Source organism: Eubalaena glacialis, chromosome 11 (assembly GCF_028564815.1).
Source record: "Eubalaena glacialis isolate mEubGla1 chromosome 11, mEubGla1.1.hap2.+ XY, whole genome shotgun sequence".
NCBI lineage: Eukaryota > Metazoa > Chordata > Mammalia > Artiodactyla > Balaenidae > Eubalaena > Eubalaena glacialis.
The window spans coordinates 91,913,106-92,201,463 of NC_083726.1; the positions used below are offsets into that span (position 1 = coordinate 91,913,106).

General features: G+C 37.6%; 2 protein-coding genes and 2 pseudogenes across 5 annotated transcripts; 1 reads left to right on the forward strand and 3 right to left on the reverse strand.

The window, feature by feature from the left end:
• The first annotated feature begins 935 nt into the window (after nt 1-935).
• ERGIC2 (ERGIC and golgi 2) lies at nt 936-36,344 on the forward strand. 3 transcript variants are annotated; one of them, XM_061204656.1, is made up of 15 exons: nt 958-1,018; nt 8,348-8,412; nt 9,952-10,094; nt 11,615-11,723; nt 13,641-13,687; nt 14,460-14,530; nt 19,430-19,470; nt 23,722-23,823; nt 24,817-24,912; nt 26,935-26,990; nt 27,885-27,983; nt 31,647-31,744; nt 34,337-34,499; nt 35,575-35,657; nt 35,848-36,344. In XM_061204656.1, exons 3-15 carry the CDS (start codon nt 9,989-9,991, stop codon nt 35,908-35,910), a joined length of 1,134 nt encoding a protein of 377 aa, XP_061060639.1. In that variant the 5' UTR covers nt 958-1,018; nt 8,348-8,412; nt 9,952-9,988; the 3' UTR covers nt 35,911-36,344. The 3 variants fall into 3 exon arrangements, with proteins under 3 accessions (XP_061060640.1, XP_061060639.1, XP_061060641.1); XM_061204658.1 differs by having other exon boundaries at nt 11,669-11,723; XM_061204657.1 differs by lacking the exon at nt 8,348-8,412 and having other exon boundaries at nt 936-1,018.
• Nucleotides 36,345-42,972: 6,628 nt separating this feature from the next.
• FAR2 (fatty acyl-CoA reductase 2) lies at nt 42,973-214,159 on the reverse strand. Of its 2 annotated transcripts, none has more exons than XM_061204722.1 (12): nt 214,093-214,159; nt 91,788-92,016; nt 69,761-69,936; nt 65,963-66,142; nt 59,043-59,220; nt 57,644-57,688; nt 55,546-55,664; nt 54,215-54,282; nt 51,574-51,745; nt 46,939-47,068; nt 44,135-44,262; nt 42,973-43,237 (listed from the first exon to the last, which is right to left on the reverse strand). In XM_061204722.1, the coding sequence occupies exons 2-12, from the start codon at nt 91,974-91,976 to the stop codon at nt 43,075-43,077; spliced, it is 1,548 nt and encodes a 515-aa protein (XP_061060705.1). In that variant the 5' UTR covers nt 91,977-92,016; nt 214,093-214,159; the 3' UTR covers nt 42,973-43,074. The 2 variants fall into 2 exon arrangements, with proteins under 2 accessions (XP_061060705.1, XP_061060706.1); XM_061204723.1 differs by lacking the exon at nt 214,093-214,159 and adding an exon at nt 213,467-213,704.
• Nucleotides 97,848-110,637, reverse strand: LOC133101726 (uncharacterized; annotated as a pseudogene).
• A 33,685-nt stretch (nt 214,160-247,844) lies between the features above and the next one.
• Nucleotides 247,845-257,247, reverse strand: LOC133101532 (tigger transposable element-derived protein 1-like; annotated as a pseudogene).
• Nucleotides 257,248-288,358: the final 31,111 nt, after the last annotated feature.

A 288,358-nucleotide genomic window follows, 5' to 3' on the forward strand; every position in this document is an offset into this window, starting at 1 on the left:
GTGGTCAAGATTTCTCTGCCTCTCCCAGCTATCTGACTTTGGGTAAATCACTTAACTGCCACTTGACTCAATTTCCTTATCTATTAAATGGGTAAATAATGTTATTATTGTACACAGTTGTAAAAGATTAAACGAGATGAGCAAAGTAAAGCATATAAATATTGCTTACTGGGGAAAAAAAAGCAGTGCTTACCCTTTAAGAATTAGTCATTATTACGCTTCCCTTAGAATTTTTGGTCAATAAATCATAAAATTAAAAATCTCAATGTTTGGAAAATCTGGTAACACATGGGCTTGCTCTTGAGCCCTTTTTTTCCCAAAGTCCCCTCTGTTACCTCTTATAATATGAAGTGTTAGGGAAAAAAGGTGAATGAAGTATTAATTTTCTTTCTCAACAAATATTCGAGTGCATAGAAAAGTATTGGTGGTATAAGAATGAGGAAGACAGATGTGATTTCTTACGGAGCTTACCATCTAGAAGACAAGAAAAACATTTAACAAATAATTAAAAGCGTTACCTGTGCCTGGAAAGGAAAGTTTAAACGTTCTTGACAGAAGAAAATAAAGGGGCACAAAACGTGGTGCAGAGTTTGGAAGAGTAATACGGATAGGGCTCCAAATGTTAATTCCTGCGCCCAAGTATCTCATTCCTAACGAAGTACTATTAGAGGAGTTGAGATTCTTTCTGTGGTCTCTAAGTATCCGTTGGTAGGTAACAAATCTCTCCTTGGAGAAGTTAATTCCTTGCTAGCCACATGATCACAACTGAAATAAGTTTAAACCTCGATTCTGCTTAGCCACGCCCCTTTAACTTGGCTCACACCTCTTGATTCACAAAGCACTTCGTCAGCGAAAGGAATATCGCGAGAACTCTACACCGTTTCCCCCCACCCCCCAACCCCGCTGACGTTTTTAACGGTGGTAGTTGCTTTCGTTCTCGCGATATTTCCGGGTAAACGGGAGCCCGGGCGACCGGGCTTCTGTGAAACATGGCGGTCGGCTGGGACCGTAGCACAAGGTAAAATACTGAAACCTCGCTGGGTGCTGTTTTCTCGTTTGTTCCAGGGCTGTTCAGGGCATGAATGTGGTTAAAGGGGTGAGAGCCCGTCATAGCGTTGGCTCCCTGTCTTAATTCCTCTCTTCCGGAGAGCGGGCCGGACCGGGGAGCCGGTCTACCTCCCTTCCCCGTGGTCGTTACTGGCAGGACCCTGGGCAGCGCTGCGCCTGGAAGCTCCCCTTTTCCTGGTCCAGTGTCTCTCCGCTGTCTTCCAACTTGAAGGAGTTTAGCTGCGTCCCCATAGCTGCTGACCCTGGCCCATTGCTTCTCACAGTGCCCCGTGCCCCGGTGGCTCCTCCCGTCCGCAGGGGCGGAGGGTCCCGCGTTGTGAAGACCAGCCTGATCGTGTCCCGATCCTCCCGGGTGTCTGGCTCCCATCCCCATTCAGATACCAAATTCTTCGCAGCAAGTTGCGCTCTCTAAGAAAGACCGAGATCTTGGCCTCGCCTCGGGAGGGTCGCACGCCGCTTAGGAAATTGAGAAAGGGGCAGGGCAGGGTGAGATGCTGTAGGAGAGACAGGTCCGAGTGTCACTACTTTTCTGAAATCCTCAAAGAGTTAAGAAGCCCTTGTTAGATAACATGTCAGCTCGTGGTAGAGAATAGCCTTGGGTATTGGTAGTATATAGAATTAATAGGTCATTGTTTGAGAAAACACGTTCCAGTAACTTTTGTATTTAGGATTTAGTGCCCTCGAGACAACGCAAAATTACAAAATATCGGTTAAAATAATGCAAGACTGGCTTTCAGAATCAGTTAGAGATGAAGATACAGAAGCAGATAAAGATACAGTTAAAAACGGGATTTATTTATTTGTTTGCAGTTGTACTTAGGTATTTCATTGAACTCTGGTGTACAGCCATTATAAAGAAATGAATTAGGCTTATTCACTGAAGAATTCAGGACTTATGTTTGTTTACTTAATTTGTTTATTGATATCTCCAAATTGATGCAATTATTCCAGTTCTCTTAGAGGAAAAACATGAAAAAAAGAAATTTCATGGTTTTCTTCGGGGGGAGAACGTGGGGCGGAATTTCTTTCTTTTTGATGATGAACTTCAGTCACAACTGACTGCTGTAATTGTTTGAGGGTACAAATCATAAACATATATCAAGCTTGAAAGTCTCAGAGGAAATCAGTACTAGTTTGGAACAACAGCAACAAAAAAGAATTAGAAAAAATGATAAATTTCTTTGAGGATTAGTCATTTAATTGGAAGAAATAGTGAAACATTTTTAATAGAAGTTACTTTTTAGGCAGTCTGTGCGTGCTCCAAATCCTATTCAACAGTTTTTCTATATTTATTCTGATTCTGCCTCTTAATGTCATGATGGGTAAATTAACCTCTTTCTGTCTTAGTTTCCTTATCTGCAAAATGGGAATAATAATAATACCTAACTCAGAAAGTGAGTGGTGATGATCAAGTGAGCTAAAACATACAAAGCACCTAGAACAATGCCTGACATACAGTTAACTTTCATTAAATGTTAGCTCTTGTTATTTTTAAATTTTTGTTTTCTAACTTCTATACCTACTCACAAAATGTTGCCTTTGTTCTTAGTCAAAATATAGACTGAAGAAGACGCTTTTATAAGTAATTTCTTTGATTCCAAAATTGATTAAACTCTTCAGTCTATATGGTTAAAATGTCCTTAAACTCCATCTTCCAATTGCTTGCTTTCTTAAGCCGTTATCCTCTCTTAATTACTAAGGTACACATTCCTCCTTCTACTACTCCATGCAGTCTTACTTCAGTCTAGGTCAGTTCTAGGTCATTTCTGCCCTAGGTGCCTTGTTAACCCATTCTCCTTGCTTTTGGGGACCTTCGTTCTGTTGTCAATATATTTCATGTGTCTCTGACCTTTTCCTCACACTTTCCTTACTTGTTTAATTCAATTAATTTAATTCAGTTTTGTATGCTTTTATTGAGTAGTTACTGTAGTCAAACCATTCTTTGAGGAGGATGATGTTTGTCTTTGCTTCATCTCGCTACTAGGTACTTCCAAATTGTTGTGTTGCCATCACTCTATAGTCTCTTCTTTTAACTTTCATTCTATCAATTTATATAATCCTCAGTCTATTCATGTTATTATCACCTAACTTCAGATACTTTCCCACCTTCCTAAAGACTTTAACATAAACCTCAAATATCCTACAAGTCTTTGCATTTCTTTTGAGAATTAGAAACAGATATTTATCAAATGACTCATTTTTATCTTGATTAAAAACTGTGAGGTAACCATTATGTCTACGTCCCTCCTTTTAAAACAAAAGTATAAAAGAGAATTCTGAGAAGTTGAGGATCTTTTCAAATTTGTCACATAGCTGGTAAGTGCCTAGAAGTACCCCTAGTGTTTTTGATCACAGAAAACTCACATTTATACCATCTTACCTGGCTTCCAAGTAAACCTTTTTTTTTTAATCACTTGGAAGTTTATTAGATTTGTTTGAATTATGTTAGTGTAAATAATTTTAAAAACAAAATTTAACTCTGTTGTAAAAAGTTTTAAAGTAAAAAGAGTGAGTACTTTTTTGATATCTAGTGTTTGTAAAGTGAAACTAAGTTATCTTTCATAAAATTTATTGTATTCTAATGCAATATTGTCAAGTAGTTTAAAATTACATATAAGTTCTGGTTTTGCTTTTCGTTTCTGAAGTTCAGTGATAGCCTGGATAATATTTGTTCCATCTCCTTTCTCATTGTTATTAATGGCTTGTGTTAGTTTCATAGGACTGCCATAACAAATTACCAACTGGATGGCTTTAAAAAATAGAAATTTGTTCTCTTACAGTTCGGGAGCCTACAAGACTGAAATCAAGGTGTCAGCAGGGCCATACTCCCTCTGACAGCTCTAGGAAAGAAACCTTCCTTGTCTCTTCTAGCATCTGGGCAATCCTTGGCTCCTTGGCTTGTAGATACATCACTCTAATCTCTGCCTGTCTTCACATGGCATTCTCCCCTGTGTGTCTGTGTATCCTCACGTGGCCTTGTTATAAGGGCACCAATCATTGGATTTTGGGCCACCTTAATGCAGTATGGTCTCTTAACTAATTACATCTTTAAAAACCCAAATATTTCCAAATAAGACCCATTCACAGATACCAGGGGTTAGGACTTAAATGTATCCTTTTGGGAGACATAGTTCAACTCACAACAATGGCCATGTGTATTAACCAATTAAATATTTCTCATATTGTTAAATATCATTAAAAATAGAAGTTAGCTCATAAAGTGTGAGTAGCAGAAGATAAATTGTGTCTCCATTTTTGTTTGAAGAAGTAATTAAACTTAATTGAGCAGACCATAAAAGTGTCATGAATTCTATATTTTAATCTTGGCAAAGCATCTGATAGTTTCATTATATTCACGTGGACACAGATGATGAAATACTAGCTGTATGACATTACTTAGATTGAGTGTTGATAATGTGTCTCTGTGTTCCAGCATGAAAGGTGGTTTCTTATTTCTTATGCAGTTTTTCAAAGCATTGTCTTAGTTTTTATCAGTGACTTCCTGGAATTTGCTTGTTTTATTTTTTAGTATACACAACAGTTCAGGAGAGAAATTGAAGCTATGGTACTGGACTGGAGATTGTCAAAGTATGAAGAGCAACACCAACCAATGGGCAAAGGAATCTAGCATAATGGCTCCCAAATTTTGTTAACCAGTACAAAAAAATGTATAGAAAAAATCAGGGAAAGGGGCTGGACTTAAGGACTGATACAGAATTGCAGTTTTTAATTTTATTAAAGGAGGATATCCAAAAACAAAACAAACAAAAAGCTTTCTATCTACTTTTATCACTTCATAAAAGAAAGGACATTTGACACATTAAAAAAAAGGAAGGAAATAGTCTCAGAATAAAAGACAGATTTTTAAACTGAATAAATTTAACTTAAAAAAAAAATCCTATTTTGTCCTTGTTTTTTTCATTTAGGTACAGACTAGAAACTTTTGTAACAGAATGGCAGTTCTGTGGTTCTGGAAACCACTGATCTAGGGTCTTTCTAAATGCATTTTTGAAAATGTCTGACCGAGCTGGATGGAGAGGCAAATAGAGTGGGAATGGGAGCAGTGGAACTGGATGACTGGGAGGAATCCAAGGGATTGAGAACACAGGGAAAATGAAGAGTACATTCTTCCCTAGTGAGGAAATTAAAGAGCTGGAAGGATAATTGTTTCTGCTCAGAGAGGAAAATTGGTGATTTGGATATTAGAGGTGGAACAGTTTTAAAAGTTAAAAGAGGAGCCAAAGCATGGCCTTGTTCATGTGTGGCTTTGTATAGAATTAAGATGGAAGTCACTGGAGAATATCTGTTAGGCTTACATGGTAAAAGGATTATCATTTTGAATGAGTGCCCAAGAATGAGCGTCATAGTGTGGTGATGGAATGGGGAAGAAGAGAAGTACAGTGAATGATCCAGGTGCTGAAGTCATTAAGGAAATTCTAAATATATCCAGGTGTTAATGGAAGATGAATCAAGTGCTGAAGTGAGTTAGTGTACACACTGTGGGTTGGAGCATGGACTCTGGAACCAAGCTGCTTGGCAGTGAATCCAGTTTCTACCACCTGCTGTGTGGCCCTTGAAAATACTTGACTGGGGACTTCCCTGGTGGCGCAGTGGATAAGACTCCGCACTCCCAATGCAGGGGGCCCGGGTTCAATCCCTGGTCAGGGAACTAGATCCCACATGCATGCAGTAACTAAGAGTTCGCATGCCAAGGAGCCTGTGTGCTGCAACTAAGGAGTACAGGAGCCACAACTAAGGAGCTGGCGAGCCGCAACTAAGGAGCCCGCCTGCCACAACTAAGACCCGGTGCAACCAAATAAATAAATAAATATTTTTTAAAAAAAGAAAATACTTAACTGTTCTGTGCCTCAGTTTCCTTATCTATAAGTGAGAATAAAAATAGTATTTACTTTGTAGAGTCCTTTAGAGGATTAAATGAATTTAATATGTAAAGTGCTTCAAATAATACCTAGCACATAATATGAAAGCTATAATTCTATGTAGTATGTGTGTTTATTATTATTATTAGAAGATAGACTTGAAAAGGGAAGAGATGGTTGAGATATCGTGTTAAAACATGCTACTTCTTTACCTGTGAGTCTCAGAAATGAAGTATGATTCAAAGAGAATTACCACCAGGAGAATGTCATGTTTCATAAAGAGCAGGTAGAAGGATTGCTTTTAGAAAAACTGGAAGTTATTGGATGACTTGTTCATGTCAGAACAGTGGCTCTATAGAGTAGATTGGCAAGTTTTCGAGGTGGAACGAATTTCTTGGATGTAGGTTAATGCTGAGCTAACAGGAATGGGACCGGAGCAGCAGCAGAGTGGCAAGGTGCTCCACTGTAGAGTAGAGCTGTCTTAGCAGAAAGTGAGACACAGCCTGCTGTTGTCCAGCTTTCTATCCCGGGACGGGGGAGAGGCAATGAGAGTGCCCTATGCATGCCCTCGGGGTCAGGCCGTGGAATCGTGAAAACTAGGAATGGAAGAAGCCAGAAGCTGGGAAATAGCCAAGTGAGTGCACTGGTTAGATGATTAAGGGAGGAGTGCTGGATAGGTGAAGTGCTATATGAAGTGTTAGAGGGTTGGTAAAACTAGCTGCTTGCCATATCTTTATACTTACATATAATTTACAAGAAAGCATTTATAGAGCTCATTACAATATAGAAAGTTTAGGAAGTAAAATTCACAGTTTAATTCATTTGCTCAACAATGCTATACCTACTATGTGCCAACCACTGTTGTAGGTGCTAGGGATATACTGTAGTGAGCAAAACAAAAATTCTTCTTGTAGATCTTATATTTTTACATATTTACTTATCTAAGTATGAATGTTTTGATTGGAAAGCTGTGCTACCATGAGTTTTTCTGGGGAAATTTCCCACCTTCCTTCTTTCCTTCCCTCCATAAATAATTATCAGGTAACCTGCTGTGCATTGGAGATACAAAGATTAAGTTAGACATAGTTCCTGCCCTAAAATTACAATGGAGAAAGCAAAATTAAACAAGCAAGTATAAATAGTGTGATAAAGACACAATGTTCTAGGAGCCCATGCTATAACTCATATGTTTGAGGTCATAGAAGTTTGTTTTTTTTCCCCTGAGAGAGCTATTTAGACTGAGACTTGAAGAGTAAATAGGAGTTAGCCACATGTGGAGGTGGGGGATGGGGGGAAGGATATTTATAGTAGAGAGAATAGCATGTTTAAGGAATAGAAAGTGATTTAGTGTGGTTGGAACTAAGACTTTGAGGGATTGGGTTTTGAAGAGAGATAAGCAGGGCCTGTGTTTTGAGTGCTTTGTAAACCATGTTAGGATAGGGTCCAAACTCTTTAAATGTAATGGGAACCTATAAAAATATTTTAAAATAAAATTTATATGATCAGTTTTATGTATTAAAAATATTATTGATTGTAGTGTGGCGAGTGAATTGAAAGATTGAAGATTGAAGCAATGCAGAGATAGATTATGGCAGCTGAGACTAGGCTCCTACTAAGGAACTTCTCAATGGGCCTGGAAAAGAAATGACAGATTTGAGAGACATTTAGGAAGAGTTTAAGTCTAAGGATGCAACTTATGTTTCTAGCTTGTGCATTTGAGTGCATGTGTCATCATTAACGAATATAGGGACACAGGAGGAGAAACAGGTTTGGTAGGGTGAAGTATTTATTTTTAGACTTGTTTAGTCTGAATTGTCTCTGGAATGCCCTAATGAAAATGTAATAGAAGGCAAAAAGATATACATGTCTGCAGAAAGATTTGGACTGGGAACAAAGATTTGAGAGGAATCAACGTGTAGATAGAAATGGAAGGGATGGGAGATCACTTGGGGAAAGTGTGGAGGTTGGGAGGAGGGCCTAGTGCCCTCTGAGAGGAAGAAGAATCTGCAAAATAAGCCAAAGAAGGTCTTAGAGATAAAACAAAAAAATCAGGAGTATAGTATTACCTAAGCCAAGGTAAGAGACTGTTTCAAGAAGAAAAAGAAGTGATGAATAAGTGAGAAAATATATTTTCTCAGAAGCAAAATTGATTAAGGGCTAAAAAGTGTCCATTGGATTTGGTACTAAGCAAGTTGTTAATGACCTTGCTGAGAGCAAATTTAGTTGAGAGGCGAGGAAGTAGTCTCAGTATATGAATATGGACAACTCATACCTTTAAGTTTTGCTGTAGGTATGCAGCTGGAGATCTATGCAGTAGTTGGGGTTGGACTTGAGCTTAAGTGGAGAGTTTTGTCTTAAAGATAAGTGGCTTGAACATATTTATTATTTAACTCCTGTAGGAAAGAATGAGTATAAATTGAAAGATGGAAGAAGGATCAGTCTTGGTGCTGTTACTGCTAAGCAGGTACAGAAAATAAATTTGATTATTGAGTTGAACAAACTTGAGGAGCATGGCTTATGCTTAGTAAACACTCAGAAGCTTAATTTACAGATGAGAAGAGCAGTTTTATAACTGTCATGGGGATCAAACACTGTCATCTCTTGTCTACATGTTCTTTTTTTCCTTAGGAAAACCATATACATGAAAAGCAAAATTATATTCTGAAGGCCACTTTTGAGCATGGAATCAGCAAGGGGAGTTAGTTGGGTGTTTATAATGGCAAATGAAATCAATCCATTAATGCATTTAGCTTCATTTTAGGGCAATGGCTCCTTCATGGACTGATGAGTAGTGCCCCTGGTTAGGGCCTGCTCTCTTTTGGACAGTGTTCATGATTACTGCCAGTTTTTACTTCCCTGAGTCTCCTTTTTCTCCATGAATGCTCTTTCTGTGGTCTGTTCTTTCTGTATTAATCCTACTTAGATTTCAGACAAGTCTTTCTGCCTTCTTCTAGAGACATTCTTTTTCTTTTAGTGACTTTTGCAACCATTTAACTTATTATGTTATGTGTTGATTTTATCAATACAACTTTGATTTCTGGTAATGCTTGTAGTATCACCTATAATATTATTTATATAAATCAGTCATATAAAATTATATAAATATTTGAGATTTCAGTTATTTTTATGACTAGCATATTTTAGATGTAGTTGGCATATTGATCAAAAAGAGAATAGCAAGCAATTTTTAAATAATATTTTTATTATAAAAACAGATAATTTGGAAAGTCCATAATTTTGTAAAGAAGACAAAATCTTCCCATGGTCTACTTATAACATTTTGTGTATAGGCTTTCTGTTTGTTTCCCATATATCTTTTTCCCTGTCTCCCATAAAACTGGAATATGGCCTTCTGGTCTTTGCTTAATGTATTATGAGTATTTTCTTACATCATTAAATGTTTTCTTTTATAAGATTTTCAGTGTTTACATAGATTTAGAACTTTTAATTCACTGTAATTTGTATATTGGATATGAGGAGTTCGTTTCTATCTTCATTATTTAAAAATAGCCATACAAGAAATATCCTCATCAAATTTTTGTGCACAACACAGATATTTTCCTTCGGATACATTCCTAAAAAAGAAATTTACGTAGTCAGAAGAAGAGTGGTGAATATTTATATTCTTGTTAGCAGTGTATGAGCATGTCTGTTTTACTTCATTGTCATCCATTAATGGGAATGTATTATTTTTATATGTTTTGTTAATTTCATAGGAGAAAAACTTTCTTATTTTAATTTGTATATTCAAATATTACAAATGTGATTGAATTGCTTTTCACTTTTTTTGGCTATTTAATGTGTGTGTGTGTGTAAATTGCCTTTCATTAGTACTTTTTGTCAGGGTGGAAGTGGAGAAAAAAGAGATGTGGATAAGTGTTAAGCTTTTTTTTTTTCTCAAGGAGGAATGAGAATGTTACGTTGTTCCAAGGACATTTGTCAGTTATCTAAAAATAAAAGAAACCTTTTTGGAGGATTCATTTATTCATTTTTTATTCCTTAGCATGACTATATGAAAGAAGAAGAAGGTTTTCCTGAAGATGAGGCGACTGAATCGGAAGAAGACCTTAAGTTTGGTGAAAGAGTTGGATGCCTTTCCGAAAGTTCCTGACAGCTATGTAGAGACTTCAGCCAGTGGTGGTACAGGTGAGTATCAGTTCAAATTAAAACTCCTTCAGGAAATGCAACTTCTAAGTTATCAATCAAGAACATACAGAAATGTAGCCATGAGGAAGAACTCATCAGTGAACTGTGCAGTAACTTTATAGTTGGACTGTCCTCATGTCACACTATTTGCCTTAATTTTATTCTTATATATATTCTTTTTGGCATCCAACCCAGTGCAGTCTGTGCATTTAGCAGTGTTTATTAAAACATTACTGAACAAATTAATCCAGTTTTACTGCTTTGGTGCTCTTGAGTTATGTATACGTATATTAACGAGATTCTTATATGTAAATAGAATTGAAGTTATTTAATGAGGTTGAAACTGCCTCAGTCTGTTTTGGTTAAGAATAACTCAATTTAGACATTATAGACATTCACATTACTGAAGAGAGGCAGCATAGGGTAATAGTTAAGAGCTTAGACTTTGGAATCAGACTGTCTGGATTTAAATTCCACCTCTGCCCCTTCCTAACTACTTGATCTTGAGGAAGTTAATCTGTCTACGCTTTAGTTTCTTCTTCTATGAAATGGGGATGATATCAGTATTTACCAGGTAGAGTTGCAGTAGCAATTAAATAAATTAATATTTATAAAATGCTCAGAGCAGTGCCTGGTACAGATAGTAGTATTTGTTAAATAAATAAATAATGAAATATATCAGAAAAATATGCAACTGTAACAGTATTTACTATTATTTCTTTCCCCATGAAGAGCTGATAAGACAATATACTTCCCATAAGATTGACATTTCATTTTGTAAAATGTGTAATAAATTGCTTGCTATTTCTAATCTCTTGTGATTAACTTTTGTTAATGAAAATAATACAAGTTCTTGATGCACAATCCATTTTAAGTGTAGTTTGTCATAGTATATGATAGTGCTTTTTCTTTTTGTTAGATCTTTTACTTTTATAAATGAAGTGAAATACTTAGGAGCTTTCAAAGTAGAAAGAGTTTTATTAGAGATTTGGAGATGTTATTTGAGTTTCCGACACAGATTGTTGTGGCTTCTCAGGATCTAAGAAATTAAGCTAGTTTTTTTTGTTTTGTTTTGTTTTGTTTTTAATTGGACTATAGGCATGGATACATTTTTAATTATGAGGGGACTACTTTCAAATTTGTGTTGTAAAACTTATGCTTACTTTCATCATTTATCTTATCTGTGACACTGCTATATATAACAAGGTAAAAGTTTTATGTATTGTAGAATTTTGACAAATCTATTTAGTGAGAAATGTCCTTCATATTGAAGAAATAAAATGCTTTCTCACTAGTGCAAATGTTTGTGTTCATGTTTGTGTTCATTAAATCTTCATTTTTGAGCTGTTTTAGAAAAAAATTTATAATGACTATTTTAAGAAAAACCTTTTATTATATTCGTTCACATGGCAATCATATTAGGGTATTCTTTGCTAATTTTAATCTTACTTAAAATAGTTTTCTGCTGTTTACCTTTTAAAAATTGTTTTAATTCTTTCTTTTTTTTGTTGGTTTCTCAGTTTCTCTAATAGCATTTACCACTATGGCTTTATTAACTATAATGGAATTTTCAGTATATCAAGATACATGGATGAAGTATGAATATGAAGTAGACAAGGATTTTTCTAGGTAACTTTATTTTGAAATACCTTTAGATTTAAATTGCTCTGAAGGTAACATATTTAAAAAAAAAGTCTAACCTTTTATACTTGGTGTATTTTAATTCTGAAGAAATAGTACTGAAAAATCCTCATTAATTGTATGCATCAGGTAAAACATTTTAGAATAATTTGAATACTGGTTAAATTCTAAGAGAAACGTTCTCTGATTGAATGTGCATTTATTTAAAAAGGTTAGGAGAATATGTTCTTCCTTAGATGTTGAAATGACGGAAATTTTTGATGTTTTGAAATTGTTTACTCTTTAGATTTTGAAATATCTTACTCATCTGTGTGAGCTGGAAAATAAATTGTCTAAGGTTACATTGTTTATGCTTATAGCTTGATTGTTGTAAATTGTGTATAAACTATATTTTAAGGTAAACAACATCACTTTTAAACCTTTAAAATATTAGTACCTTAATTAGGAGACAAAATATACTTTATTTTAATTTTTTTGTATTATTTGGATTTTTTAATTGATTGAAGATAACAGGTTTATCATACTTAGATTGCACTAGATAGCAGGAAACATTTACTTCTCAATTTCAATCCCAGCTCTGCCATTTAGGGAACTTACTAAATCTATTTCTGCATGTGCTTCAGTTTCCTTTTCTGTAAAATGGGAATAATAATTATAGTACTTTCCTCTTCAGGTCAGTGAGAATTCAGTCAGTCAACATTTGTAATAGTTGCTGTGTAACCTTGGGCAAGTCATATAACCGACTTCTTTTGGGCCTCAGTTTCTTGATCTATAACATCAGTGTTATTCTTAATGCCATTAGCTTTTAAGGAATTTGTTGTTTTTCTTGTTTTGGTTTTAGCACCAATGAAATAATTTTGATTCTTTCCAAATGAAGTCATGTAGTTCACCACATAAGTGTAGTGGGGATGCCCAGAAGCCTGTCTACTTGGCCTCATCCTCTTCCTATAAAATCTCCTGAGCCTAAACCCCAGGGTTATTTGGAACACAGTTTGAACTCCAGACTACTTTAAGACTCTGTGAAGTTCTAAGAATCTGTACTCCCTATTGAAACCAGATGAAAATTATTAGAGTGAAAAAAAGTTTTGATAGGAAGCACAGGACAGGACTGATCCTGATTGTACTCATTCTGTTATTCATGGCGCTGATTCTGATATTTGAAAATTAATTTGATTTGAACTAAGCATTTGAAAATAAGGCATTGGTTGAGCCTTTTTAAAAGGCCATGCAAAGCTTTAAGAATCAGGTTTTTTTTTTTCTTCTGGTAATTTGGCTACATTTATCTTGAGTCACACACACCTAGTTTCCAATATGCCACTTCAGTGGTTATGTGGTCTTAAGCCAGGCATTTATTTAAACTGCCGTAAACACCATTGGCTTATTTGTAGAACTGAAGCTATCTACATGGTCCATGGTAAAGAATAGGTCCATGGTAAAGAATAAAGGTCCATGGTAAAGAATAAAGAGGATAGTATTTGTAGGACATCAGGTACAATGCCTGATATATGGTATTTATTTGGTAAATAAGGAGAGAAAGGCTTTCAATTCCTAACTTTTGATTTTGAAAGTTTTGTATTGTTTAATGGCATAGTCTATGTAAGGTTTATGTAAACAGAGGTTAATACTTTTCTCTGAGTTGCTTGGACTTACTAATTGTAGAATTGCCATTAAAATGAAGGATACTGTGTTAAAAACTTGTGAAATCAGAAAGGCTTTTGGAATAATTACAAAATAGAATTTTTACTTTTAAAGTGCCTTTGTTTTGCCCATATGAATGCTATCCAAGTTCTAATTGACATATTTTATTCTGTATGAAGTCCAAGTTTTTCATAGATCAGTTGATTTATATTGCTCATGTTTTGTTGATCAATTGGTAGGTTCTAATGTTTCCTTTTTGTCTTTTAGCAAATTGAGAATCAATATAGATATTACTGTTGCCATGAAGTGTCAGTGTAAGTACATGTTTAACCTGATGATTGCATATATAGATTATGGTTTAAACAGTTGCTAGTAAAAAGTAAAAGCCACTGGTTGTTTTAACTTTATTTTTCCTTTATGATATCTTAATTTAAGAATACAAATTGTTTTTCTCCCCAGCTTGTATTCTTTAAATTTCTTCTCCATAAAGAGATTTAACTTTCACATTAGTATAATTAAAATGAAAGAAAATTGGAGGAAATTTTTATAAATCGAAGTTCTAGTTTAGGGATATCCTGTATTTCTTTCTTGTTTGGCGTACCGGTTTTTACACCCACATTCCAGAAACATATCCTTTTCACAGTTTCAATTTACTACCCTTTACTTTTACTTTTGCATATTAAAATACAGATCCAAATCTTTTAAGTTAATGGTGATGTTACCCTTTTCTGTTTTCTTCGCTGGCTTCACTTAATTATACTGGTAGAAGTGGAAAAATGTTAATATGCTAGATAGATAATGTTTGAGTCAGTATAGTTCTCAAAAATGAAGATGCTTTTTCATCTTAAATTGTGTCTTAAATTACTGCTGGAAAAATAGAGACCAAGAATTCAGTAGTTCAGACAAAATTTTTTAAAGTGTGAAATCATTTTATCCAATTAAGGAAATTAATTTCTAAAAGATTTCATCTAAGAACAACCTTAAATCTCTTTTCCTTTTCCATTTATTTTTTCTTATGTTAGTGGTTAGTGGATATAGTTTGACTCTCAGCATAAAATATAAAACTTCTAATTCTTTTTTATGCAGATATTGGAGCAGATGTATTGGATTTAGCAGAAACAATGGTTGCATCTGCAGATGGTCTAGTTTATGAACCAGTAAGTTTGATTTACATGTTCTTTTAAATAGTATGCTTTGAGGAATTGTTCCCTTGAAGACAGTTTTGATATTTGCTTTTAATTTTGTCTGAGCTAGTTTTTAAAAAATATATTTTCTTAATTCAAAAGTAGTATACAACATTGTAAATCAGCTATACTTCAATAAAAAATAAATGAAACAAAAACAAAACAAATAAACAGAAGTACTCCATATTCTTTGTAAACATTTATGGGGAAGAAAAAATTATATCTAATTACCAAATTATATCTAATACCAAAGCCTTGTTAGCATTCTGGATAAGCCTCTATAATCTTATACTTATTTTATATTTTTTGTTAATGCTTCCTAACAGTTCCCTTTTCTCTTTTATACAGTTGCTATAGTGATGAAATTTTCTTCTTTTCTTCTAATGATTTGGAAATTCTGTGTCTTATTTGCATTCTTCTTTTACCCAATTTAAGTTCTTAAAAACATTTGAGCTATATTTCTCTTGTAATCAAGAATGAAGCATTATCTAAGAGGAGAAATTTCATATGCATTTACTTCTTCCTCTCTCCTTCACACCTCCATTTCCCAGACCTAGTGAAATACTGACATTCTCTTATTGTTTTCATAGCACAAGTTGTGTGTAATAAAATTAATTTGTCAGAAAACACCATCACATTACAGGGGCAGGTATCACATTACAGGGGTAGGTGATAACAGGTCATGATCAGAACTAGCCCTAAAGAAGCTTTAGAGAACAAAGCATGGAACTCCCAGCTTCTCTGCCTTGCTGACTGCTCTGTTGGCATTGTGGTACTTATGTTTACCCATGCATTCTTGAGTTGTTTTGTTTACCATTGACAGTTGTGAACCCTCTTTAAACAAAATTGCAAAGTGAAGACTAAAGGTGATGGAGGAGGATTAGAAGTAACTGAATGTGTGGAGGAGAAAAAAAGGAAGCTCTTAGGTCAGTTTTGATTACCAAATTATTTTTAGTTTACATGAACAAAATATATTTATGCCTTTTGATACACACTTTTTAAATAAAATTTTCTAAAGAAAAAGTAACTTGTTACTGCCACTCTGAACCACCCTACTTCCTAACTCCTGTATTGCCACTCAAAAAATTGATATCAGTAATTTTTAATGAGGTTAGGAACCTTACAAATTCAGGTACCATGTTATTGCATGTTAAACTATTATCTGGAAATTTAGATCTAGATGGTTATTATCAGACACTAACATTTGCATTCTATTTCATACTATTTTAGGAATAATGATTCAACTTTATGTTTTATTGCTTTTATTTTCTACCCTTCTTAGTTTCTTTATTTTTGTTTATCGTTTTGTGAGGGACTTTTTGTGACTTCCTTATCAAGCAAGAATATGTGGGTTATGTTTTATGACAGACTGCCTATGTCATTCTGTTCTTAATACATGTAAGGTTGGCTGAGGATAGAATTCTTGCTTTATGGTGTTTTACACTCAAAACTTTATAGACATTCCTTTATTGCCTTCTGACATAATTTTTTTTTTCTTTGCAGGTAACATATTTATCTACTTATATGCTTTTTTCTTTTACTTTTGAAATTCAAATATTTATCCTATATATCCAAGTGTGGATCCCCTTTAGTTATTTTTGGCTTTTGATGGTATTAATGATCTGAAGTTTTAAGTGTTTTTTGCTTGTTTGTTTGCTTTAATGATGTTCAGAGTAATGGTTTTACCTCTTTTTTAAAATTCTTATCAAGTGATGTTGAATTTCATGGAGTGGTTCTCAATATTTTTATCAATTCTTGCATAAGATGCATATTTTGAACTTTGCCTGTGAGTTCTGGGAGATGACCTTGATCCAGCAGGATCAATCTTTTTTTTTCAATGCCTTCATTATGTTTTAAAATTCAGTGATTATATTTTCCACCTCTGATATATTGCAGATCACTCCATTTTTTTCTGTCTTCATGATGTTAAATCTCATTGAGAAATAATTAGAAAAACTTCACTTTTCTTCTTCTTTTTAGAAATGGTATCACAGAGGAAAATTAGCCCTCGGACCTCAGATTTACCACTTCTTTCAAATTAATGAATCTTTTTGTCTATCTAGCTATCTATTTTCTTGTTCATCTTTAGGATGGGAAAATAAATGGCCAGTTAACTGACTGAGAGTTGAGATAGACTGTTGAGTTATGTCGGTTCCCTTTCCCTCCCTGCCCCCACTTTTTTTTTTTCCAGACCTAAATGAAAGGAGAAGGATATATAGTTTAGATATACTGTGTTTCTTCTAAGCAAAATTAGAGCTTCAGATGCTTTTGAAAAGAAAGCAGGAAGTCACATTGGGTTCAGGATGGCAGAGTGGTTCACCACGGCACCCCAAATTTCCTTTTCTGTATTTGTTTTGACAGGTTAAATTTAGCTAGGGTAATTCCTTTTTTCTTTAACTGGTGTGACTGTCCTCATTAGCAGCCAGCTGTAGCAGTATTTTTGCTTAATTTAGAATACAGTCCAGGTCACGTGTAATCTGGGAATAATAATGCTGTGGAATGCCCTTTGTGATGTGGTCTCTGGCACTCGATTGAACTGCTAGAAGTCTTCTTAGGATGGTGACTGTCTCTTCCTCAAGTGTCTTGTTATCTTTTATCACCTGTTTTCCTCTGTTACTCTGAACTGGGGATTTACTGCTTTCATGGATTTTCCTGTCCCATGAAATAAATTATGTGTTGGGCTCTTTTCTCAATTTAGTCTCCCTTGTATGCTGTTTTGCATAAGTTTTTGATAATTTCCAGCATATGGATGCTAATTTAAAATGATTTAAAATAATGATACAGTTTGTATCCTCATTTTTCTGTTTCTTTGGACATTGTGAGAATTTGAGGAGATAATCATCTTGAACTTATCCTCTAAAATTTATTTATGCTGTTTTTCTAGTATTCTCTCCATACTGAGTGTCTGTCACTCCCACTCTCTTCACGTTTAAGTCTCTGATTTTTTTAATAAATATTTTTTCTGGACAACTTGTCTCTTCAGCTAGATTCTAAGCTCCTGAAAAGCAATTACTTTATTTTTTCTTCTTTATAGCTCACAAAATGTAAAGCATAATGAATTGCAGGTATTAGGCACTGATGAATATGTCAGAATTATGTAATTGTGGCAAGATCTTTGATTATTCCATTGTAACAGTTTCTGCCATTTCTTTCAATCATTTGTGGAATAGGAAAGTTTTATTTTAATTTAACTGTCATGAACTAAAAGTCATGTCTTAGCCAGAAAGTTAGAAACTTAAAAATATGTAATTGTATATTTTTATCAGTAATTTTTAAAACGTTTAACAGTGTTTCGTAAGTATTCCTTCCCTTGTCCTAATTTATATTAAAATATTTAAGAATTATTATTAATGTAAAATTATTTGAGATAATTTTTACTTGTTTTTAAATTTTCACTCATTCTTTTCATATGCAGTCTGAATATTAAAAACTTAATTCTAATAATTTTACTGGTTTCTAAACCATGATCACACAATATGCTATGATAGCTACTATTTATTTAAAGAAAATAACTACTTTTAGGGATGTGAGAAAGTGAGGAATCTGACATAGTTGGGTTTATATACTGACCTTCATTATCTGTGATTTTTGAAAAAATTTTTTAATCTTTTGAGTTCTTTTTTATATATAAAAAGGAGAGAATAATAACAAACTCACAAGGTTGTTACGAAGGTTAAGTGAGATAATGATTTAAGTAGCATAGTGCCGAGCACAAAGTAGGCCACTCAGTAGTTCTTTACCCGCCGTGTTAAGCGCTATACCGAGCAGTTTGGGGAAGTCAAAGGGAGAATCACATAGTCCCTGCTGTCAGTAGTTTTATTCACAAGGTAACTGGGGAGCAGTTGCATGTAGCCTCATCTGTTTGCCATGGTGTGTTTTATAGCATTTTCTTTGTGTGCTGTGGTGTGAAAAAGGTTGGGAAGCAAGGTATAGACAAGTTCAGCAGGAGGAGTAATCAAAGTAATTTCATTGTAATCATTAACCTAGAGCAAATGGTGTATAGAATTTAGACTGACATTAGGGTCACAATTACAGGAGAGGAAGGTTCCAGGTTGATATAATTAAATAACCAAAGGCACAGAGGTAGAACTGTCTGATGCAATGAGGGGTTAAAGAGAGGATTTATAGTGAGAGAGTAGTAGGTTAGGGCATGATTGTGGAGGGATCATTAATAATATTGATAAGTTAGAAAGTAGAATTAATATGCCTTGTTATAAATTGCCTTTATAAAAAGCAAAAGTGGACTTTTTGTTGGAAAATTAAATTGTGGATATTGCCACAAACTGTGAGAAGCTTGCCTTTTTTCCTCTGATTCTACAAAGTCGCTAAGTTTGTCTTTGAATTGGTGAACATAGTGCCTAGATAAAATTTCTTGAATTATTCTTTCTTGATTAATACATTTGGGAATTATAGTGACATTGTTAGGTCATTTCAAAACTTTTTGATTTTATCATGGTATTTTCCTGGCAAGAATATGGGCTTTGGATGCTTGAAATATTATACTTAAGCTGTATGTCTTTTTCATTTCTTCTTCTCTTTTAAATACTTAAGTTTCATGCTGGCATCATTTAAATGATTTTAAGTCTTAAAATATCATTTTGTACATGTGATAGATTGCATTGTATCCATTCCTATAAATGTAGATAACTGTAATAGAAAAATATTCGCAATTAGTGAAACTTCTTTATACTACTTTTGAGTAAAATTTTAAATTTTTCAGTTTGACTTATGGAAGATTAAATGTAAATAATGAATACTTGTTTTTAATGTTATTATAAATTTGTTCCTTGGTCAAAGAAAATTTTTAAAAATTATGATATAAGAGCCAAGAGAAATTGACAGTGCTAGTGATTATGTTTTCCTTTATTTCAGGCAATATTTGATCTTTCACCACAGCAAAAAGAGTGGCAGAGGTAATAAGTAAACAAAGTATTGTGGTCCATGGAAATTAGATCATGCTTTGTCTCTTTTGTCTACTGCAAATTATTCATAGATTAATATATTTCTCTAGGCATTTCTTTGGATGAAATATTAGCAGAATATAGTATATAATATAATCTTTACACTTTCAAAGATTTTATCAGATCTTAGGAAAGTCATATAATCTTTAATGCACTTTGAATCATAAATACATTTTAGTTTTCATTTAAAATTGTATTAACTATTTAAAAAATTTTAAAAGCAATATATGATCATATTTGAATATAAAGGATATAAAGTGAAAGTAAAAGCCTCCTCATCATTCTCTAAACCTAGTGCCACTGACTGGTGGTAATAACCAGAGTTAAATTTCTTGTGTAGCCTGCTAGAAATATTCTGTTTGTGTGTAATTTTCTACATGTTTCCATATTTGCTTATGTTATTTTTTTCCTAATACAAATGGGGTCATTCTATACATTTGTTTTATAACTTTCTTTTTCCAACCTAACCTCATATTTTGGACATCTTCCCACTTAAGTACATATAGTGGTACCTTTTATGGATAAGCTATAATTTATTTAATCAGATACTTATCGATGGGCATTTAGATTGCTTGCAGGATTCTAATATCAATGCTCAGTGAAAATTCTTGAATCTAATTCCTTGTGTGAATGTGTATATATATATATATATATATATATATATATATATATATATATCCCTTATGTACTTGAGTGAATATATGTATATGTATATAAAGTTTCTAGAAATGAAATTTATCTTTTAGAGTATATTTAATGTTTTGCTAAGTTCTCATCACAAGGAAAAAAATTTGTAATGGTGAGGTGGTGGTTGTTAACTAAACTTATGATGGTAATCATTTCACATATATACATCTGTCAAATCATATATTTATACCTTAATCTTATACAATGTTATATATTAGTAAAACTGGAAAAAAATTTTGATAGATAATACCAAACATCTTCCCTAAATAGTTTCATTTATATTCCAAAGCTATCAGTATGTGAGAGTACTTGTTTCTATACAACCTCACCAACAGTGGGTATAACCAGACTTTTTTTATTTTTGCCAATTTGATTGGTGAAAACTGGTATTGCACTTGTTTTAGTTAACATTTCTTTGTAAACCAATTGAATATCTGTGGATTTTTTTTTCCCGTTTGTATTTTTGTGTGTGTGAAACTGCTTGCTCATGCCGTATGCCCATTTTGCTTGGTTGTTGGTTTTTTTCTTAATAACTTTAAATAATTTTTTGGTTGTTTTGTTTTGTTTTGTTTGTTTTTTGGCTGCATTGGGTCTTTGTTGCTATGCGAGGGCTTTCTCTAGTTGTGGCGAGCGGGGGTGGGGGGGCTGCTCTTCATTGCGGTGCCGGGCTTCTCATTGCAGTGGCTTCTCTTGTTGCGGAGCACGGGCTCTAGGCACACGGGCTTCAGTAGCTGTGGCTTATGGGCTCTAGAGTGGAGCGCAGGCTCAGTAGTTGTGGCACACGGGCTTAGTTGCTCCGTGGCATGTGACATCTTCCTGGACCAGGGCTCGAACCTGTGTCCCCTGCATTGGCAGGTGGATTCTTAACCACTGCGCCACCAGGGAAGCCCGATTTTTTGTATATTAAAGAAATTAGTTCTTTGTTATAAATGGTTACCCCATCCCCATTCTTTTCTTTCTTTTTGTTTTCTAGACTATGTCTTATGCTTAAAAAGGCATTACCTAATTTAAGATTATTACAAAAAAATTTTTTTAACCATTTTTTTTTTTTTTTCTTTCTAGTCCCTAAATACATTTCAAAGGCCTTTCTCTTTTAATTTCCACTTTCACCATTTGGAGAGCTTTTAAAATTAAAGTTGAAACGAATGTGTCGAACAAAATAACTGAATATTAGGTGTCTCTGGGCTTCTAGCGCTTTTAGTAGAGAGCCATCCAGAGATGAAATACATTACTTTATTCCAGAAATGTTAAAGTGAGAAGTCTCCTTTCATCTAGAATTTTATTTAGTGTTCAAGACCAGTAGTAAGTGAGAGAAGAGATTGTGTTTTTACTGTTAAAATGATAGACATTTTCCATTGTAGTAGAATTTTCTACATCCTTTTATATATGGAATATAAGCTCGGGTATTTATTGGTATATTTGAGGCAGAAGTTATACACGTACACACACACACACACACACACACACACACACACACACACAGAGTTTGGTGTCATCAACCTCTTTTCCCACTGCCCAGCGCTAAAACTTGAACTCTGGAAACAGAAGACACACAGTTTGGTGTCATCAACCTCTTTTCCCACTGACCAAGCAATAAAAGTTGAACTCTGGAAATACAAGACATGCAGAAATATGAAGCTTTCAATTTCTGTTAGCATTAGATCTAAAGATTTTAAGTCTTTGTACATGTAAATCTGAAGATGGGATCTGGCTTCTTGAAGCTTCCTAGATTATCATGTTCTGCTTCTAAACAAATATTCTTGAATGGACTAGAGATGCCTAAGGCCTAACAACCTGAATAATGTGCATACCAAAACGTTCTTTACCTATAGAATTTGCCAAAAGATATTTAAGTTTTCTTTCAATTGTTCTGCTTTCTTAAAATATTTAGGATCCCAATTAATCTCTTTCCTTTATTAAAAGGAAATCTCAAACCCTGGACATAGCCTTCCTGATTACTGTTTTTTATTTCTACTAAATTTACAGTATAAAAATGACTTTTTATTTTAAATAGGGCTGTTACCAGTGTTCTTAGTGGGTGATGCATACGTATTTTATCTTTATCTCTCACTTGCACTTCTAAAAAATGTTTACTATATCATTATGATGGGATGTGAAATATATTCTGATTTACATTTGCTTCTTCTTTAAGTTCCTATGTTTGTTAATAATTTTTCCAAGTTATTTATGTGTATGTATGTGTATATAAATATATAAAGACTTTTTAAGAGTAGTTTTAGGTTTACAGCAAAACTGAGTGAGAAGTACAGAGTACCCAAATACCCCCTGCCCCCACCCGTGTACAGCCTCCATTGTTATCAATACCCCACACCAGAGTGGTACATTTCTTACAATCTATGCACCTACATGAACACATCATTATTGCCCAGAGTCCATAGTTTACGTTAAAGTTCACTCTTGGAGATGTACACTCTGTGAGTTTTAACAAATACATAATGACATGTACTCACCATTACAGTACCTGTAGTTTTACTGGCCTGAAAATTCCCAGTTTTGTCTATTCATCCCTCCTTTCCCTCTGGGTGTAAATTTTGTACTTGCTGAGTTTGAACTCTGATACAGGTGACTTTGGATGTTAGTTATATAAAGATATAGATTAAAGGATATAAAATAGGATTATATCTAAAGATACAAAGTTATTGCTGAAAATGTTAGAAATATTAGAGAGAAGAAATACTTTTATTCTTGGTTTTGTTCTTCAGAATAAGTAATTTCATGAGTTATTGTAAATGTAACAATTTTGTAAAAAAAAAATCTTCAAGCAACTAATGTGTTTTTAGTGGCTAAGTATATTTAAAAAGAAAATCTAAGCGTGAGTTCTCAAATGTATACTTTGTTCTCTATAATCCTATACCTTATATGCTGATATTCTTTTTAAAAATTATAGGTAGAATATAATATTTCGTTTAGAATGGTCTTGTCAAAGTTCAGGTTTCTTTGGAAAAGGCAGACACTAGGTGATATTAAATGTCACTGTGGCCTGGTTTGTAATGAGAATTGGATGCTCCTGTGTGGATTTAACCCCCAGTAATCTGCCCCTTTAAATCCATCAGATCTATTATGTGGCCTCTTATTTGTCTCATTCTTTGTATCTATAACACTTTATTCAATGCCCAACAAAAACTAAGAATTTTGTTATTGCTGCATGCATGCATGAAAGATGAATTTAGATATTCAGGTTAACAGAAGTTCTTTCTTGGTGACCCTGATTCCACCAATAATGGACATGTAATTAGGGTCCACACGTTCATTACTGATGGAATTAGACAGACATAAGGAGCCCAGCTGTTAGACCTCTAGCCATACTCCCTCACTTTTCCTGCTTTCAAGAAAATGACCAAAGAATACTTAGGACTTTATTTTAGAATAAAGTTATGTAATAATAAATGTATGGCTTAGCTAAGTCAACTACCTGTGTTATTTTTAAAATAGTGTTGGCTTTCTCTGTGTGTCTTACTGTATTTTTTAACTATTGCTTGTTTGTTTTGTATTTAGGATGCTACAGCTGATTCAGAGTAGACTGCAAGAAGAACATTCACTTCAAGATGTGATATTTAAAAGTGCTTTTAAAAGTACATCAACAGCACTTCCACCAAGGTGGGAGATTTTGTGAGACTATTTATTAAGAATTTACTGTGACATAATTTTAGTATTGGTTTATTCTTCTGAATCTTATATTTCTTAGAGAAAATGTAATCATTCTGTATGATGAGATGTCTTTTTTTTTTTTTTTTTGGCCGCACCGTGCGGCATATGGGATCTTAGTTCCCCAACCAGGGATTGAACCCGCGCCCCCTGCAGTGGAAGCGCGGAGTCTTAACCACTGGACCACCAGGGAAGTCTCAAGATGTCTTTTTTACTCTTAAATTTATGGCCTGTGATATTGATCAGGATTATCCCAAATATTATTTTCATTTAATTTTTCTCTTTTATGTGTGTATGGTGTACCTTCATATAAAATTGTACTAGGTTTTAAGAACAAATTAATTTCATTTACCATTATGAGGATGTATAAACTTTGGTTAGGACTTTCATGTTTTTATTTCACTTTTGTCTCTTTTATAGATTAGAAGAGCTGATATTTGGAAATGCTATAATCATGAAAATGATCATTTAAATTTAAAACTAAACAGAGGTTTTACATTTGCTTAGGAAGAAAATGTTAATGTCTATTTGAAGTTAAGTGGCCTGCCCTTCCCTTACTCATTCTTTTTCCCAACCCTTCCTGTCCCCTAAAGTACCAGAAACATGATAAAAGCATGTCTTTGTTGGACTAGTAATTCTTTACTTTAATTTTTCTTCTTTCATTAGACTTAGTCCTCTGGTTAAATTTGAATAATCTTGAAATTTTATATTTGTGTAAATAAAATATATATATATAATAATTATGTAAGTTTTTTCATTTTGTAGATGTTTTTTAATAAATGTGTAGACTTCAAAAAACTGCTATTCTACTTTTGACATTTAGAACATTACCTAAAAATTGATCTTTAGGGATTTTTTTTCCCCCTCTATAAAATTTTCTCACCAGAAATATGGTGACTTTATTGAATATGCTGTAAGTAATTCTAATATATCTTGTTGTAACAGGGAAGATGATTCATCACAGCCTCCAGATGCTTGCAGAATTCGTGGTCATCTATATGTCAATAAAGTAGCAGGGAATTTTCACATAACTGTGGGCAAGTATGTTCTTTTCACTTACTGCAAATACTTTAAACAAGTTGGCAGTTTGGTTAAAAGTAAATTCTTTGTTAATCAAATAATATATAACTAACCACTAGAGAACTCTTAAAATGTATATTTTTGATGTCTTCAGCCTTCAACCTCAGGATAGAGAAGACTACTAACTTTAAAAACTACTGCTTCAAAACAAAAGAAGAACAGTCATGTCATATTTCATATATTAAAGTATATAAGCTGTAGGTAGATATGAATTAAAACCTTCAGCTTGCCAAGTTTTAGTAGCCAGAAAGCTCTTACCTAGACATTTCATTAATTTGTTCATTTTGTTGGATATTAGGTTTTTGTTTTGTTTTTCCTTTTGGTGATCCTCATCAAAATATAATCCCTGACCAGTACGAGACAAGTATTTTGATGTAGTTAGAAATGTGTCTGGGATAAAGTTAAATTAGGTAAATGTTAAGGAAAAATATCAGACCACCTGCCTTCATGAGCAGAACCCAGCACAGAAACTGTCATATAATAAACACTTGGTAAATTCCTGAATGAATAAATAGATTCTCTAATTATCTCCTCTCTCTTTCTCTGCTTTTTCCCTCCCTTCCTTCCTTCTACCTGGACTTGCAAAGCTGAACAATTCTTCATTGCAAAAGACATTTTTTCAGTACTTGCTATTTGCAAAGTACCATGCTAGATACTAAAGATGAAACAGCGAAAAACAGAGAAAGCGTTTTTGCCCTTATCATGCTGACATTCTATGAGAGAATCTGAATTTTAAACAGTGAATTACACTAATAATTATTTAATTATAGTGGTATTGAAGTTATAAAGGAAAACTATGTATGGCTGATAAGAAACTATATAACAAGGTACCTGACCTACTCTGCAAGTCAGTGGAGGTTTTATTGAGGAAAACCTTGGAACACTAATGGATGATTAGGAATTTTATATATAAAAGGAGAGAATGGCATCTAGACTGAGGGAAAGGCCATAAAACAGGACAGAGCATGGCTGGAGATTTTTTAAATATATAGAGACAGTGTTAGACTTCTATGCAAAATTATTTCAGTGTTTACAGTGATCAGATCAAATCAAGCATTTGCTTTGTCTTTGCTTTTGTTTTGTTCTTTTGGCCGTGCCACATGGGTTGTAAGATCTTACTTCCTCAACCAGGGGTTAAACCCGGGCCCTCGGCAGTGAAAGTGCTGAGTCCTAACCACTGGGCTGCCAGGGAATTCCCTGCTTTGTCTTTGTTATCCCACTCTTCTTAACTTTCATGTTTTGTTGTTTTGTTGCTGTTGCCAGGACCTATTCTCTCCATCCCCAACCTGTAGATGGGAACCTTAGAATTTCTTGGTATCATATAGTCAACAAATAATAGTTGGCTCAAAGAAATTTAGAAGGTTTTATTGCACTTCTGGATACAAACAATATCCTACTCCAAAACTAACTGAAAGAGGGAAACGTTGACAGATATTGTAAGAACTTCTATATTTTGGCCTTTGTTCTCAATTTCACTTACCTCTCCATGTGATAACTCATATTATCAATAAGAGAGGCCAAATGGAAAAGCATTTGGTTTGTATCCTATCCTTATCCTATCTGGGATTTTGAAAATAGAGAATGTCAACTCTAAACCCCAGTAAAGCAAAATGTTATCTCCCAGCAAAAATACCTGGATTCCAAAAAAGTACTCAATTACTACTATTATAATTTGAATTTCATTAACAAGTTTGTGAAAATTTGTTTTCTCTCTTGTTATGTAACTACATAATATCTTCAGTTTTGCATCTTGGCCCACAAAACCTGAAATATTTACTGTCTGACTCTTTACAGAAAACGTTTGCCAACCCCCAGTTTATTGCATTACTGAGATGAGATTTACCTACTTAAATCATGGGCCAAGTATGTTGTTATATTATTTTATACTAAGAAAATTATATAACTTAGGAAAGATCCCCTTTATGATTTTAATTAGTTATGTATTTAAATGTTATTACTTTAATCTTTTTTTCCTCCTTTCAGGGCAATTCCACATCCCCGAGGTCATGCACACTTGGCAGCACTTGTCAGCCACGACTGTAAGCAGTTTCTGAAATTTCTTTCTGTGAAGATGTCCTTGCAAAAAAAGTGTGTTTTTTAATTTTTAGTGCAGGTGCAAGGTAGGGCTTTGGAAGTGGGGTATGCCGAAAGAAGATATCTAAAGGAGAAAATAAATGATCTAACTTATTGACTAATCCATTTTCTCTTGTCTTTAAGCTACCTATATTTCTTTTTAGTCATAGCTCAGAAGTTGCTGAGGTAGGGAAAAACAGCCTTGGTGTGCTTTATATCACTTAGTACACATTTCTGCTATTTTTTTTTCTGCTAGTTTTTACAGATAGTGAAGAGAATATATTTGAAGCTTGTTTCAATATGTAAATTTAAATATGGACATTTACACACATATATAAAGTATTCAAGTTAGTTTTGTGTAATGATTATCATAAAACTTAGTTTTTAAAGTCTCCTTTAGAAAACAAAAACAAATAATAAATTCCATAATAAACAAGTTTAGTTACAGAAATGTGCTAAAGCAATAGTGTGTATTAAAAATATATCTGATCAGTTTCATGGACATCATCTCAGTTCTTCTAACAACACAATCCTGTTTCTATATGATGATTTGGACTAGAAAAGACTTATTTTTTTGTTTATCAGAATTAGATGTCATATTATTTCTTCGATATTACTTCGTATATAATTATGAAATTTGCGATATAGCATTTTATCAGAATGTGTTTACCTCTATACATATAATTCCCACATATTTGCATGCATTTTTCTCAAAATAATATGGTTTTAAATACTATATTATTATACCAGCAGATTTTAGATATTTTCATTTGAGAATAGGTAAGAATGTGAACTAATCTGTAACATGTAGTTTTGAATAATTTAATTTCTCTACTTAATTGGTTTTTTTTGCCTCTTAGCTTACAATTTTTCTCACAGAATAGATCATTTGTCTTTTGGAGAGCTTGTTCCAGGAATTATTAATCCTTTAGATGGAACTGAAAAAATTGCATTAGATCGTAAGTATTTAATAATTACTGTTGGAATTTGCATGTAGGCAAATTGTTCTTATAACTTTGATATTAATACATTTTAAATAATCCTCTTCCTAACCCCCTTGTAACAGATAAACAGATAAATCTTGAAGTGGTTTAAATGGCTGATCATCTTCAAGTGGAGATGTGTGTAAGAGAATTTGTTCTAGTAGTGGACGAATTTTAAATGGTAAAAAATGAGCCATGGAACAGAATAAGAAATTAGTCAGAAGTAATCAGGAGAAGGAGTAGAATTTAAAAGCTCTAAATATATGAAAGGTTAATGTGTTAAGAGGGCATAACTGCTTTTCCATATTCAACAAAGAAAGAATAAGAACAAAAGAAAGTTTGAACATTATAAGAAGAATTTTCTTCTTTGTGTAAGTTCAAAGTTCTAAAATCTATACTGTATTTACCATATCAGAAACCTCTCTAGAGAATTTTACAAACATCAGAAACCTAGAGTTTTTCTAGAATGGTTTGGTATTAACACAGTCAGAAGTAGTACAGATACCTTTTATTACTGTTTGTTTCAACCATCTATTCCATTTAAAATGTCAGTTTATGCAAATATGGATGGATTATTTCCTTAATTTTGTAGTAAGTTATCTGTTCTCATGTTTTTTGAAGATTTTTGGTTGCCTTTCTTCTTAAATAGTCATATGATATGCCTTAAGGACGTCTAAAGCTTCCTGTGCCACTAGGAATTCTAGCCTTTGCAAAACAGTAATTAAGGATTTCATTTTTTATTAATTCAAATAGATTTATTAATGTTCTTTTCAGTAGTTTACTCTTTTAGCATAGTGTTGTAATCAGATACATTAAAGATGTTTTATTTAGAATTCATGAGTATTTTATGTTTGTGTGGGAATGTTTCACTCAAGGAAGCTTGAGTGTACTAAATTTGGAAATGTGTGAGTAGAAACATTCTGAGAATTATAAGCTTTGTTCTGTGTAATCTCATCTTTATGTGTTCATTCTACACCAAAATACATTAAATATTACAAGAGATGCTCAGTTGAAAACATGTTGGTTAATACTTTGTTTCAAGATGCTAAAATGAACTATACATTTTTGTAAAGAAGCAGATCTAAATATGAACAGATTAATTTTCAAAAGACTTTAAATTTACATGTTCAGGTAGACTAAGAGGTGTTTAGAGTTATTTTATAAAATGGCATGAGATGAATGTCAGTAGGTTATTCAAAGCTTTAAAGCAGGTATACTCTTCTCCTTCCTAATATATGTTCTATTGGGCCTCTTTTTCGAAAAAGAAAAAATTCAGCATTACAGATCTGTTGGATTCAGGTAACTACCCCCTCCTTCATGTAGGAATTTTGAGGGGATTACTTAGCAGTGACATCTTTAATGCTGTGCAGATTTGGACAGACCTATAACCTTTGGAACAATTTGTGGCTTGCAGCAAAATCTAATGCAACAGCATTTTCCCCCTGCCTGGCCATTAAGTTATCTAACAGACTTATATATTAGACAAATAGGTCTTCAGCAGTTCTCTCTCCATAGCTTAAAAGGTTTCCAATTTTCCCTGTCATGTTTCTTTGACCCGCATTGGCTACTATTCATTGCATTGGACTTCATTCCTCACGTGGTGAGATTTCCTTTGTCTCTCATTTTTTCCCTCAAGTCTAATTATCCCACCCATGTGTACAGCATTGGTTATAACCTCACCACTCTCAATTTCATCTTTTTTTTCATAAATACTTCATACTTGAACACCTTCTTCTCCGATCACGTTCAGCTTGTTATTTTTGTTTATGACGTAATAGAGATATTTGTAAAACACCTTAAAAATAAGCACAGATTGAGCAGTTCAGTTTACATCAGAGAACAACTCAAAGGATGAAAGATCGTCCACGATTGATAAGCCACTTATTAGTGGTGGACAAAGTTGACACACTTTTGCTCTAATATTATCTGTGGTAACATTTAGATTTAAGTTGAAATTAATAATAGAACTGGCCAAAAACTGTTTTATGTTTTTGAAAGTTATAGTGGTACAAGTGGTAGTTATAGTGGTAGGTGAAATAAGAAATGGTGAAGTTGAAACAGGCTTTGCTTTATTTTGTTAGAAACTTGTTTAATGTTAGTGTTGAAGAGACCATTACTCTTACCTCTCCCTTCTATCTACAATTTTACCTTTCCCTCTACTATTCTGAATTACACTGAGATAAGAGACAGAGAAATTGAACTGATGGAAATAAAAATAAAAATTAATTCATGCTAGACACATGAAAATACATACTGTATACCTCCATTTATATGCAATTCTAGAATAGGCAAAACTAGTCTGTAACGATAGAAGGTAGATTAGTGGTTGGCCTAGGACCAGAGGTAGAAGGGATTGACTGAAAAGGGGTTCAAAGGAACTTTTTGGGGTGATTAAAATGTTTTATATTTTGATGGTGGTGGTGATCGTATGGATAAAAACGTTTGTCAAAATTTATCAAACCATACATTTAAAACTGATATATTTTATTCATGTACTCAGTTATCATAGACAATTATCACCATGTGACGTGAAGTACATCGCAAATGTAATGAGGCCCTATTCACTTACCTAGCTGAAACTATAGATAGATATATCTAGTTCTAAATTTTCTAGAATGTAGACCTAGAGAATTAACATGTTTTGTATTATGTGAACTGTTAATTGTTTAAAATTAATTAATAATTAGTAACATACTGGTGTTTATGACTTGTATTAAACCTAGAAATGCCTAATGACTATATAAATATGATCATTTTGATTACATAGTAACCCCAGGCCATCATTGAGTAGTTTCTTTGCTTATTTTCCTACTGTGGTATTGATTCTTCATATTTATCCAAAGGCTACATCTTGGTTTATATATCCAATAGCTAATTCAGTTTTGGTTTATTTATTTCTCTTCAGATATTAGTAGAAACTGAAAATGTGTCTTGTGGTGGTTATGCTATTATAACTTTATTTTTATTAGTTTCTGTACTCTAAAGAAATGCTTTTATTTTCCATATTTTATAAAAAGATGATAATGATTATAAAGGATATCTAACTAGATCACTAGCTCATCTTTTTTGACATCTTCTAATAGATGTGTGTGTGTGTCTGTGTGACTATTCTTTTTTTTTTTTAAACTTTTTTTTTTTTTAAGTGTTTTTATTTATTTATTTATGGCTGTGTTGGGTCTTCTTTTCTGTGCGAGGGCTTTCTCTAGTTGTGGCAAGCGGGGGCCACTCTTCATCGCGGTGCACGGGCCTCTCACTATCGCAGCCTCTTTTGTTGCAGAGCACAAGCTCCAGACGCACAGGCTCAGTAATTGTGGCTCACGGGCCCAGCTGCTCCGCGGCATGTGGGATCTTCCCAGACCAGGGCTCGAACCCGTGTCCCCTGCATTGGCAGGCAGATTCTCAACCACTGCGCCACCAGGAAAGCCCTGTGTGACTATTTTATGCTTACTGAGAACTTGTTTTACCAAGTGTGAATATATTGCTTTCATTGATTCTTTTATAATATTTTTTTGTTAGACATTAAGTTATAAGTAGCATTAAATTTCAGATTAGATGTATTTAATGGAAGGCTGATGTATTTGGCGGTAGTTTCATTGCTACTGGATTGATGAAAAAAACTACATTTTGTTTTTATTCTAGACAACCAGATGTTCCAATATTTTATTACAATCGTGCCAACAAAACTACATACGTATAAAATTTCAGCAGACACCCATCAGTTTTCTGTGACAGAAAGGGTAAGTTGAATCCAACTGGTAAAATTATTTATTTAAAGCATTTTATAGTCTCTCTACAAAATTAGTTTGGAGTTTCAGGTAATGCCCTCCTCCATTTAAAATTTGAAATGCATTGACATTTTATTTTAAGTCAATAAAATATCAGAAATGGGTATTAAGTATGTTTTAGAGTAAGAAAAGAAGTAGATTTTAAAAATCTGGAATGTTTTCAATTAGTAAAAAATTATTAAACTATGATATTAATTATTTTACTCTTAATATCTTAATATTTAATGTTTTCCCGTGTATTGGTATAAGCAGTTTTTTTAATCTGCCAGCAGATTTTCTGATTTCTCTGTTATTTATTTTTTAATTAATGTATCTACCCTGGGACACGCATGGTTATTGTGACTCAGATAGCAGATTTAGAGGGTTTGCCTTCCTAAGTTAGGGCTTCATATTCATCTAACTGAGAGGACAAACCTTCTGTAACCTTAGGGTGGAGTGGCCTTATAAGTAAATATTGACAGTGAGAAGCAGAATTTTGGAATTGGGCAGTTTAACAGATTTCTCACCTACTGTGGGGCCATGTTTTCTTTCTTTCTTTCATTCTTTTTGTTGTTAATTTTTTATTTTTATAAGCTATGTTTTCTTATTGTGTTCAAGAATGGTGAATATTCAAATACTAGTATCCAGAAGAATTCCAAAATTTAAGTGCTTTTAAAAATTTGCTTTCCTCCATATGAAATTTTCCTTTGATAGTCTTATAACTTATGTTGACTATGTCCTCTGTAATTGTAGAGTTTTCCTTATTCTTGGAAAACTAAATACTAAAGTTTTTAGGAGTGAAGTGTCACGTGTTTATAACTTCTCAAATGGTTCAGGAGGAAAAATCAAGTACGTGTAACTCCGTGTGTGTGTGTGTGCACGCGCACGCTCACATACAGAAAGAGAAACTAGGTAAAGTGTCTACAAGTATATATTGTGCTTTTTAACATTTCTTTATGGGTGGGGAGATACCATTTCTCACTAAGGTTGGCAACACCTGAAGGTCAGGCAGTCTACACAGCAGCACGGCTTTGGGGAAAACAGGCATGCATACATTGCTAAGGAAGTGCAAAATGGCATAGTCTCTTGGAAGGGAGTTTGGCGATATCTGCAAAATGACATATGCATTTACCTTTTGACCCAGCAATCCCACTTCTAGAAATTGAATCCAAAGATACGGTGGAAAAAAAGTGATGTTGTGTATGAGACTATTCGTTTCGTTACTTGTATTGGCAGAAGACTGGAAACAACCCAAGTGATACATCGACACAATGGAGGAACATGCAACTTTAAAAAAGAGAGAGAGAAAGATATCTATATACTGATATGAAATTATCTCCAGGATGTATTTTAAATAACAAAAGTAAATCAACAAGAAAAATAAATAGAATCCCAGAGCATTTGACCTTTGTGGGGTGTGTTAGTACTGACAGGACAACTACAGTAGTTGTATTTCACTTTAAAAAAAAAAAAAGGAATAACTGGAGTTGGTAGAGTGGAGGATGAGAAGGACAGGGCTGACCTTCATTGTTCCTAGACCAAAAGTGAATCATTATGAGTCTTTCGTTATGTAGACACCATGATCCCTAAAACAATATCCACTCACGTAGGTGGTGACAATATATTTATAATTTCGGCAAAATATTGAACTTATCAGAACTTTAAGATGAAGTCACTTTATATTGGAAACTTGATCAATGGCTTATAAGGCTCTGTTGTGCTAATAAGCAAAGAGGTTTTGTAATGCCCACATGAAATTGTTTTAATTTCCCGTGTTACTTGTCTTCCTAAAGCTTGCAGTTTAGTTACAGCTTAGTAAAAACAGGTAGGGCCTGACACAAAAATCATGACAAAGCACTGTGGTAGCATAGTTGTTTCATGCTGTAATAGAAATTTATTAGAAATTTGCAAACTTGAGTTTTGAAGTGTAAACAGGATGGAATGAAACAATATATTCTCACTCAGTGTGCACACTGTGGTAGGTTTATAATTTTAGTTACACTCCTTTCAAGAAAAAAATTCCTTTAAAAACTGAACCAGTAGCTCAGATATTGATATCTTTCAAATTAATGTATTATGTTTTCTTCCTGTACTCTATCTCATATAGTTTAAAAAGAACAACAAATTGAAATTGGTTTTAAATCTTATCGTTCAAATGACAGGAAGTAGATAGAATTATTTTGTAAATTCTTAGCAAAGGAATAATACAAAAAGTATGTCAAAATAGGAATGTAGTTTTCATTGATTTGGTCAATGAAGAATGTGCCATATAAACTCTTGAGTTTAGTAGAAACCTTGTAGTATGTAAAGTGACCTTTTTGAGAAAATAGTAAAAAATGATTCTGTTCTTTTGATTGCTTCAAAAGCTAACCATACAAAGAATACAGAATAATTTGCTATTTCTGGAGAGCTTGGTCTAGTAGGACAATTCGTAAAGAGATTTGGTTGTCCCTCTTGTTCAGGAGGGCTGGAGGGCTTCATATTGACTGTATACAAGTAACCTAATGATGTGAATCCTGTTTGTCTCTTCCTCCTATCTCTCCCCTTCCTTTTGCCTTCCTTTAGGAACGTGTCATTAACCATGCTGCAGGCAGCCATGGAGTCTCTGGGATTTTTATGAAATATGATCTCAGCTCTCTTATGGTGACAGTTACTGAGGAGCATATGCCATTCTGGCAGTTTTTTGTAAGGCTTTGCGGTATAGTTGGAGGAATCTTTTCAACAACAGGTTAAGATTCATTCCTTTTTTTGTCTAATTTCTAAAAGTTCTGCTAACAGTAAAAATCAAGATGCTTTTACTTAAAAGGGGAAAGAAATATACACATTCTCATGTTTTGATACTTAAAGAACTTTTTCTTTAAGATTTAATTTCAAACCTCAAAAATTGTATTGATTAAGCGTTGCACATAACTCAGTTCACTGCATTCAGTGATTTACGGGAGATTACTTAGTGTGCTAGAGAGAGCCTAGAATTGGACCCAAGTTCTGTCATTTACATGGTGATAGCCTTGTGTAGGTCACCTAAATTTTCTGAAATTGTTTTCTCTATATAAAAATGAGAATAATAATACCTAACTTGCAAGTGTGTTGTAGGATTAGATGAGAAAATGCCTAGAAATAGTAGATACTTTGAATGTAAATTTTCTTTTTCAGTTAAGGTATTTTTAACTGTACACAATGTAAAATTGTATCTTATGGTATGTTGAACTATGAAATATGTGAAAACAAATTTTTTAGTCAGTAATGTTTTTATGACTTTTGGTCTTTTGGCCCTAAGATTATGGGATTCTCTCAAAGATAACTTGCAGAATTGTAATTATGAAAATTTGAGAGTTAAGTATAATAGATAAAGAAAGGAAACAGTTCCTTTTTTATCCTAACCTCTATTTAATATTACATGGAGTTTATATAGTTTGAATTATATTTTTAAAATGGATGAATAGATTTTCTTATGAAAGTTTTTGTTACTGCTTTATTTAGATTCATTTAAATTTGTGGTGCTAGTAGTATTTATTTTTCAAAATTGTGTGGGTGTGAGACATATTAAGCACCTTTGAAAAGATTGCTTTGTCAAGGTCATGAATTATGTGGCTTTGTGATTTTGAAAAGAAATTCATTTATTTTAAAATTCAATTGTCTTGATATTTTTGACTGTGGAAGTGAATAAAGCAAACTGTTTCCTTATCTATTCCTTTATAATAGTTTTTTATTCTTACTTACAAAATTAGGAAATGAATAACTTAGGAAGAAATTTCATTAAAAGCATAATTTAATTAAAAACATAAACTTATTTTTTATTACAGGCATGTTACATGGAATTGGAAAATTTATAGTCGAAATAATTTACTGTCGTTTCAGACTTGGAGCCTACAAACCCGTCAGTTCTGTAAGTGGTGTAGTATAAATGGTGCTGATCTCTAAGTCATAGTATCATTGATACTATGATAGTATAGTATCATATATCTAAATAGTAGCTCTTGGCGCCTAGAAAGAAATTGCCCAAAATAAAGTGTTGTGTTTAGAGGAAATAGTGTAAGGAATAAAACTAATGCTTTGGTCTTTTTGTTCCTCCCTAGGTTCCCTTTGAAGATGGCCACACAGACAACCACTTACCTCTTTTAGAAAATAATACACATTAGCACCTCCCAAGTAAAGGAGAAAAACTTTTTGCCTGAGACGTAAAACCTTTTTTAATAATAAAATATTGTGCAATATATTCAAAGAAAATATGAATGAGAAGCAGGAATCACCCTAGGGGGAAAAAAAAAAAGAAAAAAACCCAAACTGAAATCCTATATGTGTTGTGTCTCTTACAAATGTCCTAGAAGAAATTATGCAGCTAATCTAATCAGTGAATAAGCCCACTGGAATATTGCGTTGAAGATGACCCCTTCTGATATTTTCATAGCAAACGGCAGTATCGAAATCAAACCTTGCTTCTTGATGACAAAGAGCCTGAAGGAAGAAGTCAAACCACATCTAAAGAAAATGGCATTGATAAGTGCAAATGTTTGCATCTGTTTGTTTTTAAAAGATATGATGTCAGAATAAAATATGTAAAACATGTGGAAAACTAGTCTAGACTTTAAAAAGTGTGGTCAGGTCCCATTGTTAATAAAGGAAGAGAGGGAGGGGTCCCTGTGTTATAGCCATATGACTGTTAAGCCATGACGACAAGACCATTTATCCAACAATTCAGTATTAGGACGGTTACTGCTTTTCTTTAAACTCTGGCGATTGACTTTTCTGATCAGGGCAGGGTCATGAAAGACTAAGGTGAATTCTTACAGGGGCAGGTACATAGATGCTATAATATGTAACAGAGGTATCATTCACAAATTATATAGTGGGCACTTATACAGGGAGAAGAAAGCACATGTTTAAAAAAGATGCTAAGTTTCCTAATCTGATCCTTATTATTGGTATACTTTGGGAGCAGGGGGTGAGTAATAAAAAGATCCACTACTAATGATGAAAATTACCAGTCTGTAAAAGATTAAGAGGATAAGTAGCATATTTTATATGTGTTATGGTGAGTTGGCAACAGGGTAACTTTAAATAAAATAGAAGTATGAGGCAAATATTTAAGTAAGACAAGATAATGTCAGATCTGAGAGATTATAATATTAAACAATGTCCGTTAAACTGTAAAACTGTATTATGAAAGAACTGTCTGCATTCAGAATGTCCTGAATGTGATTGATTTTGTATTAGATTGTGTTGGTCTAGCTTTCTTACTATTTAAGGATTGATTTTAAATTTATAGACTATAAAAGATTGAAAATAATGAAAGGGGTATATCACTCAGGTGCTGTTAAAAACTAAATTTGGCATATGTGTGCCAATATCATTTTTCCTTTTGTAATACGTAATGATAGTAGAAGAATCATCAACCAGTCCTCATGGTTTAAGTCATTTAGGGAAATGGGGAGACAAAATTCCAGGTAAGTAACAAGGCCAAGATTAAAAGACAAGATTTAAAATGGTGGTTTTTTGAGAACAGGGCATCACAAGTTAGAGTTTTTCAAATTGCATTCTTTTAAAAGGTAAAAGAAAAGTCAAACAGTTGGGGCAGATAATGTAATGGAGAGAAGGAGAAATACTGATAAAACTACTTTTCATTCAAGCTTATGTGGAATGGTATTTTGCAGATAATAACAAGTATCATTGTTTAAGATATACAGTTTATCATTGAGCCATTAAATTAACTGATTAGTATAGGTAACAAACATGCTTTGAAAGGTTTTGAATTCAGAAAATTCCAAATAATGAATGGCTGTCTCCGTATTTCTGATTTCTTTTCTTCAGATATTATTTCCAATGAAGGTAGACTAGGAAAAGGAATTTTAATAAGAGAGAATTAAAATTTTAGCTGTTTTAGACTGAATGTCGGTTCTGTGAATCTGCTTGTCAGAAAGTTCAATTAGGTTTCAGGGGTTTTTTTAAAATAGGAGGAAGAATATTGATTTAGAATTATTTTCTTTCAGTTAGGATTGTAACAGTTAAGTATCTTTAAGAAGGATTTTAAAAATTATTCTGGTACTTATATATGATTTTTAATTGTTTCCGTGTTTTCCAAATACCATATTAAAATTTTAATGGAATTAATCCGTCCCATTAAAACTGACTATAAAAGGAATTTCTTTGAAGCACAATCCTACTTTGCCATTGATTTCCATTTTAAAAGTTAAAAAAGGTTTCCACCTGAAACTCCTCAAATAGGGTCAGATTTTGGGCAATCAAAGTATTAAGATTCTGACCAGCCCTTTGTATGATGAATGATGAAGTATACTTGCATGTTAGGATTTATTAGGAGTTTTTGACCTCACCAAGTGTTTCTTTTCTGTTGCAGAGAACAGTGTACTGGCCTATTAGGTAGCCTTGGTGTGTGCCTGGGGTGCCTCCAGTAGGATACCCAACTTTATTACTCAATCCTCTTTATTTTATTAGGGCATTCATAATATATATGTATACATATTCCATCCTAAATATTTTTAAGAGTTGAGATCTCAAATTATGTGAAATGTGTTTTTTTTTAAACTGTGTTTGCATATATTGGCCTATAAAAGGAGATGAAACGTTTAGGTGAATAATTCTCTGCTACAGTATTTGTACACCTCAGACTACCTCTTGGTAAAAGCTTAACTCAATATGAGAAATAAAAATTATTTCTAATTCTCAACTTAGGTGATTAATAACTACATTTTTCTCATATACATTTTATGATATAAAGCACTGAATTTTTATAATAAATAATTTACTAATGCAGACAAAGTTTACAATCTTTAATACTAACTTAACTTTGGAATTCATAAAGGAATGACTAAGATCTCCTAATTTTTTAATGGTATAAGTAGACATATGTTATGCATTGTCTTTTTATGTCTTAGGTTAGTAATTCAAGTAACAAAAAGTAAATTTATATGCAGCCCCCTTGCTTCAAAATTTAAAATTTTGAATCTTAAACTTCAGTTCGAGATGCATATTTTTGAATGTTCAAAAATTACTTAAACATGAGCCTTAGGATCTTTAAAATCTCATCATGCCCTTTAACCTAGTACTTAAGTTCCTCCCTTTCTGTTTGGAGCTGTAGCAAACCTTCAAAGTGAGTCACCTTTTGTCAGCACTGTCCAAATAGATCACTATTTGTTCACTGCCTTATGGTATGATGCCTGGAGTAATATCCAAGTTACTTCTTTATTGTAGTTCCCCCCACCCCTTTTGAAATATTTTAGTGACAATATCACTTAGCATTATATTAAGAGTAGGAAACAAACTGCCTTGGATTTTTTGGTTTTCTTGTAGTTTTTTTATTGTGTTGTTTTAAGAGAAGAAAACCACAAAACACTCTTTAGTGTCTCAATCCTGAACATTTGGACTCTAAATAAAATAAATTGTACAACAACTTCTTTGTCCCTTTACGATCATGTACCCCCAAATAAGCCTCAGTTCCTCATATTTCAGTTTCTTTTTCCTTCTAGGAAAACTACAGCAATCTTTATCACTCAGTTACATTTCCTTTGCTTCAGATGGAGCTAAATTGCTGTATGAGATTGGATTTATTCTAGATTTTTCATGTTATGAATGGACGAGTGATGAAAATTGAGCAGTTGACTCAAGTTTATAAACCTGTAAGATTATAATCAGCAAAACATTTAATAGTTTTGTTTCAGCAACTCCCAAGTTGTGCTGGATATTTATCAAAAGAAATTAGACGAATAATTCTTCCAAAAATCGTAACTCATTTATGCTATTTGTGTAATAACGTTAAGGTAAAACTCAGAATGAGAAGGTGTTGGGGGAAAGTGTACATTGGTGAAAGCTACATACTAAAGCAGACCTTCAGCAACACGGCATATAATTATGTAATGAATATTTTGTAAATTGTTTCCAAGCAACTATGCAAGTCAATTTGGTGATTTCTTGTATTATACTTACCTTTAATTTCTTTAAGATATTTTTCTAGGATTCATGAAAGTTCCCCAACCCCACATCTCCCCAGCCGATTCACAGTTCCAGCTTGGAACTGCTATTTCAAATAAAGTAGGGACACACCTAAAATGTTTACCTGTGTGTTAAGAGAGCTGTTTCTAGCTATTAAAACTCAATTTCAGTTAAGTATCCTTTGTCATAATTGTATCTACACCTCACAGGGCATTCCTGTCTTTCAAGCCAGTTACATCCTAAACAGCAATTTCTAATTTTATTTTGTAATTAAAAAAAAAAATTATTTAAATTTATTTATTTATTTTTGGCTGCCTTGGGTCTTTGTTGCTGCACTCGGGCTTTCTCTAGTTGCGGTGAGCGGGGGCTACTCTTTGTTGCAGTGCGAGGGCGTCTCATTGCGGTGGCTTCTCGTTGCAGAACACGGGCTCTAGGCACACGGGCTTCAGTAGTTGTGGCTCACGGGCTCTGGAGCGCAGGCTCAGTAGTTGTGGTGCACGGGCTTAGTTGCTCCGCGGCATGTGGGATCTTCCCGGACCAGGGCTCGAACCCATGTCCCCTGCATTGGCAGGCGGATTCTTAACCACTGCGCCACCAGGGAAGCCCAATTTTGTAATTTTTAAAAATATTTTTTAAAAGTAATCTAGGCAGTGAGCATTTTTCCATATCTCTGTGTGGGCACATGGGACAGTCATTACTTTTTACTCTAGGCAGTTGCTTATCTTCCCAGAATATAATTATTAGATTTGCAGTTACAGAGAAAAATAGCTGTGTGGAAATTTGCATGTGATTCACATGAACTTTAAAAATTATTGATGTTTTTGGAAGCTTTAGGCTGACGTACTTTAATTGTTATGTTCACTGTGAGATAACACACTATTTGGGTATTAGGCCCTTCTCAGATCAGTGTTTACCTTGAGATTCTAAATCAGTTTATTAAAGTGAGCTGTTAACTGCAGATGATGTTAGGTTAGTATAAAATTGTGAGAAATGTTTTTCTGATTTGTGTGCTCATCTGCCTCAACTTTTTCTAGTATTAATTGCCTCAGGTGGTGACTGTCTTCAACTCTGTTATGTTTGTTACTGTATCATATATCTTATGGGTGCAGAATATAGGGGTTACCAAAACTTCTTTTTAAACATAACCTTTTCTTTGTCCTCACTGTCCCCTTCCCAAAAGTAGAAGTTTCTTTCTCATTGGAGTGTATATATTAGGCACTCAAATTATTGTCACTTGGTCTTGATGTAAAATAACTAGGGATTTTCTTTCATGCAGATACCTACTTTTACTGCTTAATCATCACAAGCTGCTTAATCATCACAAGAGAACTTTATTCATGTCTTTAATGTCACGGGTAGAACATGCTTCAACATGTAAGTGTAACCCTATTAATGGTGTCTGAAAAAAATGAAGTGTTATGGGTGTGTGTTAATTTATATTCAACTGGTAGTTTCTTTAGATTATATCATTTTTCTAGGGAGGAGGCGGGAGATCAACTGCAGTAGTCAGCAGTTAAACACTAGAAACCATTTTTTAATTCAAATTTTCATTTAATCAAGTCAAAATGTAAATACTTGATCAGTGGAATTTATTGAATTGGTGAAACATAAAATAATCAAAAGATAGTAAATTCTTAGAACTATTAATGTTTTGTCCAATTTCGTTGAATTGTATCTTGATTTCATTTTTATCATTATCTACAGTTTGTATCATAATCAGTGTAACTCAAACATGTCATACAGACATCTCAAACAGAAGATAACCAGGTACTTTGTTTCAGAACTGGGTTGTCTGCCCTGGGAAGTAGTTCCCAGAACTTAGATAAGATTGGGAAAGACACTGCCCAGAAGAGTTCCGCCCCAAATGCCCTTTATGGGGATCAGAAAAATCTCAAGTAATATTGGGCTAGAAGTCATCCTCACGGCCCTGGTATACTTCGGCCACCTCGTGTGCCTTTCTGAGTATTAACCAGTTATCTCAGTGAGCATAAATACAACTGTCGTTAACATTTTGTGCTCATGTAGTTTCTGAGTAGCTGTGATGATTTTTAGTTGCTTAGGCCCCGGGTACTCTATGTGAGTCACAGTCCATGTTCTTAACATGAAATGCTGCAGTCCGACGCGCACTCGTCTCGCAAATATGAGGAAGGTTGGGATAACAGTTATTAATATAGGATTTTGAGATTAGTTTTTTACTCACTCATTTGCATTATACATAAAATATTTTTAAACAAACAAAACAACACCTGTTCTCTAAACTTAGAGTCACTTAGTGAAGTCTGTCCTCTTCTGCTGCACATTCTACAGGTAACACTCTGCAACTGGAGTGATCCAGATACTAGCAAATCCTGGTGAAAGAGTAAACTTCCCCACTTATAGAAAAAGCTAAAACTAGCATTTAAAATTTTATTTGAAATTTTGCTTTCCTCAATGGCAAAGATCAGGGAAATGGGTTTTTACATGATTCTAGCCTAGGACCTTCCTCTAACATTAGTCACTCTAATCTCTAATCAAGGCCTGAGCAATATAAGCTTAAATATGAAGGATTTAGAGACTTTCATGAAGAAGAGGGAAACCCTTAGGAGGTTATCAGGAAAACTGGTGATTCAAAAGATTTAGAAATAATCGATGTCAAATTCAAATTACGGGAACTAATTTTTACTTAAAAGCGTAATAAAGAGTCCCAATGAAAATACACTTGAGCCTTCACTTTATACATAATTATTTACACCTCTTGGTTTTTTTAGGTTTCAGAAGTGGGTATAGTTAAGGAAAATGTTAAATGTGAACCCACTTTTCTAATTCCCCCAGCCCTCAACCAAGACTCCATGGTATAACACAAAAAGAAAGCAGAAACCTTGGTGGAGAATTATTTCTCTAACAGCATTTGTGAAGATGTTGAGACCTTCCTTCCTCTACTTACCTTGATTTTAAATCTTTATACTAAGTACACTAGAATGGTTCCAATGTTAGAACTGCCTTTCTTTAGCATATCTCAGCTTCTACCATGTGTTCTTCCATGTTTATTGAGTTGAAATTAGTCCTCTCAAGGAGGAAAAAGCTAAATATAGGAAGATGGGTGTACTTTGGTGTTTTATATTCAAGAGCATAGAATAGAGTGTTAGGAAACAATCAGGAAACAATTTTTTCCTAACATATGTATGATTATAGGCTAGGATATGACTTTCCTTCTCTCACTGAAATAAAAATGTATAGTTAAGAAATAAGGATGAATACATGACAGCACATGTGACAGGTAATGACTTGGACATATTTGTTACTACCTAATCTTGAGAACCACAGTTGCTGTTTTAGAGGTATCTGAGAGGTTCCAAACAAAAGGAGATCGCCAAATGTTCTCAGACCTTGAGTGTGCTGGACGCCCTAAAGTAGGAGAGGAATTTGTAACAAAAGCTCACGATGAAGAACCACACATTCCGAGCCACCTGAGATCTTGCAATAAGAAGGCGCCAGGCGATGAGGAAGAGGGCAGTATTAAAGAGGTAGTGAATATTTCGGAGCCTGGAAACAGACATATATAACCAAAGTCAAAACACTACCAAATACCCAACCATGTTATTTGAAGCATAAATGTATCTTTTCCTGGCTATGACCAGCAAATAACTAAGTGCTTAGGTATGTGGCACTACCTGATGGCCTTTTGATTTTGATATCTTTCATTTCCACCACATGCCTTCTGAGTAATCATTTCTATAGTATTCCCCTGACTAGTTTTCCTTTCTCAGACCTGCTTTAACCTGTCTTACAAACATGGCTAACACAATCTTTCTTAAATATACTTTGACCATATTACTATATATCACAAATCTTCCCTGGTTCTTGTTCACTAGAGGGTAAGTTCTAAAGTTCTTGCTATGCAACGTTCCTCTCAGTTTGCAATTACTTTCCCCATCCTTATCATCTCTGCATTAAAAACCCTTCGCTTCCACCAGAATTATGTCAGATTACTATAATTCTTTGTCCCTTAGGGATTAATTATTGAGAGAAATTTCAGGCAGTCAGAGGTCTTAAAGAGTGGTTAACTGATTTGCCCATGTTAAATCTCACAATCAGGTTTCCTGCCTGTTGGGTATTCTTTCTCTATACCACATTATGGCAGGATGTGGTAGAAGAAACAAACTTGGGTTCATATTTGGCTCCTGCACTTACCATGTGCGACTTGCCCACTTACCTTCTTTGAACTTAAATAGCTCTTGGATAAAAATGGGATAACAGAAATAATACCTGCCTCACAGGGATGTGGTAAAGTCTAAATGAAACAGTATATTACAGGGTATATAGTATAAAGGCTCAAAAAATATTAATTTCTCTCCTCCCCCGCTCATATTTCATGTCTGGTATAAAATCAGATACACATGGTAAGTGCTCAGTAAATATTAACTGACTGATTATATTTACCTTTTTAAGTGTTGCTTTGCTTCTGGGATCCCAGCCATATCCTCTTTCAATAAGTACTTCTTAACTCCTAAAACATAATTTTCAATGTATTCCAACCAATTCAACTGGCGCACATCAAAGTTGAATACCTGAAAGGCAAGAAGAGATTATGGATTGTCAGAATTGCACTGCTAGACGATCACTTTGTTCATCTGATGAAGTTTCTTTTACCTAAATGAGTGACATTCAGTTTGGAAGATTTAGGTTGTACCCCTCCAAACGAGATGATTTGAGCTGTTATTTTAAAGGCAGTAACAATATGGATTACCATTTATATATGAATATTTAAACATGGATCAAGCACAAATATTTGACCTTTAGGAAGTCTTGGAAATTTAAAGGAACTGGTATTAGTCTGGTGAAGGCTAATTTCATTTCAAGTAAATAAGGATTAATTTTTTTTTAAAGAGAATAAATATGTTAGGGACCAAAACAAATTATATATGTCTTTTTCTTTTCATTATTCTTAAATTTTGGTGTTCTCCCCTTGCCCTAGCACCCTTTCCTGAAATATCACTACTTCATTATGCTGATTAAGGTAAACTTTGGACTTAAGTTTAAACCAAAGGCTTAAATCAAAGCTTTAAGGACTAACTTAGCAGAATTTATATTCTATCTTTGCTTTCGAGATGTTATCCATTATGTTTCTTGGTGTGCCACAAAACGAAGCCCTTCAGAAACATTCAGAGTGGTGAGAAAAGCTTTGCTTCTCTTAGAACACTAGTGTATTTTCTTTTCTTAGACAAAGAATGCCATGAAACTATATTTTCTTTTCACTTTGCCACCAGAAATCTTAAGAACAAATTCCCTGCTTAAATGCAGTGACTTAGGATCTTGTAGACTGCATATGAACATTCTGTTTTTCCATTCTTACTCTTGATTTCATATTTTAGTACATGTTTTTCCTGGTTTGATGTTTTACTTCTGTTTTGTTCTTTTATTACATGTATTTATTGCAAGTTATCCCAAATCTTTGTGAAATAAATTGGAGTATTAACAAAGAAGTCAGATGAGATTAACGAGTTCCAGAGAGTTTCACAGACTTGTCCAAAAGCTGAATTGCTTTCCAAAAGTAATTCTGTATCACTTTATTTGGATTTGTTTATTTTCCACAGTATCACTAAATGGTACTTATTCATCTATATAAACAGAGGCTTTTATTTTTATGCTATTTCATATTTCTAAGTTAGATTTCAATGAAACCCTAGTTTGGAATCCTCATTCCATATGGCAAATGAAACTGAATTCTGAGCCACACCAGAGTTTGGCAATTATATCCAAGTATTCAGGACTATTACCTTTGCTAAGATATTTGGAAAGCATATGTTAAATCCACTGCAGTTTTGATTTTTTTTCCACAAAATTTTTAGTTATTTTAGGTAAAAATATTTGTAAAATGTCAAAAATGAAACTCTAAGTTTATTACCTTTTGAATTATTTAGATGGGTAAATTCCATGGAGAAAATGCAATAAAGATAAGCCTATATAACATTTGATGCTAATTTTAAAAATAATTTCTAATAGCCTGAGGGGTTTTAAAAAATAAGCCGGTTTGATCCATGCATTTTAAACACAGGTGCTTAGAAAAATTTTGTCTATACAAGGCATGTAAACATTTCTGAAAAAAAAATCTCTTTCACGTCCATTTTAGAGGTACACAGCAATGATTTCAGTTAAAATATCCATCTAAATCTCAACTGGTATATTTAACATCGTGTCTGACTGCAAGTAACCCTTAGGTTCCATGGTGGGAAGTAATTTTAGGACTTGGATTTGAATCATGCTCTATGAGGCTGGTATGTACGAGCTAGCAGGTGAGGCTAGCTAGCCATCTAACATTTACTTCTCAGCATGACTTGGTTTCTTCTACATGCATGACTTGGTTTCTTCTATATGCTGGCAAGCACAAGATAAATCAAGAAATTTATCTTTTCTTTCTTTTAAAAAATTTTTAGCGGAAAATGTCAAGAGAGTGAAATCTTTAAAGCTTAATTAAAAACTAAGGATATGCTCAAGAAATAAATGACTGAGAAAGTGAAGCTAGGGACATGTACAAAGTACAGAAGATTTCTGTATTTGTGAATTTCAGGACGTTTGTGACTGCTAAGAAGCTAATATATAGAAATAAATGGCACTGATCCTGAGCAATTAAAGTGAAGGCCTATCTGGAGAAATAAACGTCTGAATTGTCAAAGAGAAATCATTATAGGGAGGAAGACTGACAATGCTAGAGAGAGGGCAATGCTGATGGCGGAAGGTCTTAGCTGGGCTAGAATGCAGAGGTGGAGGGGTTAGCTTATCTAAAAAGATAAGAAGGAAGGAACTGTAGCTTTGGAGATGCAGAACGATTTTGATTTGACAAGAACAGTGGATGAGAGAGTTCCTGGTCAGTAAAATTATTATTTTTCATTGAAGTCATATGTTTTGGAGGTTAGGGAGGAAAGATAGAGGTACTGAGGATTTGTTGAAAAGTTAACAGCTATGGAAGTTGAACAAAGGATTGAAACAAAGTATATGAGACCTGACTGCAGAACAGCAGTGAGAAGCTCGCCAAAGGCTAAGAACCTAGATCTCTTACCTACATTAAACTTGCTTCCTGCAATTGAGTTGATAGCATTCACTGATTTTCTTAGCCAAAAAAGAAAAAAGAAAAACAATTCTGTGTATATAACAAAAACATCCTTTATTCATCAGCTCTCCAGGTCAAATAATTCTAAATTCTGAATGGGTAAGGTTTTCCTGTTGGTTGTAAGTGCTGTACTCACTCTTTGGTCTTCAGGACTCAGCTTGGACATCAGCATTTCTGTATTGTATGTGCTCCATTCCCAACTCCGGTTGATGAAATACTCCAGCATGGAAAGGGTTCTTAAAAGCCGATTCATGAGTTTTGTCATCCTGAGGTAAAGATCACATAGGAGCGAATATCAGTGCACCACAGATGGCTGCTTCCCTGCTACTCTATAGGGATATATGACAAATTATGTTTGAAAAAATATAAAAATTATTTCTTCCCACTTTTTCAATTCCACATTAAAACTTATTTTTTCCCCCTTCCATGTTAACACTCTGTTGAATGAAGGGAAGGGGATGAATCTAAAGGCGCTTGTTCTATCAGGCATTTTAATACCACTAAACTTCCTCTTTTCTACCATCTCTTTCTCAAGAGTTGCAAATATTTTAAAAGCCTAGCCAGGTATCCACCCCTGATGACATACTGTTCATTCTTTGAATTCTGATGTAGACAATAAGAAAACTTATTTCTCTTTTTTATTGTATGTTCTTGGATTTTTTTTAAAAAACTAATTGATTCGAGGTCTTATGATATAACTTCTAGGCAGAAGTGGTGACTGTATTAGCGTCCGATGAACCAAAAACAGTTATTAACTGTAATGGAGATTTAAGGGGAAAATAGTTTATTTGTTAATAATTTACTCAGTTAGGCATAGTGCTGATACTTTTAAAAAATATTATCTCCACTAATTCCCATAACATCCCTGTTAGGTAGGTATTTCTCTGCATTTTTATGTAAAGTAAACTTAAGAAAGATTAAGTGGCTGTGATAATATAATGTGTCAAAGCCAAAATTCCAACTCAGTTTTGACAAACTTCAAAAAGCCTCTGTAAACTCACCCCCTGTATCCCATTGCTTAAGATGGATCACATCTTCTGACCCCATGGTCAGGACCTGCTGTTTGAACTTCCCAACTTTATAACAATTTGTAAAAAAACTTTTGTATGCTTTCTTATTTGATCCTCACAGTATGGTTCTGTGAGTTAGTTAGGGTCTATACTGTTTATCTTCATTTTACAGATGGATTAATAGGTTAAAGGTCACATGACTAATGCTCAAGTCTAGATTTTCTGGTTACAAATCACCTTTGGCCTATAGAACATTCGATTTTTATCTTAGTTAGGCTAATATTGGTAATAGTTATTACTATAGTTGACTCCATAAAGACTTATGATGCTATTTGGGGAATTTGGTCTTATTTCTGGTCAAATCCTACTGCCCATATCCCTGATGACTCATGAGGTACTTCTCTCATGGTATCATGGGAAATTCTTAGGCAAGGAGGTAGAATCAATATAAGCATCATAATAGGGTTTCATTTACTATTGTTATCTGACATCTTGGCTGTAGACTGATTTATATTTATATTTATATCCTCCCACAGTTCATCTGTTGAAACCTATTCCTCCTAATAGTGATAGTATTTGGAGAAGGAGTCTTTGGCAGATGGTAATGCCCTTATAAAAGGGACCCCAGAAAGCTCCCTTGGCCCTGCCAGCATGTGAGGACACAGAGAACATGGCTGTCTAGGAACCAGGAAGTGGGCCCTCAGCAGATGCCGGATCTACCAGCACCTTGATTTTAGACTTCTTAGTCTCCAGTACTGTGAGGAAATAAAGTTCTCTTTTTTGCAGGATCTCAGTTCACTGACCAGGGATTGAACCCGGGCCATTGCAATGAAAGCCTGGAATCCTAGCTACTAGGCCAACAGGGAACTCCCAAATTTCTGTTGTTTATAAGCCACCTAGTCTATGATATTCTGTTATAGCAGCCCAAACAGACTAAGGCAATCTTTATCCATTCTACAACCCTGACATAATTGATATGATTTCAGTAGATTTAATTTTTAAAAATAATCATTGCACAATGATTATATAGTATATATAATACATATACATTGTATATATAATATTGTATATTATATATACAATGGTGTAACATTGTATGTACAGAACTATATCAGCATAATAGGATTTTTTTAGAAAGAAAGAATACATTTATTACTCTCAGGTAGTAAAGATCTTCTTAATGTGTACAATGCAAAAGCTATAAAGGGAAAGTGATTCATTTTATCACATAATATGTTTAAACTTCTTTGGTAGTAATAGTGATTACTATATTCTATGCACTCTTATGTAAAACCCTATAAAATAGGTATGATTACAATCCCCTCTTGACAAGTTAGGAGTTAGAGAGGTTAAGTAATTTAGGGCTCATATGGATAAATTGGTGAAGCCAGGATTTAAATATGTAAGTCTGACTCCAAACTCCATGCTCTTAAGACCTGCATTATATATAGCTTCCCTTGTATTAAAAAAGCTTCATAATTAGAACTGCAATATAAGAAACTGACTTCAAGAAAATACATGAAATATATATTTACACACACACAGAGCTTCCATAAATTAATAAGTACAAGCCAATAGAAAAATAGGAGTATTACTCAGCCATAAAAAGGAATGAAATAATGCCATTTGTAGCAACATGGATGGACCTAGAGATTATCATATTAACTGAAGTCAGACAAAGACAAATGTCATATAACTCATATGTGGAATCTAAAGAAAAATGATACAAATGAACTTATACAGAACAGAAATAAACTCACAGACATAAAAAACAAACTTATGGTTACCAAAGGGGAACAACGGGGAGGAATAAATTTAAAATTTGGGATTAACAGATACACACTACTATATATAAAATAGATAAACAACAAGGACCTGAAAAAGAATATATATATGTACCTGTGTATATACGCATATATGTATATCTGAATCACTTTGCTGTATACCTGAAACACTGTAAATCAACTATACTTCAATAAAAAAAGAAAAATTAAAAAAATAGGTGAGAAATAGAAGCAAGCAACTCATACCAGAGAAAACACAAAAGTCCAATACACAAATGAAAGCCCAGCCCCTCCAGCAATCAAGGAAAATGCAAATCAAAGTGACAAAGAGATGCTATTCCTTGTCATTAGTCTGACAATTCAAAATATTGAGTTTTGCAAAGTATTAATGAGAGTGAGAAAGAACAGACTCATACTCTCACTTGCTGCTGTGGAGGTGTAAATTGACAGAGCCTTCCTTTAAGGCAACCTGGTGGTAGTCATAAAATCCTTATACTCTCCAATCTAGCAATCCCACCCCTCAGCATCCTCCCCAGATCTAGAGGCACATTCTAGAAAAAAGCATGTTTGTTGCCCCATTGTTTGTAATAGTAGGGGGAAAAGACAGCACTAGCAGAATGACTTAGATTTTCATGGAACGTAAGTGAAAAAGTTAAAAGTATGTAGGATTGATTTATACATACACAGAGATTTATACATACACTTACCTCAAAGCAAAACTGTATATATGTCCATATATGGTTGTAAATACATAGACGATTACACACAAACACACATGGGGAAGGAAAGGGTCCAGAAGGATTCTTGCATTCTCTGCCATAAAGATTATTCTTAAGATTCCTATCACATAACAAACCTAACCATTTCCCATGAATATTACAATTTAATTTCTTACAAACAAAATACATAAAGATTTTTATTGGGCTCCTTCCTCCTGTGTTTTCCTTTTGTACTTACAGAACTTTGCTCTTCAACCAGGTCTTCTTCTAACTCTGATATGTTTGAAAGGCTTTAGCGTTTCTGCCAGGAATGTTTGGTTTTCCTTCTTTTCCCATCTTTATTTAATAAACGCCTCATACTTTCCCAGAGACACAGTATCTCCTTTTTCACCTTGCTCAAGAAGAAACTGACAATTGAGTTATGAACGCTAAGTAAGGTCTCTGAAAATTTGGATAAACTCTACATTGCCTAAGTTTCAGTCATTTGCTCTGCTAATAAGGATGGAAAGAAAACACGCTGAGAGAGACTTCTTCCTTTAAAAGGAGCTAACATCATGCTCTGAGGCTTGATGGCAGGGATTGCCTTTGGTAGTTATGATAATGATGACACATATAGTATTATTCAAGTGAGACGGGTACGAAGGGACATGTCCTAGGTCACACAGCTGGAAGGTGACAGAGCTGCCTCAGCATCAGCATACTTTCATTCGACCTTGTTCCCTCTACTCTCTTCACTCATCTCCAGGTGGCAGTAAATCCAATTCTGATTTCTCCAGAGCTTTTCTCTGTCACTTCCTTTGAGACTACTTAAAATTCTTCCTTTAGCTTCCATTTCCTCATTTGTAAAATTGGGATGATGAGAATATTCTCCTTGGGATGTTGTGAGAATGAAAATGAGATCATCATGCGCCATCCCTTGTGTGTATGTGAGGCTGTTACCATTGTACATTTTAAGATCATCTAACAATTTAGAAACTCCCAGACACAGAATCTCAGTTGCTTTTCTTTGTAGGTGAATGATTACCTGCTGAATTCATCAAGCAAGTTCCTTAACATATAACTTCCTTTATTATGACAAAGGATCTCTAAGGTAGGCTTTTCACTACTACTGCTTTGGTTGTTCCCTTATATATACAAAATCATAAATATATATGATTCAGTTGTCACCTTTCATCCCCAGGTGACGGGAGGGCTAAGGACTTGGGGCCCTAAACTTCCACGCAGAGACACTCCTAAAGCTATTGTCTCAGCTTCTCACCTAGGCTTCCTTCCCGTGAGCCGCAGATAGAAGTCATAGATAATGGCAGGGGCCCGGTGGCTGACTGCATTCCAGTACTGGGTTGTGACGTTGTTGGTTGTGAACTCAGCCTTTGGCCTCCTGAAAGCTCTCTCAAGTGGGATTTTTTCAAAGGTTGCCAAGACTTGGATCCCTGGGGGGGAAAAAAAAAAACAGAATAAGTAAGTGCTGAGTCTAGGAGCATATAAACCCACTGTGGTGGATGGCATTTGCAATGGGTCAAAACAATAAATAATAAGGATTTGTCGTGTAGAGTCACGTATCAATTTCTGAGAATAATATTAAGATTTTTATGCCGGGCAAGTGGTCACCTGCAAAATCAAACAATTTGAATACGTTAAGAATTGGGTCCTTCTCTTGAAATCTTCACTCTAAAACAACTTCTTGGGAAAGTAGTTTTAGTCAATACAGTGAAGTATTGTTCAGAAAAACTTAAATCCATCATTCAATTTCAAGGTTATCTAATCTATTCTAAAGCCCAAGACAGAGCCTAGGGGTGTTATTTCCTTGGTTGGATCATCTACTTGCAGGAAAATCAGGAAAGTTTCTTGACATTTTACTTAAACTTTTATAAAGATTTAAGTAAAAGAGAGAATATAAAAGCAGGACTCCTTCGTGTTGGTTCACTTTAAATACCAGTCTTTTACTTCTTTGGTATTCCTACTGTTCTGGAATACATCAGACTCAATTGTTTTACTCTTGTCTCCAGAGTTTTTTAAAATAATAATCTTTTAAAAAATATTATTACTTATATAAAACCTAGTTTAAAGCTTTTAGTGTACATTTGTAAATCCAATATGTCTTTTCAAAAGGTATTCATTCATTTGAATTCAATTTTGATTTTATTTATGTAGAATTTTCAAAGAATATGCCTAAGTTCATTACTCAGTTATGTTGAAGCTATCAGTTATTATGGTAATATGATTACTGTCCTCCATAAAAGATACTACCTAGAAATCTGTATGAAAAATATATACCCTATACAGAAAATATTATCAAGAAACATCTGATTCCTGGGTCTTTTCCTCCCAGAGGGATTCATATTAACTTTTAGGAATCCCTAGTGGGTGGTCATTACACATTCAGGAGACCTGTCTTCTATCAATACTTCTACATCAGGCTCCAGCTCCCCATATGAACTGAATAAATCATTAACTCTCTGGGCCTTGTGTGTCAAATAAAGTGAGCACACTAGATTATTTTTAAGATCGCTTTCAAATATTATTATTCCGCAAAATAGATAGTAAACATTTTCAGTACTGAAGAAGACTATTTTGAATCTCAGGAATGGATTTTACATGTAACATCTTTTTATTTAAGAGTTTAAGTATCTTGGGGACTTCCCTGGTGGCGCAGTGGCTAAGAATCCACCTGCCAATGCAGGGGACATGAGTTCGAGCCCTGGTCCAGGACGGTCCCACATGCCGTGGAGCACCTAAGCCCATGCGCCACAACTGCTGAGCCTGCGTGCCACAACTACTGAAGCCTGCGTGCCTAGAGCCCGTGCTCTGCAACAAGAGAAGCCACCCAATGAGAAGCCCGCGCACCTCAACGAAGAATAGCCCCTGCTCGCTGCAACTAGAGAAAGCCTGCGCACAGCAACAAAGACCCAACGCAGCCAAAATAAATAAATTAAAAAAAAAAAAAGATCTGTTTTTTAAAAAAAAAAAGTTTAAGTATCTTGGTTGCTTCTATTAATGCCTCTTTTTATAGTGATATCTTAATTCTGTTACTGAGGTAGAGGAGATTTATTTTTATTTCCAAATATTGTCAGAATTATTTAGCTATATGATCTAAATAACTGGATATATTAACTAAAGAACTTTGATGGTAGTAGATAATTTCATTTTACTTTTACTGAAGTAATAACTTTGCAAATAGAATAGCAGAGCAGAGTGCTCTGAATTGGAAATCAGATTCTAACAAATTAAGCACATTTGATTTTTTTTCAACATCTAGTAGCTAAACAATTAAATGATCTAAAAGTTTCAAATATTTGCAAGAAAATGAACTTTGAAATTGACAAAGGAGAGTACAAGATTTGTTAGCTAATTTTCTATTATATGCAGGATTAATTCAATTCAACAGGATACATTCAAGGTTACACTATGGCTGACAGCATAAATTAATAAAGAGTATCACTGACTCAATAACACGAGTTAACATTATTGGACTTTTCTGAATCTACTTGGCCATTGATTATGTCACATTCTCAGTGATGTGGCCAGGGTATGAGGGCTGTGTTCATGAGAGCAGTGGCTCAGCAGGTGGAGTATTTTATCATTGACATTGCTTATAATTGCTGACTTTTACTTGGCTTTATTTATTTTTTAAATGTCCATAGCCAATGGACCCCTTATTGCTTACAATCATGCAGCTATCCCACTGGCCCCTTTCTTTGGTATACCACAGTACATCATAATTAACTCTTACACATTTACAATTTGCAATTATTTTTATCTCTCTACCTATGTTTTGTCTTTTCCCCCATTAGACTCTAAGCTCCATGACACACTTTGTCTATCTTTTTCCCTGTGGCAGACCCTAATCATGAGTGAGCAGACTCTCATAGTTATATAGGTACATTGTTATAGGCACTTACCCATTTTGCCCCAATTACAGGGATTGAGGTTGCCAGACGTACAGTGGTAGATCAATGTTGACTTAGGTCTGGAAAACAAGTTAGATAAATACAACAAAATGGAGAACTAACGAAAGAAAGATAAGGGAAAATAACATTTAAACAAGGTTTTTTCAATAATTCCCATGACTAAGGCACCCTACGCAACACTTCCATCTTTTGTTCCTTTTTTGGGTTAATAAGCAAAATAGAAGAAGACTAGGAAAAGTGCAAGTGTGTGTGTGTGTGTGTACATGTGTACGAGGAAAAAATCCCAATAGGTTAACATATTTATGGAGCAAATGGAGGTAGCATGACGATGAGAAAGCAGATCATGTTTCTAACTTCTTGATATCTTTATTGGGCAAAAATATGGGCCATGTTTTTTCCTAAATCCAGTGAAGCTCTGTTGGATTGGAAAACATCTAAATGTCTAACTTCCAATAATTAATAAAAATTAACTTTGTTTACTTTTACTAACAAAGCTAAATATACAAACAACCTATTATTTTTTCCTTGTACTAGAAAATCCCGCCCACACCCCCACCCCTCCCCCGCTACACACACGGTGATCTGAACTTTTGACATTTATTAGGAACTGAGGAGTTTAAAAAAATATGCTCTCATTTCATCCACTTTTATCTCCTCTCCTTTGCCTTAAAAAAGGAAGCTGTATTTTAGATTACTGAATAGAAAGAAAAGCTTTTCGGTTATCAAGAATTAGATGGTTAAATGATTTGAAGAATTTATTACTTTATGATCAACCAAGTACTAACCAGTATTTATAAAACAACTTAATGCATATATGATGGCATAATTGGAACTCTGTGAAATATTGAAATGGACACCCTCTCACATTTGGGGTCTTCCACAATAAAATGCATATGTGTATATATATATATTTAAATAAATTTATTTATTTATTTATTGGCTGCGTTGGGTCTTCGTTGCTGCGCGCGGGCTTTCTCTAGTTGCAGCGAGCGGGGGCTACTCTTCATTGCAGTGCGCGGGCTTCTCATTGCGGTGGCTTCTCTTGTTGCGGAGCACGGGCTCTAGGCGCGCGGGCTTCAGTAGTTGTGGCTCGCGGGCTCTAGAGCGCAGGCTCAGTAGTTGTGGCACACGGGCTTCATTGCTCCATGGCATGTGGAATCCTCCCGGACCAGGGCTCGAACCTGTGTCCCCTGCATTGGCAGGTGGTTTCTTAACCACTGTGCCACCAGGGAAGTCCCAAAATGCATGTATTTTGAAAAGGTGCCTAACACAGTCTCCCTCCTTCTCATCAATTCTTTGAAAGCCAGCTTATGCATCCACACCTGTGAACTGCCGTGTACCATCCTACAGCCAAGGTGAGATTGACGACTATATCTGCTGGAATTAAATCTGCCACAGCCATCGGAGTAGCTCTTATGGACCGAAGAAACCCCTTCCCAGCCTGCACAGGAAAAAGGACATAAAATATATTTTTTTAATTTATTTATTTGGCTGCGTCAGGTCTTAGTTGCGGCACGCGGGCTTTAGAGCGCGGGCTTAGTTGCCCCACAGCATGTGGGACCTTAGTTTCCCGACTAGGGCTCGAACCTTCATCCCCTGCATTGGAAGGTGGATTCTTAAACCACTGGACCACCGGGGAAGTCCCAAGGACATAAAATATTGAACCAGGTCTTAAGTAATAGCCGGGATTAAAGTATACATCAGACAGGTAATACGAATGCTGTTAGTGATAACGGCCAGCACTGATCACTGCTTACTAGGTTCCTGCGCCAAGGCTGACTGCTCTCAGCCCATCCAACCTCCCAGCCGAGTTCATCTTAAGTGCCACCATTGCCAAGAACCGCTAGGGGTCCTCAGGTTCCTTTCAGAGTGAAATTCCTCAAACTTGTGAGAGGTTTAATGTATTTGGTTAATTAATAAACAATAAGAATTAGGGTTCCCAAATTCCCCATTAATTTAGTTTACCATTTCTTAAATGATGTTGTTTTCTCCTAGTGCCTACTAATTTACAAGCAATAATAGACACTAAAAGTTTAAGAAACATTTTTTAAAACTTAATAAAATTCTACTACTTGACAAAACTTTTTTTATTACTTGGGGAAAAACCCACCATTATTTACTTTTTGTTCAGTATCTTTGTTTACCTCACAGATCACTGATGTTATACAGATGTAAGAATTGGGAATTATTCATGTTAATACATGTTGTGTCAGTAAATAAAGAAGTCAGTTAATAAATTAAAAGTCACGTTTAGTGACTTTATAAAGTAATTGATTATTTACACCCTGTATGTTTCCAACATCAATTTGCAGTGGTTAGCACTTTCTTGTGTTCCTAATTTCTGTTTTCTTGTAACTGATTTCCCTTCCTTTGGACATAGGAAATCAGTCTGGAAAATTTTAGAAAATTTGAATTAATGTGCAGCTTTGTAAACAATGTAATAAAACGCACTCTTGGATCATGTTAAAATAGTTATGTTCTAAGTTACCAAATGCTCACTCCAACTAAGCCTCAAGAGTTGAAGGCAGGTAGGGAGGGAACAGAAAAAGAAAGAAATCAGAAAGGAGTTCATTGTCATTGTGTTTGACAAGTAGTTATAATTCACTGTCTTATATTTGTATTGTAGTTCATGTTGGATCTAGTTCTGAGAATAACAAAGGCATAGTCTGAAACGTGAGATCCCTAGTAAGATTTAAACTCATTTAAAGAGTGGAAGTCCTGTTCATTGTCCTAAAGAGTAGAGTTGTGGTTCTGGCCCTAAGATGCTTCAGGGTGAACTGGGAAGCACCGCAGCTCACTGGATCAGTCTCCACTGCAGGGAGACACACACAAAGTGCTGCTGACCCAGAGGAATGATCGATGTTTCTCCTGGTCTGTGAGAGCATTATTGTTGAAAAGTGTTTCCTATAGTCATCAGTTTTTATATTTGAAAAATTTGCTCCAATTGGTAGTTTTCTTTCTTGTATCTATTAAGAAATTGATGTTGATATATTTTATGAATTTATATAATTTCTATCCACACGCACATAAATTTAAAAATCTTTGGGGGTATGAGTTTTAGTGCGTCCCTAATTCAAGCTACGGTTAAAGAGCAAAAAGGGGGAAACACCCCCATCTTGTGTTAACTAAGGGGAAATACGGGCATGGTACTAGATGTTCAAAAGAGTTTCCAAAAATAAAACTCCTAAGTAGTAATTGATGATATCACAGTCTTTCTGTTTTCCTGATAATGATATCCACAGATAATTAATTTCATTCTGCCTCTATTTTCCAATCGGCAAAATTGAAATAAGTTGCATCAATTGCGGTTAGTAAAGTAATGCTTATGGTTTTGCGTCAGTGAAGCTAAGCCAACACTAGCATTTTGTTACTATCCCTCCACTACTTTTCAAGTAATTATTTCCACACTGCTATACATACCGCAACAATGAGCCCAGTAGGTCCATTTATGTTATCAACCCAACCCTAAAAACAAAAGAAAAAAAAAGATCTCTAATTGGTTCCACATGTCAGAAAATCCTAATATCTTTGGAACATCTGCAGTCTAATCTTAATAAACTTCAAACAAGAGCACTGAGACCCCAGCCGATAGAACTGTCTAATCCAGTATTTCTAAGATTTCAAACAGAGACCAATGAGAAAGCACTGGATATTTTCTGGACTTGGTTTGTGCAAGAATTAAAATTCTGCCAGCATTTATTTCATAGCAGGAATCATGGATGGTTGCAAGTTGTTTATGACATCTTATGAACTAAACTGGATCACATCTTAAATATCATAATCTGCTAACCAATTCATTTTCCCCACCTGGGCCTGATTTTAACTCCTCAGGGGAACATTTCAAACACAGTTTGTAGGAAATGTCCATTTCTTGACAATTGTAAGAGTCATAGCATCTTTCGTTCTATCTATGTATGTATGTATCTATCTGTCTATCCAGCTATGTATCTATCTATCTATCTATCTATCTGTATTAGCTTGCCTACAGATGTTAGAGGAAAGATTATATTTAGGAGCAGTTAGAGACAAATGTCTCTTTGAGTTTGTCTCCTAAGCCCTAAGCAAGTCAGTTGACCTCATTATGTCTGTTTCTTTATCTGTGAAAGTCAAAAATGTGTGTGTAAAGTGGGAGAGAAGAGAGGAGAAGTTGAAGGGATTAATATTAGTTGAGCCTTTTACTAGGGACCAGGAATTGCACTAAGCACACCTCATACATCGACTCATTTGATCAACCCTCCACAGTGGGTGGGATTAGCCCAGTTTTACAGATGAGACAGCTCAAAAGCCTGCATGTCAGTAAGTAATGGAGCTTGGATTTGTCTGGTGCAAAAGCTTTACAGAATTGCTTCAAAAAAGATGGTATAATTCAAAGTACTTTCTAAAAGATATAGCCGTATACAGAGATAAAAATTATTATTCCTAAACTGAGGACTTTTCTCTGAGCTTCCTGATTCCTATTTACCCTGGCAATTGTAATACTACCAATTTGGCCATCAAGAACATTCTGCTATATTTAAACTATAGTGGGGAAGCCAAGAAATAAAACTATTTCCCATGGCAATTTTGAGACGAGAGTTAATGAGAAGCTAATTTAAGACTCCACCCAACTCTAGGACAGTCAGTGTCACACTCAGAGGAGCCCCATGCTGAATAAATCCTGAACCGAATGTGGACTTCTGTCCTAATATAATGGGTTCACATTTGATTTGCTGTACTTAGCTATACATACTAAAAAGAAAAAAAAAGACATCAGAGAGTAATTGGGCTGGAAGGATACTGGTTTGGAAGCAAAGTGTGGAATCCAGGCGAGTGGGCTTACTGGGAAAGGCTCCTGCCAGGTTGCTCCCACGATGGAGGGCCGTATGATGGCAATATTGAGCTTGCCGCTCTCCTGCTGCACCACCATCTCTCCCAAGGCCTTGGTGTAGGTGTACGTATTGGGCCGATCCCCGATCAGCTTGGGTGTGATCTCATCAATAATAGCATCGTCTAACCACCTGAAGGTAGTCAGAGTAAAAAAGAATTCTAGCAACATGTGTTAGACAATAGACCAAAAAAGAAACTGTGAGACATCGACAATCAAACAAAACGTCCCCCTTCTAGCTGGAGTTCTGGAATTAGGAACTGTCAGAGGACACCAAGTCTTGAGTGTATACCTGTCCAAATGATGCATGACGGATGAGTTCTTTGCTCTCCACTGCTTAGCCCAATATTACTAGTCGAATCCTACGGCCTCCTGCCTCGATAGATTTTTCCAATAGCTATGCAGTCTGCTACTTGATTATATAGACTCAATCTCTATCTTCAATTATTTTCTCTCAGCAGGAATGTACTTATGAAGGTACATTCAATGAACGCATTGCGAGGGCCAGTCAGGCACCTGGCAGCGGGCTGGCTGCCCTGGTCATGGACTTGAGAGTCTGTCCTCCGAGGCTCATCAGTGGCAGCCCCACTCATTCACTGTTGTCCAGTTAGAACCTATGGCACCAATCTTGAAACCTTCAGCTTTGATTTTTTAAAAATTCTACTCAATGCCTCAAAAAAGAAAAGCAACTACACTTAGCAGACTTACAACATTTTAGCAAATCTATGCACTGTATTTTGAAGGTCTGTTTAGAGTCTATGCTAATAACTTGGTAATCATTTCCAGAGATTTCCAATGAGTTCTGAAGTGCTCTTATAACTGTTAATAGTCTGTCAAGTGGAGTGAGAATAGCACTGTGAAGCAGCTTTAATAGTGATTATTGAATACCTTCACTTACACGAAGACCTGCATCACGAATAACTGTTACCATGGCATTAGCCTAATATTTTTTTAAAAGACGTTAGAACCATTTTGATAATCCCAAAGTCTATCTGATCTTCTCTAAGAAAGCAATCAAATTATTGTCGATTAAATATTGAATGTTTCTCTTAGTTGGTAGATCTATTTGGTTAAACTTTTGATATAATATAGTTTTTAAAAATTAGGCTATATGTCAGTGTGATTTTTATAATCCATGTGTTTGGTACATTCATTCTTATTTTATCGGACCCAGCACAATCATACTATTTTGATTGCAGAAAAATCTTATTAGAGGTTATCGTCTTCCTCCCATGACAAATTGTTGAGTATTTAAGATGTGCTTAATGCCAAGACTTATTCAGAAACACAAGTCTCAATTTCAGTAACTCTCCGATATTGGAGAGGAACATGAGCACTGCCTGTGATGGTTTGGTTTTCCTTGCTTTGCGGCTGCTAGTGCTGAGTATTTTCTAGCCTAGTACCAAATGCCTTCTAGTATCAAATGCCTTCTGTTTTACACTGAAAACGGAAAGGTTGAGAAGTTCCTAAAATTAAAAACAACTCCAAATACTTAGAAAAACAGAAGATATTTCAATTATATAGTCACTCGAGTGTTGGGAGAGAGTGAGGGATAATGCAGGCACTTCTCTATCTTTCTAATAATGTTATCTTTACCTCATCTTATTTGTGGGTCAGCAGTGGATTAACTGACCTAAGACCATTTTTTTTTTTCATCTGCAAAAACATACAGGTTACAAAAACTGAGTCAGAAGAAATACAGCCTAACTTTATTAAGGCTGTAAAAAAAAACAATTTTAAGAAAACATCAGAAGCCAGCAATGCTAGTTGTATGTCACATGGCTGGTACCATGTGCTGTTATTGCTGTTGGTGTGTATGGAAAGGGTAACACCTGGAGGCTTCCCCAAGTTTGGCGAGTTAGCTGATCTTAGAAAATATTGGTTTCGTAGGTTTCTAAGAACACAAAGCAAAAGAAGTTGTAGTGTTCTGTAGATGGTCTGCCTCTACTATTTGTAGCTCCCCCATATTCTACTGTATCACCTTCTCGTTTCCTCCACTTTCACTTATGAAAAAATGGCAATAATTATGTCTGTTCTAAATTTTCAGGTTATATGAGGACAAACAGGAATATTTACAACTACACTTACAGCTATTTGATAAAACAAAATGAGCCCACAAATCTAAGACATTCTTATTTTTAGTAAAACAACCAAGAAGGAAATATCTACAAAGGTAACAGTTGGTTTTACAATATCTTTTCTAATACAGCCAAACAGACCATATCTCATCCAGCCATTTCCCAAGTTTGAAGAGGAGATTAATGTAACAAATATGCACAGCCATTGGTTAAGTGATGTCCTTTTCAGGACCTAAAATCAGTTCATGCTCTTCTTTACCAAAGTTTGAGTTGCTGCTGCTGTTGTTTGTTCTTGATCAGTTTTTAAAATAGCGAATAAATTAGCATGGAAAAAAGACAGCATATAATCCAAAGAACATTTCTGAAATTAAAGCCAATGCCCTTCAGTGTACTCAAGATGTCTGAACCCATGGGTTCCAAATACTAAACTTGTACTTAAATAGCTTCAAAAGAAGCAAAAAGTTATTGAAGACTTCAGAAGGCTGTGTGTGTCACACACACACACATACACGCACACACAATTTCCTCTAAATATTACTTTTTTGGTTTGAAACTTATTTATTCAACCTCCTAATATCATTAATTTCATAATTTACATATTTACTGAATGAAATAGCAAGAGTAATATGTATTTTTCCTCCTAATTTTCTTATGCAGTGAGCAGGGCAAACTAGATATACCTAGAGGTATATCGGAAAAGGTGTCTGGGAGTAAATACTGGACACACTGCTTCATGGTAGCCTTTGCTCTCTTTTCTCTCATCTGGATTATGTTCTTCCCTTGATTATCATGCCGTATGTTCTCACCCATGTATGTGTCTGTTTCCTCACTTTACAATGAGTCCAGGAGGGATTATGTTTTTTATGTTTTTTATCTCTGTGTCCAATCACCTTTCTGCCCCCAGGAACGAGCTACCTTATTCAGTAAATGTGTGTCCTCCCACAAGACAGTCTTGATTGGCCAATTTATGTGCTGGCAAAGGTTTGGGAAGCTGAGATGGATAATGATAGGACAGAATGGGCGAACTCAGAAGGAGGTGGGGTTGTAGGGAGACTGTGGGCAAGTAAGAGAGGGGATGTCTTTGCAGAGAATGAAGAAAAATTGGAAGTTAATGTCCGGCGGCAGTGGTGAAAAGTGCTGGGAAGCTGAAAGGTTAAAGGTTGACCAACTTCAATTTGGCAGAGTTGGCTTCAGAATAAATTTAACAGGCTTCAAAGTAAATTTGAACCTTTTATTGGGGAGAAGGGTATATCTGAGCCTAATGCTTGTGGTGACTTGGCCTCTGTATTACCCTATAGACTTTAACTGAGCACCTATTCTGGCTCCAATGACCTGACAACATGAACATTATTCAGTTTGTTTAAGAAACAATTTAACCCTGCTCTGATTCGCATTAAAGCCTGGTACACAGAAATGACAGTTTTTTTGTCAGCTGCTTAGATGCCATCTTAACGCTGTACAATCCTGACAGTAAAAGCACAAATGTTAAACCAGCTTCTTCCTTTCCCCTGGAATAGATAAGCATTCTTAGTGTTAACAATGTGCTCTTCAGCACGAAGGCAAAACTACTTTCCAACATTTGACCTCTTTTTGTATTTCCCAAAGGGCCATTACCGAGGCTGCTGTGACCTCAATTCCCCTGCTTCTCACACACTCTACCTGCAGCACATCTGCCATGGCTGACTGCAATTAGTGTTTGATCAAGAAACAACTTTTATGTTTCACCTGGCAGATCAGCTGTGTCTTCTGGTGGCCAAGTAGCTTAAAGTATGATTTTTAATAGGTACAAATCTATCAGGAACTTTGACTGGATTAAAGCATCTAGGAATTGAAAGACAACAGAAAGTGAGGGCAGTGGGAAATTGATCATTTTCTTGTTGTCTAACTCCTGGTTCCTTTAAAAAAATGAGGACCACTGCAGTACTAAGAACAATGACAGAACCCCATGGGGTTACTGTTAATAAAAATTTCCAAGGGAAATAGAAACCTAAAATTCTTGGAAACTAATTTTATTTTAACTACAGTTACTACAATTACAAAATAGAGATGAAATCAGAGAAAAATATTTTCTTAAAACACAGCAACCAAACCTGGATTTAGGTGCACTAATGTTTATTAGGAATAACTTTAATGCTATTTGTCATTCTAAAATTTAATGCTATTTGTTATTCAGAAAATTCCATCTGATATAGGAATTGTTGAAACAGTCGTGAACAATGGTCTAGTTGGTGATGGGCTGCTGGGATTTATTCAAAGCATTATTCCAAACTTAACACACAGGTTTTATTCAAAGTTTAAGAAGAAAAAAAGTGCAATCCGAAACAGGGCTAAGATGTGGGCATATAGGTATTTTATACACAAGACTTCACATCCCCAAATATCAGCTTGCTATGGAATTCTGTCATCTATTCTTGCTTTGCCTAAACAAACAAAGAAACAAGAACAAAAAATACCAGCTGGAGTGGTATGAACAACAATCATCCAGTTCCATCAAAAAGTGTTCATTCATTCAGCAAATATTTGAGATCCTACTATGTGCTGGCCCTGGAGAGCAAGAAGGAGCAAGAGATACTCTCCTCCTTTGAGAAGTTCATTGTCCACGAATACAGACGAATAACCAGACATTTAGAATGACCTGTGCTAAGCACACTGAAGAAGATGAGCACTCTGGGGGCACCAGGAACGGCCACCTGAGCCAGTGGGCTCCGAGGGGAGAGCTTTGATGTCTGGATAGGAACTCACCAGGGGAAGCAGAGGTGGAAGTAGTCTCTAGAAACAGAACCACCTAAGCAAAGGCAGAGAGGTAAGAGAGAGAGGGGTGAGTACTTCCGTGTGACTGCAGCACAAATGTAAGGGGAGGGCGGAGAGGGATGGGCTGGACAGATGGTCCTTAGTATAAAATTCTGAACAAATAAATTGTAGTAATGATGTTCTCCCTGGTTAAAAAAAAACACCTTTATTTCCTTAATTGCATTCAAAATGAATTCTGTTGAGATAAAATATAATTTTATTCCTAGTTCTATTTGGCTATATATATATATGTTTAAAAATAATTGTTCTCCTCTGAGAGCAGTACAAGACAGACAGACATAAATTTTGTACCCATGTCAATTACAGTTTGATCATCAATCATGTAGTCATTACCTGCCGTTACCAGTTGACATATAGTGGGGAGTATGGGAAGTGCCAAATGCCTGACTATAAATCAACTCCTCCTCTGGGAGGTGAGCTTATTCTTTGAAATCTGGGGTTTTTGAGCATCTGGACACAGTTTGGGAGGGAGGAAGTGGTATGGAATCTCTGGGTGGACTGAATCTCCATTTCCTAGCTCTTTTCTCTGGTGACCTCTCAGAGATCCCTCCTCAAATCGTGCTAAGGTCTGTCAGGGGTTAGGGGGTTAACAGTGGAGTGAGCCTCTGGAATCTCAGTGGCAGGGTCGGGAATTGAAGGGGATCGTGCTCCTTTCCTTGGCTTATTACATCCATAAACACCACATTTACCCAGAGACAATGCTGTAAGGGGGTGGGTAAATGACAAACAAATCAGTTCCATCCTGAAAACATGCCAAGGCTTTAGACATCGACTTTCCTGCACTGACTTTGGCATCAGTGTCTTTTCTCCAACTATCCTGACAAACTTTGGACTCTGAAAAGTTCCTCTGCACCAATTAAGCAAATCATCATTTATTAGCAACTTAAGCAACCTCCGGCTGCTTTAGATGACTTTCATTTTTCTTTGTCCTGGATATTTTTAAATGACAGGTAAAAATATATATTATCAGAGCTGTATGAGATAAAAATGTTTGCCCTGAAGGGAATAAACTCTTGATTTAGCTAAAGCTTCATTTTAAAGAGTATATCTTAAATAGAAGATACAGTATTATAAGAAATTAAAATATGACAAATTCACCAGGAAACGGTCTATTTTTCTCTGTTATAATACTTTTTATGCAGAGTCTTTTTAAAAAACAAACAAAAAACGTAAACTTGGTAAATGGAACAGAAGAATGAAGAGGCAGAATGAAAAGCATACTTATTCTGAGACAAGGGCCATGTCCTAAGAAGAAAGTGGTTCCTGTTAGTTGGCAAAAAGAGGAAAAAGCTAGACCTCTGTCTCTCATGCATAACAGTACAGTAAGAAAAGTGCCTCTCAGCTGAATAGAGCAAGAGACCAACACTTTCTGCCAGATTTGGAAGAAATTTCTCTTCTCGATTAGTTCTTCTTTATTAACCTTTTGATTAACTGCTATTAAACACTCCCTAGCACTGCAATAATTGCTTTATATAACTCACTTTATCATCACAACTGTAAAGACAGGGAATATTATTAGCCCCATTTTACAAATGAAGGAACTAAGGCTCAGAGAGGCCAAAGAACTTGCTCAAGGTCACACAGCTAGTAAGTTGCAGTACCTTTGCCAGTCTGATGCCAAAACCTTTCTTCTGAACGTTTATACTATGTATGATACTTCCCTTATCTAGTAACAATGCTGAGTTCACTGAGAATTGAGAAACCACTTCCATGAAAAGTACTCTCAAGTACTTCATGCAATCCTAAACTACTCAATACAACTTTTCTGTAGGACTTTTCTACCCCTATCCCCATTCCATCACCAAGCACTATATTCTCCACCGGGGATGGAGGGAATAGCAAGGACAGGGAGTTAAAGCTGGCACCTTTTCGAAGCATTTTGCTCCAAGAGTGTCTCACTTTGTTACCTTATAAATGAACGACTACAAAGAGCCAAAGAGAACAACAGTCTGCCCACCCTTCACCCCCTCATTTAACCCAACTTACTCCATGGAGTCGATGATTTTTTTTGGCTCCACAGGGCATGGATAGATGACTTCATCAATGTGCTTCAGGTTACAATTTGAAAAGGCAGTAGAGATGTGTATGAAGGCTTCCAAGTTTGGCATCTGACTGGCCATGAGCAAGAGCTGCTGGGTGGCAGTGACGTTAAGCTGCACGGCATGTCTGGAGAAGATTAGACAGAAGGAAATGCAGTGAGGCAATTCACATCCCGTTTTGCTGGAACTGCACCCACTCCAATAACTGGCATATCCATCTGATTTTTGTGGCTGCATCAAAGGACCAGGAAGAAAAGTACAGGTCATGGCCACAAAGTTATGTGATACTTGGAATGTGTAATATGTTGATGATGTTTTCTGTGCACATAAATCCCATGGTGCATGTTGCATTTAGAGGTCACGTGGTTCTAAATCAACCAGAAGGAAAAAAATGGCAATCCTCTGGATTTATAAAGGGGCTTCTTAAGCAGTCATTAAAAGAATAAAAAACATAAATTAGGCATCTAACTTAAATTAGAAAATTCAAATAAATTGGAGGAGAGCAACAGTGACTATGGAGTGAGAAATATGTTTCTATTGCAAAGGTACAGGTCAGACATAAATAATGATGTCAATAGAGAACAGATGTGGTTGCCAAGGGGGAGGGGGGTGGGGGAGGGACAGATTGGGAGTCTGCGATTAGCAGATGCAAACTATTATATACAGGATGGATAAACAACAAGGTCCTACTGTAGAGCACAGGGAACTATATTCAATATCTTGTGATAAACCATAATGGAAAAGAATATAAAAAAGAACGTATATATATGTATAACTGAATCACTTTGCTGTACAGCAAAAATTAGCACAACATTGTAAATCAACTTTACTTCAATAAAAAAAATTGATGTCAAAATCCTAAATTTTACCTAATAGAATACAAAGCTATATAAACATGTGATGACAATGAAATAGTTCTTTCTAGAAATACATGTTTCATACAAAATCAGGAAACCTATTAATCTAACTCAAAAAGAGAAAAAAATAAATGATCATGTGTATATATATATATATATTTTTTGAAAAGTTTAAAAATGACATTCAATATCCATTTCCAATTCAATTTTTATAAATTCACTAAAAGAGGAAGAAAATGATTTAAAAATGTATATTTTAATTTGCTAGCCTGTGTCATGCTTAATGGTGAAAAGTAAGGAGCACTGATTTTAAAGTTGGGCCAAGAATGCCAACAATCAGTACTGCTTAACACTGCTCTGAAGCTCTGGCCTTATAATTAGAGAGGAAAATAAAATTAATTAATAAGTACAAACACTGCAAAGGCAATCCAGAAATGACTATCAGATTATATAATTGTATATCTGGAAAACAAACAAGCAGCTGAAAAAACTGGAATGAACAATAACATAATTCAGTAAGGTGTCCACTTATAAAAGTTATATAAAAAAATCACTAGTTTTCCTATATAGAAACAAAAATTAGAGACTATAATGGAAGAACGGCACATATTCAAAAATGAACATTTAAAACATATATCAAATTAATAATAAATGAATAGGCTCTATATGAAGAAAATGATAAAACTTCATTAAGGGTCATAACAGAAAAACTGAATAAACGGAGACATATATTGTTCTTGGATAGGAAGAGTCAATGTTTTAAATATGTTGTTTTTCTAAAACAATCTGCATATTCAAGGTAATCTCAATCAAACTCCCAGCCCTTGAAAAAACTTGGCAAATTTATTCTAAGTTTAATCAAGAGGTGAGAATAGTCAGGAAAATTCTATAAAAAGAGAAAAATGTGTGTATAGTTGCTTAATAAAATAAGAATCATAGTCATTAAAATACTGTGGTACTGGAAGAGAAAGCCTAATTAATGGAATAAGAGTTCAGAAATAGGAATTTAATATACTATGAGAGTTTCCTTTCAAACAAAAAGTGAAAAGAAATCATTTAATAAATGTTTTAAAAAAACCCATCTTTTGGTAATAAAAAAATATTGTACATTCACACCTACATCACTCTTCTTTTTATGGAATTTTCCTGACTATTATTCTTTATAACTAAATAAATTTTAAATAGGTCAAAGATTTAAGTGTAAAAATAAAACAATAAAAATACTGGAAGAAATTATGAAAAACTGTGTAAATAATAAAATAGAGCTGAGGACAAATGATAAACTGTTAAAATATTTTGAGCCTTATAAAAGACAAAGAGTTAACATGCTAAATCTTCCAAGAAGTCCTAAAACTGACAAGAAAAAAATGTTTCAAGAGAAAAATAGGTGAAGAACATAAACAGGCATTTCACAAAAGAATAAAATGCCAATCCGCATGTAAACATCTTCAACCTTTCTGATTATCAAAGAAACAGAAATCAAAATATGCAATGCTATTTGCATTATAATATTGACAATGATAAAAAGAATTAAAGAATTATAATATGGTACTGTTGTGGGTGTTAGAAATGAGCATTCATATGCACAAGAACAGCGTAAATTAATACCACCTTTTTGGAAAGCAACTTAGCATTATATGTCAAAATATAAACTGTTCATAACCTGGACACATCTACTATGTGTCTAACAATTCTACTTCTGGGAATTTACCCAAAGGTTAAAAAATGTATTCGACACAGATGTTCACTGCAGAGCTGTTTGTAATAGTGAAAAGCTAGAACACTCTAAAAAACATCCACCAATACAGAACTGGTTGAGTATATTATATACATGTACAATGGAATGTCATGTAGTCGTTACAAGTTATAATAGAATATCAATTGACAATGAAAGATATCTAAAAATAAAATTGAACAGGTTGCAAAAAACATTATTCTCAATGTGATGCCATTTTTTTGGTGAAATTGAACATAAATCTATTCTATTATGGATGCATAAAGAAAAGCTGAGGGACTTCCCTGGTGGTGCAGTGGTTAAGAATCTGCCTGCCATGCAGGGGACAAGGGTTTGATCCCTGGTCCAGAAAGATCCCACATGCCACGGAGCAACTAAGCCCGTGAGCCACAACTACTGAGCCTGCGCTCTAAAGCCTGCAAGCCACAACTCCTGAAGCCCGCGCACCTAGAGCCCATGCTCCGCAACGAGAGAAGCCACCACAATGAGAAGCCCGCTCGTCGCAACAAAGAGTAGCCCCTGCTTGCCGCAACTAGAGAAAGCCTGTGCGCAGCAACAAAGACCCAACACAGCCAAAAATAAATAAATAAATATATTAAAAAAAAAAAAGATGCTGAAATGGATGGTCTTCACAATATTAAATGGTTAACTCTGGATGGTAAGATTTTGGAGAAGTTTTACTCCTTTGTATTTTTTTTTTTATTGAGAATATCTCTTTTTTTAAAAAAAAAGAAATCATAGGAACTTCCCTGGTGGTCCAGTGGTAAAGAATCTGCCTTCCAATTCAGGGGACATGGGTTCTATCCCTAGTCTGGGAACTAAGATCCCACCTTTTGCTGGGCAACTAAGCCCGTGTGCCACAGCTTCTGAGCCCATGCACTCTGGAGCCCGCGTGCCACGACTAGAGAGAAAACCCGCATGCCACAACTAGAGAAGAGAAATCCCATATACCACAACTAGAGAGAAGCCCTCGCACCGTAACAAAGAGCCCGTGAGCTGCAACTAAGACCCGACACAGCCAAGAATAAAATAAATAAAATAAATAAATAAGTATTAAAAAAATAAAATAAAATGGAAATCATAGTGAAACTTACACACACACGCGTGCACACACATGTATAATACAAGTCATGAGAGGGGAATGGGGATGTACCTCAGGTGGTCATCAAAGCGCACAGTAGCCGCACAGTGGAAGATGATGTTTGTGTAGGAAAGAAGCTCCTGCATGTCCTCCTTGCTGATGGCAAAGTCATTCTGATTGAGATCTGCAGAAATAGCTCGGATCTTCTCATGCACATTTGGACAAACTTCTTTGACTTTTTCAAACAGCTAAAACATAAATATAAATCATCAAAGATCATCATCACCATCATACTGTTCTTGTTTTCACTGACTTGTTTCATTATAATTCTCAAAAACTGGTTTTAGTTGTAATAATATGACTCAAGCATTTGCTGTATTGCATGCAGTTCAAGGTCAGTTTAGTATAATTCCTGCTCCTCTTAATTTGATAAAATTAGAAAAAGTCAGTTCCAATAACCAGTAAGGAGTGTATTTTGAACTTTTCCTGCAGAGTGAAGGAGGGGTAGTAAGTCATCCATATCCTGTGCCATCCTCTCTTCCCTTCCAGGGCAGCTTCAGGTTTATACATGATGATTGTTTCCATTTCTGCCTGGGAAATATTGTTTTCAGTGCAAAATTACCAGCCTTTACACAGCCTTGACAAATTACGAGCAAAATCACCAGCCTTTAAAGTCTCATGAGCACAGGTTCAAAAAAACTTGGTTAATTGTACCAGATTAACAAGATGTCTTAGAAGCACAAAGATAATTAGAAAAAAAACAAATTAAGAAAACTTGTAATGGGTAAAACAAAAATTTTATATAATCTCATTCTAATATAAATGGCAGTTATTGTCTAGTAAGAGGATTACATGAGCTCATGTACTTTTTATAAGATTTTAATTGATTTTTTAATGTTCTAATTTATTTATACAGGGAAAAGGAAAGAGCACTGGCAGTTTTAGCTTTTATTACAATTATTCAGATGAAACAGAGTCTCTACTTTCCCCTCCACACAGAAGTTCTCAGATTAAATTTGTATTTTCCATTTTCTCAGAAAATAACAATTTTAATGAAATGATCTTGGCTCCAACCTACTTTGATAAAATAAAATTTTATTGTAGTATTGGTATGGTATGTTAACAGTGAGGATGAGAAAAGTAAGGTTAAATGTTTAGAAAGGTTAAGAGCAGAGAAAATTAGTCTACGTTTTTAATAGTAATATAGTAGTGGAGACGAACAATTCTTTTCTCCCTTTTAACCCCCAAAGAATGTTTTCATCTGTTGCTTGATCCTTAGCAGAAGGCTTCTCCTCCCCATGAGACAGCTACCCAAGGCTTTTCTGTTGGGTAATAAGAAGTTGATCTCAGGTATTCAGAGAAATCATGTCTCATTTGTATCAGGCAAGACCATGTTCAGAGGAACATGGAAATTTAATGAAGCCAACTAGAGAAGGGAATAAAATCCATGTACTGACCTGGCAAGATAATATACTTCTGTCTTGCAGCTATGATTTTCCTGCACTATAAGGTCGGCCTTTTTAGTAAGTGTTACTATAATTCTGAAAATAATTCAGAAGTTAGGTCAATCCTCAATGCTTTTTTGACATCTGGGATTGAAAAGTATCTGAGGGACATTCTCAAAAAAGGTTATTCTGGTTCTTTCAGAAAGACATTTAATAGCTTTCCAGGCATAATGGATCATAAGCATGCTAGTATTTGCTTTCCCCAGTCAAATGTTTTCCTTTGTAGTTTGTGTTAATTGTACAACAAACACAGGTAGGATATTTTTGGATAAATTTATGTAACATTTGTACAATTACCCCCCTTTTTAATAACTGCATTTGTAGAAGACTCTTTTTTGAGTCATGATAGATTTTATTCACAAGAACTCTAAGGTTCTGTGGAGTCTGACTTTGGCCTGTGATGACTTCTGGCTGCTTGAGAGCAAGATGTGGAAAATGACGTGTGTCCACCCTCCTGGCAATGGGGCTGCTCACAGATGATGTAAGCTGCCATACATAGATTTTCTGTTGCCTTTGGTTTTTATGACTTTAAAAGGCAGAGGATATTGTTATACTGTATTGTACTTTCAGACCACCTGTGCAATGTTGAACAGCACCAAGATACATTTACAGCATTACTATTTTAGGAGATAATTACTATTTTGGGAAATAATGTCCCAATCTACATCCTATTTATGGATTTATATTTTCAAATGAGAGGGGATATCTGAGTGAACACAGTGTAATTTAAAAAGAAGTTTAAGTTTTCTGATCTAGTTGGTATTGATTACAATCAGCTGAAATAAATCAATGAATTGGCTGCATCAACTCAAACCACAGTGCTAAATTAGGGTCCCATTTTACTATATTAGCCAGGCCTAGTAATATGACTTGCTTTGTCTGGAATCTCAGCATACAGCTGTAGCTTCTAACAAAATAATACTCCTTAAATGTTGGTACATCCTAAATAGAGTGCTAGAGATTACAGAAAACTGCTATGTAACAGGTCAGTGCCTTTCAAAGTGTTATCCCCCAAGTGAACTGCATTGAAATCACTAGTATGCAAGAAGACCCAACTCAGCCATAAATAAATAAATAAATAAATAAATAAATAAATAAATAAAAGAGAAATCACTAGTATGCATCTTAAATATGTATATTCCTGGACCCCATTCCATAATCACCAAGTAAGAAATCACTGGGGCATGCCCAGGAGTTTGCATTTCACATCGTTTCATAGTTGATTTTAACTGAACCCAAGATGAGAACTTCTCTAGTTGGATTGTTAAATAACTGATGAACAATTGTGTATGACTCATTTCCCTTTTTAACTGCCCAGGGCAGTTACAAGACATCAGTGGTTTTCAAACTGTGTTGGTATAAGAAAAATCTAGGGACCAATTAAAAATGATGTCCTTACTCCACCCTCAGAGATCTTGACTCAGATCTAGGGACCAATTAAAAAGATGTCCTTACTCCACCCTCAGAGATCTTGACTCAGTAGTTTTGATATGTAACCCAAGAGTTGTATTTCTTAACCATCTCCACAGATAGGTCTGATGGTCCAGGTCCATACTTAGAGAAACAGTGACTCCAAAAATTCATGTCCATTTTAAAATTCTGGGCTTAAATTTCACCCTCTGGCTTGTAAACTCCTTGATTCTCTTATATCTCTTTATGCTTGACAGCACCCAGTTCATTGAAATGACTCAAATTTTGCTTGTTAAATTGAAATTAATTACTGTAAGAATAGTAATAGAACCATAAATGGGAGCTTGATTCCTGAAATTGGTTACCAGCTCTTTTGTATTGGTGGGATAAAAGACAGCAAGTAACTACTGCTAAAAGAAGACACAAAGTGTTCCCTTGGGTCCTCTGTATTAACTGCCAAGGTGTGGGGGGACATGGAAAGGCTCAGAGCAGACCCTTTTCTTTTGTAATAATGACAAGACTAAATGACAGATGAAATGATGCAAATGGATCCTCAATAGATACCAGCCCTTCTGAAAGTTTTTTTTTTTTTTTGGATAAGACATTTATTAAAGGCAAGAAAAAATACGTGGAATAAAAATGAGTTAAGAAAAAATAAAATTTCAAAAATTTCAGTGCAGGCCCACCAATAAAGAACTTAATATAATTATTTTAGATTCTAAGAGTTTATCATCTTCCTTCTCATATATTATTTAATGGCATAGGACTGAGATGGTAAAGCGTTGAATAACTACTTGTTAATTTTGAACACTCAAGACTGCTGCTTCTCCATTTTAGGAAACCATGTTCTTGACAGGAGGAAGACACATTTCTGTGGTCACTGAAAGATAACAGCTGTGAGGTGATCTAAGCATTTCAAACTGATAACAAAGCAATACATTTTTCTTGGAAAGTTTAGGAGTGTTCCATTAATTTGACATTATACAGGCAAGTATTTCTCTCTCTTTCAATTTATTTTTTAAACATGAGAGACTATTATGGCAATAGTTACTTATAGCTCAGAGGCAAGAGAGAAACTTTGAAAATCCTAAGTAAGAATATTGACAGAAAGAGAACTTTTTGGATTCAATAAACTCCTTAGGTATGACTTCTGTGGCCAGAGACTAAGACTGCATTTTTATTAGAAGCAGGAATTGGGCAAGGAGTGGAGGGCATGACATTTATATAGTGCTTTTGAAACAATGTACAGGCCCTGCACTTGGACTTCTACAGTCAATTTGTTATCCACATGACCTAACTTGGGAGGCATCTAGGAGTCACTACCTCCTGAAGACTATTAAATGTAATCATTCCTTTCTAATCATGAGAGTCTTTGATCTTTATTCAGTTTACTGATTCCCTCTCTTCAAATATAATTATATTATTTAGTCACAATAACCCACCAAAATTTGCTTAGTATTTTTATTTTGTGAAAAAAAAAGTTAGGTTCCTTAAACTAAAGTGCAATCTCTATGGAATATTTGGCATCCCAATGAAAAAGAGAGCCTGTAACATTTATCATAGAAATTTTAGAGTGCTGAGTAAAAGCAAATCAACGAATTTTGCAAGTTAGCTCTTGAACAAGAAAGACATTAAGAAAGGCTATATATAATCTAAGTTGAGAACAATTAAATACAAGTAAGTGCATGTAAATTAAGGCAAAAAACCATCATACCTACTGTAAAGATTCACAAAATTCACAAAACGTTAGGATTTTGCTAGTTCACTACTAACGTCCGTAAGATATGAAGGATTAACCTAAGAAGTTCTTACTTCTTTAGTGAGGACCACTCTATAGGACCATAAGGCAGTCTGGTGTAGTACTAGGTTGTCAAATTTTTGCATACAGTAGGGTTGCTTGAGAAGTTGTTTAAAAAGACAAAAAACCCAAAAAACCCAGATGTACTGACCCTAGAGATTCTGACTGAATTCTGAGTTGAAGCTTGGGTGCCTGGAGTTTGTACAAGCTCTATAATGAGTCTGATACACACTGAAGGTGTGAACCATTAGTGTATTAGAAAGATCCCAGGCTCTTTGGAGTCAGGAAGGCCAGGGTTTGAAGCCTAGTTCTGCCATTTATTAACTGCGTGACTGGGGTAAGTTGCTCACCTCATGGGGCCTCCGTGTCTTCATCTGCATATTTATCTAAAATGTCAAAGGACTGTCTCATTCTGTGATCTCAGAGAACTAATAATTCAGCATATATTCTGCTATTCTTTTTTTTTTCTACTTTTTTTCCCCCCAGTTTTATTGAGAAATAATTGGAATACATGATTGTATAAGCTTAAGAGGTACAGCATGATGGTTTGATTTACATATATTGTGAAATGATTACCACAATAGGTTCAGCTAACATCCATCTTCTCATATAGATACAATAAAAAGAAAAGAATGCAAAAAAGGAAAAAATGTTCTCCTTGTGATGAGAACCCTTAGGAATTACTCTATTAACAACTTTCCTGTATATTATACATATTCTGCTATTCTTGAAAACAATTTTGCATTTAACAAAATTATAGTTCACTTTACATAAGAATCTATAATAAATGCTAGAGGTGACACAGTTCATCATCTTGTTAATGCTCTGTTTCCATGCCAAAGGCCTGTTTCACAGAGTTCTTTGAGAATAAGTACCTGGTTAGAGGAAGCAATTTCCTAGGGGTAGCAATGCAATTCAGTGGGGAAAACATGGGCTTTGGAGATAAGAGAACTGCATTTACAGTCTGCTTTTTCACTACCTTGGTACTTCCTTTGATAGGTGACAACTTTCTTGGAGTAATTTCTCATCTGTGAGGTAGCAATAAGGCATACCACAGAGTGTTGTGAGGATTAAATAGGGTAATAAAAGTCAGATGCCTAGCATGGTGGCTCCCACTTAGTATGTTTCTAATAATCGGAAAACTTCCTTTCTGCTTCCACAGAAATACTCCACTTTCAAAAGCTGCTAATCAGACAGCTATGTGTGTATCTGTGTGTATTTGCGCGTCATCCCAAGGTTTCTGATTATACCACGTGATCCTGATACCTCTGAAAACCGAATATATTCCAGAGTGTCGACTTAAAAAAAAATACACAAAGTGAGAGCTGAGAGTTAAGTTTTATTTGGGGCAAAATGAGGACCGCAGCCCAGTAGACAGCACCTCAGATAGTTCTGAGAAACTGCTCCAAAGAGGTAGGGGGAAAGGTCAGTATATATGTGATTTTGGTGAAGGGGGAGTACATGCAATCAAGCACACACACACACACAGACACACATACACACATATATATATATATATATTTATATATATATTTAACATCTTTATTGGAGTATAATTGCTTTACAATGATGTGTTAGTTTCTGCTTTATAACAAAGTGAATCAGTTATACATATACATATATCCCCATATCTCTTCCCTCTTGCGTCTCCCTCCCTCCCACCCTCCATATCCCACCCCTCTAGGTGGTCACAAAGCACTGAGCTGATCTCCTTGTGCTATGCGACTGCTTCCCACTAGCTATCTATTTTACATTTGGTAGTGTATATATGTCCATGCCACTCTCTCACTCTGTCCCAGCTTACCCTTCCCCCTCCCTGTATCCTCAAGTCCACCTCTAGTAGGTCTGAGTCTTTATTCCTGTCTTGCCCCTAGGTTCCCCATGACCATTTTGGTTTTTTTGTTTTTTACATTCCATATATATGTGTCAGCATATGGTATTTGTCTTTCTCTCTCTGACTTACTTCACTCTGTATGACAGACTCCAGGTCCATCCACCTCACCACAAAAAACTCAATTTCGTTTCTTTTTATGGCTGAGTAATATTCCATTGTATATATGTGCCACATCTTCTTTATCCATTCATCTGTCGATGGACACTTAGGTTGTTTCAATGTCCTGGCTATTGTAAATAGAGCTGCAATGAACATTGTGGTACATGACTCTTTCCGAATTATGGTTTTGTCAGGGTATATGCCCAGCAGTGGGATTGCTGGGTTGCATGGTAGTTCCATTTCTACATTTTCAAGGAACCTCCATACGGTTTTCCACAGTGGCTGCATCAATTTACATTCCCACCAACAGTGCAAGAGGGATCCCCTTTCTCCACACCCTCTTCAGCATTTATTGTTTGTAGATTTTTTGATGATGGCCATTCTGACCAGTGTGAGATGATATCTCATTGTAGTTTTGATTTGCACTTCTCTAATGATCAATGATGTTGAGCATTCTTTCATGTGTTTGTTGGCAATCTGTATATCTTCTTTGGAGAAATGTCCACCCAGGTCTTCTGCTCATTTTTGGATTGGGCCGTTTGTTCTCCTGATATTGAGCTGCATGAGCTGCTTGTAAATTTTGCAGATTAATCCCTTGTCAGTTGCTTCATTTGCAAATATTTTCTCCCATTCTGAGGGCTATCTTTTTGTCTTGTTTATGGTTTACTTTGCTGTGCAAAAGCTTTTAAGTTTCATTAGGTCCCATTTGTTTATTTTTGTTTTTATTTCCATTTCTCTAGGAGGTGAGTCAAAAAGGATCTTGCTGTGATTTATGTCATGGAGTGTTCTGTGTTTTCCTCTAAGAGTTTAATAGTGTCTGGCCTTACATTTAGGTCTTTAATCCATTTTGAGTTTATTTTTGTGTATGGTGTTAAGGAGTGTTCTAATTTCATTCTTCTACATGTAGCTGTCCAGTTTTCCCAGCACCACTTATTGAAGAGGCTGTCTTTTCTCCACTGTATATTCTTGCTTCCTTTATCAAAGATAACGTGACCATATGTGCATGGGTTTATCTCTAGGCTTTCTATCCTGTTCTATTGATCTATATTTCTGTTTTTGTGCCAGTACCATACTGTCTTGATTATTGTAGCTTTGTAGTATAGTCTGAAGTCAGGCAGCCTGATTCCTCCAGCTCTGTTTTTCTTTCTCAAGATTCCTTTGGCTATTCGGGGTCTTCTGTGTTTCCATACAAATTGTGAAATTTTTTGTTTTAGTTCTGTGAAAAACGCCATTGGTAGTTTGATAGCGATTGCATTGAATCTGTAGATTGCTTTGGGTAGTATAGACATTTTCACAATGTTGAGTCTTCCAATCCAAGAACATGGTATATCTCTCCATCTATTTGTATCATCTTTAATTTCTTTCATCAATGTCTTATAATTTTCTGCATACAGGTCTTTTGTCTCCTTAGGTAGGTTTATTCCTAGATATTTTATTCTTTTTGTTGCAATGGTAAATGGGAGTGTTTTCTTAATTTCACTTTCAGATTTTTCATCATTAGTTTATAGGAATGCAAGAGATTTCTGTGCATTAATTTTCTACCCTGCTACTTTACCAAATTCATTGATTAGCTCTAGTAGTTTTCTGGTAGCATCTTTAGGATTCTCTATGTATAGTATCATGTCATCTGCAAACAGTGACAGCTTTACTTCTTCTTTTCCAATTTGGATTCGTTTTATTTCTTTATCTTCTCTGATTGCTGTGGCTAAAACTTCCAAAACGATTTTGAAAAATAGTGGTGAGAGTGGACAACCTTGTCTTGTTCCTGTTCTTTGTGGAAATGTTTTCAGTTTTTCACCATTGAGCACGATGTTGGCTGTGGGTTTGTCATATATGGCCTTTATTATGTTGAGGTAAGTTCCCTCTATGCTTACTTTCTGGAGGGTTTTTATCATAAATGGGTGTTGAATTTTGTCAAAAGCTTTCTCTGCATCTATTGAGATGATCATATGGTTTTTCTCCTTCAATTTGTTAATATGGTGTATCACACTGATTGATTTGCTTATATTGAAGAATCCTTGCATTCCTGGGATAAACCCCACTTAATCATGGTGTATGATCCTTTTAATGTGCTGTTAGATTCTGTTTGCCAGTATTTTGTTTAGGATTTTTGCATCTATGTTCATCAGTGATACTGGCCTGTAGTTTTCTTTCTTTGTGACATCTTTGTCTGGTTTTGGTTATCAGGGGGATGGTGGCCTCGTACAATGAGTTTGGGAGTGTTCCTCCCTCTGCTATATTTTGGAAGAGCTTGAGAAGGATAGGTGTTAGCTCTTCTCTAAATATTTGATACAAATCGCCTGTGAAGCCATCTGGTCCTGGACTTTTGTTTGTTGGAAGATTTTTAAACACAGTTTCAATTTCACTGCTTGTGATTGGTCTGTTTATATTTTCTATTTCTTCCTGGTTCACTCTTGGAAGGTTGTGCATTTCTAAGAATTTGTCCATTTCTTCCAGGTTATCCATTTTATTGGCATAGAGTTACTTGTAGTAATCTCTCATGATCCTTTGTATTTCTGCAGTGTCAGTTGTTACTTCTCCTTTTTCATTTCTAATTCTATTGATTTGAGTCTTCTCCCTCTTTTTCTTGATGAGTCTGGTGAATGGTTTATCGATTTTGGTTATCTTCTCAAAGAACCAGCTTTTAGTTTTATTGATCTTTGCTATCGTTTTCTTCATTTCTTTTTCATTCATTTCTGATGTGATATTTATTATTTCTTTCCTTCTGCCAACTTTGGGGTTTTTTTGTTCTTCTTTCTCTAATTGCTTTAGGTGTAAGGTTAGGTTGTTTATTTGAGATGTTCCTTGTTTCTTAAGGTAGGATTGTATTGCTATAAACTTCCCTCTTAGAACTGCTTTTGCTACATCCCATAAGTTTTGGGTCGTTGTGTTTTCATTGTCATTTGTTTCTAGGTATTTTTTGATTTCCTCTTTGGTTTCTTCAGTGATCTCTTGGTTATTAAGCAGTGCATTGTTTAGCCTCCATGTGTTTGTATTTTTTACAGATTTTTTCCTGTAATTGATATCTACTCTTACAGCATTGTGGTTGGAAAAGACACTTGATATGATTTCAATTTTCTTAAATTTACTGAGGCTTGATTTGTGACCCAAGGTATGATCTATCCTGGAGAATGTTCATGAGCACTTGAGAAGAAAGTGTATTCTGTTGTTTATGGATGGAATGTCCTATAAATATCAATTAAGTCCATCTTGTTTAATGTATCATTTAAAGCTTGTGTGTCCTTATTTATTTTCATTTTGGATGATCTGTCCTTTGGTGAAAGTGGGGTGTTAACGTCCCCTACTATGATTGTGTTACTGTCGATTTCCCCTTTTATGGCTGTTAGTATTTGCCTTATGTATTGAGGTGCTCTTATGTTGGGTGCATAAATATTTACAACTGTTATATCTTCTTCTTGGATTGATCCCTTGATCATTATATAGTGTCCTTCTTTGTCTCTTGTAATAGTCTTTGTTTTAAAGTCTATTTTGTGAGATATGAGAATTGCTACTCCAGCTTTCTTTTGATTTCCATTTGCATGGAATATCTTTTTCCATCCCCTCACTTTCAATCTGTATGTGTCCCTAGGTGTGAAGTGGGTCTCTTGTAGACAGCATATATATGGGTCTTGTTTTTGTATCCATTCAGCCAGTCTATGTCTTTTGGTTGGAGCATTTAATCCATTTACATTTAAGGTAATTATCAATATGTATGTTCCTATTACCATTTTCTTAATTGTTTTGGGTTTGTTATTGTAGGTGTTTTCCTTCTCTTGTGTTCCTGCCTAGAGAAGTTCCTTTAGCATTTGCTGTAAAGCTGGTTTGATGGTTCTGAATTCTCTTATCTTTTGCTTGTCTGTAAAGTTTTTAAGTTCTCTGTCAAATGTGAATGAGATCCTTGCTGGGTAGAGTAATCTTGGTATTAGCTTTTTCCCCTTCATCACTTTAAATATGTCCTGGCACTCCCTTGGAGCTTGGAGAGTTTCTGCTGAAAGATCAGCTGTTAACGTTATGGGGATTCCCTTGTGTGTTATTTGTTGTTTTTCCCTTGCTGCTTTTAATATTTTTTCTTTGTATTTAGTTTTTGATAGTTTGATTAATATGTGTCTTGGCATGTTTCTCCTTGGATTTATCCTGTATGGGACTCTCTGTACTTCCTAGACTTGATTAACGATTTCCTTTCCCATATTAGGGAAGTGTTCAACTATAATCTCTTCAAATATTTTCTCAGTCCTTTTGTTTTTCTCTTCTTCTTCTGGGACCCCTATAATTCGAATGTTGGTGCATTTAATGTTGTCCCAGAGGTCTCCGAGACTGCCCTCACTCGTTTCTATTCTTTTTTCTTTATTCTGCTCTGCAGTAGTTATTTCCACTATTTTATCTTCCAGGTCACTTCTCCATTCTTCTGCCTCACTTATTCTGCTATTGATCCCTTCTAGAGAATTTTTAATTTCATTCATTGTGTTGTTTATCACTGTTTGTTTGGTCTTTAGTTCTTCTAGATCCTTGTTAAACGTTTCTTGTATTTTCTCCATTCTATTTCCAAGATTTTGGATCATCTTTACTATCATTATTCTGAATTCTTTTTCAGGTAGACTGCTTATTTCGTCTTCATTTGTTTGGTCTGGTGGGTTTTTGTCTTGCTCCTTCATCTGCTGTGTGTTTCTCTGTCTTCTCATTTTGCTTAACTTACTGTGTTTGTGGTCTCCTTTTCACAGGCTGCAGGTTCGTAGTTCCTGTTGTTTTTGGTGTCTTCCCCCAGTGGGTAAGGTTGGTTCAGTGGGTTGTGTAGGCTTCCTGGTGGAGGGGACTAGTGCCTGTGTTTTGGTGGATGAGGCTGGATCTTGTCTTTCTGGTGGGCAGGTCCACGTGTGGTGGTGTGTTTTGGGGTGTCTGTGGCCTTATTATGATTTTAGGTAGCCTCTCTGCTAATGGGTGGGGTTGTGCTCCTGTCTTGCTAGTTGTTTGGCATAGGGTGTCCAGCACTGGAGCTTGCTGGTCGTTGAGTGGAGCTGGGTCTTGGCATTGAGATGAAGATCTCTGGGAGATTTTTGCCATTTGATATTATGTGGAGCTGAGAGGTCTCTTGTGGACCAGTGTCCTGAACTTGGCTCTACCACTCAGAGGCACAGCCCTGATGCCTGGCTGGAGCACTGAGAGCCTGTCATCCACACGGTGCACAATAAAAGGGAGAAAAAAAAAGAAAAAAAGAAAGAAGAAGATAAAATAAAATAAAGTTATTAAAATAAAAAATTATTTAAAAAGTTTTTTTTAAGTAAGTAAAAAAAAAAAAGAAAAAAGAAAGAAGAGAGCAACCAAACCAAAAAACAAATCCACCAATGATAACAAGCACTAAAAAGTATACTAAAAAAACAAACAAAGAAAAAAAAAAAGGACAGACAGAACCCTAGGACAAATGGTAAAAGCAAAGCTATACAGACAAAATCACACACAGAAGCATACACATACACACTCACAAAAAGAGGAAAAGGGGAAAAAATAATATATCTTGCTCCCAAAGTCCACCTCCTCAATTTGGGATGATTCGTTGTGTGTTCAGGTATTCCACACATGCAGGTACATCAGGTTGTTTGTGGAGCTTTAATCCACTGCTTCTGAGGCTGCTGGGAGAGATTTCCCTTTCTCTTCTTTGTTAGCACAGCTCCCAGGGTTCAGCTTTAGAATTGGACCCGCCTCTGCGTGTAGGTCACCTGAGGGCATCTGTTCTTCGCTCAGACAGGACGGGGTTAAAGGAGCAGCTGCTTCAGGGGCTCTGGCTCACTCGGGCGGGGGGGAGGGAGGGGCACGGATGCGGGGCGAGCCTGCGGCGGCAGAGGCCGGCGTGACATTGCAGCAGCCTGAGGCGCGTCGTGCGTTCTCCCGGGGAAGTTGTCCCTGGCTCACGGGACCCTGGCAGTGGCGGGCTGCACAGGCTCCCGGGAGGGGAGGTGTGGAGAGTGACCTGTGCTCGCACACAGGCTTCTTGGTGGCGGCAGCAGCAGCCTTAGCATCTCATGCCCGTCTCTGGGGTCCGCGCTGATAGCCGCGGCTCGCGCCCATCTCTGGAGTTCTTTTAAGCGGCGCTCTGAATCCCCTCTCCTCGCGCACCAGGAAACAAAGAGGCAAGAAAAAGTCTCTTGCCTGTTCGGTAGCTCCAGACTTTTCCCGGACTCCCTCCTGGCTAGCTGTGGTGCGCTAACCCCTTCAGGCTGTGTTCACACCGCCAACCCCAGTCCTCTCCCTGCGATCAGACCGAAGCCCGAGCCTCAGCTCCCAGCCCCCGCCCGCCCCGGCGGGTGAGCAGACAAGCCTCTCGGGCTGGTGAGTGCTGGTCAGCACCGATCCTCTGTGCGGGAATCTCTCCGCTTTGCCCTCCGCACCCCTGTGGCTGCGCTCTCCTCCGTGGCTCCGATGCTTCCCCGCTCCACCACCTGCAGTCTCCGCCTGCGAAGGTGCTTCCTAGTGTCTGGAAACCTTTCCTCCTTCACAGCTCCCTCCCACTGGTGCAGGTCCCGCCCCTATTCTTTTGTCTCTGTTTTTTCTTTTTTCTTTTGCCCTACCCAGGCACGTGGGGAGTTTCTTGCCTTTTTGGAGGTCTGATTTCTTTTGCCAGCGTTCAGTAGGTGTTCTGTAGGAGTTGTTCCACATGTAGATGTGTTTCTGATGTATTTGTGGGGAGGAAAGTGATCTCCACATCTTACTCTTCCGCCATCTTGAAGCTCCCCTTCAAGCACATATTTTTTGTAGAAGGTTTCTGCTGGTCTCGTGAAGGTTACTGCTGGTCATGAGGAACAGATGTCACCATGAAGGATTTTAGTGTTTTTCTAGATATGAGGAGATACAAGAATTGGGCTCATAAAATCGACTCCTGAAAATATCTAACTATCTAAAGACCTGTTCTGCCCGTTTTTCCCAGAGCACAGAGTACTTCATTTCAGCTCTCCACCCTGAACACCTTTCAGGGAGGTGTTGAAAGTCAGCAGCTGCAGCAGCACATGATTTAGTCCTTGTAGAGGTAACTGGCAAGTGCCAGTGGCGAGTGCCAATTAGTTGACAAGAGTCATGTTGAATCTTGTGGTTTGGTGACTTTTTTGAGTGAAATCAGTACAGGCAATGTGAAGATTTTAAGAAAAAGACTTGATGTGATTGGAAGAAATTTAAAAAGAAGGAAAGGAGTTGGATATGTGAAATCATGCCAGTGACTGAATTAACTAGTGAATGGTATTGTAAAAGAAAACAAGAGATTGAGAAATAAATTATTTCTGTTTCTGGGACCTTAAAGAATATCCCCAGGACAAAATCAATTTAAAAATTTTTTTTTTTTTTTTTTTCTTAAAAGGAAGGAAATGGCCCACAGGGGAGAGGCTTAACATGCTTCAATTAATCTGAGTTGAGTATCTGTCAAACTGAGAATCAGTTATACTCTTTCAAAAGTGTGTGTTTGTTAATCATGGGAAATTTAAATTCCTGGCAACATTCCCTCAAGTTGTCTCAAGTTTATAAAAGCCTCTTGCTTTCTGTGGGATCATTAGTTTCTTAGGAAAAATAAAAAGTAGTGGGCTTCCCTGGTGGTGCAGTTGTTGAGAATCTGCCTGCCAATGCAAGGGACATGGGTTTGAGCCCTGGTCTGGGAGGATCCCACATGCCGCGGAGCAACTGGGCCCGTGAGCCACAACTACTGAGCCTGCGCGTCCTGAGCCTGTGCTCCGCAACAAGAGAGGCCGCGACAGTGAGAGGCCCGCGCACCGCGATGAAGAGTGGCTCCCGCTTGCCACAACTAGAGAAAGCCCTCGCACAGAAACGAAGACCCAACACAGCCAAAAAATAATAATAATAATAATTAAAAAAAAAAAAGTAGTAATGGAACAAAACTGACTTTGGGAATTTAAAATACAAACTTCTGGTTCTAATTGCCTTTGCCTTATATGGAGATTTAACAGAATCATTAATATCAGTCAGAAATTCATCTTTTTTTGGAAGTTGTGGACAAGCAGCTTTTACACAGGGTAGCCTGAACCAAACATGAAAATGCTCTTCTTCCTTATAAAAGAGTCTATGAAAATTAACAACGATCTTTTACATAAAATGAAAGTAACTTTTCTGTTGGGTGCTTCTTAATACTCCAGTGATGTCAGAGTGTTGGCCTTTTCTTTGCAGGTGTTATTTGGTTGGAAGTTAATTTGTTTAAACGCATTATTTTTCCTCTTAGGGATCTAATGTCTTCTAAAAACTACCAAACAGTGATAGTCTTGCAAAATGATTCAATAAACTATTTCATAAAATGTTGTTATCTTCCATTGTCTTAAATCTAATCAGTTCTGTGAACTGAGGGTCACACATGATTCATTACCCAAAACTCTCCAGGGTATTTCAAAGTTGATTTATCTCAGGAGCAGCTGAGAGCTTATTGAGTAATTCACATTTTTCCAGAGAAGTTGACTTAAAATATCCAGTGCAACCTGCCAAGCTCTGCCTTTGTTTATAAATCTGCTTCCTGGTGACATCATACAGGATGGTCCCTCCCTGGAAGCCTTGAATTTTGCCTGGTCTTCTCAGATGCTGCATTCTAAACCCAGCACAATCTCATTGTAACCCTTTCCTTAACTGATTACTCTAGCTTAAGAGGAAATGCCCAACCATTTCCGGTATTCTCTCAACGAAATTTTTGTTTTTTTTAGATTCTGACCTCACTCTTAATTAACTACCTCACTTTTAATATAAATTCAACTACTTGTGATTTTATTTTTCAGGTATGGATATTGTCTTCTTGATGTTTTCTTAAAGAGTTATTCAGAGTAGATTATGACCAACTTAAGAACCTAAATGGATATAAATGGGACATGACTGTTGTAAAAAGGAACACATCTTTAAGGCACTGAAGAACCTCAAAATGCTGTCAACACTTTGAGCTTCATAACTGAATGATTTATTTGCAACTAATTATCTCTTGTCGTGGGGAAGAATCATGTCTTTAAACAAAGCCGCATTCTAGATAGCAAAATAAATATCAATTTTGCCACTGAAAATTGTTTCTGCTACCTGGAAAGCTAGTTGGTTCATACTTAAATGAGCACATTTTTCATAATAAGAGACCAAGCAGTCAGCTTGGGATTCCTGGGGACCCACAAGTGTGTCTGCGGTTAGCATGTTCACATGTCAACATGGGAAATTTGGCTTATTCTCCGTAGAAACTTCTCAGATTTTGTGAAAGAAATTAGGAGAGTTTTCTTAAAAATGATTTTATAGACTTAGAATCGTATTTCTTTCTTTCTTTCTTTTTTTGAGTCTTACTTTTATTTTTTATTTTATTTTTTTAACATCTTTATTGGAGTATAATTGCTTTACAATGTTGCTTTAGTTTCTGCTGTATAACACAGTGAATCAGCTATATGTATACATATATCCCCATATCTCCTCCCTCTTGTGTCTCCCTCCCACCCTCCCTATCCCACCCCTCTAGGTGGTCACAAAGCACTGAGCTGATCTCCCTGTGCTACGCGACTGCTTCCCACTAGCTATCTATTTTACATTTAGTAGTGTATATATGTCAATGCTACTCTCTCACTTCGGTCAAACTATTTAATTCTGATAAAGTTTCAAAACTAAAAGTAAACTGAACTTATATCTGATGACATAATTTTGGAAATTCGTGATTGCTTTGCTGCCTTATTTATTTACTATCTTAAAAAGTGGGCTTTTTCTCCCACTATAAAAATAAAACATCTTCATTGTATTTGCATTTAGAAAATTCTTTTGGAAAAAGATTATTATTCTGGTTTTTCACTACAAAAGACAGTGTTTTTTTTTCCTCACGATAAAAGTAAACATGCTCAATAAATACATTTGCACATTATTTAGTGTGTCTCTCGTTGTTTTCTTAGAGTGCCACCTTAATTATCTTTGTGAGAAAGTCCTCAAGGATCGGCCATTAATTCAGATACCTTTCCCTCAATTGATATGTTCCTTTAAGTGGTCTGAAAATACTTAAGGATCTTAGCCATATGTGAGGAAACTGATCCTCTGTTCTGATTCTTGAGTCCCAATTCTATGTGGCCAAAGGATTAAAAATAACTTTCTTTCCAAAGCATTTCCTACTTAATTGTCTCTCTCGGAAGGCACGGAAACAGGAAGTGAGAGGTAGTCACTGTCCATACCGTGAAAGGAAAGGAATGAAACTGATGAACGAATTTTGATAGATAGATATCATTAGAACAGATGTTCTCTTGACCATATTTCCTGGGGACGCAGTGGGAATCAAAGGCAAACTGGTAACATTTTTATTCATTATGTTTTAAAGAAAGTTTCCAAGCCTCGCATACCTGATACCATTAATCTACCTTCAAGCACACTGTATTACTTAAGGTGGATTAGAATTCATGCATTGTTTTGTGTGACAGGAGGCAAGTACTGAGTAAAAGTAATATCAGGCCCTTCTTAGGAATAAGGCATGGAGGCATTTAAATCACTCTGTCATGTCAAAATAAAGTTCAATGGCAGAATCTAGACTGGATCTTGATTCATACAAGATATTTAATAAATATTTGTAGAATCAGAGGCCTTCCAGAAGAAACTCTAACTCAAACAGGAAAGCTCTTCTAAGAACCTAGGGTGAGAGTGGTCATACAACAGAAGTAAAGACTGGCTTAAAGAACTGGAGTACATTAAACTTGTTCCTTGAACAAATTTGGTTGCTTACCTACAGAGTGTCAAGCACTGTGTCAGATGTGGAAGACACAGTGGGAACACACGAGAGAAATAACGAAAAGGCCTTAGTTTAAAAAATTAAAGGGAAAAAATTGGGATAATAAATATGTTATTGGTTTCGGCAAATCAAATACTTTTGAGCAAATGGTGTATTATTTGACAAACCTGAGACTATTCTCACTGAATCTGAAATTAGGAAAGCATAAAAGCAGACAGAATTATTAGGCAACCAAAGCTGTCTGGGTATATTCCCTTAAGTATAACTCTGTGTTGGAAAGTTGGTTTTGGGGACCCACATGTTTGGAATAACCGACTTGCACCGTTTCCCTCCAAATTCTAACCAAATCGAGGAAAACTAGATTTCATACGGAATAGTTTCACTTTTTAAAGAAAACATTGCAAAAAAATTAAACTATATCATTCTCTTTTTATGAAGAAGCCCAGGCCCTGTCTTTCTATCTGACCACATAAGTCAAAATTTATGGAAGTATAATTAATGCCTTTGCAGCAAAAACCAGAAATAGAGACTTAAGAAGAAATGTCCATATTTCAATGTCTTGAGCATTTTGGTGCTATAGTAATTGTTCCCTTTTAAAATGCTCATTTAGACATATCTTCAACAGTGTTACTGTAACAGCAAAGTCTCTTTGAGGCAAAGGAAAGATTTTTAATGACAAAAGAAAAATACTGTTTACTCTGAGGTTGAATTTCGGAGCCCATGTGAAGGAAGGCCTAGCAAAGGGGTAGGTAGGTGAGACTGACTGCTCACGGGAAGCTAACTTTGTATGCTGGATTTGATTCTATTAGGGCTATCTTTTTTTTTTTTTTTAAACATCTTTATTGGAGTATAATTGCTTTACAATGGTGTGTTAGTTTCTGCTTTATAACAAAGTGAATCAGCTATACATATACATATATCCCCATAACCCCTCCCTCTTGTGTCTACTTCCCACCCTCCCTATCCCACCCCTCTAGGTGGTCATAAATCACCGAGTTGATCTCCCTGTGCTATGCAGCTGCTTCCCACTAGGTATCTATTTTACATTTAGTAGCGTATATATGTCCATGCCACTCTCTCACTTTGTCCCAGCTTACCCTTCCCCCTCCCTGTGTCCTCAAGTCCATTCTCTACGTCCACGTCTTTATTCCTGTCCTACCCCTAGGTTCTTCAGAACCATTTTTATTTATTTATTTTTAGATTCCATATATATGTGTTAGCATACAGTATTTGCTTTTCTCTTTCTGACTTACTTCATTCTGTATGACAGACTCTAGGTCCATCCACCTCACTACAAATAACTCAATTTCGTTTCTTTTATGGCTGAGTAATATTCCATTGTATATATGTGCCACATCTTCTTTATCCATTCATCTGTCAATGGACACTTGCTTCCATGTCCTGGCTATTGTAAATAGTGCTGCAATGAACATTGTGGTACATGACTCCTTTTGAATTATGGTTTTCTCAGGGTATATACCCAGTAGTGGGATTGCTGGGCCATATGGTAGTTCTATTTTTAGTTTTTTAAGGAACCTCCATACTGTTCTCCATAGTGGCTGTATCAATTTACATTCCCACCAACAGTGCAAGAGGGTTCCCATTTCTCCACACCCTCTCCAGCATTTATTGTTTGTCGATTTTTTGATGGTGGCCATTCTGACTGTTGTGAGGTGATACCTCATTGTAGTTTTGATTTGCAATTCTCTAATGATTAGTGATGTTGAGCATCCTTTCATGTGTTTGTTGGTAATCTGTATATCTTCTTTGGAGAAATGTGTATTTAGGTCTTCTACCCATTTTTGGATTGAGTTGTTTGTTTTTTTGATATTGAGCTGCATGAGCTGCTGGTAAATTTTGGAGATTAATCTTTTGTCAGTTGCTTTATTTGTAAATATTTTCTCCCATTCTGAGTGTTGTCGTTTCGTCTTGTTTATGGTTTCCTTTGCTGTGCAAAAGCTTTTAAGTTTCATTAGGTCCCATTTGTTTATTTTTATTTTTATTTCCATTTTTCTAGGAGGTGGGTCAAAAAGGATCTTGCTGTGATTTATGTCATAGAGTGTTCTGCCTATGTTTTCCTCTAAGAGTTTTATAGTGTCTGGCCTTACATTTAGGTCTTTAATCCATTTTGAGTTTATTTTTGTGTATGATGTTAGGGAGTGTTCTAATTTCATTCTTTTACATGTAGCTGTCCAGTTTTCCCAGCAGGAGAAGAATTTTTAAAACTACAACTGGAGGACAGCTGATGACTAGAAATGGAAAGTCCTGAGCATCCAGGAATTTAGCAAATGGCTGCTGACTGCAGTTTTCTTGGTTTTAAGATACCACCAAGCTCCAGTTTAGTTATCTCTGCACTGGAGATGACAAATTTATGGGTATGTTTTGGATTAGTTAAAATACAAAGCTGATTATTTTATATTTTACATTAACAAAACTCAGAGAAATTTTATTTTGCCTTTTTAACCCATATGTCAGCTTGGGTGTCCCTATAAACTTAATTAAATTATGATTGATTATATCCCTAATTTAAGATTCTGGGTAAGATTATTGAGAATTTCCAAGTGGCCAGTGATTGGCTTAGATCTGAAGTTTCTGAACAAATCAGTACATGGCATACCTCAGGCCACAGAGGTTGGTTCAGAAGTTGATATATAACTTAACCCAGGCTGATGAGATGTAAGGAAAATTTTGCTGAGGGTTTCCAGAAAAGAAGTTTCATTGATCTTGGAAGAGAGCTTCAGGGAGAGCCAGCTCTCCTCATCCAAAGATTGCCATAAATGTATGTGAGCAAGATATTATTATCCCATTTTACAGATAAGGAAACTGAGGCTCAGTAGAGTATGTATCTTGCCCACTGTCCCACGGCTAATAATTAGCAGTGCTGAGATTCAAACCCAGGTCAGTCTGCCTCTGAAGCCCGTGCTTTTAAGCACCATCTGATAGCAACAGATAGTTCCCAGGTGATATTGATGCTGCTGGGTGGGAGACCACAGTTTAAGGACCACTGTTTATAAAAGTCAACAGCTGACAGTTGTAAATAGCCCAATAGTGGAAACAGGTAGAGATTTGCAAGCCAGTTTCACAAATAAGTTATTTATAGTATAATCAAGATTTCCATACCAAAAGAATTGTTGCTGTGTTATCAAATACAATGCATTGAATATAACTATAGGCGAAAATTATGCTGACCACAAGATTCTCTGCCAAAATATTTATCTAGAAATTCATAAGCTGGCTACAAAGCTAAAGAGGCATGTCTCCTATGTGATGAAAACAGTCCATTAGGGATGTATAACTGAGCAAGCTGTATGAAGAAGGATCTGAGAGTTTCTTCTCAATTTTGGTTTTATGCCACATCAGCCTTTTTTTCTTATTCTTAAGAACTATTAGTTACAATGCACGCAGTGTAGGGTATAGGCAAGTGTGCTTGCCTTAGAGCCAGACTGGGGCGTGGGTGTCTGAAGTCTGACTCTCTCATTTACTAACTGGGTGACCTTTGGGAATTTAATACTTCTGGTCTCATTTATCCATCTGTAAAATTTGGATATTAATTCTTACTTCACAGGGTTGTTGAAAAATCAATGAGGCAAGGCTCATTTGAATAGTGTCTGCCATGTATTAAGTACCCAGTAAGTGCCAGCTATTATTATTTGTCCCACTGCTGAGTTAAGCTATGAGATACAGGAGAGGCTTTTGTGATTCTCCTGATGATGGTTTATACCAAAATCTCATGCTGGTGCCAGAAGATAAAATGTAATCATCAAGCTTATGGGGTGTCTATAATGTGCTGTGCTATCAGATACACAGCTCCATTAGATGTTAGCATGCCTAAACACTGGAAAGGAGACTGTGTAAAAAAATTTCTTATTTAAATCTTCCTTTTGCCAACCCTAAGTGACCTTGTACTTTCCAAAGGGGTCTACGAACCAGACACGTACATTTAAATGAATTCCCATGGCAATCCTAGGAGGTCATTGTTGTTATTATTCTAAACATTGCAAGCTGGAGGGTAAGAGGTATAAAGTGACAAAAAATTGATAATATGTTTGAGGTGAAAGCCTTCAAATTTATAAATTAAGACATGAGATGACATTCATATTTTGGGGGGAGGGGAGTGAGAGAGTTTGATACCCAAATGCTCATTCACACATATGTTTCATTTTCCCTTAGAAGAACTTACAGGATAATAGAAATATAATGGGATAATAGAAATATCAAGTTATCATAGATAAAGTATACAACTTGTGGCTTTTAGACAACTGAAAGTATTACTGCATTGCTACTTAGTAATCATGTCTGTTTATAATATGATATGATGTAATATGTAATAGACTACCCAAAAATTTGGAGGAAAGCTACCTTAAATTTAAATGAAAATTAGGGAAGAGTTTGGATGACCTCGTGATAGATTTCAAGCCTGGCGAGTCCACTCTGCGAGCTTTAGCATTTTGATTCTTACTCGGTAAATTGCAGAATACAGATTACCCACTCACCTGTTCTGGACAGGGTCTAAGCACTCTTTCCCCTCTTATGGGAAAACACCACAGATTTCCATGAGCTGTTGCTTGCTATCTTGTTTTGTCTCCTTTCCTCTACCTGCCCAGATATCCTGGCCCCAACCTGCAGTTTGGGGCTATAAGGGAACATTGTAGTGAGTCACCATGCCCTAAGGCTCTTCCCATAAGGCATACCTTACTATTTAGGATCTGGAAAACCCTCTGCTGCAGGGTCTGGCCAGCCTTGGGCCTCACAAGGATGTAAATGACTCTCAGGTCTGGGCTGGTGCGAAATAGCTTCTCCATCAACACTTTCCCCAAGAAGCCTGTGGCCCCAGTAATGAGAATGGACTTGCCACCATAGAAATCTGCAATCATGGACATGGCTCTTCCCTTTGTCTTTTGTAGCTTCCGAAAGAGGTTCCTGAAAAGAAAGAGAAATAACAAAAGATTACATTCTCAAAGTGCTAAAATGCAGTCATTTAAAATGTTGCTGGTATTTCCAGGAGTTTTGAATGCAGGAAAAGGTCAGACAGAGTGATAGCATCATTGTTTATTGGCAACACAATTCATTTCAATCAATATTTACTGAGATTACTCTCCATGCTAGACGTTATGCCAGGAACTGTGGACAAGAAATGAGTAAAAGACATGGTTCCTGCTCTCAAGGAATTGCTTGTAGTCTGATGGAGGAGATAGATACCTAGAGACCGTGAAGTATAATATGGTAATGCTAAAACCAAAGAAAGCACAGAGGAAGGGTGCATAGCAGGATCTGGAAATTTCAGGAAGGCCCCTATAGGTGGTGACACCTGCGGTCAAACTTGGAAAGAGATAAGGGCTGGGGTAAGGGCATTCCGGGCCAAAGAAAGATCAAAAGCAAAGGTCCAGCGTGTGGTGTGGGATGCTGCATGGGGGAATAATACAAAGAATTCAGTGTTATGAGAATGTAAATGATAAGGTTAGGAATAGCTCCAAACCTGTGAAACGGAAGATTGGATCAGGATCAAATTTTAAAAATTATGATGTAATTAGTATTTCAGTTGCAGTTAGTCAGAGAAAATCATTTCCAAGAGCAAATCTGGTAGTGGGAAGCCAGATGCAGCACTTGGATGCTGTGACTTCCAAGAAAAAACACCCCATGCAACATGAAGTGTTTTGTCTTTAAGCCTGGCCTCAAGATTGTTGATTAGAAGCCACGGAGCTTTGAAGGAGGCAAGGCCATAGTGTGGGAGCAGACTTTCCTTTCTGTCACTGACTTTGCTGCCTGCAGCAAGTCTTCAGCTGTCTGTGTGGATGAGATTTGGGTGGATCTTGCAGAACACAACTCCAGGGACCGGCCCTGACATCAGAGCTTGAAAGAAGAACAAAAAAAAAAAAGTGAAAAAGCCAACACCCTGCCTTTTTCACTCCAGTCAAGTCAACTCCAGTGACTCCTTAACAAAAAATGATTTTTCAAAGTCCTGATGTATAAATTAATTATAATTTATAGTTTAAAATTATAATCATAATTTATACTTCGAGTATCTTGAGGCTACGTTCTTGGGCAGAACTCTTTGCCTTTGGAGGATTCAGTCATTCATGGATTTACTCAACAAATAATTCTGTGCACTTGCCATGCCAGACTCTATGCTAAGTTCTGAAGGTAAACGGTTGAATAAGGCAAACAGATCCTTGCTGTCACTCTAGCAGAGGAAGCCAGTGATACACACATAAGTAAATACATAAACAAGTTAATTACAACTGTTACAAATGTAAATAAAACAGGGATCAATGACACAAATCACAGTTATCAGTGCTATACACTAGGAAGTACTATGGGTTTCAAATGTTAGCTATATTCATTGGTTGTTTAAATCCCTTTTATTAAGGGTTGATGTGAGAAATATTATTTTGAAGAACACATTTGGACTTTGTGCAAAAGAGCAATGAAAGATATTTTTTGTCATGTTACATAATGTTACTCACATTACAATCTATCTAATGATTTTCTCAAGAATTTAGCACTTGGGAAAAGTATTGATTATTTTTGCTTTGCCTGCCTTGAAGCTCAGAAAAGTGGTGTCACCAAGTTTGGAAGGCAGTACAGTATCCTAGTTTAGCACTCAGATTCTAAGCAACACTGAAATCAAATACCAGTTCTACCACTTACTAGGTCTGTAATCTCAGGCAAATTATTAATCTTTCAATGCTGCAGTTTGTTCATCAGTAAAATGGGGATAACTAAAGTATCCACTTAATAGTGCTGTGGTAAGGATTATGTGAGTGAATACATGCAAAACCCTTAAAAATATAACTTACCTATAGTATTGGCTATTCACATGGTCATTGGTTCCACATTTTTCATCTTAATGGTTTCTGGCTTTTTCTTTTGACAGTTATTTTTTAAAAAAAGAAATTTGTTTATTTATTTATTTATTTTTGGCTGTGTTGGGTCTTTGTTGCTGCACGCGGGCTTTATTTTAAATGTCCTGTCTTATGCATTTTATATATCCTCTTTTGGAAATATGAGGAGATAATTTATAACTGTCATCAAGTCAAATAAAGTGTTTTCCCCAAATGCAACTCTACTCGATGGTAAATCTTTCCAACGTCTTTATATATAAAAATGTTTAGGCACCATACTCCTTTTATAGAATATTAGGCATAAATGAGCATGGTTAGCAGGAAAATACAGATGGGAAACTGAGTTTGGATAGGGTGACTTCCCAACCTCATTGGTTCTGAAGATGTCAGATGCTTGTTTTGTAATAACATATGCTTTCTTGGAGTTATATTTTCTAGAACTGCAAAGATACTCTTCAGATTTTTTGGTCCCAGACAATTTTGCAATGTGTGATGAAAAATTTTAGAGAGAGCAGGTTACATATCTCTAATGAGCCAATTTCTTGTGGGACAAAGGAAGGCTTAACGTGTCCCCAAAGAATGGAGTGTGCCTGCTCCGTCCGGAGTCCAAGTATTTCTCAAACACAACAGAAACCAGCACAATACAATGAGTGCTCTGAGAGGAAAGCAAAACATACGCCAGTATCTCCTGGCATTCACTACCCATTGTCAAGAGCAGGTGGCAGGGGAGTTGTGGCCAGGACTCTAATTAAGGCAAGTGACTCTGAAAAATGTCAAAGAGAAGTCCTCATCCTCCGATCAAAACATCATCAGAGATGTTTCTTCAGACTCTTGCTTCTACTCTCAAGACATGGCTTGGTTCCTGGACCCAGAAGCTCTCATACGAAATTTGGCCCCGGAAAACCCATTTCATACGTTATAGATTTGCAAGGTCCAGGAATGGTTAACCCTTAATATAATTCATTAAAACAATTAATTGTTTCAAAAGTTAAAATAATTTTACACTCATTAATGGAGGATATACAACTCTAGAAGGAAGAATAGGTTTAGAACAGCTGGCTGGATCACGGCTTACCTTCCATACAGTCTCAGATTACTCATGCAGAGAGCAAAGCCCAGTTTCCTATTCCTCACTCTCATAATATGGTTTGTGAGAAGCCTAAACTACGTTGACAATCTCTGAACCATCCTGTATAATGCAGGGTCTCTGAGGCTTGAAGGAAAAAAAGATGGGACCCGTGAGAGTCAGCCAATGTATTTGTAATGAATGTCTATGTGTGCCGGGCACTGCCCAGGCACTGGCACTAGTAGTGAACGGGCCTTATGCAGCTTAGATTCTTCCTTTCTATTCTGGAGCATCTTTTCTCCTTAAGATTGCCAGTTTTCCATGGTCATGAGTGGAATTCGATAGTGTTTACTCTCCTGTTGTTCTCTAGAAATGAGGCCGTTCTAATGTCTAGAGAACAGGTGTTAAAATATTTAATTACAACAGTTGTGCCAAGTCATACATTTCTTGCAGGTGTAAAGCATGTGGGAACTTTAATTCTTCTTTGGGTGGCTCCTCTGGAAAATAAAAAAATTAAGATTCAAGCACTTAAGTAGACAATCCATACTTCTTGGTAGCCTTTGAGAGAAAAACATTTTTAGAAAAGAAAAAAGGTGCTTTGCCTCTCAGGAATCGTACTTTGTCAAGGTTTCTTGGTCTTGGCACTATTAACATTTTGGGATGGGTAAAGCTTTGTAACAGGGGCTGTCCAGGGCAATGTACATCGGTGTTTACCAGCACTCTGGCCTCTATTCACTGGATGGTAATGACATCCTTCTTTCCCCAGCAGGGAGTGACAACCCAAATGCTTCTAGACTTCGCTCAATGTGCTTTTGGGGAAAACTTGCCTCCCTTTTCAGAGAATCACTGTTTAGGACTTTTAAAAATTCTCATTTTATAATATCCTGTCCATCCTATTAAAAAGTCAAGATTCAAAGCTTAAATATCTGTTTGTGAGGCTAAGTAGAAATATAATCCACTGTCATATCTTATTTTACCCATATTGAATCATCCATAATTAACTACATTTACCCAAGCAAATTACACATGTGGTGAATCTTAATAGAATTCAAAGTGAAGATGCAGGAAGATTTCTCTAGATAAAGATTCCCCACTTTTTATTTAACCAAATTTCTTTTAGTCTCTGTGCTGTAAATTAGACTATGAATCCCAACTTTCATATATATAAGTCACATATCTGTTTGTCAAGTACTTAGTGAAAAAAAAGTTTTCATCAGAGAGCTCTATTTTTTACTTTGGTTTCCTGAGTATATCTCAAATTATGCAGTTCAGCAATGAACTTAGATACCTTTCACTGTGGGCTTTTTATATAAAGTTTTTCTGGGAGAACTTTTAAGTTCTTGATGGAGGAATAATAATCCCCAGGGATGTTGGGGCATAGGCCTCACTAATTGAATTAGCAACGCTCCATGGTCAAGAGAAACCAATTTGGAAATCATCCCAGCTGGGGAGGGATAGTCCAGGCTGGCTTAAGAAAACAAAATTTAGCAATCACCTCATCACATTCCTCCTAGTTTGCTTCTGCTTAGCTCCTTAGTAAGTCTTCATAAAAAACTCCAAATTTAACAGAAATGAAAATGGAGAAAGATGTGACCTAAATCCATCACTTCATCATAATTGATTAAATAGGTGTATTGACTGCCTACTGTGTGCTACACCCTGTTAGGTGTGGATAATTAATATGCAAACATCCTTGCTAAATGGTAAAGTATTATAAAAATGCATGATACTGTTATTATTGTTTATAGGTAAGTCAAACATCAGTCAGCATGTGACAATTCCAAAATAATATCAAGAGAATCACAATCAAATGTAAATCTTGATGCTTCCTATTTCCTCTCGGTGAAGTTTAAATTGAGTCAGGTTATAAATAAAAGAATGGTTGATCGATTAACACAATGACAAAAGTAACCTAACTGAATGAGTAGGAAACCAACACACTTTTTCATGCTCTGCTTAGAATTAAAGACTATTTCTTTTAGGAGATGATATGACATAAATTATCATTTTATCAGTGTGCGGTTCTCCAGAGAAACAGAACCAAAAGGATGAATACGTACACACACACACTACACACACACACACACACACACATACACACTTTAAGGAAGTGGCTCACAAGATTGTGGAGGCTTGGTAAATGCAAAATCTGTAGTTAGGAGACTCAACGAAGAGTTGCAGTTTAAATCCAAAGGCAGTCTGCTGGCAGAATTCTTTCCTGGGGGACGTCAGGGTTTTTCCATTAGGGCTTTCAAGTGACTGGATGAGGCCTACTCACATTATGCAGGATAATCTGCTTTACCCAAAGTCCACTGGTTTAAATGTTAATCCCATCCAAATTAACACCTTCACAGAAACATCCAGAATAATGTTTGACCAACTATCTGGACACTGTGGCACGGCCAAGTTGATATACAAAATGACCATCATAAATTCACCCCTTGTTAGTTGGTACCCTTATGCATCTCCTTAAACCATACTTAATGTATACATAAGGACAATAATAAGCATACTTCTGCCCAACATGTTACAACTGTCCCTCATACAACCGAAAACATACTGAACCTTTCCAGAAGAAGATGCAAAGTCTTTGGGTAATGTTTACTCTTCTCCTTCATATCTCATAACTTAAATACTATGATGTAAAGTTAACAATACTTAAATTCTATGATATAAAATCAACACATCTTATGTTACATAGTAAGGGGATTAGATAGTCAAGAAAACAAATATATCTGCTTCATATACACACACACACTAACACACACAAATGTATTCATAAGATAATAAGAAAGAAATACTCATGACAATTACAGCTCTCATTTCCATAACTGTTCACATGGTCATAGTTGGTATTTATAACTACCTTCTTCCATGACTTATTCTGTATTCCCATTGCCCTCAGCAAGCACTTTAGCTGCCGTAATTGTTTATCTGGTGGGGTGATCCAAACCTTCATTCCAGAAGGGTCTGGGCCATCAGTAGCCCTCCCTGAATTGAGTTGTTGTAGTGTTCCATTGACCTTAATCACAGGGCATGATAATCCTAAGAGATGCCCTAAGGGATTTCCTGTGTTTCAGACATAAACTTTGTTACCTCCATTGTGGAGTAGTAGTCAAATTTCCCCTTGGTGGTCAGGATCAATCACCTCAGTCAGCTCTGAATCATTGCCTGTTGATTCAGAGGCATGAGGAGCCCAAAGTGGCTGGGCAGCAGTCTTAACTCCCAGTTCAATTGAATCATGGTTGTGTCTCTTGGTGGAAACATTCCTCCCTCTGGAACGAAGATCTCTAAGCCAGTAGAGCAAAAGGTCATGAGGACAGGAAGTAAAAAGTTTGCTCATGGGCCACTAAGGGTAATGGTGAGTGGTGACACTCTGGTTTCAACCCCTTGATTCCTGGACCTGTGAATCCTGGCTATGGGAGAAACAGCACCACATGTTGGATGCTGATTCAGAGCATACACATCCCTCTGGGAAACCTTACCCCAGCCCTGTAAGGTTTTTCCACTTTGCTGGCACTGTAAATGAGTCTTCAAAAGGACATTCTACCATTCTATCAATACAGGTGCTTCAGGATGGAGGAGAACATGGCGAGACCACTGAATTCTACGAGCACGGGTCTATTGCCACACTTCATTTGCTGGGAAACGAGTTCCTTAAGCAGAAGCAATACTGTGTGGAATACCATGATGGTATACAAGGAATTCTGTAAGTCTACTCATGATAGTTTTGGCAGAAGCATTGCATGTAAGGAAAACAAATCCATATCCAAAGTGTCTATTCTAGTAAGAACAAGATACTGCCCCTTCCATGATGGAAGCAGTTCAATGTACAGACATACCTCATTTTAGTGCACTTCATTTTATTTTGCTTCACAGATATTGTGTTTTATTTATTTTATTTTTTTACAAATTAAAGGATTGTGGTAACCCTGCATTGATCAACTCTACTGGGGCCATTTTTCCAAGAGCATTTGCTCACTTTGTGTCTCTGTGTCACATTTTGGTAATTCTCACAATGCCTCAAAATTTTAAATTATTATTATATTTGTTACAGTGAGCTGTGATCAGTGATCTTTGATGTTACTATTATAATTGTTTTGGGGTGCCATAAACCAAACCCATATAAGATGGTGAACTTAATTGGTAAATGTATATGTTTTGACTGCTCCACCAATCGGCCGTTCTCCCATTTCTCTCCCTTTTCTTGGGCCATCCTATTCCCTGAGATACAACAATATTAAAATTAGGCCAGTTAATAACCCTACAATGGCCTCTAAGTGTTCATGTGAAAGGAAGAGTCACATGTCTTTCACTTTAAATCAAAAGTTAGAGATGATTAAGCTTAGTGAGGAAGGCATGTCTACAGCTAAGAGAAAGCTAGACCTCTTGCGCCAAACAGTAAGCCAAGTTGTAAATGCACAGGAAAAGCTCTTGAAGCAAATTACTCCAATGAAGACACAAATGATAAGAAAGTGAAACAGCCTTATGTGGAAGTTGTGGTGGTCTGGTTAGAAGATCAAACAAGCCACAAGATTCCCTTAAGCCAAAGCGTAATCCACAGCAAGGCCCTAACTCTCTTCATTTCTTTGACGGCTGAGAGCAGTGAGGAAGGTACAAAAGAAAATTTTGCAGAGGTAGGCTCATGAAATTTAAGGAAAGAAGCCAAATCTATAACATAAAAGAGCAAGGTGACATAGCAAGTGCTGATGTAGAATCTGCAACAAGTTTTCCAGAAGATCTAGCTCAGATACTTAACAAAGGTGGCTACACTAAACAACAGATTTTCAGCGTAGATGAAACAGCCTTATATTGGAAGAAGATGCCATCTAGGATTTTCATAAACAGAGAAGTCAATGCCTGGCTTCAAAGCTTCAAAGGACAGGCTGACTCTATTGTTAGGGGTTAATGTAGCTGGTGACTTTAATTGAAACCAATGTTCAGTTATCACTGTGAAAATCCTAGGGCCCTTCAGAATTATGCAAAATCTACTCTGCCTGTGCTCTATAAGTGGAATAATAAAGCCTAGATGGCAGCACACCTGTTTGCATCACAGTTTACTGAATATGTTGAGACTTCTCATAAAAAAAAGATTCCTTTCAAAATATTACTGATAATTCACCCCATCACCCAAGATCTCTGATGGAGATATACAAAAAGATTCATGTTGTTTTCATGTCTGCTAACACAACATCTATTCTGGAGCCCATGGATCAAGGAGTAATTTTGGCTTTCAAGTCTCATGATTTAAGAAATGCATTTCATAAGGCTATAGCTGCCATAAATAGTGGTTCCTCTGAGGGATCTGGGCAAAGTAAATTGAAAATGTTCTGGAAAGGATTCACCATTCTAGATGCCATCAAGAACATTTGTGATTCATGGGAAGAGGTAAAAATCTCAACATTAAGAACAGTTTGGAAGAAGTTGATTCCATCCCTAAAGGATGACTTTGAGGAGTTTTAGAGTTTAGTGGAGGAAGTAACTGCAGATGTGGTGGAAGTAGCAAGAAACCGAGAATTAGAAGTGGACCCTGAAGATGTGACTGAATTGCTGCAATTTCATGATAAAACTTGAATGAGGAGTTGCTTCTAACAGATGAGCAAAGAAAGTGGTTTCTGGAGATTGGATCTACTCCTGGTGAAGATGCTATGAAGATTGTTGACAGGGCCACAAAGGATTTAAAATATTACATAAACTGAGTTGATAAAGTGGCAGGATTTGAGAGGACTGACTGTAATTATATAAAGAAGCTCTGGGGAGACATTCAAGATGGCGGAGGACTAAACGTGGAGATCACCTTCCTCCCCACAAATACACCAGAAATACATTTACATGTGGAACAACTCCTACAGAACACCTACTGAATGCTGGCAGAAGACCTCAGACCTCCCAAAAGGCAAGAAACTCCCCACGTACCTGAGTAGGGTAAAAGAAAAAAAGAAAAAACAGAGACAAAAGAATAGGGACGGGACCTGCACCAGTGGGCGGGAGCTGTGAAGGAGGAAAGGTGTCCACACACTAGGAAGCCCCTTCGCGGGCGGAGACTGCGGGTGGCAGAGGGGGGAAGCTTCGGAGCCACGGAGGAGAGCGCAGCAACAGGGGTGCGGAGGGCAAAGCAGAGAGATTCCTGCACAGAGGAGCGGTGCCGACCAGCACTCACCAGCCCGAGAGGCTTGTCTGCTCACCCGCCGGGGCGGGCGGGGGCTGGGAGCTGAGGCTCGGGCTTCGGAGGTCGGATCGCAGGGAGAGGACTGGGGTTGGCGGCATGAACACAGCCTGAAGGGGCTAGTGCGCCACAGCTAGCGGGGAGGGAGTCCGGGAAAAAGTCTGCGGCTGCCGAAGAGGCAAGAGACCATTGTTTCCTGGTGCGCAGGAGAGGGGATTAAGAGCACCGCTTAAAGGAGCTCCAGAGACCGGCGCAGGCCGCGGCTAACAGCGCGGACCCCAGAGACGGGCATGAGACGCTAAGGCTGCTGCTGCCGCCGCCAAGAAGTCTGTGTGCGAGCACAGGTCACTCTCCACACCGCCCCTCTCAGGAGCCTGTGCAGCCCGCCACGGCCAGGCTCCCGTGATCCAGGGACAACTTCCCCGGGAGAACGCACGACGCGCCTCAGGCTGCTGCAACGTCACGCCGGCCTCTGCCGCCGCAGGCTCGCCCCGCATCCGTACCCTTCCCTCCCCCAGCCTGAGTGAGCCAGAGCCCCCGAATCAGCTGCTCCTTTAACCCCGTCCTGAGCAAAGAACAGACGCCCTCAGGCGAACTACACGCAGAGGCGGGGCTAAATCCAAAGCTGAACCCCAGGACCTGTGTAAACAAAGAAGAGAAAGGGAAATTTCTCCCAGCAGCCTCAGGAGCAGCAGATTAAATCTCCACAATCAACCTATGTACCCTTTATCTCTGGAATACCTGAATAGACAATGAATCATCCCAAAATTGAGGCAGTGGACTTTGTGTGATTTTGTCTGTATAGCCTTGCTTTTAACATTTGTCCTAGGGTTCTGTCTGTCCATTTCGTTTTTTAGTATATTGTTAGTGCTTGTTATCATTGGTGGATTTGTTTTTTGGTTTGGTTGCTCTCTTCTTTCTTTCTTTCCTTTTTTTTAAAAATTACTTTTTAATTTTTTTAAGTTTAATAAGTTTTTTTATTTTTTAATAACTTTATTTTATTTCTTTCCTTCTCCCTTTCTCTCTTTCTTACTTTCTCTCTTTCTTTCTCCCTTTCTTTCTTTCCTTCTTTCTTTCTTTCTTTCTCTCTCCCTTTCTCCCTTTTCTTCTGAGCCATGTGGCTGACAGGGTCTTGGTGCTCTGGCCAGGTGTCAGGCCTGTGCCTTTGAGGTGGGAGAGCCAAGTTCAAGACATTGGTCCACCAGAGACCACCCGGCTCCACATAATATCAAATGGTGAAAGCTCTCCCAGAGATCTCCATCTCAATGCTAAGAGCCAGCCCCACTCAATGACCAGCAAGCTACAGCATTGGACACCCTATGCCACACAAGACAGGAACACAACTCCACCCATTAGCAGAGATGCTGGCTAAAATCATAATAAGGTCACAGACACCCGAAAACACACCACTAGACAAGGTCCTGACCACCAGAAAGACAAGATCCAGCCTCGTCCACCAAAACACAGGCACTAGTCCCCTCTACCGGGAAGCCTACACAACCCACTGAAACAACCTCAGCCACTGGGTGCAGACATAAAAAACTATGGGAACTAAGAACATGCAGCCTGCGAAAAGACACACAAAACACAGTAAGTTAAACAAAATGAGAAGACAGAGAAACACACAGCAGATGAAGGAGCAAGGTAAAAACCCACCAGACCAAACAAATGAAGACAAAATGGGCAGTCTACCTGAAAAAGAATTCAGGGTAATGATAGTAAAAGATGATCCAAAATCTTGGAAATAAAATGGAGAAAATACAAGAAACGTTTAAAAAGGACCTAGAAGAACTAAAGAGCAAACAAACAATGATGAACAAAACAATAAATGAAATTAAAAATTCTCTAGAAGGAATCAATAGAAGAATAACTGAGGCAGAAGAATGGAGAAGTGACCTGGAAGATAAAATAGTGGAAATAACTACTGCAGAGCAGAATAAAGAAAAAAGAATGAAAAGAATTGAGGGCAGTCTCAGAGACCTCTGGGACAACATTAAAAGCACCAACATTCGAATTATAGGGGTCCCAGAAGAAGAAGAGGAAAAGAAAGGGACTGAGAAAATATATGAAGAGATTATAGTTGAACACTTCCATAATATGGGAAAAGAAATAGTCAGTCAAGTCCAGGAAGTGCAGAGAGTCCCATACAGGATAAATCCAAGGAGAAACACATGAAGACACATATTAATCAAACTATCAATATTAAACACAAAGAAAAAATATTAAAAGCAGCCAGGGAAAAACAACAAATAACATACAAGGGAATTCCCATAAGTTAACAGCTGATCTTCTGGCAGAAACTCTGCAAGCCAGAAGGGGGTGGCAGGACATATTTAAAGTGATGAAAGGGAAAAACCTACAACCAAGATTATGCTACCCAGTAAGGATCTCATTCAGATTCAGTGGAGAAATTAAAACCTTTACAGACAAGCAAAAGCTAAGAGAATTCAGCACCACGAATCCAGCTTTACAACAAATGCTAAAGGAACTTCTTTAGGCAGGAAACACAAGAGAAGGAAAACACCTACAATAACAAACCCAAAACAATTAAGAAAATGGTAAAAGGAACATACATATCAATAATTACCTTAAATGTAAATGGATTCAATGCTCCAACCAAAAGACATAGACTGGCTGAATGGATACAAAAACAAGACCCATATATATGCTGTCTACAAGAGATCCACTTCAGACCTAGGGACACATACAGACTGAAAGTGAGGGGATGGAAAAAGATATTCCATGCAAATGGAAATCAAAAGAAAGCTGGAGTAGCAATTCTCATATCAGACAAAATAGACTTTAAAATAAAGACTATTACAAGAGACAAAGAAGGACACTACCTAACGATCAAGGGATTAATCCGAGAAGAAGATATAACAATTGTAAATATTTATGCACCCAACATAGGAGGACTTCAATACATAAGGCAAATGCTAACAATAAAAGGGGAAATGGACAGTAACACAATCATAGTATGGCAATTTAACACCCCACTTTCACCAATGGACAGATCTTCCAAAATGAAAATAAATAGGAAAACACAAACTTTAAATGATACATTACACAAGATGGACTTAATTGATATGTATAGGACATTCCATCCAAAAACAACAGAATACACTTTCTTCTCAAGTGCTCATGGAACATTCTCCAGGATAGAGTATATCTTGGGTCACAAATCAAGCCTTGGTAAATTTAAGAAAATTGAAATCGTATAAAGTTTCTTTCCGACCACAACACTATGAGACTAGATTTCAATTACAGGAAAAAAAATCTGTAAAAAATACAAATACATGGAGCCTAAACAATGCACTGCTTAATAACCAAGAGATCACTGAAGAAATCAAAGAGGAAATCAAAAAATAATTAGAAACAAATGACAATGAAATTACGACAACCAAAAACCTATGGGATGCAGCAAAAGCAGTTCTAAGAGGGAAGTTTATAGCAATACAATCCACCCTCAAGAAACAAGAAACATCTCAAATTAACAATCTAACCTTACACCTAAAGCAATTAGAGAAAGAAGATCAAAAAAACCCAAAAGTTAGCAGAAGGTAGGAAATCATAAAGATCAGATCAGAAAGAAAGGAAAAAGAAATGAAGGAAACAATAGCAAAGATCAATAAAAGTAAAAGCTGGCTCTTTGAGCAGATAAACAAAATTGCTAAGCCATTAGCCAGACTCATCAAGAAAAAAAGGGGGAAGACTCAAATCAATAGAATTAGAAATGAAAAAGGAGAAGTAGCAACTGGCACTGTAGAAATACAAAGGATCATGAGACATTACTACAAGCAACTCTATGCCAATAAAATGGACAACCTGGAAGAAATGGACAAATTCTTATAAAAGCACAACCTTCCGAGACTGAACCAGGAAGAAATAGAAAATATAAACAGAACAATCACAAGCACTGTAATTGGGACTGTGATTAAAAATCTTCCAACACACAAAAGCCCAGGACCTGATGGCTTCACAGGCGAATTCTATCAAACATTTAGAGAAGAGCTAACACCTATCCTTCTCAAGCTCTTCCAAAATATAGCAGAGGCAGGAACACTCCCAAACTCATTCTATGAGGCCACCATCACCCTGATACCAAAACCAGACACGATGCCACAAAGAAAGAAAACTACAGGCCAGTATCACTGATGAACATAGATTCAAGTATCCTCAACAAAATACTGGCAAACAGAATCCAACAGCACATTAAAAGGGCATACAACATAATCAAGTGGGGTTTATCCCAGGAATGCATGGGTTCTTCAATATATGCAAATCAATCAATGTGATACACCATATTAACAAATTGAAGTGACAAACCATATGATCATCTTAATAGATGCAGGAAAAGCTATCGACAAAATTCAACACCCATTTATGATAAAAACCCTCCAGAAAGTAGGCATGGAGGGAACTTACCTCAACACAATAAAGGCCATATATGACAAATCCACAGCCAACATCACTCTCAATGGTGAAAAACTGAAACCATTTCCTCTAAGATCAGGAACAAGACAAGGTTGTCCACTCTCACCACTATTATTCAAAACAGTTTTGGAAGTTTTAGCCACAGCAATCAGAGAAGATAAAGAAATAAAAGGAATCCAAATCAGAAAAGAAGTAAACCTGTCACTGTTAGCAGATGACATGATACTGTACATAGAGAATCGTAAAGACACTACCAGAAAACTACTAGAGCTAATCAATGAATTTGGTAAAGTAGCAGGATACAAAATTAATGCACAGAAATCTCTTGCATTCCTATACACTTATGATGAAAAATCTGAAAGAGAATTTAAGGAAACACTCCCATTTACCATTGCAAAAAAAGAATAAAATACCTAGGAATAAACCTACCTAAGGAGGCACAAGACCTGTATGCATAAAACTATAAGACAGTGATGAAAGAAATTAATGATACAAACAGATGGAGAGTTATACCATGTTCTTGGATTGGAAGAATCAACATTGTGAAAATGACTGTACTGCCCAAAGCAATCTACAGATTCAATGCAATCCCCATCAAACTACCACTGGCATTTTTCACAGAACTAGAACAAAAAATTTCACAATTTGTGTGGAAACACGGAAGACCCCAAGTAACCAAAGAAATATTGAGAAAAAAACGGAGCTGGAGGAATCAGGCTCCCGGACTTCAGACTATAAGACAAAGCTACAATAATCAAGAGAGTATAGTACTGTCACAAAAACAAAAATATAGATCAATGGAACAGGATAGAAAACCCAGAGATAAACCCACGCACATATGGTCACCTTATTTTTGTTAAAGGAACCAAGAATATACAATGGAGAAAAGACAGCCTCTTCAATAAGTGGTGCTGGGAAAACTGGACAGCTACATATAAAAGAATGAAATTAGAACACTCCCTAACACCATACACAAAAACAAACTCAAAATGGATTAAAGACCTATAAAACTCTTAGAGGAAAACATAGGCAGAACACTCTACGACATAAATCACATCACAGCAAGATCCTTTTTGACCCACCTCCAAGAGAAATGGAAATAAAAATAAAAATATACAAATGGGACCTAATGAAACTTAAAAGCTTTTGCACAGCAAAGGAAACCATTAACAAGATGAAACGACAACCCTCAGAATGGGAGAAAATATTTGCAAATGAAGCAACTGACAAAGGGTTAATATCCAAAATTTACAAGCAGCTCATGCAGTTCAATATCAAAAAAACAAACAACCCAATCCAAAAATAGGCAGACGACCTAAATAGACATTTCTGCAAAGAAGATATACAGATTGCCAACAAACACATGAAAGGATGCTCAACATCACTTATCATTAGAGAAATGCAAATCAAAACTACAATGAGGTATAACCTCATACCAGTCAGAATGGTCATTATCAAAAAATCTACAAACAATAAATGCTGGAGAGGATGTGGAGAAAAGGGAACCCTCTTGCACTGTTGGTGGGAATGTAAATTGATACAGCCACTATGGAGACAGTATGGCGGTTCCTTAAAAAACTAAAAATAGAATTACCATATGACCCAGCATCCCACTACTGGGCATATACCCTGAGAAAACCATAATTCAAAAAGAGTCATGTACCACAATGTTCATTGCAGCTCTATTTACAGTAGCCAGGACATGGAAGCAAGCTAAGTGTCCATTGACAGATGAATGGATAAAGAAGATGTGGCACGTATATACAATGGAATATTACTCAGCCATAAAAAGAAATGAAATTGATTATTTGTAGTGAGGTGGATGGACCTAGAGTCTGTCATACAGAGTGAAGTAATTCAGAAAGAGAAAAACAAATACCGTATGGTAACACATATATATGGAATCTAAAGAAGAAAAAAAAACAACCTAGGGGCAGGACAGGAATAAAGATGCAGATGTAGAGAATGGACTTGAGGACACAGGGAGGGGGAAGGGTAAGCTGGGACGAAGTGAGAGAGTGGCATGAACATATATACACTACCGAATGAAAATAGATAGCTAGTGGGAAGCAGCCGCATAGCACAGGGAGATCAGCTCGGTGCTTTGTGACCACCCAGAGGGCTGGGATAGGGAGGGTGGAAGGGAGACGCAAGAGGGAGGAGATATGGGGATATATGTATATGTATAGCTGATTCACTTTGTTATAAAGCAGAAACTAACACACCACTGTAAAGAAATTATACTCCAACACAGATGTTAAAAAAAAAAAAAGAAGCTCTGTGTGTAAAATGCTATCAAACAGTATTACATGGTAAAGAAAAATCATTTGTGAAAGGAATAGTCCATTGATGTGGCAGACTTCATTGTTGTCTTATTTTAAGAAACTGCCACGGCCACCCCAACCTTCAGCAATCACCACCCTGATCCATCAGCAGCCATCAACACTGAGGCAAGACCCTCCACCAGTAAAAATATTGACTTGCTGAAGGCCCAGATGATGGTTAGCATGTTTTTAGCAGGAAAGTATTTTTAAAGTAATGTTTGTACATTGTTTTTTTAGGTATAATGCTATTGTACACTTAATAGACTACAGTATAGTGTAAGCATAACTTTTAGATGCACTGGGAAACCAAAATATTCATGTGACTCCTTTTATTGCAATATTTGTTTTATTGTGGTGGTCTGGAACTGAACTTGCAATATCTCTGAGTATGCTTGTCATCAGCTTGCCACTAGGTACCTGGCTGATCACCCTTCGAAATGGTGCCATCTCAAGGATTCAGCGTTGGTCTTTGCTGCTGGCAAATCGGGCCCTCAGCAATGGCCGTAGCCAAGTTGGCCGTGGGTGAGCAGAAGTCCATGTTGCTGCGCCAATACATAAAACTTTATCTCTGCCATCATGGCTTCACGAGCCCACTGGGTGATGATGGGATGGCTGGGGAGAGAGGCTGACTGGTATTCACAGAATAGGTCATCCTATCCACTTGAATATTAAAATCTTCCCCTGATGAGGTCACTCTTCAGTGAGCATTTATATGGGACAGAAGTATCTTTGGGCTTTTGCCCATTCCATATACTTCTTCCCCAGACTTCCTTGTCATCAATTTTCCAACCATGTTCCTTCCAAGTCCCTGACCATCCAGACATACCATTGGCCATAGGCCATGAATCCATAGATAACTGCATGTCTGACCAGTTCTCCTTCTAAGCAAGGAGAACAACCAGGTGCACAGCCTGAAGTTCTGCTCACCAGGAGGATTTCCCTTCACCACCGTCCTTCAGGGTTGTCCCAGAAAGGAGCTCTAGTGCTGCAGCTGTCCACTTTGGGAGGTGCCTGTACATCATGAGAATCATCTGTAAGCCAGGCCAGAGTTTTCTCTTCTTCTGTACACTGATTGTAGGGAATTCCCCATGAAGCCATAGGGGCAGGTTGGGAAAGAAAAGGTAGTGTAGCAAAAGTGGGGACCATGGGCATTTGGGCCACTTCTTCATGTAACTTACTTGTGTCTTCAGGGCCTGATTGGGCCTCGTCAGTTATATACAACCTCCACTCGATGATGGAGTACTGCTGTGCGTGCCCAACTTTATGGTTTGGTGGAGAAGATAACACCCAGTTCATGATGGCTTAATGCTGTTTCTCTAAAGGAGAGCAGTTACCCAACAGAGCATGGCAGGGCTTTGCTCTAAAATCCTAAGAGCCTGTGCTGGGACTCACCAATAGAGGCCTGCTGAAGGCTCCAAACAGCCACCAACAAGTGTCTGCCACTGATACTTCGAGCACCATTAGATTTACTGGATCATATGACTCAAGAGGCAGAGAGGCTTGCGTGGCAGCCTGGACCTGCAGCAAAGCCTTTTCTTGTTGTAGGCCCCACTCAAAATGAGCAGCTTTTTGGATTACTCACTAGATGGACCAGAGTAACACACTCAAATCAGGAATATGTTGCCTCCAAAATCTGAAGAAGCCAACTAGGTGTTTTTGGTTGTAGGAGAGGCCAAATGCAACAACTTATTCTTCATCTTAGAAAGGATCTTTCAACATGCCCCACACTGCTGGACCCCTAAAATTTCACTGAGATAGAAGGTCCCTGAATTTTTGTTGGATTTATTTCTCACCCTCTGATATGCAAATGTCTTACTAGTAAGTCTAGAGTTGTTGCTACTTCTTGCTCACTGGGTCCAATCACCATAATGTCATCAATGTAATGGACAACTATGATATCCTGTGGTAAGGAAAGGTGATCAAGATCCCTCCAAACTAAATTATGACGTAGGGCTGGCGAGTTGATACACCCCTGAGGTAGGATAGTGAAGGTGTATTGCTGGCCTTGCCAGGTAGAAGCAAACTGCTTTTGGTGGTCTTATTAATAGGGATGGAGGAAAAAGCATTTGCTAGCTTAACAGCTGCATACCGGGCACCAAAGGATGTGTAAACTTTCTCAAGCAATGCAACCACGTCTGGTAAAGCAGTTGCAACTGTAGTCACCACTGCTTTAAGCTTACAATAATCCACTGTCATTCTTCAAAATCCATCTGTTTTTTGTAATAGGCAAGTTGAATGAGGAGTGGTAGAAATCACTATCCCTGCATCTTTCAAGTCCTTAATGGTGACATTAATCTCTGCCGTCCCTCCAGGAATGACATATTTCTTTTGGTTTGCTATTTTTCAGGGTAGAGGCAGTGGTAGTGGTTTCCACTTGACCTTTCCCACCATAACAGCCCTCACTCCACAGGACAGGGAACCAATTTGGAGATTCTACCAGCTGCTGAGCATATCATTACAATTATGTATGTATACCTGAACTGGAGAAATAATCAAAGAATGGGTTTGGGGACTTATGGAGCCCACTGTGAGATGGTCCTAACCTAAAACTCCATTGATCACCTGACCTCCACAAGCTCCTATTTTGTCACCAGACTGACATTCTGGTTTTCCTGGAATTAGTGTCAGTTCAGAGCCAGTGTTCAGTAGTCCCTGAAAGCTCTCATTAGTTCCTCTTCCCCAATGTGCAGTTACCCTGGGAAAGACCATAGGTCCCTTTGGGGATGGCTGGGAAAAGATTAACAGTATATATTTTTAGCAGTATAGAGGGATCCTTTCTCAAGGGGACTTGCCCTTCCCTTCATTCAAGGGGTTCTGGGTCTGTAAACTGACTCAAGTCTGGGAATTCAGTTGGGGCCATGACTATTTTTTTTTTTTTTGATTCAAGTTAGACTTTTGTTCAGTTGACTTAGAACTTTTTTGCTTATACAGATGAAGTAAGAATTTAGTAGCCTTCCCATACACCATGATCAAACAGTCAATGCCATAGGTCTCTATAAGTCAGACTTTTCTGATTGCTACTTTGACTCTGCTGTCCTTTATGTCCTTTTAACCATGACACCTTGACTTTGGTAATTAAGGGTCACTATCTGTCCCCAGCTGCCCTGGGATCCTCATTGCATTTAGGTTTCCCAATTTATTACACAATTTCCCACTGTAGGTTCTGGTCTACAGAGAAAAATGATTACTGAGCTCTTCAAGGATGCTGGGGCTCCCTTCACAAATTTATTTCTGTGACCCAGCCAAGTTGGCACATCACAATTATTATATTTTCTCCTAACACATTTACCACCCACTGGACTTCCGTCACATTTTTAAAGAACAAAATCCTTGCTTGATGGCTTGGTAGCTGAACGTAACATTAATATTAACAGGAAGTTTTATTTACTTGATTTTGAATTATTTCTTTTGCCTGATTTTCAACTTAAGTATTCATTACTGATAAACTCCTCTATTTCTAAACTGTCTCAGCTTAAGTAACAAAAAATATGTGAGTTACAATGTAGGCACAGTGAGAACACTGAACTAGAGCTAGAAAATCTAGAAATGGAATCTGTTCTGTGGCTAATTGCTAATGTAACTCTGAATCTCCAATCTTGTCAGCTCTGAGACTCAATTTCCTCTTCTGTTAAATAATATTCTACTTACGTCACAGAACAGTTTTAATAATCAAATAGAGTAATAAGTATAAGAGAACCCTAAGTGTCATCTGACCAGAATTGTTCTTGTTCTGGTTGTTATGTGTTATACAATGAATACTACTTTGACCCTGAATCCAAATACCTTGTGCTTATTTGTTAACAAATATTGAGAGCATATCTTGTCATCCAACTTATGTAGTAAAACACTTGATACAGATGCTGTATTTTATACTGTATTATTCCTCAAAAGTCAACTAGCACAGTACTTTGTAATGAAAAGTGCCTCAATAAATATTGTTGAATCAACAAATAAATGAGTCAGCACAGAAAGGACTGATTGACTTCTTAATCAATGAATAAAAAGTCAGGGGCTAATTCACAAACCCTAGTGGGCATTTGAATCATTGGAAAGCTTGCTAAAATTGTTCTTTACTGGAACTCCTTTTCTGAGATTTTGATTTAGAAAGTCTGAGGTAGGGCCCAGGTAGATGCATTTTAATGAACACCCCAACTGATTCAGATATAGGTGGTAAGAGAAATGCTGATGTAGGGAATTTGATGGAGGTACTCTGATCCTAGATCATATTTTCTTCCACAGCTTACGTCTTTAATGTAAGTCTATGTTGTCCCTATGATAGTTTTTTTTTCTTAAAACAAGACAAAAAATAACCTGCTTACTTGAGAATTCTCATTTCTAATAATAGTGGAATGCAGACAACACAGGTAGGATGCAGCAGACCATAGCTTCAGTCCAGCCAGAGCTGAAGTCTGAGCTTCAAAGGCTTCAAGCTTGCACTAAGGTAACTGTGATGAAGAGACTCTCTCTGCATTTATTACAAGCATCAGAGCTCACGGGGTCACTCATAAAACACATGTATTGGAAGAAGTAGAATAGAAACACATCTTTTCAAATCAATAACTAAAACTTTTAAAAAGTATTTTTTTCTCTGTGTTCCTGCTTCCCAATACTAAAAGCTAAAATAAATGACTATTTAAAGGATTTAAAAAAATATAGTGGAAATCTATGCACAGAGAGTAGAATAGCATACCAGTGATTAATAAACATATTATAACAGCTTGGCATGAAAGGGTTATATATCAAAGTGTCCTAATTTCTTCTGACAAGATATAGTCATTTCCTCTGCTGCTCACATGGGTTAAAAGACCTATACTCAGATTCATTCAAGCAGAGTTTAGAAATAAGGTTGGAGATTTCTATTTTCCAGTCCACTCAACTATATCTCAACCTTTTATCCAACCAAGGAAACTGTGTGGAAACAAAATAGTTGGAATGTGTAAGATCTTTAACAACAAAGCCTGATTACAAGGAGATTGATTTAACATCATGAACTCAGTCCACCAAAAAGGCAACTGATTCGTAGACTAACACTGAAAACTTGGTACAAAATCAGAGCACAAATTATTGTTTACACCAAAAGATATGATGGCTTATACGTATGTAATACATAGTTCTTTTGCAGATACAAGAGTTATCAGAATTTGTTACTGTCAATGACTAGACACAGTATTCATTAACTATACCTGTCCAAAGAAAAGGCATTGAGTTAGTCACTTCATGTAGTGAGATTCCAGGAGCTTAGTCACTGCTATACACCAACTGATTACTCTTGAACCATGCAGCAAATTACATTTTTTAAAAAGGTTATTATGAAGGTTAGTTAATTATACATAAATTGATATAAAATGGCAAATCAGAAATCCTTATTTCCTAATGGAAGGTCCTAATCATAACCTGTGCCAATAAATTGACAGGAAACACCTGAATAAATGTAAATATCCTATGTACTTGGAAATATGCAGCTAGGCCTTTATGAAGGACTAAGTTCTGAAGTAAAGCTAATGCTGTCCCTGTCACAGTTCCCTCCATAGGAAGTTATTCCATGTCAGAAGAACAATAAGCCACAAACAGCATTCTTATTTTTCTCTGATAATGTGCAATGAATTTTATCAACAAAGATTTTAGGCATTTGTCTTTAAGAGAAGGTACTGAAAGTAGGCATACCTCAACATAATAAAGCCCATATATGACAAACTCACAGCTAACATCATTCTCTATGGTGAAAAACCATGGAAAATAATTTCCTCTAAGATAAGGAACAAGACAAGGCTGTCCACTCTCACCACTATTACTCAACATAGTTGTGGAAGTTTTAGCCACAGCAATCAGAGAAGAAAAAGAAATAAAAGGAATCCAAATCAGAAAAGAAGTAAACCTGTCACTGTTTGCAGATGACATGATACTATACTTAGAGAATACTAAAGATGCTACCAGAAAACTACAAGAGCTAATCAATGAATTTGGTAAAGTAGCAGGATACAAAATTAATGCACAGAAATCTCTTGCATTCCTACATATTCATGGTGGAATATCTGAAAGAAAAATTAAGGAAACACTCCCATTTACCATTGCAACAAAAAGTATAAAATACCTAGGAATAAACCTACCTAAGGAGACACAAAACCTGTATGTAGAAAACTATAAGACAGTGATGAAAGAAATTAAAGATGACACAAACAGATGGAGAGTTATACCATGTTCTTGGATTGGAAGAATCAACAATGTGAAAATGACTACACTACCCAAAGCAATCTACAGATTCAGTGCAATCCTTATCAAACTACCACTGGCATTTTTCACAGAACTAGAACAAAAAATTTCACAATTTGTATGGAAACACAAAAGACCCCGAATAGCCAAAGCAATCTTGAGAACGAAAAACGGAGCTGGAGGAATCAGGCTCCCTGACTTCAGACTATACTACAAAGCTACAGTAATCAAGACAGTTTGGTACTGGCACAAAAACAGAAATATAGATCAATGGAACAGGATAGAAAGCCCAGAGATAAACCCACGCACATATGGTCACCTTATCTTTGATAAAGGAGGCAAGCATATACAGTGGAGAAAAGACAGCCTCTTCAATAAGTGGTGCTGGGAAAACTGGACAGGTACATGTAAAAGTATGAAATTAGAACACTCCCTAACACCATACACAAAAATAAACTCAAAATGGATTAAAGACCTAAGTGTAAGGCCAGACACTATCAAACTCTTAGAGGAAAACATAGGCAGAACACTCTATGACATAAATCACAGCAAGATCCTTTTTGACCCAGCTCCTAGAGAAATGGAAATAAAAACACAAATAAACAAATGGGACCTAATGAAACTTAAAAGCTTTTGCACAGCAAAGGAAACCATAAACAAGACCAAAAGACAACCCTCAGAATGGGAGAAAATATTTGCAAATGAAGCAACTGACAAAGGATTAATCTCCAAGATTTACAAGTAGCTCATGCAGCTCAATAACAAAAAAACAAACAACCCAATCCAAAAATGGGCAGAAGCGCTAAATAGACCTTTCTCCAAAGAAGATATACAGATTGCCAACAGACACATGAAAGAATGCTCAACATCATTAATCATTAGAGAAATGCAAATCAAGACTACAATGAGACATCATCTCACACTAGTCAGAATGGCCATCATCAAAAAATTTAGACTCCCTCTTGCGATAGCACCAGAATCACAACTGGCTGCTGGACAAACATCGACAGGAAGACACTGGACTTCACCAAGGAGGATACCCCATGTCCAAAGACAGAGGAGAAGCCACAGTGAGACGGTAGAAGGGGCGCAATCAGAGTAAAATCAAATCCCATAACTGCTGGGTGGGTGACTCACAGACTGGCGAGCACTTATATCACAGAAGTCCACCCACTGGAGTGAACGTTCTGAGCCCCACGTCAGGCTTCCCAACCTGGGGGTCCAGCAACGGGAGGAGGAATTCATAGAGAATCAGACTTTGAAGCCTAGTGGGAATTGATTGCAGGACTTCGACAGGACTGGGGGAAACAGAGACCCCACTCTTGGAGGGCGCACACAAAATAATGTGTGCATCGGGACCCAGGGGAAGGAGCAGTGACCCTGGGGGAGACTGAACCAGACATACCTGCTGGTGTTGGGGGGTCTCCTGCAGAGGCAGGGGCTGGCTCTGTTTCACCGTGGGGACAAGGACACTGGTAGTGGAGGTTCTGGGAAGTACTCCTTGGCGTGAGCCCTCCCAGAGTCTGCCATTAGCCCCACCAAAGAGCCCACGTAGGCTCCAGTGTTGGGTTGCCTCAGGCAAAACAACCAACAGGGAGGGAACCCAGCCCCACCCAGCAACAGTCAAGTGGATTAAAGTTTTACGGAGCTCTGACCGCCACAGCAACAGTCAGCTCTACCCACCTCCAGAGCCTCCCATCAAGCCTCTTAGATAGCCTCAACCACCAGAGGGCAGACAGCAGAAGCAAGAAAAACTACAGTCCTGCAGCCTGTGGAACAGAAACCACATTTACAGAAAGATAGACAAGATGAAAAGGCAGAGGGCTATATACCAGATGAAGGAACAAGAAAAAACCCCAGAAAAACAACTAAATGAAGGGGAGATAGGCAACCTGCCAGAAAAAGAATTCAGAATAATGATAGTGAAGATGATCCAGGACCTTGGAATAAGAATGGAGGCAAAGATTGAGAAGATGCAAGAAATGATTAACAAAGACCTAGAAGAATTAAAGAACAAACAAACAGAGATGACCAATACAATAACTGAAATGAAAACTACACTAGAAGGAATCAATAGTAGAATAACTGAGGCAGAAGAACGGATAAGTGACCTGGAAGACAGAATGGTGGAATTCACTGCTGCAGAACAGAATAAAGAAAAAAGAATGAAAAGAAATGAAGACAGCCTAAGAGACCTCTGGGACAACATTAAACGCAACAACATTCGCATTATAGGGGTCCCAGAAGGAGAAGAGAGAGAGAAAGGACCCGAGAAAATATTTGAAGAGATTATAGTCGAAAACTTCCCTAACATGGGAAAGGAAATAGCCACCCAAGTCCAGGAAGCGCAGAGAGTCCCATACAGGATAAAGCCAAGGAGAAGCACACCGAGACACATAGTAATCAAAGTGGCAAAAATTAAAGACAAAGAAAAATTATTGAAAGCAGCAAGGGAAAAATGACAAATAACATACAAGGGAACTCCCATAAGGTTAACAGCTGATTTCTCAGCAGAAACTCTACAGGCCAGAAGGGAGTGGCATGATATACTTAAAGTGATGAAAGGGAAGAACCTACAACCAAGATTACTCTACCCGGCAAGTATCTCATTCAGATTTGATGGAGAAATCAAAAGCTTTACAGACAAGCAAAAGCTAAGAGAATTCAGAACCACCAAACCAGCTCTACAACAAATGGTAAAGGAACTTCTCTAAGTGGGAAACACAAGAGAAGAAAAGGACCTACAAAAACAAACCCAAAACAATTAAGAAAATGGTCATAGGAACATACATATTGATAATTACCTTAAACGTGAATGGATTAAATGCTCCAGCCAAAAGACACAGGCTTGCTGAATGGATACAAAAACAAGACCCATATATATGCTGTCTACAAGAGACCCACTTCAGACCTAGGGACACATACAGACTGAAAGTGAAAGGATGGAAAAAGATATTCCATGCAAATGGAAATCAAAAGAAAGCTGGAGTAGCTATACTCATATCAGATAAAATAGACTTTAAAATAAAGAATGTTACAAGAGACAAGGAAGGACACTACATAATGATCAAGGGATCAATCCAAGAAGAAGATATAACAATTATAAATATATATGCACCCAACATAGGAGCACCTCAATACATAAGGCAACTGCTAACAGCTATAAAAGAGGAAATTGACAGTAACACAATAATAGTTGGGGACTTTAACACCTCACTTACACCAATGGACAGATCATCCAAAATGAAAATAAATAAGGAAACAGAAGCTTTAAATGACACAATAGACCAGATAGATTTAATTGATATTTATAGGACATTCCATCCAAAAACAGCAGATTACACGTTCTTCTCAAGTGCGCACGGAACATTCTCCAGGATAGATCACATCTTGGGTCACAAATCAAGCCTCAGTAAATTTAAGAAAATTGAAATCATATCAAGCATCTTTTCTGACCACAACGCTATGAGATTAGAAATGAATTACAGGGGAAAAAGCGTAAAAAACACAAACACATGGAGGTTAAACAATACGTTACTCAATAACCAAGAGATCACTGAAGAAATCAAAGAGGAAATCAAAAAATACCTAGAGACAAATGACAATGAAAACACGATGACCCAAAACCTATGGGATGCAGCAAAAGCAGTTCTAAGAGGGAAGTTTATAGCTATACAAGTCTACCTAAAGAAACAAGAAAAATCTCAAGTAAACAATCTAACCTTACACCTAAAGAAACTAGAGAAAGAAGAACAAACAAAACCCAAAGTTAGCAGAAGGAAAGAAATCATAAAGAACAGACCAGAAATAAATGAAATAGAAACAAAGAAAACAATAGCAAAGATCAATAAAACTAAAAGCTGGTTCTTTGAGAAGATAAACAAAATTGATAAGCCATTAGCCAGACTCATCAAGAAAAAGAGGGAGAGGACTCAACTCAATAAAATCAGAAATGAAAAAGGAGAAGTTACAACAGACACCGCAGAAATACAAAGCATCCTAAGAGACTACTACAAGCAACTTTATGCCAATAAAATGGACAACCTGGAAGAAATGGACAAATTCTTAGAAAGGTATAACCTTCCAAGACTGAACCAGGAAGAAGCAGAAAATATGAACAGACCAATCACAAGCACTGAAATTGAAACTGTGATTAAATATCTTCCAACAAACAAAAGTCCAGGACCAGATGGCTTCACAGGTGAATTCTATCAAACATTTAGAGAAGAGCTAACACCCATCCTTCTCAAACTCTTCCAAAAAACTACAGAGGAAGGAACACTCCCAAACTCATTCTATGAGGCCACCATCACCCTGATACCAAAACCAGACAAAGACACTACAAAAAAAGAAAATTACAGACCAATATCACTGATGAATATAGATGCAAAAATCCTCAACAAAATACTAGCAAACAGAATCCAACAACACATTAAAAGGATCATACACCACGATCAAGTGGGATTTATCCCAGGGATGCAAGGATTCTTCAATATACGCAAATCAATCAATGTGATACACCATATGAACAAATTGAAGAATAAAAACCATATGATCATCTCAATAGATGCAGAAAAAGCTTTTGACAAAATTCAACACTGATTTATGATAAAAACTCTCCAGAAAGTGGGCATAGAGGGAACCTACCTCAACATAATAAAGGCCATATATGACAAACCCACAGCAAACATCATTCTCAATGGTGAAAAACTGAAAGCATTTCCTCTAAGATCAGGAACGAGACAAGGATGTCCACTCTCACCACTATTATTCAACATAGTTCTGGAAGTCCTAGCCACGGCAATCAGAGGAGAAAAAGAAATAAAAGGAATACAAATTGGAAAAGAAGAAGTAAAACTGTCACTGTTTGCAGATGACATGATACTATACATAGAGAATCCTAAAACTGCCACCAGAAAACTGCTAGAGCTAATTAATGAATATGGTAAAGTTGCAGGATACAAAATTAATGCACAGAAATCTCTTGCATTCCTATACACTAATGATGAAAAATCTGAAAGAGAAATTATGGAAACACTCCCATTTACCATTGCAACAAAAAGAATAAAATACCTAGGAATAAACCTACCTAGGGAGACAAAAGACCTGTATGCAGAAAACTATAAGACACTGATGAAAGAAATTAAAGATGATACCAACAGATGGAGAGATATACCATGTTCTTGGATTGGAAGAATCAACATTGTGAAAATGGCCATACTACCCAAAGCAATCTACAGATTCAATGCAATCCCTATGAAATTACCAATGGCATTTTTTACGGAGCTAGAACAAATCATCTTAAAATTTGTATGGAGACACAAAAGACCCCGAATAGCCAAAGCAGTCTTGAGGGAAAAAAACGGAGCTGGAGGAACCAGACTCCCTGACTTCAGACTATACTACAAAGCTACAGTAATCAAGACAATATGGTACTGGCACAAAAACAGAAACATAGATCAATGGAACAAGATAGAAAGCCCAGAGATAAACCCACACACCTATGGTCAACTAATCTATGACAAAGGAGGCAAAGGTATACAATGGAGAAAAGGCAGTCTCTTCAATAAGTGGTGCTGGGAAAAGTGGACAGCTACATGTAAAAGAATGAAATTAGAATACTCCCTAACACCATACAGAAAAATAAACTCAAAATGGATTAGAGATCTAAATGTAAGACTGGACACTATAAAACTCTTAGAGGAAAACATAGGAAGAACACTCTTTGACATAAATCACAGCAAGATCTTTTTTGATCCACCTCCTAGAGTAATGGAAATAAAAACAAAAATAAACAAATGGGACCTAATGAAACTTCAAAGCTTTTGCACAGCAAAGGAAACCATAAACAAAACGAAAAGACAACCCTCAGAATGGGAGAAAATATTTGCAAACGAATCAACGGACAAAGGATTAATCTCCAAAATATATAAACAGCTCATTCAGCTCAATATTAAAGAAACAAACACCCCAATCCAAAAATGGGCAGAAGACCTAAATAGACATTTCTCCAAAGAAGACATACAGACGGCCACGAAGCACATGAAAAGATGCTCAACATCACTAATTATTAGAGAAATGCAAATCAAAACTACAATGAGGTATCACCTCACACCAGTTAGAATGGGCATCATCAGAAAATCTAGAAACAACAAATGCTGGTGAGGGTGTGGAGAAAAGGGAACCCTCTTGCACTGTTGGTGGGAATGTAAATTGATACAGCCACTATGGAGACATTATGGCGGTTCCTTAAAAAGCTAAAAATAGAATTACCATATGACCCAGCAATCCCACTACTGGGCATATACCCAGAGAAAACCGTAATTCAAAAAGACACATGCACCCGAATGTTCATTGCAGCACTACTTACAATAACCAGGTCATGGAAGCAACCTAAATGCCCATCAACAGACGAATGGATAAAGAAGATGTGGTACATATATACAGTGGAATATTACTCAGCCATAAAAAGGAACGAAATTGAGTCATTTGTTGAGACGTGGATGAATCTAGAGACTGTCATACAGAGTGAAGTAAGTCAGAAAGAGAAAAACAAATATCGTATATTAACGCATGTATGTGGAACCTAGAAAAATGGTACAGATGAGCCAGTTTGCAGGGCAGAAGTTGAGACACAGATGTAGAGAAGAGACATATGGACACCAAGGGGGGAAAACTGCAGTGGGGTGGGGATGGTGGTGTGCTGAATTGGGCGATTGGGATTGACATGTATACACTGATGTGTATAAAATTGATGACTAATAAGAACCTGCAGTATAAACAAACAAACAAACAAAACAACTAATACTAAACTTTCATTGGGTTATCTGTATGGAAATATGTTAATATAAATGTTTCAGACATTACATGAAATTTCTAAAAATCTTATATGTTCTGGTATAATGTTATAAGTCATAATCCTAGTTATTACTTTAAAAGGTATATCTCAGAAATAACTAATTTTCTTGTCAACTGCATTATTATGAACTTTCATCAAACCTTTAACCGTGGTCATTTTTAAGTCTTTTGTCATTTACAGACAATTCTGGGTGTACTCTGATGCTTTTGTAAATATGTTCCTATAAAAGGGTTTCGTCTTCAGGAAATTCATGGAAAAGACTCTGACAAGTACAGGTTTCTGGTACCTGACTGTACTGCTGAACTGAATGAATAAGCATTTGCAGAACTCTAATGAAAAACTGATGAGCTCATAAAAGTGCTAACAAAAGATCAAGATGAAAAAAAAATTAATTACATGGGACTGAGTGAACTGATGAGGATGAGTATAATTTTTGTGACTTTCTGTTTGAATTTTAAAAAAGAAAAAATCCCACAAGGACTCAGAGGCAAAGAATATACAAATCAATTTTCACTGCAAAGTAAAGGAGCTGTTACAGTGGAGGATTACTGGACTGAATGTCAATATTATGACATAGTATGAATGTGTTTCATGTTTGGTAATTGCAATCATTGTTGCTTTTGTTGTGGTCATCCATGTACAATGCTTGGTGTCAGTCTATTTATCTCTTGTAAAAATAAAATACAGTGTGTGTGTGTGTGTGTGTGTGTGTGAAAAAAAAATCTAGAAACAATAAATGCTGGAGAGGGCGTGGAGAAAAGGGAACATTCTTGCACTGTTGGTGGGAATGTAAATTGACACAGCCACTATGGAGAACAGTATGGAGGTTCCTTAAAAAAATAAAAATAGAACTACCATACGACCCAGCAATCCCACTCTTGAGCATATACCCTGAGAAAACCATAATTCAAAAAGAGTCATGTACCAAACTGTTCATTGCAGCTCTATTTACAATAGCCAGGACATGGAAGCAACCTAAATGTCCATCATCAGATGAATGGATAAAGAAGATGTGGCACATATATACAATGGAATATTACTCAGCCATAAAAAGAAATGAAATGGAGTTATTTGTAGTGAGGTGGATGGAGTTAGAGTCTGTCATACAGAGTGAAGTAAGTCAGAAAGAGAAAAACAAATACAGTATGTTAACACATATATATGGAATCTAAGGGGGGAAAAAAAAAAGGTCATGAAGAACCTAGTGGCAAGACGGGAATAAAGACACAGACCTACTAGAGAATGGACTTGAGGACATGGGGAGGGGGAAGGGTAAGATGTGACAAAGTGAGAGAGTGGCATGGACATATATACACTACCAAATGTAAAATAGATAGCTAGTGGGAAGCAGCTGCATAGCACAGGGAGATCAGCTTGGTGCTTTGTGACCACCTAGAGGGGTGGGATAGGGAGGGTGGGAGGGAGGGAGATGCAAGAGGGAAGAGATATGGGGATATATGTATATGTATAACTGATTCACTTTGTTATAAAGCAGAAACTAACACACCATTGTAAAGCAATTATACTCCAATAAAGATGTTAAAAAAAAAAAAAAGGAATCCAAATCAGAAAAGAAGTAAAGCTGTCACTGTTTGCAGATGACATGATGCTATACATAGAGAATCCTAAAGATGCTACCAGAAAACTACTAGAGCTAATCAATGAATTTGGTAAAAAAGCAGGATACAAAATTAACGCACAGAAATCTCTTGCATCCCTACATACTCATGGTGGAAAATCTGAAAGAAAAATTAAGGAAACACTCCCATTTACCATTGCAAAAAAAAGTATAAAATACCTAGGAATAAACCTACCTAAGGAGACACAAGACCTGTATGCAGAAAACTATAAGACAGTGATGAAAGAAATTAAAGATGACACAAACAGATGGAGAGTTATACCATGTTCTTGCATTGGAAGAATCAACAATGTGAAAATGACTATACTACCCAAAGCAATCTACAGATTCAATGCAATCCCTATCAAACAACCAATGGCATTTCTCACAGAACTAGAACAAAAAATTTCACAATTTGTATGGAAACACAAAAGACCCCGAATAGCCAAAGCAATCTTGAGAAAGAAAAACAGAGCTGGAGGAATCAGGCTCCCAGACTTCAGACTATACTACAAAGCTACAGTAATCAAGACAGTATGGTACTGGCACAAAAACAGAAATATAGATCAATGGAACAGGATAGAAAGCCCAGAGATAAACCCACGCACATATGGTCACGTTATCTTTGATAAAGGAGCCAAGAATATGCAATGGAGAAAAGACAGCCTCTTCAATAATTGGTGCTGGGAAAACTTGACAGCTACATATAAAAGAACGAAATTAGAACACTCCCTAACACCATACACAAAAATAAACTCAAAATGGATTAAAGACCTATAAAACTCTTAGAGGAAAACATAGGCAGAACACCCTATGACATAAATCACAGCAAGATCCTTTTTGACCCACTTCCTAGAGAAATGGAAATAAAAATAAAAATAAACAAATGGGACCTAATGAAACTTAAAAGCTTTTGCACAGCATAGGAAAACATAAAGAAGAAGAAAAGACAACCCTCAGAATGGGAGAAAATATTTGCAAATGAAGCAACTGACAAAGGATTAATCTCCAAAATTTACAAGCAGCTCATGCAGCTCAATATCAAAAAAACAAACAACGTAATCCAAAAATGGTCGGAAGACCTAAATAGACATTTCTCCAAAGAAGATATACAGATTGCCAACAAACACATGAAAGGATGCTCAACATCACTAATCATTAGAGAAATGCAAATCAAAACTACAATGAGGTATCACCTCACACCAGTCAGAATGGCCATCATCAAAAACTCGACAAACAATAAATGCTGGAGAGGGTGTGGAGGAAAGGGAACACTCTTGCACTGTTGGTGGGAATGTAAATTGATACAGCCACTATGGAGACAGTATGGCGGTTCCTTAAAAAACTAAAAATAGAATTACCATATGACCCAGCAATCCCACTACTGGGCTTATACCCTGAGGAAACCATAATTCAAAAAGAGTCATGTACCACAATGTTCATTGCAGCTCTATTTACAATAGCCAGCACATGGAAGCAACCTAAGTGTCCATTGACAGATGAATGCATAAAGAAGATGTGGCACATATATACAATGGAATATTACTCAGCCATAAAAAAATGAAATTGAGTTATTTGTAGTGAGGTGGATGGACCTAGAGTCTGTCATACAGAGTGAAGTAATTCAGAAAGAGAAAAACAAATACCGTATGCTAACACATATATATGGAATCTAAAAAAAAAAAAAAAAAAAAGGTTCTGAAGAACGTAGGGGCAGGACAGGAATAAAGATGCAGATGTAGAGAATGGACTTGAGGACATGGGGAGGGGGATGGGTAAGCTGGGACGAAGTGAGAGAGTGGCATGGACATATATACACTACCAAATGTAAAATAGATAGCTAGGGAGAGGCAGCCACATAGCACAGGGAGATCAGCTCAGTGCTTTGTGACCACCTAGAGGGGTGGGATAGGGAGGGTGGTAGGGAGACGCAAGAGCGAGGAGATATGGGGACATATGTATATGTATAGCTGATTCACTTTGTTATAAAGCAGAAACTAACACACAATTGTAAAGCAATTATACTCCAATAAAGATGTTAAAAAAAAATTTGCTTTTAAATTTGCATTAAGAGTGATTCACCTGATGACAACTTTAGGATTATATGCTATTTCTTTTTCTAAATTGAGGTAACTTATATTAAGTAAGTTTCAGATGTACAACATAGTGATTCACAAATTGTAAAAGCTATACTCCATTTATAGTTATTATAAAATATTGGCTATAAAAAAAAGAGAAGGTACTTAGAGATTTGAAAAAAACATATACTTCATATTTGTACTAAGCTGTGGGTAGTAGCTATATAACATGAGAAGAAAAACACAGGTTTTATACAACAAAGTACAAGCGATCAGAAGGCCACAGTCCATAAAAGGTGCATTTGGGACAAATTCTTATGCCTAGTCGTTTCATAGTAACTTGAACAAAGAAATAAAAGCACTCTTTCTCTCCTCCAGTTACTATGTTATTTAAATGGCTGTTAACTCTTTTATGATGCTAATTAACATATACTACGCAATGAAATCACCTATGTTTCACATGCTTTTCATATTATTTACTGAAATTATAAAATCCACTCTCTGTTCATTTTACTGTGAACAGAGATGGAGTATTTTTCATATCATTTAGGCTGCTGTTTCACAGACTAACCTCTGCCATCAGTTCTAAACCTGAACCATTACTTCAGAATTTACAGGCCATTGCAATTTATTATTAACGATTTTGTATCTAGGCAAACACCTATGTCTACTTATCAATCAAAAATGAATGTTGATCTCCTTTTGAATTCTATGTGCCCCACCTTAAGCTATGATAAAGATGTGGGGCAAAGGGGAAGATATAAGAATTCCTGAGTCTGGACTCTTGCCTGTCTTCTAAGGGCCTGCCTCCAATCAGGAAGAGAATCCATGTACCATGATGGTAAAAGGCAAAGCCTGGCATAGATAAAATACTGTATAAAATATAATATAGAATAATATATATTCATATATAACAATGTAAAATATTAAGGTGACTACAGGAAGGATTTTTTACTTCTTTTGAGGGTGAACAGTAAATCATTTGTGTACTATGAAACTGATTTTTGCACAAGGAGTATGATGGGAGATGCAGAAATTCAGAAGGTGTTTATGGTAATGATGATGGTAAAGCAAAGGGATATGAGAAAGTCTGATGGGTATGCTAGGTGTGCACTAGCATGGCTGTAGGAGATAATTCCTAAAAGGAAGTCAAGGAGCCCTTGGCCAAAAGAATAGATGACAACAGACTGTGGAAAACTCACTGCCCAGCTAAAGAGGTAGGTCTTTACAGGCACAGAAGATTTTGAACAAGGGACTGAAAATCAACAGGAGGGGCTGAGAAAGGAGGGGAAACACAATAAAATGGAGTCTATTTCAAAGGTCCAGGCTAGAGGTAAGGAAGAGCTCAATGAGGAGCAAGGCGGTAGTGGTTCTCACACCACACCATAATGCAAATCAGATCCATCTGGGGTGTTTATTTATTCAAACTTCAGATTTGCAGCCTTCTCTCTACCCCTCATTCCATTCTGATTCAGTAGATCTGGATGAGGTCCTCCATTAATATAATAAGAGGAGTTCTAAGGTCTATATAGGGAAGATGTAGGTTTGAATTTTAGCTCTACTATTTACTAGCCATGACTTTAAACAAGTGATTTAGACTTCACTAGATGCTGTTTCCTCATTTGTAAAATAAAATAATTTTATTGGGAGGATTTAATTTTAGAAAGGTTGGACAAAACCTGACACATTTTATAGTTGGGTCAATGAGGCTGGAATGGAAGGGACGGGTGGTAGAAACACTGCAAGAACATTTTGGTTTTTCTCTTACTATGTTCTCTCTTGCATATTTGTGTACATGAGTTTTCTGCTGTACAAGAGCTGGAATTCTTCAAGGGCAGAGAGCTTAGTCATCATTCTGTGCTCCAGATATTGTAATTGAATGAATAAATTCTGTCAGATCTTGTCTCTAGATGCATTTATGTTCGTCATTGATTTCATATCATACCCTTGAGCTCTTTGAGAGCAGGGACAGTGGGTTCACTGTTTATCCCTAGTACCTAGTAAATTCTACATGCTCAATCAATGTTATTTAAGTGATGAATAAATGAACAAATTGATGGATAAATGGATGTGTGGAGGATGACGTGCGCTCCAGTAATGGCTGGATGCTAAGCCAGGTTCTTATCTCTGAAATCCTGGTCTCTGCGGACTCCGCCGTACAAAATGCAAGACATTCTGCCTGTCCCATTGAGATGTACATCCCCAAGAGGCTGTGTGAACCAGCTGGCTTGGAACATATTTCTATGTAGTCATTTGAATAAGTTCAGCATTTAAAGTTCAAATTAGGCACATTTCACATGGGCACTAATAAGAAGCTACTTCAAGTCATCTTTCTTTCCAGTTCATTGAATAAGGCTTTAAAATTCCATTTAATGTGTTCATTGGCATGTTCTTTTCAGACTTCAGCATTCTGGGGGAAGAAAGTGACCAAAATAGTCATTCTTGATTTTTCTATCATTATAAATTATGTGATCAATCATTTGATTATTTTTAGCTCAATCAGACTTTAAGAGCTCTGGTGAAGAATAAAACATACAGGAAGATCTAAATTACACAGCAAATAGCAGGCAAGGTGACACCTACTATCTTTACAATAGCTGCTTGATCTAATTGGGAAATTCATTCACTCATTTATTCAACTGCTGAATATGTGTATACAGTGTTCCAGGCATTGTGCTAGATGCTGGGGGTACAAGGATGAACAAGACACCCACCTGTTCAGGGTAAGGTACTTTGTCTCTCATCATGTGAGAGTTTTTATTATAGAACTCAATAATTGCAAGTGGCTTTAAGCTCATTGGTATCCTTGGAACACATCCTAAACTCAGGATGAATTTAGAGACCTATTAGGATCCTGGAGTTTCTTTTGGGCTTGGACAGTTCCTAGAAATGAAATAAATGGGATGTGCGATTTCAGGCGCTCCTAAGGTATTCACAGGTGTTTTGCCTACAAGTGATATACCCTGCCGACTCTGACATAACTCCCTAGAGAAGGACCTAGTTATACCAGCATCATCTGGCTTCCCCCACATCCATCCACTTCTGACATCAAGAAACCCCAACACTGACATCAAGAAAAATGTACCAGATAGCAGTGGCTTCAAACACTTGCAGAGACTAAACTTCTATTTATTGAGCACCTGTTACATGATTGCCCTGTGACGAATGCTATTCATGGGTGCAACTGAGAGACTGAACATACCAATGGGCCATGGCTAGAGAATATATAAAAATAGAACTTTGACCAACAACCCACAGCAACCTGCCCAGGAACCCAACCTGTTATCTATAATAAACAACCTGGGAAGCCAGCTAGCTAGGAATCAGATTTTTAGAAAGTCAGATTGCTATCTCTAGGGACAATCCAGGAAGCTGAACAATAACTTCTTTTTTTTTTTTTTTTAAACATCTTTATTGAAGTATAATTGCCCCACAATGGTGCGTTACCCTCTGCCTTCACAACAAAGTGAATCAGCCATACACACACACTTGCTCCCACATCTCCCCCCTCCCGCATCTCCCTCCCTCCCACACTCCCTATCCCACCCCTCCAGGTGGTCACAAAGCACCGAGCCGATCCCCCCATGCCATGCGGCTGCCTCCCACTAGCTATCCATTCCACACTTGGTAGTGTATACAGGTCCATGACACTCTCCCACACCGTCACATCTCACCCCTCCCCCTCCCCATATCCCCAAGTCCATTCTCTAGTAGGTCTGTGTCTTTATTCCCGTCCTGCCACCAGGTTGTTCATGACCTTTTTTTTTTCCCCTTAGATTCCATATATATGTGTTAGCATACTGTATTTCTTTTTCTCTTTCTAACTTACTTCACTCTGTATGACAGACTCTAACTCCATCCACCTCATTACAAACAACTCCATTTCATTTCTTTTTATGGTTGAGTGATATTCCATTGTATATATGTGCCACATCTTCTTTATCCATTCATCTGATGATGGACACCTAGGTTGCTTCCATGTCCTGGCTATTGTAAACAGAGCTGCAATGAATATTTTGGTACATGACTCTTTCTGAATTATGGTTTTCTCAGGGTATATGCCCAGTAGTGGGATTGCTGGGTCATATGGTAGTTCTATTTTTAGTTTTTTAAGGAACCTCCATACTGTTCTCCATAGTGGCTGTATCAATTTACATTCCCACCAACAGTGCAAGAGTGTTCCCTTTTCTCCACACCCTCTCCAGCATTTATTGTTTCTAGATTTTTTGATGATGGCCATTCTGACTGGTGTGAGATGATACCTCATTGTAGTTTTGATTTGCATTTCTCTAATGATTAATGATGTTGAGCATTCTTTCATGTGTCTGTTGGCAATCTGTATATCTTCTTTGGAGAAATGTCTATTTAGGTCTTCTGCCCATTTTTGGATTGGGTTGTTTGTTTTTTTGTTATTGAGCTGCATGAGCTGCTTGTAAATCTTGGAGATTAATCCTTTGTCAGTTGCTTCATTTGCAAATATTTTCTCCCATTCTGAGGGTTGTCTTTTGGTCTTGTTTATGGTTTCCTTTGCTGTGCAAAAGCTTTTAAGTTTCATTAGGTCCCATTTGTTTATTTGTGTTTTTATTTCCATTTCTCTAGGAGCTGGGTCAAAAAGGATCTTGCTGTGATTTATGTCATAGAGTGTTCTGCCTATGTTTTCCTCTAAGAGTTTGATAGTGTCTGGCCTTACACTTAGGTCTTTAATCCATTTTGAGTTTATTTTTGTGTATGGTGTCAGGGAGTGTTCTAATTTCATACTTTTACATGTACCTGTCCAATTTTCCCAGCACCACTTATTGAAGAGGCTGTCTTTTCTCCACTGTATATGCTTGCCTCCTTTATCAAAGATAAGGTGACCATATGTGCGTAGGCTTATCTCTGGGCTTTCTATCCTGTTCCATTGATCTATATTTCTGTTTTTGTGCCAGTACCAAACTGTCTTGATTACTGTAGCTTTGTAATATAGTCTGAAGTCAGGGAGCCTGATTCCTCCAGCTCCATTTTTCATTCTCAAGATTGCTTTGGCTATTCGGGGTCTTTTGTGTTTCCATACAAATTGTGAAATTTTTTGTTCTAGTTCTGTGAAAAATGCCAGTGGTAGTTTGATAGGGATTGCATTGAATCTGTAGATTGCTTTGGGTAGCAGAGTCATTTTCACAATGTTTATTCTTCCAATCCAAGAACATGGTATATCTCTCCATCTATTTGTATCATCTTTAATTTCTTTCATCAGTGTCCTATAATTTTCTGCATACAGGTCTTTTGTCTCCTTAGGTAGGTTTATTCCTAGATATTTTATTTTTTTTGTTGCAATGGTAAACGGGAGTGTTTTCTTAATTTCACTTTCAGATTTTTCATCATTAGTATACAGGAATGCAAGAGATTTCTGTGCATTAATTTTGTATCCTGCTACTTTACCAAATTCATTGATTAGCTCTAGTAGTCTTCTGGTAGCATCTTTAGGATTCTCTATGTATAGTATCATGTCATCTGCAAACAGTGACAGCTTTACTTCTTCTTTTCCAATTTGGATTCCTTTTATTTCTTTTTCTTCTCTGATTGCTATGGCTAAAACTTCCAAAACTATGTTGAATAATAGTGGTGAGAGTGGGCAACCTTGTCTTGTTCCTGATCTTAGTGGAAATGGTTTCAGTTTTTCACCATTGAGGACAATGTTGGCTGTGGGTTTGTCATATATGGCCTTTATTATGTTGAGGAAAGTTCCCTCTATGCCTACTTTCTGCAGGGCTTTTATCATAAATGGGTGTTGAATTTTGTCGAAAGCTTTCTCTGCATCTATTGAGATGATCATATGGTTTTTCTCCTTCAATTTGTTAATATGATGTATCACGTTGATTGATTTGCGTATATTGAAGAATCCTTGCATTCCTGGAATAAACCCCACTTGATCATGGTGTATAATCCTTTTAATGTGCTGTTGGATTCTGTTTGCTAGTATTTTGTTGAGGATTTTTGCATCTATGCTCATCAGTGATATTGGCCTGTAGTTTTCTTTCTTTGTGACATCTTTGTCTGGTTTTGGTATCAGGGTGATGGTGGCCTCGTAGAATGAGTTGGGGAGTGTTCCTCCCTCTGCAATATTTTGGAAGAGTTTGAGAAGGATAGGTGTTAGCTCTTCTCTAAATGTTTGATAGAATTCGCCTGTGAAGCCATCTGGTCCTGGGCTTTTGTGTGTTGGAAGATTTTTAATCACAGTTTCAATTTCAGTGCTTGTGATTGGTCTGTTCATATTTTCTATTTCTTCCTGGTTCAGTCTCGGCAGGTTGTGCATTTCTAAGAATCTGTCCATTTCTTCCAGGTTGTCCATTTTATTGGCATAGAGCTGCTTGTAGTAATCTCTCATGATCGTTTGTATTTCTGCAGTGTCAGTGGTTACTTCTCCTTTTTCATTTCTAATTCTATTGATTTGAGTCTTCTCCCTTTTTCTCTTGATGAGTCTGGCTAATGGTTTATCAATTTTGTTTATCTTCTCAAAGAACCAGCTTTTAGTTTCATTGATTTTTGCTATTGTTTTTTTCATTTCTTTTTCATTTATTTCTGATCTGATCTTTATGATTTCTTTCCTTCTGCTAGCTTTGGGGTTTTTTTGTTCTTCTTTCCCTAATTGCTTTAGGTGCAAGGTTAGGTTGTTTATTCGAGATGTTTCCTGTTTCTTGATGTAGGCTTGTATTGCTATAAACTTCCCTCTTAGAACTGCTTTTGCTGCATCCCATAGGTTTTGGGTCGTCGTGTCTCCATTGTCATTTGTTTCTAGGTATTTTTTGATTTCCCCTTTGATTTCTTCAGTGATCACTTCGGTATTAAGTAGTGCGTCGTGTAGCCTCCATGTGTTTGTATTTTTTACAGATCTTTTCCTGTAATTGATATCTAGTCTCATAGCGTTGTGGTCGGAAAAGATACTTGATACGATTTCAATTTTTTAAAATTTACCAAGGCTTGATTTGTGACCCAAGATATACTCTATCCTGGAGAATGTTCCATGAGCACTTGAGAAAAATGTGTATTCTGTTGTTTTTGAGATGGAATGTCCTATACATATCAATTAAGTCCATCTTGTGTAATGTATCATTTAAAGTTTGTGTTTTCCTATTTATTTTCATTTTGGAAGATCTGTCCATTGGTGAAAGTGGGGTGTTAAAGTGCCGTACTATGATTGTGTTACTCTCCATTTCCCCTTTTATTGTTAGCATTTGCCTTATGTATTGAAGTCCTCCTATGTTGGGTGCATAAATATTTACAATTGTTATATCTTCTTCTCGGATTGACCCCTTGATCATTAGGTAGTGTCCTTCTTTGTCTCTTGTAATAGTCTTTATTTTAAAGTCTATTTTGGGGAGGAGGGGCAAGATGGCGGAAGAGTAAGACGCGGAGATCACCTTCCTCCCCACAGATACATGAGAAATACATCTACACGTGGAACTGCTCCTACAGAACACCCACTGAACGCTGGCAGAAGACGTCAGACCTCCCAAAAGGCAAGAAAATCCCCACGTACTTGGGTAGGGCAAAAGAAAAAAGAAATAACAGAGACAAAAGAATAGGGACGGGACCTGCACCAGTGGGAGGGAGCTGTGAAGGAGGAAAGGTTTCCACACACTAGGAAGCCCCTTCGTGGGCAGAGACTGCGGGTAGCAGAGGGGGGAAGCTTCGGAGCCATGGAGGAGAGCGCACCCACATTGGTGCGGAGGGCAAAGCGGAGATTCCCGCACAGAGGAGCGGTGCCGACCAGCACTCACCAGCCTGAGAGACTTGTCTGCTCAGCCGCCGGGGCGGGCGGGGCCTGGGAGCTGGGGCTCGGGCTTCGGTGCTAGCCGGGAGGGAGTCCGGGAAAAAGACTGCAGCTGCCAAAGAGGCAAGAGAATTTTTCTTGCCTCTTTGTTTCGCGGCGCGCAAGGAGAGGGGATTCAGAGCGCCGCCTGAACGAGCTCCAGAGACGAGCGCGAGCCGCGGCTATCAGCGCGGATCCCACAGCAACAGGGACGCAGAGGGAAAAACGGAGAGATTCCCGCACAGAGGCTCGGCGCCGAGCAGCACTCACCAGCCCGAGGGGCTTGTCTGCTCGCCCGCCGGGGCGGGCGGGGGCTGGGAGCTGAGGCGCGGGCTTCGGTCGGATCCCAGGGAGAGGACTGGGGTTGGCTGCGTGAACACAGCCTGAAGGGTCTAGCGCACCACAACTAGCCGGGAGGGTGCACGAGAAAAAGTCTGCAGCTGCCGAAGAGGCAGGAGACTTTTTCTTGCCTCTTTGGGCGTGCAAGGAGAGGGGATTCAGAGCGCCACTTAAACGAACTCCAGAGACGGGCGTGAGCCGCGGCTATCAGCGCGGACCCCAGAGACGGGCATGAGACGCTAAGGCTGCTGCTGCCGCCACCAAACAGCCTGTGGGCGAGCACAGGTCACTCTCCACACCGCCCCTCCCGGGAGCCGGTGCAGCCCGCCACGGCCAGGCTCCCGTAATCCGGGGACAACTTCCCCGGGAGAGCGCACGGCGCGCCTCAGGCTGCTGCAACGTCACGCCGGCTTCTGCCGCCGCAGGCTCGCCCCGCCTCCTCCGTACCGCTCCCTCCCCCCGGCCTGACTGAGCCAGAGCCCCCGAATCAGCTGCTCCTTTAACCCCGTTCTGTCTGGGCGGGGAACAGACGCCCTCAGGGGACCTACATGCAGAGGCGGGTCCAAATCCAAAGCTGAACCCCGGGAGCTGTACGAACAAAGAAGAGAAAGGGAAATCTCTCCCAGCAGCCTCAGAAGCAGCGGATTAAAGCTCCACAAACAACTTGATGTGCCTGCATCTGTTGAATACCTGAATAGACAACGAATCATCCCAAATTTAGGAGATGGACTTTGGGAGCAGGATATATTAACTTTTCCCCTTTTCCTTTTTTTTGTGAGTGTAGATGTGTATGCTTCTGGGTGAGATTTTGTCTGTATAGCTTTGCTCTCACTGTTAGTCCTAGGGTTAGGTCCGTCCGTTTTTCTTTTTTTTTGGCTTAAAAAATTTTTTTTCCCTAATAAATGTTTTCTTAATAATTTTTTCCTTATTTTCTATTTTTAAAAAAATTTTTAATAAGTTTTTTCATATTTTTTATTTTAAAAAATTAAAAAATTTTTTTTCTTAATAAATTTTTTCTAAATAATTTTTTTCTTATTTTTAGTATAAAAAATTAATAAATCTATTTTTAAAAATTAAAAAAATTTTTTTTTCTTAATAAATTTACTCTTAATAATTTTTTTTCTTATTTTTTATTATAATTGCTTTATTTTATTTTATTTTATCCTCTTTTTTTCTTTCTTTCCATTTTTTCTCCCTTTTATTCTGAGCCGTGTGGATGAAAGGCTCTTGGTGCTCCAGCCAGGCATCAGGGCTGTGCCTCTGAGGTGGGAGAGCCAACTTCAGGACACTGGTCCACAAGAGACCTCCCAGCTCCACGTAATACCAAACGGCGAAAATCTCTCACAGATCTCCATCTCAACATCAAGACCCAGCTTCACTCAACGACCAGCAAGCTACAGTGCTGGACACCCTATGCCAAACAACTAGCAAGAGAGGAACACAGCCCCATCCATTAACAGAGAGGCTGCCTAAAATCATAATAAGGCCACAGACACCCCAAAACACACCACCAGACGTGGACGAACCCACCAGAAAGACAACATCCAGCCTCATCCACCAGAACACAGGCACTAGTTCCCTCCACCAGGAAACCTACACAACCCACTGAACCAACCTTAGCCACTGGGGACAGATACCAAAAACAACGGGAACTACGAACCTGCAGCCTGTGAAAAGGAGACCCCAAACACAGTAAGATAAGCAAAATGAGAAGACAGAAAAACACACAGCAGATGAAGGAGCAGGGTCAAAACACACCAGACCTAACAAATGAAGAGGAAATAGGTAGTCTACCTGAAAAAGAATTCAGAATAATGATAGTAAGGATGATCCAAAGTCTTGGAAATAGAATAGACAAAATGCAAGAAACATTTAACAAGGACGTAGAAGAACTAAAGAGGAATCAAGAAACAATGACAAGCACAATAAATGAAATTAAAAATACTCTAGATGGGATCAATAGCAGAATAACTGAGGCAGAAGAACGGATAAGTGACCTGGAAGATAAAATGGTGGAAATAACTACTGCAGACCAGAATAAAGAAAAAAGAATGAAAAGAACTGAGGACAGTCTCAGAGACCTCTGGGACAACATTAAACGCACCAACATTCGAATTATAGGGGTCCCAGAAGAAGAAGAGAAAAAGAAAGGGACTGAGAAAATATTTGAAGAGATTATAGTTGAAAACTTCCCTAATATGGGAAAGGAAATAGTTAATCAAGTCCTGGAAGCACAGAGAGTCCCATACAGGATAAATCCAAGGAGAAACACACCAAGACACATGTTAATCAAACTATCAAAAATTAAATATAAAGAAAACATATTAAAAGCAGCAAGGGAAAAACAACAGATAACACACAAGGGCATCCCCATAAGGTTAACAGCTGATCTTTCAGCAGAAACGCTGCAAGCCAGAAGGGAGTGGCAGGATATACTTAAAGTGATGAAGGAGAAAAACCTACAACCAAGATTACTCTACCCAGCAAGGATCTCATTCAGATTTGATGGAGAAATTAAAAGCTTTACAGACAAGCAAAAGCTGAGAGAGTTCAGCACCACCAAACCAGCTTTACAACAAATGCTAAAGGAACTTCTCTAGGCAAGAAACACAAGAGAAGGAAAACACCTACAATAACAAACCCAAAACATTTAAGAAAATGGGAATAGGAACATACATATCGATAATTACCTTAAATGTAAATGGATTAAATGCTCCCACCAAAAGACACAGACTGGCTGAATGGATACAAAAACAAGACCCATATATATGCTGTCTACAAGAGACCCACTTCAGACCTAGAGACACATACAGACTGAAAGTGAGGGGATGGAAAAAGATATTCCATGCAAATGGAAATCAAAAGAAAGCTGGAGTAGCAATTCTCATATCAGACAAAATAGACTTTAAAATAAAGACAATTACAAGAGACAAAGACGGACACTATATAATGATCAAGGGATCGATCCAAGAGGAAGGTATAACAATTGTAAATATTTATGCACCCAACATAGGAGCACCTCAAAACATAAGGCAAATACTAACAGCCATAAAAGGGGAAATCGACAGTAACACAATCATAGTAGGGGGCTTTAACACCCCACTTTCACCAATGGACAGATCATCCAAAATGAAAATAAATAAGGAAACACAAGCTTTAAATGATACATTAAACAAGATGGACTTAATTGATATTTATAGGACATTCCACCCAAAAACAACAGAATACACATTTTTCTCAAGTGCTCATGGAACATTCTCCAGGATAGATCATATCTTGGGTCACAAATCAAGCCTTGGTAAATTTAAAAAAATTGAAATCGTATCAAGTATCTTTTCCGACCACAACGCTATGAGACTAGATATCAATTACAGGAAAAGATCTGTAAAAAATACAAACACATGGAGGCTACACAATACACTACTTAATAACGAAGTGATCACTGAAGAAATCAAAGGGGAAATCAAAAAATACCTAGAAACAAATGACAATGGAGACACGACGATCCAAAACCTATGGGATGCAGCAAAAGCAGTTCTAAGAGGGAAGTTTATAGCAATACAAGCCTACATCAAGAAACAGGAAACATCTCGAATAAACAACCTAACCTTGCACCTAAAGCAATTAGAGAAAGAAGAACAAAAAAACCCCAAAGCTAGCAGAAGGAAAGAAATCATAAAGATCAGATCAGAAATAAATGAAAAAGAAATGAAGGAAACAATAGCAAAAATCAATGAAACTAAAAGCTGGTTCTTTGAGAAGATAAACAAAATTGATAAACCATTAGCCAGACTCATCAAGAGAAAAAAGGAGAAGACTCAAATTAATAGAATTAGAAATGAAAAAGGAGAAGTAACCACTGACACGGCAGAAATACAAACGATCATAAGAGATTACTACAAGCAACTCTATGCTAATAAAATGGACAACCTGGAAGAAATGGACAGATTCTTAGAAATGCACAACCTGCCGAGACTGAACCAGGAAGAAATAGAAAATATGAACAGACCAATCACAAGCACTGAAATTGAAACTGTGATTAAAAATCTTCCAACACACAAAAGCCCAGGACCAGATGGCTTCACAGGCGAATTCTATCAAACATTTAGAGAAGAGCTAACACCTATCCTTCTCAAACTCTTCCAAAATATTGCAGAGGGAGGAACACTCCCCAACTCATTCTACGAGGCCACCATCACCCTGATACCAAAACCAGGCAAAGATGTCACAAAGAAAGAAAACTACAGGCCAATATCACTGATGAACATAGATGCCAAAATCCTCAACAAAATACTAGCAAACAGAATCCAACAGCACATTAAAAGGATCATACACCATGATCAAGTGGGGTTTATTCCAGGAATGCAAGGATTCTTCAATATACGCAAATCAATCAACGTGATACATCATATTAACAAATTGAAGGAGAAAAACCATATGATCATCTCAATAGATGCAGAGAAAGCTTTCGACAAAATTCAACACCCATTTATGATAAAAGTCCTGCAGAAAGTAGGCATAGAGGGAACTTTCCTCAACATAATAAAGGCCGTATATGACAAACCCACAGCCAACATTGTCCTCAATGGTGAAACACTGAAACCATTTCCACTAAGATCAGGAACAAGACAAGGTTGCCCACTCTCACCACTATTATTCAACATAGTTCTGGAAGTGTTAGCCACAGCAATCAGAGACGAAAAAGAAATAAAAGGAATCCAAATCGGAAAAGAAGAAGTAAAGCTGTCACTGTTTGCAGATGACATGATACTATACATAGAGAATCCTAAAGGTGCTACCAGAAAACTACTAGAGCTAATCAATGAATTTGGTAAAGTAGCAGGATACAAAATTAATGCACAGAAATCTCTTGCATTCCTGTATACTAATGATGAAAAATCTGAAAGTGAAATTAAGAAAACACTCCCGTTTACCATTGCAACAAAAAGAATAAAATACCTAGGAATAAACCTACCTAAGGAGACAAAAGACCTGTATGCAGAAAATTACAGGACACTGATGAAAGAAATTAAAGATGATACAAATAGATGGAGAGATATACCATGTTCTTGGATTGGAAGAATAAACATTGTGAAAATGACTCTGCTACCCAAAGCAATCTACAGATTCAATGCAATCCCTATCAAACTACCACTGGCATTTTTCACAGAACTAGAACAAAAAATTTCACAATTTGTATGGAAACACAAAAGACCCCGAATAGCCAAAGCAATCTTGAGAACGAAAAATGGAGCTGGAGGAATCAGGCTCCCTGACTTCAGACTATATTACAAAGCTACAGTAATCAAGACAGTTTGGTACTGGCACAAAAACAGAAATATAGATCAATGGAACAGGATAGAAAGCCCAGAGATAAGCCCACGCACATATGGTCACCTTATCTTTGATAAAGGAGGCAAGCATATACAGTGGAGAAAAGACAGCCTCTTCAATAAGTGGTGCTGGGAAAATTGGACAGGTACATGTAAAAGTATGAAATTAGAACACTCCCTAACACCATACACAAAAATAAACTCAAAATGGATTAAAGACCTAAGTGTAAGGCCAGACACTATCAAACTCTTAGAGGAAAACATAGGCAGAACACTGTATGACATAAGTCACAGCAAGATCCTTTTTGACCCAGGTCCTAGAGAAATGGAAATAAAAACACAAATAAACAAATGGGACCTAATGAAACTTAAAAGCTTTTGCACAGCAAAGGAAACCATAAACAAGACCAAAAGACAACCCTCAGAATGGGAGAAAATATTTGCAAATGAAGCAACGGACAAAGGATTAATCTCCAAGATTTACAAGCAGCTCATGCAGCTCAATAACAAAAAAACAAACAACCCAATCCAAAAATGGGCAGAAGACCTAAATAGACATTTCTCCAAAGAAGAGATACAGATTGCCAACAGACACATGAAAGAATGCTCAACATCATTAATCATTAGAGAAATGCAAATCAAAACTACAATGAGGTATCATCTCACACCGGTCAGAATGGCCATCATCAAAAAATCTAGAAACAATAAATGCTGGAGAGGGTGTGGAGAAAAGGGAACACTCTTGCACTGTTGGTGGGAATGTAAATTGATACAGCCACTATGGAGAACAGTATGGAGGTTCCTTAAAAAACTAAAAATAGAACTACCATATGACCCAGCAATCCCACTACTGGGCATATACCCTGAGAAAACCATAATTCAGAAAGAGTCATGTACCAAAATATTCATTGCAGCTCTGTTTACAATAGCCAGGACATGGAAGCAACCTAGGTGTCCATCATCGGATGAATGGATAAAGAAGATGTGGCACATATATACAATGGAATATTACTCAGCCATAAAAAGAAATGAAATGGAGTTGTTTGTAATGAGGTGGATGGAGTTAGAGTCTGTCATACAGAGTGAAGTAAGTCAGAAAGAGAAAAACAAATACAGCATGCTAACACATATATATGGAATCTAAGGGGAAAAAAAAAAAAAAAGAGGTCATGAAGAACCTAGTGGCAAGATGGGAATAAAGACACAGACCTACTAGAGAATGGACTTGAGGATATGGGGAGGGGGAGGGGTGAGATGTGACAGGGTGAGAGAGTGTCATGGACATATATACACTACCAAATGTAAAATAGATAACTAGTGGGAAGCAGCCGCATAGCACAGGGAGATCAGCTCGGTGCTTTGTGACCACCTAGAGGGGTGGGATAGGGAGGGTGGGAGGGAGGGAGATGCAAGAGGGAAGAGATATGGCAACATATGTATATGTGTAACTGATTCACTTTGTTGTAAAGCAGAAGCTAGCACACCATTGTAAAGCAATTATACTTCAATAAAGATGTTTAAAAAAAAAAAATAAAGTCTATTTTGTCTGATATGAGAATTGCTACTCCAGCTTTCTTTTGATTTCCATTTGCATGGAATATCTTTTTCCATCCCCTCACTTTCAGTCTGTATGTGTCTCTAGGTCTGAAGTGGGTCTCTTGTAGACAGCATATATATGGGTCTTGTTTTTGTATCCATTCAGCCAGTCTGTGTCTTTGGTGGGAGCATTTAATCCATTTACATTTAAGGTAATTATCGATATGTATGTTCCTATTTCCATTTTCTTAAATGTTTTGGGTTTGTTATTGTAGGTCTTTTCCTTCTCTTGTGTTTCTTGCCTAGAGAAGTTCCTTTAGCATTTGTTGTAAAGCTGGTTTGGTGGTGCTGAACTCTTTCAGCTTTTGCTTGTCTGTAAAGCTTTTGATTTCTCCTTCAAATCTGAATGAGATCCTTGCCGGGTAGAGTAATCTTGGTTGTAGGTTTTTCTCCTTCATCACTTTAAGTATATCCTGCCACTCCCTTCTGGCTTGCAGAGTTTCTGCTGAAAGATCAGCTGTTAACCTTATGGGGATGCCCTTGTGTGTTATTTGTTGTTTTTCCCTTGCTGCTTTTAATATGTTTTCTTTATATTTAATTTTTGATAGTTTGATTAATATGTGTCTTGGTGTGTTTCTCCTTGGATTTATCCTGTATGGGACTCTCTGTGCTTCCAGGACTTGATTAACTATTTCCTTTCCCATATTAGGGAAGTTTTCAACTATAATCTCTTCAAATATTTTCTCAGTCCCTTTCTTTTTCTCTTCTTCTTCTGGGACCCCTATAATTCGAATGTTGGTGCGTTTAATGTTGTCCCAGAGGTCTCTGAGACTGTCCTCAGTTCTTTTCATTCTTTTTTCTTTATTCTGGTCTGCAGTAGTTATTTCCACCATTTTATCTTCCAGGTCACTTATCCGTTCTTCTGCCTCAGTTATTCTGCTATTGATCCCATCTAGAGTATTTTTAATTTCATTTATTGTGCTTTTCATCATTGCTTGGTTCCTCTTTAGTTCTTCTACGTCCTTGTTAAATGTTTCTTGCATTTTGTCTATTCTATTTCCAAGATTTTGGATCATCCTTACTATCATTATTCTGAATTCTTTTTCAGGTAGACTACCTATTTCCTCTTCATTTGTTAGGTCTGGTGTGTTTTGACCCTGCTCCTTCATCTGCTGTGTGTTTTTCTGTCTTCTCATTTTGCTTATCTTACTGTGTTTGGGGTCTCCTATTCACAGGCTGCAGGTTTGTAGTTCCCGTTGTTTTTGGTATCTGTCCCCAGTGGCTAAGGTTGGTTCAGTGGGTTGTGTAGGTTTCCTGGTGGAGGGAACTAGTGCCTGTGTTCTGGTGGATGAGTCTGGATCTTGTCTTTCTGGTGGGCAGGTCCACGTCTTGTGGTGTGTTTTGGGGTGTCTGTGGCCTTATTATGATTTTAGGCAGCCTCTCTGCTAATGGATGGGGCTGTGTTCCTGTCTTGCTAGTTGTTTGGCATAGGGTGTCCAGCAATGTAGCTTGCTGGTCGTTGAGTGAAGCTGGGTCTTGATGTTGAGATGGAGATCTCTGAGAGATTTTCGCCATTTGGTATTACGTGGAGCTGGGAGGTCTCTTGTGGACCAGTGTCCTGACGTTGGCTCTCCCACCTCAGAGGCACAGCCTTGATGCCTGGCTGGAGCACCCAGAGCCTTTCATCTACACGGCTCAGAATAAAAGGGAGAAAAAAATAGAAAGAAAGAAAGAAAGAGGATAAAATAAAATAAAATAAAGCTATTATAATAAAAAATAAGAAAAAAATTATTTAGAATAAATTTATTAAGAAAAAAATTTTTTTTAATTTTTAAAAATAGATATATTAATTTTTATAATAAAAAATAAGAAAAAAAATTATTAAGAAAAAAATTTAAGAAAAAAAATTTTTAATTTTTTAAAATAAAAAATATGAAAAAACTTATTAAAAAATTTTTTTTAAATTTTTTAAAAATAGAAAATAAGGTAAAAATTATTAAGAAAACATTAATTGGGGGAAAATTTTTTTAAGTAAAAAAAGAAAACAAAACAAAACGGACGGACCTAACCCTAGGACTAACGGTGAGAGCAAAGCTATACAGACAAAATCTCACCAGAAGCATACACATCTACACTCACAAAAAAAGGAAAAGGGGAAAAATTAATATATCCTGCTCCCAAAGTCCACCTCCTAAATTTGGAATGATTCGTTGTCTATTCAGGTATTCAACAGATGCAGGCACATCAAGTTGTTTGTGGAGCTTTAATCCGCTGCTTCTGAGGCTGCTGGGAGAGATTTCCCTTTCTCTTCTTTGTTCGCACAGCTCCCGGGGTTCAGCTTTGGATTTGGACCCGCCTCTGCATGTAGGTCGCCTGAGGGCGTCTGTTCCCCGCCCAGACAGAACCGGGTTAAAGGAGCAGCTGATTCGGGGGCTCTGGCTCAGTCAGGCCGGGGGGAGGGAAAGGTACGGAGGAGGCGGGGCGAGCCTGCGGCGGCAGAAGCCGGCGTGACGTTGCAGCAGCCTGAGGCGCGCCGTGCGCTCTCCCGGGGAAGTTGTCCCCGGATCACGGGAGCCTGGCCGTGGAGGGCTGCACTGGCTCCCAGGAGGGGCGGTGTGGAGAGTGACCTGTGCTCGCACACAGGCTTTTTGGTGATGGCAGCAGCAGCCTTAGCGTCTCATGCTCGTCTCTGGGGTCCGCGCTGATAGCCGCGGCTCGCGCCCATCTCTGGAGTTCGTTTAAGCGGCGCTCTGAATCCCCTCTCCTTGCGCGCCGCGAAACAAAGAGGCAAGAAAAAGTCTCTTGCCTCTTCGGCAGCTGCAGTTTTTTTCCCGGACTCCCTCCTGGCTAGCACCGAAGCCTGAGCCTCAGCTCCCAGCCCCCGACCGCCCCAGCGGTTGAGCAGACAAGTCTCTCGGGCTGGTGAGTGCTGCTCGGCGCCGATCCTCTGTGCGGGAATCTCTCCGCTTTGCCCTCCTCACCCCTGTGGCTGCGCTCTCCTCCGTGGCTCCGAAGCTTCCCCCCTCTGCCACCCGCAGTCTCTGCCCACGAAGGGGCTTCCTAGTGTGTGGAAACCTTTCCTCCTTCACGGCTCCCTCCCACTGGTGCAGGTCCCGTCCCTATTCTTTTGTCTCTGTTATTTCTTTTTTCTTTTGTCCTACCCAAGTACGTGGGGATTTTCTTGCCTTTTGGGAGGTCTGATGTCTTCTGCCAGCGTTCAGTGGGTGTTCTGTAGGAGCAGTTCCACGTGTAGATGTATTTCTACTGTATCTGTGGGAAGTAAGGTGATCTCCACGTCTTACTCTTCCGCCATCTTGCCCCTCCTCTAACAATAACTTCTTAAACAGCTGGCCCCAAACAGCCAGGGCTTGATCAACAACTGACAGTTCCCTTAATTTTTGTCTCCTCTTCCAACTTAGCACCAACCAGGGAAAGCCAAATATTTACCACTAACCAATCCCATAGGATGCCCTGCTCCTAGTTTGCTGGCCTACAGTCTCCCCATGCCAACAGCCCCCCATCACGGCACACCTGCTACCTTCCCTTTTTCCACTATAAAGCTTTCCTGCTCCTGTGCCTGCTTCTGAATCTGTGCCAAAACGCAGGTGGCAGTGGCTGACTTCCTTGCTGCAGCCAGCTCAGATAAATAGCCTTTGCTTGTTCTCATTTGGTAGGTCTTCATTTACTTCCATAAAACTATTCTACTCCTTTTACAGATAATTTATAGAGATTAACTTCTGAGTGGGGCCATACAAGTGGCAGAGCTAGGTTTTGAACCTGGTTTCATTAATTCCATAGTTATTCCATAAACCATTACCCAAATGTAGAAAAGACATAAGAGGTTTTTCTTCTACTGTCCCCTGCTAAGCCTAACTGTACTTTTGGATGACTTTTATCTTTCCTTAAAAGGAAGTGACTCCAAGTGTAATGATATTCATCTATGGGTCTGCTGGTTTAGGAGAAAAGTTCACTTTAGATGCATTATTAAGAGTTTAATGAGACACCTTGGGTTATAATGGTAACTTTATTCCATATTTCTTTACCATTAATTGAATGTATGAACACGTCTAGAGCCCAGCAGGTGAAGAGACTTGAGTTATTCATAGGGAAATAGTTCTCTGACTGTGTTGTCTCTGATTCATGGGACCACAGGGCTGCCCACGTCTGCTGCATACCAATGACTGAATTAGGGCATTTCATTTACTAAATGTGGGCCTCCATGTAACTTTAAAAGCATTTAAAAATAACATGCTACCTCCACAATACAGATTTTTAACATCTGTATATTCACTAATTTAGAGTGCTGGGTAAACTTACTTGTATAATAATGCTCAGAGGTCAAGAAAGGGAATTGATTAAGGATAATAAAAGTTTAAAGAAAGTAATTTTTTGTTTTAGTTACTACATTTTGTCATTTGGATTGCCCAGTTCTAAATGAAATAAAGGTGTTAAGGGAAAGGCCTCAAAACTCACAGAAACTTTGCTCTCCAGTTGCACAGAAATCCTGAAGATTTGTATCGAAGCCTGTATGAATGCTTTTGTGTAACATGAAATGCTGTGCATTGAAATGGATGTATAAAAATATATCCAGAGGCAAGGCCCATGCTGAGCATTCGGACTCAGCACACTAAGAACCCATGTGGGCTCCACGTTTGCCATCCTTCATGGTCACTGAGTGTACTGACTCAAGTGGTTTCCCTGGAGAGACTCTGGAGAGAAAGGGCGAGTCTCTTCACCAGTCTAGGGAGCTCTGCTACACCATCAGCGATTCTCTCAGGAATCAGCCACTCCCTGGAGCAGCTGAGGTACCTCCTGGGAAATGAAAGGCAGGACAGACAGCAAGTAACACAAGTCCCGCTGCTGGAATATGCAGCAGCAAAAAGCAGACTGCTTTTTATTTCAGATGTTCACACGGGAAGGAAAGGAAGGATTTTTTATTTCGTACTTTTTTTTGGAAAAGCAGCTCAGAATACATCAAAGGAAACATTGTCAGGTTGCAATGCAGTCTGCAAAAAACACCTCAGCATGTGAAATTAAAAAAACAAACAAACAGAAAACAAATATAGAGATTGACCTGGAGAGATGAGAGGAAAGGGAGACCAGACTTTTTAGACATTTTTTTTTCCTGAAGAAAAGGAAGGGAAATTGAGTAGAAATACACACAAAAGTAGAAACCACAATTTGCAGACTACTTGGGTAAAATAAATTTAAAATTTACAGAAATTCCTCCTTCATTCTCTTGAGAAAGTATTTTTAGATTTCTGTCAAATATAAAGAAAAAGTCACAGTAATACTAAAGGACAAAAAAAGAAAAGAGAAGTGGAGAAGAGCATTTTAGCACATGTTTACATAGATACATACATATCCATACATTATACATGTATACACACAGATACACCCATATATGTAGCATATACTTAACTTTTCTTTAGTACAAATTCAGAATGACATTTTCAAAAATGTCCTTTAAAAATGTAATAAAATTCCTAGCACTTTAAAAAAATGTATAACTTTTCTCTGTTAATAATTACACAGTTTAATTACCCTTTTCAGTTATATCACCTCCTCCCCTCCTCCCACCAAAAATAGTATTTGGAACTGGTGCTGGCCCAGATATTATGGGAGACATTTTTAACAGATATAGTCTCTTCTCAGTAAAAGCTTACAAAGAAAAAAAGATAATACTAATAAAATGTAAAGTGATGATATTGTACATAGAGATTTGTAATTCAAAGCTAGGAGGAAGGCAGAAATCCTGTTACACAGATCATTTCTTTTTTTGTTCAGGAAAGTATGGGTATGTTTAGTCATGTTTAGTCATGAGAACCTTCACATCTCACTCCCTCCACATGACAGGAAGTACACACACACACACACACACACACATATATGTATACATACACACACATACATATATATTTATATAAAGGGAGAGAATATTCCAGAGAGAAAAGAGAGGACCTGACTGCAATGGTGGGAGCTCTCTGAGGAAGAAGGAATGCAAACAAAAATCTGTGCTGTGGATAATGAGGCAGTGAAATAAGTATAATGAAGTAACATTTTAAAAAAATTCCCATTTTGTGCTGTAATCTCTCTGTGTTACCCCATGCATTAAGGAAGTGTCTGCTATATATTTATGTTAGTGGTACTCTTGGTAAAGGGAGCCATGTCTGCCATCAGAAGTGGTGTTGAAAGAGCAGTCACCACAGGTGATGAGCAAATAAGCAGAGGAATGAAGAATCCAGTGGGAGCAGGAATTCAGAATGAGAGGTAATCAGGAGAATATATATATATAAGTCTGCCAGGCATGCTTGGAAATTTCCCAAAATGCATGGGATGGGAGGCTAACTTATGTTACTTGCGTATTAAGGAAAGGTTGATTCCAACCAGACACTTGGGATAAAAATATGAAATTTTACTTTGTATAAGCAGTGGTAAAGTGAATTTTAGGAGGTGTCCTGGCTGGAAGCTGGAGTCAGGAATATGAACATTTGTCTTCTTGATAGAGGAAGGGCAATTTTGGATATTCTTGGAATGATGGAATAGATGATGGCTAGAAAATTGGGGCAGGAGATATCTCAAATATAGGATAAAAGGAATATTGGAAGTAAGATCAAGACAACTAGTTAGTCATTGTTTGACAAGAACTAATATAGTGAGGCAATAATTCCTAAATAATCTTTTTGTTTAAAGCTACAGAAAGCTATCTGTCCCTCTTTCATAGCAATAATAAATGAAATAGTCAAACGATAATGTGAAACTATTTTGTGTCATTAAAAAACAAGTCAATGGGGATATATAATAATGATCTATTCAGAAGTTTTTTTCAAAACCTGAGCTTATAAGTATAAAAAGATTTGTCAAATTTTACATCATGAGTACATATTGTTGAAGGGTAATAATTCTCTGCCTTTGCGCTTTGAAAAGTTATGCTACCTTTGGTTCTGATGGCTTTCGTGGACGTTTTCATCTTGGCCTTCCAGCGCCTCTTTCTCCTTCTACTTTTCAAAACCTCCTTTTGGGGCAGTACCTCCTTCTCTACTGTGGATAGTCTTTGTGGGACTGTCCTTCAAGACTCTCTGCCTCACTTAGCCAAGGGGCAGGATTTTAAACTTTGAGTAAAGGGACACAACGTTAAGAAAATATGGAGTTGATTCACCTAGTAATGGCATGTTGACTGGATAATCTAGTCAATTAATGTTTGTCCTCTTGATACAAAAAGCAAGTTTTTGATAGCTTTTAGGAAATGGAAAAGGGCTTCTTGCCCTTTCCAAGGCTGGCTTTTCAGCCATTCCTTTGATTGTGTGGCTACCTCATTTACTTTCAATAAATTCTCTATTCGTTTACATTGCTATAGAAGGCAGAATCCCAAAATGACCCCCAGTGACCCTCACCCTTTATAATCCCCTCCTTTTGAAAATGGGCAGGTCTTGTAATGTACTTCTAACCAATAAAATATGGCAACGGTAATGGCTTACACTCCCATGATTATGTTACCTTATATAACAAAGGTGTAATGAAGGTCCTTAATTAAGTGAAAAAGGAGATTATCCGTAGTGGGCCTAATCTACTCAGTGATCCCTTTATAAGAGTGACTGTCTTCCTAGACATACAGATGGCCAAGAAGCACATAAAAAGCTGCTTAACATCACTAATTATTAGAGAAATACAAATCAAAACGAAAATGAGGTATCACCTCACACTAGTTAGAATGGGCATCATCAGAAAATCTACAAACAACGAATGCTGGGAGGGTGTGGAAAAAAGGGAACCCTCTTGCACTGTTGGTGGGAATGTAAATTGATACAGCCACTATGGAGAACAGTATGGAGGTTCCTTAAAAAACTAAAAATAGAATTACCATATGACCCAGCAATCCCACTACTAGGCGTATACCCAGAGAAAACCATAAGTCAAAAAGACACATGCACCCCAATGTTCATTGCAGCACTATTTACAATAGCCAGGTCATGGTAGCAACCTAAATGCCCACCGACAGACAAATGGATAAAGAAGATGTGGTACATATATACAATGGACTACTACTCAGCCATAAAAAGGAACAAAATTGGGTCATTTGTAGAGACGTGGATGGATCTAGAGACTGTCATACATACAGAGTGAAGTAAGTCAGAAAGAGAAAGACAAATATTGTATATTAACGCATATATGTGGAACCTAGAAAGATGGTACAGATGAACCGGTTTGTAAGGCAGAAATACAGACACAGGGCTTCCCTGGTGGAGCAGTGGTTGAGAATCTGCCTGCCAATGCAGGGGACACGGGTTCGAGCCCTGGTCTGGGAAGATCTCACATGCCGCGGAGCGACTAGACCCGTGAGCCACAATTGCTGAGCGTGTGCATCTGGAGCCTGTGCTCCGCAACAAGAGAGGCCGCGATAGTGAGAGGCCCGCGCACCGCGATGAAGAGTGGCCCCCACTTGCCACAACTAGAGAAAGCCCTGGCACAGAAACGAAGACCCAACACAGCCATAAATAAATAAATAAATAAATAAATAAATAAATAAATAAATAAATAAATAAAAAGAAATACAGACACAGATGTAGAGAACAAATGTATGGACATCAAGGGGGGAAAGTGGCAGGGGTGGTGGTGGGATGAATTGGGAGATTGGGATTGACATATATACACTAATATGTATAAAATAGATAACTGATAAGAACCTGCTGTATATAAAATAAATAAATAAAATAAAATTAAAAAAAAAAAAAGAGTGACAAGTTCCATGGGTTCTAAAACTGCATGGAAACTGTGAGATGATAATTACATGTTGTTTTAAGCTGCTAAATTTTGAGTAATATTTGTTACACAACAATAGAAAACTAATTCAGTTGCCTTAGTTGATTTCCATTGCCTTCAACCAAAGAACTCTGACTGATGAAATGCTGGATCTCCTTAAAAATGCCTTGGCTGCAATCTGTGAAGCATATTTTAATCAATAAACAACAAAACCAGTTACATTTCTCTTGGGATTAAATGTCACAAAACATATTGGTTTCTCTGTAGCTATAGTTTAGCATAGGTAAAAGAGTCCTTCTCTCACTAGGATCAGCTAAACCACTTGTTCTCAAACTTTTTTTGTCTCAGGATCTCTTTGTACTCTTAAAATTATTGAATATCCCAAAGAGCCTTTATGTAGTTATGCCCACCAATACTTCACATATTTGAAAATAAAACTGAGATTTAAAAATATTTATTTATCATTTAAAACCATGATAAGCACATTAAATGTTAACAGAAATAACATGTTTTTTGAAAAGTGACTATTTTGAATAGTGACTAATATTTTCCAAAATTAAAAAATCTATATTGTGAAGATTGGCACTGTTTTACATTTTTGCAAACCTCTTTAGTATCTGCCTTAGTAGAAGCAACTAGCCTTTCATATCTGTTTCTTTATTCAATCTGTTGTATTATTTTGGTTGAACATATGGAGAAAATCTGGCCTCACACAGATATGTAGTTGGAAAGGGAGGGATATTTTGAAAGCCTTTCTAGATAATTGTGGATTTTTTTTTTGATATTATACCAAAAACTTGGCAAATTATAGTTCCTTAAAGTTTAGTACAATGTGGAATCTGAAACCATATCAATGAACTTTTCAGATTCTGTTACACTAAGATCCATTGGCCTATCTCACTATCTAGATGGATCTTTTACTCATGCATAATTTTATAACATCATGCATTGGTCACCTGGAAAATGACAATTCACTGAGTTACACAGATCTTACAAATGTTAACACGTTTCATTATATAATATTAAAAAATCATATTTGTTAATATCTAGTCAATCTTATCAGGAAAGTCTTTAAGTACTGGAAAGCTGTCAAGCTGATAGAAGTCTTACAAAGCTCTATTTTTCATTTGAAAGCTTCAAGTTCATCATTGGCAAAAACACTGCCAGTTGTTTTCCTAAGCGACAAATTCACTTAGCTTATTTTGAGGGAATGTCTGCCAAATACTCAAATCTGAATAACCATAGCTTGTCTATGAGTTATTCTTTCAGATAAAACAACATTCCATGAAAAAATCAGCTAGTTCAGCTCACAACTCAATCACACAAGTGCTTGTCTTGGAAACAACTCTGGTAGGGAGCAGTTCTTTGTATACTTTACATTTCATCACACAAAATATTAAAGACATGTAAGCAAGGATTGAAATATAATTATTTTTAACTGCTTCTTCAAGGATATTCTTAAATGAAACTGATTTTTTTCTTTTTAAGCTTTGAATACAATGACTATTAGTACAGTCTGGGGTCATTGCCTTGATTCGTGCTAAGTTTAATACATTACATTTGTATTTTCATTAGTGCAAATGTTAGCACAGTAAAAAAGGCAAATAACATCTTAAATTTTTTGACCCTGTGGATCCCTGAAAGTATCTTCGAGGCCTCAGAGGTCTGCAGACCACATTCTGAGAACAACTGGTCTAAATTATTATTTGAGGTCACTATACCAACCATTTCTGCACTTAGCTCAAAGAGGATTTAATAATACTTCCCAGTTTGGGTTTAGAACTTTTTAGGTATTTTCAAGCTGCAAAGAATTGATGGTTCTGTTCATGAGCACAGAAGTCCTCATCTTTAACTTATTACACAAATGCATTAAAACAAGGTAGGAAAAAGAGTTTCTTTATATTTTAGATTGAGCTAGTAATTAACAAGTGTTAGAAATATATTCATTCTATCATGACCAATCTAACCAGCTTAGTTAAAGCTAAAGATGATAATATATCACCAGTTTAACATGGTTTATATTCTGTTGCTCTGGTTTTCTTGTTTCAAAAGTCTGGGCATTTTTGATTTGTTGCTTCCCAAACCAGAAACTAAGACCCAAACTTATGAAAGGAGGCAATATCCCTCTTTTTCTTAGCTATGCGCTGGTTGCTTTTTTTAGTTCAGGGTGTAATTTGGTTTCAAGAGGTTAAGGGCAATTCTTTCTGAACATTAGAGCTTTGGTAACAAAAGCACATCTGCTCTACTAGCTGTCTCTCTCAGTCAGCTGACTGATTCCACAAGAGAAGACTTCTTTTTTTTTTTTTTTTTAACTCAACCTAGAATTCACTGAAATTATTGGAGAAGCAACATGGTATTTGACTAGCAGCACTTTATTTCCTGACAAAAATATAACCCTTGTCTTATTTGCTCCCATGACCCACCACATTTTTTCCCCCAGAGCTGGACACAGCCGCTGGGATAGCACAATGCTTGGAGCATTGCAGGTACCCAGTGATGCTGGAGGAACCGACTGGTACCTGGGCCAGGGCACACTCAGAAAAGGTAACAAGTGGTGAAAGGTTCTGGCATGGCTTCCAGATTTATTCCAAGAGAAAAAGCCCAACCATTAGTAAAAGTATATTGCCTATAGATTTATTTTCTTACCATTGCTGGACTCCTCAGTGTATATACTCTTGTTTGACCACACACTTCAGGACTTACTGGAGGAAGTGACTCAGTAATAGTCAGTTTTCAAGTGGATGAGTCTTACGGAAAAATACTGAGAGATGCATAAAGGTGCATTTCCACAACACACAAAGCTGCTAAAATTGCATCCCCATCATGTACTACAGTGAAAACATGATGAGATATTCTAATTTGCACTTTAAAAATTCCAACACCTGTCATCCTGACTCAGGATCTTTATTTTCATTCTAGTCTACTAATCTTACCCAGCTTCTCTATAAACATCTTTCCTACTGCCTAAATACAAATCCCAAAGAGAGATGAGAGAATTGCAAATGCAATCCAGAGCCAAGTTCAAGAGTTAACTTTTGGCAGGAGGTGAGACATATACTAATTTGGTGTAAATGTAGATAAATGCATGCAGGTATCCTCCTGAAAGGATAAATTGACAGAGTTCCTATTTTAAGGCTTCCATTTCTTTTTGAAATAGGAAGGGAAGTCATGAGCTGAAAATGGCATGGAAAATTGTGGGTTAGTGAGTTTGAGGAGGACGGTAAAGAAGTGAAGGAGCTGTTATAAGAATTTTGAGGAGATGGTCAGGGCAGGCAGAGTACTGCTGAGTGAGAATAAGGGTCTAGCCAAAATTAGGAGATAATTACTGGCATCAATCTGCACACATGTACAATTTTCCACAGCTGTGCCTGGTGGTGCATGAACAGGTGCAAAGAAGCTGGACATTAGAATTCTTTCAGGACTTGGATTTTGGAGGTAAAGTATGGAAGACAGCAAGAGAATGGAGTGTGTGGTTTAAGAAAATGGTTTAGGACAATGGTTAAAAATTATGTAGTCTAGTCTGATTAGGGATGGAAATGAAGCCTGAAAAGATGTCTGGAGGTATAATGTTTAGGACTTAAAAGAATGCTGAACATCCTTCTGATGATGGGAAAGAATGAACAAAGTATTTGAGATAGCTCCTAATTGGATATTCAAAGTTCAGTTAAAGCAAGGAGGTAAAGATGTAGAAGGCCTCCACAAACATTACTGGAAAGATTAGGGTGGAGTGATGCAGGGGAGAGAAAAGACTATGAGGAAGGGAAGAAAGCACAAGGGAACCTGATGAGAGTTTGGAAAAGGACGAATGACTGGAAAGGTTTGCAATTTGGATGTTAGCCAAGGGTGAAAAGGATGGGACCAGGTTGAAGCTGGTTCAAGGTCAGTGTAGACCCCTGGAATTGTTGGAAGCTTGATGACATGAACAGTCTGAGTCCTTTCCTCTAGTTTTCAATGAGAAATTTGATGAGATAATGTCTTTGAAGAAATCTTAGCCTAGAATTTCAAACAGTTAGTTCAATCCTGGGACCCATGCCTTGTATTGGAAACAGCATTTGTCTCTTCCCAGGGATAAATTGCAAAATCTGAATTCTTGGATTCAGGTTCTAAACCCCCTTGAGATATGCCTTTTTACAGCATCATAGGTCATAATATCATACCCATCTCTTCTCTGACTTGTGAAAAAATCTGTGTCCCCAAAGTGCCAGGGTGTATATCCAACCATGGCAGTACTCCCATGGCTCTCATAAACTCTCTTCTGTTGCTATACTGTATAATCTCTCCTATTTGACTGAGAGGTCCTTGATGGAGAAGGTTGTTTCTTTTTTATTTCTGTATCACCAGCAATTTGAGCTGTGCATGGCACGTGATAGGTGCACAATGTATGTTTGTCGAGTGAATGAAGCACACAAATAAATCTTCTTGTATCTGTGCCCATCCTTGTCAATAGAGGAAAAAGCTGCCTCTCTTCCTATATGGGGCTCATCTCTCTATTTGCATTTGGGTTTCATCTCCTCCAGTCTTCTCTGAGAGCTGTATGATTGATTATCCCTTCCCTCTCTTGCATATCAATCTGCCACACTCAAAACTATCTTTCCTTTCAGCTTTGGAATATCTCTCACAAATTAATCTTTCCTGCCTAGACCCCATCCTTGAGCTTCAAACACGGTACACAACAGCTTACTTGACATTCCCACTTGAATATCACAAAGGCACCTTAATCTTATGATCTTTCCCTTAAAGACTGGCTCTTATTCCAGTTTGTCCTGTATTCTTGAATTAAATCACTGTCCATCCTATTGTAGAAACCTGAAGGCTTTGACGCTTCCTTCTCTCTCACCTCCATGGGCGCGCGTTACCCAGTCCTGACAGTTGTCTTCTGAATTTGTCTAATCGCCTGCCTTTCCACGTCCACCATCACCACATGACCCAAGCTACCACAACATCTTTTCGGGACTGTTGTGTTTACTAGTAAGTTTTCCTACATTCACTCTTACCCACATCAATCCCCAACTCTAATAACTTGGCCACACTGCAGCCAGTTTCAGTTTGGAAATGGAAATCTGATACCCTTAAATATTCCTAAATAGCTCATGTCTTCCCATTGCTTTTAGCATTAAGGCTGAAATCTCCAAGGTGACCTTCCAGGTCTGATGTGGTTTGGCCGCAGCCTGCCCCACCACCACGTCAGATGATATGTCTCTTGTACTAGCTTTGCTCAGACTCACTGTCTTCTTTCAGTTAATCAAACATGTCAAACTCCACCCACCACAGGACTTGGCACAAGTCTAAGAGCATCCCTAACTTAACATGCCTCAAAACAAGCTCCTGAACCACCTCTCCCAACCTGCTTCTCTCATAATCTTCTCCATCTCAGTAAATAAAAACTTGATTCTTCGTGTTGCTCAGTGCAAAGACATTGAGGCCATCCTTGACTGTCTTTTTCTCACACTCTACATCCAATCCTCAGCAAATCCCATCAGCTCTGTCTATAAAGTATATTCAGGTTCTGACCACTTCTCACCATGTTTGTTTGTATCAAATTGGTTCAAACCATTATTGTAATAGCCTCTAAGTGGTTCTTGCTTCCCTTACCCTTAATCCACTCCACTAACAGTCTATTCTCTATAGATTAGCTTGAGCGATCCTTCTCAAAGGCATGTCAGGTCTATCACACCTAGGCTTAGACTCTCTAAAGGCTGCCTTTCTCATTCGCATAAAAGGTGCTGAATGACTTGGCTCCAATACCCCTCTGATGGCATCTAATGCACTGCACCCACCTTCCCACCCCACACATTTAGACACAGTCCCTTCAGCTCCTAGAACATGCCCAAGGATGCTCTACCCCAGGGCTCAGCTCTCATTCTTCCCCCTGCCCAGAGAGGCCTCCTCCATCCATAATTGTGTGACTTGCTGTCTCGCCTTCCCATTTCAGCTCAAGGTAGCTTAATAGGGAGACCTTCCCCCCAGTTGTCCCCTATAAAATATCCACCTCACCTCCACACCTGCACTCTGTATTCAGCTTATTTTTTTATTTTTCTTCACAGCACTTATAACCACCTGACAACATTTATATTTATTTTGTCATCTGTTTATAGTCTGTTTCTGTCCCCAGTCAGTCCCACGTGGGCAGGGAATTTATTTTGTTCACTGCTGTATGCTCAGCACCAAGAATAGCCCTGACACATAGAATGACCACATGATGAATGCTGTTCACTTTATTGGCATGTTCTCCAGCCCATCTTTGTCTTATGGACCCTCAGTCATCCTTCAGATGTCAGTTCAATTGCCACCCCCACTGAAAAATCTTCCCTGACCTTCCATATTCACTCTAATCTGTAATTTAACTCTTTCCATGTACCTTCCTCTGTTAGCACTTATCACAGCTGTAATTGTACACTTATCTGTAAGATGTATTGATTAAAATTGCCCCCCAACTAGGCTTTAAACTCCCTTAGGGCAGAAATGCTACCTGTTTCTGCTCAACACCGTATCCTTAGAATTTAGTGCAGAGCTCAGCACTTGGTAGGCACTCAATAAAGATTTCTTGAATGAATGAATGAACAAATGAATATGGTCTCTTTGAAAAGTTTCTGGAGAGGGTGTGGAGAAAAAGGAACCCTCTTACACTGTTGGTGGGAATGTAAATTGGTGCAGCCACTATGGAAAACAGTATGGAAGTTCCTCAAAAAACTAAAAATAGAGTTGCCATATGATCCAGCCATCCCACTCCTGGGCATATACCTGAGAAAACTCTGATTTGAAAAAGATACATGCACCCCAATGTTCACTGCAGCACTATTTACAATAGCAAAGACATGGAAGCAACCTAAATATCCATCAACAGATGAATGGATAAAGAAGATGTGATATATATATATATATACACACACACACATACACATACATATAATAGAATACTACTCAGCCATAAAAAAGAATGAAATAATGCTATCTGTAGCAACATGGATGGACCTAGAGATTATCATACTAAGTGAAGTAAGCCAGACAGAGAAAGACAAATATCATATGATATTGCTAATATGTGGGATTTAAAAAAGATGATACAAATGAACTTATTTACAAAACAGAAATAGACACACAGCCATAGAAAACAAACTTATGGTTACCAAAGGGGAAAGGGGGGGAGGGATAAATTAGAAGTTTGGGATTAACATACATGCTACTATATATAAAATAGATAATCAACAAAGACCTACTGTATAGCACAGGGAACTATACTCAATATTTTGTAATAACCTATAAGGGAAAAAGAATCTGAAAAAAAAATATACATATATATACGTGCATATGTGAGTATGACAGAATTACTGTGCTGTACACCTGAAACTAACACAACATTGTAAATCAACTACACTTCAATTAAAAAGTAAATAAATAAAATTAAAGGCTCAAAAAATTTTTAAAAAGTTTTGACATCTTTACTTCATTAACCAATTTCTTTTTGTTGCTCAGGACTACTTTATTTTTCATTGTATTTTCTTTAAGTTGAGAGATGTAGCTGTCAGCAGGTACAACATGAATTTATAGTAGAATTGCTAGAGTAGTGATGCCCATCTGGACCACTTGTAGGACTTGGACCTGAGTTCTTCATTTGAATCTGTTAAAATATGCCAGATACCTCTCAGGAACCTCACACTTTATTTTGTTTCTCATCATTAGAAGAATTAAAAACAGATTACAATTACAAAATATATCAATTATCATACTCAGGTAAACCACAAAGGAAAGCTCAGCATGCCGTACGCAGTGGGGAAGATGGGCTTTAGATTATATTCAATCATGGGTGGAAAAGTTTTTAAAAACAACCATTGTTGACCTAACTGCAAAGAATGTCAAAACTAAGTAACTACAGAAAGAACATTGCTGAGTTTCTGCAAATGAAGAAAGAAAACCTTAATAGTCTCTGTGTTTTTCTTCTGCTCAAGATAAAGACATTCTTTTATGAGTTTCACTCTAAGATGCTGCAGATGCCAGCCAGGGATATCCACACTTCAGGAAAGATTAAGATTTTCTGCCAGAATATGATGGAAAGAAATTGGAATGAATCACTACAAAAATAACCAAATTTTATAGCAAGTTTCTCAAAGTTTTTTGATATTATAATACTTAAAAAATAATAACTTGTTTAAAATTTAAACCTTTAAAGTAAATGTAATCCTGAGAGAGGGTGCCACTTTTCAGAATTTAAAAAAAAACAGATATCACCCCAATATTTTAAAACTAAAAATCTTGACTATTTTGTTTCATTTGGAAACAAAACAACAAATATCAAAGTTTGAAATGTAGAACTTTTATAATATTTTCTGAGGAGAATGTAAATTAGGTTAGTAAAGGTAATGAGGTTTGAAAAACCCACTCTAAAAGAAAACAAAATGGAAACCAATTTTATTGACCTTAGCAAAGTATAACAATGAAATATATACAGTTTGTGGCTATTATTCTGTCCTAGTGTTAAGTCTAGAACAGGGCAGATGTTAATTTCCCTGGAAAACTAAATGTACCATAAAAATTCTTAGGAAAAGACATTTTTTCCTGCAGTCAAGAAAATGCTGCTTTTTCAGATGTTTCCTTGGCTGACACTAGAAGTTCTTATTTCATAGTGTTTTTGAAAAATTGTTTGCTTAATAAAGCAATCTGCCCAGATAAAACTGCCTAGAGACAATCAGTTGTAATATCCCTGTGTAAAAGGTAAAAAAAGAAAAAGGATGTTGCAGAAAGTCTTGGGACAAATGCTATAAATACATAGAGTATCTGCTCAATAGAGAATCAATTATGAAAGAATTTCTACTACTTCTTACTCATACTTTAATATTATCCATTCATTGTTCATCAGCCCTGAGAAAGATGAAAAGGAGAATACATGTTAATTATCAGGAGTTAAATAGATAATAAGAAACCACTGTACTGGAGATAATAGATAAACCATTATCCATTTATACTGACAATGTTTTGTTTCAGAGATCCTCATTATAATGTTTCTATTTTCTTTAATTTAAATTCTCTTCTTAAAATTTTCTGTTAACTCCTTTTTAATATTGCCAATCAAAATGTCTTCAACTCTCAGCAACTAAGAGGCCAAATCTGTTGACAAACAGCAGAAATCAGAATTTATATCAATTACAGCACATAGGGTGCCCTGAAGGAATCTGGGCATTGCCACACTCTAAAGATCTTGCATTCTTCACCAAGATAGAAAAAATAATCTCTTTATAAAGGGGGAAAGTAGTGTTTGCTTTAAATTTTATTTTCTAATCTTATTCTGTAAAGATCTAAGTAAAACAAGTTTTCAAAAATAACTCAGTATGTTCTATGTTCTTTCAAATAAACCACCTCATCATGCTTTATGTATGGAGCTCTGCTTGGTTACCTCTGCCGTCTTCCCAGATGGTGCCATTTTTCTCTAAAATAATTTAGTAGTGTTCTGTATCATTATTCAAAATATCTGTTTAGAGGAATTTAAAGGCTCCACCCACTGGCTCCAAACCAGAATGGGACTAGGTCTAAAATGATTTCAAAGTGGAATGAAAAAAATGTGAAAATTAGACAGATATCCAAAGTCTCTGAAAAGATGGGCAGAAAATATATCTCTATTCCACAATACTAAATTTAAATGATTTTGGATGGATTAGAATTTCATTTTAGAAGAAACTCACCATCATAAACATGTTTGTGTTCCCACAATAATTTGGAAAATTTTAAATCTTTTTCCAGAGCAAAATTTGCATATGAACTTTTGCCAATTAACACCTTACAGCTACATTAGTAACAAAGATCTTGTCCCAGTACTTTTTGAACCTTCACCATTAGAAGTGAAAAGAGCAACCATTTAAATCCGAAGACAATCCTCAAATTTTATGCTATTAAATTAATAAATGAAGCAAGTCCAGAGGCTTGTCTATGGGTTTTGAGAATAAGACTTCTAATTCCCCTTTCTCCCAATTCCCTTACTCTGAGTCAACTTAACTCATAGAGGAAACCATATAATAAAACCAGAATGATCTCGAACATCTGTTAAATTAACTAATAGTTTGAGAAACATAAATTTGATTATCTCACTGATAATCAGGAACTGAATATCATCTAGAAATTTATTCAATCATCGTTCATCCAACAATAAAAATTACCAGTGACCTGCTATCTTAAGCACTGCACTAGGTGGTAGACAGAAAGGGTTCTGAATGTGAAGAATGCACCAAAATACATGGACTTCCACAAATATATACCCTTCCACTGCCCCTTCACCCAACTCCCAGTTCTCTGTGTTTGCTTGGGGAAAGAGAGGGCAAGAGATTTCACAGGAGCAGGAATGCACAGCGGTTAAGAGCACCATCTCAAAAGTTATGTTGCTTAGGTTCCAATCACAACCCTGACATATTTTAATTAAGTAACTTTGGACATGTTTTGTAACTGCTTCAGTTTCTCTGCCTGCAGTCCTGGGATGAGGATAATAATAGTACTTACCTCAGAAGATTGCAGTGAGGATTTAAATGATTAATTTACTTAAATATTCCAGGGTAGTGCCTGGCAAATAGCACAATGTAAATATTACAAATATTCTCATCATCCTCTGAGGTTGATCAGATTTCCTGTATTTCATTTGGAACAAATTGTCAGTGTGTGGGCAGTAGTGCTAATAGATTTTGTGCTAATGAAGACCCTGGTTCCACTCATCTATAACAGCATTATGAATGATAATGGAGCTTATTTTCCAGAGATATAAAAGAACTAGCACGGTATCTGTAGCATTCTAAATTGGGCCTTATTAGTGGGTAAATCCAAATGTAGAAAGGATATGGTCACAAAGACTCCCTCCTTGACCAAGCCTGACTAAAGTCAGGCTTGTCTGAGCCCTCTTCTTGACCAGGTCTCGACCTTGACCTGCTGAACCCAGTTTTAGAAAAGAATTCTGCTTAGCCAGTTTATTGAGAATCCTCCCCACTCTTGAGATCCAATCAAGCTCCTCTTCCTCCACCTTGATATCTAACTAAGTTCCCTTCCTCATCCCCACCTTAATATCTTAACAAGCTCCTCTTAGTAATTTGCCATCATCTCCCTCATCCTGTCGCCAGCTATAAAGTCCTACTCATCCCTGTTTGTACTTGGAGTTGAGTTCAACCTCTCTCCCCTATTGCAAGACTCTGGAATAAAGTCTTCCTCGCCATTTTTAACAAATGTTGGGATAACTTCTCTTTAACAATGGAAACAACGAAATATCACTATGGTTGAATTATGATTCAGTCTCTACCCAGGGCAATGGGGAAAACTTCAAATAGATTAAAAGAGTTTATGATGAGCAGAGACAAGTTTTCTTATGACAGATGGGTGATGAAGGTGAAGAGGGGCAGATAATAAAAGCAAACATAGAAAACTTAAAATACTTCCCTGGGTGTCATCTCTATTTTTTTTTCTTTTCTTCCCCATTTAAAATAAAAGGTTACTACTCACGTTGATCCTAAAACAAACTCATTTTCTAATATTGGTGGTAACAGTAATGACATATCATTCTTTATACAGAATAAAGACAGACATATACAGACATATCATTCTTTTTACATATCTTCTAGCCTGACTGTAGGGCTAGACAGGGGAGAAAACTGGCTGGAGGTAGACCATGCAGCAGAAACAAAGTGTCTAAAATAATTTGATAGAGTGGAAAGCCAAAATAAGTAAATAAAATAGAAGGGGTATTTAGGGCAGTTAAATTTCGGCTCAGCTTGAATATATTTTGAAGAGATGGAATTAATAAGTAGTTAGGATATTTGCATTTTTCTAATTGAAAACAGTCACTTAGTGTTCAAAATATATCAGCCAGTCTCCAGAAATCCTAATTAGGAGATCGGACAGAGGTTAAAGAAAGGAAATATTGATGCATGGAGAAAAAAATGTGCACTTACACTAGCCATAAATGATTTTTTACTTTTTAATAGGTAAATCACCATTTTCCTGAAGGAAGTACTAATAAATAGTAAAAAGTCCTTGATTTTAAGTTCCAGTTGTAGAGTTCTCCATATTAATGTCAAAGTCATCCATTAGATGAATAGAGAAATATAAAAGTCATTTATGAGAACAAATTCTACCTCCCTTTAGGATTACTGCAAATTAAAAATCTTCCTTATATGTTCAAAGAAATTTACCCATAGGATTCCTATTGCTTTCAATTTATGGGAAGAAACTAGTCTAAGCTTTCCACTGTATTCCCCAACAGAATACTGCTCTTGATCTAACTCTATCCCTGACATCCATTAGCAAGGAAAATCTAATAGAGAAAGGGAGAAAGTAAGGGAGGACTTTAAAGAAAAATTGCCAAGGCCAGAGTCCATTAAAAACTAACCTTGAATGTCAAAGAAGAGCCCTGGGTTCTAGCCCCAGCTCTGTTTCCAGTTAGCACTGTAATCTCACTGAGTGCAGTTTGCTCATTTGTAATGTGCAGGCATGACGATCTCTAAGTACCCATCTAGCTCTAAAACTCTCTTGATTTGTAGTGAGTAGTAAGTACCATAATAATAAATGATTTGATCCTAAACATTTCAGACTTCTAGGTTTCTAAATCTGGCTTGAATGTTTAACTTCCCAAAAGGAAAAAAAAGTTTTCTGTATCTGAATGATAAGAAATACTAAAGCTTTTAGGAAAAAGGGAACCAAATGATGCTATTATATTCCTCCCTGGGGTCTTTTGAAAATTGAAGGGCTGATATCTGCACTACAGATATAAGTATTTGCAGAATTATTTATATCTCTGTAAATAACCCAATTTCAAATTTTAAGGATTTAAATGGGTCTAAATTTTAATTATTTGTCCTCTTTTCTTTCTTGTCTACATAGTGGCAACATATATATTACAAACTATTTTCAAGAAAAGGTTTTCTCATATCCATGGTGTGAGCTAATTTACAGGTTATGGAGGTACTATTCTAGGTGCTGAGGTACGCAGTGAACTACACAAATTCCCTGTTTTTGTGGAGCATACCTTCCATCAAAATTGTCTTGTTTTAATAATATTAGTAGCGCATGATTATAGAAAAATATGAAGAAGAAAGTAAATGCCACATAAGTTACAATGTTTGGTGTTGTCCCATTTGCTTCAGGAAATTTTTTTCCAAGAGAGATTGTAACGATTTACAGTGCCAACTGCCATGTAGTTTTTACTTTACATAACAAACTCTTATTTAGAATTTACTCTGTGCCAGATACTATTCTAAGTGATTTATAATATTAACTCATTTAATTCTCATATAAGCCCTATAAGGTAGGTAATAGTGGTACCCATCTTGGATATAAATTCATTGTTTCTGAGAAGTCAGTTGTTATTCTTACTGTGGTTTTCCTGAATGTAACTCTTCCCTCTTCCAGCTGCTTTTTAACATTTTTCTCTTTACCTTTGTTTTACAGAAATTTTCTAGATGTCATTTTTTTTTATTAATCCTTCTTGGGGATCTGAAAATAGATGAGGGCTGGACACAAATTTGGGGGTCACCTGCATGTGGAATAGAATAAACAGATAACTTTGCAAGTGACAGTAAAGAAGACATAAGAGAAGAAAGCACCTGAGTAACTCTACATATAAAAGATAAAAAATGGGTCAGAGAAAAAGCAGCTAGAGATGTAAAATAGAAACAAAGAGTAGAGGTCACAATCAGAACCTGGGTTTCTGGTAAGTCCTAGTTCTCCTATTTCAATGGACCAAGTAGCAGGGCTCAAGTCCCCACATCACTGAGGTTTGGGCAAAAGACTACCCTGTCTAGCCTGCAGCTATTCAGTGCTAAGTAGAGTGAGAGTAGATGGCAGAAACCGAAGCATCCGGCACAGGTCACCACAAGTGCCCACAGTCTTTAAACTTCAATTCAGAGGAAGAAGCACAGGAGGAGGATTTCAGTTGCTTCCAGGATACGTGTGTGTGTGTGTATGTGTGTGTTTTCCCCTATATACATCATAAACCTGTCCAAAGCTCTTGTTCATCCAAAAAATGCTAAGCTTCTAGCCAGTTTTGAGGCAATACATTTAATGCTAAAACACAAACTTACTTAAAATTGTCTTTTAAGTTATATGAATAAGCAGAGATTTATGATTAATGTTCTGTGTTCAAGTTTCTGAATAATTCATTCAGTGGTATAAAAATTTATCTTCTCTTAAGATCCAATCGAATTTTATTTGCAAAGAATCCTATTAAATGCCAGCTGGAAACTGACCATTTCCTTCACATTAGGTGGCTTTCTTTAAAAAAAATCTCTAGCTAGCGAGCTAGCTAGCTATCATCCGCATCTGTGTAATTCAGGAAGTACCAGTGCAGAGTCCCCTTATCCTAGGTAAACAGGATGAGAGCACAGTGTGGTTGCCCTGTTGGGGACGCTAGCTTTGCTGCCTCAGGAGTGCCTCCTGCTGGCTGCTACTCAGGGGAATCCCACACAGCAGTACTTCTGTATGAATCACCACATCCCCATAGTAACAGCCGGAATCCTGTATCTGAGAGAAGGAGAAAGTGGTGAAGTATTAGCACGTATCTACACTTAATTTCTCTCAAACTTAAGCTTCCAAGCAGGGAGTGGAAGTGGGAAGTGAGGAGTTATGTGATACAGAGGAATTCTAATATCCTTCTCCAGCTGTGAAAGTCAGGTGTTGAGGCTAAATATACCCCGTTATCCTAGGCCAAATATGTTTCCAAAGTTCCTTGGCCTGGCACACAAGGTTATTTAAAAATCAGATGAAACCTGACTTTTCTGCCTTCTCTCTTTTTCCTCCTCCTACATGAACTTTTTATTGCAACCAAACAAGCCTTGTTTCTTTAAACTTCTTTTCCTTCTCATAGCACCCTCACTCCTCTTTCACACCTGCCCTGGATCTCTCACTTGGCCTTCTTTAAAAACCTCTCCAGATGGCCCTCACATCCAGGAAAGGTTGAGAACCTCCCCAGACGGCCTTCCTGACCAGGAAAGGTTGAGAACTACTGGCTTATTCAAGGCCCAAATCAAATTTGCCTTCATCTATGAACCTGCTCGGGCTACTCTGGGATCCAGGCACATCTCCTCCCTCTACCGATCCCCTCAGCTACAGTTTATGTCAGTCTTTTGCACATAATAATGAATTCCCTTATGTCATTTCATGTTACGATCTTCTTTTATTCTTATTTAGCACTTTTACTGTTCTTTCCCTTCCTTAAAAGTCTGTGTGTCTTAATCCCTCAATTAGAGGTGGAAACAAAGAGAGTTGAGTCCCACTGTGTTTTCCATTTAGTTAGGGGTCAAGAAATATGTTGACTGCCTGAAAGGGATCAAAGACACCAAAGCAAGGCCGAACCATTATTTAATCCATGCAGCCAAAGACGAGTTTTGTAGGAGAGCTGTGTGCCCCGCAGTGCCATGCGGTTGGTGAAGCTCTCAGGGTCTGAGCCCTCGTGCCAAGTTGAATACAAACCAATGTTTATGACATTCAGCACAGTTTCTCAATCAGTCTTAGTTCTGATGAGGCAAGAATCTGTGTTAGGTAAACTTAGGTGTCACTTTTTGAATATAATGTCTTAATGCTCCGAGTCTCAAACCTTATAGGAACACTGCGACAATCTGCAAGAGTTCAAGTAAGCTGTGAAAGTTACTGGGATCCAAGACTCAAAACGTGATGAAAGAAAAGTCCAATTCTGCACAAGGGTGAGGACTGCTGGATCCTTTGGTGATTCTGCCCCAGTTCTTGGGAAACAAGTCAGGCAAACAGGTGGTGTGGGAGTGTTCTTATTGGGTAAGAATGTGCTTTCGTGAAACATGCTTCCCAGTGATGTCAAGTATCAAAGTGTAAATTTAAAGGAAGCACCGTACAAGGAACTGCATCTTTATTAAGCTTCTACTTCCAGGAGATGCTATCATTAAGATACCATCCCTGGGCTCTAATCAAAGCAAAGAGAATTGAGTTTTTTTTAAATAAGCTTTTCATAATGGACATTTAGTAGCCACAAGTCAAAAAAATAAAATACAGTTTTTTAAAAGACAAATCAAAATAAGAATCAGTAAGTTCTAGAACTCTAACTCTCTACTTACAGCCTCCTTTAATGTTCAGCTATGTGGCATAGCTGTTTTTTCCTAGAGACTGAGATTTATAAGAATTTCACGGGTCTCTGAGACCCTTTTAGGCCTAAGGATGCCTTGTATTCTCCCCTCTATGTGAGACCCTTTGCATTTGGCTGGTATCATTATTTCATTCAGATTTAAAGAATCATATGGGGCTTTTTCTCCATTTCATTGGCCTCCTTTTTTTCAGAGCCTGCTCTGTAGCTTTTGGCATCACTTGGCTATTCTTTCTCTACATAATTACCAAAATAGTAAGAGTTTAAAATATGGCATAGATTTTAGTGTCCATATTTCATTCATCTTTTTTTTTTCTCATCTAGTCATTCAGTAAACACTATGAAGTAGAAATTTTGTGCCTTCAGATCAGCAGAATAGGTTGGGCAAAGGTTTGAATAACACATCAGTACACTGAAAATTACCAGGCCTGTTCTTTGCTGAGATAAGAGAAAATAAAATTTCATTCCTATTTTACAGATCTCTCTCCACTACCCCTGAAAATATGTGTAATGATTCAGGTCTAGTAGGGGACCAACGAGCAACATTTCCTGAACGTAGTAAATTACATAAACTTTTACTACCACACCCAATCACAGGTACATGGGATGATTGTCAAAGCCTGAAAGAATGAATACTTCCAAACCGTAGGTTTCACTGTATAACCATAATTCAATGGAGAGCCTCAAATTTCTCCATGAAAGCAACAATATAACAAATATTTATGATTATTATAATATTATAAAGGCATCATCAGTAGTATTCTGTCAAGAAAAAAAGATCTTGGGACTTCCCTGGTAGTCCAGTGGTTAAGACTCCACGCAGGGGGCCTGGGTTCGATCCCTGGTCAGGGAACTAGATCCCACATGCCGCAACGAAGATCCTGCACGTGGCTGGATCCCACGTGCTGCAACTAAGACCTGGTGCAGCCAAATAAATTAATAAATACATGTTTTTTAAAAAATGAAAAAAGGAAAAAAGGTCTTGTAAAAGCCTGTGGCAGCTGTGTAGCTACATAAGCTCACCTCATGGCCTTTGCACAGGTTGCCCCCTCTGTGGAGAACACAGTTCACAAAGCTGGTTCCTGCTTTACCCTTCAGGTGTCAGATTAAATGCCACATGTCCAGAAAAGCCCTCCTGAACACCCCACATATAGTAAATGAGTGTTTATTTTTCCTTCTCTCGGATCCATGTAAATTTCCTTCATAAAACTTATGACAATTTTTAATTGTATCATTTTGTATATACTTTTGTCAGATATCCCATTAGAATATCAGGTCCACGTGGGAAGGGACCATTTCTTCATTGTCTCTCCAGTGCCAGCCTAGTCCTGGCTTAGAGGAGATGCTTAGGAAAAAAACTAGGGGAAAAAGTGAATGACCTTCTTTTATATGAAGAACAAATTCATTTCTTTTTTTACAAATGGATATGTTTCTCATTTGCTGCTATGCCCATGAAACAAACTGCTGTGAGATGACTCTGCTGTTTGTCAAGTCATTGATTACAAAATCAGGATAGGCCATACCACTTTAGATCCTACTGAAAGATTACATTTACCTCTGACATATTTTCTATCTAACTCTAAGTCTTCTGAAATTTGTAACGTGCTGGTGGTGATAAAGGCCCCACCCATTTATAACCTTCATTCCTGCACTGACACAAACAGTTTTCATGAAGGTAAAACAGTACTGTGGGAATTGAAATGGCTTTAATAACCTCAGAGGTGGATGGTCATATAAACCTAATACAATTGCCATGACTTAGAGACTTTCTTGGGGCCCAAGCATAAGTATGGAGACCCTTCCCACTAACTAAGATTAACACTAGGAGCTTAACTCTTCAGTGATTCTCCCATGGGAACCTAAAAACTAAGGTAACTTCTCACCTAGGTAATAATTCTTTGCAAAGGAGGGTAGATGTAGAGCATAAATGTCCACCACAAATTTCCTGCAAAAATGATAAAGACATAGTAGGGGACTTTAACACCCCACATTCACCAATGGACAGGTCATCCAAAATGAAAATAAATAAGGAAACACAAGCTTTAAATGATACATTAGACAAGATGGACTTAATTGATATTTATAGGACATTCCATCCAAAAACAGCAGATTACACTTTCTTTTCAAGTGCTCATGGAACGTTCTCCAGGATAGATCATATCTTGAGTCACAAATCAAGCCTTGGCAAATTTAAGAAAATTGAAATCGTATGAAGTATCTTTTGCAACCACAACGCTATGAGACTAGATATCAATTACCAGAAAAAATCTGTAAAAAATACAAGCACATGGAGGCTAAACAATACACTACTAAATAACCAAGAGATCACTGAAGAAATCAAAGAGGAAATCAAAAAATACCTAGAAACAAATGACAATGAAAAGAAGACAACCCAAAACCTATGGGATGCAGCAAAAACAGTTCTAAGAGGGAAGTTTATAGGAATACAATCCTACCTCAAGAAACAAGAAACATGTCAAATAAACAACCTAACCTTACACCTAAAGCAATTAGAGAAAGAAGAACAAAAACAACCCAAAATTAGCAGAAGGAAAGAAATCATAAAGATCAGATCAGAAATAAATGAAAAAGAAATGAAGGAAACAACAGCAAAGATCAATAAAACTAAAAGTTGGTTCTTTGAGAAGATAAACAAAATTGATAAACCATTAGCCAGACTCATCAAGAAAAACACGGAGAAGACTCAAATCAATAGAATTAGAAATGAAAAAGGAGAGGTAACAACTGACACTACAGAAATACAAAGGATCATGAGAGATTAAGACAAGCAATATATGCCAATAAAATGGACAACCTGGAAGAAATGGACAAATTCTTAGAAAAGCACAACCTTCCAAGACTGAACCAGGAAGAAATAGAAAATATAAACAGACCAATCACAAGCACTGTAATTGAGACTGTGATTAAAAATATTCCAACACACAAAAGCCCAGGACCAGATGGCTTCACAGGCGAATTCTACCAAACATTTAGAGAAGAGCTAACATCTATCCTTCTCAAACTCTTCCAAAATATAGCAGAGGGAGGAACACTCCCAAACTCATTCTATGAGGCCACCATCACCCTGATACTAAAAAAAGACAAAGATGTCACAAAGAAAGAAAACTACAGGCCAATATCACTGATGAACATAGATGCAAAAATCCTCAACAAAATACTAGCAAACAGAATCCAACAGCCCATTAAAAGGATCATACACCATGATCAAGTGGGTTTATCCCAGGAATGCAAGGATTCTTCAATATACACAAATCAAAGTGATAAACCATGTTAACAAATTGAAGGAGAAAAACCATATGATCATCTCAATAGATGCAGAAAAAGCTTTTGACAAAATTCAAAACCCATTTCTGATAAAAACCCTCCAGAAAGTAGGCATAGAGGGAACTTACCTCAACATAATAAAGGCCATATATGACAAACCCACAGCCAACATCACTCTCAATGGTGAAAAACTGAAACCATTTCCTCTAAGATCAGGAACAAGACAAGGTTGTCCACTCTCACCACTATCATCAACATAGTTTTGGATGTTTTAGCCACAGCTATCAGAGAAGACAAAGAAATAAAAGGAATCCAAACTGGAAAAGAAGAAGCAAAGCTGTCACTGTTTGCAGATGACATGATACTATACATAGAGAATCCTAAAGATGCTACCAGAAAACTACTAGAACTCATCAATGAATTTGGTAAAGTAGCAGGATGCAAAATTAAGGCACAGAAATCTCTTGCATTCCTATACACTCATGATGAAAAATCTGACAGAGAGTTTCAGGAAACACTCCCATTTACCATTGCAACAAAAAGAATAAAATACCTAGGAATAAACCTACCTAAGGAGACAAAACACCCATACGCAGAAAACTGTAAGACACTGATGAAAGAAATTAAAGATGATACAAACAGATGGAGAGTTATACCATGTTCTTGGAGTGGAAGAATGAACGTTGTGAAAATGACCATACTACTCAAAGCAATCTACAGATTCAATGCAATCCCTATCAAACTACAAATGGCATTTTTCAAAGAAATAGAACAAAAAATTTCACAATTTGTTCGGAAACACAAAAGACCCCGAATAGCCAAAGCAATCTTGAGAAAGAAAAATGGAGCTAGAGGAATCAGGCTCCCGGATTTCAGACTATACTACAAAGCCATACTAATCAAGACAGTATGGTACTGGCACAAAAACAGAAATATAGATCAATGGAACAGGATAGAAAGCCCAGAGAGAAACCCAGGCACATATGGTCACCTTATTTTTGATAAAGGAGGCAAGAATATACAATGGAGAAAAGACAGTCTCTTCAATAAGTGGTGCTGGGAAAACTGGACAGCTACATGTAAAAGAATGAAAGTAGAACATTCCCGAACACCATACACAAAAATAAGCTCAAAATGGATTAAAGACCTAAAAGTAAGGCCAGACACTATAAAACTCTTAGAGGAAAACATAGGCAGAACACTCTATGACATAAATCACAGCAAGATCCTTTTGGCCCACCTCCCAGAGAAATGGAAATAAAAACAAAAATAAACAAATGGGACCTAATGAAACTTAAACGCTTTTGCACAACATAGGAAAACATAAACAAGAAGAAAAGAAAACCCTCAAAATGGGAGAAAATATTTGCAAATGAAACAACTGACAAAGGATTAATCTCCAAAATTTACAAGCAGCTCATGCAGCTCAATATCAAAAAAAACAAACCACTCAATCCAAAAATGGGCAGAAGACCTAAATAGACATTTCTCCAAAGAAGATATACAGATTGCCAACAAGCAAATGAAAGGATGCTCAACATCAATAATCATTAGAGAAATGCAAATCAAAACTACAATGAGGTATCACCTCACAGCAGTCAGAATGGCCATCATCAAAAAATCTACAAACAATAAATGCTGGAGAGGGTGTGGAGAAAAGGGAACCCTCTTGCACTGTTGGTGGGAATGTAAATTGATACAGCCACTATGGAGAACAGTATGGAGGTTCCTTAAAAATCTAAAAATAGAACTACCATATGACCCAGCAATCCCACTACTGGGCATATACCCTGAGAAAACCATAATTCAAAAAGAGTCATGTACCACAATGTTCATTGCAGCTCTATTTACAATAGCCAGGACATGGAAGCAACCTAAGTGTCCATCGACAGATGAATGGATAAAGAAGATGTGGCACATATACACCATGGAATATTACTCAGCCATAAAGAGAAACAAAATTGAGTTATTTGTAGTGAGGTGGATGGACCTAGAGTCTGTCATACAGAGTGAAGTAAGTCAGAAAGAGAGAAACAAATACCATATGCTAACACATATATATGGAATCTAAAAAAAAAAAAAAAAAAAAGACATGGTTCTGAAGAACCAGGGGCAGGACAGGAATAAAGACACAGACATAGAGAATGGACTTGAGGACACCGGTAGTGGGAGGGGTAAGCTGGGACGAAGTGAGAGAGTGGCATGGACATATACACACTACCAAATGTAAAATAGATAGCTAGTGGGAAGCAGCCGCATAGCACAAGGAGATCAGCTCGGTGCTCTGTGACCACAAAGAGGGGTGGGATAGGGAAGGTGGGAGGGAGACGCAGGAGGGAGGAGATATGGGGATGTATGTATATGTATAGCTGATTCACTTGGTTATACAGCAGAAACTAACGCACCATTGTAAAGCAATTATACTCCAATAAAGATGTTAAAAAAAAATGATAAAGGCAAAACAATTGCACTCTGGTGCAAGAGTTACTATGTTTCCATTTTTTGTGTGTGTGGTTTAAAGAGGAGATTCCTGGCTTGTTAGAATGTCACACAAACCGAAGACCACAGCTTTATACCAAAACTTGAACAAAATTAAATTTTGTTATATGTTTCTCTTCTCTGTAGAATATTAAATATCATGTATCAGTTCTTTCTTCTTTAAAATGAATTGCAAAATCTTTTATACTATCTTGTCTCCATGATTCTCATTGTCTAATGTATAATTCAACCAAATAGCATCCATCTTCTGGAAAAATATTACTGAGATTTATTTCTTTTATGCCTCTCAACTTTTCCGTGAAGATATATCTAGAATAGATTTGGGATCACTGTTCCACTAGAAAGTTACTGATAGCTCCTGCCAGAACTTGCTTTTTGGTGGTAAGGAAATAAATGCATCTCTCAAGTTCTTAAAATAGTATGTGACAACCAAAATATTCATCAGCTAAACAAATAAATGTTCATTTGAAAATACAAATAGTTTCTTGAAGGGTCTCGAAGGTTCTGTCATTATCTTCTGAGTACACCAAAATGACCATCCTTATTTTACTTGGATAAAAAATGTAACCATGTGGTGTTTTCAGAAGGCATCAAATAGTAGACTTTGGACCAGATAGACCTGAGTTTGCATTTTGATTCTACCACTTGCCCTCTCTTAACATTATTTTCCTCATTTGTAAAATGACAATGATAACACAGGATTAGTGGAGATTTATTAAGATAGTGAATATAAAATACTTGGAACACTAAAGATGTTGATTGGAAGTAAGTTCCTTTTCTTAAATTATATGAAACAAAAAACAAACAAAAATCCTCTATGTAATACAATATTAATTGTTTATTATTGCTGAGAGACGCATTTTTTCAAAGTCACCATCAAAAATGGTAAACTGACAGGAACAATCAAAAACTATTCTGGAGCAGTGTTGTCTAATAGAACTTTTTATGATGAAAAAATGTTCTATACCTGTGCTGTCCAATATGGTAGCCACTAGCAATATGTGGCTACTGTGCACTTAAAGTGTGGTTAATATAACTGAGGAACTGAATTTTAATTTTTATTAAATTTTAATTAATTAAATTTTAATTAAATTAATTTATTTTTAATTGATTAATTTTTCTTCCAGTTTTATTGAGGTATAATTGACATACAGCACTGTATAAGTTTAAGGTGTACAGCATAATGAATTAAATTAATAAATAATTGAATTTTAATAAATAATTAAATTTTAATTTTAAATATCCGATGTGGCTAGTGGCAATACAGTTCTAGTGGAATAATAAGCTCAAATTTTGTCCAATTGACATAGACATATCAACATCAGCATTCACAATTAAAAAAATGAATGATACTATTCTACATGTCATTTATGACTAACCAGTTCATCTTAAGTCTCACTGTGATAGACATTAGGAAAGTGGAGTTCTTTTCTTGATGAGTCTATTTCTTGACCTCTGTTTCTGCCCCTAACTCCAGCTTATGTATAGATGAAAAGGCAGAAATCTCATTTGACTTTAAGAGGTCAGAAGGTTTGGTATGCCTATCTCGAATCAGGCTGATATGTTTCCTCATGCAAAAAGATGATAGTAAATATAAGACCTCACCCTCCCTTTTATCTCTTGTTCAGAAGACATCTGTATTCAAATATAAATTTGTGCTCACAAATACATCTAAAGGGAAGTAGATGTCTATGAGAATTGTGACCAAAACTGATATATATATATTTTTAATTGGGATATAGTTGTTTTACAATGTTGTGTTAGTTTCTACTGTACAGCAAAGTGAAGTAGAGTTCCTTGTGCTATATAGCAGGTTCTCATTAGTTATCTATTTTATACATATTAGTGTGTATATGTCAATCTCAATCTCCCAATTCATCCCACCCCCCTTTCACCCCTTGGTGTCCATACATTTGTTCTCTATGTCTGTGTCCCTATTTCTGCCTTGCAAATGAGTTCATCTGTACCATTTTTCTAGATATGTTTTTTTAAAGGGAAACGGAGTGTGCTGGGTCAGGTAGAGGTGAAAGTGGTTGTGAAAGGTAAAAAGAATAAGAACAAAATTAAAATGTATTAAGATCCAAAACAGGAGAAGAGAAAGCTCTCAAAGCAAAAGTGAAAGCATGAGACAGGAAGATAACATGTGGGGTAGGCAGATGGTAGAGAGGGTGGAAGCAGAACAGTGTCTGGGTCAAAGCATCTGCAAGACACAGGAGAGAAAGAACATCCAAACTCAGGAGGAGACTAATCCAGAGCTGAGCGCTCCTCTGAACCCATCGTCACTAAGATCAACTGGCTCCTGCTGAAAATTTTCAGACCACATTTACCTGACTTCTGAGTCACGGTTGGTAGGGGTGGTGTTGCCCGCTCTTCTACCTTGAAACTGTCCTTGCTGTTTGTTCCACACAATTGATTTCTTCTTATCTGCCTAGAGGCTGCTTCTCGGTCTTCTTCCCAGCTGATTTTTTTATCTCCACTGGGTATGACTAGGGGAGGTTGTGCACTGCTCAGCTCCAGGGGTGCCATTCACATTGCAGACTTCACACATCTGTAAATTCATTATGATGACGTTCGGGCTGATGGCAGTAAAGGTGTCCTCTAATTCACACAAGGGCACCATATGGCCTAGAAGCGCCACAGTTTGGCCTCTAGCAAGGCAGTACTTCCCCTTGTGGGAGATCCTAGGCCCTTTGCTGTTTTCATTTTTAATGTAGATACTGATGACCTCATTCATACATACAGCTTCATCTACCACCTATATGGCTCTTAAATTGTTATATTATCCACAACCAGACTTCTCTCCAGAGCCCTAGACTCACCTTCTAATGGGGTTTTTACACAGTTCTACTCAGATATTTCAGTGGCACCAAAAATACAACACATTAAAAAGATTAATTGATCCCCAATCCTGATTAACACCACCACCAACCATCTTGTAACTCAAGCCAGAATGTGAGAATTATCTCTATCTCTCTCACTCCCCACAAAACATCAATCTGTAAATCCTGGAGATTCTGCCTCAATTAACTTCTTTCACATCTGTCCCTGCTATATTCTCAGTGCAGTTGTTTGGGGCCTCTCAATGGCCCTCTCTAATCACCTGTCATCTTTTCTGTTAATCTGGTACATTCTGCATCCACATAGTTTCCAGTGCGATCTTTGCATATATTACCATGTCACTCTCTTACTGAAGCTTCTTCAATTGTTATATCTTGCTAATGCAATTCGTGATGAAATTTGAATTCCCAGTTGTGGGATATAACAAGGCACTACAGGTGAGCTGGTCCCGGCATGCTTCTCCATTTTCAACTTCCACCACTTGTCCTGACATATACGACACTTTAGACATACACATTACCTTTGGCTTCCTTAACAGGCCCAGCTCAACCTCTGAGGCTGGGTCAGTGGTCCTTCCTAGAACTCCAGTGGTATTTAGCAGAGCACATTGTAATAGTTTCCAAATCTGTCTTTCCTGTGAAACTTCAAGTACCTTGAGAATAGGGAAATGATTTTATCTTTGTATCTCTAGTACTTGCTACTCAGAATAATTGATAAGTCGATGGGTGAATGCATAAGTCAAAGAGAAAGGAAAGGGAGGAAATTATGAACTTCAAATTCTTCTGAAAGATCAGGAAAGGTGAGGAGCATAAGGAGGTAAGGTAGGAAAGAAAATAGTGGCTATGACGCAGTCCGTATCTCTAGATTTCAAAATCACTCAGCTTTTTCTAACTGCGTAGGTAGAAGTGTAGCATTGAATGCAGCATTATTTCACAGAGACACCTAACATTTTTATGCTTCAGTTTTTTAAAAAAATCTTTAAAAGGGGCCAAATTACTTCAAAGCAGTAATACCCTATAAAGTCTTTGTCAAAGCTATGGATATTGGTGATAAAACTTAAAGGAAAGGTGCTATGATATTTAAATGTAAAAGAATAATGGGAGAGAATACAAATTGCCTTTACACAAAGCTATTTCAAAACAGTGAGCTTAAAAGGAAACTCTCCAAGCATACTTTTTCTTCTATTCTTTTTCCTTTTAAAAAAGTTTGTTATTTTGAAAGTACATAGATGTTAACAGCTATAAAGAGGCAGCAGTGTCACATCTATTTCAAGTAAATTTAATGTCACCCTTAAGCTGTATCAATTACTTTGTATATGTAACAAACAACGGAGATGAGTTTTTGGCTTATAAAAATTATCTTGCATTAAGTCTGAGATTTTATTTTGTTTCAAGTTCAAGTATCTGGGGTATATCTGTTTGAATACCATCATCAACAGAGCCTTATGATGGAATATATCATTTCCTAAATGAACACCCACAGAGTTTTAGAAGAAGTCAACTCTCCACACCATTCGTTTGAGCTATGATTAAACCATAATGCTGGCAACTACATGTTATAATTTCAAGCACAGACATTTTAAAATGCAGTTAATTAAAAAAAAATTTCTTTAGTTTTAAAAGTTTACTGAGTCTATGTTTTGTTTCGTTTGTATCTTCCTTTATAGTATTAGACATTCAAAAGGTGCTCAATAAATACTTAGACAAATTATTAAACCTTCTAAGCCTCATTTTTACTCATCAAAGAGATGGGATTAATACCCATATCATAAAGTCATTGGAGGATTAAGCGAGATAGTGCTTTGTACCATGCCTGGTACATAGTAACCATTCAATCAAAGGTTGCTATTATTATGTGCATGTCTGATCCTTGTAAGCCTGGTTGAGGGGCTGTTTTATCCTCAACACTGTCATCTTATATTTCAGTTCTATAAGTGGGGTAATAGTTGAGTAACAAAACACAAAGCCAGGTTCAGAGACAAATTGGAAACTCTAAATGAACATAGCCAGCCAATAATGAGACACTGCAGACTAAGTAGCTTATGAAACAAATTTTTACCCTTTGGAATGATTATTTTATCTGCCACACAGCATAAAGTTAGTATTGAATAACTTAATGTACATTATAGGTCAAATGCAAATGTTGCTTCACGTGAGTTTTCTCTCCACCAAGGATTTTCATCAATTCTCCATAGGCCTATGACTCCAAGCAGATCGAGAACCACTGACCTAGACAATTGCAGGCACGGAAGGTACTTTGTTCTTCTTATAAGCACATTTGGCAGTGCAGTGAGGCATGCAGGATCTTAGTTCCCCGACCAAGGACCAAACCCACGCCCCCGGCATTGGAAGCGTGGAGTCTTAACCACTGGACTGCCAGGGAAGTTCTAAAAATAAACTTCTAAAAGAGGGATTTTTCTGACTCTTCCCCATTTTTGCAGATGTTTTTCAGGTGTTATTCTGAATCTTCTCTGTTCTCTTTGAGTGTATTCTTTTGATCTCTCCTCAGCAGAGACACAGAACTGTTGGCCACAGTCATTCAGAATTGATCTCAATTTACTACTTTACTCTTCTTGCATTAAATAGTCATTTTATAGGAATTTTCTCTGCTGTTACCAACATTCCACATTATCCATATTATTTTCCTTTTAAATGATGATATGGGAGAATAAGATCAGTGTTCTACATGAAAGATGAGACTTCATAAACAATAGAAGGAAGATTCACTATCATCCAGTTTAGAAAAAAATTGAAAGTGGTTGTAGATGGTGGACAGTATAATTTCCTTAAAACACTATGAGTTAAAATAGTTTAGCTCTACCCACAACAGATTTACTGATCTGAAGAAATCACCAAAAAAGATATGTTGATTCTCAGGCTAAAAAATCAAGAAGGACGTGGGTTGGTCAGAAACCTTACTGAATTCTCTAATATCAAAGAATGTTTTCAGGGAAAATCTCATGAACAGAAGTAAAGAACAAGAATTTGTAGATATTTTTCCCCAATAGTGATCAAAAGATAGAGACATAAAAACCTGACATTCTGGAAGCCCGAGGGGCTTGTGCTGTGGTGGGACAGGATTCTGCTTAGATTTCACTGCCATATTTTGTATGAGCCATTTCAAGAGTATTCACTGCATGTTGCACTAATTCCATGTTCACTAAACTATCTTTTTTTGGACCCAACATAATAGTCTGACTCCATCATTTGGTGTTTGACTACAGACATCTTTTATGCCTTACCCCTCCCTCTTCCCCTTCTGTCTCACATCTGGGCAAGCTGATAAAAACCTAGGTGCTTTGTCACCAACAGCAAGTTCAAATCATGCACTAAAACCCTCACTCCAGCCTCAGCCCCTAAGCACCATAAAAACTCAAAGGCAATCTCCTTTTGTCCTTTCACAGTTCTTTCAAGCCATTTCAGATCAGCTTGAGAGGCCTGTCCTGCTCTCCCCAGAAAGCTTCATTATGGGAATAAAAAACCTTTTCATACATTCTTGGTGTGTGTGTGTGTGTGTGTGTGTGTGTGTGTGTGTGTGTGTGTATTTGTGATGACTGGTTTCGAAATCCAAACCAAATTTTGGGTGGGGATCCATCCCAACTCTGGGGACTGGCCATAGCACCCAGTCACCAAGATACTGGAAGGAGGGTCCCTTGCAATGAAGACATAATAATTTTAGTACCTAGGAAGAAATCTGCATCCAATAGTAACTTAATAAACTGAGACTCTAGTTCAGGTGCCCCCAATCCCCTGGCTGTGGACCGGTATCGGTCTGTGGCCTGTTAGGAACCGGGCCGCGCAGCCTGAGGTGAGCGGCAGGCCAGCGAGCGAAGCTTCCTCTGCCGCTCCCCATCGCTCCCCATGGCTCCCCATCGCTCCCCATGGCTCCCCATCACTCCCCATCGCTCCCCATCACTCCCCATCGCTCGCATTACCACCTGACCCATCCCACCCACCCCCTAATCCATGGAAAAATTGTCTTCAATGAAACTGGTCCCTGGTGCCAAAAAAGGTTGGGGACCACTGCTGTAGTTCATACATCAATTTTTTGTGAGTTCATATACTGGGAATCCATTCCATTGAATCTAATCAATGTTAACATGATGTCAAGATTCAATTTCAGAAACTGAGAAGCTGAAGATTAGTCTTTGGAATTTGGTAACCTTTCCAACAGATCACTACAGAACACTTTCTCTTTTTGCTTTTATTTATCATATGGAAACACAATTTTATTCCTCTAAGAAATAATGCACACTTCATTTGAAGGAACAGTTCTTTTTTATGGAAGGGAAACTTAAATGCCTGCAGGGGGCAGTAGGTAACTTAAATGGAGCAGGCAAGAGAAAATAGACATGCTAAGCTTTGCATTACCACCCAGAATAATCTGGCTCTATTACATTGCCCATTAAAACCCTTTACTGTGCTTTAAAAGGCATTGTGCAGCCAGATTTTGACCCCCTGCTGTAACTGTTAATGTTGAAAAGTTGCATAAATAGAAATAGCAGCATTTTAACCCCTTTGTTATTAAACAAAAACCTCTTGGTATCTGCAGTGTAGACACTAACTTACAGGAACGTATATAAATAGGCGAAGAGTGCCACTGAAGGAATCCAGGACTTTGTTTCAACTCTCTCTTGTTTTGCATTTCCACTTTCATTTTTATTTTATTTTGACCAGACCCTTATGCTTCATTAATTGTTATAAAATCTGATGCTCAATAAATGTGTCCATTTTATAAATGTGTAAATTTATATAAATGTGTAAATTTATAATTTATATAAATGTGCAAATTTATATAAATGTGTAAATCCAGATGTTGACTTTGGTATTTCCAAACACTTTTTGGAAATACCAAAGTCAATATTTTATGGAATATTTTATGGAAACTTTGAGCTATTTGATAAAAACATAACAAATATTATTCGCTGAACTAGAAATCTGCAAAAACATAGATGTTTTTATAGAATTCTGGGATTTTGGAATTATCCAGAACTAGGTTCAAATAATGGCTTCACCAGTTACTAACTCTGTGACTGGGGAAAGTTCATTAACCTCAACAGTCCTGTGGAATGTTGTGAGGATTAAATGAGATTGCATACATAAAGCATCCATCATATTGCCCAGCACAGGAAGTCCTCCATAAATGTTAACCCCTTTCATTTCCAAGTTAGTCCATGCAAGTCCTTTTGGCTTCGGTACTGTGAAACCTTGTAGGGGCTTCATGAGCCTGAGGGTTCATATTTACTCACAATATTCAAACTTGCATGATCATAGAGGATAGTTTAATTGATTTAACTTGTGGAGGTACAATAACAAAACAATGGCAGGAATTACTGTGGTGTGTTGACTCACCCATATTTGAACTTGATGTGATAAAGAAGGTGAAAGAATTAATGATGGTCATTTCTCACTTATGGCTACTCACAACTATTGCTTTTCTTCTCTTGCTTTCTGACAAGCCACAGGAAATCTACCTGCTGTGCAGACAAAGTTTTAATCAACAAACACAAATAGCCAAGCAACCGACTTTCTGAAAAATGAGTCCACTACTTACTTTAAAGGAGTAGTCTCTATATGGGAATTCATTGCCTATCCTCAAAAAGCATGGTTACACACTGACTCTACAGAAGTAAACTCTGATGCTAGGAGTGGATGAGACTCTGAAAGAAATCAAGCTTTCTGCTTTTTCCCTCCCAGAGGATCTTTTCAAGTTAATATCCCTGAAAGCCTAAAACAAAGCCACTTACAGACACAAGGTAAATGCAAAAGCCTGTTAATATAATGTTAGGGTTGAATATGTAAATATATCAAAGGTCAAGTTTCAGTTACAGTTCCCATAGCAATTGTAACTTAGCCACTTAACACTTCAACTGTAACAACCCAGAGTATCCACAACCAGAGAAAGCATTTCTGCAGCAGCTCTAGGCCTTTCTGTCATTGAAAAGTTTCGGCTATTATGTTGCATTTTGTTTTGGTGTGTTTATTCACGTTAGGATTTCAAACGCATCACATTTAGGGTCTACTACTGAAAGCTCTTCAAATTGGTCTGTTTCACATTTATCCTAAAATTGTCCATTTCAGCCAGTGGTATTATAAATTCGTCCTTACACTTTTTTTTTTTTTTTTTTTTGGCTGCGTTGGGTCTTCATTGCTGCATGCAGGTTTTCTCTAGTTGCGGCGAGGCGGGGCTACTCTTCGTTGCGGTGTGCGGGCTCTAGGAGTGAGGGCTTCAGTAGTTGTGGCTCGCGGCCTCTAGAGCGCAGGCTCAGTAGTTGTGGTGCACGGGCTTCGCTGCTCCGTGGCATGTGCGATCTTCCCGGTCCAGGGCTCGAACCCGTGTCCGCTGCATTGGCAGGCGGATTCTTAACCACTATGCCACCAGGGAAGCCCCATCCTTACACTTTTATGGAGAAACATTTATGATAAATCCTCCTTGGAAGGCTGTTTTTATGCTATAGTGTAAGTCAAAAAATTTAAGTGTTCACCATGCAGCAAATGAATTCAAAGTGCGAAATATGTAAAAATTAAGGGCCAAAAGCCAGGAGGCTTCACCCCAAGCTGAGGGTGAAGTAGTTTTATGGAAACTACTAAAATAAAGCAACAACATTGTAAACATTGGATAAATTTTGTTTTAAAAGCAGAGGTATAAATGATTTTTTATTATACATATAGCAGGAAAATAAAGACAACAAATATAGTTTCATAGTCAGATGAGAATTAGTGATCTCTGAACCTGTCTTCTTTGTATTCAAAGCTCAGTGTAACAACTCAACATTATGCCAGAATCATGATGCAAAATCAAATGGCTAGTTTATATGGTCAAAGTAAAGTGAGTGATTCTAGAATATTTAGAACAAGGGCCAACAAACTATATAGCCCATAGACCAAATATAGCCTGAGGTCTATTTTTATAAATAAAGTTTTATTGGAATATAGTCAAACGTATACCTTTATATACTGTCTGTGGTTGCTTTCATGCTACAATGACAGGCAGATGGAATGGTTGTGATAGAGACTACTGGGTTGGCAAAGCTTAAAATATTTACAATCTGGACCTCTAGAGAAAATTCACCCAAGAAGCTTAAATAAAAGCAGCCATAAAGATCCATTGCCTGGATAAAAGTCCTACTGTATAGCACAGGGAACTTGTGATAAACCATAATGGAAAAGAATATGAAAAAGAATGTATGTATATGTATAACTGAATCACGTTGCTGTACAGCAGAAATTAACACAACATTGTAAATCAGTTATACTTCAATAAAATAAATTTGAAAAATAAAAAGATCCATTGCCTGAAATATACAACTTTCTGTATTTGGTTGAGGAGAAGTTGACAAAAAAATGCATAGACTAGAAATGAATATTTATTTTGTCCACTTTCGGGCCATAAAGTTACCAAATTCCAACTAAAATGTGGATAAATCATCCCTTAAAGAGTTTCAGAAAAGTTGATACAATTGCCTCTTTTTCATAATCTAACCATCGATGTACAGACTCAATACATTAAAAATCTATGTCTTGCTGGATTTAAAGCTTTAAAGTTCAAATGTCCTGTACTTGAAATCCAAAAATTAAAAAGTATATTTATGTTTTTTTTACTTCAGGGGTATTTTTATTGAAAGTCAAGTAGAAATAGAATACCCCAAGCAAAATATTTATCATTTAATAACCAAGTTTTAGAGAAATGAGGAAGAATGGACAAAATAGTTATACTCAGTACAGAATGAAAGAATGCCAGAAGGAACTTAGTGACATGTAAAATTGATCTTGTAAAAAAATGGGTAAGAAATACATAGTTTTATTAGCTGGAGGAAACATGGGAATATTTATGGAAGTTTCAGCAAGGGAAATTTAGGCAAACTACTATAAAAAAAAAAAAAAAGGCAGAGCCATAAGAAAAACCAAGCTATATAAAATTCTGACAAGAAGACTGGAAATTCGTGTTCAGGTAATATCATGAATAATGAAAGCAATTATGGAAAATAGCAAAAAGATTGCATATTTTTCAGAAAAAAGTTAAGCCTGGAATTATAAAATGGTCGATTTAGCTTCAAACCTAAAAAAAAAAATACTCAAGCGACTCATCCAGAAATCAATTTTCAACTGCTTAGAAGATCAGAAGGTACAAAATAATAACCACCATGGCTCTGGCTTTCTGAAAAACACATTTAGTCACACCGATCTCATTTCTTCCTATGATACAGTGACCGGAACAGTAGATGGAGTCAACTGAGGTCTTTCACTCAGTTGCTTATGACGTGCATCTTGTAAGAAAGACAAAGATGGTTTAGAAAAACACAGACTCTCCTTGGGCTGCAATATGGAAACCACTAGCTCCAGGTGGCTACTATACACTTGAAATGTGGCTAGTCTGAATTCAGATATGCTGTTAAGTGTAAATATATAACAGATTTTGAAAACTTAGTACAAAAAACTCATATCGATGATTACATATTGATTATATATTGAAATGATAATGTTTTATATATTTTGGGTTGAATAAAATATATGATTAAATTAATTTCACCAGTTTTAAAATATTTCAATGTGACTATTAGCAAATTTAAAATTACACATAATTTGCATTTGGGCTCAACAATATTTCTACTGGAGAGCACTGTCTGGAATATGGATGCTAAACCCAGTAGATTGTGGAGAATCTTTTGTCCTTTGTGACCATCATGTTTTCCTATGTAACAGAGGGTGGGAAGGTTGAGAGGTTGGAGGGTAGGATGGGGGCAGGAGAGTTCTTTGTTGGGCTGTTGGACAGTGTGTCCCCTCTATTTCTGTGTGGCTAGCATTTCTAGGCCCCACCCACTCATGCTTCCCCATCTCTAGTCATGACAGCCCAAACCATCCTTCTCATGGTTCCAAATGCCCCTAGGGTGATATCCCATGTTGAAAACCAGTGGGCTAGGAGATTGCTCATAGGGTCCTTTCCAGTGCTGAATTTTTATGATTCTACAGTGTGATTTTATAAAACTCCTTTTTTTGTTTTGGTTTTATGAAAATTACTTTTTATTGATATATGAACCTACCGTCTAATGACAGCCCACTTGAGGGCTGAACACACAACCATTCTTAGTGTTTACCCTGTACAATTTTCTAAGTTTGTATGAAGTTTATTCATCTAGCATTCTAGCACTTAGCACCTGCTGCTTTTTATTTCATTCATTTGTGTACATGTCTTTTGCTCCAAGCAAGATCATAAGCTCTGATGGCAGGAAGTTTCTTATATAAACTTTCTCTCCCATAACAAATGAATAATAGATACCAGTGAAGTAAATGGATCCAGAGGTCAGGATAGCTTTCTGGATTGAGTTAGAATCTGGTGTTATTTAATATTTTCAGCAGTGACTATGATGGTCATTCATTTGAAACTTAACCATATGCTGCCTTAGGCAGTATAAAAATTTGACTGTCCAAATTAAATAGAATTCTTTGAGGACAGAGAATTATGTGTTACTGTGGTAATAATATTTTAAAATAACTGTGATATCATATTCATTTTCTAATTTAGGAATTGAAAGAGCCCTAAAAAGCAGACATTGTTATCATCTCCATTTTACTGAAGAGGAAACCTTGGTTTAAGGAAGTTGAAAACCTGATGACAGGAGTGCCTGGATTTGAAGACAGAACTTGAATTTAGGTCATCTGATGCTGGACTGATGGTCTTTGTGTCACTCTACAACACTGTAATATTCCTTCCTTTGTATCTGTCCTAGTTTGGTTTTCCATAGAAGTTGACCCTGAGAAAAGGACTTGAGTGGAAGTTTGGGGAGGTGCAGGGAAAACCTGAGGAGTAGGGATGTGAAAAGCATCCAGTAAGGAGTGATATTAAGTCACAATATGCAAATGGGCCTTAATATCTCAGGTAAGTACTGGAAATGGAAATATTTGGAGCATTTGGAGATTGGGCCTTTAGAGAGGTGATTAAGCTAAAATGAGCATGTTAGAGTGGGCCTTAATCCAATCTGTCATGTCCTTATAAGAAGAAGAAATCTGGACACACAAAGAGGCATCAGGGATGTACACACAGAGGAAAGACCATGTGAGGACACAATGAAAAGGCGGCCACCTACAAGCCAAGGAGAGAGGCCTCAGAAGAAACAATACTTGCCAACAGCTTGACCTTGGACTTTTACCCTCCAGAACTGTGAGAAAATAAATGTCTACCATTTAAGCCACCCAGTCTGTGGTATTTTGTTATGGCAGCAGTTGCAAATGAATACATGATGGCTCAGAAATTTTCCTCCCAAGTAGTAAGGGAGCTGGAATAAATGTTCTTAAGTTTCGCACTCTGTACTCATGGGTCTCATATGGTCTCCTTGTCAACTCAAAGCCCCTGGCTAGGGACTCTGACCTGTGAACCACCTGGACTGTCCTCACCTACTTCCTGTTTTTGCCTCCCCACTGCCATCCCTGTTCTGCTATTTTCCAGTATTGCTCACAACCATGCATAGACAACACACCCATTTCCATCTGAATAAGACATTGGAGAATCGGCCTTCCCAGCTACTACTCAGGTAGATGGGTATTTTGGAAATAGCATTAGAATTCAAAAAGAGTTAGAAGCACTGGAATGAAGTACACAAAGTGAATTTTCATAGCAAACACACATAGAATTAAAAACATTTCAGAGAGACAACAGCCATCAGTTATAGCTAAAGATTTTGAATTCAAACTGAATTCCAATGCAGAATATAGCACAATAACACATTAGCAGTGTCATTATTTTAAGTAAAGAGCCCAGGGCTGATACAGAACAAGTAAGGTACGGATGTGAACGCACATTTTAATTCATTGCACCAGTGGTGTTTGATGATATTATTATGTATCTAGAGGACAAGAGGATATGCTGGAAGAAGAAATTAATTTTCCATTACACATCTGGGTAAAAATTATATCTAGTTTGGAACATTATGAAATGATATATAAAATGGAAATATTGAAAAGAGGCAAGAAGTGAAAAATAGAGATGGTTTAACATTTGTTTAGAAATCTTTGAGGAAAAGCCTGTGAAATTTGGAAAATGAAGATCAGCAACAATACTGAAGTTTCTGAAGTGGTATCTGGTGGATTCAGATCAGTTATCTATTCCTATTGGGGATTTAAAAGAGAAGAAATGGATATTAAAAGCGGAAGGAGAGATTTAACTGAGCCTCACAAACCTTGAGGGTCAGAGTAAAATATTAGAAAATGCCAACAAAGGTTAAAAAAATTTCCTCTCCAGGGTCCTGTAAGAACAAGGATGATCGATCACACTTTACAATGGATCTTGGGAACCAGGCCACACAATTTATCACAGTGAGAACAAATAATTTGGAAGTACAGTTCTTGGACACTTGAGTGGTATTTAAGAATTCAGTGACAATTTAACTTGCCTACAACTTCTTTATTTAAAGCCTGACCTAATCTCTCTCAGAACTGCAGGTTCAAGTTGATTTCTGTGGCCTGCATAGACACTTATTCTGGTGGAGTTATGTAAGGTTCTTTTATAAAGGAGGGAGATGAGCCTCTTGGAGATTTTTCTATCTTTGTGTTGATTTTTTTATTGAGATGAAATTCACATAACATAAAATCAACCATTTTTAATGCGTTCAATTCAGTGGCATATGATATATTCACACTGGTACAAAACCATCACCTTGATAAAGTTCCAAATTCGTGTTGATATTTTCAGTTAAGACAGTCTTCAGTGTATTTCTTTTTGAGGTTTCCTAATAAAATAACAATGTGGTACAGAATCTAGAAATCTGAGGGGTTTTGGTAAACTTTCATTTGTAATTAAAACAGTCACTTAATACATGAATGATACATGTTTGTGCTTGATAAATGAATGACAATAAAATAAGTTAGAGTGCTATTAACCAATAAGATAAAATGCTGATTAGAGAGTGTCCTGCTAATTAGCTTCAGGAGAAATATGAAAATGTACTATACCCCAAAAGGCACATTTCAAATAAAATTTGATTATTGTTAGCTGTAGAAAATTCAATCTTTAGTGGGTAATTTTGTGTATGAACTTCAGAAACACTAATATAAAAGTCTATCCCTCTATGTTTGCCAACTGTTACACGATATATTTGAAAAATGTTAAGCATAATGGCAAGATAAACACTGGTCACTGAGACAAGTAAAAACATGCAATATTTTATAGATAAGTACATAGGAATTAATGAACATTTAAGAGTAATAAAACTAGATACAACAGGCTTTGATGATGCAAAAATATATATGCTTAGAAAAGAACAGGAGCTGTCTTCCCACTCTCACTCCAACAAGGTAGAGAGAAGGTATGTGACAAGCTGATGTTCTTTCTGCACACAGAGGATTAAGACATGAAAGAACCAAATATTCTCTCAGGAAATCCAGAGATTTCTGGCCCTTTGTATTTTACTTTGTGAGTGGTTTTTAAAGATAGATAATGATAGATAGATGATAGATAGCTAGATAGCTAGATAGATTCATTGAATAATACATGTAACCTTAGGAAAACACATGTTGTTTGAAGAGAGGAAAGACTCCCCAGGCCAAGTATCTCTCCCTAGAAGTCCTCCTTGGAGCCTGAAAACACTCTCAGAAGACAATAAAATTTTGCTTAAACTGTATATATGTGCTCTGAAAGTGGTCACATATCAGATAGTTACAGCATCTCTCCAATTAGTTAAGAAATGAATTTAGTAGGACCAGTAGTGACTGGATAAATCAGGATGGAGGAATTTCCTCAAGACTAAGGATGTGAGGTTAAGGACTTCATTGGGAGAGGGTAGTTTGGGGGACCTGACCCAGAGCATCATGAGGGCATCGGAAACCCATCCTGAAAGAAGTAAAGAACTCAGAGGCATTCTGAACAGGCTTGACTGTCTTTATGCTCTGGTCTATAATTGGTGGTACTGGGCTCTCACAGAGAAGCCTTCTTAATACAGTCAGTATTCATTATTTCTCTGCAAAACATTTAGGGTACAATAACTAACATTTCTTGTATTGGGAAGTGATGTCTTTTTTTTTGTTTTTTTTAAATCAAGAAAAGTGGTATCTGCAGCTTTACATAAGCATCCTTTTATTTCACCAACAGTGCATCTGCCTTTGGGTTAGTTGCACCTATCACACTTCGCCGGTAACACTGAGACTTTGAAGGAAGTTTTTGTTGTTTGGTTCTTCTGAAGCTGGCTGATTTCAGTTTTTCTTGACTGATCTTGTAAACTACTTAACTGTCCCCAAATTCCTCTTAAAGAGAAAATTTTCCATTGCAAATATGAGATAAACAACAACATCTTTAATATTAACATTCCTTAGCCCACCTACTTTGAAAGGCATGAGTTTTTTCATCACCCACTTTTCTCTTCTTGGCAGTAGTCATAGCAAAGTTTTAAATTTTATGTGGAATATGGTCCATTTCATTCCCATCAACAATGCTCCCTGCTGCAAACCTCCATATCTGACTGAAGCAACTGTAGTTGACAACAGACTAATTGCTTCGGATGACATATCCCTGAAGTAGAGGAGACAGATGGGGACAGGATAGGTTTGGTTCTCTTTGGGCCTCAGTTTTTCCATTCAAAACAGGAAAAAGTTCCTGAAATTAGAGCATACAAGCTGGAATGACCATGGGTTGCCTATCAAGGATCTGAGTATACAGGTGTCACTCTGGTGTCATGAAGAATGAGCTAGGGATTTTGAGTCTTATACTCCTCTGTGTAAATCTCTGCTCCAAAAAGCACCTATCACTTCAATTCTGTCTTCTTTTAAGTGGGAATCATGTCTGGCTTGAAGTTTTGTTGTGAGGATTAAAAAGAATGTATATAAAGATCCTGGCATAGGGTAAGTATGCAGCAGGTGGCTACAGAAGCATTTAAAGTCTCTGAACTACCTAGCCTAGAGCTCCACACACAGGAGAAGCATAATAAATGTTGGTTTCTTTCCTCTTTCCCTTTCTTATTATATATCTCAGCAATGGCCTGGATTTTGGCATCAGGATTCAGATGCAATGCAGTTAAGATATTGTCATGGACTGAATTGTGTCTGCCCCCTCCCCAAATTCATATGTTGAAACTCTAACCCCCAGCACCTCAGAATGTAACTGTATTTGGAGATGTCTTTAACTAGGTGATTAAATTAAAATGAGATCTTTAGGGTATGTCCTAATTAATCTAATTCATGTCCTTATAAGAAAAGGACAGTTAGATACCAGGGCTGTGCGTGTGAGTGCATGTGTGTGCGCATGTGTGTGTATGCGCACACAGCAAAGATCATGTGGGGACACAGCAAGAAGGCAGTCATCTGCCAGCCAAGGAGAGTGGTCTCAGAAGAAACCAAACCTGCTGACACCTTGATCATGGACTTCCAGCTTCCAGAACTGTGAGAAATTAAATGTCTGTTGTTTAAACCACCCAGTTTCACAGTTTTATTATGGCAGCCCTAGCAAACTAACACAGAGGTGAATATATTTCTGAATATGTGCATCTGGTGATATGTACAGCTCCCCCCAAATTTTTTAAAAAGTAAAAAGAAAGAAAAAAGGAAAGAAAGAAAGGAAGGAAGGAGGGGAGGAAAATTCCTGGTGTTACGGGCTGAACTGTGTCCCTCCAAATCAAACCCTGAATTCTTAATCACCAGGACTTCGGAATGTTACTATATTTGGAGACACTGTCTTTACAGAAGCAGTTAAGCTAAAATTGGGTTATTAGAGTGGACCCTAATCTAATATGACTGATAGTCTTATGAAAATAGGAAATTTGCATGCAGACCATGTGAAGACACAGAGGGAAGACGGCCATCCACAAGCCAAAGAGAGAGACCTGGAGCAGATCGTTTCCTCATAGCCCTCAGAAAAAGCCAATCCTGCCAACACCTTGATCTCAGGCATCTAGTCTCCAGAACTGTGTGAGAAAATACATTTCCCTTGTTTAAGCCACCCAGCCTGTGGTGCCTTATTTTGACAGACCTAGCAAATTCATCAGTGAAATAACATCTGCAAATCCAATAAGCAAGTTAATCAAGCCATACACGGTCAGCAAAGAAAGTTAACTTTTCAATAAGTTTCTAGAATAAAGTTTCTCTAGTTGTTATATCTTATAGTCCAAAAAGCAATATCCAAAAACCTGGGCCTCACACCATGCTAGAAAAACAAAGCTGTCCTCCCATTTTATCTTAAGAAAAACATTTATTTCATAGGCATACTTTAAAAACATTTATAACAATGCAAATTTTAAGAACATAAAAGAGTGGCAGTATTGGAGATCAATGTTATTGAGAATTCTCTTTTATAGTCATTTTTATTGTTGTAATTATGACAGATTGGCATCCATTTAGACCACTATTTCTGAGGATCATTAACTTTACACAGACCACCAGATGAAAATCATTAGTTTAGCCTCCATGTAGCAGACCATGAGCAATGTGTCTCATAGATGTCATTGACTGCATTTGAAATTTTGGAGGCTAGGTGTAGATTACCCACTGTTTTTGTATTGCCATATAGCTCCTTCATATCAGCAGTATAGGTAAACTCAATTTTCCTTACTTCTCTTTGCATGGTTCTTATTCATAAAGGCGATTGGTTTTCTGAACAGAAATATGGTTGCTGAATTTTTCTGGCTTACATTACAATTGCTATTTTATTATAAAGTTAATGATTACACATAATCTTGGGGAAATTTTGGGACATAGCTACAAAATGAGGATAATAACACCTTCTACAGCCCAGAGCAAGTGCCCACTTGAGGTTTTGTCCAGTACTGAGGTACATGAATGTGTGAATTTGATTACAGCTCAGCTTCTGTGTAATGCCGTTTCAATGCTTTTTTCAACCCAATCCCTATTTTTATGATTTGCAAGTATCTTCTTACTTATCCAACTGTTAGAGAAAATCCTAGGATAGCCCTCCCTATATCAGCCACAGAAAAATTGGTTATATCCCAGTTTTTGTCTGGAAAGATGCCATCAGGAGGTTAACAGTTTCCCTGGCCTAGTTCTCAGTGGCATCATTCTCCCATCCGCATTTTTCCACACAAGCATTTATACAATAAGATGTTCTAGTAAAAGCATAAATAGAAGCAGGAAAAAATCTCCCTTAAAAATCTCTACTCAAGACCACAGCCACAGCTAGCTCTGTTATTTGCTCTGCAGATTTCTTGGAATTTATGAAACACTCTCAACCTGTATTGTTATCCTGGATCCAATGCAGCCAAAAAGACTGAAATAAGACAGATGAGATTTGCATCAAGTGTCTGAAGGTCTGGGTGCCCAAGGAAGGTACTCAAACATTATCTCTAAATGCTTTGGCTCCATTCATTGTTGCGTTAACCATAAACATCCTCAGGCTCTTAGCTTGGGTTATTTTAAAGTGACTGCCCTTCAGAAAGCTCTTTGGCTCTCCATAAGGTTGAACACTGCTTCATTTTGTGAGGTAAGTCCTGTGTGTAGGTGTGTCTTGCTTAAGCAAGTTGAAGAAGGATAGGAGCCCAGCATGGCTAAATACAGTTCACTGGTCCTTTGTTAAAGAATAACTTAACCTATAGTTTCTACCCCTCCACAACAAAACCTATTACTTTTTCTCTGAAAAAGCATTCTGTTATGTACAATTTCCCTTTTGCCATTTTCTATGGCATTGACATAGGTAAAAGCCCAAGTGAACATAGATTCTGAACATGATTCTGTCTAAGGCAGAATCAAAACAGCCTAAATGATTACACACTGAATTATGATCTGGGGCAAGGGCAACACACCTATATTTTATATACATAATATTTGTAGCATCATTTCTTTAGCTTTGTTGTAGTGATTATCTATTTCTGACTTTCTGTTCAATTATCACAATTGTTAATATAAAGGTGACAGTTTTAGCTGTATTTCTTATTTCATTTTTCTCTAGAAGATCTTTGAATTGCTTTATCTAAACTTCATTTTCTTTAAGAGTTTTTCTGAAATTACTTTTTCTTTTCTAGGTTAAAGCAAGTAATGCAAACTAAATAAAAATGTTCAAAATGTTGTCTCTGCCATTGGCAAATTACCTGTCTCTTTTTGCTGTTCTCGTCCAAACTCAGCTGGAATTCCAATAACTGGTATATCAGAGCGCTTAGCGGCAGGCCAGTAGCCCTGATGAGATGATGTACACCAGTCAGTAAACTGACTAAGAAAAACAAATGCACACCTTGCTTTAATAGCAATGATTATGTATTGCAATTATTGAAAAACAAATAGCTTTTATCTATCAGTAATTAAATCTTCACTTTAACAACGTTGTTGAGCATTTTCCTGAAATTTTCGTATGAGGAAAAAGCAAGCCGGGGAGCTTAAAATTAAATTTGATAATAAAAATCATAAAAAATGATCTATACTTAGTGCTTTTGAAAACTTAAGTAACATGTACATAGTTTTACAAAACTAAAAGAGTGCAATATTTAAATGTACTATCCTTTAAAGTTTCATAAACTGAAGTCACCTAGTTTTTACTCACCATGTTAAATTTTGGTATTTTGCTTTATTTCTCAATTTTTACTCTGCATTTTTATAAGGTGAATATTATGTTATTATTATTTATAGTTTGAATTACTTTCTATTCATTTCTTTCTGAGCTTCATCTTTAGAAATGAGATTTTGCAGCAACTAGACATGCACTAAATTAGTATCCCTAAGGGTCCTCATCCATCAGCAATCATACCATTCTATACCCCCAGAAATGAGTTGACCAGGAATATCATCAGGGTAACTTGACACTTGCTAACAGTAAAAGGTACCCCATGTCCCCTCACAGCATCATAAATCTCAGTAATTTCTGTCAACAGAGGAGGGTTCATCTAATTGCACACTCTCTCCTTTTATGGAGCAAGAACCAAAGTTCAGCAACTCTCAACTGGTCTCCGGTTTCAAGGCAGGATAAACCATACAGAAAAGGTATCCCCTGACATCTGTGTTTACTTCTGAGTGACACATTATCAAGAACTCACCCTCTGGTACTTTCTGGAATCATGAGTGCAAAAACTATTTATAATTCATCTATGAGGATATGCACATTTATTTTGACTTCACTTTTTATTTTTGAGGCACCATTTCTCTAAGAATTTCATCTCAGTAACTGATAATGAGGGGCCTTTATTTCCCCACAATACCCATTACGATCCTTAAAGTTCTCATTTCCTCCATGAGGTCCCACAGTTGGTGCTCTGTTATCATTTCCATTCATTGGTTAAAGCAGCAGGTTACATTCACATACTCATCCAAAGCACACATCCTTATTGAGTAAGGTGAAAGGTCAATACAGAAGAAGAAAGTGACTAAATAAAGCACCAAATTAGTGTCAGAATAATTCATGAACTGTCTTTGACCGTAGTATTTACATGACAACTCTGGACAGATTACTGAATTAGAACAGCTAGTGTACGTTACCTCTGGCAGAAGTTCAACCATAGAAGGAAAAGTGATGTAGGTGACTGGGTAGCAATAGAAGAACAGAAGGACATAAAAATAAGGATGGGTGGGGGAATTTCATTTGTTGGTGAAATGGGATGTTTGAGAATGTGCAGAATTTGAGAGGAATTAGACAGAAAAGAGAGAATGAAAATAAATGTAACTGAGGTTCTAGAGGAGCTCAGAGGGCATAAAATTAGTAGAAAAGATAGAGTTATCAGCACTGAATACAGGAAGGTCATTTCATCCTTGAAAAGGAGGAAAAGAGGTCAGGGGTGGAGGAGGTAGATAAATGTAGGTTAGAGCAGAACCTGAGATAGATCTTTGGTTATTTCTTTTTTCCTCTAAGGAGTATAAGACAAGATCATATTTTGCTTATTAAAGAGCTAAAGGAAGGTGCTCCTGGAAAGAGATAAATATTCATAACCACAGCTCTACATGGGAAAGAAAACAGATCAGAAACCAGTGAAGAAGCTGAAGCAGCAGAGTGTCCAGCTGAGATTGAAGATGGATTTGTACCACCCCACTTCATACAAATATTTACCTGCTTTTCTCCAGTAACACTTGAGTGCCCGTGGTTGGAGCAGGAAGAATAGATCGTTGGCAAGCTGCAGACTTGGGGGTATAAACAATGGATTTAGGGGAAACAAATGGAAAAGGTCAGGAGTAGAGGAACCTGGCAAAGGAGTAAAGTAGTGGACCTAGATGCTCAGAGAGGGAAGTACCTCTCATGAGAGGGAGCTCATGGAATAGGAGAAAGTGTGTGTGTATGATGGGCAGAGAGAAGGCAAATGACTGGAGGTCCTGCCAAATTGGAACAGTAGCTCTGGTGGGAGAAAAAATGAGAAAGCTGGAAGTAAAGAATGTGAACTGTTAGATTTAGAGATTTTAGATACAGCAGTCTGGAGCAACATCCAAGCCCAAGGATTGGCCTTGGAAGTAGTTTTCTAAAAGTAGGGTGTTTTAGTGGGCTTGAAATGAAAGCTGAAGGAGATGTGGGATCAGGGCACTGTACTGCTGTGCGCTCCTCCACACGGATGCTGAACCTTAGGACACGCTCAGAAGTTGGAAAGGCATGGACATTTGTGAGTTATGTGTTTGACAGATATCAGAGAATGATCTGGAGGTGAAAAGTAATAGCAACAAGGATTGGCAGAAGCTGCAGAAATTGTGAAAGAGGAGAGGCTTGCTTTTGGTGAGAAAACAGAGACCTGCATGAGCAACATGGAAAGGTAGGAGGACACTTGGCCCAACTCACAGGGCAGGCTCATATGAAGTCATGGATAGAAAAGTCCTCCATGGGGTGTAAAATATAATTTAAGTTGAAGGTATTATTATTATTATTACTATTTGTGTACAAAATTATATACAGACACAGATACTGGAACCTATACACACACACACCCCCCACACACAGAGTTATCAGTCATATGCTATCATAAACATTTTAGCAACTCTTATAATATCTTACACCTTATTTTAACAGTTCTGAAAGCATTTCATGTGCACATTTCAGTATTTTAATCCTGGGAGGTAAATAGTAGATACTATTATCCATAGATGTGAAAACTGAAGAACAGAGACAGTGAGTGATTTGGCTAAGGCCAACTTTTTTTTTTTTTGGATTAAAGAAAGTGAAGTCTTCTAACTCCCATAGGTAATGAGAAAAAAAGCTTTTCACCAGGTGTACATTTGCTTTCTGCTTTCCCCGTATAATAACATCTGGGACACACGTATACGTGATAACTCTCTGTTCTGTATTTTTTTTCTTAGCCACTGCATATCAGAATATTAAAACTTTAGGGGCTCAAAGGTATTGAATTTGCAAGGTGATTCTCTCCTCAACAGCCAGTTTCCTGTCTGAGGCTTCACATATTACCTGTTGGTACAATTATTTTCCAAACTGTCTCTTGATAGTAAAGACAAACCCACAATTCTGTTCCTTAGACACTGTCCATCAAAAATGAATATAGAATCATTTTTCATTGATTTTCAGGAAAATAGGACCCTACTCTCAAAGCAAATATATCTACTATATCCAAACCATGGGTGTTTCAGTACCAAAGGCTTCTTTTGACTCACTCTCAAAATAGATTTTTGAGTTGGAATTGTCTCTCTTAACTGAAGTTATGCTTCAACAATAACTATATTTTTATGTTAATGCTTGCCTAATGACTGTACTTTAAACTTTGTGGGTCTCAGTTTCCTCATCTGCAAAATGTGTAACCTCCAGGTTTGATGGAATATGGGTTTTGTAAAGTGCTTAGCACAGTACCTTGACTTAAACATTCAGTAAAAATAAGGGTGATTTCAATCAGTCATGATTTCTTATCCTGCATTTCATTGTTCCTTTGTGTGAATTGTATCATTGCATTGACACCAGCAAGAGGAAATAGACCAATTGCAACCTTGAGTCTGAAACCAGTTTCACTAAGGATGAGGTTTACAAACTAATTAGTTAAAAAGCAAAACAGACAGGGAAGGATCTCTTTAAACAAAACACGAAAATCTCGGTAAAAAGAGAAAATGTTTGCTAAATTGACCAACATTAACAGTTAGAACTTCCGTTCTTCAAAACTCACCAGAAAGAAACTAAGAAGACAAGTCACAAATGGGGACTTATATCAATCCAACACCGTGAACCATGGTTAATATACGGGTGACAATGGGCAATGATCATAAAAGCTTCTTTAAGAAACTGCAGCTAGTACTGCTTTTACTCAGGAAAGACATGCTTTTCTCTTTCTTTTCAAGAAGAAAATGGTCTTTTTTTTCGTTACTTCTCTAGCATCCCTCAGTTACCCCGTCTTTTGGGCCTCCACTCAGGGCCACTCTTAGATGTCCCATGCTCCTTTTACCCTCCCTGCAGGGCCAGCCTGGTGTCCGTAATGTCAAGGGCCCTCAGATGGTGGATGGTATTACACCCTGAGGGAGATGGAAACTGTGCCCATGGATGCCAAGGGCCGGGCTGGGGAGGGAGCGTGTAGTTTGAGAAGAGGAAGAGGAAGCCAGTTGCAACCCAGGAACTTTGATGTTAAATTTCCCTTTGGAGTAGAAACCAATGCCTGTCTAGATGAAAGCACTGGAAACAAGCAAAATGGCAGCAGGAGCCATCCTGAAAGTGAATACAGCTGTACCTTGGTGGACTAATTGCCTAACCAAGGCCTCACGCCTGCCTGAACGTAAGGATGGGAAAGAGGCTTAAACAGTTACATTATGCAATGTCTATTGTTCTTGCCAAATTAAACTTGGTGCAATAAATTTTGAACAAGCAAAAAAAGGTTTAATAATAAGGGAAATATTTCTATGGCACCTTATCATGTATAGACTGCTGCCTTTAGACTGTGATGCATATGAACTCATTTATTTCTCAGTCCAACCCCTTAGAAAGTGTCTGTTACTAGGTTGAAGCATGTGAAATTGCCAAGGTTCAACCATTTTGACCTACAAATGGCCACTGTGGCTGGTTCAGCCTACATTTTCTCTGCATTTTACAGATGAAGAAATCCAGATGCAGAGCACTTAAGTAACTTTCCAGAAAGTGTCAAGCCTGGGCCCTGATAATCGAGCTTCTGTTTCTATAGTCAACCACTGTTGACTTTCTATAGTCACTTTCTATAGTCAAGTCACTGTTTCTATAGTGAACCACTGAAAAATACTGCCTCTCTACCACACTGAATTAAAATGACAGAAATGGTTTCTTCCAACCTAAAATTTCTATGCATGAATCTGTGCTATATCATTCCCAGTCTCCATACACCAATCTCTTCATGCCTTGCCTATTTCTTTTGAAATGAATCAGCGCTCACCCAGTCACTAGCTGGAAATCTCAGAATAGAATTTTCTTTCTTTTTTTATTTCTTTACCATCAGAATCCAAATGATATTGATTAAGTCCACCTCAGCAGGAGCCACAGAATCATTGGGCATGAGAGCTAGAAGGGATTTCAGAGATAATCCAGTCTTTTTTCTAATACAGACATAGTCACTGAGCGAGCAGGGAGGAGAATCAGGACAAGAGTCTGGACTCCTGAGCCCAGGTCTGCTCTTCTCTCTCCACCTCTGTTCTCACATTGGACTCATATGCTACAGATAATGCCTCTTTGCTTCTCTGCAGTTTCAGGACCCATCATAACTCTCTAACCCTTGCCCATGACAATAGCTCAACTCACTGCGCCAATCACTCTTCTAAATGTCTTACATGTATTAACTCATGAATCAGCACAACAACTCCATGATATTTACTATTATAAACCCCATTTTACAAATAGGAAACCAAGGTACAGAAAAATTAAAGTGATTTACCCCAGGTCACACAGCTTGTAGACCAGCGCCAGAGGCCATGCCCCCATCACGCAACCATATGCCCTTTGTCCTGCCCTGCTCTTCACTGGGCAAAGCTTATACTCACTTCTTTTAGGAAGCAGTTCTCAATTCTCCCCTCAGTCTGTTGAAAATCGTATCTGCCAAACTCTCTGAGTCCCCACGCAACATCACCTTATATGGAATTGGCTACTTATTTGTCTGTTTTGTCTGATGGCCTGCAAACACCTTAAACATAGTGACTGTGTTTTACTCTTCCTAATACTCACAGGATTTGACACAACACCTGATGAGACGTAGACGTAGAGTATGGACTTGAGGGGGAAGGGTAAGCTGTGACAAAGTGAGAGAGTGGCAAGGACATATATACACTACCAAATGTAAAATAGATAGCTAGTGGGAAGCAGCTGCATAGCACAGGGAGATCAGCTTGGTGCTTTGTGACCATCTAGAGGGGTGGGATAGGGAGGGTGGGAGGGAGATGCAAGAGGGAGGAGATATGGGGATATATGTATATGTATAGCTGATTCACTTTGTTATACAGCAGAAACTAACACACCATTGTAAAGCAATTATACGCCAATAAAGATGTTAAAAAAAAACAGTAAACAAATATTTGTTGACTGAATGCATGAAAGAATGAAGGGCCACCTAAATCTTTCTGTCTTCAATTTCTCCTTATTCCACCTATCTTCCATCCTGAAGTGAGTTGGGGAAACTAGTGAGACATTAGTGTGTAAGTTCCATGGAGGCTGGTAAACCCTTTACTTATCTTCCTTAATAACCAAAGATAAGTCTTTTGCTTGTTGTTCCCCAAATGTTTGGTCATGAACTCATCACACTACTAAGACAGGGATTTTCTTCATCCACAGTCACTATATCTGGGGCCCAAATTTGTTTTAAATTTTATACTTTGACTTCTGAGTGTGAAATAAAATAATTTATTTCACTTAATCCATTAGACCAGAAATTAGGATCCTACAAGCAGGTAAAATAAGTATTTTGATCTTAACACGGAGGGACCTAGAACATTCATTCATAGTCACAATGGGCTTCAGAAGTCATTACAGTGAGATATATTTTAAATGACTTCATGTTTAAATGCATTAGTTCTAACTGAGATGTCCAGGCTACTACTGTGTCCCCTGACTTGAAATCATATACATAATTCTCATAAATGATCAATTGGATATCCAGATGGATATGCAGTTTTTATTTCCCAGATCACATAAAAAGTTGATCGCAGATGGATAGTAGATTTTAGTATGAAAGGCAAAACAATCTAGTCTTTAGAAGAGAACAACTTCCTGATCTGTAAGTAGGCAAAAAGCATTAACAATAAAAGACTAATACTAATACATTGGGCTCTATTAAAATTAAGAATTTGTGTTCATCAAAAGAAAAAATTAAGAGCATAAAAAGGCAAGCCACAGACTGGGAGAAGGCATTCACAATACCTATATCTAATAAAGGTATTGCATCCAGGATAGATAAAGTATATGCACAAATCATTATGAAAAAAATTAGAAACCCAAAAAACAAATGGGCAAAGACTTGGGCATGTCTCAAGAAAAGATATCCGAATAGCCCATATACAAAATGGTGCTCCACCGTCAGTTACCAGAGAAATATAAGCAAAACTACTATGCCACACAACTACTCTCCCACTGAAATGACTAAAATGAAAAGAACAGACAATGAGGAGTGCTGACAAGTGGAAAAAGTATAACCTCTTGACTACTGCTTCTGGGAGTATACGCTGTACAACCACTTTGGGAAACTCTTTGGCAGATTTTATTAAAGCTCTCTACATAAATCAGTTCCACGTGGAAGTAAAGCCAACTGTAGTATGCACGTATGTTCAACAAAAGACATTCATAAGAAAGTTCTTAGTACTACTCTTCCCAAGTTCTCAGTAGCACTTGGTAGTGGAAACTACCTAACTGTTCATCAACAGTAGAGCAGATAAATTAAATGTGGTATATTCACAGTATGGAGTACTAGACGGCAATGAGAATGAATACACAAAACTTTGCTTTTTTAACATCTTTATTGGAGTATAATTGCTTTACAATGATGTGTTAGTTTCTGCTTTATAACAAAGTGAATCAGTTATACATATACATATGTTCCCATATCTCTTCCCTCTTGTGTCTCCCTCCCTCCCACCCTCCCTATCCCACCCCTCTAGGTGGTCACAAAGCACCAAGCTGATCTCCCTGTGCTATGCAGCTGCTTCCCACTAGCTATCTATTTTACATTTGGTAGTGTATATATGTCCTTGCCACTCTCTCACTTTGTCACAGCTTACCCTTCCCCCTGCCCATAACCTCAAGCCCATTCCCTAGTAGGTCTGTGTCTTTATTCCCGTCTTGCCACTAGGTTCTTCATGACCTTTTTTTTTTTTTTCTTTTCTTAGATTCCATATATATGTGTTAGCATACGGTATTTGTTTTTCTCTTTCTGACTTACTTCACTCTGTATGACAGACCCTAGGTCCATCCACCTCACTACAAAAAACTCAATTTCGTTTCTTTTTATGGCTGAGTAATATTCCATTGTATATATGTGCCACATCTTTATCCATTCAACTGTTGTTGGACACTTAGGTTGCTTCCATGTCCTGGCTATTGTAAATAGAGCTGCAATGAACATTTTGGTACATGACTCTTTTTGAATTATGGTTTTCTCAGGGTATATGCCCAGTAGTGGGATGGCTGGGTCGTATGGTAGTTCTATTTTTAGTTTGTTAAGGAACCTCCATACTGTTCTCCATAGTGGCTGTATCAATTTACATTCCCACCAACAGTGCAAGAGGGTTCCCTTTTCTCCACACCCTCTCCAGCATTTATTGTTTGTAGATTTTATGATGATAGCCATTCTGACCGGTGTGAGATGATATCTCATTGTAGTTTTGATTTGCATTTCTCTAATGATTAATGATGTTGAGCATTCTTTCATGTGTTTGTTGGCAATCTGTATATCTTCTTTGGAGAAATGTCTATTTAGGTCTTCTGCCCATTTTTGAATTGGGTTGTTTGTATTTCTGATATTGAGCTGCATGAGCTGCTTGTAAATTTTGGAGATTAATCCTTTGTCAGTTGCTTCATTTGCAAATATTTTCTCCCATTCTGAGGGTTGTCTTTTGGTCTTGTTTACGGTTTCCCTTGCTGTGCAAAAGCTTTTAAGTTTCATTAGGTCCCATTTATTTTTGTTGTTATTTCCATTTCTCTGGGAGGTGGGTCAAAAAGGATCTTGCTGTGATTTATGTAATAGAGTGTTCTGCCTATGTTTTCCTCTAAGAGTTTGATAGTGTCTGGCCTTACATATAGGTCTTTAATCCAGTTTGAGTTTATTTTTGTGGATGGTGTTAGGGAGTGTTCTAATTTCATACTTTTACATGTACCTGTCCAGTTTTCCCAGCACTTATTGAAGAGGCTGTCTTTTCTCCACTGTATATTCTTGCCTCCTTTATCAAAGATAAGGTGACCATATGTGCGTGGGTTTATCTCTGGGCTTTCTATCCTGTTCCATTGATCTATATTTCTGTTTTTGTGCCAGTACCATACTGTCTTGATTACTGTAGCTTTGTAGTATAGTCTGAAGTCAGGCAGCCTGATTCTTCCAGCTCCGTTTTTCTTTCTAAAGATTGCTTTGGCTATGCGCGGTCTTTTGCGTTTCCATACAAATTGTGAAATTTTTTGTTCTAGTTCTGTGAAAAATGCCAGTGGTAGTTTGATAGGGATTGCACTGAATCTGTAGATTGCTTTGGGTACTACAGTCATTTTCACAATGTTGATTCTTCCAATCCAAGAACATGGTATATCTCTCCATCTATTTGTATCATCTTTAATTTCTTTCATCGGTGTCTTATAATTTTCTGCATACAGGTCTTTTGTCTCCTTAGGTAGGTTTATTCCTAGATATTTTATTCTTTTTGTTGCAGTCGTAAATGGGAGTGTTTTCTTAATTTCACTTTCAAATTTTTCATCATTAGTATATAGGAATGCTAGAGATTTCTGTGCATTAATTTTGTATCCTGCTACTTTACCAAATTCATTGATTAGCTCTAGTAGTTTTCTGGTAGCACCTTTAGGATTCTTTATGTATAGTATCATGTCATCTGCAAACAGTGACAGCTTTACTTCTTCTTTTCCGATTTGGATTCCTTTTATTTCTTTTTCTTCTCTGATTGCTGTGGCTAACACTTGCAAAACTATGTTGAATAATAGTGGTGAGAGTGGGCAACCTTGTCTTGTTCCTGATCTTAGTGGAAATGGTTTCAGTTTTTCACCATTGAGGACGATGTTGGCTGTGGGTTTGTCATATACGGCCTTTATTATGTTGAGGAAAGTTCCCTCTATGCCTACTTTCTGGAGGGTTTTTATCATAAATGGGTGTTGAATTTTGTCAAAAGCTTTCTCTGCATCTATTGAGATGACCATATGGTTTTTCTCCTTCAATTTGTTAATATGGTGTATCACATTGATTGGTTTATGTATATTGAAGAATCCTTGCATTCCTGAGATAAAACCCAATTGATCATGGTGTATAATCCTTTTAATGTGCTGTTGGATTCTGTTTGCTAGTATTTTTTTGAGGATTTTTGCATCTATGCTCATCAGTGATATTGGCCTGTAGTTTTCTTTCTTTGTGACATCTTTGTCTGGTTTTGTTATCAGGGTGATGGGGGTCTCATAGAATGAGTTGGGGAGTGTTCCTCCCTCTGCTATATTTTGGAAGAGTTTGAGAAGGATAGGTGTTAGCTCTTCTCTAAATGTTTGATAGAATTCACCTGTGAAGCCATCTGGTCCTGGCCTTTTGTTTGTTGGAACATTTTTAATCACAGTCTCAATTTCAGTGCTTGTGATTGGTCTGTTCATATTTTCTATTTCTTCCTGGTTCAGTCTCGGAAGGTTGTGCATTTCTAAGAATTTGTCCATTTCTTCCAGGTTGTCCATTTTATTGGCATAGAGTTGCTTGTAGTAATCTCTCATGATCCTTTGTATTTCTGCAGTGTCAGTTGTTACTTCTTTTTCATTTCTAATTCTATTGATTTGAGTCTTCTCCGTGTTTTTCTTGGTGAGTCTGGCTAATGGTTTATCAATTTTGTTTATCTTCTCAAAGAGCCAGCTTTTAGTTTTATTGCTTTGCTATTGCTTCCTTCATTTCTTTTTCATTTATTTCTGATCTGATCTTTATGATTTCTTTCCTTCTGCTAACTTTGGGGTTTTTTTGTTCTTCTTTCTCCAATTGCTTTAGGTGTAAGTTTAGGTTGTTTATTTGAGATGTTTCTTGTTTCTTAAGGTAGGATTTTATTGCTATAAACTTCCCTCTTAGAACTGCTTTTGCCGCATCCCATAGGTTTTGGGTTGTCGTGTTTTCATTGTCATTTGTTTCTAGGTATTTTTTGATTTCCTCTTTGATTTCTTCAGTGACCTCTTGGTTTTTAAGTAGTGTGTTGTTTAGCCTCCATGTGCTTGTATTTTTTTACAGATTTTTTCCTGTAATTGATATCTAGTCTCATAGTGTTGTGGTCGGAAAAGATACTTGATATGATTTCAATTTTCTTAAATTTACCAAGGCTTGATTTGTGACCCAAGATATGATCTATCCTGGAGAATGTTCCATGAGCACTTGAGAAGAATGAATACACAAACATTTGAATGAATTTTACGAACATAACGTTGAGTGAAGAAGGTGGATACAAAATAATGCACACTGTATGATTTTACTTACACATAAAACTCCAAAAACTGGCAAAGCTAATTTATGTTTGAATCTTGCTAATCTATGACTTAGAGGTCAGGATAATGGTTACTTTGGCTGTGAATAGGTAATGACTAGATGGCAGCTTATGGGATGCTGGTAATGTTTTATTTTTTTTTTTTGAGTCTGGAAGCTGAAATCTGAGAGCTACTTATTATTGTATTTATGATATATTCACTTTTGCACATGTAAGTCATACCTCGTAAAAAATAATAAAAATCACATGGAGAAGAAACTCTTGGTGAAAATACTTATTACTTATGTTCATTATTAACCTATACCTAAAATGCATAGGTTTTGGTTTTGTTTTTTGTTTGCTTTTGTTTGCTTTTTGTGGTTGTTTTGTTTTGCTTTGTTTTGTTAGAGTAACACTGAAAGCGCCTTGTAGTTTCATCACCATATTCCATTGTGGTAAGGAGGAATCAAGTATTAGTTTCCTGGGTGTTATGGATTGAATTCTGTCCTCCTAAAATTCATATGTTAAAGTCCTGAACTGCAGTATCTCAGAATGTGACCTAATTTGGAAATAAGATTATTGTAGAGGTAACTAATTAAGTTAAGATGAAACCATACTAGAGTAGGGTGGGCCCCTAATCCATTATGACTGGTGTCTTTAAAAAAGAGGAAATTTGGACACATAGATATGCATAGAGGGCAGGGGAGGTAAAGACACAGGGAGAAGATGGCCATCTACAAGCTAAGAATAGGCCTAGAACAGATGTTTCTCTCACAGTCCTGGGAAGGAACCAACCCTGCCAACACCTTGATTTTTCTAGTCTCCAGATTTCTGAGATGCAGGAAGGGAGGGTGATGCTAAAAGCTCTTCTGCATTAGGGAAACCCACCCCCCCAACACACCTGCCTCAACTAGCATCTCATACACTTGGCAAGGCTGCTGTAGGGAACGGGGAGCAGTGGAAGGGGCTAGGCAGGGGAATGACATGATCCTTTTTCTGTTTTGGAACAATGGAATGTTCTGAATCATGTGACACACTGAAGATGGATGAGGAAAACCTAAGCATCTCAAACAGTTCTATGATCCTCGGGAAGAATCCTCAGAAGGGACCTTTCCTGGGTCTGGAGGTCTTCAAGGAAGTAAATAGCCACTTGATTATTCCTAAAGCAGTGGTTTCCCATGTTGTTTTGGTCACGACCTCTTTGAAACTCTGTTGAAAGCTATAAATCCTCCCATCAGACAGATACCCATACTCATCCAGATTTAAGAGTACAGGTGAGGATTTTTAAAACAGAGTATTGGTTTTTGATCTCAGTTGTAGAAATAAAGATGGATGGCTGAAGATAACGGGGTTTCCACTTGTCATCACACAGGAAGCCAGCAACTAACTACTAGCCCTATGCCAAGACTCAAAGGTACCGTTCTGGAAACTCTGTAACTTTCCCACGTTGGTTGTTTTTGCTCTCCCCCTATTTCTTTATCCACAATGAATAGCAGTTACTTAATTCACAAAGAGATTGTACGTCTATCTTTAAGGGCAGAAAGGAAAGGGGGAAGCATGAAGATTGAACCCAGTCCACAGCCAGGTTTGGGGAAAGAGTGAGTAACGGAGAGGAGGGCGGCACAGGCTAATTAATCCTCAGGATTTATGGTGAATAAAGGAGAACATTGTTTCCTTGGGGAGAATTTTCATTATCTTCCCTGTGGACTTTAATTCATTTTAATTCCATTTCCCATCACGCTCTTCTTGGTATTAACTGCTCGGGGCTATGGGAAGCTAAATCACTGACTGAGGCTGGTTAGGAGGGGGAAGAATGGGAAATAAAAATATATGAGTATTTTATATTTTCACACTGAGGATCTTCGCTGAAAGATTTCACAAACTCCAAAGTTTTTCACAAACTCCAAAGTGCCCAATGAATAGGGGGCACTAAAGCTTAAGGGGAGGTACTATAACTTGTTCACCACTATATTTGCAGAGCTAAACACCTGGCCTGACACATGGTAGTAAATTGAATGAATGAATGAATGAATGAATGAATGGAAAAAAATGCTCATGGGATTTGCAGTCATACCATTTGGATATTATTCTACACTCAAATAGATAAGTGACAAGTCCCTTTATGTCTTTGGGACTGACTTTTTCTTTTCTATAAAATAAGGGAATTAGATCAAATATAGATAAGGTACTTGAACATTCTACAATTTAGAATATGAATAGAGTTAGTTAAGGCAAAGCTATTTGCAGTCACCACTATGTGGAGTAGATAAGATGGTGCAATATGTATGTATGTATATAGTATGTCTAAGAGTTTAGGGAAGGCTAATTTGAGAAGGTTTCACTCTGCCCTAAAAGGAACTGAGACCTAAATTTACCTAAAGTGCAATCCTGTGATCAGCAGCGCACTCAGCAGCACTTGCATAACCATTGCTTCAGGCAGGACTGGACCAAAATAGTAAGAAGAAAAGAAGGAAGAAGCAAGGTCACAATTCTACTAAGGAGAGAGGTTTGGCAACTACAGGTTACCAAGAAAGAAGGAAACTGCTTATCTGGATGAGAACTATTAACTCTTTCAAACTCTCCTGCAGCTTGGAGAATAGTTTTGTAAGTGGATCTTAATGCTCTCAAAGCTTCTTGGTATGAGAACAAGTGTCCATCCTTTAGATCATACACTTATCTTCAGAACAAATAGGTCCTAAAGGTCTCATGTAAACAAACACAATGGAAACGAGTCAATTCAGAATGAGACAACAGTTACAGCATAATAGAAATAAAAATACACAGACTGGCATAAAATTGATTTCATTAATATTTATCAGGGTATCTTATTTACACTTAGGTTTCATGTGGAATTAAGTGGACAGTTTCTCTTAAGGTTTAGACAAATACTTCTATTTTTATTAAATGAATATTATCTACCTTTAAGATGCTTTTATTACTGGATAAAACTACGCTGCTACTATCCACACACCTTTTGGTATTAAATGTCCTTTCTTGAAAATAATAATAAAAAATCTTTAATACATGCACACATAGTGAATTGTTACACAGAGCTTCTTTTGTTCAGGTTATCAAATTCTTCTGGGCAGATTCTTCCAGTTTCTTGACAATATTGTGCATTGGTGGATCTAACTCTGCTTGAAGCGCTTAAGTGGTTTCAAATATGTTGGGACCAGACACATAATTTAACCATCTTCCTAATTTCCAACTATCCTGCCCTCAAGAATACTGGAGTTTGTGCTGACTTTTGTGGAATGTGTCCTCTCACTGACCTATGATAAATAATGCACCATTTTTCTTAAATGATCTAAAATGTGGAGCATTTTCACAATGACTTTTTCTCATCTCTTGGCTCAGGAAATATTATTCTTGCCTCCTATGGTCATCCTGTTATTCACCAGAGAATGTTACTGACCCAGCACCTCCCAGCTGAGGTGGATGGATGACTAAGTGGATAGAAGAGGCCGGATTTTTGCCTTTTTTTACACAGATTCACAAGGAAGAGCTTTCCCTTCTCCTCTTCCCCTCAAGTGTGTGTTTCAACATTTTGGAGCCATCTCTGGAGGAGCCTAGGAAGTGAAAATGCATTAAAAACACGGTAATAGCATGTCCAAAAGCCAAAGGGGACGCATTGTCAACTGCAGCTGGAAAGGGCTTTTGCTGGACTGCAGAGGTTAAGGTTACAAAATTATTTAGGACTTTAAAAATAAACCACGACTAAAGCAATAGACACATGCTATTTTTAGTGTCTGCCAATTAAAGTAAGATGAATTTTTTTCACTGTCTACTTAATCATGTTGTTCTCTACAAAAAGAAATATATAATATATTTTGCTTTGATATAGTGTTGACTGAAGTGGAAAAACGGCTATTGAATAAAGATCTCACCTGAAACCAATCCTTTTTTTTTAAATTTTATTAAAGGCAGGTCTCTGAATTAGTCATGGAAAGCCCCCTGATGAATGTGGCTGGCAATCTGTTTGATTCCCGCAGAATACTGTGCCCTGGAAACATTTTGTGATCACAGCGATAGACCTAAGCACAAGCCTCCATCTCCCATCTTCTGGTTCTAAGTCCCATGGAAGCACCTGCACCAGCTGTCCCCACATTTGTACCTGTGCTGTGATGGTTATGTATGAAGTACCTGGGGAGTCTTGTACCAAAAATACAGACTCAATGAGGGTGTGGTGAAAAGGGAACCCTCTTGCACTGTTGGTGGGAATGTAAATTGATACAGCCACTATGGAGAACAGTATGGAGGTTCCTTAAAAAACTAAAAATAGAACTACCATACGACCCAGCAATCCCACTACTGGGCATATACCCTGAGAAACCCATGATTCAAAAAGAGACATGTACCACAATGTTCATTGCAGCAATATTTACAATAGCCAGGACATGGAAGCAACCTAAGTGTCCACTGACAGATGAATGGATAAAGAAGATGTGGCACATATATACAATGGAATATTACTAAGCCATAAAAAGAAACGAAACTGAGTTATTTGTAGTGAGCTGGATGGACCTAGAGTCTGTCATACAGAGTAAAGTAAGTCAGAAAGAGAAAAACAAATACTGTATGTTAATGTATATATATGGAATCTAAAAAAAATGGTACTGATGAACCTAGGAGCAGGGCAGGAATAAAGATGCAGACATAGAGAATGGACTTGAGGACACGGGAAGGGGAGTGGGAAGCTGGGGCGAAGTGAGAGAAGCATCGACATATATACACTACCGAATGTAAAATAGATTGCTAGTGGGAAGCAGCAGCATAGCACAGGGGGATCAGCTCGGTGCTTTGCGATGACCTAGAGGGGTGGGATAGGGAGGGTGGGAGGGAGGCTCAAGAAGGAGGGGATATGGGGATATATGTATGCATATGGCTGATTCACTTTGTTGTACAACAGAAACTAACACAGCATTTTGAAGCAATGATACCCCAATAAAGATGTATAAAAAATAATTAGTAAATAAATAAATAAAATAGGCATGGGGTGGGGATGATGAAAAATGTATTTGTCACCCCAAACTTAAGACTGTCACCCTTAAACCATCACTCTTCACAATAAGGATGCATTAATAAAAAATAGATTTGCTTTATTGAAATAAAAATCAGAGATGACTACTCACAGAAGATCCATGCTTAGAGGTAGCAGACTTCAACAGTTAAGTAATATTGGGGTTAATTACCCCCTCTACCTCTTAGATGCTGGGTATGTTTATCTGAGGCCCCATCCTTTACATATGAATTCAAATGTTTGAATAACTTTCAAAAGCTATCACCTGCAAGACTGTCTTCTGCACCTCACATTGGCAGCTAACACTAGCTACACTAGTCATCCACAATAGATGGCACTGTCATGACTCCGACGGTAATAACATTTGAGGAGCTTCTAGACTGTCAATTTACCTATTTGTATTTCTACCTTGACATGGACTGAATGTTTGAGTCCTCCCAAAATGTGTGTGTTGAAATCTAGTCTCCAATGTGATGGTGTATGGAGGTGGGGCCTCTGGGAGGTGATTAGGTCATGAGGGCAGATCCCTTGTGAATGGGATTAGTGCCCTTATAGAAGAGACTCCTGAGAACTCCCTTGCTCCTTCCACCATGTGAAGTTACAATGGAAAGAAGGACATCTATGAACCAGGAAGTGGTTCTCACCAGACAGCACATCTGCTGGTGCCTTCATCTTGGACCCGCAGCCTCTAGAACTGTAAGAAATAAATTTTTGTTTTTTATAAGCCACCCAGTCTATGGTACTTTGTTATAGCAGCCTGAACTAAGACTACCCCTAATATATAAAACAAATCTATTAAAATTATCTATGGCCAGTGAGTTTAGTAGCCTAGAGCAGGGGTCGGCAAACATTTTATGTTAACGGGCCAGATGGTAAATATATTAGGCTTTGCAAATCACAGCTACTCATTACATGGAGCACCAAAGCAGCCATAGACAATAGGACAAACAGGTGCACGGCACTGGATGATTTCCAATAAAACTTCACTCATGGATACTGAAATTTGAATTTCATATAATTTTCATTTGCCAGAGAACATTATTCTTCTTTTGAATTTTTTCAACCACTTAAAAATATAAGCACTATTCTTAGTCCAAGAGATATACAAAAATAGGCAGGATTCAGATTTTGCCCTCAGGCCATAGCTTGCTAACCCCTAAGCTAGAGCACCAGGTGGATGAAGCCGTGGCCAGAGTCCATAGCTGTCTGAACTTGTCTCTTCTGCTCTGCTCTGCTCTGCTGGTTATTCTTTGGTCATAAATCGCACTTCTGCCTCCATCCCACCACCACGCAAATGCACTGGGGACCAGTAAAGAAGATGTATGAGATTCAGTGCAAAATCATTGCTCCTACAGACGTCCTACGTATTCACACTGTGTTGCCCTGCCGGGGATATACTACGAACATCAAATAAGGCTCAGACCTCCCATGGGACATGAAAGGTCCTGTGAAATCTTCCCCATTGTCTATGCTTCAGCTTTCTCACGTGTACATCTAGACTTGACAGAATGTACCTCCGAGAGGTCCTGCATAGCCTTGCCAGGGAAGTAGAAGTTAAAATTTTTTAAAAATTGTTTTTAGACTGCAGATCTTGCTTGTGAATATCTCTTCATCTATTATCCATATGGTAGAATTGTTTTCATCATCAACTCAGAACTTATTAACAGAGTCAGTTCAATTCCGGTCTTCTGCTTCCTTCCAACTAAGCAGTAGTATGAAAGACATGAGAGAAGCTGATGGTTAATACACAGCTGTGGATGTTAAAAGGTTTAATCTATTAATATAGGGCAGCATTTCCCAAAGCGTGTTACGCTGAATGCTGACTCTGTTAGATGTTCTGCCAAAAAAGCACTTCAAGGTCAAGTAAGTTTAGGAAATGCAGCATAAAATATCTCTTCTTCCTTGATGATTCTTAAAGTGTATTATTAGTATGTTAAAGGCTTTGAGGATTCCCACAATAAGACTGCTTAACTAGGTTAAATTAAGTGTTTCTCAAGCTTATGTGATGAGGGAAGCTTTTTTTCCTTCACTTGACTGTTATTAATATCCCGAGAAACTAATGGTCCACAGACTACATTTTGGGACACTGATACAGACAAGGTGGAAGAATGGAAAGCTTCTAAGCAGGGGAGTAACTTATGTTGTAGAGCAATCACTTTGGTGGGGATCAGACTTTTCTCTCCGGGTTTTCGTCATTTTAGGAGATTACCCCATATGCCATCAGTGTGCTCAAGTCAGAAAAACAGAAGTCATATTTGTTGTGGTGGTAACCTCTCAAAAATTATAAAGTTCGTGAACAGTTCACTAATAATCTCAACAGTAGAAATGATAATATGAAAAGCATATTATCTTCTGCTCTCTCACCTCTATCCCAACAGCCTGGCACACTTTCCAGAGATACCAGGCTGCGTTATCAGTTTCCATGTCACTTTTCAGCTCTTCTGTGGCAACTCTAAATCTTATGCAGCAGGAGGCTATGGTTTTGGATTATAAACATACAGCAGTATCTACTGGAGGAATTTATTATCACACTTCTTTGCTTAGCCACTTCTCATCGCCGATCTATCACCAAGGTCTATCAATTCTACTTCTGAAATGCACTTCAAGTCTGCCCACTTCTCTCCATCTTGCCTGTCCGCACCATCACCAGCTCTGTCCTATTTCCAATCCCTGATCCTGCTAGCCCATTCTCCTAATTGCAGCCACAAAGGTCTTAAAATTTAAATTAGTCTCTGGCTTCAAAGTCTTCAAAAGCTTCTCATTAAAATAAAATTCAGAATCTTTATCAAGATCTGTGAGGATCTACATGACCAGGCTCCTGCCTAGCCACCCCCCAACACACACACACACACACACACACATACACACACACACACACACGTCCGGCCTCTCAGCAACTCCCTCACCCAAAACACATGCCTTCTTTCTGTTCCTTGAACACTTCCAGGTTTTTCCTCTCCTTATAGTCTTCCTACTTGCTATTTCCTCTGCCCAGATTGCTTTTCCCTCCATTCTTTTTTTTTTTTTTTTTTTTTTGCCACGTTAATCCCTATGTTTCCTTCAAATATCAATTTAAATCTTTCTTTGTCAGAGACCTTCACAAACCACCAAATCTGAGTCAACCCCTGGTTTTTTCATTGTACCTGTTCTTCTCCATGCTACTTCCAAAATTTTCTTATTATATGTTTATTTTTTAAATGCCTGTAAGATCCAAAAGGATAGGGGACACATCTGCTTTATTCCACACTAAATGCAGAAAAATTGGCATTGTGTCTGGTCACAGAATGGGCTTAATAATTATGTATTACATGACTGAAGCTAACCAGTGGAAAGTTCTCTTCGTTTTATCTCCTGCCTTTTCCTTACATGAAATTTTAGTTCCATCCAGATTTTCATCTTTTGCACAATTATCACCCAGAAGGTTCATTCATTCATCTCTATTAGGAGTGGAATTTTAAGGGCCATCTCATGTAACTCTCCTCTTAAGCTTCTCTACCATTTCAGTTTATTTTATTCTCTTCTTGGGAACTCATTGCACTTATTTTCTGTACCATTCATTTGGTGCCTAATCTTATATTGCCTCTTAACAATGTATCTGTTATGTTAATTAACACCTTATATTTACATATTTCGTCTTGCCAATGATGTCATAAATCTATCGAGTACAGGACTTGGTACTTCATACCCTAAAGTTCACAGCACGCCTCTGCACAGAGTAGCTGCATGAAAGGAGTCTCCATCCACCTTCTCTGGTGCCCCTATTTTAAGACTTTGATACGGAAGTTTGACCCATTTCCTTTTACTCTATTTTCTTCCTCAACCCTTCCAAGTGTGTTGCCATCATACTGGGAATGAAAGCTGTGGAAAGGATAAGTTCTGAGGTCAGAGAGAAGCAATAAAGGGAGGAGTGTGGGTAAAGAGGACTGGCCCAAGTTTTCTAAGTTCCTCCCCCAATGGTACAGAAGGTGAAGACAACTTGGTAGGGGACTAGGTGTACTTTATATTGCCAGGTATCTCCCAGAATATTTAAAAGAGTGCCTTGCTCAAGGTTTTGAAAGTATGAATATTTAAAAGTTAAATGAGGCAAAAAGGATACCTTCTCAAAAATTTCAATCAATGACTCAGTTTTTCATTGTTCAATTTTGGATGAATTCCACCAAAACATCAATTTAATTCAGGAAGTATCTTTGGGATCCAGGAAGGTATTCTGTACTTTTAGTTGCCAGTTCCAATCTTGACCAAATAAAGACTTTTAAGGAATATTTAAAATACCACAAACCGTAGCTACTTTTTGTTTTATTTTTTCTCCCACCAAAATATGAGGGTTATAAAGGTTCTGCAACCCTTTTAATGTACTTAACCAGCCTTCCTCAAGCTACTTCTGAAACATGGATTAGAAAAGTTAAGCCGGTAACAATACTGTCTTTGTTAGTATAGTACTGTTCAAGGTAAGTTGACAGTTTTACAATTATTAGCTCTTTTTACCTACCTGTCTTCACAATGACTTTTTAAGATGAATAGAGTAGTAGATAGTGTCTGTTATCTTTATTTTGTCAATGAGGAAATTGGGCGTAGAAGGACTTAATGACAGAAGCATGCAGCAGCTAACTTTCTGTTTGTGTCAGAGAATTCACCTGCAGCGTAGGATGGCTGAGACAGGGTTGTTATTCAGGAAGTGCCAGAACAGGCTTGTGAACCTGGCCTCAGGACTGGCTACAGAATTTGCAGGGTCTAGTGTAAAATGAAAATTTGGAGCTCCTTGTTTGAAAATTACTAAGACAGCTGACAGCGACAACAGAACATTAAACCAAGTGCAGGGCCCTTCTCTAAGTATTGGGCCCTGTGAGCTGGCCCTGCCTGAGGCCTCTGAGCCTCTAACATCTGGGTGATTAAGTATCAAGGAGGCTGTGAGCACCTGAAATTGTAGGCAGAATTCTGTTAATATGTATATGCTTATTTTTCATATTCCATAGCTTTTATCAGATCCTTAAGTGGTCTGTTAACAAAATAAAGCATTAAGAATGCTTCTTCAAGAGTAATGTTCTCAAAGAAACCAAACACAGAGTCACAAGAGACTGGCAGGGACAGCATGTGCATGTTCCTTCAGAGACTATTTGTACATGGCGTGAGTTTTCATGGGTGCACATGTATTAATGCAAAGACAAAGAAATCTTAAGGCTGCCCAGATGTTGCCAGAAAGAAATAACATCTGAATGTACCTTCAGAAGATAGGAAAGGGAATGGTGAGACATTCAAGATGATGATGTGCTTCACAAACCCCAAAGTGATACCCAAGTATGAGCTATTTTATTTATTTTTACTCCCTTAAAGGAAGCTTCTCCCTCTTCTTCTGTATTTAGATGTCACGCTCCCTCTTTTAAGTTACAGAGAAATGTAAGATTTACCAACTCGTGGTGATTTATATCAATTTTATAGATAATTATAACCCAACGTTAGAAATAGGAGTAAAGTAGGAATTTGTTAACAAAGCAGGTTCAGAAGATGCCCTCAGAAACAGGGAAAGAGTGCTCTGAAGACCTGCATCCCGAGAAATACTACAGAAGAAATGCTGCAACTCTTGAGTCTGGCGGGTAAAACCCCATGGCCATCTCCTAGAAGTCTCACACGCAAATATCCCTAATAGCGGATTTTGCTGAAAGCCCTGCTCCTTCAGTCTGAGTGGCTGCCTTAAAATTTTATTTAGTCTCTTTGCCCTTTTAGACTAAATATGCTCCTCAGCCAAATCTCCAACTCATATGAATGGGGATACAGAGAGATGGGTAATTGAAGCAGCAGGGAAATTCTCAAATTTCCATTTGCACAGTGTCAAACTTCTCTTGATGCAGCCTCTAGCAAGTAGAAAAGCACGATTCACTTGAGTTTCCTGGTCAGTCTGCTGTCCCCACTCTTGTACCTCTTCATGGCACAATGGGACAATCTACATGATTCAACCAGCCGCCGAAGCTCTGGCAGATCCAGAGAGAACCTTGGTTGCTCACACCTGGTAACTCATCCTTCGAAGAATAAGTGTTCATAATTCTACTCATCCCACCAGGTGAAAAGTAGGAGGTTTCTAGGATGAAGTCAGTCATTAATTCTTTTAATTGAATGGAACTGCCCCGTGGGTAATCGCCAGGGGTGCCAGCAGCCTTCCCTCAAGCCATCTACACCAGTTGGAATCTGGTACCTGCTCCCGTGCTACCTCCAAGACGCCCAGGGCCCTCAGGAAGCGGTGGAAAACTTCGGACGGGGACAGACCCCGCCCCGGCCGCCCCGGGGCCGCTCCGGCCCTTTTCAGCCTGGAGCTCGGTACCCGGAGAGGCCCGGGTGGGAGGGTCCGGGCGTGCACAGCCCAGGGTGGGACTAGGGGTCGGAAAGCGCGCCCCGACAGTCCAGGGCGCAGGGAGGGCGGCCGCCGCGCCCCACGTGGCCCTGCTCTCTCCTGGAACAGCCCCGGGGGCCGAGGAGGCCTCCGCCAGACCCGGCCGGCGCCTCTGTCTCCCCGGGCCCGCGGCCGCGGCGTGGCTCCCAAGTTAGCCCAGTCTGCCTCTTCCCGACACGCGCGCCCTTCCCGCCCCCGCGTGCCCCACCTTGGCGGGCGATGCCGGCGCCCAGCGCGCCTAACCCGCGGCCAGATGGCTGGGGGCGGCCGGGGACAGCTCCGGGGCAGAGCCGCGGAAACCGCGCGTCTCCCCGCCGGGGCCCGAGCCCACCCTGCCGCGGGGCTCCGCGGCTGCCTCGCCCTCTCTGCAGACCCCGCCGAGCCCTGCCTCCCGGCCACCCCGGCCGGCTCCTCGCCGGCGGAGGCGTGGGCGTTCGCGCGGCCCGGCTGCGACCCTGAGTACCTGCTCCTCCGGCGCGGGGCGGGCTCAACTAGTGGTCCTCTAAATCCCGGTCCTTCCCCGGGGCTCCGGGAAGTGCTCCGGCCACGAGGAAGCTGCTCTCGTCTTTCGGCTCCCAAACGTGACACTCTATATATCCGGCTCGGAGACTGGGTGTGGGGCGGGAGGAAGCCACCCTCCCTCCGACCTTCCCCTCGGCCGCCGCGGCCTCGGCGTCGGGCGCGGAGCTGGCGGCGGCCTCCGCCCGGGGCGGGAGGAGGGCGAGGGGCTGGCGAGGGCCCTACAGGCCGCGAGGGGACCGCATCGTGGGCAGGGTGGCCGTCCGCGCAGGGCCGCCCCGCAGCTTCCATTCATTCAGCTCCGAGCAGATCCACTCGCTATTACTCCCGGCTTGGATTTTTTTCCCCATTTAAAAAAAAATTGGTGGATGAGGGGGAAGGGAACAGGAAAGGCGCCCCTCTCTGGTCTGGAAAAGGAGAGCTCCTACACCTTGAGAGAGAGAGAGAGAGAGGGAGGGAGGGGAGGGGGGAGAAAGAGAGACAGAGACACAGAGAGATGGGGGGCAGCGGGAGACAGAGGGTCAGAGGTTCTACCGTGAACTCTTGGAGGACACACCTTTCCCCACCCACCCTAGCAGAAAAGGCAGCCAAAAATCCGAGTTTACTCAGCTCGTCCGTACTGCACGCGCAGTGGGAGGGATGCTCTGCTATCTGCTCCACACTGCGGAGGCTCCTGGCAATGACCGACCAGGGCAGTGTCCTTTTAAAAATCCAGGAGGGGCCGGAGGCGCGGTTTACTCATGTCCAGGGTGTGGAGGGCAGAAATCAGGCTCTGTCTGCGTCTGGTGGGAGTGGGTAGGTGGATAGGACACTAGAAAGGATCAGAGATGCGGCTGCAAGAACGCAGCCGGCCAGCTTTGCTCATCAGAGCTTCTCATCAGATTAAAAAACAAAAAAACAAACAAAAAACACAAACAAAAGCAACAACAACAACAACAAAAACGTTTTGTTTATAAGCCTGGTAGCTTAGCTTTGGGGGGATTTGCTTAGGTCACTGTTACATTTTAAACGGGCAAACTGGACCGTCGTCAGGGAAGACTTGTAGAGGGACAGACAGGCACGTGAGTGGAGCTGTCACAGTCCTCAGCCAGGACGTGCTGAAAAACGGCCAACGCCCAACCTAATTTCTTGGACAAGGTGGAAGGTAAATTCCCAAATAAACATGCTATGTTAAGAAAAGCCAAAAAAGGAACATTGCCCTATAAGTTGTCTTCATTCTCCTCATTACAACAATCGACATACAAAGAAATAAAATTTAATTCATGCAAGTTGGAGTTAATACAAGCCATTTTTTGCATTAAAAAAAAATTCACACCCATCTTGAATTCTCTTCTATTGGACTCTCTTCAATTGAATGTATTAAGCAAAGTGTAGCCTAAAGTCACGGTGGCTAATTTTCCACGGTGATTACCTGAAAGCAAGAGAGACAGAAAAAGTTAGGACCACATAAATATACTCTTCATTATCCCTCCTTCCACTCGAGAATAAGTCTGAAAGTATTCCCAAAACAACGTGTATGTCAGCACTTGAAATGACACTGTCAAATGGTGGTGAGATTGAAATCACTGCTATGTGATGAGTGTTGAAATCACTCATCACATAGTGGAAAAGGTAAATTGTTACAACTCTTTGAAAAACAATTGGCAACAAGTTTCCAAGGCTTAAAATGTTGAGTCACTCAAAATTTGTTTTATTGTTCTGAATCTTTTGATATAGGATTCTCATTTCTTAGAATATATCCAAAGAAAGTAATTCACAAAAGAGAAATGTCATATGGACAAAGTTCATGTTTATTACAACACTATTTATAAAGTAGAAAATAGAAAACATACTTTCAGTGGAGTGTTGATAAATAAAATGCAACATTATTATAGGTTATAAAACCATAATTTTATTTTCACCATTTAAAATAATATTTATGTATGGATAATGTATTCATTTGCTGGGACTGCCTTATCAAAGTACATAGACTGGGTGGCTTAAACAGAAATTTATTATCTCACAGTTCTGGAGGCCAGAAGTCCAAGATCAAAGTGTTGGCAGGATTCTTCCTCTGAAGGCTGTGAGGGAGAATCAGTTTCATGCCTCCTACCTAGCTTCTAGTGGTTTGCTGGCAATTTTTTTTTTTTTTTTTTTTGGCTTTTCTTAGCTTCGAGAAGTATAACCCTGATCATTAGTCATATCAGATTAGGGCTCACCCTAGTGGCCTCATCTGAATTTATGACATTTGCAACAGTCCTATTTCCATATAAGGTCACATTCTGAGGTACTGAGGGTTAGGACTTCAACATATGAATTTGGGGAGCGGGGATGTGGAGAAAGGCACAAATCAACCCATAAACATATAATAGCAAAAAAGAGGCAGTGTAGTTGTTACTGAGTCCAAGCTCATACTGCTTACCCCGAGACAGGCCAATAAATCGAGAGAGGAGTTGGTGGGGAAAGGAACAGTGACTTTATTTGGAAAGCTGGCAGACCAAGAAGATGGTGGACTTGTGTCCCAAAGAACCATCTTGCCTGAGTTAGAATGCAGACCTCTTTTATACTAAAAGGGGAGGGAGTAAAGTCAGTCATTTCCTGGTTCCAGTCAGCCTCCAGAGGAGATGTGTTAATTTCATTCTTCCTGGAGTCATTCGAAGGTGGGCCTGGTCAGGATGTTTTCTGTGAGCCAAAGTTATTTTAGCTTAATGCTCATTACCTGGAGGCAGGGTTCCCAGAGATGGACCATTATGTACAATTTATGCTTATAGACAACATCCCTTTAGTGATTAACTTGTAATAGAATACAAAGTTTCTTCCCTATTACATAGTGGGTTGAATGGTGGCTCCCAAAAGATACGTCCTGGTGCAAATCCTTGGAACCTATGAATGTTACCTGATTTGGATGAAAGAGTCTCTTTATATGCAATGAAGTTAAAGGTCTTCAGAGGAGATCTTCCTGGATTATCCAAGTGGGCCCTAAATCTAATGGCAATTGCCTTTGTAAGAGAAAGGCAGAGGGAGATTTGAGACATGTACATATTGGTTAAAGTGATTTGAAGACAAGGCAGAAATTGGAGCAAAGTGGCAAAAAAGAAAAAGAAAAACAAACAAACAAAAAAACCCAGGAAAGCCAAGGAGTGCAGACGGCCCGCCAGAAGCCGATAGAGAAGGAAGGATTCTCGCCTAGAGCCTCCAAAGGTTAAGGAACATGGCCTTAACCTTGAGATCAGACTTCTAGCCTCCAGAGCTGTGAGTGCATAAAATCCTGTTGCTTAAGCCACCCAGTAATTTATTATCACAGCCTTAGGAAACCAAATCAGGCAGTTTGGGGTGGAATTCTATGTATTTACTTTTTGGTTTTTTCTTGAAAGAGTGATAAATGATTCAAAACCATTTCAAGTGAGTATTTTACTAGAAATCTTAAAATTCTCATCCACTTTTGAAGGGATGGGCAGAAGACATGCTGACGATTTTATCGTTTTGCAAAATAAACTCTCCAATAGGCACAAATGCTGATAAAACTGCAAAGAGTTCTGATCCTGTGCAACGGGTCAGGTGGTTCTGCATCCTCACACATGGTGTACATGCGACTCTGGTCGAGACAAATTCAGCTCCATGCCAATTTGATTAGAGAATAGTCTCCAGGGTTGTATCTTAAAACCATGGTTGCTCATGGTCAATATTGAGAAATAGATTATTATAATTACTGACCTCTACTTTGAAAGTCTTCTCTCCCTCGCTATTGCTCAGTGACTTACCATTATATTCAACCCCATAAAACAAATGTTTCTCTGTCAATCTGCCTGGAAGTTTTTCATTTAATATGCAAAATACTTTTAAATATGCCATATCTAAAATAATATGTCAGATCATTCTAACGACACCTTAAATTTGGAGATTGTGAATACACTCAGTGTTCCCAAAGAGTGTTGTCATTGCCCAATGCTGCTGAAACAAACCCTGTTTCTGTTGACTGAGAGGAGAATCATAAAAATATAGTGTTCTAGAACTCAAAAGCTCGTCCTTTGGGCCCACTATCTTACTTGATAGTGGTGAAGACTAGACTTTATGTCTTATCTAAGGTCACTGAATTAGTTTTCTGTTGTTGCATAACCAATTATTATAACCTTAGTGTTTTAAAACAGTACCTATTTATTATTATCAAGTTCTGTAGGTCAGTCATCAGACATGGTGTAATGGGTCCTTTCCTCAGGGTTTCACAAGGCTAAAATCATAAAGTCAGCCCAGGCTCTGATCTCACCTGTGGCTTGGGGTCCTCTTCTGAGCTCTTTCTTGTTTGTTAGCAGGATTTAGTTCCTTGCAGCTATAGGACTCAGGGCTTCATACTCTTTTTTTTTTTTTTAATAAATTTTATTTATTTATTTATTTATTATTATTATTATTATTTTTTGGCAGTGTTGGGTCTTCGTTTCTGTGCGAGGGCTTTCTCTAGTTGCGGCGAGAGGGGGCCACTCTTCATCGCGGTGCACGGGCCTCTCACTGTCGCGGCCTCTCTTGTTGCGGAGCACAGGCTCCAGATGCACAGGCTCAGTAATTGTGGCTCACGGGCCCAGTTGCTCCGTGGCATGTGGGATCTTCCCAGACCAGGGCTCGAACCCGTGTCCCCTGCATTGGCAGGCAGATTCTCAACCACTGCACCACCAGGGAAGCCCCGGGCTTCATACTCTTATTGACTGTTGGCCAGAGTTTGCTTCCAGCTCCTACAGGCCATCCTCCGGTGGGTGCTAACCATGTGTACTCCCACAGCATGTTGGTTTGCTTTTTTAAAGTCAGCAGAAGAAAATACCTCTTTCTCTCTTCAAATCTCTAACCCTTTTTAAGGGCTGCAACCCAATTATATGAGGGCCACCTAGGATTAACTCAAAGTCAACTGATTTGGTACCTTCACTTTCTTCATATAACATAATCACAGGAGTGGAACCCATCATAGGCACAGTTCCGCCCCCTCAGGGGAAACGGATTATCCAGAGCATCTAAACTTGAGTGCGTGGTCTTGGGGCCATCTTAGAATTCTGCCCATCTTAGTAACTTAGATGGTAGGAACCGCAGCAGCAGAGCATTGTTTCCTACCCTACTGAACTTCTTTTGTAAAAGAAAAATTGCTTCTTATTATCTGGCCGTTTTATGAGACAGATAGATATGGATTTTTACAGAATTTTTTCTTGTCTTCTTTTTCCTTATGGAGATATACAGGTCTTTAAAAGTTATATGACTTCTTCATTGCCAATTGTGAAAGTGTAACAGGTGAAGACTAAACTCATATATTCTGATTCCAAATGTAGTGTATTCAAGTGCTTTCTCAAACCTGGGGTCATAACATCCAGAGTCTTTTGAGAATGATGCCACTGAGAATTCTTTTGAGAACTCTATTGTGAGAATGCAATAGGGTTACAGCTGAATGAACTAAAAGAATATCCTCTCTATTGAGTATTACGCAGACATTAAAAAGAATATCTTAAAGCTATGCCAGTTGAATTGCACTACTTTCCAAGAGGTTTAGTTTATGAAGAAACATGGTGTAAAACATGTGTAATATGATCTTGTTCATATTAATCAATGTGAAATACCTGAATATGTATGTGTTTACGTAAATATATAGGTCTACAAAAGCTTGGAGAAAAATATGGAAGGATACATACTAGGTTAGTAACATGTTAACTTGGTTGGTGAAGGAGAGGCACTAATGCAGGTGGGGGAAGTGAGAGGGAGGAGTACCAGGCAAAGATGGAAAAAGAAAAAGAAAGACTAAAATAAAAATTAAGTTATCATATGTTCACATCTATGTATTTATTTAAATTATATGAAAACATTTTTAATTTAAAAAATGCTAAGAGTCATCACGCCATCCCAACAAGTAAAAAGCTAAACAAAGTGAAAAATGAATAATTCTTTTTAGATTTGTCAGAGAAATGAATTCACAGGGCAAACTGCTGCCACCAAAACTGGAGAAACAGACAAGTGGATACAGAAAATCACAACTGACAGGAGCAGAAACCTTCAAGTTATCAGTGTCACAGTAAAAAAACCCTGAACTGTAATAGATGAATCGCTGGAGCCTCAGTGTGGACAACTTTGAGAGTTACAAACTCCAGGGGGACAGAGTAATGGGGCAGGAGTGGGGCACACTTTTCTGAGTTTTACTTCCAGGTCTTCTACAAGGTCCTCACAGTGAAAAATCCCCGGGTACTTCCATCAGGAGAAGGGGAAAAGGAGCCATTTGAAATAAGCCAGAACATTCTGTTCTTAACAAGGCTTGCCATCAAGAAAAACTATTTTACTAGATCCTAACCTGTTGGGGTTTTATCAGAGCCCAACATAACTGCAGAAAGGGAAACACCTGACTCCAGCCCCCTCTGCCATCTCATTCCATCTAAGGGGGGAAAACCAAGAAGAACATTTGAAGTTCACAGCCCAGGGGCATAGGCTCACCAAAAGACTGAGACATAATCGTAGGACTATACAATGCTTCCCTTCTTCACACCTAACCATTGCATTACTAAATGCCTATTTATTGTAGTTACTTTTACCAAGCACTCATGTCAGCTTTCAACAACAACAACAACAACAAAATTACAATGTATACTAAAGGCAAAAAACACATTTTGAAGACACTGAGCAAGTATCAAAATCGGAGTCAGACATGGCAGGAAGGTTGAAATTATCAGACCAAGAATTTCTTAAAAACTATAATAAAGATGCTACGGATTTTAGTGGAAAAAGTGGACAACATGCAAGAACAGATGGATAATATAAGCAGAGAGATGTAAATTCTAAGAATGAATAAAAAGTAAATGCTAGAGATCAAAAACATTGTAGCAGAAATGAAGAATGCCTTTTGGGCTCATTCATAGACTGGGCATCACTGAGGAAAGAATCTCTGAGCTTGAGAATACCAGAAGAAAAAGAAAGAGAGAAAGAAACAGAGCAATATTTGAAGTAATAATCATTGAGAATTTACCCAAATTCATTTCAGACACCAAACCACAGATCCAGAAATCTCAGAAAAACAAGCAGGATAAATTAAAAACACAAAAATAAAACCCCAAAACTACAAAACCCAACTCCAAAACCCACACCAATCTACAAATGTACACCTAGGCATTTCATATTCAAACTTCAGAAAATCAAAGATAAAGAAAAAAATCAAGAAAGAAGTCAGAGTAAAAAAACACCTTACCTATAGAGGAACAAAAATCAGAATTACACTGAACTTCTCCTCAGAAAATGTGCAAACGAGAAAAGCGTGAAGTGAAATATTTAGTGTTGAGAGAAAAAAAAGATCAACAACCTAGAATTCTGTACCATGTAAAATTACCCTTCAAAAGTGAAAGAGAAATAAAGACTTTCTCAGACAAATTAAATTTGAGAGAATTTGTTGCCATTAGAACTGCCTTGCAAAAATGTTGAAAGAAGTTCTTTAGAGAGAAAGAAAATAACACAGGTCAGAAATTTGGATCTTTGTAGAGAAAGGAAGAGTACCAGTGAATGAATAATTGAAAGTAAAATAAAATCGTTTATTTTTCATATTCTTAATTGATCTAAAAGATTATTCAAAATAATAGTAACAATATACTTGATTATATGTGCTTGAATATAACTATGTATATCTATGTATACATGTAGATGAATGACAGAAATGATACAAGATTTGGAAGGGAGGGAAATTTTGTTATTATATTTTGGGAATATTTTGTTATTAAAAGGGAATTTTGTTATTTTGTTTATTTTGTTATTATAAGGTACTTACATTACCTGTGAAGTGGTATAGTGTTATTTGAAAGTGAACTTGGATCAGTTGTAAATGTATATTCCAAACTCTAGGGCAATCCTTAAAAAAGTAAAAAAAGAAAGTATGATTTCTATGATAAGAAATGAGGGAAAATGGAATCATATAAAATGCTTAATTAAAACCACGAAAGACAGAAGGGGACCTTCAAGATGGTAGAGGAATAAGACGTGGAGATCAACTTCCTCCCCACAAATAAATACATCAGAAATACATCTACACGTGGAACAACTCCTATAGAACACCTACTGAACTCTGGCAGAAGACCTCAGACTTCCCAAAAGGTAAGAAACTCCCCACGTACTTGGGTAGGGCAAAAGAAAAAAGAAAGAACAGAGCCAAAAGAATAGGGACAGGACCTGCACCTCTGGGAGGGAGCTGTGAAGGAGGAAAAGTTTCCACACACTAGGAAACCCTTTCACTGGTGGAGACGGAGCAGTAGTGGGGGGAAGCTTCGGAGCCACGGAGGAGAGCGCAGCAACAGGGGTGCAGAGGGCAAAGCAGAGAGACTCCCGCACAGAGGATTGGTGCCGACCAGCACTCATCAGCCCGAGAGGCTTCTCTGCTCACCTGCTGCGGCGGGTGGGGGCTGGGAGCTGAGGCTCTGGCTTCAGAGGTCAGATCCCAGGGAGAGGACTGGGGTTGGCTGGGTGAACACAGCCTGAAGGGGGCTAGTGTGCCACAGCTAACTGGGAGGGAGTCGGGGAAAAAGACTGGATCTGCCTAAGAGGTGAGACCACTGTTTCAGGGTGTGCGAGGAGAGGGGATTCAGAGCACCACCTAAATGAGCTCCAGAGACAGGCGTGAGCCACAGCTATCAGCGAGGACACCAGAGAGGGGCATGAAATGCTAAAGCTGTTGCTGCAGCCACCAAGAAGTCTGTGTGCAAGCACAGGTCACTCTCCACACCTCCCCTCCCAGGAGCCTGTGCAGCCTGCCGCTGCCAGGGTCCCATGATCCGGATACAACTTCCCTGGGAGAACACACGGCACGCCTCAGGCTGGTGCAATGCCATGCTGGCCTCTGCCACTGCAGGCTCATCCCTTATTCCGTACTCCTCCCTCCCCCTGGCCTGACTGAACCAGAGCCCCATAATCAGCTGCTCCTTTAACTCTGTATTGTTTTGGGGGGAACAAACACCCTCAGGTGACCTACATGCAGAGGCAGGGCTAAATCCAAAGCTGAGCCCCAGGAGCTGTGCAAACAAAGAAGAGAAAGGGAAATTTCTCCCAGCAGCCTCAGGAGCAGTGGCTTAAATCTCCACAATCAGCTTGATGTAACATGCATCTCTGGAACACCTGAATAGACAACGAATCATCCCAAAATTGAGGCAGTGGACTTTGGTAGCAACTGTAGACTTGGGGTTTGCTTTCTGCATCTAATTTGTTTCTGGTTTTATGTTTATCTTAATTTAGCATTTAGAGCTTATCATCACTGGTAGATTTGTTTATTGATTTGATTGCTCTCTTCCTTTTTTTTAATGTATATATATTTTTTCTTATTCTCTTTTGTGATTGTGTATGTGTATGCTTCTTTGTATGATTTTGTCTGTATAGCTTTGCTTTTGCCATTTGTTCTAGGGTTTTGTCTGTCTTTTTTTTTTTGTATAGTTTTTAGTGGTTGTTATCATTGGTGGATTTGTTTATTGGTTTGGTTACTCCCTTCTTTCTTTCTTTCTTTTTTTTATTATTTTTAATTTATTTTTAAAAATTGTTTTATTTTTTATTTTAATAACTTTATTTATTATTTCTTTTTAATTTTTTCTTTCTTTCTTTTTTCTCACTTTTCTTCTGAGCCGTGTGGCTCACAGGGTCTTGGTGTTCCAGCTGGGTGTCAAGCCTGAGCCTCTGAGGTGGGAGAGCCAAGTTCAGGACATTGGTCCACCAGAGACCTCCGGGCCGCACTTAATATCAAATGGTGAAAACTCTCCCAGAGATTTCCATCTCAGCGATAAGACCCAGCTCCACTCAATGACCAGAAAACTCCAGTGTGGGACACCCTATGCCAAACAACTAGCAAGACAGGAACACAAACCCACCCATTAGCAAAGAGGCTGCTTAAAATCATAATAAGGTCACAGACACCCCAAAACACACCACCGGATGTGGTCCTGCCCACCAGAAAGACAAGATCCAGCCTCATCCACCAGAACACAGGCACCAGTCCCCTCCACCAGGAAGCCTACACAACTCACTGAACAAACCTTACCCACTGGGGGCAGATGCCAAAAACAATGGGAACTACGAACCTGCAGCCTGTGAAAAGGAAACCCAAACACAGTAAGTTAATCAAAATGAGAAGACAGAGAAACACACAGCAGATGAAGAAACAAGGTAAAAACCCACCAGACCAAACAAATGAAGAGGAAATAGGCAGTCCACCTGAAAAAGAATTCAGAGTAATGATAGAAAGGTGATTAAAAATCTTGGAAATAGAATGGAGAAAATACAAGAAACGCTTAACAAGGACCTAGAAGAACTAAAGAGCAAACAAACAATGATGAACAACACAATAAAAGAAATTAAAAATTTTCTAGACGGAATCAATAGCACAATAACTGAAGCAGAAGAACAGATAAGTGACCTGAAAGGTAAAGTGGTGGAAATAACTACCGCAGAGCAGAATAAAGAAAAAATAATGAAAAGAATTGAGGGCATTCTCAGAGACCTCTGGGACATTAAACCCACCAACATTTGAATTATAAGGGTCCCAGAAGATGAAGAGAAAAAGAAAGAGACAGAGGAAATATCTGAAGAGATTATAGTTGAAAACTTCCATAATATGGGAAAGGAAATCATCAATCAAATCCAGGAAGTGCAGAGAGTCCCATACAGGATAAATCCAAGGAGAAACGTGCCAAGACACATATTCATCAAACTATCAATAATTAAATATAAAGAAAACATATTAAAAGCAGGAAGGGAAAAACAACAAATAACACACAAGGGAATCCCCATAAAGTTAACGCTGATCTTTCAGCAGAAACTCTGCAAGCCAGAAGGGGGCGGCAGGACATATTTAAAGTGATGCAAGGGAAAACCTAAAACGAAGATTACTCTACCCAGCAAGGATCTCATTCCGATTCAACGGAGAAATTAAAACCTTTACAGACAAGCAAAAGCTAAGAGAATTCAGCACCACCAAACCAGCTTTACAACAAATGCTAAAGGAACTTGTCTAGGCAGGAAACATAAGAAAAGGAAAAGACCTACAAGAACAAATGCAAAACAATTAAGAAAATGGTAATAGGAACATACATATCAATACCTACCTTAAATGTAAATGGATTAAATGCTCCAACCAAAAGAAATAGACTGGCTGAAGGGATACAACAGCAAGACATGTATATATGCCATCTACAAGAGACCCACTTCAGACCGAAGGACACATACAGACTGAAAGTGCAGGGATGGAAAAAGATACTCCATGCAAATGCAAATCAAAAGAAAGCTGGAGTAGCAATTCTCATATCACACAAAATAGACTTTAAAATAAAGACTATTACAAGAGACAAAGAAGGACACTACCTAATGATCAAGGGATCAATCCGAGAAGAAGATATAACAATTGTAAATATTTATGCACCCAACGTAGGAGCACCTCAATACATAAGGCAAATGCTAACAGCCATAAAAGGGGAAATCGACAGTAACACAATCATAGTAGGGCACTTTAACACCCCACTTACACCAATGGACAGATGTTCCAAAATGAAAATAAATAAGAAAACACAAGCTTTAAATGTTACATTAAACAAGATGGACTTAATTGATATGTATAGGACATTCCATCCAAAAACAACAGAATACACTTACTTCTCAAGTGCTCATGGAACATTCTTCAGGATAGATCATATCTTGGGTCACAAATCAAGCCTTGGTAAATTTAAGAAAATTGAAATTGTATCAAGCATCTTTTCTGACCACAATGCTATGAGACTAGATACCAATTACAGGAAAAAATCTGTAAAAAAAACAAGCACATGGAGGCTAAACAATACACTACTTAATAAACAAGAGATCACTGAAGAAATCATAGCAAAATCAAAAAATACCTAGAAACAAATGACAATGAAAACACGATGACCCAAAACCTATGGGATGCAGAAAAAGCAGTTCTAAGAGGGAAATTTACGGCAATAAAATCTTACCTCAAGAAACAAGAAACATCTCAAATAAACAACCTAACTTTACACCTAAGTCAATTAGAGAAAAAAGAATGAAAAAACCCCAAAGTTAGCAGAAGGAAAGAAATCATAAAGATCAGATCAGAAATAATTGAAAAAGAAAAGAAGAAAACAATAGCAAAGATCAATAAAACTAAAAGCTAGTTCTTTGAGAATATAAAGATAATTGATAAACCATTAGCTAGACTCATCAAGAAAAAACGAGAGAAGATTCAAATCAATAGAATTCGAAATGAAAAAGGAGAAGTAACAAGTGACACTGCAGAAATACGAAGGACCATGAGAGATTACTACACGCAACTATATGCCAATAAAATGGACAACCTGGAAGAAATGGACAAATTCTTAGAAAAGCACAACCTTCTGAGACTGAGCCAGGAAGAAATAGAAAATATGAACAGACCAATCACAAGCACTGAAATTGAGACTGATTAAAAATCTTCCAACAAACAAAAGCCCAGGACCTGATGACTTCACAAGCAAATTCTATCAAACATTTAGAGAAGAGCTAACACCTATCCTTCTCAAGCTCTTCCAAAATATAGCAGAGGGAGGAACACTCCCAAACTCATTCTATGAGGCCACCATTACCCTGATACCAAAACCAGACATGATGTCATGAAGAAAGAAAACTACAGGCCAATATCACTGATGAACATAGATGCAAATATCCTCAAAAAAAAATACTAGCAAACAGAATCCAACAGCAGATTAACAGGATCATACACCATGATCAAGTGGGGTTTATCCCAGGAATGCAAGGATCCTTCAATATACACAAATCAATCAGTGTGATAAACCATATTCACAAATTGAAGGAGAAAAAACACATGATCATCTCAATAGATGTAGAAAAAGCTTTTGACAAAGTTCATCACCCGTATATGTTAAAAACCCTCCAGAAAGTAGGCATAGAGGGAACTTACCTCAACATAATAAAGGCCATATATGACAAACCCACAGCCAACATTGTTCTCAATGGTGAAAAACTGAAACCATTTCCTCTAAGATCAGGAACAAGACAAGGTTGCCCACTCTCACCACTATTATTCAACATAGTTTGGAAGTTTTAGGCACAGGAATGAAGAAAAAGAAATAAAAAGAATCCAAATCGGAAAAGAAGAAGTAAAGCTGTCACTCTTTGCAGATGACATGATGCTATACATAGAGAATCCTAAAGATGCTACCAGAAAACTGCTAGAGCTAATCAATGAATTTGGTAAAGTAGCAGGATACAAAATTAATGCACAGAAATCTCTCGCATTCCTATACACTCATGATGAAAAATCTGAAAGAGAAATTAAGGAAACACTCCCATTTACCATTGCAACAAAAAGAATAAAATACCTAGGAATAAACCTACCTGAGGAGACAAAAGACCTGTATGCAGAAAACTACAAGACACTGATGAAAGAAATTAAAGATACTAATAGATGGAGAGACATACCATGTTCTTGGATTGGTAGAATCAATATTGTGAAAATGACTATACTATCCAAAGCAATCTACAGATTCAATGCAATCCCTATCAAATTACCAATGGCATTTTTTACAGAACTAGAACAAAAAAATCTTAAAAATTGTATGCAGACACAAAAGACCCCAAATAGCCACAGCAATCTTGAGAAAGAAAAATGGAGCTGGAGGAATCAGGCTCCCAGACTGCAGACTATACTACAAAGCCTCAGTAATCAAGACAGTATGGTACTGGCACAAAAACAGAAATGTAGATCAATGGAACAGGATAGAAAGCCCAGAGATAAACCCACGCACATATGGTCACCTCATCTTTGATAAAACAGGCAAGAATATACAATGGAGAAAAGACAGCCTCCTCAATAAGTGGTACTGGGAAAACTGGACAGCTACATGTAACAGAATGAAATTAGAACACTCTGTAATACCATACACAAAAATAAACTCAAAATGGATTAAAGACTTAAATGTAAGGCCAGACACTATAAAACTCTTAGAGGAAAACATAGGCAGAACACTCTATGTCGTAAATCACATCACAGCAAGATCTTTTTTGACTCGCCTGCTAGAGAAATGGAAATAAAAACAAAAATAAACAAATGGGACCTAATGAAACTTAAACGCTTTTGGACAGCAAAGGAAACCATAAACAAGATGAAAAGACAACCCTCAGAATGGGAGAAAATATTTACAAATGAAGCAACCGACAAAGGACTGATCTCCAAAATTTAGAAGCAGCACATGCAGCTCAATATCCAAAAAACAAAAAACCCAATCCAAAAATGGGCAGAAGAGCTAAATAGACATTTCTCCACAGAAGACATACAGATTGCCAACAAACACATGAAAGAATGCTCAACATCAGTAATCATTAGAGAAATGTAAATCAAAACTACAATGAGGTATCATCTCACACCAGTCAGAATGGCCATCATCAAAAAATCTACAAACAATAAATGCTGGAGAGGGTGTGGAGAAAAGGGAACCCTCTTGCACTGTTGGTGGGAATGTAAACTGATACAGCCACTATGGAGAACAGGATGGATGTTCCTTAAGAAACTAAAATTAGAATGACCCTACGACCCAGCAATCCCATTACTGGGCATATACCCTGAGAAAACCATAATTGAAATAGAGTCATGTAGCACAATGTTCATTGCAGCTCTATTTACAATAGCCAGGACATGGAAACAACCTAAGTATCTATCGACAGATGAATGGATAAAGAAGATGTGGCACATATATACAATGGAATGTTACTCAGCCATAAAAAGAAACTAAATTGAGTTATTTGTAGTGAGGTGGATGGACCTAGAGTCTGTCGTACAGAGTGAAGTAAGTCAGAAAGAGAAAAACAAATACCGTATGCTAACACATACATATGGAATCTAAAAAAAAAAAGAAAGTTTTTGAGGAACCTAGGGGCAGGACAGGAATTAAGATACAGATGTGGAGAATGGACTTGAGGACACCGTGGGGAGGAAGGGTAAGCTGGGATGTAGTGAGAGAGTAGTATGGACATATATATACACTACCAAATATAAAATAGATAGCTAGTGGGAAACAGCCACATAGCACAGATATATCAGCTCGGTGCTTTGTGACCACCTAGTGGGGTGGGATAGGGAGGGTGGGAGGGAGACACAAGAGGGAGGAGATATGGGGATATATGTATATGTATAGCTGATTCACTTTGTTATACAGCAGAAACTAACACACCATTGTAAAGCAATTACACTCCAATAAAGATGTTTAAAAAAAAAGCAAAAAAGCCCCATGAAAGTCAGAAAAATTGCCAAAGCTAAAAATAGGAACAAAGAAGAAGGGTAACAAATAAAAAACAGTCAAAAACATAGGAGATATTAAACCAGCCATATCAAGAGTCCCCTTAAATATCAATGGTATAAATACCTAATTAAAAGATTGTCAGAGTGGATCAAAAAAACAAGACCCAACTATATGTTGTGTACCAGATTTAGACACTTTGAATATAGAGACACATAGAGATGAGAAGTAAAAGGATGGAGAAAGATACACCATGCTAACATTAAACAAAAGAAAGTAGAATTATCTATATTAATTTCAGACTAATCAGACTTCAGAGCAAGGGAAGTTATTAGGGGTAAAGAGGGGCATTAGTTAAAGATAAAGAGATGAATATCCGAAGAAGGCATAATAATCTTTAACCCTTAGGGTCAATCTTCTAAGAAGACATAGTAATCTAACAACAGAGTGTCAAAACACTTGAGGTGAATCCTGGTAGTACTACATGGAGAGATAGATCAATACTCTGTTACAGTTGGAGACTTTAACATCCCTGTATCAGATATGGACAGATACAGTAGGCAGAAAATCAGTAATTGACATCTACATGCTACTTCATCCAACAACAGCAGAATACACATTGTTCTTAAGCTCACATGTAGCATTCACCAAGATGGACCATATTCTTGGACATAAAACACATTTAACACATTTAAAAGAATAGAAACCATATAATTTCTGCTCTCATACACCAGTGGAATTAAAGTAGAAATCAATAACAGAAAGATATCTGAGAAATCTCAAAATACTTGGAGATTAAACAACCCACTTCTAAATAACACATAAGTCAAAGAAGAAATTTCAAGAGATACTAAATTTTTTTTTTACTAAATGAAAATGAAAATACATCTTATCAAAATTTGTGGGATGCAGCAAAAATAGTGCTTAGGGGAGGTTTTATAACACTGAATACTATTTTTAGAATATAAGAAAGCTCTAAAATGAATTAAGCTTCTCCCTTAGGAAACTAGAAAAAAGAGGGTAAAATAAATTCAAATTAAGTAGAGAAAAGTAATAATATGAAATAAGCATAAATCAATGAAATTGCAAAGAGAAAATCAATAGGAAAAATTTTAAGAATCTTTGAAAAGTTTAATAAAATTGATAAAGTTTTAGCCAGGTTAACTAAGAATAAAGAGAGAAGGCATAAATTACTAATATTGGAAATAAAAAATGGACATCACAGCAGGTCTCATGGACATAAAAAGGATAATAAAAAGATATTATGAACATCTCTATGCTCACAAATTTGATAACCTAGATGAAATGGACCAATTCCTTGAAAGACACAATCAGCCAAAATTCACAAAGAAAAATAGGCAATCTGAATATGCCTATATCTAAAGGCATATTAGATATGGAATCAATAATTAATGACCTTCCAAAACAGAAATCACCAGGCTTAGATGGGCTCACAGGTGAATTGTACCAAATATTTAAGGGAAAAGTTATACCAATTCTCTAGACTCTCTTCCAGGAGATAAAAGTAGAGGGCATACTTCCTTAATCATTCTCTGAGGCCAGCATTACCCTACAACCAAAAAACAAGCAAAGACATTAGAAGAAGAAGAAGAAGAAGAAGAAGAAGAAGAAGAAGAAGAAGAAGAAGAAGAAGAAGAAGAAGAAGAAACCCCACAGACCAGAATCCCTCATGAATGTAGATGCAAAAATCCTCAATAAAATATTAACAAGTTGTTTCCAACAATATACAACCAAGTAGGATTTATCCCAGGTGTGAAAGGCTGGTTCAACATGCAGAAATCAATTAATGTACTCTATCACACCAACAGGCTAAAGAAGAAAAACCATATGGTCATATCAATAGATACAGAGAAATCATTTGACAAAATTCAACATCTATTCATGATTTAAAAAAAAAACTCTCAGCAAACTATGTATATAGGGACACCTCCTCAACTTGATAAAAGAACATCTACAAATAACCTACAGTTAACATTATACTTAATGGTGAAAAACTCAAAGCTTTCCCTCCCAGATCAGAAACAGAGGCAAGGATGTCCCCTCTCACCACTGTTAACATTGTACTGGAAGTCCTAGCTAATGCAATAAGACAAGAAAAGGAAATAAAAGGTATACAAATTGAAAAGGAAGAAATAAAACTGTCTTTGTAGAAGACATAATTGTCTAGGTAGAAAATCCAAAAGAATCAACAAAAAATTCCTGGAACAAATAAATGACCAAGGTTGCAGGATACAAGGTTAATATACAAAAGTGAAACCCTTTTTTACATAGCAGCAATGAACAAGTGGAATTTGAAATTAAAAACACTTTCCCATTTATATTAGCATCCCCCCTCCCCAATTAAATACTTAGTTAGGTATAAATTCAATAAAATATGTATAAGATCTGTATGAGATCTATATGATCTATAAAACTCTGATGAAAGATATTAAAGAAGAACTAAATAAATGGAGAGAGATTCTATGTTCATGATTATGATAACTCAATATTGTCAACATGTCAGTTTTTTCCAACTTGATTTTATATTCAACAAAATCTCAACCAAAATTTCAGCAAAGTATTTTTGTGGATATTGACAAACTGATTTCAAAGCCAACTCAACATAGAGAAGAACAAAGTTGGAGGATTGACACTATCCAACTTCAAAACTGACTATGATGCCACAGTAATCAAGACAGTGTGATATTGGTGAAATAATGAACAGACAGATCAATGGAGCAGAATAGAGAGCCCAGAAATAGACCCACATAAACACAGAGTATAATCAACTGATCTTTGACAAAGGAGCAGAGGAAATACAATAGAGCAAAGATAATCTTTTTAACAAATGTTGCTGGAACAACTGGACATTAAAAAAAAGAATCTAGACAAAGATATTATTCACTTCAAAGAAATTAACTCAAAATGGATTATAGACAATGTAAAACTCAGAACTATAAAACTCCTAGAAGATAAATAGGAGAAAAACCTAGATGACCTTAGGTTTGGCAATGACTTTTTAGGTACAACACCAAAGGCACAATCCATTAAAGAAATAATTGATAAGCTGGACTTCATTAAAATTAAGCTTTTGCTTTGCAAAAGACAATGTCAAGAGAATGAGGAGTCAAGCCATAGACTGGGAGAAATATTTGTAAAAGACACGTCTGGTAAAGGACTGTTATCCAAAATATACAAAGAACACTTAAAACTCAACAGTAACAAAATGAACAACCCAGTTAAAAAATGAGCCAAAGACGTAAGCAGCCACCTCACCAAAGCACATATGCAAATAGCAAGGAAGCATATAAAAAGATACTCAACATCATACGTCTTTAGGGAATTCCCAAGTAAAACAATGTGATACCATGACACACCAATTAGAATGACCAAAATCCAAAATACTAACAATACCAAATGCTGGTGAAGATATGGATCAATAGAAACACTCATTAATTGCTGAAGAGGTGGCACAGCCACTTTGGAAGACAGTTTGGCAGTTTCTTACAAAACTAAATACCCTCTTACCATGCAATCCAGGAATCATGCTCCTTGGTATTTACCCAAAGGAGCTGAAAACTTATATCCATACAAAAACTGAACATGGATGTTTATAGCAGCTTTATTCATAATTGCCAAAACCTGGAGGCAACCAAGATGTTCTTCAATAGGTGAATAGATAAATAAACTTGTACACCCCATTAGCCAATGAATACTATTTAGTGATAAAAACAAATGAGATTCCAAGCCAGGGAAAGACACAGAAGAAGCCCAAATAAATATTACTTCATGAAAGAAGCCAATCTGAAAAGGCTGCATACTATATGATTCCAACTATATGACATTCTGGAAAAGGTAAATCTGTGAAGATAGTAAAAAGTTCAGTGGTTCCTAGGCATTGTGTGGGAGCAAGGGATGAGCACAGAAGGTTTTTAGGAGAGTGAAGCTACTATGTATGATATTACAGTGGTAGACACATGTCATTATACACTTGGCCAAACCCATAGAATATAAAACACCAAGAGTGGACCCTAATGTGAACTCTAGACTTTGGGTGATAATGATGAGTCAATGTAGGTCCATTGATTGTAACAAATGTACCACTCTGATGCAGGATGTCGATAGTGGGGTAGGTTGTGCATCCATGAGGGCCGGGGGTAGATGCGAAATCTCTGTACTTCCCACTTAATTTTTCTGTGAACGTAAAACTGCTCGAAAAGTAATGTTTCTTGATTGAAGAAGAGAATGCTCGTGGACTGACAGCAGATATGAGGAAGATTAGTATGTTTAGCTGTCAAGTGTAAAGTGAAATCAAAGATAGGTGTGGAAAGTCATGCGCTCTGGGGATGAACAAAAGAAGTATAACTGCAGGATCTTGAAGTGAGAAGGTTGGTGTCTCATCTTTTATTTTATCCTTCCCAGATAAAGGAATTGCTTTAGATTTTAGGAGAAGGACTTTGTAATAGTAGCTAGAATCAGATGGTTATGGGGTCACTGAAGGAATTTGCCTTCCTGTCACGGGACAAAAGAGTGTGAGAATTACTGTACCCCAGAGAAAAAATAATTATGTACATGGTACTTTGTGCAACTTTAAATCAACTTAGCTTCCATGTGACCACACTCTACACAAGTATAGCACTTACCAGTAGGGCAGGTCTCTCCCAATGCTGAATCATGATTCTGTGGGTTTTTATCTTGTTCCCGTGGTTTGTCTGGATCTGCTAGCAAGGCTTATAGCCAGTTCTGTAATTAGAGAATCAGAGAGTAACAGAGGAAAACAAGTAATGAGAAGAGAGAGGTTATAAAGAGGAAATCATAAATGCTACTCTGCCTCTAATATTAAGAGACCTGTTGCAAGAGTCAAATGGAGTTTGACTGAATATTGACTAACTTCCACAGTCTAGATATTTAAATCACAAATCAAACTAACACATTGTTATATATCTTCTAAACTTCTATCTTGACAAATATAGCTTCAAATGACAAAATAATGACTGACATGTGTGTAAAGCCAGGACTTTTATGACTAAAAGTTACCAAAGTATCAAGATGACTCAATATAATTATTGCATATACGTGAATGTACATTTGATGGGCTGACAGTGCTAGGGTGAGTAATAAAGATGTACATAATTCACAAATTATTTCTTATTTATTCCCAGAAATGATTTTTCTTGCCTGCATTTAAAGAAATTGCAAATTATAATATTAATACCAAGACAATAGCACAATTTGTGTTTGATTTTAGATTAAAATTGATTAAAGAATCAAGTGAAATTATATTTAAAAGGGATAAAGTTTGCATTTTTTAAAAATGGGGATTAAATTAAATGCAAATAAAATGCATTTTAAATTAAATTAAATGCAAATGAAAATAATAGAAGTATTTTTAATGTTGTCTACTAAAACATTTAAATGATCTATTAACACCAAAAGTCAAACTACAAATTAAATTATTGAATATCAAAATTTTAAATAAAAATTAAATTGTTTCAAAAAAATCTAATACATCATATAAAGAATTTTTATACAAATAAAATTGTTTTCAATTCTAGTGTTCAGGCTTCCTCTAGTTGCCAATGTAAGAAAAAACAAATCAAGCAGGTAACATGTTTCATAGTATTACATTGAGATCTACATATATACAAGTTAAAGAGTAGTATGAATTGTTTACTGTGGCAAAACGGTCCTGAGCCCTGAAAAGCAACTGTTTCAAATACTGCACTAATTTGGAATCAGATTGGAACACAAAGAGAAACAAGACACTTGACTTTCAGCACTACTAGGAAAAGGCACTTTATCATGCAGGAGTTTATTGCATTCATAGTATCTGAGAAGCAGGATTTCAGGTTAATTATTTTGCCTTTTCTGTTACCTATGTGCTTCTGCCACTCAAATCCTCCTCATACTCCAAAGCAGCCTCCCTCTCTGACATTAGCAATAGCACAACGCCAAACATTCATGGCATTCAGATGCAGTCATGTTGTGTTTTTAGGATAAATGGCAAGAAAGACAGCATTTCCTGGGACATGATTGGTATTAATCATGAGAGTGGATGTTCGGTATGGTGCATTATGTTACCACTAATGAGTGTTGGGTCCCCCATGGCAGAAACATCCTTGCATACATTTGTGTGTGTGTGTGTGTGTGTGTGATATGTGGAACCCTCTGGAGAGCAGATCCAAGGGTGATCACCTGACCTTAGCTAGATCAATCAGATGTTCCCTTCCAGGAATTTGGAATTGTTGACTGAAAAGACACAGGCTCTGAAAGTTTCTCGAAGCTCAGTAACTCTAGACTGCATTCTAGAAAATCCGTGAATTTCTGCTTTTGGGTACTCAGAGCTTGGTAAGTTCCTGTACTTTCCAAGACCCTTTACTCTTTCCTGGATTCTGATAAATATTTCAGTATTCCCATAAAGTTATTTATAATTATTATTTTACTCAAGTTAAGTAGACTTCATTTACTTTTATTTCAAAAACAAAACAAACAAAAAATCCCTTAACTAATGTAATTTATCAGTTGATAATTTTCTGCAGTGGCTATTCTTGTATTTTGTTAGTGCTCTTAGAAGGCTAAACTAAAGAATAAATATAGAAGAAAGATGAGTTGAGAGGATAATAATTTTAATGATATTTCTGATCACCATTTTTGCTTTGTTGAACAAAGACGCTTTGAAGCTTTTTTCACGGAGCTTACTGGGTAAAAGAGACACTCTTCTCAACTGATAAATTTAGATCCTTAAAAAACAAGGATAATGCTCAACTAAATCTGGGAAGTTAAAGAAAAATGTTAGAAATTAGATAACTTTTCCTTTTCCTCTTTTTGTTGCTTCAGTGAGATTTCTGATTGTAACAGAACAGTGGCATTGTCAAAAGTTCTGAGTGTTTTTAAACAAGAAGACACATGTCCCAGAAAGACTCTCTATTAAACCTTAAATCAACAGGCTCCAAATTGTTAGAGTTAAGTCATGTTAAAACGCAGCACTAAATCTTTGCTCTTTGGCAGTCCTGTACTCTCATTCTTGGAAGATTTGGGGATTCTAGTGGGAAGGAAAGACATCACAAATCAGGCATTTACCAGGGATAAGCAGAGTGAATATTCTCTGGGAGGTTCTTAGAAGACAAGGGCCTTGGGAATTCCCTGGCAGTCCAATGGGGTTAGCACTCTGAGCTCTCACTGCCGAGGGTCCCTGTTCAATCCCTGGTTGGGGAACAAAAAATCCCACAAGCCGTGTGGTGCAGCCAAAAGAAAAAAAAAACACAACAAAACAGACAAGGGCCTGAAATCAAAAGAAATTTAAAATTCAAAACAAAGCACTGCATTACCTCAATTATTTCATTGTTAATGTGGAATTCATCATTTATGAAAATGTGGACAAAAAAGTATTTACAATGTAATATGATTTTCTGGATTCAATATTATAAGAGAAGTAAACATTTCTAGTTTCTCTCTTTCTCTTTCTCTCTTGCTTGCTTGCTTTTGTTTTCCCCCTTGCTCTCATTCTCTCTCTTTAATTACATGTTAAGTGGGGATGATATTGCTAAACTTATAAGCTTGCAATGAGAATTTAATGAGAAAAATGTATATAACAGTGAAGAGCATAGTACATAAACTGTAGTAGCTTCTCAATGAAAATTTCTCTTTCTTTTCTTTCTGGTCAATTGAAAATTGTATAAAATAAATTGCATATATATCAATTAGAAGAATTACTTTAGGATCAGAAATTGCATATCTTACAGAAAAAAATCAAAGCTGATGCTTATTATCAAACAGAAAATTAGCTTATGGAAATAAACGACATACACAGCAACTGATTTTGTTATTAGTTGTTTCTTCACTTTGAAAGATGTTCTTTTACTGTTGATTGGTGGCCTTATTAGGGACTACACCAGAGCAGGATGATATTTTTCTCCCTACAAGTAACCTTAAAAACTAAATATCCAGTGTAGACACAACTGCTCATTCCCTCAGATTCACTGGGGAATGCATGTCCCAGCAGTCCTGAGTAAAATTGTTAAATAAACCAAACTGAGAAAACTTAACCCCAAGCTTAATCGAGCAATTTGCTGGTCTTGGTGTATATCTGGCAATTGGTTAACTTTAGTTGTGATATGTATCATAAGCTACACAATGTCTAAGAAGGGAGAAATGGGAAGATACCAGTCAATTTTTAAAAAAGTAAATAGTTTATTTTTAACAGCCATCTACATAATGTTTACTGTCTTCCTGGTTGTAAGGACATCACACATTTAATTCATTTAGTCCTCATCACAACCCCATGCCAAAGGTACCAAGGTTACCCCCATTTTGCAGATTAGGAAAACAAGGCACAGAGAAGTGATTTTTCCAGGTCACTGTTGAATGAATTTTGTTGGGGCTCCTTGTTAGGCTCCCCATTGTCAGTCTGCAGGATCTGATTCCTGTGCTGGCTCATGATTCAGTTTTGTTCCTGGAATTTGTCTATGTTCTAACCTCCTTGGCTATGTGCTTCTGGTTTCTGACACAACCTTGCCCTCAGGCTTTGGTCTTCTGGCTCCCCCAGTGAAACGGGTCTTACCTCACCTGTAGCCTTTTAGGTTGTATGGAAAAGACCTGCTCACGTTATATGAAATGGCAGGGGCTTGTAGGGATTACCAAAACGTGAGAAAGCACCAAAACCCATCTTAGCTGCTGCAGGTTTAGGCTCAGTCCCAGGGATTCCGAGGCCAGATGGTACTGACAGCAGGTATGAGGGAGGACTGTCAACAGCTCATTGTTAAACAAGATACAACAGCCCCCCAAGTGATTCAGTCATCTTATTGTTACCTCAGAACAGGCATCCATTAATCCCTGCTGCTTTTGGACTAAGGGCATTTTATCACCTTCCCACACAAAAAGTGGACTTTGGGACCAAATCACTTCTCTGGTAGTTGACCTCCTTCACTAGAATCCATAGCTGCTTTTGACCTGGGCACCAATTCCTGGTTCCTTCAGTCATGACTAGAGTGACAGGCTTTGCAACTTTACAACGACCCACCGATGAGTTTTCCTCTGAGGGGAGCGCTGGGCATAGAGGATGCTCAGAGGTTCATACACTCCTGTACGATGCAGATCTCCACAGCCTCATGTTGATTTCATTGCCCAGTTGGCTCCTCCAAAACAAAGGACTGAGTTTGGTGCCTGGTCACATAGTCTCTATCGTTCCAGTGGATTTTTGGGATCTCTCCTCATGATTGTAACAATCCTGTAATGATACTTCCATTTATACCTCTACCCAAACTCCAAATTTCCTGGGTCCACACTAACCTCACCATCATCTTCCCCCAGACCTACTCTTCCTCCTGTATGACCTATCTAGGCGAATAGCATCACCATTTTTCTAGCAGAGAAGGGAGAGAAACTTTTAGGTTAATTATTTTCAATGTTTATTCAGCATTCCTTCCATCTTCTAAATGTCTGTCAATCCAGGCCATCTTGCTCTACTCCCACTGTCTTCTCCATAGTTCATGTCACCATACTTTCTAGCCTGTGATTACAGTAGTCTCTTAAATACCTCAGTCTTGGCTCTTCCAAGAGTTACTTTTCCTCAAACAAAAATGTTTGAGGCAAACATTGCTAATGAAAATGGTTGATGCATCTCTAGAATTTTAGTTATTTTAGGCTTGTACATAACAATTCTTCAAGGTCTGGCCTTACATGGCTTTTCTGGACCCTTCTCCTGCTGTTCTTCCTCCTGCCCTCTTTGTTCCAGCCCCGTGGAGCCCTGTGGAGCCATTTGCTGTGAGGATAGCATTCCATGCCTGCCCTTAGGGCCTTCACAAATGCTTTTTCCCTTCCTAGAACGTGTCCTCTAACTTCTGGGTCTCCTTCACCTTGATATCTTCTCATCAGAGGGTAAGGCACTCATCTCAGGCACAAAATCCAAGGAGGTGACAATAAATACAGTGATCAAGATCAATAATACATTAATGCAATAGTTTAAAAAATCCAGAATAAACAAAATATTCAAACTTGAAATAAAGACAGAAATTGATCCTGCATTTCCACGACCCTGCCTTACTCACCTCACCCAAATGGCAGCCCCTGTTCCAATAAAACTTTATACAAATAAGCAGTCAACCTGCAGGCTGCAGTTTGCCAATTCAACTTTTTAAAGCATTGCATTAAAATATTATTTCTATTAGTTATTGAGTATTTTGGCCCCCTTTAAATTTTGTGCCTGAGGCGAGTGCCTCACTGTATCACCCTAGGCCTGGCCCTGTTGTAGACACTGTTTCCCATCAAGATTCAGCTCAAGCAACACTTCACTTAGGAAACCTGCCCCCCCGCAATCTGATGTGCTCCTAGAACATACCTCTGTTAGAGCATTTTCTATGCTATGTGTAATTGTTAGCTTACTTGTCTGCCTCCCAGCTAATTGGTATGTTCTTTAAGTGCATAAACACTTGTCTATGTTGGATTACCTCCCCAATTTAGCAATAATAACAGCTATTTTTTATTGTTGAACACCTTATATGTATCATACACTGCACTAAGCACTTTGAAATTTCACCTCTAATCCTTACAATGCATAGGGTAGGATTCTTACTCTCATTCAGTAATTTGGGAAATGAAACACACAGTGATTAACTAATATGCAGCTAATAATTGATGGAGCCAGCTTCCAAACTGCCCGCCTCCAGATCTCATGTATTTCCCATTAAACAATTTTGCTCAGTGTATCTATTCAGAGGGGCAACAGCTTAAAGGTTCTACAGATGATGGGGGCTTGCAGACACATCTCAAGGTCTGTGTCCTCAAAATTTTACCCCAGAAAATTTTTGTGCCATAATGGAGCTGATTGTCTAAGAGTAAGATGGTGTCGCTGCCCGGTGGGGACAGTCCTCCTCACCCTAAGCTGGCAAGCCCCTAAAGAAGGTTGTCAGATGATGGAGGCCACTTTGAAGGCACATGGGGGCAGGAGCTACAGTGTGTGAGCCGAAATACAGGTTTGCCCAGGGAGCAGCATCCCAGCAGCTTTCACTTTGGTTATTTTTTTTCATTGCTCTTGAGAAACTCTTTTTTTAATCACCAAAGTCAAATATTCTCGTTTGAAAAACTTAGCAAATACATTTTGACAAAGGAAACCCCACCAGGGGTTGACCCCACCACCCTGAGATAAATTCTGTGAACATTTGCTCCATGCCCATCTCAACATCTCTCTGTTGCTAAGCTTGGCGCTGCTGTCAGGATACTGGTTCTGCCCTTGTCCCCTCATCAGGACTGCTTGCTTCTCCTTCTTACCTGCAGTATTTCAGCCTGAGACTTCCACTTGTATGACAGCAGCACTTTTCTGTCCTGGGCACACTGCTAGGCTCTGTTTCTGCCAGCTTCCATGAAACAGGATGCAACAAGGATTTTGATGCACAATCACATTTTATTCTTTTGTGTGTGGGTATTGTGGTATGAAACAGGTACTATTAAGAGGATCTAACATGTTAAAATTTCATATAGTTCAGGCAATTTCACCATGTTGAAAAGCACTCAGTGACCCCACTGGGGGTGCTGGGGCAGCTCAGATACTATGATTTAAGCAATTTCTCCTGCCCTCCCTTCTCCTGTGCTTCTAAGGTAGGCCCTGCTCTCAGCCTGTTCTTAACCTGTGTAAGTTCAGATCACTATCTCACATTCTCCATGTCTTCATTCTACCTGTTGTCCACAGGTTCTGACCTTCTTCCACCCCTCAGTTTTCTGTCACCTACCTCTTTTTTCTCCTTTTTGATAATTTTCTATTTCCATCCTATGGTACCGCCTCTACACATCTCTGCCTAGCTAATTATGTCCAGTTCCTCTCCCTTTCCCTTGTTCTATACTCCATCATCTCTTGGTCTATTCCCCAACCTCTAATTCCTCTGTAGGCCTCCAATTAGCTTAATTGAATCTAGGTCAATTATGCTTTAGAATACCATCTTCATAGTACACACATTCATTTTCAAAGAAACACAAAGAGATTTTTGCCACTTCCAAAAATAACTAAGACTGCTCCTCACACACATTTAAAATTCAACCTAGACAACTCTAACCTTCTTGCATAATCATCTTTTTATGGAGATGAGTTTTTTTTATACTACTCATACTCTTATTTGTGACTGGTAAGGTTGGTTTGGTTTCTTATAGCTCATGCTTTCATGCCACCTGAATTGTGGACATAAATTAGAGGAAATGTCTGACTTCTAAAAGTAACATAGCTTTTGGATGAATAATAATAGCTAACCCTTAAATTAACGCCTACTATGCACCACATCACTGTAAGTGCTTTTTATATATATGTTCGTTCAATTCACACAACCACCCTAGGAAGTAGGCACTATTATTATCCCCACTTTACAGCTGAAACAATTGAAAAATTAATTGGAGTAAATTACATTTAGGAAAAGACTTCAAAATTGATGACAGTGGAGAATGGTAGTAGTATCTTAACGTGAAATTGTGTCTCTGTGTGTGTGTATGTGTGTGTATAAATGTGAGCAAAACTGTATTTCTATATCCATGGCTGTGACATACTTGTTCTCTTGGAAAATGGTGTAACAACTTTTCTTATTTCACAAACAGGAGATGAGAGAGATGGGTAATCTAACAGAGTAATTAGTTTAAAATCAATTTATTTAAAAATCAGGCTTTTAAATACCTTCTTCCACTGATGTTTAACTATGACTACATTTTACATTTGGGATTTCACTGTGACAAAATAATGAAAACACTTACTAAACAGCCTGGCCTTCTCTTGCTATGAGATCTTCGACATGAGCTCAGTGAAGACCTGGGTTCCAGATTTCAGTATCTTGAGGATGGCTGAGTTAGTTTGGTCCTTATTTCCCTTTCTAGCTGTATTATATTGTGTTCTGTGATATTATTTTTTCCTCTCTAGAGGGTTGATTTTTTTCCCCCTGATCGATGGAAAGGAAGATGAGAAAACACTTCAGTTCTAAGAATTCTCTTCATTCAACATAAATCAGGAGTTATTCATGTCAACAAACTTAGGAGATTATTTAGCAAGATCCTTGACAACAAGCCTTTCAATCTATTTTAAAGTAATATTATAAATGTATGACACAATACTTGCTTGTCGAATAATGAATTGAAATTAAAGTCAGCTGGGTTAATGTCAATAGCATGATTTGGCATCAACACCTACAAATAACTTACAGTAGCAGGGCTTTACCTTTTAAAATCACTTTCTTAGGCTTTATTTTGAAGTTATCAAGACAGTTCTATTACGGGCAGCCTTCCGAGAGAAATGACACCCTAAAGCAAGTGACTTGTAAGACCAAGAAACAAATGAGCACTGTTAGGTTTGCAAAAAAGGAGAGAGTGGCATGAGATCACCCTTCATGCTAAAAATAATTGGGGGGAGAAAAATAACTCTGTACCTTACAAAACATGACAACTTTGTTCTTCACTAGACTGCTTTGAATCAGAACAGGAAGCCTGCTGTATTAAGGTTTATGGCTTGGCAGTTATGTGCAAAGGCATGATGTGAAATAAAACATGGGTATTTTCAGTGAAAATTTTTCTAACGAAGCCATGATGCAACTGGGGAGTTTCACTAACATTGACTCAGCACCTGGATCCATGTGTTTCCTAGCCTCTGGTCCTATTTTGAGGCAGAACACTCAGCTTTAACATACTTCATGCCACTCCTTTTAGGCTCTGTCCCATCTACAGCAAAACTGCTCAGGAGATGAAAACACAAAAGAGGCTTGGTGAGCTCCCAGGAGCTGCAAGCCTCAGACTAGGCTCAGGTACGAAGCAGAGCTAATGGGCTTCCCTCTCTCCACTCCTGAGTTTTCTTAGTAGTAATGACTCCATTCAAAAGTACCTGAACCAGTAAATGATAATGGAGAATTATTTAAGGGCCAGGACTAACCACTGGATCACTCTTTCACCTTCCATCATCGGTTTCATTTTTTCATTATATAATATTTATATATGAATAAAAGGGAATGAGGTCTATTCTGCCTTCAATGAACCTGTAGTCTAAAGGGAAAGGCTGACCCCTGTATTATGACTCTACTGCAGCAACATAAATAAAATTCTAGGGGACATTCTACTAGTGCAGAGGAGGGCACATCCCCCCAGGGAGGTGTGTGGGGTTCAGAGGAGTGTTTGGTATGGGAAGGATTCTTGGAGATGGATAGGTGTTTCCCTGATGGAACGAGACTTTAGTGTAGCATGGAGGAAGAACTGCCCATGCAGTTGTGTGTTTCAGAAACTAGATAAGAGATTATGGAGTGTGTGTGAGAAACCACAAACCGTTCCTGTTGCTGCAATGTCAATGTGGGCAGGGGGTATGGAAGTTATGAAGCAGAGACCTGCTCATGCAGAGGCTCCTGGATGTTGTGCTAAGGGACCTAGATCTTGTTTTACAGGAGGAAGCAGAAGCTTTGAAGGGTTTGAGGCAGGAAATAACATGAGTAGGTTTCATTTTTGGTAAACCACAGTGGTAGCTGTGTATGGGATCAATTTGAGAGGATCAAGTCTGAAAGCAAGAAACCAGTTGGAGATCTGGAATCATCTGGAGATCTTAGAAAAAGTCACTGAGTTTCAGTTTTGTTATACTCCTAAGAAAACATTGCAAGGAGGAAGTGTAGGGCAGGGCTCTGGAGTCAGGTGGCCTGGTCTGGCCCACTGCTATGTGATCCCAGGCAAGTTATTCATCTCCAAGTCTCATTTTCTTCATGTGTAAAGTGGGGATAACAATAAAGATCTCTTATCAGTTACTATGAAAATTAAACAAGGTAATCAATGCAAATTGCATAGCACAGTGTCTAGTATTATATAGTACTCTATAAATGTTAGTTATAATAATCACTTAATAAAAAGAAAAATGAAAAATAGGTAAGGTGGTAAAGAATATCAATGATATATCCAGACAATCTAACCACTTCTGCCAACCTAAAACCATAAATATATATTTTTATTCAAGGCAAGGATGCAGGGAAAAACTCCAACAGAATAGAAGAATAAAGGGAATTTAGATGTTTTCTGCAAAAGACAAAATCCTAGACTTATTCACATGCATCCCAGTTTTCAGGATGCAAAGTTATATAGTTGGCATGGCCTTGTGTTGTTAGATACAGAAAAAAAAAATCAAAGAATGGCATCAGTATTTCTGTAGTGCATTCACTGATTATGAGAAATATTTGATATCATCAGTAACTACAGATTCTATCAACACTGGAAAGGCTTCACTGCCCAGAGGTGTTTAACAAAATCTAAGTTCTTTCTGTCTGGCTTCATCAAATTTCACAGTATCTTTCCTTGTCTGTCTGATGATAATGGAGATAAGTATGGCCTTGAGGAGTTCATTTTATTCAATTTATTTTTTACGTATTTAATTTTCTTATTTTTCGGTCTTTTCATGTATTTAAATTTTCTAATTTTATTTTTCTGAATTTAAAATTGAATTATTTACAAATGTTTCAAAATATAAAAAGTATTATTGAGAATTTAAAATAACATCAAAGGAAAATAATCACCCATATTTCCACAGAGCCCTAACTTAACTCTTTAATGACTGCCTTGGGCACCAGCCTATGAAATGCTTGGACTCAGAAGCCTTTTCTTGCTGTGGCTTCCCCTCTACCTTCCCTGCTCTCACATTTTCTTGCCCAAATCTGGTCTGTGCTAGCCTTGAAAATGGAACCTGGACAAGTACAGACTCCTTGGTTGAGCCAGTCCTTTAGTTGTGCTAAAGATGACTAAAATTATAGGCCAAGTTTTACCAGGAAGCACTTCATTATTATTATAAAGATAATAGTTCTCTGTAATTCTGCAGTTCCTCTGCAGTCTATTTTTTTTTTTTTCACACACACACACTCTATTTTATTTTTACAAGAGATAAATAAACTGACACCAAGCATTGTAAGTGGATGACCACAACAAAAGCAACAATGATTGCAATTACCAAACACGAGACACACTCATACTATGTCATAATATTGACATTCAGTCCAGTAATCCTCCACTGTAACAGCTCCTTTACTTTGCAGTGAAAATTGATTTGTATATTTTTTGCCTCTGAGTCCTTATGGGATTGTTTTTTTTTATTCTAACAGAAAGTCACAAAAATTATAATCATCCTCATGAGTTCACTCAGTCCCATGTAATTAATTTTTTTTTAATCTTGATCTTTTGTTAGCACTTTTATGAGTTCATCAGTTTTTCATTAGAGTTCTGAAAATGCTTATTCATTCAGTTCAGCAGTACAGTTACAAGAAACCTGTACTTGTCAGAGTCTTTTCCATGAATTCCTTGAAGATGAAACCCTTTTTTTTTTTTTTTAAACATATTTATTGAAGTATAATTGCTTTACAATGGTGTGCTAGCTTCTGCTTTACAACAAAGTGAATCAGTTACACATATACATATGTTGCCATATCTCTTCCCTCTTGCATCTCCCTCCCTCCCACCCTCCCTATCCCACCCCTCTAGGTGGTCACAAAGCACCGAGCTGATCTCCCTGTGCTATGCGGCTGCTTCCCACTAGTTATCTATTTTACATTTGGTAGTGTATATATGTCCATGACACTCTCTCACCCTGTCACATCTCACCCCTCCCCCTCCCCATATCCTCAAGTCCATTCTCTAGTAGGTCTGTGTCTTTATTCCCATCTTGCCACTAGGTTCTTCATGACCTCTTTTTTTTTTTTTTCCCTTAGATTCCATATATATATGTTAGCATACTGTATTTGTTTTTCTCTTTCTGACTTACTTCACTCTGTATGACAGACTCTAACTCCATCCACCTCATTACAAACACCTCCATTTCATTTTTTTTTATGGCTGAGTAATATTCCATTGTATATATGTGCCACATCTTCTTTATCCATTCATCCGATGATGGACACCTAGGTTGCTTCCATGTCCTGGCTATTGTAAACAGAGCTGCAATGAATATTTTGGTACATGACTCTTTCTGAATTATGGTTTTCTCAGGGTATATGCCCAGTAGTGGGATTGCTGGGTCATATGGTAGTTCTATTTTTAGTTTTTTAAGGAACCTCCATACTGTTCTCCATAGTGGCTGTATCAATTTACATTCCCACCAACAGTGCAAGAGGGTTCCCTTTTCTCCACATCCTCTCCAGCATTTATTGTTTCTAGATTTTTTGATGATGGCCATTCTGACCGGTGTGAGATGATACCTCATTGTAGTTTTGATTTGCATTTCTCTAATGATTAATGATGTTGAGCATTCTTTCATGTGTCTGTTGGCAATCTGTATCTCTTCTTTGGAGAAATGTCTATTTAGGTCTTCTGCCCATTTTTGGATTGGGTTGTTTGTTTTTTTGTTATTGAGCTGCATGAGCTGCTTGTAAATCTTGGAGATTAATCCTTTGTCCGTTGCTTCATTTGCAAATATTTTCTCCCATTCTGAGGGTTGTCTTTTGGTCTTGTTTATGGTTTCCTTTGCTGTGCAAAAGCTTTTAAGTTTCATTAGGTCCCATTTGTTTATTTGTGCAGTCTATTTTTAATGCAAGCAATTAACACAAAGAAAATAGTTGCAAGGAAAAATACTCATTTTTTACAGATTTATAGACTGAGATAATCTAAATCCATGAAAGAAAGTAAAAAATAGCCAGAAAACCAGGTCAGAATACATTTTTTTGCTGGACATTTTCAGATGTTAGGACAAACCTAGCAGGAAATATTACTTTAAAAACTGAAGTATTAAAAACAAAATTATAAAGCTCATAGATGGTAACATAGAAGAAAGCCAGGGTGAACTTGGTTTGGCTGTGACTTTTTAGATACAACACTGGAAGCACAATCTATTTTAAAAAATGGTAAGTTGGGCTTCGTTAAAATGAAAAGCTACCGCTTTGCAAAAGGCACTGTTTGGAGAATGAGAAGAAAGCCCACAGACAGGGAAAGCACTTTTGCAAAAGACAAAAGTCTGATAATAATAATTATTATGTCTGATAATAAACTTTTATGTAAAGTATACAAAGAACTCTTAAAATACAACAATAAGAAAATAGACAACCCAAGTAAAAGTGGGACAAAAACCAGAACCTCACCAAAGAAGAAATACAGATGGCAAATAGAATATAAAAAGATGATCAATACCATATGTCATTAAGGAATTGCAAAGTAAAACAGCAATGCGATACTACTACACACCTATTAGAATGTCCAAAATCCACAACGCTGACAAAACCAAATGCTGGTGAAGATGTGGAACAAAGGAACTCTCACTCACTGCTGGTAGGCATGCAAAATGGTACAGCCACTTTGGAAAACAGTTTGGCAGTTTCTTATAAAACTGAACCACTCTTATCATACAGTCATGCTTCTTGGTATTTACCCAAATGAATTGAAAGCCTTCATCCACACAAAAACCTGCCTAAGGATGTTTATAGCAACTTCTTTCACAATTGCCAAAACTCGAACAATCCAGTTGTCCTTCAATAGGTGAATATATGTATAAACTGCTATAGCCATACAATGGAATATTATTCAGTGCTAAAAAGAAATGACCTATCAGGTCACAAAAAGATATAAAGGAAACTTAATTGCATATTGCTAAGTGAAAGAAGCCAATCTGAAAAGGTTCTATACTGTATAATTCCAACTACATGACATTCCAGAAAAGGCAAAACATTGGAGACAGTAAAAAGTTCAGTGGCTGCCAGAGGATAAGGGGAGGGAGGGATGAATAGGTAGAGCACAGAGGATACTCAGGGCAGTGAAACTCTAGGATACTGTAATTGTGGATACATGCCATTATACATTCATCAAAACCCACTGAATGTACAACACTACGGGTGAAACCTAATGTAAACTATGGGCTTTAGTTAATAATAATGTACAGGCATACCTCAGAGATTTTGTGGGTTCAGTTCCAGACCACCACAATAAAGCAAATATTGCAATAAAGTGAGTCTCACAATTTTTTTGGTTTTCCAGTGCATCTAAAAGTTATATTTATACTGTACTGTAATGTATTGTGTACAATAGCATTATGTGTAAAAAACAAAACAAAACAAAACCAATGTACATACCTTAGTTAAAGATATTTTATTGCTAAAAAATACTAACCATCATCTGAGCCTTTAGCAGTCATAATCGTTTTGCTGATAGAGGGTTTTGCCTTGATGTGGATGGCTGCTGACTGATCAGGGTGGTGGGTGGTGAAAGCTGCGTGGCCGTGGCGGTTTCTTAAAATAAGACAACAATGAAGTCTGCCACATTGATTGACTCTTCCTTTCACAAACAATTTCTCTGTAGCATGCAATGCTATTTGATAGCATTTTAACCACAGTAGAACTTCTTCTAAATTTGGAGTCAAGCCTCCCAAACCCTGCCTCTACTTTATTAACTTAGTTTATGTAATATTCTCAATTATTTGTTGTCATTTCAACGATCTTCACAGTGTCTTCACCAGAAGTAGATTCCATCTCAAGAAACCATTTTCTTTGTTCATCCATAAAAGACAACTCCTCATCCTTTAAACTTTTATCGTGAGATTGTAGCAATTCAGTCACATCTTCAGGCACCACTTCTAACTCTAGTTCTCCTGCTATTTCCACCACATCTGCAGTGACTTCCTCCACTGAAGTCATGAATCCTTCAAAGTCATCCATGAAGGTTGGAATCAACTTCTTCCAAACTCCTGTGAATGTTGATATTTTGACCTCTTCCCATGAATCACAAATCATGACACCTAGAATGGTAAATCCTTTCCAGAAGGATCTGTCAGATCCTTCAGAGGAATCACTACCTATGGCAGCTTTAGCTTTATGAAATGTATTTCTTAAAGAATAAGATTTGAAAGCCAAAATTATTCCTCGATCCATTAGCTTCAGAATAGATGTTGCATTAGCAGGCATGAAAACAGCATGAATCTCATTTTACACCCCCATCAGAGCTCTTGTGTGACCAGGTGCATTGTCAGTGAGCAGTACTATTTTGAAAGGAATCTTTTTTTCTGAGCAGTGGGCTTAAAATATTCAGTAATCCTTGTTGTAAATAGATGTGCTGTCATCTAGGCTTTGATGTTCCCTTTATAGAGCACAGGCACATAGATTAAGCATAATTCTGAAGTGCCCTAGGATTTTCAGAATGGTAAATGAGCACTGGCTTCAACTTAAAGTCACCAACTGCTTTAGTCCCTAACAAGAGAGTCAGCTTGTCCTTTGAAGCTTTGAAGCCAGGCATTGACTTCTCCTCTCTAGCTATGAAAGTCCTAGATGGCATCTTCTTCCAATAGAATATTGTTTCATTTACATTGAAAATCTGTTGTTTAGTATAGCCACCTTCATGAATTATCTGAATTAGATCTTCTGGGTAACTTGCTGCAGCTTCTACATCAGCACTTGCTCTTTCATCTTGCACTTTTGTGTTACGGAGATGGTTTCTTTTCTTAAGCTTTGTGAATCAAACTCTGCTAGCTTCCAACTTTTCTTCTCAGCTTCCTCACCTCTCTCCACCTTGATAGAATTGAAGAGAGTTAGGACCATGCTCTGGACAAGGCTTTGACTTCAGGGAATGCTTCTGCTGGTTTGATCTATCCAGACCACTAAAACTTTCTCCATATCAGCAATAAGGCTGTTTCTCTTTCTTATCATTCATGTGTTCACTGGAGTAGCACCTTTAATCTCCTTTTTTTTTTTTTTTAAACATCTTTATTGAAGTATAATTGCTTTACAATGGTGTGCTAGCTTCTGCTTTACAACAAAGTGAATCAGTTACACATATACATATGTTGCCATATCTCTTCCCTCTTGCATCTCCCTCCCTCCCACCCTCCCTATCCCACCCCTCTAGGTGGTCACAAAGCACCGAGCTGATCTCCCTGTGCTATGCGGCTGCTTCCCACTAGTTATCTATTTTACATTTGGTAGTGTATATATGTCCATGACACTCTCTCACCCTGTCACATCTCACCCCTCCCCCTCCCCATATCCTCAAGTCCATTCTCTAGTAGGTCTGTGTCTTTATTCCCATCTTGCCACTAGGTTCTTCATGACCTCTTTTTTTTTTTTCCCCTTAGATTCCATATATATGTGTTAGCATACTGTATTTGTTTTTCTCTTTCTGACTTACTTCACTCTGTATGACAGACTCTAACTCCATCCACCTCATTACAAACACCTCCATTTCATTTCTTTTTATGGCTGAGTAATATTCCATTGTATATATGTGCCACATCTTCTTTATCCATTCATCCGATGATGGACACCTAGGTTGCTTCCATGTCCTGGCTATTGTAAACAGAGCTGCAATGAATATTTTGGTACATGACTCTTTCTGAATTATGGTTTTCTCAGGGAATATGCCCAGTAGTGGGATTGCTGGGTCATATGGTAGTTCTATTTTTAGTTTTTTAAGGAACCTCCATACTGTTCTCCATAGTGGCTGTATCAATTTACATTCCCACCAACAGTGCAAGAGTGTTCCCTTTTCTCCACACCCTCTCCAGCATTTATTGTTTCTAGATTTTTTGATGATGGCCATTCTGACCGGTGTGAGATGATGCCTCATTGTAGTTTTGATTTGCATTTCTCTAATGATTAATGATGTTGAGCATTCTTTCATGTGTCTGTTGGCAATCTGTATCTCTTCTTTGGAGAAATGTCTATTTAGGTCTTCTGCCCATTTTTGGATTGGGTTGTTTGTTTTTTTGTTATTGAGCTGCATGAGCTGCTTGTAAATCTTGGAGATTAATCCTTTGTCCGTTGCTTCATTTGCAAATATTTTCTCCCATTCTGAGGGTTGTCTTTTGGTCTTGTTTATGGTTTCCTTTGCTGTGCAAAAGCTTTTAAGTTTCATTAGGTCCCATTTGTTTATTTGTGTTTTTATTTCCATTTCTCTAGGACCTGGGTCAAAAAGGATCTTGCTGTGACTTATGTCATACAGTGTTCTGCCTATGTTTTCCTCTAAGAGTTTGATAGTGTCTGGCCTTACACTTAGGTCTTTAATCCATTTTGAGTTTATTTTTGTGTATGGTATTACAGAGTGTTCTAATTTCATTCTGTTACATGTAGCTGTCCAGTTTTCCCAGTACCACTTATTGAAGAGGCTGTCTTTTCTCCACTGTATATGCTTGCCTCCTTTATCAAAGATAAGGTGACCATATGTGCGTGGGCTTATCTCTGGGCTTTCTATCCTGTTCCATTGATCTATATTTCTGTTTTTGTGCCAGTACCAAACTGTCTTGATTACTGTAGCTTTGTAATATAGTCTGAAGTCAGGGAGCCTGATTCCTCCAGCTCCATTTTTCGTTCTCAAGATTGCTTTGGCTATTCGGGGTCTTTTGTGTTTCCATACAAATTGTGAAATTTTTTGTTCTAGTTCTGTGAAAAATGCCAGTGGTAGTTTGATAGGGATTGCATTGAATCTGTAGATTGCTTTGGGTAGCAGAGTCATTTTCACAATGTTTATTCTTCCAATCCAAGAACATGGTATATCTCTCCATCTATTTGTATCATCTTTAATTTCTTTCATCAGTGTCCTATAATTTTCTGCATACAGGTCTTTTGTCTCCTTAGGTAGGTTTATTCCTAGGTATTTTATTCTTTTTGTTGCAATGGTAAACGGGAGTGTTTTCTTAATTTCACTTTCAGATTTTTCATCATTATTATACAGGAATGCAAGAGATTTCTGTGCATTAATTTTGTATCCTGCTACTTTACCAAATTCATTGATTAGCTCTAGTAGTTTTCTGGTAGCATCTTTTGGATTCTCTATGTATAGTATCATGTCATCTGCAAACAGTGACAGCTTTACTTCTTCTTTTCCGATTTGGATTCCTTTTATTTCTTTTTCGTCTCTGATTGCTGTGGCTAACACTTCCAAAACTATGTTGAATAATAGTGGTGAGAGTGGGCAACCTTGTCTTGTTCCTGATCTTAGTGGAAATGGTTTCAGTTTTTCACCATTGAGGACAATGTTGGCTTTGGGTTTGTCATATATGGCCTTTATTATGTTGAGGAAAGTTCCCTCTATGCCTACTTTCTGCAGGACTTTTATCATAAATGGGTGTTGAATTTTGTCGAAAGCTTTCTCTGCATCTATTGAGATGATCATATGGTTTTTCTCCTTCAATTTGTTAATATGATGTATCACGTTGATTGATTTGCGTATATTGAAGAATCCTTGCATTCCTGGAATAAACCCCACTTGATCATGGTGTATGATCCTTTTAATGTGCTGTTGGATTCTGTTTGCTAGTATTTTGTTGAGGATTTTGGCATCTATGTTCATCAGTGATATTGGCCTGTAGTTTTCTTTCTTTGTGACATCTTTGCCTGGTTTTGGTATCAGGGTGATGGTGGCCTCGTAGAATGAGTTGGGGAGTGTTCCTCCCTCTGCAATATTTTGGAAGAGTTTGAGAAGGATAGGTGTTAGCTCTTCTCTAAATGTTTGATAGAATTCGCCTGTGAAGCCATCTGGTCCTGGGCTTTTGTGTGTTGGAAGATTTTTAATCACAGTTTCAATTTCAGTGCTTGTGATTGGTCTGTTCATATTTTCTATTTCTTCCTGGTTCAGTCTCGGCAGGTTGTGCATTTCTAAGAATCTGTCCATTTCTTCCAGGTTGTCCATTTTATTAGCATAGAGTTGCTTGTAGTAATCTCTTATGATCGTTTGTATTTCTGCAGTGTCAGTGGTTACTTCTCCTTTTTCATTTCTAATTCTATTAATTTGAGTCTTCTCCTTTTTTCTCTTGATGAGTCTGGCTAAAGGTTTATCAATTTTGTTTATCTTCTCAAAGAACCAGCTTTTAGTTTCATTGATTTTTGCTATTGTTTCCTTCATTTCTTTTTCATTTATTTCTGATCTGATCTTTATGATTTCTTTCCTTCTGCTAGCTTTGGGGTTTTTTTGTTCTTCTTTCTCTAATTGCTTTAGGTGCAAGGTTAGGTTGTTTATTCGAGATGTTTCCTGTTTCTTGATGTAGGCTTGTATTGCTATAAACTTCCCTCTTAGAACTGCTTTTGCTGCATCCCATAGGTTTTGGATCGTCGTGTCTCCATTGTCATTTGTTTCTAGGTATTTTTTGATTTCCCCTTTGATTTCTTCAGTGATCACTTCGTTATTAAGTAGTGTATTGTGTAGTCTCCATGTGTTTGTATTTTTTACAGATCTTTTCCTGTAATTGATATCTAGTCTCATAGCGTTGTGGTCGGAAAAGATACTTGATACGATTTCAATTTTTTTAAATTTACCAAGGCTTGATTTGTGACCCAAGATATGATCTATCCTGGAGAATGTTCCATGAGCACTTGAGAAAAATGTGTATTCTGTTGTTTTTGGGTGGAATGTCCTATAAATATCAATTAAGTCCATCTTGTTTAATGTATCATTTAAAGCTTGTGTTTCCTTATTTATTTTCATTTTGGATGATCTGTCCATTGGTGAAAGTGGGGTGTTAAAGTCCCCTACTATGATTGTGTTACTGTCGATTTCCCCTTTTATGGCTGTTAGTATTTGCCTTATGTTTTGAGGTGCTCCTATGTTGGGTGCATAAATATTTACAATTGTTATACCTTCCTCTTGGATCGATCCCTTGATCATTATATAGTGTCCGTCTTTGTCTCTTGTAATTGTCTTTATTTTAAAGTCTATTTTGTCTGATATGAGAATTGCTACTCCAGCTTTCTTTTGATTTCCATTTGCATGGAATATCTTTTTCCATCCCCTCACTTTCAGTCTGTATGTGTCTCTAGGTCTGAAGTGGGTCTCTTGTAGACAGCATATATATGGGTCTTGTTTTTGTATCCATTCAGCCAGTCTGTGTCTTTTGGTGGGAGCGTTTAATCCATTTACATTTAAGGTAATTATCGATATGTATGTTCCTATTCCCATTTTCTTAAACGTTTTGGGTTTGTTATTGTAGGTGTTTTCCTTCTCTTGTGTTTCTTGCCTAGAGAAGTTCCTTTAGCATTTGTTGTAAAGCTGGTTTGGTGGTGCTGAACTCTCTCAGCTTTTGCTTGTCTGTAAAGGTTTTAATTTCTCCATCAAATCTGAATGAGATCCTTGCTGGGTAGAGTAATCTTGGTTGTAGGTTTTTCTCCTTCATCACTTTAAATATGTCCTGCCACTCCCTTCTGGCTTGCAGAGTTTCTGCTGAAAGATCAGCTGTTAACCTTATGGGGATTCCCTTGTGTGTTATTTGTTGTTTTTCCCTTGCTGCTTTTAATATGTTTTCTTTATATTTAATTTTTGATAGTTTGATTAATATGTGTCTTGGTGTGTTTCTCCTTGGATTTATCCTGTATGGGACTCTCTGTGCTTCCAGGACTTGATTAACTATTTCCTTTCCCATATTAGGGAAGTTTTCAACTATAATCTCTTCAAATATTTTCTCAGTCCCTTTCTTTTTCTCTTCTTCTTCTGGGACCCCTATAATTCGAATGTTGGTGCGTTTAATGTTGTCCCAGAGGTCTCTGAGACTGTCCTCAGTTCTTTTCATTCTTTTTTCTTTATTCTGGTCTGCAGTAGTTATTTCCACCATTTTATCTTCCAGGTCACTTATCCGTTCTTCTGCCTCAGTTATTCTGCTATTGATCCCATCCAGAGTATTTTTAATTTCATTTATTGTGCTTGTCATCGTTTCTTGGTTCCTCTTTAGTTCTTCTACGTCCTTGTTAAATGTTTCTTGCATTTTGTCTATTCTATTTCCAAGACTTTGGCTCATCCTTACTATCATTATTCGGAATTCTTTTTCAGGTAGACTACCTATTTCCTCTTCATTTGTTAGGTCTGGTGTGTTTTGACCCTGCTCCTTCATCTGCTGTGTGTTTTTCTGTCTTCTCATTTTGCTTATCTTACTGTGTTTGGGGTCTCCTTTTCACAGGCTGCAGGTTCGTAGTTCCCGTTGTTTTTGGTATCTGTCCCCAGTGGCTAAGGTTGGTTCAGTGGGTTGTGTAGGTTTCCTGGTGGAGGGAACTAGTGCCTGTGTTCTGGTGGATGAGGCTGGATCTTGTCTTTCGGGTGGGCTCGTCCACGTCTGGTGGTGTGTTTTGGGGTGTCTGTGGCCTTATTATGATTTTAGGCAGCCTCTCTGTTAATGGATGGGGCTGTGTTCCTCTCTTGCTAGTTGTTTGGCATAGGGTGTCCAGCACTGTAGCTTGCTGGTCGTTGAGTGAAGCTGGGTCTTGATGTTGAGATGGAGATCTGTGAGAGATTTTCGCCGTTTGGTATTATGTGGAGCTGGGAGGTCTCTTGTGGACCAGTGTCCTGAAGTTGGCTCTCCCACCTCAGAGGCACAGCCCTGATGCCTGGCTGGAGCACCAAGAGCCTTTCATCCACACGGCTCAGAATAAAAGGGAGAAAAAATGGAAAGAAAGAAAAAAAGAGGATAAAATAAAATAAAATAAAGCAATTATAATAAAAAATAAGAAAAAAAATTATTAAGAGTAAATTTATTAAGAAAAAAAAATTTTTTTTAATTTTTAAAAATAGATTTATTAATTTTTTTATACTAAAAATAAGAAAAAAATTATTTAGAAAAAATTTATTAAGAAAAAAAATTTTTTAATTTTTTAAAATAAAAAATATGAAAAAACTTATTAAAAATTTTTTTAAAAATAGAAAATAAGGAAAAAATTATTAAGAAAACATTTATTAGGGAAAAAAAAATTTTTTTAAGCCCAAAAAAAAAAAAAAAAAAAAGGACGGACCTAACCCTAGGACTAACGGTGAGAGCAAAGCTATACAGACAAAATCTCACCCAGAGGCATACACATCTACACTCACAAAAAAAAGGAAAAGGGGAAAAGTTAATATATCCTGCTCCCAAAGTCCATCTCCTATATTTGGGATGATTCGTTGTCTATTCAGGTATTCAACAGATGCAGGCACATCAAGTTGTTTGTGGAGCTTTAATCCGCTGCTTCTGAGGCTGCTGGGAGAGATTTCCCTTTCTCTTCTTTGTTCGTACAGCTCCCGGGGTTCAGCTTTGGATTTGGACCCGCCTCTGCATGTAGGTCCCCTGAGGGCGTCTGTTCCCCGCCCAGACAGAACGGGGTTAAAGGAGCAGCTGATTCGGGGGCTCTGGCTCAGTCAGGCCGGGGGGAGGGAGCGGTACGGAGGAGGCGGGGCGAGCCTGCGGCGGCAGAAGCCGGCGTGACGTTGCAGCAGCCTGAGGCGCGCCGTGCGCTCTCCCGGGGAAGTTGTCCCCGGATTACGGGAGCCTGGCCGTGGCGGGCTGCACAGGCTCCCGGGAGGGGCGGTGTGGAGAGTGACCTGTGCTCGCCCACAGGCTGTTTGGTGGCGGCAGCAGCAGCCTTAGCGTCTCATGCCCGTCTCTGGGGTCCGCGCTGATAGCCGCGGCTCGCGCCCGTCTCTGGAGTTCGTTTAAGTGGCGCTCTGAATCCCCTCTCCTTGCACGCCCAAAGAGGCAAGAAAAAGTCTCCTGCCTCTTCGGCAGCTGCAGACTTTTTCTCGTGCACCCTCCCGGCTAGTTGTGGTGCGCTAGACCCTTCAGGCTGTGTTCACGCAGCCAACCCCAGTCCTCTCCCTGGGATCCGACCGAAGCCCGCGCCTCAGCTCCCAGCCCCCGCCCGCCCCGGCGGGTGAGCAGACAAGCCTCTCGGGCTGGTGAGTGCTGCTCGGCGCCGAGCCTCTGTGCGGGAATCTCTCCGTTTTTCCCTCTGCGTCCCTGTTGCTGTGGGATCCCGCTGATAGCCGCGGCTCGCGCCCGTCTCTGGAGCTCGTTTAGGCGGCGCTCTGAATCCCCTCTCCTTGCGCGCCGCGAAACAAAGAGGCAAGAAAAATTCTCTTGCCTCTTTGGCAGCTGCAGTCTTTTTCCTGGACTCCCTCCTGGCTAGCACCGAAGCCCGAACCCCAGCTCCCAGGCCCCGCCCGCCCCGGCGGCCGAGCAGACAAGCCTCTCGGGCTGGTGAGTGCTGGTCGGCACCGCTCCTCTGTGCGGGAATCTCTCCGCTTTGCCCTCTGCACCCCTGTGGCTGCGCTCTCCTCCGTGGCTCCGAAGCTTCCCCCCTCTGCTACCCGCAGTCTCTGCCCACGAAGGGGCTTCCTAGTGTGTGGAAACCTTTCCTCCTTCACAGCTCCCTCCCACTGGTGCAGGTCCCGTCCCTATTCTTTTGTCTCTGTTATTTCTTTTTTCTTTTGCCCTACCCAAGTACGTGGGGATTTTCTTGCCTTTTGGGAGGTCTGACGTCTTCTGCCAGCGTTCAGTGGGTGTTCTGTAGGAGCAGTTCCACGTGTAGATGTATTTCTCATGTATCTGTGGGGAGGAAGGTGATCTCCGCGTCTTACTCTTCCGCCATCTTGCCCCTCCCTCCTGTTGAGTATTTTAACATTTATATTCATTAATGATATTTAAGAACTTTTCCTTTACATTTATAACTTAGCTAACTGTTTGGTGCAAGAGATCTAGTTTTCGGCCTATCTTGGCTTTAGGCATGCCTTCCTCACTGAGCTTAATCATTTCTAGCTTTTGATTTAAAGTGAGAGACATGTGATTCTTCCTTTCACTTTAATATTTAGAGGTCATTGTAGGCTTATTAATTGGCCTAATTTCAATATTGTTGTGTCTCAGGGAATAGGGAGGCCTGAGGAGAGGGAAAGGGACAGAGAATTGTTGGTCAGTGGAGCAGTCAGAACACACACATTTATCGGTTAAGTTCACTGTCTTATATGGATGCAATTCAAGGCCCCCTGAACAGTTACAATAGTAACATCAAAGATCACTGGTCACAGATTATAACAAACATAATAATAATTAAAAAGTTGGAAATATTGTGAGAATTACCAAAATGTGACACAGAGACACAAAGTGAACAAATGCTGATGGAAAAAATGGAGTCAACAGACTCGCTTAATGCAGGGTTGCCACAAACCTTCAATTTATAAAATAACACAGTATCTGTGAAACACAATAGAGTGAAGTGCAATAAAATGAAGTATGCCTGTGTCCATATCGGCTCATCAATTGTAACAAATGTACCACACTAATACAAGAAAGTTAGAGGGAGGTGAGAAGTAAATGGGAACTCTTATTTTTTGCTGATTTTTTTCTTCAAACCTAAAACTGCTCAAAAAATAAAGTCCATTAATTTAAAGAAATCATGTATTTTTCTTACTTTAAACATGTATCTAGGGATTGCCCAGATTTCCATGTGACCTTTTAGGCACTGGCACAGCCTAAATAAGGATGTTGGGTGTCTAGGCATTTTACAATGGCATCCTTAAGGAGAAGTTTGTGGGAGAAAAAGTTGAGTAAGATTTGTAGGTATCACCTTGGTCAAGAGGTCAGTGATAGCACTAGTTAGACACACATATTTAGTGATTTCGTACAGATAGAGAGACAAATAATTCTGTGCTTTAGTTCACCAAGATCCTGGAGTTTGTGATAGGTAAGTCAGAACCATGAAGTCTGTTTGTTCTATCATCTCTATCTCTGGTTAAAAGATAAATTTGTATACCCATATATACTCTACTTCCCCTCACCAAGTTAGGGGAAGCCAGGCAGGATAGAAGAGAATGTTAGGCATAAGATTGAACTAATGCTGAGCAAGGAAAGGGACATGTAAAGTTTAGGATTAGAGAAAACTATACATTGTTTTTTTGTTCATTATCATGTCTTTTAACTTTAAAACAAAAATTCATGTACAAGAAGTTGTAATGTTGTAACACGGATCATAATGGAGATATTTACAAATCCTGTAATGATTCAGGGCGTGAACTTTGAAATTAGACCCTGCTTCTAATCTCCACTCTGCCACTGTCTATTGATCTCAGGCAAATTGCTTAACATCCTTTAAGCCTCAGGTTCTTCGCCTGGAGAAAGTCTATAGCAATATTTACCTAAGAGGATCATTGTGAGAAGCAAATGTGTTATTTCTTTTTTACCCCCAGCTTTACTGAGATTTAATTGACAAATAAAATTTTAATATACTTAAAGTGTACAATGTGATGATTTAATATACATATACATTGTGAAAGGATTCCCACCATCAAGTTAATTATGTTAATTCATCACCACATATTTAACTCTTTTTTTATGAGAACACAATTCTACTCTCTTAGCAAATTTCAGTTGTACAATACAGTATTATAAACTATAGTCACCATGTTATACATTATATTCTAAGACTTTATTCATCTTATTACTGAAAGTTTGTACCCTTTGACCAGTCTCTCCCTATGTCCCAAACCCCCCAGCCCCTGGCAATGATCATTCTCCTCTCTGTTTCTATAAGTTTGACCTTCTTTTGTTCCACATAAATATGATACCATAGGAGTACTTGTCTTTCTGTGTTTGGTTTACTTCACTTGCAAAATGGTGTCTGGGTTCTTTCATGTTGATCCAAATGGCAGGATTTCCTACTTTTTAAGGCTGAATCATATTCCTTAATGTACATATACCACATTTTATTTTTCCTTTCATCAGTCAACTGACACATAGGTTGTTTCCCATATCTTGGCTACTGTGAATAATGCTGCAATGAACATGAGAGTGAAGATATGTCTTTGAGACAGTGGTTTTCTTTCCTTCAGATATATACCCAGGAGTGGGATTGCTGAATCATATGCTAGTCTTATTTTTAACTTCTTGAGGAAACTCCATACTGTTTTGCATAGTGACTGTAGCAATTTATATTCCCACTAACAGTATACAAAGATTCCATTCTCTACAATTTTTCCAACAGTTGTCATCTTTTGACTCTTTGATAATAGCCATCCTTACAGGTGTCAGGTGATATCTCATGATTTTGATTTTCATTCTTCTAATGATTAGTGATATTGAGTATCTTTTCATGTTTCTGTTGGCCATCTGTATGTTTTCTTTGGAAAATGCCTATTCAGGTCCTCTGCCCACTTTTTAATTGGGTTGCTTGTTTTTGTTTTCTTGGTTTTTTTTGTTTGATATTGAGTTGTATGAATTCTTTTTATATTTTTTAATATTAACCCCTTATCAGACATATTGTTTGCAAATATCTTCTCCCGTTCAGTAAATTGCCTTTTCATTTTGTTGATGGTTTCCATCGCCATGCAAAAGATTTTAAGATTTATTAGGTCCCATTTGTTTATTTTTGCTTTTGTTTCTTGCCTGAGGAGACAGATCCAAAACAATATTCCTAAGACCAATGTCAAAGAGCATACTACCTAGTTTTGCTTTTGGGAGTTTTACAGTTTCAGGTCTCACTCCTAAATCTTTAGTCCAGTTTTGAGCTTGTTTTTAAAATAGTGTGAGAAAATGTTCAACTTTCATTCCTTTACAAGTAGCAGTCCAGTTTTCCCAGAACTACTATTGAAGAGCCTGTCTTTTACCCATTGCATATTCTTGCCTTTTTTGTTATAGGTTAATTATCATATATGTGTTGGTTTATTTCTGGGCTCTCTATTCTGTTCCATTGATCCATTGATCTATGTGTCTGATTTTGTGTCTGTACCATATTGTTTTGATTGCTGTACTTTTGTAATATAGTCTGAAGTCAGGGAGTGTGATACCTTTAGCTTTGTTCTTTTTTCTCAATATTGCTATGGCTATTTGGGATTTTTTGTTGTGCCATATAAATTTTAGAATTATTTTTTCTAGTTTTATGAGAAATGTCATGGGTATTTGATAAAGATTACATTAGATTGCTTTGGCTGGTATGGGCATTTTAACAATATTAATTCTTCCAATTCATGAACACAGGATATCTTTCCATTTATTTTATCATCTTCAGCTTCCTTCATCTATGTCTCACAGTTTTAAGCATACAGGTCTTTCACTCCTTGGTTAAATTTATTCCTAGGTATTTTATTTTTTTTGATTCAGTTTTAAAAGGGATGTTTTTTGATTTCTATTTGTGATATTTCATTATTAGTGTATAGTAATGCAACAGATTTCTGTAAATTAATCTTGTATCCTTCAATTTTACTGAATACATTTATTAGTTCTAATAGTTTTTGGTGGAAAATCTAGGGTTTTCTATATATAGTATCATGTTATCTATAAATAGTGACAATTTTACTTCTTCCCTTCTAATCTGGATGTATTTATTTATTTAACTTGTCTGATTGCTGTGGCTGGGATTTCCAATATTATTTTAAATAGAAGTGATAAGAATGCGCATCCTTGTCTTGTGCCTGACCTTAGAAAAAAAGTTTTTAGCTTTTCACCATGACTATAATGCTAGCTGTAGATTTGTCATAAAATGCCATTATTATTTTGAGGTATATTCCCTCTATACCAACTCTTTGAGAGTTTTTATCATGAATGGATGTTGAATTTTGCCAAATGCTTTTTTGCATCTATTGAGATGATTATTTGATGTTTACCCTTTGTTTTGATAATGTGGTGTATAACATTGATTGATTTGTGGATATTGAACCATCCTTTTATTTTTTTGGCTGCGTTGGGTCTTCGTTGCTGCGAGCAGGGGCTTTCTCTAGTTGTGGCTAGCGGGGGCTACTCTTTGTTGTGGCGCATGGGCTTCTCACTGCGGTGGCCTCTCTTGTTGTGGAGTCCGGGATCTAGGCACACAGGCTTCAGTAGTTGCAGCATGTGGGCTCAGTAGTTGCGGCATGAGGGCCCTAGAGTGCACAGGCTTCAGTAGTTGTGGTGACTGGGCTCAGTAGTTGTGGTGCACAGGGTCTAGGGTGTGTGGGCTTCAGTAATTTTGGCACGCAGGCTCAGTAGTTGTGGCTCACGGGCTCTAGAGCACAGGCTCAGTAGTTGTGGTGCACTGGCTTAGTTGCTCTGTGGCATATGGGATCTTTCCAGACCAGGGATCAAACCTGTGTCCCCTGCATTGGCAGGTGGATTCTTAATCATTGCACCACCAGAGAAGTCCCTGAACCATCCTTGTACCCTTGGAATAAATACCACTTGATCAGGTTGTATAATTCTTTTTACGCATTGTTGAGATCAGTTTGCTAATATTTTATTAAGAATTTTTGCAACTATGTTTGTCAGTGTTATTGGCCTATAATTTTCTTTTTTTAATAGTGTCTTATTCTGGTTTTGGTATCCAGGTAATGCTGGCCTCATAGGATTAGTATTCCTTCCTCTTCAATTGTTTTGGAATATTTATGAGAAGGATAAGTATTAATTCTTCTTTAAATGTTTGGTAGAATTCCCCTGTGAAGCCATCAGGCCATGGACTTTTGTGTTGGAGGAGTTTACTGATTACTGATTCAATTTCAATACAAGTAAGTGGTCTGTTCAGATATCCTATCTGATTCAGTCTTGAAAGACTGTATATTTCTAGGAATTTATCCATTTCACCTAGGTTGTCCAATTTGTTGGCACATAACTATTCATAGTATTATGTTTGTATTTCTGTTATACTGGTTGTTATTTTTACTCCTTCATTTTTTATTTTATTTATTTGGGCCCTTTTTCTTTTTTTCTTTATGTGTCCAACTGAAGATTTTTCATTTTTACATATCTTTTCAAAAAATCAGCTCTTGGTTTCATTGATCTTTTCTATGGTTATTGTTTTGGTCTCTATTTTATTTCCACTCTGACCTTTATTATTTCCTCCCTTCTGCTCACTTTGAACTTTTTGTTCTTCTTTTCTTAATTCCTTTATATTAAAAGTTAGGTTGTTTATATGCAGTGTTTTTTCTTGTTTTTTGAGGTAGGCCTGTATTACTATAAACTTCCCTCTTACAATCTTCCCTTGATTTTGCTGCATCCCACAGATTTTGGAAAGTTGTGTTTTTTTTCATTCGTCTCAAGGCATTTTTTAATTTCCTCTTTCATTTCTTTGTTGACCCATTGTTTTTTGTTTGTTTGGTTTTTTGGTAGTATGTTGTTTAGTCTCCATGTTTGCATTTTTTCAGTTCTTTTTCTTGTAATTCTAGTTTCATGCTGTGGTGGTCAGAAAAGACATGTTATTTTTATTTTATTTATTTTTTTTAACATCTTTATTGGAGTATAATTGCTTTACAATGTTGTGTTAGTTTCTGCTGTGTAACAAAGTGAATCAGCTATATGTGTACATATATCGCCATATCCCCTGCCTCTTGAGCCTCTTCCAACCCACCTTCCCTATCTCACCCCTCTAAGTGGTCACAAAGCACTGAGCTGATCTCCCTGTGCTATGCAGCTGCTTCCCACTAGCTATCTGTTTCACGACTGGTAGTGTATATATGTCAGTGCTACTCTCTCACTTTGTCCCAGCTTCCCCTCCCCCTGCCACCCCATGTCCTCAAGTCGATTCTCTATGTATGTGTCTTTATTCCTGTCCTGCCCCTAGGTTCATCAGAACCATATTTTTTTGTTTGTTTTAGATTCCATATATATGTGTTAGCATACGGTATTTGTTTTTCTCTTCCAGACTTACTTCACTCTGTATGACAGACTCTAGGTCTATGCACCTCACTACAAATAACTCAATTTTGTTTCTTTTTATGGCTGAGTAATATTCCATTGTGTATATGTGCCACAGTTTCTTTATCCATTCATCTGTCGATAGACACTTAGGTTGCTTCCATGTCCTAGCTATTGTAAATAGAGCTGCAATGAACATTGTGGTACATGTCTCTTTTTGAATTACGGTTTTCTCAGGGTATATGCCCAGTAGTGGGATTGCTGGGTCATACAGTAGTTCTATTTTTAGTTTATTAGGCAACCTCCATACTGTTCTCCATAGTGACTGTATCAATTTACATTCCCACCAACAGTGCAAGAGGGTTCCCTTTTCTCCACACCCTCTCCGGAATTTATTGTTTGTAGATTTTTTGATGATGGCCATTCTGACTGGTGTGAGTTTTGTAGTTTTGATTTGCATTTCTCTAATGATTAGTGATGTTGAGCATTCTTTCATGTGTTTGTTGGCAATCTGTATATCTTCTTTGGAGAAATGACTATTTAGGTCTTCTGTCCATTTTTGGATTGGGTTGTTTGTTTTTTTGATATTGAGCTGCATGAGCTGCTTGTATATTTTGGAGATTAATCTTTGTCAGTTGCTTCATTTGCAAATATTTTCTCCCATTCTGAAGGTTGTGTTTTCGTCTTGTTTATGTTTTCCTTTGCTGTGCAAAACTTTTAAGTTTCATTAGATCCCATTTGTTTATTTTTATTTTTATTTCCATTTCTCTAGGAGGTGGGTCAAAAAGGATCTTGCTGTGATTTATGTCATAGAGTGTTCTGCCTGTGTTTTCCTCTAAGAGTTTGATAGTGTCTGGCCTTACATTTACTCCATTTTGAGTTTATTTTTGTGTATGGTATTAGGGAGTGTTCTAATTTCATTCTTTTACATGTAGCTGTCCAGTTTTCCCAGCACCACTTATTGAAGAGGCTGTCTTTTCTCCGTTGTATATTCTTGCCTATTTTGTCAAAGATAAGGTGACCATATGTGTATGGGTCTATCTCTGGGCTTTCTATCCTGTTCCACTGATCTATATTTCTGTTTTTGTGGCAGTACCATACTGTCTTGATTATTGTAGCTTTGTATTATAGTCTGAAGTCTGGGAGCCAAATTCCTCCAGCTCCATTTTTCTTTCTCAAGATTGCTTTGGCTCTTCAGAGTCTTTTGTGTTTCCATAAAAATTTAAAAATTTTTTGCTCTAGTTCTGTGAAAAATGCCATTGGTAGTTTCATAGGGATTGCACTGAATCTGTAGATTGCTTTGGGTAGTATAGTCATTTTCACAATGATGATTCTTCCAATCCAAGAACATGGTATATCTCTCCATCTGTTTGTATCGTCTTTGATTTCTTTCATCAGTGTCTTATAGTTTTCTGCATGCAGGTCTTTTGTCTCCTTCGGTAGGTTTATTCCTAGGTATTTTATTCTTTTTGTTGCAATGGTGAATGGGAGTGTTTCCTTAATTTATCTTTCAGATTTTTCATCGTTAGTGTATAAGAATGCAAGAGATTTCTGTGCATTAATTTTGTATCCTGCAACTTTACTAAATTCATTGATGAACTCTACTAGTTTTCTGGTGGCATCTTTAGGATTCTCTATGTATAGTATCATGTCATCTGTAAACAGTGACCATTTTAATTCTTCTTTTCCAATTTGTATTCCTTTTATTTCTTTTTCTTCTCTGATTGCTGTGGCTAGGACTTCCAAAACTATGTTGAGTAATAGTGGTGAGAGTAGATATCCTTGTCTTATTCCTGATCTTAGAGGAAATGCTTTCAGTTTTTCACCATTGAGAATGATGTTTGCTTAGGGTTTGTCATATATGGCTTTTATTATGTTGAAGTAGGTTCCCTCTATGCCCACTTACTGAAGAGTTTTTATCTTAAATTGGTGTTGAATTTTGTCAAACGCCTTTTCTGCATCTATTGAGATGATCATATGGTTTTTATTCTTCAATTTGTTGATATGGTGTATCACATTGATTTATTAGCATATATTGAAGAATCCTTGCATCTCTGGGATAAATCCCAGTTGATCATGGTGTATGAGCCTTTTAATGTGTTGTTGGATTCTGTTTGCTAGTATTTTGTTGAGGATTTTTGCATCTATATTCATCAGTGATATTGGTCTGTAATTTTTTTTTTTTTGTATTATCTTTGTCTGGTTTTGGCATCAGGGTGATGGTGGCCTCATAGAATGAGTTTGGGAGTTTTCCTTCCTCTGCAATTTTTTGGAAGAGTTTGAGAAGGATGGGTGTTAGCTCTTCTCTAAATGTTTGATAGAATTCACCTGTGAAGACATCTGGTCCTGGACTTTTGTTTGTTGGAAGTTTTAAAATCACAGTTTCAATTTCATTACTGTGATTGGTCTGTTCATATTTTCTATTTCTTCCTGGTTCAGTCTTGGAAGGTTATACCTTTCTAAGAATTTGTCCATTTCTTCCAGATTGTCCATTTTGTTGGCATAGAGTTGCTTGTAGTAGTCTCTTAGGATGCTTTGTATTTCTGCCATGTCTGTTGTAACTTCTCCTTTTTCATTTCTTATTTTATTGATTTGAGTCCTCTCCCTCTTTTTCTTAATGAGTCTGGGTAATGGTTTATCAATTTTGTTTATCTTCTCCAAGAACCAGCTTTTAGTTTTATTGATCTTTGCTATTGTTTTCCTTGTTTCTATTTCATTTATTTCTGGTCTGATCTTTATGATTTCTTTCCTTCTGCTAACTTTGGGTTTTGTTTGTTCTTCTTTCTCTAGTTCCTTTAGGTGTAACGTTAGGTTGTTTATTTGAGATTTTTCTTGTTTTTTGAGGTAAGCTTGTATAGGTATAAACTTCCCTCTTAGTACTGCATTTGCTGCATCCCACAGGTTTTGGATCATTGTGTTTTCATTGTCATTTGTCTCTAGGTGTTTTTTGATATCCTCTTTGATTTCTTCAGGGATCTCTTAGTTATTAATCAACGTATTGTTTAGCCTCCATATGTTTGTGTTATTTACATTTTTTTCCCTGTAATTGATTTCTAATCTCATAGTGTTGTGGTCAGAAAAGATGCTTGATATGATTTCAATTTTCTTAAATTTACTGAGGCCTGATTTGTGACCCAAGGTGTGATCTATCCTGGAGAATGTTCCGTGTGCACTTGAGAAGAAAGTGTAATCTGTTGTTTTGGGATGGAATGCCCTATAAATATCAATTAAATCTATCTGGTCTATTGTGTCATTTACAGCTTGTGTTTCCTTATTAATTTTCTGTTTGGATGATCTGTCCATTGGTGTAAGTGAGGTGTTAAAGTCCCCCACTATTATTGTGTTACTGTCAATTTCCTCTTTTATAGCTGTTAGCAGTTGCCTTATGCATTGCAGTGTTCCTATGTTGGGTGCACAAATATTTATAATTGTTATATCTTCTTCTTGGATTGATCCCTTGATCATTACATAGTGTCCTTCCTTGTCTCTTGTAACATTCTTTATTTTAAAGTCTATTATATTGGATATGAGTATTTGTACTCCAGCTTTCTTTTGATTTCCATTTGCATGGAACATCTTTTTCCATCTACTCACTTTCAGTCTGTATGTGTCCCTAGGTCTGAAGTGGTTCTCTTGCAGACAGCATATATATGGGTCTTGTTTTTGTATCCATTCTGCAAGCCTGTGTCTTTTGGTTGGAGCATTTAATCCATTCACATTTAAGGTAATTATCGATATTTATGTTCCTATGACCATTTTCTTAATTGCTTTGGGTGTTTTTGTAGGTCCTTTTCTTCTCTTGTGTTTCCCACTTAGAGAAGTTCCTTTAGCATTTGTTGTAGAGCTGGTTTGGTGGTGCTGAATTCTCTTAGCTTTTGCTTGTCTGTAAAGCTTTTGATTTCTCCATTGAATCTGAATGAGATCCTTGCTGGGTAGAGTAATCTTGTGTGTAGGTTCTTCCCTTTCATCACTTTAAATATGTCCTGCCACTCCCTTCTGGTTTGTAGAGTTTCTGCTGAGAAATCAGCTGTTAACCTTATGGGAGTTCCCTTGTATGTTATTTGTCATTTTTCCCTTCCTGCTTTCCATAATTTTTCTTTGTCTTTAATTTTTGCCAATTTGATTACTACATTTCTAGGCATGTTTCTCCTTGGGTTTATCCTCTATGGGACTCTCTGCACTTCCTGGACTTGGGTGGCTCTTTCCTTTCCCATGTTAGGGAAGTTTTTGACTCTAATCTCTTCAAATATTTTCTCGGGTCCTTTCTCTCTCTCTTCTCCTTCTGGGACCCCTATAATGCGAATGTTGTTGTGTTTAATGTTGTCCCAGAAGTCTCTCAGTCTGTCTTCATTTCCTTTCATTCTTTTCTCTTTATTCTGTTCCATAGCAGTGAATCCCACCATTCTGCCTTCCAGGTCACTTATCCGTTCTTCTGCCTCAGTTATTCTGCTCTTGATTCCTTCTAGTGTACTTTTCACTTCAGTTATTGTATTGTTCATCTCTGTTTGTTTGTTCTTTAATTCTTCTAGATCTTTGTTAAACAGTTGTTGCTTCTTCTCAGTCTTTGCCTCCATGCTTTTTCCGAGGTCCTGGATCATGTTCACTATCATTATTCTGAATTCTTTTTCTGAAAGATTGCCTATCTCCATTTCATTTAGTTGTTTTTCTGGGGTTTTATCTTGTTCCTTCATCTGGTACATAGCCCTCTGCCTTTTAATCTTGTCTATCTTTCTGTGAATGTGGTTTTTTCTCTGCTGTGTTGAATGGAATGTCTTGTGGGTCTCTATTAAGTTCAGCAGGTCTAATGTGTCATTTAGGACCACTGTTTCCTTATTGATTTTCTCTCTGGGTGATCTGTCCTTTGATGTAAGTGGGGTATTAACGTTGCCTGCTATTATTGTATTATCATCAATTTCTCCCATTATGTCTGTTAATATTTGCTTAACATAGGTAGGTGATCCTATTTTAGGGGTGTATATGTTTATAAATGTTATATCTTATTCATCCTTTATCATTATATAATGTGCTTCTTTATCTTTTGTTATAGATTTTATTTTATAATATTTGTCTGAGTATTGTTACCCCTGCTTTCTTGTTGTTGTCATTTGCATGGAATGCCTTTTTCCATCCTTTCTCTTTTAGTCTGTGTGTGTCTCTAGCTCTGAAGTAAATCTCTTGTAGGCAGCATAGAAATAGGTCTTATTTTTTATCCATTCAGCTATCCTGTGTCTTTTGTTTGGAACCTTTAGTCCATTGACATTTAAAGTGATTATTGATAAGTATGTACTTGTTGCCAGGTCAGACCCCAGGGCCAGTGTGCCCAATATGGGGTTCAAATGCCTCACTCCCCTGGGAAGATTGCTGAGCCCATGAAATACCCCTCTTCTTCTGTGTCCCATGCTAGGGGTGCAAATCCTTACCAGATCACTTCTCTTCCCTTCCTATCAGTCTCTGTGTGGATCTTTCTTTACAGCCTTGGTTGTAGAAGAGGCTTTCTGCTGGTCTCCAGGTTTTTTTCAGTGAGAGTTGCTCCACATGTAGTTGTATTTTTGATGTGTTCATGGGGGTGTTGAGCTCAGCATCCTCTTACTCTATCATCTTGATCTCCACTCTCATATGACTTTTTTTTTACAAAAGATTTCCTTTGTTTGGAGATTCCAATAGTCATTTAAAATAATCAGCATTTTTACATGTTTAATGTTTATGATATACAGATGAGAGCTTTTTCAATTAAAAAATCAGCCTTATTACTTATAATTTAAATACAATAAAATCCTGTGATTTTTAATGTCAAATTTGATGAATTTTAACAAATACAGCTGTGTAATGACAACTACAACTAATCACAATGTGTAGAACATTTCTTTTGCCCACAAGTTTTCTTATGCCCTTTTGTAGTAAATCTCCCTCCCTCATTCCAGGTCCCTGGCAATCAACGATCTGTTTTCTGTCACTCTAGATTTGCTTTTCACCATTTCATATAAGTGGAATCATACAGTATGCAGTCTTTTATGTCTGGCTTCTTTCATTGAGCATAAGGCTTTTGCGATTCACTCATCCATGTTATTGTGCATACAGTAGTACATTTCTTTTTATTGTGGAGTTTCACTTTATGAATATACCACACTTTGCTTATCCATTTACTAGTTGATTGATATTTGGGTTATTTCCAATTTTTTTTCTCCATGTTGCCATGTACATTTTGTGGACATGTCCATTTTTTTTCCTCTGGGTAAATATTTGGGTATAAATTTCTGTGATTTATTGGAGTTGCACGTATACACTTTAGAAAGCTTCCAAGCAGTTTTTTAAAGTGTCTTTATCATTCTTGCCAACGCTTGGTGTTGTCAATCTATTTATTTTTGACATTTTCGTGGATATGTAGTGATATCTCATTGTGGTTTTAATTTGAATTTCCCTAAAAATGATGCTGAGTTTTTTCACAGGTACTTATCTGCTACATCTCTATGTCTTTGCTGAAATGTCTTTTAAAATATTTGCCTATCAAAACTTAATTTGTTTGTCTTTATTATTGAGAAATAAGGGTTTTTTATATTTTCTGTATACTAGTCCATTTTCGTATAAATGAATTGCAGTATTTTCTCCAAATCTGGGGCTGTCTCTCCATTGTTGTAATATTATTTGAAGGGCACACATTTTAATTTAAATAAAGTACATTTTATCAATTTTTTAAACATCTTTATTGGAGTATAATTGCTTTACAATGGTGTGTTAGTTTCTGCTTTATAACAAAGTGAATCAGCTATACATATACATATATCCCCATATCTCCTCCCTCTTGTGTCTCCCTCCCACCCTCCCTATCCTACCCCTCTAGGTGATCACAAAGCACTGAGCTGATCTCCCTGTGCTACGCGGCTGCTTCCCACTAGCTATCTGTTTTACATTTGGTAGTATATATAAGTCCATGCCACTCTTTCACTTCATCCCAGCTTACCTTTCCCCCTCCCTGTGTCCTCAAGTCCATTCTCTACAGCTGTGTCTTCATTCCTGTCCTGCCCCTAGGTTCTTCAGAACCTTTTTTTTTTAATAGATTACATATAAATGTGTTAGCATATGGTATTTGTTTTTCTCTTTCTGACTTACTTCACTCTGTATGACAGACTCTAGGTCCATCCACCTCACTACAAATAACTCAATTTCGTTTCTTTTTATGGCTGAGTAATATTCCATTGTATATATGTGCCACATCTTCTTTATCCATTCATCTGTTGATGAACACGTAGGTTGCTTCCATGTCCTGGCTATTGTAAATAGAGCTGCAATGAACATTGTGGTACATGACTCTTTTTGAATTATGGTTTTCTCAGGGTATATGCCCAGTAGTGGGACTGCTGGGTCGTATGATAGTTCTATTTTTAGTTCTTTAAGGAACCTCCATACTGTTCTCCATAGTGGCTGTATCAAATTACATTCTCACCACACAATGCAAGAGGGTTCCCTTTTCTCCACACCCTCTCCAGCATTTATTGTTTCTAGATTTTTTGATGATGGCCATTCTGACTGGTGTGAGGTGATACCTCATTGTAGTTTTGATTTGCATTTCTCTAATGATTAGTGATGTTGAGCATTCTTTCATATGTTTGTTGGCAATCTGTATATCTTCTTTGGGGAAATGTTTATTTAGTCAATTTTTAAAAAATTTGTGTGTGTGTGTATGGTTTATTAAAGAAATCCATTTCAAGATTGGTGATCTGGCCTATTCCAAGTTCATAAAGACTTTTTGCCCCTGTGTTTTCTTCTAGAAGTTTTATAGTACTAATTCTTACATAAGTTGTGTGATCTAATTCAAATTGATTTTTGTGTTTGGTGCAAGGTTAAGGTTGAGGTTCATTTGATTATATATGTATATCAATCTTTCTTAATCTGTTGAAAAGATTATTCTTTTCCTCATTGAATTCCTTGATACTTTTGTTGAAAATCCATTTATTATATACACATGGTTTTATTTTTGGACTCTCTGTTGTGTTGCATGATTTATATCTCTATGGCAGGATATCACTGTGTTATTTACTGTAGCTTTATGGTAAATATTAAAGTTAGTTCATGTAAGTCTTCCAATTTTTTGGGGTAATTTCAATAAAAAAGCCCTTGGAAATTTTGTTTGGAATTCTGTTACATCTATAGACTAATTTAGGAAGAACTGATTTATTTACATTATTGAATCTTCCAATCCATGTATATAGCATATCTTTACATTTTTAAAGGCTTCTTTAATTCCTGTCAGCAATGTTAGTCTTCAGTGTACAAGTCTTATGCATACAATTGACCCTTGAACAATGGGGGGTTAGGGATGCTGTCCCCGCTCCCACTCCCCACAGTAGAAAATCCATGTATAACTTAACAGTTGGCCCTCCATATCCTCAGTTCTGCCTCCATGGATTCAACCAACCATGGATCATGTAGTACTGTAGTACTTATTTATTTAAAGTCCGTGTATAAGTGGATCCAAACAGTTCAAACACATGATGTTCAAGGCTCAATGGTATTTTCTTTAATTTATTTCTATTTTATATTGTTTGATGATGTTGCAAATGATATTGTTTTTCAAATTTCAGTTTCCAAATGTTGATTTCCAGTATATAGAAAAACAATCGATTTGTGCATATGAACTTTGTATCCCTTGACTTTAGTAAACTCACTTATTAATTCTAGTAGCTTTTGCACAGGTTTCTTAGCATTTTTGTACATGGGTGATCATGTCATCTGTAAATAAAAGGAAGAGATGAAAAGAAAGAAAAGGAAGAAATAAACAGAAAACATTAAAGAGCAATCAAAATTTTAATAAACCTACTGAAAGAAGAAACCTCACAAAATTAATTGGAAAAGAACAAAAATGTAAACATTTTTATTAAAAACATGAAAAATATGGAAGATGATAAGGAGATCCAACTTCCATATTAGCACACTTCAAGAAGAGGCAGAACAAAGAAATGGACCAGAAAAAGACTTACATAGTTTACTATGCTCCACTTTATTTATATCTACTTAATTTATGTTCTTACATTGTCTAAATGATCTTTTGCAGAAGAAACTCTAGCTGCTGTTTAAGTATAGCTTTGGAGCTAGATTCACTTGGTTTAAATTATTCCTCAATTTGTCACTAGCTCTGTGACTTTGAGAACATTATTTATCTCATCTGGGTCACTCAGTTATCTCATTTATAAAGTGGAGATAATAATAGTACCTGTTATGTAGGCCTGCTCTGATGTTTATATAAGACACTTCACATAAAATGCTTAGTATTGTGCCTGGCACAAAACAAGCAATCAATAAATGTTATCTATTACTATTAATGAGCTTTTCTTGATCTCCTGTGCTTCAATTAGAAATGTTTCTAAACAGGTAATAATAACTGACTCGAATGGCTTAAATTATAACAAAAAAATTGGTTGGATCTTGAAGAGACCAGGGAATGAGATTATCCACGGTTAAAACTACATGCTCAGGACAGAATTTCTTTCTTTCCCTCTTTCCCTCTCTCTCTCAACTCCCCAAATCAGCTTTGTTGGTGTTGGCTCCATCCTTAGGCAAGAGCTCCCCTTATGGTAATAAGATGGCTACCAGCAGCTTTCAGAACTTTGTTTTTTATTCACATGGAAATAAAACAGTAAAAAGCTTTTTTTAAACTTAAATGTTGCACATAAATAATAGCTTCATTGTGAGTTGACCAATTTAGGTCACAGGTCCATTCCTGAACCAATCACTACGGCTGAACTATTATCCCTAGATATGAAGGTGGGGTCATTTTTCTTTCAAAGCACTTTGGTTGCATGAGGGCTAGGTGGATACTATTATTAAAAGAAAGGGAAGTAGATGCCAGGAAGCAAAACCAGCAAATATCTATGACAAATACTATCTCATTCATGTTGTCTTTTCTAAACAGAGATCACAGTGTTTCTATAGCATGTGGAGAACTACTCTTTATCTAGTTTCTTGGGTAATTCTTCTATTTCCTTTGGGTGGAGTATGCTCTTTATTTGTCTTTTGCTCATGTGCCTCCCCCTTCTCTCTCTCTCTCTCTCTCTCTCTTTCTCTCTCCCTCTCTCTCTCTCTCTTTGGCAAAGTTTTTATGTATTAGCCCATGCTGCCTTCTTACCCATCTTCAAATGGAAGCCAGCCACTTATAATTAATTATTTAATTATTAAAATAATAAATACTGTTGTTAGGAGTGGTCGAGGATTCCAGCAAATTCTTTTAAGCCACAAGCTCTGTTGCAGTGTGGTTATAACAGCTTCCTCTCCCTCTTTCACCCCACTTCACCTCCAGAGGCCCCCCTTAGCTATAATAGTATATTGTGAATCTTTTCCCTTCCCTCCCTTCCCCTCCCCTTCTGTTCTGTTCTGTTCTCTCTCACACACAGAACACCCCCCCCCCCACACACACACATCTACCCTTCCCTCACCCCTCACGGCACCCACATGGTGGGTCAGCATGATTTGTCCTACTGCACCTTCCCTGCATTCTGAGATGTCCTCCTGGATCTCTGTAAGGGTATACCTCTTTTTTTATGGACTCCTGTTAAAAAACAAAATTCAATTGAGTAAATTTGAAATCTAATTGGCTTTATTTAGTGATTCAGACTCAGGCAGCATTCCATCTAGCAGGTAGAAATGTGCTCTGCGGAGCTATACAAAATGGGAGGATTTTATAAGCAGAAACAGGGTGTGACAAGGAGGTTATTAGCAAATGAAACAATTGTTTTAGGCAAGGTCACCTTTCCTCAAGTCACGGGTCTCATCAACTAGTGTTGACCAGGAAATTCCTGGCAGACTGGTTTAAAATTCCACTCCTGGGGAAGGCTGAAACTGCAAATAGTTAGGTATTAAGTCTTCATTTCGCTCTCATGGGGTTTAGCACAAGTGACTCCATTTTGGGCCTGTTGTTTCTTTTTTTAATTTTATTTTTTGTTTTTTAACATTCCTTATACCCATAGAGCTCAACATGCTATCAAAGGAATTTTTAGGGTGTTGGTGACATGAAATTAGTTATTCTGATCTAGATACTAGGAAGCAGGGTTTGGCTTTCTGGGCTCTCTTCTCTCATCTTAGTCTAGACATCAAGTATTTGGCAGATTTGCCCCCTGTTTGTGGCTTGTGGTTGTATCCTTTTCCATGTTTCATTGAAGATAGATTATTTTCCCTCTAATTTTTTTGTTTGTTTTTGGTGGGGTCTGAGGGAGTGGAGAAGAGTAAAAATGCTGCTGCTACTCTTTCTTCTTTAACCAAAAATCTTCTTCAGAATGATTTTAGTCTATTTGATATTTTCACTTGGACCTCCATCAGATACATCAAAATTAACATGTTAAAAAGTGAAAACATATTCATTGTACCACAATTATTTTCCTTCTTCAGTTTTTCCTACCTCAGGAAGTGGCACCATCATGTCCAGTTGCCTTACCTCTGGAACTCTGGATCTTCTAGACATCTCCTTCTCTTTCACCCAAAACATGAAATGGCTGCCAAATTTTGTACGTTTTATTTCTTTTATACCTTTCGAATCCATCTCCCTTTCTCGGTGTCCATGACCACTGTCTGAGTTCCAGATACCATTGATTCTTATCTATTCTACCTCAACAGCCTTCAATCTGGTCTCCTTGTCTTAATTAATACTTATTCTCTTCTTATCCAAATAGGAATATTGAAGCCAGGAAAAATAGTGTGGCTTAACCAATAGCCATTTGAGATGATTTTCAACCAGTTCCAATGTCTCCCTCCAAGCATATACATTACGTCAAGAGATGTGACTTAGCCACTCCTTTCCAAGAGGTCTCCACTTGGTAATTACTTCTCTTCTTCAAGGCTGAACTTGATGTTGTTTGGACCATTTTTCTGCTGTGTTATGGTGCTAGAGAATAGAGATGGGAGATGAGGGAGGTATAGAGAATAAACTGTCTCTTCCAAATCTGTCTTTAAACAGCTCTCAGATGAATCATCAACCAGTCTCTGGTGCTGGGTTAATCTTTGTAATGTGATAAAGGCTACACTTGTGTTCCTGAGAAGAATGATCTATTTAACAATGTTTTTCGAAATAAAGAACAAACAGTTCTAATTTTTCCAATGAGTCTGTCTGTGTTTTAGCAATGACGGCAGGAGGGTGGAGTCCTGGTCCAAATTTTGATGAGTTCAGCCAGCACAGCTAAAGGAATGCATGGACAGGGAAAAGTAGTTTCAGTCTGTCCTTCAGCAGCTCAGTGAAAATTATCAGTAGAGGACACCTAGTGGTGCTTTGCGGAAATTCACTGATGTTAACTAATAGTACACATGAATATTAATAGTCTTCACTGGGCCAGGATCTTGTAGGCAAATATAACCCAGGCTCAATAAGACAGTAAAGTACAAACCACACCTGCCATGAAGTCTAAATGTATTGGTTAGTATAGGCTAACTGCTCTAACAAATAACCTCCAAATTCTTAGTGACTTAATGGAAATTTATCTTACACCATCAAAACAGTGCAGATGATCAGTGGGTGACCTTCCATGTAAGGACACAAAAAGTGATTTGGTCACATGGAAAAACATACTTTATGCTTGGATATGAAAATTCAACAACAGAAGGATATCACTTCCCAAAACAAAATAAAGTAAATAAATCAAAACACAACATTGTATGTTGAAATGGGCATGGCTGTATAAAATCTTCAAGACTCATCAGGCTGAGCATTTAAGATCTATGCATGTCACTATATATGAATTATAATCAATTTAGAAAAGAATAACAACAACAACAAAAAAAGTTGGAAAGTTGGAAAAGGAACAATAAAAGGAAGAAGGGAGACACCTTACATTAAAACTCATAAAATTTCAATAATTAAAAGAGAGTGGTCCTACAATTTTAAAAACCCACAAATTTTAAAAAGAGAGTGGTGCAGATATATGAGTAGATTAATGAAATAGAATAGAAAACCCAGAAGTATATCCAAGTGCGTACAGAAATTTCATAAAAGATAAAGTAGCCATTAGAAATCCAATTAACTAATCAGTGAATGTTTTGGGGATAAATGTAAATATATATATTTTTTAATTTATTTATTTTATTTAATTATTTAATTTTTGGCTGCATTGGGTCTTCGTTGCTGTGTGTGGGCTTTCTCTAGTTGCGGCTAGCGGCGGCTACTCTTCGTTGCCGTGGGCAGGCTTCTCATTGCGGTGGCTTCTCTTGTTGCGGAGCACGGGCTCTAGGCATGCGGGCTTCAGTAGTTGTGGCACACGGGCTTAGTTGCTCCGTGGCATGTGGGATCTTCCCGGACCAGGGCTCGAACACATGTCCCCTACATTGGCAGGCGTATTCTTAACCACTTGCTGACTCTCCTGGTTGCCTTCTGCAAGGTTACATACAGGTCCTGACATCACAGAAGAACTGCTTATTTCCTCAATCGTCCAGGTCTTGGAATAGAAGAATGGAATATGGAGCATCTTCCCTCCTGGCTCCATCTTTGAGAGTGTGTCCTGCCAGTGAGTGTCATCTGTCACCTGGGTTATGAAGAGAAGGTTGAGAGCTGTTCCTCCAGAGGGAGCCACAGTGTTCCCCTTCCCCAGAACACATCCTAAGTTACCTGCTAGTGTTGGAGGGTCTCCTGCAGAGGTGGGGGGTGGCTGTGGCTCACCGTGAGGACAAGGACACTGACAGCAGAAGTTCTGGGAAGTACTCCTTGGCGTGAGCCCTCCCAGAGTCCGCCATTAGCCTCACCAAAGAGCAGGGTAGGCTCCAGTATTGGGTCTCCTCAGGCTAAACAACCAATCTAAATATATGTATTCTTGTTTGGAGAAAGAATGGAAGGAAAGTAGGAAGGGTAAAGTTAATTCATGAACTTTATTTCATGAAGAAAAATAACCTTGGGCATTGCATTAGTCCGGGTTCTCAGAGGAACAGAACCAGTAGGATATATATATGTGTACGTGTGTGTGTGTGTGTGTGTTTACTTATGTATGTATACATTCATTTATTTATTATGAGGAACAGCTCACACACTTATGGAGCCTAAAATGTCTCAAGATCTTCAAGGTGAATTGGCAAGCTGGAGATGTAGGAGCACCTATGGTGAGTTCCAATTCTAGTCTAAAGGCCTGAGAACCAGGAGAGCTGATGATGCAGTTCTAGTCCAAAGGCCAGGAGGCTTGGGACCCAGCAAGAGCTGATGCTTTAGTTCAAGTCTGAAGGCAGGACACAGTCGATGTTCCAATTCAAAGCCAGTCAGGCAGGAGAAATTCTCTTTACTCAGAGAAGGACCAGCCTTTTTGTTCCATCCATGCTTCAGCTGATTGGAAGGGGTCCACCCACATTAGGAAGAGCAATCTACTGTACTCAATCTACCAACTTAAATGTTAATCTCATCCAGAACACTCTCAGAGACACATCCAGAATAAGGTTTGACCAAATATCTGGGCACCTCATGACCCAGTTAAGTTGACATAAAAAATTAACCATCACAGGCCTCGTAAAACATTTACATTCTCTGATAGCTTATTCAGCTTTCCTGAAATCTTGATGTCACAAAGGATCATGATATTTTGTTTAAAATGGATCACAGAGGGGGTCTGGGCAAGATGGCGGAAGAGTAAGACGCGGAGATCACCTTCCTTCCCACATATACAGTAGAAATGCATCTACACGTGGAACTGCTCCTACAGAACACCCACTGAACTCTGGCAGAAGACGTCAGACCTCCCAAAAGGGAAGAAAATCCCCACGTACTTGGGTAGGGCAAAAGAAAAAAGAAATAACAGAGACAAAAGAATAGGGACAGGACCTGCACCAGTGGGAGGGAGCCGTGAAGGAGGAAAGGTTTCCACGCACTAGGAAGCCCCTTCACGGGCAGAGACTGTGGGTGGCAGAGGCGGGAAGCTTCAGAGCCACGGAGGAGAGCGCAGCCACAGGGGTGCGGAGGGCAAAGCAGAGAGATTCCCGCACAGAGGATCAGTGCCGACCAGCACTCACCAGCCAGAGAGGCCTGTCTGCTCACCCGCCGGGGCAGGCGGGGGCGGGGAGCTGAGGCTCGGGCTTCGGTGTTAGCCGGGAGGGAGTCCGGGAAAAAGTCTGCAGCTGCCGAAGGGGCAAGAGACTTTTTCTTGCCTCTTTGTTTCGCGGCGCGCAAGGGGAGGGGATTCAGAGCGCCGCCTAAACGAGCTCCAGAGACGGGCGCGAGCCGCGGCTATCAGCGCGGATCCCACAGCAACAGGGACGCAGAGGGAAAAACGGAGAGATTCCCGCACAGAGGCTCGGCGCCGAGCAGCACTCACCAGCCCGAGAGGCTTGTCTGCTCACCCGCCGGGGTGGGCGGGGGCTGGGAGCTGAGGCTCGGGCTTCGGTCGGATCCCAGGGAGAGGACTGGGGTTGGCGGCGTGAACACAGCCTGAAGGGGCTAGCGCACCACAGCTAGCCGGGAGGGAGCCCGAGAAAAAGTCTGCAGCTGCCGAAGAGGCAAGAGACTTTTTCTTGCCTCTTTGTTTCGCGGCGCGCAAGGAGAGGGGATTCATAGCGCCGCCTAAACGAACTCCAGAGACGGGCGCGAGCCGCGGCTATCAGCATGGACCCCAGAGACGGGCATGAGACGCTAAGGCTGCTGCTGCCACCACCAAGAAGCCTGTGTGCGAGCACAGGTCGCTCTCCACACCGCCCCTCCTGGGAGCCAGTGCAGCCCGCCAGGGCCAGGCTCCCGTGATCCGGGGACAACTTCCCCGGGAGAACGCATGGCGCGCCTCAGGCTGGTGCAACGTCACGCTGGCCTCGGCCGCCCCAGGCTCGCCTCGCATCCGTACCCTTCCCTCCCCCCGTCCTGAGTGAGCCAGAGCCCAAGAAGCAGCTGCTCCTTTAACCCCGTTGTGTCTGGGCGGGGAACAGACGCCCTCAGGCGACCTACATGCAGAGGCGGGTCCAAATCCAAAGCTGAACCCCGGGAGCTGTACGAACAAAGAAGAGAAAGGGAAATCTCTCCCAGCAGCCTCAGAAGCAGCGGATTAAAGCTCCACAAACAACTTGATGTGCCTGCATCTGTTGAATACCTGAATAGACAACGAATCATCCCAAATTCAGGAGGTGGACTTTGGGAGCAGGATATATTAATTTTTCCTCTTTTCCTTTTCTTGTGAGTGTATATGTGTATGCTTCTGGGTGAGATTTTGTCTGTAAAGCTTTGCTTTCATCATTAGTCCTACGGTTAGGTCTGTCCGTTTTTTTGTTTTTTTGTTTGTTTTTTTTTAACTTAAAAATTTTTTTTCCCTAATAAATGTTTTCTTAATAATTTTTTACTTATTTTCTATTTTTAGAAATTAAAAAATTTTTAAAATAAGTTTTTTCATATTTTTTATTTTAAAAAATTAAAAAATTTTTTTCTTAATAAATTTTTTCTTAATAATTTTTTTCTTATTTTTTATTATAAAAAATTAATAAATCTATTTTTAAAAATTAAAAACATTTTTTCATAATAAATTTATTCTTAATAATTTTTTTCTTATTTTATATTATAATAGCTTTATTTTATTTTATTTTATCCTCTTTCTTTCTTTCTTTCTATTTTTCTCTCCCTTTTATTCTGAGCCGTGTGGATGAAAGGTTCTTGGTGCTCCAGCCAGGCATCAGGGCTGTGCCTCTGAGGTGGGAGAACCAACTTCAGGACACTGGTCCACAAGAGACCTCCCAGCTCCACGTAATACCAAATGGCAAAAATCTGTCAGAGATCTCCATCTCAACATCGAGACCCAGCTTCACTCAACAACCAGCAAGCTACAGTGCTGGACACCCTATGCCAAACAACTAGCAAGACAGGAACACAGCCCCATCCATTAGCAGAGAGGCTGCCTAAAATCATAATAAGGCCACAGACACCCCAAAACACACCACCAGACGTGGACCTGCCCACCAGAAAGACAAGATCCAGCCTCCTCCACCAGAACACAGGCACTAATCCCCTCCACCAGGAAGCCTACACAACTGAGTGAACCAACCTTAGCCAATGGCGACAAACAGCAAAAACAATGGGAACTACGAACCTGCAGCCTGTGAAAAGGAGACCCCAAACACAGAAAGATAAGCAAAATGAGAAGACAAAAAAACACACAGCAGGTGAAGGAGCAGGGTCAAAACACACCAGACCTAACAAATGAAGAGGAAATAGGCAGTCTACCTGAAAAAGAATTCAGAATAATGATAGTAAAGATGATCCAAAATCTTGCAAATAGAATAGACAAAATACAAGAAACATTTAACAAGGACGTAGAAGAACTAAAGAGGAACCAAGCAATGATGAAAAACACAATAAATGAAATTAAAAATACTCTAGATGGGATCAATAGCAGAATAACTGAGGCAGAAGAACGGATAAGTGACCTGGAAGATAAAATAGTGGAAATAACTACTGCAGAGCAGAAGAAAGAAAAAAGAATGAAAAGAACTGAGGACAGTCTCAGAGACCTCTGGGACAACATTAAACGCACCAACATTCGAATTATAGGGGTCCCAGAAGAAGAAGAGAAAAAGAAAGGGACTGAGAAAATATTTGAAGAGATTATAGTTGAAAACTTCCCTAATATGGGAAAGGAAATAGTTAATCAAGTCCTGGAAGCACAGAGAGTCCCATACAGGATAATTCCAAGGAGAAACACACCAAGACACATATTAATCAAACTATCAAAAATTAAATATAAAGAAAACATATTAAAAGCAGCAAGGGAAAAACAACAAATAACACACAAGGGAATCCCCATAAGGTTAACAGCTGATCTTTGAGCAGAAACTCTACAAGCCAGAAGGGAGTGGCAGTATATACTTAAAGTGATGAAGGAGAAAAACCTACAACCAAGGTTACTCTACCCAGCAAGGATCTCATTCAGATTTGATGGAGAAATTAAAACCTTTACAGACAAGCAAAAGCTGAGAGAGTTCAGCACCACCAAACCAGCTTTATAACAAATGCTAAAGGAACTTCTCTAGTCAAGAAACACAAGAGAAGGAAAAGACCTACAATAACAAACCCAAAACATTTTAGAAAATGGGAATAGGAACATACATATCGATAATTACCTTAAATGTAAATGGATTAAACGCTCCCACCAAAAGACACAGACTGGCTGAATGGATACAAAAACAAGACCCATATATATGCTGTCTACAAGAGACCCACTTCAGACCTAGAGACACATACAGACTGAAAGTGAGGGGATGGAAAAAGATATTCCATGCAAATGGAAATCAAAAGAAAGCTGGAGTAGCAATTCTCATATCAGACACAATAGACTTTAAAATAAAGACTATTACAAGAGACAAAGAAGGACACTATATAATGATCAAGGGATCGATCCAAGAGGAAGGTATAACAATTGTAAATATTTATGCACCCAACATAGGAGCACCTCAATACATAAGGCAAATACTAACAGCCATAAAAGGGGAAATCGACAGTAACACAATCATAGTAGGGCACTTTAACACCCCACTTTCACCAATGGACAGATCATCCAAAATGAAAATAAATAAGGAAACACAAGCTTTAAATGATACATTAAACAAGATGGACTTAATTGATATTTATAGGATATTCCACCCAAAAACAACAGAATACACATTTTTCTCAAGTGCTCATGGAACATTCTCCAGGATAGATCATATCTTGGGTCACAAATCAAGCCTTGGTAAATTTAAGAAAATTGTAATCGTATCAAGTATCTTTTCCGACCACAACGCTATGAGACTAGATATCAATTACAGGAAAAGATCTGTAAAAAATGCAAACACATGGAGGCTACACAATACACTACTTAATAACGAAGTGATCACTGAAGAAATCAAAGGCGAAATCAAAAAATACCTAGAAACAAATGACAATGGAGACACGACGACCCAACACGTATGGGATGCAGCAAAAGCAGTTCTAAGAGGGAAGTTTATAGCAATACAAGCCTACATCAAGAAACAGGAAACATCTCGAGTAAACAACCTAACCTCGCACCTAAAGCAATTAGAGAAAGAAAAGCAAAAAAAAAAAAAAAAACCCAAAGCTAGCAGAAGGAAAGAAATCATAAAGATCAGATCAGAAGTAAATGAAAAAGAAATGAAGGAAACAATAGCAAAAATCAATGAAACTAAAAGCTGGTTCTTCGAGAAGATAAACAAAATTGATAAACCATTAGCCAGACTCATCAAGAGAAAAAGGGAGAAGACTCAAATCAATAGAATTAGAAATGAAAAAGGAGAAGTAACCACTGACACTGCAGAAATACAAACGATCATGAGAGATTACTACAAGCAACTCTATGCAAATAAAATGGACAACCTGAAAGAAATGGACAGATTCTTAGAAATGCACAAGCTGCCGGGACTGAACCAGGAAGAAATAGAAAATATGAACAGACCAATCACAAGCACTGAAATTGAAACTGTGATTAAAAATCTTCCAACAAACAAAAGCCCAGGACCAGATGGCTTCACAGGCGAATTCTATCAAACATTTAGAGAAGAGCTAACACCTATCCTTCTCAAACTCTTCCAAAATATTGCAGAGGGAGGAACACTCCCCAACTCATTCTACGAGGCCACCATCACCCTGATACCAAAACCAGACAAAGATGTCACAAAGAAAGAAAACTACAGGCCAATATCACTGATGAACATAGATGCAAAAATCCTCAACAAAATACTAGCAAACAGAATCCAACAGCACATTAAAAGGATTATACACCATGATCAAGTGGGGTTTATTCCAGGAATGCAAGGATTCTTCAATATACGCAAATCAATCAACGTGATACATCATATTAACAAATTGAAGGAGGAAAACCATATGATCATCTCAATAGATGCAGAGAAAGCTTTTGACAAAATTCAACACCCATTTATGATAAAAGTCCTGCAGAAAGTAGGCATAGAGGGAACTTTCCTCAACATAATAAAGGCCATATATGACAAACCCACAGCCAATATTGTCCTCAATGGTGAAAAACTGAAACCATTTCCACTAGGATCAGGAACAAGACAAGGTTGCCCACTCTCACCACTATTATTCAACATAGTTCTGGAAGTTTTAGCCACATCACTCAGAGAAGAAAAAGAAATAAAAGGAATCCAAATCAGAAAAGAAGAAGTAAAGCTGTCACTGTTTGCAGATGACATGATACTATACATAGAGAATCCAAAAGATGCTACCAGAAAACTACTAGAGCTAATCAATGAATTTGGTAAAGTAGCAGGATACAAAGTTAATGCACAGAAATCTCTTGCATTCCTATATACTAATGATGAAAAGTCTTAAAGTGAAATTAAGAAAACACTCCCATTTACCATTGCAACAAAAAGAATAAAATATCTAGGAATAAACCTACCTAAGGAGACAAAAGACCTGTATGCAGAAAATTATAGGACACTGATGAAAGAAATTAAAGATGATACAAATAGATGGAGAGATATACCATGTTCTTGGATTGGAAGAATCAACATTGTGAAAATGACTCTACTACCCAAAGCAATCTACAGATTCAATGCAATCCCTATCAAACTACCACTGGCATTTTTCACAGAACTAGGACAAAAAATTTCACAATTTGTATGGAGACACAAAAGACCCCGAATAGCCAAAGCAATCTTGAGAACGAAAAATGGAGCTGGAGGAATCAGGCTCCCTGACTTCAGACTGTATTACAAAGCTACAGTAATCAAGACAGTTGGGACTGGCACAAAAACAGAAATATAGATCAATGGAACAGTATCGAAAGCCCAGAGATAAACCCACACACATATGGTCACCTTATCTTTGATAAAGGAGGCAAGCATATACAGTGGAGAAAAGACAGCCTCTTCAATAAGTGGTGCTGGGAAAATTGGACAGGTACATGTAAAAGTATGAAATTAGAACACTCCCTGACACCATACACAAAAATAAACTCAAAATGGATTAAAGACCTAAGTGTAAGGCCAGACACTATCAAACTCTTAGAGGAAAACATAGGCAGAACACTCTATGACATAAATCACAGCAACATCCTTTTTGACCCAGCCCCTAGAGAAATGGAAATAAAAACACAAATAAACAAATGGGACCTAATGAAACTTAAAAACTTTTGCACAGCAAAGGAAACCATAAACAAGACCAAAAGACAACTCTCAGAATGGGAGAAAATATTTACAAATGAAGCAACTGACAAAGGATTAATCTCCAAGATTTACAAGCAGCTCTTGCAGCTCAATAACAAAAAAACGAACAACCCAATCCAAAAATGGGCAGAAGACCTAAGTAGACATTTCTCCAAAGAAGATATACAGATGGCCAACAGACACATGAAAGAATGCTCAACATCATTAATCATTAGAGAAATGCAAATCAAAACTACAATGAGGTATCATCTCACACCAGTCAGAATGGCCATCATCAAAAAATCTAGAAACAATAAATGCTGGAGAGGGTGTGGAGAAAAGGGAACACTCTTGCACTGTTGGTGGGAATGTAAATTGATACAGCCACTATGGAGAACAGTATGGAGGTTCCTTAAAAAACTAAAAATAGAACTACCATACGACCCAGCAATCCCACTACTGGGCATATACCCTGAGAAAACCATAATTCAAAAAGAGTCATGTACCAAAATGTTCATTGTAGCTCTATTTACAATAGCCAGGACATGGAAGCAATGTAAGTGTCCATCATTGGATGAATGGATAAAGAAGATGTGGCACATATATACAATGGAATATTACTCAGCCATAAAAAGAAATGAAATGGAGGTGTTTGTAATGAGGTGGATGGAGTTAGAGTCTGTCATACAGAGTGAAGTAAGTCAGAAAGAGAAAAACAAATACAGTATGCTAACACATATATATGGAATCTAAGGAAAAAAAAAAAAGGTCATGAAGAACCTAGTGGCAAGACGGGAATAAAGACACAGACCTACTAGAGAATGGACTTGAGGATATGGGAAGGGGGAGGGTTGAGATGTGACAGGGTGAGAGAGTGGCATGGACATATATACACTACCAAATGTAAAATAGATAGCTAGTGGGAAGCAGCCGCATAGCACAGGGAGATCAGCTTGGTGCTTTGTGACCACCTAGAGGGGTGGGATAGGGAGGGTGTGAGGGAGGGAGATGCAAGAGGGAAGAGATATGGGAACATATATATATGTATAACTGATTCACTTTGTTATAAAGCAGAAACTAACACACCAGTGTAAAGCAATTATACTTCAATAAAGATGTTTAAAAAAAAAAAGGATCACAGAGGAGATACTTATTGAAGAACTCTTTAGCTGTATTTCCAATATGTGTACAGAATTTCCCCTTCTTGGCAGTCCTCTACTTCTTACTGAGTATGTGTGTGCTTCAAATCTACAACAAAATATTTTTTTAATGAATAAATAGAGAAACTCTGGCTTTTTTAATACGGTGGAAAGGCATAGGATCATGTCACCTCTGGTTGCCCAGTAAATTAAAATGGTGACTTGCCATTGATTTTTACATATAAGTATGGCAATCACTGCCCCTGACAAATAGGGAACACAAGCCTTATTCTCCTCTGTTTTTCTTTAATGGTTCTGAATTTGATCTATGTTTTGGGTGATCATTGGTGGTTTACACTACTCTGCTATTTGCATGTATTTCAGTGAGTGTAACTTAAATCACTCCAAGGCATCTGAAAGAGTGAAATAGTAACAATATTGTCGAGTATGACATAGCACTCATGTTTGGATCCTGTATGGTCCAGAATTATCCAAGTTATCTCACAATTTGAAAGAATCATAACATGGCAGAATTTGGAGAGAAGCCTTTCTGAGTGTCCCAATCAGTGTCACTTTTAATCACAAAGGCACCTTTTTTGCAGAGCTTTTCATTCCTGGGAAAGGAAGCACTGAACTGCTAACAGAGATCACCTTTGCATAGTTTGTCATCCATAGCTTGCATGATTTTCTTATTTTGCATCTGTTTTTTCTTTGGAGCAATTCAAAACCATACCTTTTTGTATCTCAACTGAATCAACCTATGAGAAAGTATTTCTGGCTTTGGGGGAAAATAATCAATAGCCAACATTAAATGTTCAGTTAAGGTACATTGCATTCTTTATATGTCATAATGGGAATATTGAGACAGGCTGGGACCTGGGACCTGGGACCCTATGCTGCAGTGCTTGTACCTGGACAAACATCTCCTCGAGAAACAAAATACAAAGAAATTATAAGGGACTAAACATAACTGTGTGCATGTGCAGCTGGGGACAAATTCTGGGCAAGAAGATACAAAAAGACCAAAAAAAAAACCCCCCAACTGCCACTTCTGAAGAGCCAGGAGCAAAAACAGGGTGTCGGGAGCAAACACTGTGCATGCCCCTGCACTCAACACCACCAAAGGGGTGGGCAAAACACCTAAGCCACCCCTCCAGCCTGAGCCCTGGACACACCCCTACCCCCCACCCCATATAAGGAACAAGCCCCCCCTCCCCTGCCCCGGGGAGCGAACAAGGGAAACTGTTACTTGTTTTCGCTCCTTCTTGCAGGAGCAGGAGCCCCAACAAAGATTTGCCCAAATTTCTTGACTGGCCCCTTATCAGTTTCTATTGATTGGGGAAGGCCAAGAACACTGGTTGGTATCAATACTTTATTAATAAATGTATCAAGAATTAATCTTTTAAGTGACAAATGGCCTTGCAATGTTGTCTCAATTACCATGAATAGGACATGAGCCTATTGTACCAGCAACATTCTCTGTTCCTCTGTTCTTCCCTCAGTACAAATCATGTGTGTCCCTATGTGTAACTGGAAGAAGTCACCACAGCCTTTCTTCACTTGCAACTGTTTTCTCTGCCTCCTCCCACCCCCCCCATAAAAGATTAAAAAAATGATCTGAATCCTTACAAGAGTACTGAAACTGAAGTCCCTCTTGGGTTCACCAAGGAAGCGGCTGCTGAAAGATAATGTGGTTCCTCTGTTTTCCTGGTAGGCCCTCAGATGGAAGAGAACAGAACTGAACTCTGCTCTGCTTGGTAATGGACCTTGATGTTTCCAGGGAGGTTCACTAGGTAGTAGTTTGTAGGCAATAAAGGAAAACATCTCCTTCCTCAGTATAGGTGTACCCAGTTCCGTCATTGGAAATCGATATCTCTGCTAGATAGGGCTGTTTATGTTGGATTTAAGAGGCTCAATAATTAAAGAAGTGGGAGTGTCTGCTTTTCACACTTTTCTCTCCTGCATACTGTTATAATCCAAGCCTCCAGAACAGAATAGTGCCCAAGGCATAGCAGGTGTTACAACAGTTTTTGATACACAAATGAACACCTGACTTTGTAGACTGATTCATACCTGATGCAAATTACAATTCTTGTGTGTGTGTGTGTATTCATGCTTAAATGAACCCATGTAGGTGTTTCAATAAATGAAAAAAAGTTAACTTCACACTGTGAATTCTGTTCTCTTTGCCTTTTTTTGGAGCTTTAGTTTGCCTCTAGCAAAGTAAATGTCTCCCCCTGCACCCCTTCTCCAAAATGAGGTTTGTGATTGAAGAGAATTTCTCATTTGCTCATGTTGGTGTTGACATAAGGATGCTGCTGTTAGAACATATTTACAGATGTTCTAAAATCCTCTGTCACAGTAGTGGCCAAAGAGGTGGATTATGTGAGTGGTTTTTTTTTTGATGAGCAAAGGTATTATATCATTGACCTTGATTAGAATTACTAGCATATGGTGACAATAAGGCCAAATTAATCCATTTTATAACTGTTTTAAAATGATCTACAGACTATGCGCCTCTTTATTGCCAGCACCCTGGCTGAACCACCACTGCTCTGTGCAAATTCCTATTTCTAAATTTGTGATAGATACTAACTATTCTTTTTTTTTTTTTAATTTTTAAATTTAATTTTATTTATTTTTTTATACAACAGGTTCTTATTAGTCATCAATTTTATACACATCAGTGTATACATGTAAATCCCAATCGCCCAATTCATCACACCACCATCCCCACCCCCCCGCGGCTTTCCCCCCTTGGGAAAAAGTTTGTTCTCTGCATCTGTGTCTCAACTTCTGCCCTGCAAACTGGTTCATCTGTACCATTTTTCTAGGTTCGATGTACATGCGTTAATATACGATATTTGTTTTTCTCTTTCTGACTTACTTCACTCTGAGATATGAACTATTCTTATAGCTGGCTCTGGAGAAATGATACATTTTAAAATAATATTTTTTCATTTAAATAACAGTCTCAAATGGCTAGTCCACAAATATACCCCCTAAGGATATTATTAGTTGATTGTTTTCTTCTGCAATCAATAATAATAGTCAAGGAAATAATTTATGTCAATTGCAGTTACCTAGAATAAATGTGGAACCATCAGAATCTA

What these genes read in the sequence shown, in the direction of transcription:
- ERGIC2 (XM_061204657.1), top strand. Translation starts at nt 9,989, where the DNA reads ATGAGGCGACTGAATCGGAAGAAGACCTTAAGTTTGGTGAAAGAGTTG. An exon ending in TGTTGCCATGAAGTGTCAGT is followed by an intron (nt 13,688 to 14,459) that starts GTAAGTACATGT and finishes TTTTTTATGCAG; the next exon opens with ATATTGGAGCAGATGTATTG. An exon ending in TCAACAGCACTTCCACCAAG is followed by an intron (nt 23,824 to 24,816) that starts GTGGGAGATTTT and finishes TTGTTGTAACAG; the next exon opens with GGAAGATGATTCATCACAGC.
- FAR2 (XM_061204722.1), bottom strand. Translation starts at nt 91,976, where the DNA reads ATGTCCATGATTGCAGATTTCTATGGTGGCAAGTCCATTCTCATTACT. An exon ending in CTGTAATTGGGGCAAAATGG is followed by an intron (nt 51,746 to 54,214) that starts GTAAGTGCCTAT and finishes TTTCCCCCCCAG; the next exon opens with GGATCCAAGTCTTGGCAACC. An exon ending in GCAAAGCAACACTTAAAAAG is followed by an intron (nt 43,238 to 44,134) that starts GTAAATATAATC and finishes GTCTGTTTCCAG; the next exon opens with GCTCCGAAATATTCACTACC.